Here is a 281,051-nt window from a genome sequence, read left to right on the forward strand (position 1 = left end):
TGATCCCATTAATTCTGAAAGGTCTCAAAGCAAGGATCCTGCACGTGCTGCTGTTGATCTGTGAGGTGGGGACCACAATAAATCTAGGCTTGGTCAAGGCAAACACAAAGCTTTCTTTCTCCTACTGTCCCCTTGCTGGCCAATGCTTTATTCCTTTTAAATATCATGAGACCAAAAACCATGCAAAGAGAGACTCAGCATTTCTTCAGGTCCTCAGGAGCAGAGGGATCTCAGGAGGGACTTGCTGCCTCACATAACTCTGCCCAAGGCAGGGACTGAAGGCCAGGCAGAGACAGAGCCCTCTTGCCGAGGACAGAGCCACAGGGGTGACATGCAGGGAATGAGGGGAGGTGAGAGGGAGAGGGGGTGAGGGAGCTGGAAATCTCTGTCTTGTCTTGCTGGCCTTCATCTGTCCATGCGGATGGATGCTATCACCCTAAATGTTGCATTGAGATACTCCAGCCTCAGCTGATTGCCCTGTCTGATACCATTTGGGAGATTACCATATCCCTTGGCTGGGCTGCCTGCCAGGAAAACATGACTGAGAGGGCGATAAGAAGGGTGCTTTGCAGGGAAGGCGATGGCGTCACTGCTGACAGGGATGTTACCTCATCCTCTCTGAGTAAGCACCATGTAGCCACCGCAAAACTGGAGCAGTGGCTTGGCATGGGGTGACACTGGGGGGGTCCTGGGGAGTGAGGGCAGGGTCACATAAGTCCTGCCACCACGGATGAACCTATAACAAATATTTGGTGGCATGGGGCAGGCGCTTGGGATGTGCTGCTGGGACATCTGCCCTGTCTTGCTGCAGACTGGGAGCAGGGATTGTGGTTGTTCTTGGGTTGACAGCATGAAACCTCTGCCCTACCATGCTCTGTACAGTGTGTCTGGGTGATGCAAGGTCCTTTTGGGGCATGGGGAAGAAGAAATCACTGCTGCTGTTACTAGTAAGACACACCTATATTTCCTTATTTTCAGTACTTTTTTCAAAAACGATATGAAAAACTCCGCAGACAAACTCAGAAGTTCGCACCCAGGCACGTTTGCAGTGGAACACCCTTGCCAAGCAAAGATAAGCAAATGCATGTTGGGAAGACCCTGTCTTAAAAATATCCGTGCAACCTGGAACGATCCATCTTGTGTGGGTGAGTACTGATGGCCCTTAATTACGCACTCCCATGCTATTTTTTGCACCGAGCTGCTGCCTCGTTCGGTGCTCAGGATGTACCGTGCTCAGTTAATGAGCAGCTAATCAGTGTTGTTCTTTGACTGCTCGCTGCCGAACCCTGCAGAGCTGGCGGATGGACCTCACAGCCCTGACAGTACAGGGATAGTCCTGCTCTATCTCCAGGTGGATGGAGGGCACCTGGTGCAATTTGAGTCTGCTGGGAGCTCATCTGCTCTCATCAAAGACATCTCACCTGAACGCTAGCCAACAGACTTTTTTGAAAATGATTGCATTCTGGCAGATATGCACAGGAATCCAAAGGACAACCCTACTCCAAAGCTCAAAAACACAGATATTTTCTTAAAAGGGAAAAACATCTTACATTTCCCTACCCCTGTTCTTAGAAATGATTGAATGATTTTGGCAGAAGGTTAAGCAGAAGTAGTACAAAACACTCAGTGTAGAAAACTTTTGCCTGAATTCTTCAGAGTTCACAATGTTAAAAGCAAGACGATGCATCTTCTAATGGGAAGTTTTTGGGTGATTTACTAACCCATCCTGAAGTGCTACCTAGAAGTTAAAAACCATACATCTCCGTCACTCAGTAGCATTAACTGCTCCAAAGGAGAGAGCAGCTTAGCTCAGCTTAAAGCCAACAGAAAGGGGAACACTTCAAAAGATCCAATTTCCAGATTAGGCTCAGGGATGTTTCCCTTGTTCTTCCCCAAAAGCTCTTTTAAACAAACAAGCTGTCAAAGATACCAGAAAATCATAGCATTTAGTTGATTTACGGTCTCTAAAGAGTTCAGGAGATGAAAATAACTACGAAGCTATCAAGAAATCATGACCTTTCTCTGACGAGATGAAGGACAACGAGGAAATACTGAAATTAGAAATACCTACTATAAGAACGGAAACGCTTTGTGTCTTTCCATAGCCCTTATGTTGCCACCAGTGCAGGATCTTAGTTCAGAGAGCGAGGTTTTCATCAATGCACTAGCTAAGAAAAAGAAAACTGAATGAAAAGGGCAACTGATGTATTATAGCTTGCCTGAATAAAGCCATTACATCCTGCCATGTCATCAATGACTCTAAAACTTGATAATACAAACTATCATCTTTGTGCAGGCATGTCAGATGTGACCCATAAGAGTCCTGCCAGACTCCCTTGCTCAACACATCTACACCCATTCCTCCCCACTGTTGCTACAATACAGAAGATGCCTTGGACAACTTGAGAGGCACCAGTAGAACATTTGACAACAAAACTACCCTTTTTGTGGTCCTCCACTGCACGGTGGAGGTTGATCAACATCATCTGCACCATGCCAGAGGCAGAAACCAAAACCTTGAAGGGTATTCAAGAACCATAAGAAATACTCAGGGCAAAAAACAAATGAAGCCACGAGCCTTGCTTTGCACAGAGCTCTCTGCTGAGCCAGGGTAGAACTGGCTCTCAAACTTTCTGATTTATGGTGGCATGCCAACAGATTTTTGAACTGGCCATTGTTATGATATAGAAGTGGAGGTACTTCCCCCAGCAATGAGAAGCTGTTGTGCAGATTAGCTTGGTACTGTCCCCTGAACTCGACAGGTACCCCTTAAATGGATGCCAGGCTTTGACAAGTTAAAGGATGTGGATATGTTTATAGGACAAGTAGGACCATTGATGCGAAAGGTCAGGTTCCACGGGTGGGCTGTGGAGTGTCTCGTGGGAGCACCTTTATGATTCACAAGAAATAAAGATCGTAGCATTATAAATGCCAATCGCAGTAGTAGGGTTAGGTTTGCTTCCTTTTAAGGTTGGCATCAAAAATGACAGACCAATTTCTAGGCGCACATGCATCTCTCCGTTAGCGGGTGACTAAAGGGAGCTAAGGGTGATCAGCACAGTAGATGTCTGCTGTTGGCGCCCAAAGTTAGGGGAGATGAGTGCTGCCCTGCTGCCTGGCATCTGGTGTAGTCCTCCTGGGATGGAGGAAGGACATTGCTTCCTCATTGCGCAAAGGAAAAGGTCAACCGTCAGGCTGCAGTGGATGCTGACCAACCGTGTCACCGACTGCTCCTGCGCCAGGCTTCTCCCCCATTGTCTTTGCCAAAACTCAGCCACTGCTGACTTGCAAAGACTGCCCAGAACAATCCTGTTTCATTGCCAGTCGGTCACGTCTGGACACTGAACCTTGTCCTGGACTAATTGCAAAGACAGGGCAGGAGTAAAGTCCTCCCCCTTGGTTGTGACCCCATTGCCTTGGGATCTCACTGAGAAGTTGCCTCCACGTGACTATAAGGAAAGAGGGGGAGTGGCTTCACTGGGGGCGAGGAGCAGTGGCTCCTCAATACAGTAGGTGCCTGGAAAACTGGCATCCCCCGTGCCACTGTGCTGTGCCATTGGCTCGAGAAGAGCTGACGCATCGCTCAGGAGCTGCTGTTGGCGGCGGAGCAACCTTCACTGACCTTGGCTCTGCGGATGATGTGGCTCCCATCGGTTAGTCAGCACAACACCTGGAATCTGCGCTTGGACGCTTTGAGGCAAAAGCCGACAAACTTAGTCTCTGTTTCTCCTGGATGAAGACCAAAGCTCAAAATCTGGCAGTGGGACAAGTCATGCAGAACATCTAAGTGAATAGCTGTTCTGTTGAGGGAGTTGAAGAATGTATTCATCTCACCTCGGAGCGGAGCTCTCCGGGCAGGTGTTTGCTGGATGTGGCGTAGAGCAATGTCCTTGGTGGGCTTGCTGAGGAGGGTATGGGGATAATAGAAGCTGTAACTTGACATGAAATCCAGCAGTAATAGACCTGCGCCCAGCTGTGCTATTACATATCTCCAAGAGAGAGATGCTACTGAAGTGACTCACAGGTGCTCAAGGTATTTCATAGAAGTTGCCAACATTATTTTTCTGCTGTGCTAGGATATGATTTTTTAATTGTGTGAAGTCAGGCACATTTCAAGATTTGGAAGAAGGCAGCGTTCTGCAGGCGTTGGAGCAATGATTCACACTCTTGCACATGTGGCATGTTTGGGTGAACCCACAGAGTAGACAACACCTTAAAATTCACTGCTGACATCCGGCCAGGCTAGACCCAGCCTAGTGGAGAAGCTGTGCTCAACTTTGCATGTGCCAGATTCCAGAAACAGGAGGTCACCAAGGCACGTCCACCGGTAGGAGATCTGAGACAAGGCCATACATGGAGGTGGCACCATGGTCACATGGATCTGGCCACCACAGCCAGATCTCAGCAACGAGGGTGTACATGGCACACTTAATTGATAAATAAAGAACCTGGAGACCATTTAAACCACATGCCCATAACTCCAGCAGGAGGTTGTTTCATGGCTAAGTCAGAGGGAGGTTGCTAGTCTGGTGGTTGGCATGTGTATGAACTTTGAGTACATGCATGTTCATTTCCCTCCTCTACTACAGGCTGCCTAGGTGCCCTCTGGGAAGCAGTCCTGCAAAGTTGAGCTTCATCATGGCTATTGGGCCCACAGTAGGTCCTCCAAGCCTGACAAATGTGCCTTGGTGCCCATTACAAGGAAGAGCAAAGTATCTCAGAAAGGTCAAAGCAGCTAGTTCAAAGAAGGAGCTCTTTGGGCTTAGTCCAATCCATGTTCACAGGCCCAGACCTCCCTCAGAGTGAGAAGCCCTTGTGCTTTGCCTTTATAATGCATCAGGGTACATCATTTTCTATTCCAAGGATAGTCAGGCATGTAATGCCCTTGTCTACCTGTCCCTCCTTCTTGCTAAAGAGTGGTCCAGCACCTGCCTCAGGTTGGCCACAGTTGGTGCCATTCTCTGACCACTTTCACCATCTCTCAGTGGTGTGAAACTTTTTTGGCCATTTCTTTGGAGGGGACACTGTGTCCTACCAATAGTGAAGTAGTCCCACAGTGGTCGTAGTTCCTAGAGTCACAAAAGCTCCGTTTTAACCTTCTGACTGGAACATTCACCTTGGAGAGAGATCTGATTTCTCCTAAGACGGGAACAAAGTGATTTCTTCTAACTGCTCCTCGTTGCCAAGCAGAGCAACAATTGTACCAGTGTTCTGTGCCCATGTCATAGAATCATAGAACAGTTAGAGTTGGAAGGGACCTTAAAGATCATCCAGTTCCAATCCCCCTGCCCTGGGCAGGGACACCTCCCACTAGACCAGGCTGCTCCAAGCCCCATCCAGCCTGGCCTTGAACACCTCCAGGGATGGGGCAGCCACAGCTTCTCTGGGCAACCTGTTCTAGTGCTTCACCACCCTCGCAGGAAAGAATTTCTTCCAAATATCTAATCTAAATCTCCTCTCTTCCAGCTTAAAACTGTTACCCCTCATCCTATCGCTCCTCTCCCTGATCCAGAGTCCCTCCCCAGCTTTCCTGGAGCCCCTTTAGGGACTGGAAGGGTCTCTGAGGTCTCCCCGGAGCCTTCTCTTCTCCAGGCTGAACAACTCCAACTCTCTCAGTTTGTCCTCATAGCAGAGGGCCTCCAGCCCTCTGATCACCTTTTTGATCATCTTCATTTCCACCTTGCAATCTCTGGCTAAGGCTCTTTTTGCCTCAGTTTCCCATGTGCAGAACAGGTCTTGGTATTTTCCTACCTCTGCAGAGCAAAGTGAGGATAAGTACATTAAATGCTTGGATGTCATTCAGGTCCTAGAGTACTGGGAGCCATAGAAGTGACTTAAATAGATGGTTTAAAGCCAATTAAAGCAAAATCTTTGCTCTGAACATAGAGATAAGAAACACACAACAGGTCACCCAGCCCTCGTCCCTGCCAGAGTAGGATTGTTCTGTGCCTTTACTGGTCTTCAGCCTTATCAAAGTGTACGTGCTGTGAGCAACTTGCAGTGCTTCCACCAGGAGAAAATTCAGCATTTAACCTGAATGCTTGCTCTCTTCATTTCACCCTTTTATTCCCATTTATCTCCTTGGCAATCCATCGTAAAGCTTGTTTCCAAGCTAATAACAGGGAGTTAGAGCAGCAATAAGATAATGTCACATTAAAGGGATGACCATGCTGATACCTCTGTTTGGCCTGGGAGCATCACCTGGGTAAATGAAATGCTCCCAGGTGCCTCAGCTGATGCAGAATGGATTCCCTGCAGGAGGTCCTCTCCTTCTTCACACGTCTCTGCTCGGCCAGGGCACACGTGTAGGGCTTTCATCCATCGTTGGGTGAGGCCAGTCTCCTCCAGGTTATGCTTGAAAGTGGAAAAAGTGTGATAAATGCATGCAAAGGGTAAATGTTTGGTGAAACACTCGCTGCCTGGAAGCCCACGGTGAAAACATGGCGCTGACTTCTCAAAGTCCAGCCCTCACCTCAGTGGCCAGGTCCCTTGGGCATAAATCGCTCCTTAACTCAACCTGTTTATTCTCGTTTTCCTTCTTGTCTCATTTTTAGTCTGATTGTACAGACACAAACCCATTTGTTTCTCACGTCTTTACAAGTGGCATTTTATTCAAAGCTTTCAGAAGGTGTTTTTTGTTTGTGGTGTCCCTGGGGGGCTTCTGGCTTTGGCAGCTGAGACGATGCTCTTCCAGCACCATGAGCTGCCGAGGACTTCGCTGCATTGCTTTGATGCAGAAAATCCTTTGCTTTCATTTTAATCACGTGCATTTTGGGCCAATGGATGAAAGTAAATAGGATATTTCGGTAGGTTTTCGCTATTGTAAAGCTCCTCAGCTCTACCCTGGGAAAGCATTAGCTCAAGATGCACAAGAATATAAGCACAAGCAAAACTTTTTGTTGCAAGGAAACCTTTCTTCAAGCCCCATCTGCACGGGTATTTCTGCCAGTTACTACTTTGTTTAAACCCTGGGTAGGATTGTTACCAAAATAGCCAAATCATTGCGGTCTACAGCTGTTAGATGGGCTTTGTTGGCAGTCGTGGGGGGCACAGGACCAGAGGTGGGGGCAGGATTTGGGCCAGATGTGATTTGGTTTGCTCCATGCTGTGGGCTGGATTCCCCTGTGTGCCGCTTGGCGATGCTGAAGGGGTGAATGCGCTCTGAGGATTTTTGGTGCGAGGAGCCTAATTCTGTTCCTGCTGCTCCCTTTTAGCCATGCTTCTATTTTGTAAACATCAATCAGTCATGGGGCTGTTTTATTTTAATCAAAATCTTTTCATGGCAGGCTGGACCTCTTTGTGCAGCCTTAGAAATGCTGATGCTTTTATTACCAGAAAGCATTATTTTGAGTCACTCTCCTTCAGCAGGGCTTTTGAGAGAAATCCATGGCAGTCTCTGACCACTAAAATGGAAACAATTTTTAAAAACAATCTGACTTGTCACCATTTTCTTTGAACTCCCTGATGAGTCGATCCATTTGCCTCTATTCAACCCACCCATTCCCTCACATCTTGCGAGCCATTTCCATGAGCTCTGGTGACAACAGCAGGTCCAGCTCCTGGCAATGACAGCATCTGGGGCTGGATGAGGCCATAGACCTCTTTGAGTTGGCTTTTCCAACACTGCCGACGCAGGCGCTGCGTTTTGGGAAGCCCAGCTCAGACGTTCATTCCCTGGTTGCACTTTTACCTCTGAAATTACATGCTTCAGCCAAGCTCTAAATTCCATCCAACCATGCAGCTTCCCCTGCCTTCACCGACAGCTGCCCTTTTGCACGTCCAAGCTGATTTTGGCCCCCATCTGTGGCCACACAGGCTGAGCAGAAAGACATCCCGTGGACCAGCATGGCTGTTTGCTCTGTTCCTCTGTCTGAAGCGATATTCAGCCGGTCGGTCGATCTGACGCTGGCTGCTGCTATTTAAGGTTGCCTCATTTAACCTGGGCTGCGTTGTCTTCGCTGGGTAATTTTTGCAGTCGGTGGCTGTTGAAAAGCATGCGCTCTCCTATTGATTTGTCCTGAGCGCTGAACGCAAAGGGCAGGAGGGATCCTGGAGTTTTGCTGGTGCTCCAGCTCCGAGCATCAGCAATTAGAGGCACAGCAGCCCAACTCAGTGAAGAAGAAGACAGGCTTGGCAATCCGCTCTGTCGTTCAAAGACTCCCTTGCTATCGTGCATGCCATTTTATTCTGGTTTATGATTTGTAAAGGGACAGCAACGTAAAGGAACATGACCCCCATGGTCCTGCACAAAACCAGGACAAGGCAATGTCCCTTGTCACAAGTGCTTAGGACCCTCCTGGGTCATATCATATCCCCTGAGTCTGGTCTTAGCTGACCACTGACTAGGATGAAGGATTTGCATGCACATGCCCCTGTTTATAGCCTGTCCTATAGGTCTTGGTGGACAGAGGGCCAGTGGGCTGGCAAAGCTACCTGTAACAGCAGAGCCAGTGTGAATGTGCAAATCGTAGAATGGTTTGGGTTGGAAGGGACCTTAAAGATCATCTAGTTCCAACCCCCTGCCCTGGGCAGGGACACCTCCCACTAGACCAGGTTGCTCAAAGCCCCATCCAGCCTGGCCTTGAACACCTCCAGGGATGAGGCAGCCACAGCTTCTCTGAGCAACCTGTTCCAGTGCCTCACCACCCTCGCAGGAAAGAATTTCTTCCTAATCTCTAATCTAAATCTCCCCTCTTTCAGTTTAAAACCATTGCCCCTCATCCTAGAACTACACTCCCTGATCCAGAGTCCCTCCCCAGCTTTCCTGGAGCCCCTTTAGGGACTGGAAGGGGCTCTAAGGTCTCCCTGGAGCCTTCTCTTCTCCAGGCTGAACCCCCCCAACTCTCTCAGCCTGTCCTCACAATAGAGGGGCTCCAGCCCATGCAGCATCTTTGTGGACCTCCTCTGGACTGACTCCAACAGCTCCATGTCTTTCTTATGTTGGGGGTCCCAGAGCTGGAGGCAGCACTTGCAGGGGGGTCTCCCCAGAACAGAGCAGAGAGGCAGAATCCCCCTCCTCGTCCTGCTGGCCGTGCCTCTTTTATCACAGCAAAACTAGTATTGGATTAATTAAGGCTTTCAAAGCATGTTGAAGACCATACAAGTCTGCAAGTGCAGTCAATTTAATATTTGCATGACATCTTGCTTCCCTTGGAATAATCCCCGTCCCACGTTGCAATAACAAGCAAGTTCACACTTCTAGGAACCAGCTTGTTGCTTCATCCCCTTGGGGACAGTGAGATTAACACACAACTACAGAGCAGGCACATGGGGTCCGGGTGCGGGACCCAGTGCATCCTGCCCACTCTGGAAGCACCGTTTCTCCAATGCTGTGCCCGAGCTCCTGAACTCCAGGGGTTTTATGCAGCCAGCTCAGGAAAGCCTGGGCTGTGCTGGAGCTACCCTGGAAGGAGAGGAGCTAGGGCAGGTTGGGATCTTCTATGCCTCTCTCTTCCCTCCTGTGCTATTCATTTTCCAGTGCAGCTTCCAAAAAAAAAATTCATTAAAGGATAGCACAAGGATTTTGGGGACCATAGCCAGGGGCGCTTCCCAACATGGAGATGCGAGGGTGGATATGGAAGAGGAGCAAACAGATAGTCTCTGGGTCCTCTATCAGCGTCTTTAGCCGATGGTGCTGCCTTTTGTTTTCATCCCTTCACCTCTGCTTGCACCTGGGGAGCCAACTCTGAGCTGTGGAAGTTAAAGGCAGCTGGAGAGAAGGCAGGGGGCTGTGGGAGAGGGGGAGCGTTCTGCTTGCTGCTCCCTCCAGCTGAGGGGCCTCCTTGCCTGCACCTTGCTCAGAAGCAAAGTTCCAGCTCCACAGCAGACCTTGTACTGGTTTCCCAGTACCTACAGACCTTGCACTGGTTTCCCAGTACCTACAGACCTTGTTGCTTATAAATCTGCATGGAGGAGACTATGAAGTTGGGGGGAAAAAGTGTCTGGAAAAAACAGGGCAGGTGGTTTCTGTCCTCTAGTCCCACATAGAATCATAGAATTGTCTAGTTTGGAAGGGACCTTTCAGATCATCAAGTCCAACCATCAACCTAACACTGCCAAAACCACCACTAAACCATGTCCCTCAGCACCACATCTACCTGTCCTTTAAATACCTCCAGGGATGGCGATTCCACCACTTCCCTGGGCAGCCTGTTCCAATGCTTGACCACCCTATCAGTGTAAAAGTTTTTCCAAATATCTAATCTAAACTTCCCCTAGCGCAACTTGAGGCCATTTCCTCTTGTCTTCATCTCCACCTCTACCTCACTCCTTCCTTGTCTCCATGCCCCTGCTTTGCATGCTCCCACCATCACCCACAAGGATCCAGTGCTGCAGAGCATCTCCACCCTGTATGGAGCAAAGCTGCTAAATCCCTGGCCTGAGTGGGGGGATGAGCCATCGACTGCTCTGCTGTAGCATCCCCAATAACTGCCTGTGGCAGCTCCCCTGGGGCTGCTGAGGGGTGGTCGTGTCCACCTTGGTCATCTGTGCATCCATGGCTCCCGCATCTGCATTTCTGAGCTCCTTTAGACCTGTCTGCAGCGATGCTCTGCTGCATCCTTCCTTTCCCCACCCATGCTCCACTTCTCTTTTTGACCTCCTGCCCTGCTTTCTCTGAAAGCTGCTCCGTCCCTCCCCATCTCTCTTTTTCTCAGCTTCGCAGGGAGGAAGGGCATGTTTTTTTTCAGTTGAGGTGGCATCTTGGATGGCCCAGGCTGAACCCAGTAGTGAAGGAAAGCAAAGCACATCCAAAAATGAAGTCCCAAGATCCCTAACTAACATCACTGCACCTGCTCCGTGCCACGTGTGCCCACGCTGTGCCATCCATAGGCTCCCAGGCTGCAGCGCCTTCTGCTTCTAGACTACAAAGACCAGGGAGAGAGAAGATCTTTTCCTCTGTTTTGCTCACCCTTGACACAGGGACACTGTAACACAAGTTTTTGGTAACCCCAGCATCCCCGATGAGCAGGAAGGTGATGGTTTTCCAGCCCTCATTTCCAGGATGCTTTAGAGCAGGACCCATGTTTACCGCAGTACTTCTCTTCCTCCAGCACAGTGGAAATGCCGAGAGCGTTGGAAGTAGGCTGATGTTTCCTAGTGACTAATTAGTACATTTTTTGAGGTCTAACCATCCTCTGTCCCTTCTCTGCAGTGCTGGTTGGAAAAGGAGATGAAGGAAGGGCCGTTTTGCTTCGTTTGCAATTGGCGTATCCTTGGGCCACCGGATAAACGTGCTGTTTACCCAGCAGAGGGGCTGTTGGGGCTGCAGAAGGGCTGTGTGCCGGGGGGAGCAGGCAGGTACAGCTGCCATGTGCCCGAACAGCCACGGCTGCCATCACAGCCCCCAGGTAGCCAGCCTGGGACAAATCTGGGGCAAACTTGGGGTCACATCCAAGCCACAGCCATCGCTTTGCCCTTCTGCCCCTAACAGCACTGTCTGCCTTCGGTTATGCCCCATCCTCTGCCTTTTGCATCCCCACCAACCCTGCTCCTCATAGCGAGGATTTTTATTTTCCAGCCTAACCTTTGTCTCGTTGAGACAGTGACTCATCTCGCTCATTAGCTGAACTTTGAATATCTCTTTATCCGCTGGATCCCTTTCAAGCTCGTTCCCTGGCAGCGGAAGCGCCTGCTCGCCTTCGCTCTGCTCTGGATTGCAGAAGAACCGCCTGCATTGCTCTTGCAGCGGCATCTGTCTCCCCAGCTAAGGCACGCTAATAAAATCAGAGGGGAGCAGGGATAGCTTTCAGCCTTTCCGTGCCCTGGGGGTTAATTGCTAGGAGGCAGCCCGGACTATTTAGGAAGCCCCCCCAGGTTTTCGGCTGGCGCTCGGCCCCCATTTTTCCACCCACTGCCTCCATTGCTGCTGCAGTTTGTGTTTGTGAAGTGACAAGGATGCTCCACAGCCGCTCTTGAAGCCCGTTGTGCTCATACCAGATGCCAGCGGAGCCTGACGAGAGCTGCCTCGAGGGCTGGTCTCCTCACGGTCCTCTCCAGAAGGTCCAAATCCTTTATTAGCTGCTTTCTCTGCTTTCCCCCCCCGCCCCATCCTCCATGCACAGACCTCCCAGTGAGACCAGGGATGGCCACATGGTGAGGAAAGGAAATTTCGGCTCTTGCGGCTGAAGGGACAATCTCAGGGGAAGAGCAGGAGAAGGTATGGGTCAGGTGTGAAAGGGTACGGATGGTTCAAAGGGTTTGAAAGCAGGTTGGAGCAATGTAGGTGACCCAAAATCACTGTTTCTGACATGCTCCCAGCTGCTCCAGCATGGGTGAAGACTTGAGGAGCCTCTTGCCTGATCAAATAAGAGCTGAAAGTGCTCAGTCAGAGGGAGAAACCCCTTCACTGCTCCTCTGAAGGTGAACAGGAGATGACTTTATCTCCTGGAGAAGACCCGCAGCCTCCTCCATGCCTCGCTGCCTTTTGTCTGGCTCATTTTGCCACCCGTTATTTTTTTTCTGGTCTCATCACTTAGCAGCGCTAATCGCCTTTCCAAATGGCCGGGCACGTGACCGAGAGCATCTCCTTCAAGCATCTCCGCTCTCCTGTGCCTGGTTACGTGCAAGCCGGTAATTTGTGTCTCTCCGAGCTGTGGAGCTGGAGAGCTCTTCCCCACGAGGAGGTGATGATTCACGTCCCCAGAAAAGGGAATCAATAAAGCATGACTAAGGCAGCCCTACATCAGGATGGTGATTAGAGACTGCCTCTGCATCTTTGCCTGGAATGGCAATTTACTGATTGTCTTTATGATTTTTTTTTTGTCTTGTGGGGTCTTGGCCAGTCTTCCAGCAGCTCCTTTTATTTATTCATTTCTTCATTTTATTTTTGACTCCGGCATTTCTCAGGGTTTGGATTTCCTACCTTGCGCTGTGTGGGGGCGAGAAGTTGTGCCGACCTACAAATTTCTGGGTGATCTAGAGAGAACGGTAATCCACGCTGCCCTAAACGAGCCCAAACAGAGAGATGGGTGTTATTAATCACTGCTATGTGGCCGCCTGGGGATTGTTTGCCCATGAAAACGCTTTGCAGCAGAAGACTTCTTGAGAGCTTTTGATTTATGAACTCGCCACCAAATGCCCCGAACACCCAGACAAGATAAGTGAACGCTGGACATGAAACTAATTATATACTGTCTGCAGCCAGTCATTCATGAGAAGGTAAAATTAATGCTCGGTCATGAGACAGAAGATATTTTACACCTTTTGTAGCCCACTTTCTAAGAACACGCAGGTACTCCATGGCCTGGAGATGGGCTCTCACGTGGTTTAATGCTATTCCTCAGTGCTTCTCTAATTTACCGCGTGCTGAAGCCCTCTAGGAGCAACGTGTGGATGCAGGGATGTGCCTGGTCACCAAACCAGCCCCACTTGTAATGGCCTCCGGGAGCATTTCTCCGGCAGCACTGCCACCCAAGCATGGCCTGGGGAAGTTTTTTCTTTGCAAGGTTATTTCGTGCTGGACCAGTTCCCCAGCTCAGGTCATTGCACAGACCCACAGCACCAAGGCAAAGGATTTGGGGGCTGTGGAGCTGTTAAAGAGAGAAAGGCAGCCTTAGTGAATGGTAATGTGAGGATGGGGCTCGGGGCCACCAGCTGGCACAGGAGGCGACGCATCAGGGAAAAGTCTTCTTGCGAGGAGGAGCTGAAGACCCTCCATAAGGGTAAGCTCCTGGAGGCGGAGCACAGAGATGGCGCTCATCGCCTGATGATATTTTGTTGGCATCCAAGCTCCACGGGGAGTGGAGACCCTGTCTCGGAGCAGTCCTCAAAGCCCACAGAGGAGATGACAGGGAAGAGGAAGGCCAGGAAGGAAGAGGCACTTCCCCGCGCCCATGCCAGGAGGATGCAGTGCGTAATTCCTGGCACAGAGGTCGCAGTTTCCATGGCAGTCTCTGAGGCTCAGCCTGACCTCCCTTACCACGGGGAACTAAAATACCTCTCTGATCCACCTACTTGTGAAGCCCGTTACACCTGCGGTACCCAAACGATGGGTGAAAGGGAGAAAACGCTCCCGGGATGGATGAGCAGAGGAGGAATGGGAAGTGCCTTAGCTTAGACACTGGATTTAGGCTCTGCCTCATCCCGTCCCAGTCTGATACAGTCCCATCTACCTGAAAGAGCTGCTTCAACATTCTGAAAGGGCAGATTTCTCCCTGCAGCCCTCCAGATGTACTTAAACTTCTCCATCGGCTCATCCTCACGCTTCTTACTCATAGCGTCATTTTTATTACCTCCATCAACGGTGCATGGGGCTGCCTCCAGGGGGCAAGCCAGGATGCCTAAATTAGCTATAGGGAACCTGTATAGGTGACTCCAGTGTGCCCAGGAGCAGTGAGGTACCCCTGGCAGAGACGGACTCTCCTGGCTCTGCTCAGCTCACCAGAGCCCCAGGCTCTAGGGGGTGCCCTGGGCGAAAGCATGTCATAGAATCATAGAATCTTCATGGTTGGAAAGGACCTTTGAGATCATCGAGTCCAACCATACACACACCAAAAAAACCCAAACCCCTACAATCTCTGCCACTAGAGCATGCCCTGAAGTGCCACATCTAGACGTTTCTTAAACACCTCTAGGGATGGTGACTCAGCCCCCTCCCTGGGCAGGCTGTTCCAGTGCCTGACCACTCTGTCAGTAAAGTAATTCTTCCTAATATCTAATCTAAACCTCCCCTGCCGCAGCTTCAGCCCATTTCCTCTGGTCCTGTCATTATTCACCTGGGAGAAGAGGCCAACCCCCACCTCTCTGCACCCTCCTTTCAGGGAGTTGTAGAGGGCAATGAGGTCTCCCCTCAGCCTCCTCTTCTCCAGGGTAAACATGCCCAGCTCCCTCAGCCTCTCCTCATATGATTTGGGACTCATAGGGACTCATATGTCCCTACCTGAGCATCTCCCACTGGGTAAATCAGCAAATAGAGGAGGTAACGGCAGTGCTGAAGCACCTTGCTGATGGAGATCTGGGTTTTGGTGGCCACAGCCCACCCCACCCTCCCAGTTTCATGGATGCTTTTCCAACAAAAAGGAAAATAAAAGCCAAATCCCAGCCAGGCGCCGCAGGTGTGGGAGCATCGCCGTGCCTGGTGTTTGCTTTCCTGAGTGGGGACGCACTTTGCATTAGAGCCCTTGGGCCTGGTTCTGAGTCTTGCTGGGGATGGTGATGCCATGGGTGAGGGTCTCGCTGGTGACGGTGATGCCGCAGGCGATGGTCTTCACTGGGGATGGTGACGCTGCAGGCAAGGGTCCTGCTGGGGACAGTGATGCTGCGGGTGAGGGTCTTTGCTGGGGATGGTGATGCTGTGGGCGAGGGTCCTGCTGGGGACAGTGATGCCATGGGTGAGGGTCCTGCTGGGAATGGGGATGCTGCGGGCGAGGGTCCTGCTGGGAATGGTGATGCCATGGGCGAGGGTCCCACTGGTGATAGCAATGCTGTGGGTGAGGGTCCTGCTGTGGATGGTGATGTTGCAGGCGAGGGTCTTGCTGGGGATGGTGATGCCGTGGGTGAGGGTCCTGCTGGGGATGGTGATGCTGCAGGCAAGGGTCCCACTGGGAACGGCGATGCTGCGGGTGAGGGTCCCGCTGGGGACCCCCCCGTCCCTGGCAATGCTGCTTGCTGCTGGGATGCAGGTCATCGTCTCAGCCCGCCTGCGAGGCTCCTGCTGCCGGTCGGTTCCCAAAACCCAGTCAGATGACAGGGTTATTTACTAAGGCTGGCAGGAAGGAAAGGCCATAAATTCCCCAGATATAACGGCTGAGTCAGAGAATGAAGCGGCCGCAGCCAATTCCAGCGTGGCCTGGAAGAGCGGCTTAAAGGGAGGGGACAGGGTCAGCGGTGGCTCGTGCTGTTGCCCCTTAAGCCGGGAGGTCCCTTGGAGGCTTGGAGGGATGAGGAGGTATCGGAGAGTAGGTCCCGCTGGCTCCTGGTGTTCCCGGAGCTGCTTTCCCCAGGGAGGCCACCCTGCGTTTGCCTCCCGTGCTGGGAGGCAGCAGTTTTCTTTGGTCTCCTGCCCTGCTGGAGGATCAGGGTTTGGTTAGAAGGCCTTGCAGACAGCCTGCTCCTCCACTCCAGGGATCGCTGCTTCTCTGGCAGGGAAGTGAAAGGTTCAGCCTTCGGGGCTGAAGACCATGTATTATCTTCTGCGGCAATTTTGCAGCCCCTCACGTTTTGTTTTTTTTTTTAAAGAAAATAATTGCACGTTCCTAAAATTAGCCCTGACGTGCTGCAAACGTAAAATCAACACATTTCATTAAGAAAAAAAAAAAATAAAAAAAACACACCATAAGGAGACATTTGGATCCATTCACATGCATTTCTTTTTCTTCTGTTTGTTTGATTGTTTGGGAGCGAATTCTCCAGCAGGCTTCAAGCAGCCGCAAACCAAACCGGATAAACATTGTCTCTCCAGAAGGCTTTCCCCCACGCCGCCTGCTGCCCCTTGCAGCGTACAACCCCCACGACTGACCCACCAGACCCCGTCCCTGGCAATTTTGCTTCTGGTCCCCACATCTGTCGCTGCATCGATTATTTCTGCTCTCTCCCAGGTTCTTCCTGCTCCATCTCAGGGGCACCCTAGCCCTCCTGGAAAGGACTTCCAGTAGGTGATGATGGAGGACCCTACAGTTTCTGACCCCCACCACCCACTTAAGGCTTTACAAAAGCTCTGGGAATTGCACAATGTGCCCCTCGAGGATCAGATCCCACCACATCTCCAGACCTCTTGGGTGTCACAATTGCATTTACCTCCCCTCTTCAGGCATCCTTTTCCTGGGGTGGGCCTGGCGTCTCAGGCACCAGCATCGTGGTGCTACAGCCCCAAGGACAAGTGGTGATGCCCCAGCCAGGGCATCTGCTACAGGCAGACACAGCCAGGAGAGAAGGCGGGGTTCTGAGACCTGCTGCAGGTGAAAACAGCACATCTCCTGCCATCTCCAGCTCTTCCTCCTCTCCCTCCACCCTCAATCCCCAGCACAAAGTGGCTCTCACCCTTCCTGAGAAGGCTGACAGATGAAGGTCTCCTCTTCTGCCCTGGTTTAAGCCCAGCCGGCAGCCAGGACCACACAACCGCTGGCGCAGTTCTCCCCCTTCCCCCAGAAGGGCAGGGAGAAGAGGGAGAAAGGCGGGGAAAGGGAAAAAAAACTGGTGGGTTGAGATAAAGGCAGTTTAATAGAACAGCAACAGAAAATAAAAATAAAAATAAAAATGAAAAGAATGGTAAAAGGATATACAAGACACACGTTGCTCTCAGCACCCAGTAAATTGGTGAATTTGAACTGTCCCAAGCAGCGATCCCGAGCATCCCCCAACCCTGGCTAACCCCATTTATATACTGAGCATGACGTCTGTGGTACAGAATATTCCACTGGCCAGTCCACCTATGCTCCTTATCAGCTTCTATGGAAAGCTGAAAAAAGTCCTTGAAAATATAAACATCACCTGGCAACAAGTAAAATAATACGCGTTATTGACATTCCTTTCATACCAAATCTGAAACACGGCAACCACTAGAAAAAAAACATGTTAACTCTCTCCCAGCTGAAACCAGGACACCTTCCCATCGTGGCTCCTGGCTCCCTCATTGAAGGTAACGCTCTTCCCATCGCCATCCGGATTTCCTTACACCACTGAGCTTTATCTGCAAGGAGAGACAAAAAGTCATGAAATCGGCCCCAGCAGCAGCCTATGTCCTTCTGGCCTGCTTCGAGAAGACAGGAGTGCTCCCGTGTCTCTGTCCTCCGCTGCTCCCTCTCTCCTGATGGCCAGGAGAGCTCGGCTCAGTGCTCCAGGGATGTGGCTTACGCTACTTGAGCGATTCACGGCTGTTGCTCAAGACCTCACGGATGGAAAGGTCTTGAGCAAGAGCCGTGAATCGCCCAAGTAGCGGAAAGAGAAGGCGGTCAGGGAGCATTTTGGGCACCAGGGGAGTGCGTAGGCAAGCACAGACCTGGGAGGTTTCTGGTGGAACCAGTTTAAGCCGCACCAGCAGGTCAGAGCACTGAAGGCGACGTGGAGACGGGACATGAGTTTGAAGGCACGACGTTGTTCTTGGATGGGATGTTCATCACCAGCCTTTCATGTGGTTTTCATTGCAGGTGGGGAAAGGAGGCAGGGAGCAAACCTGGAAAAGGTGGCTGCATGCACTGGGCTGCCGTGTTTGCTCCAGAAGCAGGTCTCTAAATATCAAACCAGCTAAGGATGAGGAGGGCTGGGTCTGCAGAAAGACCTGTGAAAGACACCCGTAAGTATATTCGGAGGGTTAAAAAGAGAGACTGAGTGGGCTAAGTGGTGAGTAATGAAGATGTCACTCAACAAGATGAGATCTTTCAGAACACCGCTTTATATTGGATGGAAATTTCCAGGTGTTTGGAATAAAGTGGATCTAAACCAGAGAAAACTCCTTATTATTTACCAAACTGCTTCAAATTTACTCTGTGTGTCTCATTTTATACTGGGAGGCCTTCCAGATCATTAGCAAAGATGTTAGACTCGGGCTTTAGCCCTGACTCTTACTCTACCCTGATAAAAGCGCCTTGCTCAATGTAGCACACTCTTGCTCAGGATTACTTACTGCATTTCAATGTGTTTCCAGTTAGTGCAAACCGCATTTCAGACCAATGCATTTTTTTCTAATTTTTTTATTTCCTAAGACAAAGAAGTAAAATATATTAGTCAAAATAAAAACATATGTTCACGCAGGCTGTGCTGTCTTCATCCTCTGGCTGTGCCATTCTCTAACAGCATTCCTCTTCGCACCAAAAAGAGCTGGAAAAGAAGAGAACCTGGCAGTTTTCTGTGCCCGTCATCCCTCGAGTCTGCCTCTTGCCTTGTGGTAATTTTATCCAGCATCTGGTTTCTGCAAAGCTTCTCCCCGTTGACACTATTGTGTGGACAGAACTAAGCTCTAAATATTTCATTATGATTTTTTCTTAAATATTCATTCTATTATTTTTACAGGCTGGTGATTGCCAGAATTATATTCTCTCCCTTTTTGTTTTAAATCACCATCGCATTTCCTTTCTTCTGCCTGTCAGGATCATGTTGTTCAAAGATTTTAAAATCTAGCCACCCAAGGATCAATATGTTCACTAACTAATCCCACTATTAGCAGCTGAGAATGAACACCGGATGATGTCTGCAACCTACAAAGACTGATTTCTTAAATATAAAACTTTTCAAGAACCCATTTTTACTCTTTATCATTCTCCTTTCCTTTCTCCCTGCACTCAGAGGACAGGATTTTAAGGAGGGCTCAGAGTATTGTCCCTTTTGGCTAGTCAATAGAGTTATTTTCCTCCTCATTCACCTCCCTCCTACAATTTTGGGTGTAAAAGCCCTTCTTAACCATTTGACAAAGTCCGACTAGTTTGGCTGCATGGCTCGCCATCCTCCTTCCAGCAATCCTGAACTGTCTCAAAAGGTTCCCGCTTGGTTACCTCCCTCTATTCTCTGGGCACGGGCAGATGTTCACCCCGCAGAGGGCTGTGCCAGCTGGAACTGTCACCATGCCCCAGCTAATTGTTACTGTCCTCAGCTGGAAAGGACACTCTGCACCACTCTGTCGATGGCAAGTATCATCCCGACCCCGAATCCGCCGTGTCTGCTCCAATGAGCGATGCTGCTTCGTGTTAAACGGGCTGGAGCAGCTGGTGGGTGGGGAGGAGCGGCTGGAGGGGGAGCACATCCAGTGGCACAGCTGGATCCAGGAGTGCACATCTGTCCACAGCTCCCCATCCTTGAGCCTCTTGAGACAGCCCTGGCCACCTTTCACATTGGACAATCTCCTGGCCTTCAGCCCTGGGTAGAGCCTTGCTTGGGATTTTCCAGTCTTCTCCCTCACTACTGGCTTTTACTGTCCCTTGAAGCATAGATTTAACAACCCCGAATCTCTGTTTTGCTTTCTAGCCCTATGCAATCCTCTCCACCATCCAACTCTGCTCACAAGCTGCATGTCCAAGGTTTCCCATCCATTCACAGTTTGTAAGAAGCAGGTTTGGGAAGGTCGTCCAAAGCGTAACTCACCACATGAGTGCATGCGTCGGACTCTTGCATTGGGATGAGCAGCTGAGCTGGAGAGAAGCGGAGAGGGGGTGGAGGATTGGCTGGAAAAATATCAAAGCTCAGTGCAGTCTCGAAGCAGCAAGACAGCACGACCCAGTAGTTTTAGGGAGGCTGAGGTGGTCCTTCAGCCTTACAGCAGGAGCTGCCTGGCGCCGACGCTGCGATGGATGGTGACAATTAGCCAGAGGCTCCTTCTCAAAGCATCATGCTATCCTCTGGCTCCGAGGAACCAGCGACTCAACCTCACGCCACGCAGCCATAAGCAGCTGTGACAGCTTTGATTTCGCCTGCACTTGCCGTGCCGCCTCCAGGCTCTGCTGCACCACCCCGAGCAATCGGCCCCGGCTGACGGCTTCCTCACCTTGGGCTGCCTGCAGCTTGGTGCCCCGATGAGAGACACTGGCGAGGGCTGCTCCTAAAATAGCAGGGAGGCTCCTGGCTTTGGGTCAGATGTCCCCTGTGCTGGCCTTGTTGTGGGGGACACACTTTCTTCCAGTGTTTCCGCACCCACAGTCCAGATGTGCATCTGTGGAAGGGGGAAAGGAGGAATGTTTCAAGTGCAGAAGCATTCTGGGGGGCTCTGTCTCATGCCTGAATCACCACCCCTATTACATGAAAAGCACAAAAAATCGAAAAACCACCCCACTTTAATCACCATTGTGATTAAACCCAAAACCCACAGTGATTTGGTACCAGACTGCAGCCCTGTCATGGGGAATAATCACTAAATCACATGGACTTGATGGTCATCGCCTCTTGGGGCAAACAGGAGTGGCGATGTCAGCCTGCAAGCCTGCGTTCTCCTATAGGATGGCTTTCACGTATTTTAGATTTCAGGTCCTTCTTCTTCCCCAGTGCTGGGCTGCGAATGGATTTCTCAGAAAGCGACTCAGAAACTGGGTGGGATTTCGACATCGTGCACCCAGCTGATCCTGGTGTACGATGGGCACGAGCTAATGCAAAGCCCTTTGAAGGTCTTACTATTTTATCTGCTTATTGTGTAGCTAGAGGGGACTAAGCAGCGAGGGAAGGTCACAGGCTCAGGGGATCCTGGGGCGGGCAGGGACAAGCCTGGAGGTTCGCTCACGGCCGGCCGCAGCTCTGCAGAGACCATACCTGGGGAGAACCACCAGAAATCGCCCAAGGCAGGATCTCTCCAGCCTTTTTCTCCTGAACAAAGGAGTCATTTCCCGAGGAAATACCCCAAACAAACCCCCAGACACCTCATCCCCTCTCTTTACAAACTCAGCCGTGGCAGGGATGCGGATTTGCCTTTCCTCTCCCAACTCCATAACAATAGTTGGTATTTAGAGGGCATTTTCCCTACATTTACCCCATGCCAGGAAGCTCTGTTTGTAGTGGCTCATACAGAGGGAAACAGAAGCAGAGAGACAAGGTAAATGCATTTTTCAGTGATAGAGCTCCCTGGAGTTGAGGTTCTCCTGGACCTTCTCCCCCACCACCCTGACAGGGCTGAAATCGCTGGGAAACAGAAAACAGAGATATTTGGGCAGAACTTTCCCCAAGCAAGCGTTAAATCCTCATCCTGCCTCCAGAGACTTTCCCCCGCTGCCCTAGGCGAGCCACCGAGTTTATTTGTGAGTCAGAAATAATGACACCTTTTCACTCAGCAGCGTGAGGGTGCAGAAAGGAGACTATTGCTTAGCAGCACTAAAACCCTACCACGCTCCTGTGGATTTCTGAACCCGCTTCTCCTTCGCGTGCTTCATCAACGCGTTCACAGTTGCTGTTTATTTGGTAGAATTATTTAGCAGCAAAAGCTTTCCTAGTGGTGTTTTGACATCTGCCTCTTCTCCAAGAGGTTCGCAACCGAGATGCAGATGTGCCGGCTACAACCTGCTGCCTGCGCACGTCGAATTGTTGAAGGAGCTTCAGCTGAAACGGTTTTGATATGTAGAGCCCTAGGGCCCAATGTACCTCACCTGTATTCCGCAAGACTGTAACAACGCTGTTATTTGTACTGAAATCAGGGGTAAAGTTTTCATCGACTCTCACTACGCTGAATCAAGGCCTACAGATGGCACCGAGCCGAAACACGATTGATGATTTTGCAAGCGCAAGCCAAAGGTGGGTGGGAAACGCATCTTGGAAACTGGCTTGGTAGCACTTTGGTGCCTTCTGAAGTCTTACCAGGATGTGAAAATGTACCTGGCATTTTGCAGCTGTAAATATGGTCTTCACAGCCACGTACAGCGCTTCCAGCTGCACAGATGCTACTTATCTTTGTGTTCTCCTGGAACAAAACCTTGCTTTATTTTTCTCACTTCCAAAATAAACTTCCTTTTCTGCACTCCCACAGAGAATCGCCACCGGGAAGAAAAGCTGTGCAGAGTTTTCTAACCAGCAGATTGCCTCTCTGTTCCCTCTACCCTGAGAACCTGAAAGCAGAGCAGGGCTACTGTTTACAGAAAAACAAAGAGCATTTAAAGCTGCCTTGTTTCTAAATACATCCATTTCTGATTGAAAGAAGCTGAGCTAGTCACATTGAAGGAGCTAATTAAAATGTAAACAGCGTCGCTTTTAATTACCAGCGCTAAAAATTGTCATTATTTATTTTAAAAGTCGAGGTGCATAAGAATATGTGTTTAATTGCAAAAAGAAGGACGAGGTGAATTTTAAATGTACTTTGGAGATGCTGCAGTCTGAGCCCTGGCTGGTTGTTTCCATGAGAAAATACAGTGGTTTTTTTCACCCTGCAAGTCCTTCACTTCAGACACATGGTTTGATATTTTTTTTTTTTTCTCTTTTAATGCATTTGTTTGTTTGTTGGTTTGGCCTTTCTTTTTCAAAATCCTATTTCCCATCTTCTGCAATTCTCGCTCTTGGAGGAGTCTGGAAATCAGTCCATCGCTTCCAGATCAGTCGTTATTGGATGTTTTTCTGTTCACGCTGGTAAATGGCTCGATTGTGTGTAATTAGTTAAAGATGTGAAGTGCCGACTAAGTGCTAAGTAATGTTACATAAGTGTAATGTATGGCAGACACACTGTGCCACAAAAAGCATAATACTATTTTGCACTTAACTAGCACCTTTTACCCCAGGTTGGCAGAGCTCCTCGCTATCGCTGCTGGAGGTTGTCAGCACCCTGGCAAATTAGGTTATTGTTTTAATACGCGTTTACAGCTGAGACAACTGAGGCACAGAGCAGTTAAGTGCCTTGTCCCCGTTCCCCTGGTGAGTCAGCAGCCGAGCGGCGCAGCAAAGCCAGACATCTGAGTCCCACCGCCGGCTCCGGTTAGGGGTGACGCTCCCTGCCAGGAGCTGGGGCTCCGTAACCCCTGGCTGCGCGGCTCCCGCTGTCAGCAAAACCCGGGGGTCACAGCCCGGGGACAAGCTGTGAGGAACTGCAGAGGGGGAGGATGTTTCGGATGGGCTCTGCAGGCATGGCAGCCTGCCCGTGCGTGGGGAAAGGACTGCTGGGTCGGTGCATGGCCACAGGGGCTGGCTGTAGGTGTGCTGAGAGGAGCGTCCTCAGAAACGCGCCCAGCCTGGACGTGGAAAAAATGAAGGATGGAGAGCTCACCTCTTCCCTCTCCGTGGTCAACCGCTTGCTGGAAAGATCTATTTCCTTCGAAGGTGGCAGGCTTCTGCTTCCAGCAACACGTTTCTGCAGGGCTTGTTACATTGAGGAGGGAGAAGGAGAGCAGCTTCATCTCTTGCTACCGGGCTCACATCATCTTCCAGCTCATGCCCATCCCATGGATACATGCCAGACCAAGCTGCCCATTAACTCCAGGACCTTCTGCCTGAGAAACCCAAGCAGTGAGCCAGCACAGGCTGGGACATCATTGAGCTATGGCAGGCCACTGCTCTGTGCTTAAGGTCACCAGCCAGAAGCTGGGACTTGCCACATCGATGGGATGCTGGTCCAGACCCAGCCAGATTGGTCCTGCAGAACTCTGGGCAGGATGCACACCATCCCCGCTGCCCAGGCACCCCTGCTCTGTCCCCCTTTGCAGCATCGCTGTGTTCCCCCCTTTCCTCTTTCTGGTGAGTGGAGTCCTTGCAGCCTCTCCCTCCCCCTCCAAGGTGCTTTCCCCAGGCCTTGGATTGCTTTTGTAACTGTGCCTTCTTCGGATATTCAACATCCTCTGGAAAATCTGATTTCACACCATATTTGTATGTTTAACAAAAATAATTCCAAACACCGAAAACAAGCCGTGCCCTGACTGGCATTACGTAGCATTTGTGATAATTGGATTCTCAGAAAGCCAAGCACTTTCTGGGTTTTAATGAGATTCAAACTTTAATTACTGCGTCCCTTTCCCAGGCATGCAGTGGAAGAGGAAAATGACCATAATCAGGTCTACGGCATGTTGCAAGAGACAGCCTCGATGGATCGCGATTCGGTTCCTTAATGAGGGGCCATTCTTGCCACACACAGTTGGAAAACCAGTTTCTCTTGCATCATGGCCTACATTTACACCCCTTAGGATTTTGGCCACAAACCACTGCTGCATCCTCTCAGAAGGCACTTCTTCACTGATGGAAAACCAGCAGAGATGGCTCCTGGACCTGTAGGACAAGAGAGGGAGACAAGGACACGTCAGAGACTGGTGCACACTTTCATTAAGGTCTTGATGATGATAACACAGGGTGGTCCTTGGGCAGGGTTCAGGGTCCCTGCAGGTCCCCATCAGCTTCCCGCAAGCCCCTTCCACAGCTCTTCTCCTGCTGCACCTCTCCTCCTGCGCTGCGCAGATCCCAGGCAAATCTTGCCCGTAAGGCTGGGATGACTCATTTGCTGGCTTTCTCACTTCCCCGCCTCCATCCTGAAGGATGCGGTGTTTTGTCGACTCTTATATCTGCACTGAGGTTGGAGGAGGCAGATGAATGCAGTGGTTTCATGTCTGCAGAGTGACGGCTGCAACGGAGGAATGGGGTCTTTAACAGAAACACTTAAACTTTACCTGAGAGGAATCAAGATACTGTGTGGTCATCTGAGAGGACTTTTAAATTGCAATGTTCAAAGTGTGTGACGATGTTCAGATACAAGCCAAGAGAAATTAATTAAAAAAAAAAAAAGGCCTTTGTTAGACACTACATCAAATTCTTCACAAATGAGTTGGTACATTGCCTTATGGTCTTCCCACATCCACTGTCTTTATATAATGATAAGAAACCTCTCCATCTACATGTTCTTGATAGCCCCATGGCTTAACTTCCATTATTCCATTGTCCTTTAGATGGTCAGAGATTCATGTCATGCCCTGCCTTTCTTTATGCTGTATTCAGGACTGAAGTCAGAATTGCCAGGTGAAAATTTCCAAGATTGGTCTTCTTTCCATTTCCTGACCCTTCTTCCAAGTTCCCAGCTATCTCCCTGGTTTCCCACCACTTAAAAAAGGTCACTGCTGTTGCTTCTTTTCCTCTCTCAGCAGTATGGAGTACATGCTGTCCTTGCCTAATACATGCAAGCATTTTCTTGGAATTACCTTCTTTTTAATCGCAAGCTGGTTTTGCATTCAGTCGTGTACTCTAGATGCCTACACAGCGAGACGTGACTGCTGCTTGCTGGCAGCAGGGGAAGTCAAGGTCTAAGCGGGCAGGAGCAGTGGGTGGCTTGAATCACTCTTGACATGAGACACCCGAGCAGTCACCGTGGGCAGGTTTAGCACCTCCAGTCTGCCCATAGCCGTGATCTCCATTGGTTCCTGACACCATCAAGTACCGCTTTCTCTGTTAGCTGGATGTTGGCAACTCAGCCAGCTTAGGAGGAGGAAACCCTTCTTCCTGGCCGCGAGGTCAACAGCGAAGGAGCTGCATGGGGAGCTAGGGCATGTCCTTGAAGTGGAAGAGCTCAGTGGGACCAGTGCTGTGGGGGGAAAGCCTTGCATGGGGCTCAGAGCACCCCTGGGGCTGTGCTTTTTGTGGCCATCCCTTCCAGTCTCACCCGGGCGATGTCAGGTAGAGCAGGTGTACATACTTGAGCTCTCGTCAGAGAGACAGACCTGTCTCTCTGGTACTTCTTGGGCTGGCATTTTTGAAAACCTGGGCAAAGGGGGGCAAACCCTTTAACTGTTCTGTAGCATCGATCCCCCAGGTCAGTGTTTTGTTATTGCTCTTCCCTCCACCTTCCCTTTTTCTGTGCAAACCTGGCTTGACTCATGCTTTCTTCTTTGCTTGCTTTGCCCTTTTCCATTTCCAGAACAAGCTATTTTTATCCTCAGAGCTGTGTATTCCTGGGGGGGGAGCCATGTTTGCTGCTGCTGCCCTGCCAGAGGAGGCAAGGCTGTTCTGCTTCCCCTGGGCTCATTTTTAGGGCTCCACAGCAGGCATGGGTGGTAGGTGCTCTCCAGACATCCAGGGCAAGCAGGGAGTCAGGAACCACGAGCAAAGCTTTGGGGCACGTGTGGGGGTATATTTGGTGAGGTTACAGCACACCCTCAAGCCTCTTCCAGTTTTGCATGGAGCCATATTCCCCTTCTGTGACAAAGACGACCAGATTCATGGCAAACGGCCAATAAGGGTCATGGAGAAGACAAGAGGGTGAGCTGGAGGGCTCCCACGGGCTCAGAGCCTCACCTTGCAGAAGGGCACAGGCAGCCTTAGGCCCCATTGAGACAAATCCCAGGAACAAAGTGCCCGCATAAAGGTTCTTACCCTGGGGCTTATGCAAAACAAACTCCTCCTCTCCCTGCAGCGACCAAGACCTTGAATTTCCCCCACTTAAGTCTGGACGAACACAAATACATCAGCAGGTAATGCGGGACGACCTGTGTAGGAAGCAAAGTCCCTTGCGAGGTATTCAGACTGGAGAAGGGCAAGCTGCCTTCTGGGCTGTCGCTCCTGTTATGCCCAAGACCAGGAGAAACTGCAATCCGCTTGGCTTGTAGCAAGGCAGCACCACTTCGGGGCACAATTTGAATGTTGTCCTGTCTCCCAAGGGGAAATCCATTCCGGATGGGGTTAGGATGCTTCTTTTGGGAGAGAGGGAGCTTGTTTCCAGCACGTGCTGGGTTGATACTCTGGACCAGGCTTTTCCAGGTGCCCATGTTGAAGGACATGGTGCCTTGAGTACTTCCCCTGTCTCTCTTCTCCTCTGGCTTTCAGTAGGGTATTCTCTTCTGCTGGCACATCTGAGAGGTGGGACCCCTCATTCTCAGCTACATGGGGAGGCCCCTGAGCCCCACAGCCATTCCACGGATGTGGGACCAGGTCGGGAAAGCAGCACAGACAGCACTCACGCAGGCCACAAACCTCTGAGCTCTGGCTGCGAAGCCTGCACACATGACTACCCGTAAGCACAAGTCCATCCTAAGCCTTCAGCAGTCACAGGACCGTTGTGTCCCTCCTCTTCCCAGGAAGCAGATTGCAAAACCACGTAACCGCAGAGACTAGCAGTGTCTGAATGGGCTCAGGCACCAGTCCATGCCCATCTGTGGCTCCTGGGAAATTACTTCCTATGGGCCAGGAGAAGCTAAGCATGGTGAGAAACAAAACCTCCCGCTGGGTAGGCAGCTCTCCTCTCTCCCCAGAAAACACAAACGCTGCCCTGCAATGGACTGAAAACTCCTGGACCTATAGGAAAAAAATAGCCCCGTCCCATGTGTCACCCCCCCAAACAGCCTTTTCGGGGGGGGGGGGGGGGGGGCGTTGGGGGGGAGGTGTGCAGCCCTTAGACTTAGAGTTGGACTCTGGACAGTACAGAGGAGGCCATTTGGGCGGGTTTGCTGCTGCGGCAACCTCTGGAGAAAAAAAAAAATGCAACTTGAGACCCACCAAATGACCTGCAGTGAGAGAAGATGCTTATTCTTTCAGGTAATACTATTTTTTCTCTTCGGTGGAAGGAAAATTCCTCCCTCTTCATGGGAGCAGTGCATCCCACTTATTTTCCACTTGAGCCTGAGTGACCAAGAGGGTCTTAAGTGGAGCATCCAGCTGTGGCGTGGAGGGTGATCTTGATGAATAGGTACATCCTTCCCCAAGCCCTGCCCTTCCCAGAACTGCTGCCAGTATTTCCACCTACTTAGTGCAAAACCACGAACAGACACAACAGGAAGCCATTCTCTAGAATAAAACAGCCTTTCTGAGACTTCAGAGCTTGGGCACAGCCCCTCCCTGGGGAGCGCTGGGATGGGGCAGTGGGTTTGGCACAGTCTGTCCTTACAACGGGCAATGCACCACAACAGCTTGTCCGCAGATTTTCATTTTGTCAGGCCTGGCAAGTGAAAGGATGCTCTCCTTTTCCGGAGGTCAGGCATCGCTCCTCCTTATGGAACACTCTGCAAAGATCAGGGAATGCAAATGGTGGAGAGGATCCGTTCCAGGTTATCTGTCTTCCTCCTCTCCCAGCTCCTGGCTGTGGAGATCCCGAGTGAGATGCCCATGCAGGGTGCAGTGCAGTTGGCAGAGGCTGCTGAGATGTTTTGTGGCTCTCTAACCACCGCTGGGGGAAAGAGAAGGGAGCTGGCATCATCTCCATGTGGCCTGTGGCTGGACACTCAACAGGAAACAGGGAGAGCCCAGCAAACCTCACTGGAAAAGTCATCTTGTGCACGGATCAAAGCATGAAACTGCCTCCAGGATGAGAAAATAAATAGAGAGCGTGAGAAATGTCGGCTCGTTTAGAAAAGAGGCAGAGGAAGAACATGCTTCTTTGGCTTGGCCGGAAAGTGAAAGAGCCAGGCTTGCAGAGGTGGGACAGCAGATCACAGCGGCACTACCAGGAGAGCACTGATGTTTAATAATTTTCATATGCAACAAGAAGAGGTTAAAAACATTTGTTTGCGAAACCAGAGCATAATTAGTAGCGAGTCACGGAAATCGTTGTTCCAGCTACTGTAAAAACAAGCCGGTGCTGACGGGTCTGCTGGCCATTCGAAAGCGTCGAGAGCTTCAGCCCAAGATTCCTTCCTTAATTGCACCACTCTTGGCCACTCGCTCTAAATTAAGCGGACAGGAGCACAAGAGAGCTAATGCACCGCTCTGAAAGGCAAACTATTAACCAAAGTGTCTCTCAGATGTTTAACTTCAAGGAGGCACGATTGAAATCTCATCAATTATGATCAGCGGACATGAGAAGGGCCTGAAGTTCATCCATAACGTAATTTGCAGAATAATAAGAATTAAAGATGTGAAATCTCTTTTAGGTTGAGTCTACTTCAGTCCCCAGGGTGAGTTAGATGGGTGTCTGCATCATGCTTCCCGCTGTGCTGCATGCATGCAGTAAATGCAATGCAAGAAAAGTTTCCCTGATGCGCTTTAGTGACTCAGAGGATATTGCTGTTGAGTATTTACACCACAGTTACAGACATAAGCCCTCTCTGTGCAGCCCCAGGCATATTCCCTGCTTTTGGCTTCATTGGCAGCTTTGTCTTTCTGAAATCCACCCAGTTATTCTCACAGTTCTTCTCCTGGATTGAAAACAGCCCTCTGCTGTCCCTGGCATCCTCTTCCTTTAAACACTTTGCGTACGGCCCCTGCCCTCGGCAGACTAGTCAATGGGAACAATAAACTTAGGGGAGACCAATGAACCTGGGGGAGACCGTGACATTCCTGATTGAAAAAACAAGATTGAGCCCTTCGCTTCCCACCGTGCTGCTGACAGCAATACTACTTAGCACTCCTACCCTATGACGCATTACCCAAACATTAGCTAATTATCCTGCCTGACTCCTTAGAAAGTAGGCAGTTAAGTGTTTAGCTCCATTCTCCAGATGGGGTAACCCTGGCAGAAAAAGAGGTTAACAGGGGAAATGCCAATCCTACTGTGTAGGGTGGAGAACATCCCTGCCGTTTGGCGGAGCAACGTTGAGCATGGGGCTTGTCTTACCCATCTCGCCTGTCTGCACTGAAGCTGAGCTTCATCTACAGTGGGCATAAAAGACCAGCACCTTGGGAGAGTGATTCATCCTTGCCCAAGGCATGTCCCATTGAGGTGGGTTAAGTCATCCTCTAGGAAGAGCACCCAAGGAGTCCACCTTCTCCGTACTGCCAAGGGGAAGGGAAGCACCTGGGAAGGTGCAGATGCCCCGAGCAGACAGTGCAAGTTGTCTCCAAACTGCAGAGAGCAACACTGCCAGGATCCGTGCTCAAGAGCTCACAGATCCTGGGAGATATTCTACTGGTGTCACTCAAGCAGACTTTGATGTTCACGCCGGAGCACAGTGTGCAGAAAGCAGGGTGCAAGCCCACGCCTTCCTACTATCAATTTGGTGACGAGTGCTCCATTGCAACCCTGAACTGGGGCTATCTTTGTGGGGAGAAAATGCTGAAACAAGCTATTCTTAATGAAGGGAGAAAGTGTTTGGCAGAAAGGTCCTTAAAAGACAGCAACAGAAGGAGTCCAAACCTAATAACAAGAGCTCCAGCCATTGTAACTAAGTACTCCACAAAATGTGTAATTATGGCACTATAGCAACTATTGAATTCCAAGGCACATTTTGCATCTGAAACACAGGACAGAGCATCCTCTTTGGGTGGTTCAGAGAAACAATCACAACACCCAAGCGCTCCACGTAGAAAAGGAGAAGCGCCGAACCGCGGTGTGCCACGAGCAGCGTGCGGCTGGCGTGCAAGCGCATCCCCACAGAGCAGCCCTGCCCAGGATGAGCGCACCTGCCTGGGAGGAAGAGACGAGCAAATATTTTTAGCCCTCGGAGCAGCTGCGAGCATCTCGTCTGCTTCCTACATAAAGCCCTCACTGAATCATGGAGCGGAGCCGAGCACAGAGGCACGGAGAAGGTGGCATGGGGGTGACATCGGAAAAAGCGCATTTTACCAAAGCGTGGAGGGCGCAAGTACAATTTGTGCTGCCGTTCCCATCTCACCAGCTTTTCCTGCCCTCGGGTGCCCCGTTTCAGTTCAGACGGGGCCGAGCACACAAGGGTACCAAGGAGATCTTCTTTCCTCAGCGTGGCTGGGAGCCACTTGCATCCCTTAAAAGGCATCTTCTGACTCAGATACACTCTCCTCCATTGTCTGGGGCATGTTGTTTTGCAGCTGGAGACTGGTGAATGAAGCTGAGTTACTGACCTTGATTCGGAAAAAAAATGCACGCTTGTGTTTTGTAAGACAAGCCTTTTAAAGCTGGCTTTTATGCAAAGAATTATGCCAATGTGCGTATGGAGGCGCTGGTATTTCAGGCCCCTTTCAATCTTCCGGATTGCCAGTGAGCTCTTTCACTGATTTAAGCCTTTAACCAAAGGACGGATGCTGCAAGAGGTGGTGAAGAGGACTCAAGCAGGTATTTAAGTGCGTGGCCTACGAGCAGATGCTTGGATCAGGGCCTAGATCAGAAGAGGTATTTTATTACATTGAAGGAGGTATTGTTTTAATACGTTTAAGGAGGCCCAGATGATCCCTCGCCCTAAATGGGGGGGAAAAAAAAAATAACCTGCCTTTGAGGCTTGCTTTCACCCTTTTTCGGTGTGGAAATGCATTGAGGCCCCACAGAAAACTGGTCTCAATCAGCTTTGCCACTATTTTCCCCCATCACGTCATCACAATGAGAGATGATCATGAGTGAGGCCAGTCTGGGGAGTTTTTTTAGAATTGCCTCTAGTCCCTCTCCAGCCTTGCCCAGAGGTTAGAGGTAATTTTCTTTGAAGACACTGGGGGAGGCAGCACGCGTTCGGCTTGGGAAGATGCTCTCCAGCCCGGATCCAGCGCAGACAGGCGGGTTTATTCCCTTTGCACGATGCACCAAAGTAAAATGAGGCCCTGGCTTTGCAGAAGGAGCTCGGTTAGGTGAGCATCGCCAAAATCTGGTACGACAATACCCCGTCAGGCCAGCGCCCCGCTTCCGCTCAGAAAACAATAGAAGTTTACACAACTGCAGCCTACTTGAGGTTTTTGCCTTACTTCACGGCTGAGCAACGAGACCCCAAATGTTACAGCTCTGCCTAATGTCCTTGGCTCTGTCCTGCTTTGGAAGGAAACATGCTGTGGCCCGCGCTGCCAATGCTATTTCCTCTCGCTTGTCTTTAAAGGTCTCTTTTTCCAACAGCTGATCGGCTCTGCAGCTCCGGGGAGTACGTGAGATCCGGCTGGCCCACGATCTAGCTGGTATGGCCGCGTGCCATGTTGTTGTTTGTATTGCTTTCATTTTTTTGGCGTTACTTGGCTCTTCCACGCAACTTGTTTTCATCCTGAACTATGTGCTCATTACATATCCAAACACCCACGCAGGTTTTGCATGAGGAAACTCGAAACACACGCGCAGTAGAGGAGCAAGTTTGTGACAGGGGGAATGAGATATTTGTCTCGAGGCAGACACAAACAATTGTCAAATCCCCGAGCTGCCTGTGATTGGATTTCAAGCTTACTGACGACAAGCATGTGAACACCGTGTGCGCATCCTCCTGGCAGAGGGATGCGGGGGACATCTCTTGTGGTCACCCTGGCCTCTCCCAGCAACTCCAGCTACTGTCCAAGGCACACGTCCAGGCACCTCCTGGCTCTCTGGCAGGCTGTGCCCTGAACGCCAAAGGGACCCAGTTTTGCTGCTAGGAGAGCTCTTGCTTCCCCTCTGCGGCCTCATCCTCACAAAGCCGCCAGCCACAGGCAGCACAGATCCACCCGGCCAGCTCAGGTCCGGCAGGCACCGAGTCGTGCTGGAAGATTTCAGCAAGGTCCCAAGCAAAGGGGTCAGAAATAGGACTTTTCTGCATGGTATTTACTTCATAAGTGCCCTCTTTGGGTTTTTTCCTTAAAGCAGAGCGTCTGAGCTGCTGCTGGAGGCAGCACCGGCAGCATTGGTGCCATTGGGCCCCCCACTTTGCATGGATCCGGCATTGCACTAGCGCAGCAAACGCAGCATGGCCCTGGACTAGCAGAGCAGGGTTCAGATACTCAGGTTTTCCGAGTCTCTCCCATTTTTACGGCACCACCGCCGCTGCAGTTGAAGTCCGGCAGCCGCCCTGATTGGGATGCAGAGATCTCAGCTGGAGGCTCGCAGGCGGTCCAAATCTGCAGCATGCCGCTCCCCTGCACACTGCGCTCCTCCCCACTGTGCTCAGTCTGCTCAGAGCGTGGAAAAAACCCTCTCCCAACGACCGCCAGGAACTGCACAGCACTGGGCAAGCTCAGCCGGAGAAACCGGGGGACTCGGTTTGCAGCTCGGGATTGCTTTGCTTCCTCGCAGCCTTCCCTGCTGCCTGTGCTGCAGATGAATAAAGATTTTCCAGGGCTGTCAGTACCGCATATTTCACCAGCATTCGCTTCACTTTAAGTCCAAAATGCGCTAAAAATAAGCTGGCTCGGCATCCAGGTTTTGATTCAAGTGGTAACAGGATACCGGGCAGAAAAACTCCTGGGGTGGTTTGCACTGTGCAGTGGCAAGCAGGGGGCTGCTGGCTCTCCCTTCTCCTCCTCCTCCTCCTCCCGGCTGCTGCGGGGCTGTCGCTCACCACTCACTCACAATTCCGTAAGTTTCATAGTTGAAGATCACAGGTTTCATATGGCATGGCTCCTCAGGGCTGGTTGTTAGTGAGGCTCCAAACGCCAAGGTAGCATCTCTTCCTCTGCGGCTGGGAGCGTATTATTAGCGAGAACCTTCGTAAACTATTTCTTTTAATAATCCTGCAGTAATTTTGGGAGGGGGGATGCCCGCAGGCAGAAGTTTGGGTAAGTGAAGTACGAAATGCCACAGGAAGGCCACAAACTTCAAAAAGCTTCATTAGCAGAGGGAGGTGTGGATGTTTGCGCCTCGTGCATGGACTGTGCTGTTGCAGAGCCGCGTGGCTTTGATGCCATTGAAAATACTGCAAATCCCCCTCCTGGGAAGGCGTCTTGAGATGAAATGCTTGCTGCCCTCCCTCGCTTTTGAAATACCCAGTTGATGTTTAGTCTTAAAGGCTGCTGAACGAGTTTTTCATCCGCAGGCAGATTTTGCTGCCGCATTCTCACTCGCTTTCCTAAAATAAAAGGGAAAAAAAAATAAAATAAAAAAAAAAAAATCCTTGTGCTAATTTAATCTAGCCAGGCATCTTGCTGTCCTGCCTGATAATATCTCTCCAATCTGTCATTTCCAACAGACAGCTGTTTATTTGTTTGGCTTTTTTTTCCCCGCTGGTCTTGAAATTTCTCCCTGCTTTCTCAAGCAGCCCAGAGCTGCCCCAGGGATGTCCCAAGCCTCCCCCTTGCTTGGGTGGGGGCTCTGGGGGGAAAACATTTCCTTTCTCCAGGAAAAACACTACAACAAGCTCAGACAGAGAAACCTGTCAAAGAATACCCAACTTACATGCTGGTTTGGGGTTTCAGAGCCAGCCTCCTGGCATGCAGTGGGCCAAAGCACTGAAAAACAACCTGGTGCAGATCTGGAGATCCCAATGGGAGCTTCCCTCCAAACTGAGCGCGGCACCGCAGACCCAGAGAAGTACCATTGCTGCCGGTGAATTATTCAGCAGCATCAACTGCAAAGGAGGAAATGATTAAATACAAGTTATTCCCTAGAATCCACGGCAAAAGATAAAAAAAGGTATTAAATACGACAGCGTGCAAGACATGAGAAACCACTTGGGTTCCTTCCCACAGCCCAGACCTCCAGGTCGCCTCTCCATGGAGAATGCAGAAGAGCTGTTGTATGGGCTGGAAAAAATGACCCAAGGAAAAAAACCTTGATTAATTCTGGCACCCTGCACTCAATTTGTAGTTGCTTTCAAACGGGACTGTTGGTCAAACGCTAAATCTGAGCGCCACTCGATCATCTGCATTTTGTTATTTACTTCTATTTATTTATTTATTTACTGTTATTTATGGTGACTTTAATAGCTTTAACTCCTTCTTCGGAAAACCCCCCAAAAACTAAACAAACCACCCAGCATTTAAAAATTGGCAGAAGTGTCAAAACAAGCCTCTTGGGAAGTGTAAGAATACACGGTCAAATATTTGGCTGACAAAACGGAGCGAGGGAGGATAACTGTGCTACCCACGTCAGGGATCGGCACAGGAGCCAGAGCGGGATCAAATCCCACTGGGTTTTCCTAGATGCCTTTCCCAAGCACCCACCTGCGGCTGCCATGGGGCCAGGAAAGGAGACGTCCCCTTTGGCAATCAACACCCCACTCCAGACCCACAGTGCTTTCCCTTGAGGCCCACAGCCAACTCAGCCCTATGGGGCATCCCTCTGAGCTCCACAGCAGCTCCATGGGGCATCCCCCAAGCCCCACAGCCACCTCAGCCCCATGGAGCATCCCCCTGAGCACCACAGCAGCTCCATGGGGCATCTCACAAGACTCACAGCCACTTCAGCCCTATGGGGCGTCTCCATCAGCCCCACAGGGTATCCCCGTCAGCCCTACAGCAGCTCCATGGGGCATTCCCCCAATGCCACAGCCACCTCAGCACCATCAGGCATCCCCCTGAGCCCCACAGCCACCTCAGCCCCATGGGGCACCTCCCTGAGCCCCACAGCTGCTCCATAGGGCACCTCCCTGGACCCCACAGTCGCCTCAGCCCCAGGGGCATCTCCCTGAGCCCCACAGCAGTTCCACAGAGCATCTCTCCAAGCCCCACGGCAACTCCCCAGGGCATCCCCCAGGCCCCACAACCACCTTAGCTCCGTGGTATGTCTCCCTGAACCCCACAGCAGCTCCATGGGGCATCCCCCCGAGACCCTCAGCCCACCTCAGCCCCACAGGGCATTCCTCTGAGCCCCACAGGAGCTCCACGGGTACCACCCTAAACCTCACAGCCCAACGCAGCCCCATGGCATCTCCCCGCTCAAGCCCCACAGGCTGTCACCTCTCCCCAAGCCCCATGAGATGTCACCCCCTAGGCACCACAAGCCCCACACTCCACAGGAACCCTCTGGAGTCCCACGGCACGTCGCTCATCACGGAGCCCGGAGTCCCCTGGAGCCCCACAGCCCATCCTCCCACCCCAGCCCCACTGCGCCCCACCTCAGACCACCGCCGCCGCCACCTCCCGCCCGCGCGGCCCCTTTAAGAGCGCGGCCCCGCCCCGCGCGGTCGCTGCCGGGGCCGCGGCTGCCGCTGCTCACAACAAGATGGCGGCGGCGGGGCCGGTGGGCCCCGAGAGCCGGGTGTTGGGCTACACCCTGCACCGCTGGAGCAGCTTCTCCTCCACCTACTTGCCTGAGTGAGTCCCGGCTTCAGTCCTCGGCCTCCACCCTGGGCCGCCCCGGGCTGCTGGGTCCGCGCTGGGCCCTTGCTGCGGCCTACGCGGGGAGGCCGCGGCGGGCGGTGCTGTGGTGGCGGCCGCTCTGAGGGGAGCGCGGGCCCGGCCGCTGCTGTCGGGAGGGTGTTGGGGCGGCCCGGGATGGCCTGAGCCCCTGGCTGGTGAGGGGCTGGAGAGGGGGGGCCCGGCCGCCAGGCGCAGGGCGGGGGGCGGCTGTGTGTGGGGAAGGCCTGGTCAGCAGTGTGTGCGGGGTCTTGTGTCTGAGGGAGGGGGTGGTCAGTCGGGTTTGGGGGAGGCTGTGTGTGTATGTGAGGGAGGGGGTGTTCTGGGTTTGGGGGGCCTACGTGTGAGGGAGGGGGTGATGAAGGTTTGGGGGTATGTGTATGAGGGAAGGGGTGGTCAGGGGTTGGGGGGGCTATGTATGAGGCAGGGAGTTATCAGCAGGGTTTGAGGGGGCTGCGTGTGAGGGAGGGGGTGATCAGCAGGGTTTGGGGAGGACAATTTGTGAGGGAGGGGGTGATCAGTAGGGTTTGGGGGGGGATGTGTGTGAGGGAGGGGATGGTCAGTAGGGTTTGGGGGGGGCTGTGTGTAGGGTGGAGGGTCTGGGCTGCAGGTCTGCAGGTGGGAAGGGTCTGGCCACCGGGTTAGGGACATGTGGAGGGGAGGCTGAGCACCAGGCTTTCGGTGGGAGGACAAGAGTGTGTGTAGGGGGTGATCATAGGTATGGGCAAGGGGGGAACACAGGTGAGGAGGGGAAGCTGGCCCCAGGTTTGGGGGAAGAATGAGCACTGTGTGTGGAAGAGGGTGGTCACCAGATTAAGTAGGGAGAAGGGTAAGTAAACCTTCCCCCCCGCCTACCCTGCAGGTTGGGCTATGTCAGGTGCTTGTGGGCAGTGTGTTTTTTGGCAGCCAGGCTTCCTCTCCTGCCCCTGACCTCTGAAACACTGGGCTACCCTTAACTGTTGTGTGTGGTTTTGGGGGTAGGGGGTCATCTGCTGCTCTCGCCTTTTGCTTTTAGGAATTTGGGGTTTGGTAAAAGGAGACTGGAGCTGTGTTTTGCAGTTATCAATTTGAGTTGACTGTACTAATGTGAACCTATCCTGAATGGGAGACTTGGCTGTATGACAGTCCAGTTAATGGCCTATTAAATTCCTCTAGTTACTGGAAGTAAAATTTGGAGTGACTATAATGTGGTCTAGGTGTCCTGTTTTCAATACACCTTCTTGATAAGTGTTGGAGGTCAGGAGGACTGTTAGGAGTACAGCGCTTGGACACCTTAGTCATTGCAGGCTGTAGAGTCCCGTCTAATCATTGATTGTGCTGAATTTATTAACCTTGATTAAAATATCAACAAGTGACAAGGTTGCCTTATTTGTTAATTATTAATGTCATGAATTATCTCCACTTTCCAAAATGAAGTGAAACTTTAAAAAAAAAAAGTTTTTCTGACTAAACTTCTAGTTGTTGTATCTTTCTGTGTATTTGCTTTGTTAGATGTTAAAACGAACTTTTCTAGTTGATAACCTTTGGAGATAATTAAGTAATCCCTTTACTTTTTTTGTTGACAAGACTTGACTTTAAGGTGTTTCTTTCAGGTCTGCGATTATGCATGTGGTTATTCCTACCAGCATTTCTGGCTTTCAACATCATATTAAGGTGTCGGTCCCTGAGTAGAAGGGTAACAGACCATTATTGATCTCACTGATGCAATATAAAAAGAGAAGACTGACTTTCTCCTTGATATTTCTTTCCAAGGCTCCCGTTAGTCGTTTTTGCTACAGGCTTGTGTCAGGAATTAATGCTTATGTGGTACCCGCAGTGCTGCCCAAAATCCTTAATGTCATTGCCTTCCATGATACAATTCTGTTTCCTGTAGTAGGGCTGGTGTTTTACAAATGCATAACCTCGTATTTGGCTGTTTTTTAAGATGTTGTTTAAATGTGCTTATCAGTGAAAACAGTTTTAACGGCTCTTAAGCAGTGTTCGATAATCCCAGTGATGGATTTGTTCTCCGATATGCTGACCTTGGTCTGAGGGATGCTTGGTTCTGATGCTTGTCTGCTGTCTTCTGTGAAAGTTTTGGGTTTTACTTGCTGCCTCTGAACAGCATGTTAACATTCCCATGTTCTGAGAGAGACCTTGAATGTGAACTGAAATGGAAAGGGGCAGGCTTTGGCCTGCAGTTTAAGAGTGTGTTCTTGAAAGGAGAAATTGCTCAGAATTGCTGAGACAGGAGCATAACATACTGTGGGGTGAACACACAGGTAGAGCTAGAAGTTGTCTGAGTATTACGATGCTTTTCTGGAAGGATATAGGGAATTCTGGTTATATTGTGGTTTAAATAAGTTTGTTAGCGTAACTAGGAAGAAGCCACTTTAACCTTGAAGTAGAAGGGAGACTCTGCCATTATGTATGTAGGAATACTCATTTAATAATGCTGCTTGTCATTGGGAGCTGTGGTATTGCAAGCAAAGTGCTTGTGGAGGAGGAACAGAGTAGATTACCCATGTTCTATGTCAGGTAAGTATGATTTAAACACACTTCTTAAGTGGTTGTATGGTCTTAAATGTAAAACTTTCACCACCGCTGTCTGGGGAAGAAATTAGATGTCTAGTAACTTAGATCACTTCTGCTTGTGTGGTGCTGAACTGGTACTGAAACTTTTTAGAACACTGAAATCACCTGATAACTGCTCTTTTTAATTTAAAAAAAAAAAAAAAAGAGAAAGTGTTTTTCAAAGACCTTTCTGGTCACATTCTTGTTTAGGATCAGTAGTCTATTGAAAAACACCAGTTTTCTTTCAATGTCAGAGAAGTTTCTTCTGGTGAATGCCAGCATCTTTCCTGTTGTGTTTGGTGATGGTACTAGGGGATTAGTTAGTTCTGGATCCAGTTTCTGGCTGTTTTACCAGCGCTGTAGCTACCTGCCTGTTTGCAAAGACCTTTCCAAACATTAAATGAAGATTGTCCTTCTTGAGTCTGCCAAAGAATAGTTCTACTGTTTTTCAAACTGCTGGAGTTGTCCTCTATTGGCTTGTAGCTGCCAGCAGGAAGACTGACTTGGATATTTATTTTAAAAACTCTGTGGGTAAAAATGACTTAGTCTAGTAATAGTGTCTAGTTCAGTCAGTGTTTTAGGGGAGGTTGCGCCTTTGGGAAGAAAGCTGGTCCAAGAGGAAATTTGCTCCTGTATCATCTGGTGTTTCCAGAGACGTTCTGCCTGTGCAGAAGCGACAGTGGGTTGAGAGGCTTAAGCCTGTCTAAATTGAAAAATGTTCAACCCAGCACGTCGCTTGAGACTCCTCCATCAGATCCCTTCCATGCTTCTCCGCGGTTCCTCCCCGAAGGAGTGGAGCCACGAGGGAGGCTGCTCCCTGACATCTCACAAGGGACCAGCGTAGGAATTTCCCCACCACCAACAGTCACTTCATACGAGCTACACAAACTAATACTGGTGTCTTTTGACATAAGCTGAGGGAAAGAGACCTGGACTTTATTCCCGTTTCTCCTCTGTACTTCTGCAGAAAGCGATGAGCTCAGTCACTTCTGTTTTTGGTCAAGGAGGGAATAAACAATTTATAGAAAGTAATGTAACCCTTGTTCAAACTCGTGGGTTTTTTTGGTAAGGAAGAGAACCAAAAGCTAGTGCTCTGCATTCTGAGAGAAGCACTTCATATCCTGATTTTCTTAATAGTCTATTTTTGTACCTGCTCCCGTTTGAACTGCCTGCTAAGGTGAATAAGAGGTGAAGTATTGTGCTCTGTGTGATGGCAGTCGTGCATTCTTTTCTACTGCCAAATACTAAATTGCTGTATCCTAGGACCATGGTTTCTAGTGGTTGCATCAGACCCGTGACTGATGATACCTTGTAGTTGGCTAATGGACTTGGGTCCTTCTGTCACTGTTTTATACAGCTGAAATCAGTATGTTTCCTAGGTTTGACCTTAGGATTTTTATTGACGTTTTCTACAATTATTTCTTATGCTGAGGTTGTTATTAAGAATATGAAATAAGATTGGTTTCTTAGCTGATAATTAAATGCCATTGGCAACCTCCTCCTAATTGCTAATCACTTTTTCATTGCAACCCATTTTTATCTATTTCACTGTGGATTTCAGTTATTCTGGTAATTCCAGTCTTCTCCAGTTTGACACCGTACATGATACTGCATCAAATGCTGAAGGATGGAGGGCTCTGTTATCACTTTCCTAGTTCGTGGTTTGGGCATACTGGAACAGAGAAAGATCCAGCTGATTTGTTATGATACGCTTAAAATAATTGTGTGCGTTTCTGCTGATTTTCTGTTTTTCCATTAAACCAAGGGAAGTAAACTAGGTGAAAGATACTTTGATAGTAAAGCATGAGCAACTTACATCTTTCCAAAGTGAGAAAGTAATTTTTTTTTTTTTTGCTTTTTAATTAAGGGGATGTGACAGTAAGTTATTGCCCAGTCTAACCAAACATCTACTGCTGTTTAGTCTTTACTCTGAAACAGAGATGTACTTTCCCGTGCTTTCAAATCTAGGGTATTGCAAAGCATTAGCAACAAAGTACTGAGAACATGTGTAACTAACTTTTTGGGGTAAAGTCCATGATGATTAAAAAAAAAACAAACCAAAAAAACCCCACCAAAAACAAACAAACAAAAAAACCAACCAAACCAAAAACAGCCGGAAAAAAACCCTGAATGACAGATACCCTGTTCTCTGAGATTTCTGTAACAGGAAGAAACATGTATTTGTGGCTAGTGAAATACGATTCTCAGTTTCTCCTCCTACCACATGAAAACGATGATTCAGCTTTGTACCTTATAGATTCATAAATCTTGTTGTAGATGCATTCAGGTCGTGAAGAATCTCCTGTTCAAGTTGAGATCAGTCATGACTAATGAAAAGGTTTGTTTTTTCTACTCTTGTTTTCTAATACCGAGCTCTGTTTCCTTGACAAGGTGAAGATACCTTCTGTTGAGGTCTCAGCAGTTTAAAGTTATCTGAACCACTCCAAAACTAGTGAGTGTGCTTTAGAGCTTTTCTGGCAGGATGAACGGTGCTTGTCATCCATATGCCAGAAGTCTTAATGATACTGCTTATGTCTCATGGTTTCTTAAATAATGTCAGTTATGTAGCAGTGATGACTTCCATTCTAGTTTTAGAATTGCAACTTCGGGTTTTTTTTTTTGCATATATGAGCACAAATTTGGTTTTTTCAACTTAAATTGTCAGCGTTTATAGCTCTACTTCATTTTTTTTTTTTTTAATGTAGCCAATTCACTTTCCTTGTTCTTGTGTTTAGATATGGGAAGATGAACAGGCACACGTGCTGGTTATCTGTAATTATGTGCTCGTGATGTCTTTGCAATATTGATCTATACTTCTAACATTATGTAAAATGAGCTGGGAATGCCAACACTGACTAATGAAGCAAGCTGGCAGGCTCTGTTCCCCTCTGGTGAACCCTGTGTATGGAGATGTTCTCAGTTCTGCTTCTTGTCCTTTTCAGTGTCCAGTGGAAAGTATTTTTTTTGCACTTGTTTGTGTGGATTTTCTGTATGTTTCTAGACAATCTTATGTCCTGACAGGCGTTTCCCCCCTACTTATGTCACTTCTGTAGCCTAGGATTTTTCTCTGAAAGCTGAAATTAAGTACTTGAAAACCAAAATATTTCTGTAGAAAATAAAGTTAGTTACAGATTGAATACATGAGTATGCGGTGCTTCTCTAGTGTATGATAAGGTGAAGTGCTGAGAGAGAAAAAGGTCAGAAAGGTGGAGGGAGTGAAAAAAAAATCACAAAATCATAAAGTTGCTCGTGCCTTACGTTGTCATCAGAAGCTCTCGTTTCCCAAAAAAAAGCAAAAATGCTGTAGTATGAGAAGAAATTTCTTTAAGATCCGGTTAAAATATAGCTGTTATTTAGGAGATTAGGCAGAGTTTTATTCACTGGCAGAAGGATGAAGGTGAAATGCTAATTACTCTGATTCCCTGGTGTGACTAACCTGGCAGAACCTGTATTACTCTGATGTTCAACCTTTTCTGGGATGGCATTTTTGGGGAACATTAAGAATGTAAAATTTTCATAGCAGGTGTTAACATCATCAGATTATGGATCATTTGTTCTGTATGTGGCTTTATATCCTGCAATCTTAATAAAAGTTTTCTAGCTCCTGATTACTAATTGCTTGCTTAACGACTTAAACACTATTTCAAACAGAGCACGTTTTTCTTGGGATAACTGTTGTTATTACTGAGACAGCATGTACAGTCTGTGTGGTTTTTTTTACATGCAAATAATATAGTTTCTTATTCTGCACATTCATCATCTTTTTCAGCAGATCGCTGTTAAAACACACAGTTAGGTTTATCACTGCCATTGATTTTATGATGTGATCAAGATTTTTATGTTGAGGTTAAGTGGTGTGTGCAGCATTAATTCAGTCAGTTGTCTAGAGGTCAACATATTCCAACCTTCCAAAACAAGCCAGTGCTTGATTACTTTAATTGCATGTTAATATAAACCTCTAAAACCAGATGTAGTTTTGCTTTTTTGACTGCAGCCTGTTGAATTTTTTTGGGAGCAGTGGACTGTAAGTTCAGCTGGCTCTGCATTCAATAACATACTAGTTAATGGAAGGGCAGGAAGGAGAGCTGAAGGTGTAGAGTGTGTATTACCTTAGTTAGTTGCTATTTTAGTCATTACTTGAAACTCGGTGTGCATAATCTTTGAGAAATTATTTCCTGGATCAATTTAAATCAAGGAGCACAACCATATATTCAAGTTGAGGATAGCCGCTTGCATGTCTGAATTTTAACTGCAAAAGCCAACTCGCTTGCTTCGCTTATGCTGGCGTGTTCTGCGGTTCCTGGAAAATGACATGATCTTGATAATGGAGAAAAATTGTGCACTGGTCATTTTGAGTTTTGTGGTGTTTTCCTCAGTCCTGTCTGCCTTTTCTCCCCAGGCTGACTGCTGGGTTTAAAATGTTACTCTCAAGCTCTGGGAAGGTGCCTGAAAAACACTGAAATTCTGCTTGGGCCATTACCTGCATCTTTCTTGGGTGCTATTCTGTAGGTACATACTTTAAGCAGCATTTGTCTCTTATAATGACTGTTTAAATACTAATTTGCTAGCCTATTCTACATTTGAAAGTTGTATTAGTAAGGAGGTGCTCTTAACACAGAGTGTTAAAATGGAAGAAAAAAATTTGGATTTTGTGCCAGTAGGTACCTTAAGTGTGAGTAAGGAATTGCTGAATGAGCTGCCACCCTGCTCTTTCATGACAGCGTACTGTGGCTAACTCACATTTTTGTTTCCTAAAAAACCTGCTTTCTGGTACAGGGTTTGGAAACTGCCAAATAGGAAAGTAATGCTGGCTTGGGAACTGGTGTACCCTTTAGCGGGAATTATTTATATTGCCTCAAAACAAGGAATTATTCCATAACGTAGCTCTAGGGGCAAATGTTTCAGACTTGTAACATAATTTCCTAAATAACCAGTACTTAATGACAGGCTGATATTTCCTTATTTTCCCAGGTCAATATTTTTGTCTTTTGGATTCCATGAGTAGAGTTGCATCGTTAGTGAGAGAACCTTAATTTTGAAAGGAAAGCTAATACAGTGAAGGTGGTCCCACCTGGAACCAGGTGGCATTTTCTGTAGAGTTTTGATGAAAAAGCTCCATACTTGACATTAGTTTGGGCATGAGGGGGCTTCAGTCTGTTTTGTTGAATGTAGTCTGCTTTAAAGTCTTTTACAGGCATCATTTTTTTTTGGTTAACTTTTTACTAAGTGTGAAGTTACAGTGCTTGATGGATATTAAAGACGTGTTTATGACTTACATTAGGAATTTATATCTTTACATGTAATCACTTAGTCTGTTTTTTGTGGATTCCGTCTTTGAGTGGAAATAATAATAGTATGGTGGCGTGTAAGAGCATTGTTGCAATGCGATGAAATCATGGAAGACCTAAATCTACTTCCTGGCCTTCGTAAAATTTTTTCATATGTGCTTTAGTCAAACAAAAATGCTCCACCAAATTTGTGATGCTTCCAAAATACAGCATAGGACAGTTACGTAGATGTGTGCTAGACATTGCTTTCCTCTAATCTGCGTATAGGGGTCTGTCACTTTCCAAGCAAATGCTTTTGGAAACGAGAAGTGAGAGCAATGCAGTACTGAGGAGTGCTGCACCACCAGTATTGTGGAAGATTTGGGAAGTCTTAAGTTCAGTGGCTTTTCTGGTGAGTCTTGACAGTAGAAATCCCTGTCTTCACACGCTGTCTAGACTATTTTCCCAGCAAGATGTGAGATTTTTTTTTTTTAATGGAAACTAAACTTTGTTATAAAGTGGCTGTGGCTGATGGTGTCTTAAAACTCTGGCAAATCTTACTACAATATTTTATTTATTGGCTACAAATCCAGTGAGCTAAAAAATCTGATATATACATCTCTTTCCCTGAATACTGAAGCATAGAATTAATCTTGTTCTTTGTCTTTTTATCAAGACAGGGGTTTATTTCTGCCTCCTGGGACCTCACCTAGGCTAGATTGCATGCACGCCATGTAGCTTGTGTTAGTGCTTTGTGGATCACTTAAAAGGCTGGATTTCAAATATCCCTGTGGTTTAGGCATGTAGAAACGAACACTGAGTGTGAAAAGAAATGGTTCTAGATAGTCTTATATTCACTAATATGAGTTTGCCAAGATGATTAAGTGAAGCAGTCTTTACAACTGCTAATTTCATCAGCATTTTAAGTTTGTTTTTGTTTTTTTTTTTTAAAAAAAAAGCCTTTAAATACATGGAAAGGATCTGTTGTTTCAGTGACCTAGCAATTCGTAAATTTAAAACCAAAGCTAGTGTGAGGAGAGAGGAAACCTTGATAATTTTTAAACTTAAAGGTTCAGCATCACTTACCAGTTAAATTGCATCTGAAGTATAATCCCTAAACATCGGGATAATTAGACTGGTAATCATCTGCAATGTGTGAAGTTACTGTGGTTACCAACATAGGTAAATAAGCCTGACTTTATTTCATTTTTTCTCCAGTTTGTTTTTCTCCTGTCCTAATGCTGGTATTACCAACCTGCAGCTAAGGGCTGCTCAGTGCTATGATACAGTCAAAAGTTTAATCCATGATTTAGGGTTGTCTGGTGTCACCAGAATAGAAGTTATTTACCAGGCTCTGATAACTTGCTAGGAATTCACTATACTCCTCCAGTTTTAGTCACTATCGATAATATTTAATTCCTGGAGTGTCAGGAGGAAGCACTGATGAATCAAAAATACGTTGTTTAAAGAGGTCTTAACTAGATGGGGGGGGTGAAAAGGAGTACTTGCTAACTTGTGTTACTGTAAATGTCTGCAACAGTGTCATTCGGTGTTTAAGGAACAGTTTGTTTTTTAGTAAAGGCTTTTGTGTATCATTGGGCTGGCAGTGATTGTGAGAGGCAGCTTTAAAAAAAAAAAAAGGTAGTAAATTCTTCATTGAAAGAAATAATTGGGAAACTGGTTTTAGTGGAACTCTTTCTAGGCCAGACCTAAGTGATACCTGTTTTGTTGTCCAGTATAGTCATCTGTGATCTGATAAGTCTATTTCTGTAAGGTGATTTGTAAATTCATCAGCTTACTTTTGTATGATGTGCTTGCTTAGCTATTTTACTTTTGACAGAAGTAAATTTATAATATGGTGGATGTTTGTGTGGACCTGCTGTTGAGGAGATGGAAGCAAATTTGAGCAGTAAGTTGGCAAACCTCATGACAGTACAATATTTAAAACTGCACACTTCTGTCCATTTTTAACTCCACCTTTGTTTTACTACGCAAGATTCCTCCTATGCTTCTTACCAGTAGGATTTGAAGTCCTGGGTTTTACAAAAATGCAAAACCAAAAAACACCACCCAAACCCAAAAAACCTTGTTTCCTGAATGTATCTCTGTACTGCATAATAATTACACATGATTTACTTTGTTTCAACAAAGAAGTCTTCACGTCCTTATGCCACTTTAAGCAGAAAACTTTTCCTGTAGAAAGGAGGTTTTTTTTAACTGTTCTGGGGGAGAGCCATAGGTACATAACAGCTTTTTAAACATTGCATCCAGGTAGTTTGAAATTAGCATTAGTTGTAGTGAGTTTCTGGGAGTTGAAGAATTTCTTTGGTTCTATCCAGATCCATGGACTAGAGGCTTCTCTTTTTTTGGTGGTTGGGTTTTTATTTTTTGCTTTTTGTTCTCTTGGTTAAGACTGTGTATGCATTCCAGTGTCTAGGCTGGGCAAGAATATCTCCGTTGATGCTTTGTGCTGGCTGGTGTGATGGTTCCACGTGTGTTGAAATAGTTGTCCCACCATGTCTTACAGCCCTCTGTAAAGGGGACTTAGTGGAAATTTTAGTCCGTCTATTTTAGTTGCTGTATTCTTGCTGGTCTGTTTTGGGATGATTGTAGGAAAAACTGAAAAAAATCATCACATAGACAACCTTGAAGAAAGTATTTTGTCTATTTTCAGTCAGGCTGTGTTTTTTGTAGCAGTCGAGATGCTTTTTGCAGTGTAATGGCATGGTACCTTGGCAGTTTTCTAGAAGGGCTGTGTCTGAGTTCCAAGTCCTCTTGGAGACGCGTGTGCCCTTTTCTGCACAGCTGCTCTCTGAAGAGTGATTTGAATGTGCCAAGCAAAGCTCGTGTTTTGGATTTGTTTATTCTTAAGAGCTCATTCCTAAAGTCATGGATTTCTTTAATAACAGCTTCATGAAAATATTTAGGTTAGATGCAAATTAGAGCAGCCTTAAACCTAATTTGCAGTATATTCTGCAATGTCATCTTATTTCTCCCTTCCTCTCCCTCTCAAAGCAAAGAAAATATCTTGCTTAGTGATTGTCGTTCCTGAAACCACAGAGCCTTTTGCGCAGGGAAGTCCTGGGAATACCAAGTGTGGGGACATCTCTGTAATTCCAGCAGAGATCCACCAGCAGTTGGTACAACGGATGTGATAGTTTCTGGGTTGGTAAAAGGAAAAATTATCTACTTCCAGCAGTTGCAAGACCAGCGTCTGCATTGGTAATAAAAAGAAACTTCCACTGTGTTCTGCCAAGAGGGCTTTCTGCACAAAGCAGCCAGAACGATCCACTTCTCTTAATTAGCGATGGGAACGCTTACAATAAAGGCTTAGATGCTAATAGCTTTGAAGGAAGCTAGGTTATGAATTTAAGGCACACCAGTACTGCCTCTGGACATGTTACTCTTTGTGGTGCAAATAAAATGACTCCTGCTTAGCTTTTAGTGTGGGGTAGGATTTCCCACAAAGTAGCAAGGGTACCACAATATCTAATTTTTTTTTTTAGTATTACTTGGCAATGGGAGGGTGGTATTGGGAGTTCACTCCACTATGAACTCCTTGTCCAGATTCAGCTGCTCATTTTTTTTTTTTTTTTCCTTTTGCACTGGCACTAGTAGTAAGCTGAATTGGAGAACTGATCAGACTAAAGAAGTTATTTATGCTAATCTTTATTATAGCTGTTGTTGTAGGGAGGGGGAGGATCAGACATGAGTGGGTGGAATGGTCCCTCTTGGCAGCACCGTAGATTTATGCAAGACTAGATCTTGTGTCTACAGTTTATGATTGTGAGTTATCTCAAACTGCATTTAATGGGTTGCTTTTTTCACAGGAAAAGCTTGTGTAAAACTACTTGGTACTTGCGGTAGCTCAAGGGCTTACAAATACCTTTTTTAATGCTTTGCGAAGATTACATGGAAAGTCATCACGTTAATGGAATTTTCACTTCTGAAGTTTCTCAGATTTTAATCTTGGTGTCGTGTGTGAAAAGCCTGTCTCCAGGTACTGCATAGGAATTTTGTGATGCCCAGAAAAAGGGCCTTACGTGAAAAAAGGAGTCTGTCCTGTCATTAGGATATGCATTTGTTTGTTTCTTACTGTCTCATGACTGCTGGAATGCTTGAATTCCTCCAAGTCCATAAATTTTCCTAAACCATTACAGTAAATTGACGTTGTACATATGGACTTCTGTCTTCAGTGTTTGTTTAATCTTAATAAATTAATAACCCGTGTATTTTTAAACATACTTATAACTCCATTGACACGGCTATCTTTATCTTTTAAATTTCTTTTTAGCCTTAATTTTGTGTGAGTTGCCAGTCCCTTTTCTCTCTCTCAGCAGAAGGATTTTTAACTTGTCTAGCTGTACTGATTGAGGTCCTCTTTGATTGTGGAAACTGATCTTTGACCTGGGGAAGCAAACAAATCTACTTCTAAAAATATGATCTTTGGGATCTGTCCCAGTTATAAAATGCCTCTTTCCAGCAGGGCATTGTCTGACCATGTAATGGTGCCAATTCCTGCAAATGTTGCTCAATGTATGAAGAGCTTATCATCTAATGTTTAAACAAATGTGATAGCATCGTAAATAAAATTTATTCTGTAGGGTAAATTGTCATTTTGCACGCTAGGATAAAGTTCCATAAAGGAGAAAAGCCATACAGTATTATCTAGTTTTATCTGCCTTCGTGTCCCTTAAGTATTTAATATAAGATACATCTCTCCTTCAAGTTAAACAGTTTTCACTCTCTCTCCAGATATTTAAAGGTATTAAGAAATTCATAAATATCACTTTGCCTTGCCCGTGGCATGGCAGAAGAGACTGCAGGTATGATTCTTCTCAAAACAAGTGTATTTTGGTTTGTAGTGGTGACTTATCTTTGAGATTGACAACTTTTAATAGAAATCTGTGTCACATCAGTTCCCAAATTTTCACTTTTGGTTTGTTCATTTTGTCCCTCTTGTAATTAAAGTTGGGGGGGGGTAGGTTTTCTCTTGGAGTTGAGCCTCTTCATGCTGCAAACTCAGTGTACTTAGTGGGATGTTTAATTATGCAGGCCAATGGCTTGATGTTTCCTGTTTTGATGGGGTTAGAGCAGAAGGGCTGTGTGTGTCCGTATGCTGTTCAAACGTATTTTCCCCACTGGGGATGTGGGAATAAACCAGCTGCAGGCTTGGGCGGGTACTGGCATTGCTGAGTTAATAACTGCCATGCTATGATGGAAACTAGCTAAAGGGACAGGGAACCTGAATTTTGTTCCTATGCTATGTAAAAATCATGACATATCTCTTGCAAAGATTGCAGATGGACAGCCATTAGACCAGCTTTCTAAAATAACTGTATTTTAGGGGGCCACCCTGGTCTAACTCCTTGCTGTCTCCCTTGTCGTGGTGCAGGACTGCTTGGATACTGTTGCTAGTGTGGTGATTTTGGTCTGCCCAATGTGGAAAGAGCGAGCTAATTTCTCTGTTTGTTAATGCTCAACCTCTGACTTAACCTCTTTCCCTTCTGAGCTTTTATATGAGCACTTTTTCCTTCGGTCCTTTGTAGTAATCCAGATGCTCTTGTTCTTTTCCTCCTACACAGCAGATGGAGATGGCATAAGCCTTTTGATGACTGCTTCCTTCTTTTTACATAAGTTTTATGAGCTGGCAAGTTTGTTAGTTGGATGTGGTAGAGCTCGTGAGCCTTGTCCAGCAGGTGGTGCATCGTTACCTCGCCAATATTTATATATATTTTTGGGCTCTTTTTTTTTTTTTTAGTTTTTAATTTGATCTTGGGGGTGAGCTTTACCACATGGTTATAGGAGAGGGGAAGGCAGATCCTTCATATGACTATCATGATGAATCTGTTTCATTTTAGCCAAAAAACTATTCTGAATTTATGTTAATTACCTAAATGCTGTGCTATTCCAAATTGTAAGAAAGCAACTTGGAGGTAATTTTGCCAGTCGAAGAATTAAACTTCTGCTTTCCTGTGTGCTGTTCTAGGCTTGTAACTCATATGAAAAATACTTGTTATAATTTGGCATGAGTTAGATGTTCTTATTTCACGCTCCAAGAAAGCTTAAGTAGGTTAGCAGCTTGCTTTCTCCATTCCAGTATCGCCTGTCTAGTAAAGGGCAGTTCTTGGCTCGCTAACCGTTTTACTGCTCATCATTTTAACCTTATTGAAAAGTTCTTGCCCCATTGAGGTGAATGAGACCATTTTTTCCACCTTGTTGCAGACTTGGGCCTACAGAAATTCATCTGTTTTACATTTATTTCACAATTTAGATTTTTTTTTTTTATTTCGCAACTTGGAGCTCCGTTTCACAACCACGAGGCTTGGAGGAATACTTTGATGGGTCTTGTAAAATAGCAATGTAGAAAATTGTTAATAAAAGAAGGGGAAAACCTTAGTCTCTGCCTAGCAATTTAGGTAGTTGCATGAGAATGTTACTGATCTGCATGTATGATCTTATTGGAGATGCAAAATACAATAGGGCAGTTATTTAAATTACTTCTGGCTTCTCGTTTTTTAGGAATATCTTGGTGGACAAGCCCAATGATCAGTCCTCAAGATGGTCTTCAGAAAGCAATTATCCTCCCCAGGTAAGCATCTGAATCTCTGCAACCGTATAGCCGTGTTGTACAACTTAATATATACTGGAGTTTTTATTTTAAATGTAGACTGCTACTGTTTGTATTGACAGCTGTTACAGGCTACCGTCTCTCAATAAAATGCAGGTTGTTGGAACATCAGGTATTTACAGTTCCAGCAATTTATTTCTGATCTTTCAAGAAATGCTTTTTTGCAGGGGAAGTTTTGTGTCTCATCCTTGACATTCGCGATCGTACTGGAAATAATCTAACCTTATGGTTAGATTAAACTGCTAATGAGGCATGCAGGTCCCCCTTTGTCAGCTCTACTGGAAACTGTTGTAAATTGCTGTCCTTGAATCCTAGATCTAAGGAGCTTGTATTTGTTTCTCCTAATAGCGCATTTAGAAATGTAGACTATGTTTAAAGAGACATGAATGTCACCTCTTCTGTTGGTTAAGTACCTTATTAAAATAAGATTTATATTGATTTTAACGTCTAATTTGCTTTTTCACTATTAATTAGATTATCCAGAAAAAATAAGCTTATCATTTTACTTAATTTTTTTTCTTCTCTAATAAACGTGTTATCCTTCTCTTTATTCTAGATTTATACCTTATTAGTCTGGTACTGTTCAGTCAGCTTCTGTATCTGGTTCTGTACGCTGGTTGTTTTAAATTCTTTGTTTAAAACACTGATGCACAGAAGAGCATGTTGCACAGTATCTCTCTCGTGGAAGGTTCTTCTGCTTACCTACTTATTTAATCCAAGTATTCCTCATGAGTTAAAACTCTCAGAATTTTTTCTAGGTAAATCTTGCTACTTTGCTTTGAAAGTGTGTTAATCTATAGTCTAGAGACTGATGGCTCCCTAAAGCAGCATGCCATCTCATCCAGCTGAAAAGTGTTCATCTTGATTTTCATGATAGTGTTCTATACTGTTGTGCCTGTAAAAGTAGGTGTTTTGTTAGGAGGAGAGGGAAGACTATCCTGTTTATTCCATTAAAATGTTTCATAAACTTGTGAAGGCTAATAATTTTGATTCTCTTGATGCCTCTGTGCGTCTACTGCTCTTTTAATTTGATCTTTTTACACACACATATATATATATTTGATAAATAGCATAGGAATTTAATCCATAGCCTGAAGCAGTTTTCGTCTGTCTAGGAAATATCGATTGCAGGGTAATGAGTATTGTGCATGCCATCCTTTACTTCCTTTCATACAGGAAGAACATTTTTTTTTTTTAAGGCTCTCTTGTTCACAAGGCAAGGTTGGCTTGTGGTGTAGCTTTGGACTGGGTTTTCACCTGAGATGCTTTTAGGTGTTGCTAAAAGTTGCTCTTTCGTTTTCTGAGCCTTCCTGAATATTTTGTGCTTTTAAAAACCTGATTCTGAAAGGGAATACATCTCTTGTAACTAGAAGCTTTAGAATATTCCCAACCTATGCTTAAATCTGACAAGCAGTGATACAAGTTATATTCAGGCATGTAGATTAAGCAGGGAATAATTAGAGTGACTTCTGTACAAACCACATAAACATATTAAAGATGTCTTCCAGCTATTTTATGTGTATTGATCATGGCATGAATGAAGATGCTGTTGCAGAACTACTGAATGCAATTGCGGAGAACTGGCCACTGCCCTGCACGATAAGCAGGTCATTTAAACCAAACTTTTTAATAGGAGAGGTGAATTAACATTATCATATATATATATAGATATATATTTCATATACATCTATATATATACACACCTATATATCTCATCTCTATTATCTCTCACTATATGTATGAGATATCCAGATTTGAGGTCCTTTGATCTGACTTGCAAAAAGTTAGTCTTCGTAGTGGCAACTGAGATTGGCAGGACAGTATTTGAGTTTTATTCTGTGTTATTTAAAGACAAAAGCAAGTGGAAAAGGCCATCTTGCTGGATTCTTCCTACTTGGTTCTCTGTATCCTATAGTAAGAATATAAAACGCTGTGTAGTTGCTTGTGTATTCAGCAAGCCGATTCCTGAGCTCTGAGTGAGATGATGTATTTGCAGTGTCTCTAATATGTACTTTAGCTAATTCTTGGGTTTCTAACCTGAGTGTTTAATTATTCATGTAAAGCATTTTTTACAGTGTAACTTCTCTGTTGAAAAATTAACTGGAAAGAGGAAATGGGAAATTAAAATTTGCAGAAGACACCTGTGTGCAAAGAATGCAGTTTTTATTATATCTGGGCATATAGAGAGAAACAGTTCCAAATTACGTTGTCTCGTACTTCACAAAAGAACTTCAGATTTGATTGCATTTTGCTCAAAATGGCTAGTTCTTGCACCTTGCCCATTGAAAGACTGCTACATTTCAATGCATGTAAAACTTTTATACAGAACTTTTATACAGCTTTTCTGCTTCCTCTTTCTTGCAGGTGGCTAAAGTTCTTAAGGCAGATTCTTAGTTTGGAAAACTTCAGTTGAAATAGTGGTTGACTGAATTATAAGTGTGGTGAGGAGAGAAGTTGGGGGCGGAATTAGTTGCTTTATGTTAGAATTTGGATATTTCATATTAAAAAATGATGATATATACATATGACTTTTAATCCCCAGAATAAACATTGTGTATCCTATGGAAAATGAAGTTGCAAAACATTTTATAGCTTGAGTGTTGGCATCACTTCATTTAAAAATCGGTCACTTTTGCGGTGACACACTTGTTAAACTGTGTGGGCGGCCATAATAGTCTGGGACAGGAGGCGAACTAAAACTTGGTAAAATAAAGCTTTCCTCGTTTCCAACTTTGTTAGCTAGGGCTGACACAACACAAGGACTAATGTCAGTCATGCTCACTGGAATGTGCCATGAGATATTTTAATAAGCTCTGCAGCCCTAATCGCTAGTGTTTGTCTCATCAGAGTGTCTCACCTTAAAGTAAGGATTTAGTAATTCCCTGCCAGCGTGGTGGTGCTGTTGTGCTGGCTTAGCGGTAAAAATATGTGTGAGTCCCTAAATGTTGAATTATTCCCTTCCCTTTTTGAGTGAAACAAAACGTCTCCAGGCACCTCTTCTTTCAGAGTGTTCCTCTTGCTAGGAGGAGCATGAATCAGAAAAACATAGGCAAAAATCTGAGAATTTGTACAGTAGCTCAACCAAGATCCACACTTTGCAGTAAATGTGCTGGAGTCTGTATTAAACCTTTTTGAAAAGGGAAAGAAAATGAAAGTGGAAGTCTAGACACTTGGAATGTTGCCCCGGGACTATATTTAGTAAAGGGCTTTCCTAGTTTTATGGGTATGGTAGAGTTAAATAATTCTTGTGGCTGTGAAAGCCACCAGTTGGTTATGAATGAATGCCAGTGAAAGGAAATACATATGACAGCTGTTTTTCTGTTTATTAAACTAGATATCTTTCTTGACTCTTGAAATAGAATGACCCAGAAATTATATATTCAATAACAAACCTGTTATGTAGTAACCTATTCAGGCAGAAGAAGGCTGATCATTCTATTTTTAAACTAGTTCTAGGCTTACATAGGAAGTGTGAAGCAATAAGGCTTGTCGTGCTGAAGACCATGGCCTTGTCACAAATGCTCATCCTCATGGCTCCAGTGATGGTATGACTTGGAAGACTGTGTGCAGAAGAATGTTTAATTTCCCTTGAATAGATTGATTAATATGTAGAACAAAAGGATAGACTTTTTTATTTATCCACAAGCTTAACTGCAAAAGCAATGGGTAGCTGGACTAAGGCAGTCACTGTTGAGTATCTTGGTGGTTTTGTGTTTTTATTTTCACATGCAATAGAAGTTTCACTGCTCCCTAATAAAGAATGCTTGAGCAGAAATGGTTAAAGAGAAAGAAATTACTAAAACACAATGTGACTTTAATTGGACAGGCAGCTTGCATAGTGCAGTTTGGAATCTGGTCCAGCATATTTGATGTGGACATGTAAATTCTGAGCAGTTAAAAAGCAGCATATGTATAAAGTTAGTGGCACTGTCCAAGCAATTGGTTTCAGTTGTGCATCTGAGAAGGCTGGTTTTCCTCTCTTGATTTCCATCCTGCTGTGTAGATTGTATCAGGAACTAATTTAAAGTACATTAATAAAATTTACACTCAGTTGTGTGATGCAGAAGCATGTATATGGTTGTCATCAAATGGTAGCACAGACCAGTGCTTCAAAAAAGTTTGGAACTTGCTGCAGCTCCCAGTGTGACAGGTCTGGATTTGCTTTTTTTTTTTTTGGGGGGGGGTGGGGGGGTAAGGAGGTGGGGGCTGTATTGTAACAAGCTGTTGAGGTGCTGAAGTGCCATTTGCTCTACTCTGCTCTTTGTGCATCTTCACTTACAAATGTGTTGAATCATAAACCAGAAGTTTTGTAGCATTTTTTTTATAAGTGTTGTAATTTGGGGCTTAACAATTAGGCTGAGGTTTTTGCACAGTTACTGCGATTGGTGTCTGCATGCCATACCTCTAATGAAGAAACGCTTCAGTTTATAACTTGGTTTTTTGAATACTTCATGAATTCTTTGACATTAAATGTACTGATGTTGCTTATAGCAATAGGACAGAAAAATGTCAAGTATCTTGGTATATGTATTTGTCTGAAATCTCATAGACTTCCGTTGTCCAGGTTTAATAAATCACTTGCTCTGAATGTACACTTTTCTCTATAGCTTTGAAAGATATGATTAGTCTGTCACATCTAAAGTCCTGGTAGCAGTCCAAAAATATCCATGCAGCCAGCTGTTTGCAGCTCTTGAAGCAATGTATTTTTTTGACATCAGTGAGGTTTGTAGCCTGTATCCACAGTGGCAGCAGCAGTGTGTGTGTTTATACATAAAACCAAAAAGTACATCTATGTATGTATGTGTGTATGTATGTATTAAAAAAAAAAAAAGCATACATGGGTACAGGTATCGAGACACAGGCTTTAGAGCAAATCTGTCTTTTGTTTCAGACCGCAGATAAATTCACAAAAGGGTTGTCTTTAGCTTTTGTGCTTGTATTTTCTGTAATGTCTGCCTGACTCAGCAGGTGGTGGGATGTGTGGAAGCAGGAAGGAGGGCTGCAGAGCTCCTTCCCTGTTCATAGGTTTAAGAAATCATTGCTAGCCGTGTGGAGTAATTGCCATGCCTTGCTCCCTTCTAAGGATGTATGCCAAGATAAAAGATTTAACTGCAGTCCTGGATTTCTCTCACTTAATTTAGGTTAAGAATTGAATAACGAAGGATGAAGTTTGTGCCAAACTTCTGCAAATCTTGCGTGGTACTTGAGAAATTATGTCTTCATCGCCCAAGCGTTAGGTTCGTGATTCCACCAGGATTAAGAATTGTAGTTGCTGATGCTGGTAGCGCTAGCTTCGCTTTTTCAGTTTTGGGAGAAATGTGCAGGGATGATATGATGGTGTAGGAGGAGTTCTTAGACATTGTTGTGTACTGTCTGTTCTGCATGGGAATTTTGGCAGCAGGCTGTGCCATGTATCAAGTACTGCCTTCCCCATTACAGGACCATCATTTTGCTCTTCCCTTCCTTTTCTCTGCTTTAGAAAATCTTGTTTTCTGTTTAGAACTTACGTTTTTTTCTGAAGTTTGGGAAGTACTTTGAGACAAAAGCATTGCTTACTTCTAGTTAAACTAACAGTGGGTTCTGACAACCAGGTGGATGGTGTTATTCACAAAATAGAAATATTTCTTTCACAAAAAAAATAATTTGGAAAAGTACTGAAGCATTCTTCTGTTGTACACTAGCAGTGCTGATACTGGTTTATTTTCTTCATCCTGAAAATTTTGGAATTGATGAAAACATCTTTGGCAATAAATCTTCCTTGTTCTATTAGGTACCTATCCAGTCTGCATTGTCATCTGCAACCGCTATATGTAGGAGTATTTCTTTTAAGCAAAGCTTTTTGTGAATGTAGTGAGAACCAGCCGTTGAGATCACATGTTTATCCTGTCGCTCTCTAGAACAATGTCAGTACTGCTCCTAAATTCGGAATTAGTTGCTTTATAGGGCTATAACAGAAAATTTGAGAACTAAATGGATGGGTAAATCTGTTCCGCTTCTCACATAAAAGATGTGCTTCTGGGGTAAGACTGTCCCATAGATACACCTGTACAGGACAAGCAGAGTGATGCTCACGACACTTTCTGTGGGGATATTAGTCTCTACTCAACAACCACAGAAAGCAGCCATATGCATGCAAACACTCTACTTGATGTCGATCAAATCTCAAAATACTGCCTCATGTCTGGTTTGGCAATGCTGCTTCTTGGAGGAAAGGGCCACCAGAAGTGCCTGCAGTGGGAGGTGTCCTACAGTGCCTTACTGATTCTGCTTGTACTGCAGCCTTGATCACAGGGTTTTGTAACAAAATCCAGCAGGATGAGTAATTGTGATTCTGCACTTCGTCTTGTTTCTCTGTTGTGTACCGCTTATTTCTGAGAAGTTAGGGAGGAGAATGAAATACATTGTTTTCAGGTATAAAACCCAAAGGAGTCTGCAAAACAGGATGTCTCCGGACTCTCCCTCCAAGACCTGTTTTGTAGGGGAAATTAAATAAATTTGGTGGTCGATAATCCCCGATGAGTGGTGCATGCACTTCTCTGCATATGCTTTTTCACATGGAACAGATCTTTTCCTCCAGTAGCGCTGGTGAAGCTGGTGGCTGGGGCCTGAATATAAATAATCTGACTCGTCATACACTGTTGGGGGGACATCTGTGTAAGGGGGGGAGCACCTGTTCACAAGGGAGAATATTTTCATTGTTTTTTTTCTTTGTGTAAAGCCCCTTTATTGTCAGTTAAGTGGCTTTGGATTTATTTGGCATGCTTAATAAGCAGTTGGTTCCTATGTTAGCCACACATTAAACTTAGTCTGCGTTCAGTGGTTAAATAGTGTCAGCCCAGAGAGGAAAAGTAATTTGATGTTCTCTTAGTATGTGGAACATACTGTATTTATCTAATTGTGTATTCAGTTTAGGTTTCATTTCAGGCTGTGGTGGGCGTTTGAATCATCGCTCTCTGTAGTTTGATCCTATTTGCCAGATTTCAGGAAGTCTTGCATCCAACTTGAAGAAACGTATGTAAGCCCTGAATAGAAATGCTAGGAATAGGTAGTTCAACCAAATTTTTTCCTGGATAAACTGCTTTTAAAGTAATATTAGTAAAAAAACCTGTTGCTTCATTCCAGGAACAAAGGAGAAAATACAATAATGGGGAGGGATCATCTTAACTCTCATTCTCTGGTTTTGTAAACCGGATTTTTGAAGGCGGTAGCGCTTCTCTCTTAGTGTATTTTGCAGCCTTAGCTTTAACATTAAAATTCACTGTTCTCTCTTCTGCAGTATTTGATTCTGAAACTTGAAAGACCTGCCATAGTCCAGAGTATCACATTTGGCAAATACGAGAAAACACATGTCTGCAATTTAAAGAAGTTTAAAGTCTTCGGTGGGATGAATGAGGAAAACATGACAGATCTCTTATCCAGGTAAGATACGATTTCATCAGCTATGGTAATCATAAAGTCTGGACCAAAATGCTCTTCCCCTTCACTCCCAAGCAGACACATGGCTAACAGTGTAATAGGGATGTGGTTCTGATCCTGCAATTAGCTGCCCTTGTGTTTACGGTCAGGTCAGAGAGCAGCAATCCCAACACTTGCTCCAGGAAGCCTTCCTTATTCTGCTCTAACCACAGAGGATTTGTGGAGAGCAAACTTGTGGAGATTTGGAAGAGCTGAGAGCGGGGTGCAATGTTGCGGGATGGCAATTCCTTTCTTCTGTGTGCTTGAGGCGCAAGAGAAATGATTCCCCAGGAGTGGGTAACTTAAAGTAGCTTTTAAAAGCCCAAGTAACCTGCCTATGTCAAAAACCTTGTTGCAGCTGTAAAAGTCTGAGCTAGTCAGCTGCTCTGCCTTTCTTCAAATGGGTAAATAAATCAAACAAGCAAATGGAAAACTGATGTTTTCCTTTGTTTAGTTTGATTTGGTAGTTGTACTGATAGGGACTAAAGAAAGAGCCTTTTGGCTATTCAAGCTATCCAGAGCTTCTGAGTAGTTGCTAATGTAAATTTGCAAGGGCCTTTTAAGGAATCTTCTGTTTCAGAAAGGGAAATGGTATTTAAATATCTACGAGTACAAGAGAAATGAGTAGCAAGAACTAGTTTATTTTTGGAGGCCTGCAGAAGGAAAGTCCACCTCTGGGGAATGTATGGGTGTACATCATCTGTAGTCAAGCAGAATAGCCATGGAGAAACATGGGAAGTTCTTTGTTGCAGGTATCCTTCAAGACCATATAGAAAGTAGCCACAACCCTTCCCACCCTTTTGCCTCTTTAGATAGACCAGTTTTGTAATTTGACTTTATTGCTGCTAGAATGATGGGGGAAGAGGTCTTAGTAGCATAGTAATTATTGATATCTAATTTCATTTCACTTGTACTGAAGTTTAATAAAAATGCTTATTTTGGGACCTGTACTTGCATCTTCAGTAAAAATGGACTTAAGATTTTTGATAATTTATACTAAGAATTTGATATTTTTATAAAGTAATGTCCATAAATGGATCAGAAGGCACTTTGGCAGTGTGATAATTCTGAGAGTGGGTCCATCTCCCTCTTGAAAATGGGAAAGTTGCAGTGTTCCAGGTGAATTTGCAGGGTTACAGGTGCAGACCAGCAGCACTGATCCCCTGTCAGTTTCCTCCTGAAACCACTAGCCAGTGCTGCCTCCCAGGGAGATAAGATGGTGGATAGCACTCCAGGCATTGGTCCAGCATGCGTACTTATGATTCATAGTAATATGAAACAAGCTTCGCATTTCAGGCATGACCTAGATCGCGTTTATTAGCTAGTCCTAAAATACAAGGTAAGATTTAGTAACCTTATTTATTTTTTCCCACAGTGGCTTAAAGAATGATTATAACAAAGAAACATTCACCTTGAAGCATAAAATTGATGAACAGATGTTCCCCTGTCGATTCATTAAGATAGGTAAATGCATTTTTTCAGCATTCTGAGTAGAAAATAATCTCTTCTTATACTTGTGCCAGTCTTGGCACTTGTGACTACATTGTACTCAGGCAAAGTATCCACAATAGCTGTTCCTTTTCATGATCTCTTAGGCTGGTTAGATTGGAACACAGTGAAGTCCTGTTACTAAGAAATAATAGCTTCATAATTTAAATCGTGGGGAATGAAAGTGCAATACAGTCATTTTCAGAAATACAGCTGAGTCAATTAATTGCTGGAGAAGCTGCTTACTGTCCTACTATAAATTGCTATATAGAGCTTTAAAAAAATAATTACACTAAATACCGGTAAAACTTTCAGTGTTGACAGCCCTAGAATTTGAAAAAGATTGAAGTCTCTTGTTCTCAAACATGCTAGCAGCACATAGAGCAACAGCAGAAGCCTTCCTTGTTATCTTCCTGCGACTCTAATCATTAAGTTTCATCTCTGGCTAAAGAGGACATCCGGGGCAAAGAAAAATTATACCCCGTGATGTTCAGTCTTGTTTCGCTGGTGAAGCTTGCTAAAGGGGGTGCTAACAAAGGCAGGTTACTGTGACTTGTGATGGGAGCAACCGAGGATCTCTCTTCCTTGCTTCATGCAGGGCAGAGAGAACAAGTGCCTTAGAGTGGCCATCAGTGCTACTGTTTAGATTTAATGCAAGAATTTAGAGCCTTTCGGCTTATTGTACCTCAGTAAATTTATCTTCCCTTCCTACCGAGACAGTAAAAGAATGACGGGTTTTAAACTAGCTGTCTAAGGCTAAAAATAGAGCAAGGAGGTAGCTGCTGAAAAATGAGATAAGATCCTGTTGACTAATTTAGATGAATTTCAGAGTGTTTTGAAGTGTTGGGTAATTCCTTTCCCAAGACTTTGGAAAGTGTAGTGGTTGTGTAGGGGCTGCCTTTGAGTCCTTTGCTCTAATGTCTTTTAGGCAGCTTTCTGAATTTCCTCTCATGTTTGCCTGAGGAATGGAAAGCTTCAGGCTGGGAATCAAGTAATCATTTGTGTGCCATAAACGATGGTGTTTCTCATTCTTAGAGAGGTGGAGAAATTGGCTCTTCAGTTCACTGGGTTTGCTTTTGGCTACTTCTTTTGGAAACATCTGTAACACTTGGCTTTTGGAAACCTCAAGAGGAGCAGAGGAATAGTTAGAGAGTTAAAGGTTGACTACATCAGGAAGGTTAAAATGTTTTTAATTTTTTTTTTTAATGTATTCTGGTGCTTCTTGCATTAGGTTTTTGTTATTAGCCAGCAAATAGTTACTGGAGGGCTAAGGGTGTGAATGGGAAGATTACTAGCTACTTCTCTGGATGTGTAAATCGTATTTCAGCAAAATGTGTTCTGATGTTATGAAGGTGTAGCAGTAAGTTGCAACTTGTTAGGATAGGTAAAAAGCTGATTAATTTCTGCTGTGGGCTTTTTTTCTCTGACATGAAATGAGCAGTATTAGTAGTTACGTGGTTTGTTTTGTTGGGATGGGTTCCTCACATAGCAATAAGCATTCTGTGTTATATACATTAATATTGGATTTGTATTTAACTATCACTTGCTCACTAGTTATGGTTTGAGATCAGTTTTCCTTTTTAAGTGTATCCATAGCCCTTTGTTGCTTGAAGCTATCTTTTATGAAGAAATTCCTATGCTAGGACAGATATTAAAATGATCTTTTCACCAAAACCTAATAACCTCTAGTTGATGGCTAGTGTCACTTTGTTTATAAAGTTGTGAGAGTGTGGGGTTTTTTTTCCTGTGAAACAATTGTAAAATAATATTACGAAATTCTGTTATTTTTCAGATTCACAGCTTGAATATGTTTTCAGTTTGTTAAAATTTCCAAGCTGATAGCCAAAGTAACTCAAAATTCGAAATACCGTGCTGTGTTCCTTGTAGTGCTGCCAGTAAACACGAGGCCAAAATATGCCCTTTTGGACTCTTTGAGACTGACACCGCAAAAGTTACTGTTATCAGTGAAGTTTGTGTATTTGGGGAAGACATTAGTTAGTTCGGCAGCGACTTGCATCAGGCATTTGCTTTATAATTCTGCAGATAAGCGTGCTGACCTATACAGCACTCTTAACACAACAGGGAAATTTATATGGGAGGAGAGGGCAGGAGGAACACACCATAGGTAGATCTGCGAGAGGGGAAAATATGTCCTACACTGCTCACATATTAAAGGAAGTTTCAGAATCATAGAAAGCAAAAGAAAAACTTCTCTCTCCTTTTATCAAGAGAAGACTTCCACTTCTTTCAGTTTAATTAGTTCAACTTCAGCTCCTTAGCACTGAAATGCACAGTTGTGCAGGCTTTTGACCTACTTGACAAGTAATTTTTGCATTTCGTGTAGCACCTTATTAAAGAACCTGGGAGGGGGAAGAAGGTACTTATCTGGACAAAATATCGAAGAATAATATTTTTAATGTCTGTGAGCTTTGTTTCTGGCTCTGTTTTTGTGGTTACTCCAAGTAGAGATTTTTCTTTATACTGTGTCCTTGAAAGCAGAAGGTGTTGTGAAGACTGATTGCTGTGGAAGAGCTTGAAGAAATGCTGGGTGTAATTCTCATGCCAGTTTGCTACTAGCACGGGAGTTTATAACTAGGCTTGAAGATTTTTAAGCTTTGGTGTAATAGAAATGAGCAATACTTTTTTTTTATGGATGTTTCCTGCATTTTTCCAAACATACACTGTTTGTGTGTGTCCTGCCTCTAGATGAGGGAGATGGAAATTAGCTTGAGAGAGGTATTTGAAATTATTGTGCTGTGTTTAATGCCTCTGCTACTGTCCTCTCTAGTACTCAAGTATACAGAGTTGCAGTCCTTGCTTAGGAATAGCTTCCAGTTATTGAGAAATATCCCCTAAAATCATCCTTGTGTGGGTTAAGAACTGTTTAAGTGACCTAAATACCTTCCTGTTCTGTTGAAGGGATATTGACTTTTTTTTAATTTTATTTTTTTTTCCTCTGCTGGGCACCACTTACTGTGGAGTGACAGTTCAGCTGTTCTGAACGGTTATATGTATTTTTGCGATGGATTCCCCTAGTACATGCAGCAAAAAGCCATGCTGAGGTGTCTTTATGGTAAAAACTGGAGGAATACTGTAGTTTTAGGCTTCAGATTAAACACCTTTAATCATAGTGTATTTCCACCTCAAAGACATCTGTGTGGAGAAAAAAGTAACATAACAAAATGTGGATAGCATAAGGTGCGGCCTCTGCAACTGTATGGCAGGATGGGATATACACTGATTTTTAGAGGGGGATGTCTCTCAGCTCTTGTAGAGGCTCTAGTAGGTTTGTGCCCACATGGTGTGGAGTTTGAAGTGGGTGAAGGAGAGGACAAATAAAAACCAGCCACTGGGAGGCGTGAGGAAAGAAATGGAGTTGTACCTGGGATCCTAGGCTGCTGTTACCTCCAAAATTTGTGCAAAAGTAAAAATGAGATTTGGGAGTCACTGTGACAAGTAATGCGTATTTTTGTGTGACTGTGTGACTCGTCGCTGCACTTAGTGTCTCCTTCTAGGTCTAAGTTAGATTTTGTCTGCTCAAAAAGGAGATTTGTCTAAAGAGCTGAGCACACTTGCGGAGGCCTCAAAAGGAGCGGGCAGAGGAAAGGATGAGAGGGTGTCACCTTCATGTAGCCTGGGAGCCAGAGAAGAGGTTCAAAAATGGGGAGATGATCCAGCGGGACACTTGATCTTTCCTAAATGGAACAGAAATCACATTACAGTTTCAACCCTCCTGCTTAGTTTCTTTTCCTATTCCTGTGGAGTAGTTTAAAAAGATTAGATTGACTTTTCTCTGCCTGTGCAGCTCTGGGGAAGCATTTACTTTATATTCCCTGTACAATTTAACATTTGTGCTTTCCTTAAAGTAGATGATTGCACCATGAGAATCTTCATGTTGAAAATCACCATTTCTGCGGTTTTGTTTCCTTCGTGTAAGCAAGACTATTGAAAGCTCGGAGTTAACTTGCGGGGGGGAAGTGTTAGCAAGCTGATAGCTTTGCATTTTTTTTGTGGTGATAGCTACACAGGATTCTTATGCGTATCCTGATACATCTTTTGGGCTTTTGTTGGCTACCAAGATAAGAGGGTTAATTGTTAAATTTGTCTGGGAGAAGCTGGTATAAATTCTGAGAAGCACTGCTGAAAAAAGTGGTGGACATCTCTGCTGTTTTTCTGGACTGAGGTGGGAGGGTGATAATAATTGGGTTTAGTTTTTCACCCAGTAAACTCGACATTATGAAGTTGGCCTCAAGTTCAGCATCAGGAAACTTATGGTCTTGGTCCATTTGAGTTGGTCTGTGGCTTGGTTCAGTGTTTCAGTGCAAGGCTTTGATTCTTTATAGCTGAGCAAATAGCAAATTTAACTTCAGTTTGGTCTTGGTTTGTGTGTTCGGGTCTGAAGACAGATCGAAGGTGTTACCCTTACATGTGGTATTTTGTCAGTCTGCCACCTTAATAGGTGAAATACCCAGGATTAATCTTACCTGTGTACTTGTGTTTAAATGTATTAATTTGTTATGGTATTAAGGTACCATATTAGCAGTGCTCATCTTGTGCAGAGGATAAAACTAAGCAAGAAATAAGTTTCTTGGGCAGAGTATATGCAATGTGGAGAGAAGACAGGTGACTCTTGGTTTTTCTGACCAGTTCACTTCTCTCCTGTCTCCACAAACATGCACCTACCAGGAGCTGCTCTGAAAGCATCTCAGTTTGTATGCTGAACAATCAAGTAGAAAGAAACTGTCTGAACAAGATGATTTCAGAGCTATAACATATGAAACACCTACTTATGGATATTAAAATCAGTTAAGAAACATGTATTCAAAGTCTCTTTGTATCTTTTCTAAAAATTTTTTCTCCTGGTTGACGGTTCCCTGAAGTTGTCATAACTCTTTACCAATAGGTTTGTAGAAATACCCTTATATTTTAGAGAATTATGCATTTGAACATATGCTTTATGCCCAAACACATTGCAAAAAAGAATAGATCTAGTTTGTCTGAAGTGGAAATACTTAAGAACCTTTAAGAGTGCAGGAACAACTTTAAGACGAATTTTGGTTTTTATTTCCTCAAGGAGTAGGTCAGAAAACCCTTAGTTCAACAAGTTAATCTCAGTGGTATTTTATAGTGGTTTGAAAAACAACAAGCAATTTTTCTGTGGCAAAAGTAGTTTCTATGGAAGGGAGGAAGTAGCGGACTCCGTGCTGTTGCTGGTAACTACTCATTCATATCTCATACTACCTTTTCCTGTTGATCAGTTACGGTCAAATATAAAGGAAACAAAAATATTTGTAATGAAACCACTTGATTTCACTGCAGTTTTAAGGAGTCAGAGTTCACACAGTTTTCTGGGGAATTGGAGTTGCTCTGAAAAGCAAAACCAAGTCTTAACCTACAGTTTAATCAATAGATCAGTGTAAGACCACAGATGTTAACACAAAGTGGTAGAGAAGCCTTAGGTGAGAGTCTACAGTGTGTTTCATGGATCACTTAATATTTTAAGTATGTTTGTTTCAATACACAGATAAAACAGTATTAGCCAAAAAGCTGCACAGATTTAAGCTTAAAAAAAAAAAAATTAGATACAGTTTTTAAATTGGAAACTGACAGTTTTCCCTCCCTCCCTCCTCCACAGCTTACAGACGTTACTAATTTTGTAACATTTAAAATACCCAAGCTTCTTGTCTCACCATTAGGGAAAATAATTGTTGCTGACAAATGTGGAAATAAATGTACTAGGAGGAGCAAATACTGTCGCTAGTATGCTCGTGATTCCCATCCATGTCAAAGCTTGTTGCCTCTTTGAGCTGTTTTAAATGATAGTATTTTTGCTCTTCTGCTTTAAAGCAAGCTTCTGCTTTGTAATGATCTGCTGTGTTAATGTTGCTTGGCACACGTTGCTTTAAATGACTGCTTTAACATGACGTAGTTGGTAATTTTCCTAAGCTTACTTAAATGAAGTAGAACTTATGTCAAATCGGAAATACTGAATTTTGTTTAACAGTCAAACACATTCTGTTCAAATAGTATTATGCATAGCCTGATAAGACTAACGCAGTGGTTGTTTGATGTTTATGCCTCCTTTTTCTCCTTTTCCTCTCTTCTCCAGTTCCACTCTTATCCTGGGGACCTAGCTTCAATTTTAGTATCTGGTATGTTGAACTTAATGGCATTGATGATCCAGATGTGGTCCAACCGTGCCTCAACTGGTACAGCAAGGTAGGCCTGCATTTTAGGTGCCTGTTTCTTTGAAGGTTTGTACTCTCAGAATCTTGTGAAACTTCTCGTAATGCAATTATGTGACCTTTTCATTCCTTGAATATCAGCTATTAAAACAACAAACACGCATAGTTAAAACTCAAACCACATGGCTGACTTTGACTCTAAGTGAATCTTTTTGAATTGTATGTGCTTGTTCTCTTAAAGAAAACGCAAAACCAACTTAACAAAACATCCCAAAAGAACCTCAAAACCACCACCAAAAAAACCCCAACCTCCAAAAAACCCCTGCTAGGTAGATATCACAAGAAAAAAAAATAAAAGAAAGGAACACTGAGTTAAAGGGGACAATATTAGTAAAATAGTATTTGTATTGGAAGGGAAACAAATCTTAACAAAACCAGATTCTGTTTCTCCCTCTTCTTGCCTTTTGATTAGTTGTTGTTTTACCATACCAGTCCTTCTGTAGAGCTGTATGTGAGCCTAGAGCCTTTTGGATTACATACGCAGCTTTTGTTACAGGGTATAAAAATGAGCTTGTTTTAAAGAGAATCCATGTTGGTGTCTTTCCTGTTGCAGCTCCTTGCACCTCTGATGTCTCCCTCTTACTGTCTTCTTGCTGGATGTTCTGGAACAGAGGGGAGCTGATGCCACTGGACTATGAGATGATTTATGCCATTTGTCACTTTGATAGACAGAAAGTTCAAAGGGTTCTAAATGTTATTTGTATAAACTGTATTTAATAAAGTGCAACAGATGCATCTCCTGTGGGGAAGAAGTGCACATTGACAACCAGAATTCATTTCGTTGCTGGTTTGTATGCATAGATCTTCTGGAACAATTTATGAAATTCATATTGTGTTACAGAGAAGACGTCCTTCCCAGTTGAATAAGACTGAGTAGTGGAGCAGCATATCTCTGCTTTCAGAAGAAAGAACTGTAAATGGGATAGAGATTGTGCATGGTAGTACTGAGGCCCTCTCAATAGTTTATGGTTCTGACAGAATGGTGAGGGAACCTTGTGGCCGTGCTGTCTGGCTCATATGTGTTTGTACCAACATCACAAGCTGCTTCATGGAGGATTTAAAAACAGCACTAACAGTTAGAGTGGAAGTTGTCTGTAGCTGCTTTATGATTAAAGTGGTATTGTGGACATTAGTCTGCTGATTACTGGTGTCCAGTTCTGAAAAGTCCAGTTGACAGAGGCTGGTGATGATTTTCTGTGCTCCTTTCTGTTGCCTCTGCGCATGGTGGTGTCTAGCATTTTTGACCAGTTGCAGCAAGCAGGAAGCTGATTTTTATTTTTTTTGGTCAGGAGCCATCTGATGATGATGTCAGCATCTGTTTTGTTCGGTTTTATCCCATGGAATTGACACTTTTCATGGTCAGCATGTATGTAGTGACAGCTTCTTCAAGGGGTGCCAGTATTGTTTTACTAAAGCTTAAAGCCCTAAAGCAGCAAGGCAGAGATTTAGTCATAATTGTTTGGGCTCTACTAGGATCAGTTGCCAAGTTTTTGGTGGTCTCACTGATGTTCTCCTCTCTCACAGTCCTGACAGGCCGCTGTTGCTGGATCCGCGTAGGAGGATATGTGTTGACCCATATTTGGGGAAAGGCAGAAAGGTTGACCTGTTTCTTCTAGTTCTTTGAGATGGCGTGACTATTTTCCATGCATGTTCTTGGAAGTCTCGAAGGCTTTGAAATTTAATAATTCTTCACTGCCTGAGACATCAGATGAAGGTTCTACGTGAAGCTGCCCATCCTTTTTTTTGTGTGTCCTTCAACCAACACAACCTCCCTTTCTTGAAGGGAGTGGAGTTGGGGGTAACAGATAAGGACTCAAAGCAGCTCCTCAGTCCCCTCCGTACAGCTTTCTCCTTGCTATCCAGCTCGGCCTACTGCTTCCTGAAAACCTTACCACTTTGCTTTCAGTGAAGAGTGGGTGTACTTTAGCAGCTAAGAACTTGGCAGTTTATCGATGGCTATCACTTTTGGTTTTGATAATGAACACTTAAATATTTTTAATTCTACCAGTGTATTTGACTGTGTTAATATCTTAGTCTCATGCTCTTCTATGTTTTTAACGATAGGAATTATTTACAGCTTCAGATCGAAGCTATTATTTGGGTTGTCATCTCTTTAAATCTGTATGACAGCATTTAGAAAGGAGCCTTTTATATACTTTTTGTACACCTTTTGCATAGAAAAGCTTTTTACATTTAACCTCTGAAGTACTATTATAGTGTCACTTAAATGCAAACTTTTATATTGCATCGAGTGGCCAACCTCCATCCAACAGTCTATAAGACAAGTCTATCAGTCATGAGAGGCTTGATGGAAATACGGCAAGTCTGAATTTCATCTGATGTCTAAACTGGAGGAGCTGAAAGTGCAGAAGCTGTTTATTACTGGTGTGCAGCTATCCTTTTGCTTTCTATCCCTTTGAGCAACAAAGAATCTAATGTGGGTTTGGCCTTGACTTATGTAAGTGAACATTTGCTTAAAAACAGTGTTTTAGGTATCTCCAAGGGGGGAAAAAAAGATATTCTTTTTTTCCAGTTGTGCTGTAAAACTGTTTTAGCTTTAATATGCCTTTGCCACAGTCTTGCATTTTTATCGGTACGTGTCCTTGGCCTTTTTCATGTGGGCTGGGAACTGATTTTCTAAAAATGCATAGTTCTGGCTATTTGCAGCTGTGAAATACTGATGGATTAAGAACTAAAAATACAGTACATGGCCGTGTTTCTTTTTAGCTACTTCAGTTTGAGATTCTTGCTATAGAGCCATTATTTCAAGAGCACTAATTTTTGTTGAATGGTAGTGTTAGTTACAGGTTTTCAGAAAGATGCTGTTCATTTAAATACCATAAGCTTCACTTTTAGCACTGGTGTCCATTTTGGAGTAAAATATTTTGTCTGTAATTTGATCAATCTTATAGGTGCTTAAGTTACATTTGCTTTTTACCACAGTAGATGTGTATTAAAGACGGAAATCGAGATTTATTTTTTTTTTCTTGAATACCTTAGAATTTAGGTTTGAAGAGTCTATTTAAAACAAGTGGTTCTGCTGCTTACTGACTTAAAAATCTGTGTTACTTATACATATTGTTAGCAGCTTTGAAAACGCAGTGGATGGTTTGGTAGGTTAACGGCACAAGCTGTAACTGTTATGCAGAGTTTACTATTCCCTTGCGTTTCTGTGCCTGGATGTTTGATCCAGTGTGGGTTTCTCGAGCCATTCTCACCCCTTCCCACAGCTCAGTGGGAAATGTGCAGCCTTGGCTCACCTGCGGTATGAAAGCAGGGGTTCTGCTTCAAGATGCAAGGGAGTATTTTGAAGGTAAAACTTTGGCGTGCGCATAAATCCTTGCGGCTGCTGATCCAAACACCTTGTGAACCCACAGGATTTGTGGTCAGCCCTTCTGCCTTTGCAGGAGCAGTGGTCATTGCAAGTATTCCTGTTCTCATGGCCTTTTTTTTTTTCCTTCTGCTTCTAGAAAAGCTGTGACCTATTTTACTCTTCTAAATTATTTTGTTATGTAAGAGTCATACAATCAAATTACGTAAGGCAGATAGCAAAGGCTTTTTCCTGCTCTGTCTTCCGTCTAGGCCTCGAACAGCAGGGCTAAGCAGATGGGGGGGAAATAATGGTCACTCCAGAGATCTGTGATGCTGTGCACTCTCTTCTTGTATGCCTATTAAATTGGGTGGTATCAAGTTGTATAGTTTCTATACTGTTGGAAATTAAATGCTGCACAGCTTGTAACGTCTTTTCTTTAGTGCTCCTCTGTAAGCTCTTGAGCAATTTATGTGCAGCGCGTGTAAGAGATCCTGCTTCTGGCTCCAAGCAGGTTCACAGGTAGCTCCCAGCAGTGCTGGTAAAAGAAAAATCTACATGTCTCATAGGTTTTCTTGTGTTCCAGTAGTACCGTGAACAGGAAGCCATTCGCCTTTGCCTAAAGCATTTTCGTCAGCACAACTACACTGAAGCTTTTGAGTCGCTGCAGAAGAAAACCAAGATTGCTCTGGAGCACCCTATGTTGACAGACCTGCATGACAAACTGGTATTGAAGGGAGACTTTGATGCTTGTGAAGAACTGATAGAAAAAGCTGTTAATGGTAAGAGAATCAGTGGGGTCTGATATATATATATATTTTTTTTTTAATAAAAAAGCACTGGAATATTCTTACTTTGATTGTTAATGTACTTAGTATTAGAACTGGATGGTCCATATGCTATTTCGTATCTCCTGTGGTGTACTGTCAGCTTTTGGACTTGTGAGTATGTATATGATGAAGGCTAAAAATGCGACTGTGAAATCTCCTATCAGCTACTTTTGGAGTCCCTTTCCCCCAGAGGTGACAATGTGGTGCACTTAAGAGTGGGTAAAGGTAAGCCCTTCATATACGTGGCTGGCAAGCTGAAGGTGGGCTTAACTATCAGAAAAGTCACTGGAGTGGTAAGCAGGGAAGCGTAGAACTTGAGTTCTCAGTAGCGATCTGTGTCATGGTTTTTGGTTGTAGCTTACCACCTAGTTACTGTTTCAGCAGATGTTTTCAGCTGTATTTGATTGAGAATGGTGTCTTTGCTTATGAGGAAAACAGTCCTTGGAGAATGGTGCAGAAGTAGTCACAGTGACTGGAGGCAGAGCCTGCCTTCCCTTGCAGGGCAGGACATTGGCAGCCGCTTTCATTGTAACTACTGGAAATTTTCAAGTTAAAAGCACTGTGTGTAACCAGCTCTCAGCTCCTGAAATGGGGGAAATCTACTTTCTGTTGGTAGAATGGGACACAGAGGGAATCGGGCTATTGCACTGAAGTGTCTTTGAAGACCTGTGCAGTGATTTTTGGATCACAATCCGATAAACAGAGGGACTCTTGGCTGTTGGCGTAGTGCTTTTTTGACTACATGCAGTTTCTCTTCACGGGAAACTTGTACTGGCATAAGAAGAGAACCTTGTGTCTGATGTCAGTAGAGTTAGGGGCTTAGTGGACCAATTTCATGGATGTCTGGCACCAGAGATGTTTTTTTTCTAATGCTGGGCTAATCAGTCATTTTGTAACATCTTTCAGATAGATGCCAGTAACCTGCTTGACTCCATCAGCGTGGTTGTACCACTAAAGTTGCAAGTGGTTCTCAGGATATGATAGAAATGATAGCTTTAAAGTAAAGGATTATCTTCCATGAACAGCATCATCTCTTTGTGAGGAAGCTGTTCAACTACACACAGTGTTAGGGAACTTATTGCAACAGGTTGTCAAAAACTGCAGTAAATGGCTTTCTACAGGTTTTAGCTCAAGGTTTCTCAACTATAAAGACAGAACAGAAGAGCTCTGCCCTGGGCTGAGCTTCCTGAGCAGCTACAGGCGTTGAGACTGAGAATTGCTAGTGTTCATCCTCGCCCTCCTGAGTGTTGCCTGCCCTCCTGAGACAATGTGGTGGTGTTGGCTGGAATGGGAGTGTGAACAGCTTCCTGCAATGCAGGGGCATTTTGCAACTGGCAGCTCCCTCCTGAATTTTAAGGGCAAGTGAGGGCTGCAGGATGAGAAAGCAGCAGGGAGCTGTGGCTGGCTATTTCAGTCTTTGCAGTGTTTCGCAAAGACTCGAGTGCCTGGGGGGAGCTGATGAGCCCTCCAATATGAGGCGGGATCTGCTGAGAGCCAGTGGTGCTATATGCTGATGGTGATGATTTTATCAATGCATTGGTCTGCTGCCTTGGCTGTGGCTTAATCTCATCAGTGCCTAGAGGCTGTCATCTTTCCACTTCATTGCAAGCTGTAGTAGAAACTGTTTCTTCAATGGAATTTTACTAGAAGTCTAGAATGTGCTGAAAAAGTTCCCTCAAAAATGGACTTTTTTTCTTGGGCACTAAGTGAAGTGATTGTTTGTGGCCTCATTTTTTGAACTATTATAAGTTAATTTCTTTTACTACTTAATATTTAACATACTACATTTATCTATCCAGCAGTTTTCTCCTAGGACTTGAGCTCAGGTGGTGTTTCTGTTGCCCCGTGTACATTGAGAGTGGAGTTGCTGTTTGCAGTGCTCGGCTTTTCCAGGTGTGGAAGTGCTGGCAAAGGACTTGCCTGGTAGAAAGCTGTAGGTCTTACACTGACTAACAGGCACTTGCTGCTTGTCAAATTTCATGTGCACAGTCCTGCTTCTTGTAATCACGTCTGTTTTTGGAGGGTGAGGAACTCAGTGTCACTTTAGCAAAATAGAGGAAGGCTTTAGCTTGTCTTGACAGCCCTTTTTTGTTCCAGCAAGTACAGGAGCAAGTATTTCTAGTAACAGATTGTGGATAACTTAGCAGGAGAGTCGTCAAGTAGCATCATTGTTTTGTTGCTGCTTCTGAGGGACAGAATAATATGCACGAGGATGCATATTATTTATATTGTTTCTTTTTAATCCAGCGTCTGGCTAGCAGAAGTCAAATGTCAGCGTACACATCTCCCATTTCTTTGTTGCAATGATTTTGCTTGTCTTTGAATACATTAACCTTCCTTCCTCTATCCTGCATTTTCTTTACGCTGTCTTCATCTTTGGTACCCATTTAAAGCTCTGTTACCTCCCACCACCTTTTGGAGAGAAGTGTTATCTGTCCCGACACACTGAGGTTGTATCCCATGTTTCCTTTAAGCGGACACAACTACTGGTTTTTACTAACTGGGTAAATCCTGCCCTTACTCAGGACAGTGTGTTCCCTGGCACTGGTGCTCATGCCTGCCACATGCCAAACCAGGTCAGGGAGCTGGTCGGGCTGTGATGGGGGAGAGGCTAGGACAAACCCCTTCTGATAGCCACAAAGAACCTGAAACTGCAGCTGGAATACTTTGGTTGGAGTTATACAAGACGACAGTCAAGTCAAGGTGTCGAATGTACCTGGTATTTAACAGCTGGATCGTTCTTCTTGGTAGTATGGGAATAGATGTTCTTGGCCTTCAACGCCTTCTCCTATAGTATTGCTACCATCTGTTCCCTGTGGTCCTCAGCAGTTACCTGTCCTTATTGGTTCTGCATCTCTGACAAGTTCCTATGGTTGAAAGAGGCTCGTTAACACACAGTATTTGACCATTTACTTTCTTAGCTGCTTTGTTTTGAAGTCTTCTTCATAGCTTGCTGGTTAGTCTCTAAGGTGAACTCCTCTCTGATTTGTTGTTTTTCCACATAAAAGCAGATTAACTTTAGTCTTGTGTATGGTCCGTGTAGTGTAGTTGAAGTGTAGAGTTAATTGAGATACACAGATGCTTAAATTATCCCTGAAATCGTTCAAAGAGCGAACTGTTCTGTAACAGACTGGACATGAATATGTGAACTTCTGACCTCTCGCTGATTTGAGAGTTCATTGCCTTAAAGGAACAAACAGAAGGGCAATGAGGGCGACAGAGGTACTGCACGCTCAGTTCAGCCTAAAATGTCTTCTGTAGAGGCTAATGTTTGCAGTGGTAGGTATTTAAAAAGCGAAATGCGATGCATCTCTCGCAGGCTATTTCCATAGACTTAGTCATGTAGAAAAAGAGTAGGTGGTCAAGAATTAGTGCTAGCAGAGCTAAACCCTTGTTCTTTTGCATTGCTAATGATGAACGCTGTCTTCCACCTCACATCACCAGATGATTTCTTTTGAGAGCTCAGTGGCAGGCAGCCACACTTTTCCCGCAGATTCTTTTGACTCGTGCATTACACTTAGAAAACGAGCAAATGGAAACTCTGGCAGCTGCCTGACTTCCTCTCAAAAATAAAAGGTTCCCTAAATCTCAGCTGGTTCACAGACTTGGTTCAAATGCTTCACATTTGGATTCATTCCTATAGCTTTCAGACGGCCTATATTATTGAAGAAAAAAAAAAATCTGCTTAATATTCCTACAGAGAGTATGCAGAGTGCAGATTACTTAGCTGAACTGTTTGCAGCTACTGTAGATGTAGAAAGCTGTTTGAAATGGATTGAAGATCTGCTAGTTTCATATTAGTATTCTGGGGACCGAGGTGTTCCTTCTGGCAGTTCTCGTGTCAGTATGTGATATGCGTTTATCTGTTGACAAGTTGGCCCCCGACGAACAAGAAGTTGCGATGCACAGGCTGCAGGCTCGAATGTCTCCCAAAACTCGGGATGCACAGCAAGAGTCATATTCTCCTGGAAGCTCTAGATATACACGTATACCTTAATTTTACCATCAAATATGTTTGGATTTGGTTCTGAGAAAGTATGGATGCTGGCTTCTTGGTCTGTAGTACTGGGACATATGGAGGGGGAGAGGCTTGCTAGGGATGCAGAGCCTGTGGTAAGTAGATGGTAGGGTTTGTGTAGAAGACGCATATCTTGTAGGGATTTGAAAACAAACTTGTTTTATTTTTGTTAAGAAGAAAATGCGAGAGAATATTACAACTTTGAGGCTGGAAAAAATTTGTGTGTTTCCTTGTTGCTGCCGTGTCTTGAGGAAATTATCAAGTAATGGCTGGGTCTTTATCTGGTGTCATCTTTGTTTTCTGCTTCAGCTTTTCTTTGGAAGGATTTTTGTGACTGTGTAGGTGTTTTGGGTATTCTTCTTTGGTTCAAGAAAAAATCTTAAGAAAATCAATCCCCAACACCCAGAAATTGTGGGCTAAATGTCACCGAAGTTTTTTCGGCCATTGGCAGTGAAGTGAATAGATTTTAGTAATCCTGTCAAGAGATGCGTGTTGTCTAAAGAGAAACTTAATACCACTTTTACTTGTTCTTGATTGGCTTCAGCAAGGTAAATATTTTTGTGTGCAATGTGTGTCCTAATCCTTTCCAGGTAACCTGTAATTGGCTGACAAAATAAAGGCTTCGCTTATCAGGGAGGTAGAATTTACTAAGCTTTAACCACTGTGAACTTCATGTTGTTACATCCAAAATGCGTCACAACTTGCTGCGGAGGGCTTGAAAATAGTACAAAATTAAAGTACTGGTTTTGGCTATAATTTTAGAGAGTAAACATGGACACTGAAATGAGAGGCCTCCGGAATGAAGGAAAAGACTTCCTTTAAAAACTTGCACTTAGTTCTTTTTCTACAGGAGTCTTGAAATTTATTTTAAACTACTGATTCATTGGATACAGCTGACAAACGTGAGCAGGCCTAGATCTGATCTTCAGTGCCTTGCAGAAGCTTTGGAGACCTTTTGGTCAGCAGTGCTGCAATGACAAGAAACATAAGGAGTGCGCTAGAATAGGTCTGGCATTGGATACAGAATCCACCTAGAAATCCTCCTCCCCCCGCCCCCGGTGGTGTCAGACAGGTGGTGATTCAGCTTCCAAAACAAGCTGCTGCTGGTTTGCAGTGCAAGTAGGATGAATGTGGAATTGCTCCCAGCAGAAAGAAACATTTCTGGGAAGCAAGCTGGAGTATTTCCAAACCAGTGTCCCATGGAAGACAAGAAGCATTATTAAAAGAGGCTGAAGGCGCAGTAGGGGAGAAGTGTCATATCTTGACAAGTGTAGCCTGTGGGTGTTGAGCATGGGAGAGAGGTTAAATCACCCTTTCAGATCGTATGTGGTGTAATTCATCCTCTTGAGCTATTTATGTCCAATTATCTATTGGCTGCCATAGGGATAAATACGGTTTTGCATTCTGTCTTGAAGACCAAACACTAATGATAACCAAAAGGCTGGATTTCTGTCTAGGTTTGTGGCTAGAAAAAGCTGCCTGAGTCAGTATGGGATTTCTTACAGCGCATGCATTTGTTCTGTTGGAAGTTGGGTTTTCTGAATCAGAATTCATGAAATCTCAAGCTTAAAGCCTCTCACGTCTTGTCCCAACTTCCTAAAGGCTGAAGAAGTGAACGTTAGGAACCCTACTCTTAAAAGCAAAATAAACCACTTTTCTGCGTATGTTGAGCTAACTTTTGGCTTTCCTCAGTTACCTAATGCCTAGGAGAGAGCTGATGTTTTTGGCTCTAAGACACGTGAAAGTAAAATCTGCCCTGCTTTCACAGAGTATTTAATTTGAAAAACTTGCAGAGCTGAGTTTCTGAAAGTTGAAAGCAGTTTTGTGTTTTAAGACCAAATTCAGCACCTTTCAGGAGCTCTTGAGTACCCTTATTTTCCTATTAGTTGGTCTCTAAATAGAGTATTCATCTTCTCCCAGGAAGTACTTGATAGCTTGGGTTTTAATTAAAACGTGGATTTCAGTCATGACAAACTACAAGATGCCAGGAAAAGCTTTAAAATATTCTCTGGACATTGTGTCGTGCTTAACAAAGACTTTTACCTTTTTGTAAATAAATAGTTATATGTGCAGTGGGGATTATTCTTTTTTGTCTGTATGCCTACCAAGGGATTTTCTATAAATAAACGGAGGCATTCATAATCTGTTAAATTCTTACCTCAAAGCAACAATTACTGGCGTTGGAAGAACTAAAAAGTTTTAGATGCAACTTAATTTAATTTTTCCTTTCTCTGCTGGGGAATGTAAAACTGATTCCCGAGCCAGTTTGCCGGGTACCATTATACCAAAGAGCAGAGCTGTTGGGTATTATGTGATGAAGGACCCCTGAATGCATCCTACATCTTAGTGGTATATGTGCCATATCCTGTTTCGATACAAAACCGTGTAAATCCATCATTCAAATCCTCAACCTGCTTGGGTTAGTTATCACTGTAATAATGATGTAAACTGGCTGTCTGAACTCCCATTTTTTCAGGTAATGTGTAAATGCAGGACAAACGCTTGTCATGAAGAGCTTGTGTCTTGAGGTGGTGGGGTGATGGGTGGGATTTAGCCAGGTGAGCAGTGGTCAAGAGGCTGGTCAGTAGCAGTCTAATAGTTTGTTGTGCCTGCAGAAGGTAAGGTAGGCTTTTTTAGAGGAGACATTTGAAGAGCAATAGCGACAAGTTCCCACAAATGCTTGCCTAAGCACTTCCCAGACTAAAGAGCGGTCCCAGAAAGCACGGGCGTTATGAATCTCCATTTAAAAAAAATAATAATGTTTATGTGATAGGCCGATAACATGTATCCAGATTAAGGAGTGTATCTCTAGATGCTGAAGAGATGAAATGTGGTAGGTGTACGGAGGGGAGAGAGGAAGGCTCAAGGGGAACTTGGATAGAGTGCTGGAGTTAATGCTTCTTACAGAAATGCTGCAGTTGGCATATCTGGCCAGTGACCTAATGCGTCTTCTGTTTCTCTTCTTGCTTAACTCTCTGAAGAGAATGTAAACTATTATTTTGTTTTTCATCCAGTTCTTGGTTGTCCCATTTAAACAATCTGCTTTTCTTCCTTTTTCTTCTTAGATGAAGCTCCAGAGATGCCGCCTGACCTAGTTTTAACTTAACATGTACTAAAATGTTTGAATTTCACATGCACTGGCAACTTTCCTTTTGCTTAAGTAAGGGGGAGGGATTCTAATCTTAATTAAATACCCCACAGTGGAGATTTATAGACAATTGGCATGACCTGGCAGGCAAACTGGGTAATTCTTGATTGGTCTAGTAATGAATATTCTTTTTCTTTTAATGCTTACACACTTAGTTCATTAACAAGTTTAATAAACTAGCTGACATATATAGAGAATTTACTTAAAATTAAGTCTTTGGAGTAGCATACAGGATTAAGCTAAACTGAAGTTACCCGCATTAAAAGCGATTCTGCTATAGTGAAAGTATAAACGTTTCATACAGCAAAATTTTTGTTTTGCAGATGGCTTATTCAATCAGTATATCAGTCAACAAGAATACAAACCTCGCTGGGGGCAGATCATCCCGAAAAGCACCAAAGGTAAGGACATTTCCTAAGATATAACCCGTGTACTGCCAGTTCTGTCTTGTACCTTTGAGGATATTGAGCAAGAAACTGATGCAAGGAAGCCTCCTCTAGGACAGTTGTTCTAGGGAATGGTTTTGTCTAAGAAAAATTTTGCATTTGTTTGCAAAGTCAGTGAAATGCAAGCTGGTTTCTAGTCGAGCAAGGAATGCTGCAAGAACACTAGCTGTAACTTCAAGGATAGTTAATCAGTTCAGAAGCAAATCTCAGGATGTAGGTCAAGCATGAGAGCAGCTACCTTTATGACTGGATTTAACACATGGAGCCAACTTAAATGTACGGCAGAGTGGCAGATAAATACATCATCTTATCAGGGAGCACTTCAAATTTGAGATGCATCTTTTGAAGTCTTGGCCTGTTGTACAGTAAATCTAACCTGCAGAATCTTTTTCCATTACTTTCTGCCTTGAAAGGAGAATCGTAGCGGCAGCTTTGACTACAAAGTACAAAAATCATTGTCATGCAGCAAATGTAGGATTCAAGGTGACAATCGCCAAACGTAGAGCAAACCTCTTGGGAAGGGTTATCTATGAGTATAAGCAGATTTCTCTTCCAGCAGAATGTGAGTTGTCTTTCTAATGTTGCTTCCCATAGATGACACCTGTCCAGTATGCTTAAGAAATCTAAAGTGTTCGGAAAGCTGCTTTAATTGGACAGTTGGAATTCCCTTATATGTGGGAATAATTAATTGGTGCAAAGCTAGCTGTGCTATATCTATATCATTACCTCTTGGCTTCCATCCCATGGGCACATTGCCCTGTCATTTGAGTATTTGTTCTCAATGCTTGGCCTTCAAGCAGCTCTCGGTAGGGAGAGATGGAAGGGGAGCAAGAGGTTGTCCTCTCTGGTGGAGAGCTGCAAAGGTAGCTCAGACCTCATTTGTGTGGACCTGCATGCTTCATGAACTCTGAAGCTCCTTTCCAAGGCTTTCAGAATGGCAGCAGAGTACTGTATTCACTTTAGCTATCCATACTGTCAGTCACCAGATAATTCAGTACAAAACTCTGTACGATTTTATAAAGCACAGAAGGATGCTACCTGGAAAAAGTGTTGTGCTGATGTTTAAAGAATGGTGAGTTACTAAGATGCTCTGCTTTCTTATAGTATTTAGGCCATACGTGAGGTTGTATTTTCCTTTGGTTTAAAAATCTTATAACAAACACTCTCCCCTCCCCCTTTTTTGAAGGTGATGGGGAAGACAGCCGACCAGGGATGAGAGGTGGCCATCAGATGGTTATAGATGTTCAGACAGGTGAGTAGTTGCTACGTTTCTTAACTAACTTAATTACTTAATGAGATATTTTTCAAATAAATGTGCAAATATATTTTTCTTCAGAGACAGTCTTAACTTCAGGTTTTAAGAAAAAATTGCACTTTCTAATAGTTAGATTAAATACTCTGCTTTCTCACTGGATCTATGTTCCTACTGCATTGCCCAGCCCCCTTCTTCCCTATTAGTTCTCTGTTAGGCCTTAGTTGAGTTGTTGTCTTAACTAAGAAACCAAGAACAATTGTTTTTAATTTTTTGTCCCTCCTACTCTCCTTGAGCAGGAGCTTAAACAAGAGAAGAGAAATTAGGGCTGATTATTTCCCTTATCTGCTACATACTGTGCTCTTTAGAATAGCGCTCAAGCAATAGATTTTATGTGTTGAAACATTCTTTGTTTTTTGGTTGGAGTGGCTTCTAATTTCCATAGTGTGCAAGGAAGTCCAGTTAAATATAATTTGTTAGACTTTTTTTACAAAAATGTTTCCTATAGCAGTTTAAAGAATGGTTCAACCTCTGTTTGAAAGAGCCTGCAGAGAAAAGAAAAGGGGGAGGGTATAAGTAACAGTTCTGGTGATTGTTGTTCTCCATAATTTTCTATATCTTTGTCTTGCTTTTATTTAATCAGATTTCTGTGGTACGTCATTGCTTACTAAAATAAGGAACGCATCTGCCTGCATCTTTGCTGAGTAAATGATTTGTATGAGTAAAAGGCTTGTTCCTAGGAAAGGAGAAACAAGATCAGGGCATGAGTGGCGGAGGGGAATATAGGGTGGCATTGAGGGGAGTTGGCAAAAATTCTCATTGCTGCGTCTGTTATGCTGATATGGATGGGGAGTGAAGCATGTGACAGGATAGTATCTTCAGGAGTAATTTGCTAAGTCATAGTGAACAAGCAAAAATGCAGCAGTAGCTGCAGTCTTTGGCTTTTACTCGGTGTAGTTACGGCTCTAGAGGAAGCGCTTGAGTTATTTAGTGTATGAAAGCAAACTTTTTTTTTTTGGTGGAAGAGGTTTGAGATTCATTAGAATAAAATGCTGCGGGTGGATTGCTGGCGTTTGCCTACAAAAGAAGCTGGGAACGCTCCCTAGTGGCCTCAGCGAATAAGTAGACAGGGACTGTTTCACAAGCATGACGAAGAAACACAAGACTTGTCAACTTGGAACTGATAGTCCTTTAGACCTCCTTAAAATAATTATTCATGGTAGTGTGAGTCTTCATTTCCATTCCTGTTGGTTTTCTTAAGTCCTAGTAAGCTTATCTCAGCCCCTGACAGAGTTTTCACTCTGGTTTAACAAGGCAGTTAAAAGCATTGATATCCCATTTTTTTTTACTTGCACAGAACTGGCTGGAGAGCACCTACGGAGTGCTCCCAGTGTGGGAGAACTGGATCTCCCTCTGTCATGCTTGTCCCTTCTTCGCTGCAGCTCTATCCAGCGGCGGCAGGATACCTTCAGAAAGTTTCTCTATGGAATATTTGGGAAGTTGCCCTTAGTTTTGCGTCCAGGGCCACTGAGGCTTGTAAAAGGCAAAACGTTTCTGAGATTATCAGTTTTGCCATTTAATTTGGCTGATGAACAGGCCAGGGAAAGTTTTTGGTGCTGTTCTTCTTAAAACCAGCTGTTCTGATTGCTTGAGTTTTCCTTTTGAATACAGGTAGTGTTTAGTGAGACTGTGGGAATTTGGCCAGTTACATGTGTTTTACAGACTGGAGCTGTAAAGTTCCCTGTCTAATCTTGAGCAAATCTAGCGTTAATGGAAAAAGGAGCAGCAGCCTACTCTTCCCCTTAAAGGCATCCTCCCTTCCTTACTCACAGATTTGTTGAGTTGTTTTTCTCGGAAGTCTTTGGAAACTGAAGAAAAATAAGCTCACTTTGCATTCCTTATTAGAGAGGTGAGGTCCTTTTCAAAAACGAATGTTTTTTTCAAATGTTATCTTTCAGAAATGAAGCGAAACACCCATGATAATACACATAAGCAAGTTCTGAAGTTTCGTATCACATAGAATAGGTGTTGGAAGCAAATTTTAATCTCTGACGTCCAGACCTGCTGTAGCTATAACTGAACTATAAATGGTTCTGCTTTTTGATTAACCTCAAGGAAATATTAACTGTTTATTACTGACTACAAAAATGTAAGTTTATTATTACTAGGTTTTGTAATAGTACTGTGCCTGCTGCATGTGTGCCTGTTAGTGTCAGGATAGAGGATATGGGTTGTAAGTAGTTGAGCTAAATCTGAAGTTACTGATAGTGAATTGAGGCACAGAGACTCTGTTTATGCTCTGTTTCAGGTACGATGTAGTTTAACCTGGTCTAAACTGCCTTTTAGCATGTTTTATCTTCCAATTAGGGTAGGCTGAAAGTAACTGAAAGCAATTCTGGCATCTCTACCGGCAACCAGTACCTTGTGCTGTAGCTCACTTCCATCTGATGATCACCCTCTTAACACCTGCTGCAGCTGTCTTAGAATAAGCATAGTGTTCTTTGTGCTTTGAAAAACTTTTCAGGCTTTTTGAAATGAAAGCACAGGCATTTTGGGATACAGAACTGAGAATGCAGACGAATATCTTCCTATATGAAAAAAATCTGTGAGTTACTGATTCTCACAATGTCTTCCATGCTTTTAATCATATTAACAGTAAGACTGAAATGACTGTGGATGGCAGAATTAGGAAGTTGGTTTTGGCATGCATATGCACAAACATTTAGTAAGAGGCATTCCCGGTTATAGTTGGAAACTACTGTTATGTACTTTAAAGCTTTAGACTGTAAATGAAGACAGAAAGCTTATGTTATTTCTGCTTTTTCCTGCAAGGTGCATGTCTTGCGTAGTTCTCTGTGTGGGGAGCTGGGGAGTTCTCTGCACTTTTCTAGAAAAGCAAGGGGAGTCTCAGCCCAGGTGCACAGATGAAAACAAAAGTATCCCCAAAACACCAAAAGTGAAAACAACCCCAAAATTACGCAAGAACTGTGTTAAGTGCACTGAATATCAGTCATGGAAAGCTATGCTGCTCTTTATATAGGCCCTGGTAAAATACTCAAGCAGTAAAACAAAAGCTTGTCTGTAGTACTGTGTTCCCAGATGCATTAAGCCCTAATGCAGTTTTGGATGAGGATGTAGGCATCTAGCACTGTTGCCTTCATTAACATAACTTTGATTATGCCCTCTCAGGCCTTTTTATAATTCAGATATGGCATGCATTTTGAAATACCAGTGCTTATTCTGGAAGAAAGTGGGAATGGGTAAGTGAATTGCCAAATTCAAGTTTTAAGGAATAACATCAGTACTTTAGAGGAATATGTGTACCATGTTTTTGAGACTTGGTTTATAATTCCATAGTTAAGGTGGAATCGATCTCCGCTTTTATAGCGCAGACACAATTTTGTGTGAATGACAGTGTAGTCCATAAAGCCATGGAATTTATTTTGGTAACAGAATTGTAGACTACATAGAAATAATTCTATTAAAAAAAATAATCTTTTGTGATATATCCTGGTTTAAATGTTGATCTTTTATTTCATTTAGATAAAGCTTTCTGACGAGCCTGTTTTTAGAAATAATAGCTAAGCAACGAGCATGATTATTTTTTTTGTCTCTGTTTGTCTTCTCTTTGGCAAGTGAAACATTTTTTTGAAGGAAAATATTAGTGAAATGGTCTTTATTGATGTGTTACCTCTGTTTACTCACTGAAGTGAAACTACTCAGTAATTTTGGTTGTACGTTATTTTGCTTTTCGTTTTGTAGGAAAGGAATTCTATTTACTTCATTGTATTAGATAAGTGAGAAGAAATCTGTAGGCTGGGAACAGTGGGAGATTTGGAGCAGTGGGCACAGTGTGCCCATAGTATACGTGGGCAACACAGTGGAAATAATGGGACTGGTTCAAAAGCAGCATAGAAAGATGAAAAAGATGAAGTGAGAGCAGCAGACATGAAGAAGGATGCTGTTTTGCCTGAGGAAAACACTGCTACCCATAAGATATTTAAAGACAGGACTTGTGTACAAGATGAAGAGATCTCTGAAACAAAACACAGATGGCTTCTAAGCTCTGGAACACAAACAGCTGCTGAATCCTGGAGGTGACTCAACTTCACAGTGCTTTCACATTCGAGAGGAAGGCTGTATGCCTACCCAGACTGGCCCTAGCCTGAAAAAACTTACAGCCAGCCACTATCGACACTGAACTGTGATTCAGAAACTGAGTGGTGTGAAAATTTAAGGTCTGGCTTTATAGTTGTGCTCTAAGCGGTCCTTACAAAGTGGACAATGCTGATTGCAGATAACTAAATCTATGGTTACTATGTACGGAAGTGACGTCTTTTTGTAGAAGGCTTTTGAGATATCTTACGTTTAGATTTTTTTACTTCTGTGATGAGCCCTTCTTAGTTCTAGGGACACTGATTCTCAAATACACCCTCAGCAAGTTTGGGATGGTAGCAAATTGGGAGGGCAGTGGTTGATGAACTAGAGAATAGGACTGTGAGTCAAAGGGACCCCGAACTTGTGAGGTTTAGCTGAGACAAATGCAGAGTCCTGATCCTGAGATCTTACAGCTGTGTTTGATAGTATAGGCTGGGTACTGACTCCGTGGAAAGAAGATTTGCAAGGTGGTAAACAGCTGAATGTGCGTCAGCAATGTGCCCTTGTGGTGACGAAGGCCAACCTCCTGCTAGGCTGCATTAGCAGAAGTAAGGCCAGCAAGTTACGGGGAGTGTTGATGTCCCTGTATTTGGTATTTGAGGCCACATCTGGAGTACTGTGCCCAGTTTGGCATCTCTGGTTCAATAAGGATGGTGACAATCTGAAAGTGAGCCCCGGGAAGGGCCACCAAGGCAATTGAGGGCTGGAGCATATCATGTAGGAGGAGATGATTAGGGTGCTGGTTTTGTTCAGCTTGCAGAATTTGGGTATTTAGCAGGGATCGGAAAGGCTGCTTTCTGTAGTCTTCTGAAAAATAGAACTGAAGGAGAGGTTGACAGGAAACATTAATTTTTGGGAGCGTATGTTCTCTAATACTTTAAGGAATGCTCTGGCACTTTCTAGTCTTCCAGAGAGTAAGGGAAGGAAAGAATTCAGACATTATAGAAGCATTTTTAACTGAGCAAGCAGCTTAGAAATATTAACAGAACATATTTAATTCAAAGTGTTGAATTTGTATTCAAAATAAACGTAGAGGAGGTAAGGTTAAGATGCTGGAGGAGAAATTTGACTCCCTAAATGTAGCTGGTAAAAGCTTAGGATAAATATAACTCCTTTCATGTTTTCCTTGTTGCCTTGCAGGTAGGTTTGAAAATTCTTCTGCTCTCTTCCTAAAGTAGAATAGAGACTTGCTTGAATAAAGCAGCATCAATAGTGCTGTGTTACATATTGCTCTGATACAAAGGAAGAATCCTTCCCTCTGCCGGAGCAAGATGTATCCTGAGTTCCCTAGTGCTGCTACAATAGAAATAGTTATATTGATGTGAGGTTACTGTGCTCCCTTCAAGCTTCCTACTCCTGCTGCCTGGAAGTTGGTGGTCTCTTCTCTGTATCTGCCCTCTTCTTTGAGTATTTTTTCATAATGTTGTTTATGTGGCAATGCCTGGGAGTGCTGGGCATGTGTCCTGGGTCTGTCCTGCATGCAGGATGAAAAAAATAACCCTGCCCACAAAATCTGAATTGAGAAATAGAGCAGAAGGTGTGATGCTGGTTGGGGAACGGAGTGGAGTTCAACTTTTTAAAGAAAAAAAACCCAAAAAGCCAACGACAAAAAAAAACCCAAACGCAAACTGATTTTTCCTTACATCATGGGAGAACAATTACAAACTTTAGAAGAACTATGAGAAACTGTTTTCTTGACATTACTAGCAACAGACGCATTTATGTATTAAGAAGTGACCCTTTAAAAATCCAGAAACTTCTTACAAAAATATGTGTATAGTTCTGCAATAAGACTAAAAAATTATAGTAATTCTGAGTCTAGATAGTGATGGAGCCTTTCTTTCGTCTGAGCTACAGTTTTACATCAAGATGAAAAATAAGTTTGGCATGGTGTTTGTGTACACTTGTGTTATCACAGTTACTCCTGGACTCTGGGGATGCTCGCAGCTCACACTAGCTGTATGATCGTATTCTTCTTTCAGTGCTTACATGCCATTTAATTCTGTCAGCTTGGATTTAGGTAACTTTCAAAATCTTGAGTTTTCATCGGATTCATTCAGGTTTGCTATTAAATTTCATCTGAGACCACAAAGCCTTTACAGGCAGGCATGACGTTTTGGCAAGGCCCCAATAGGATACTTAGCTGGTGCCAAATCTTTTATTTTTCTCGGCTATCAATGAAGCTGTTGTGGTAATGTGGGTTTTGTGAGCTGTGAGAATTTATGCGCACAAAGGGACCTGCTCTTTGCAGGGAACACTGGGAGCCCTGAGTCCAGGAGGAAGGGTAATTAAAGTTAATGAACCAGGGTAACCTTTCCATGGTGATGACCACTATCCTGATGGTAGGTAAGGGTCAGGGACTATTCCCATTTTATAATCACACTTCTAACTCTGCTCTTTAATTGGTGTTGGATTAAAAATTGGCCATTACCTCCATAATAGAACTGGTTTGTGGATTTTAAAGGAGTTTTTCAAAGCTCTACAAGTCTTCAGTGGCTTGTTCTTGGACTTGGCTTTGTGTTGTGTTTTAATGCAGTCTAAAAATGAAGTATTTTTAGCATATGACACCAGATAGTGATGTTTCTGTAGTGGGAGCAGCTTAGTTATCTCTCCATGTCAAAACAGAGACTTCTTCCTTAAATACTTCCCATGTTCAGAGGCTTCATCTAGTTTTATCAGCAGGTCTGAGAAGCCTTTTGAACTTGCTGTTCAGGGAGCGGTTGTGGGTTTAAGGTAACAGGCTCTCAACGATGGGCCTGAAACACTGACTTAAATCTGTAACTCTTCTACTTACTTGCTTTTGCAGCATCAGGTAAGTTACTTTATGCAAGGCGTTTCCCTTGAAGAGGATCTCATCATTGAAGTACATTTTTCTTTCTTAGGGATGGACTCAACAGCAAAGCTTTGCTGCTGTCTCAGAAGCCTTTCTAATCTATAAATCCTCCACCAAATGGGGTGCAAGCAGAGATATCATTGACAGCCTAAAATGCACAGTATCTAAAATGTTAAATATTGTTGATTTATCTTTCTTGAATTTTAATCAGAAGGCTGTGGATTTGATTGCCTCTTATCTATATGTAGAAATAGGAAATGACTCCTTGAGAATTGGCTGTCTATCAATCCTAAATGTTCCCATTATTAAACCAAACCCCATTTCTTTGTCCTGGTGACTGGTTCCATTCAAAGAGGTGTGGTGCTTTAATTAAGAATTGGTTTCAGTTTCCCTTCTGAGTCTGTCTGTTTGCCACAGGTGTTTTGTAGGTATTAGCCTGTTTGAAGGCATTCTTGTCTTAAAAATAACATGTTCTTCCTTTTTTTTTTATTTAATAGAAACTGTTTATTTGTTTGGTGGCTGGGATGGAACTCAGGATCTGGCTGACTTCTGGGCATATAGTGTGAAGGAAAACCAGTGGACCTGTATATCCAGGGATACCGAGAAAGAGGTAAGTTCTGCAACATTCATATTGTTAATGATGTTTGAGTTGTTGCACAGAAAAATGCCATGTTTCTGAAGTGCTTGTATTGATGTGTAGTGTGCAGTGAGAGCCACAAAACTCAGACCTTCCAGTTCTGAAGACTTTGGATATGCTTACATTGGGAAAATGTGAGATGGATATGAATTTGAAGGGGAAAGGTTTATTTCTCAAGAGCAGGCCGATGGGCCAAAAATCAGTTCAATGAGTAGAACCATGAGTTAAATAATTTGATAGGGCCGAACAACCAGACTGACTAATAAACATTTCGGACCTGATGCTGGTGTTGAGCTCCAGAAAAAAATTGTTTGTTTTTTTAGCTTCTGTAGAAAATGTGAATAGAAATGGACAACTAACAGACGGAAATCTAGAGGACAGGGGTAACTGCCAGAGGCCACGCAATCCCGAGAGCTTTCGTGGTATTCATTTGAGCCATTTTCCTTGGCCTGTTTTGCTCAGTATTTGACGTATGAAACCTCTGAAATGAATGTAGCTTGGGTTATAGGAGGTAACACAAAAAAAGTCCAAGACCTTTGGCTTGTGTAATTCATTTTACTGTATGCTGTGAAATGTTAAGCTTCTGTGTGGCGCTTGTGTTTTGAGTCCATTACTTGTTTGTCAGAGCATAACTTCAGGAAATTCGTGCAGCCTTTTGAAGGTATGAAAAGTTTGAGATTCCATGACTTTTTGATAAATTCAGGAGTTGATTTCCCCAACTATTTGAAAAAAGTATAAAAACATCTTATTTCCCATTTGTATTTTTCCAGTTTCTTGTCATAGCTTATTTTGTGACCTTCCGTACCAGATTAAATAACACTTTAATATTGCCCTTTTTTCCTGGCAGAGTTGTTGAGAAGTTGTAATCAAGTAGGACAAATAACCTGAGCTGAAAAAAAATCTCACAGTAAGGCACTTCCCGTAGCCTTCAAATCTCTGTGCGTGTCATGCACTTACTGTTTCTAACATCCTTTACAAAATGGGCAATAACAAAACTGAATGCGATATTCTAGTATCTATCATAATAGAGCAGTATAAAGGTAAAATTGTCCTTACATTTTATATCCTTGTAAACTGTGGGGTTTTTTCCTCTTATTGCAAGTTGTTTCTTTTTACTCTACTCTTTTCATCACTGTTCACGGCTACTCGTATGTTTAATAATATGATGCTGAAGCTGGATTTAGTCTTCTGGGGTCCAGTTCTGTAGGCTGCGCTTGTGTTGCTTCTGTGTGTGTTGAACCTTGGGGTTTTACTCTTTTTCTCACTGTTTACCCGACAGGTAACCTCCTTAAGACAAGGAGGGGTGTGTATGTGACATAATACCAAGGGGAAACTGGGACTCATCTCTCTTATCGACTGTATGGTAAAGATAAGCAGGTAGACCTTCCTTTCCTTTGTCTCCCTTTATAAGGAGGTTGGGAAAGTGAAGAACAGTGATAGAAAAGGAGGCACCACAATTGTAACTGTCTCTTCTTTCACTTTTCTTCTAGATTTATAGCCACTTAGTGTGTACTTTTGTCTAACTCAGGATGCAACGAAACAGGGCCCTCCTGTCAAAAAGGAGTCACTGTGTTTTCTTCCTGCACAAACCAGTGTGGGTAGTTCTGGTGTTTAAGGGATTCATTTCCTTTCTTGCTGGGATCCTGCCTTGTCCAGTTGAGCTTCTGTAGAGCTTGGGAGGCCTCGCTGGGATGCAAGGCGTCAGCTGTGCCAGGTGCAGCATATGTTTTCTCTTCTAGTTCCTCATGCTTGACTCTAGCAGGGTAATGCTGGGGTGGAAGAAAGAAGGGATATGCAAAGGAGGGCTGCGTAGGAGACGCAGTATAAGAGTTGTGACTTCATACAATAAAGTGGCTATAAAGGGATTTTGGAGGAAAAAAAAATTACCAAGTGCAATGGAAGGTCAGGAAATTCAAATGGAAGATGGGAAGGGTCTTGGTCTGAGAGGAAGCAAAATAAGGGAATTAAAAAGAAAAAAAAAAAAGAATGAGTTGAATGTATGGGGAATTTTGAAGAAGAGACGTACTTAATAGAGAAACATGCGAACAAATGTGTGTGGTTTCAGAAATGGAGTTGTAGAAGGACTGTCTGCATGGATATAGTCTGCAGTGGAGTTCAGAAGAAGGTCTGCCAAGACATAGGCCAGGGTTTTGGTGACTTACTGAGGTACAGTGAACAGGCGTCTGCTGTACTTGCAAACCAGCAGTGTTGTTTTTTGTTTTGTTTGTTGTTTTTTTTCTAAAGAGATCTGGATAAAACCTGATTTAGAAATGAAAAGGTCAATCTCAAATGTTGAGAAGTAAATTCAAAAACAAAGACTCCAGATGTTTCTCTAATAGGGACATCAACTGTTCACAAACAATTTGCGAAAAGGAAATGTCTGTTGACATGGAATTTTAAAAAATATCCAGAGTAGATTCCAGTAGAACTTAGTCTTGTTTTTGTATTGTATTGTGCTTGTTCTGCTTCTAGCTCTTTTGTTCGAATTAATCTGTGACAGTGGTTAAATAGCCACTCAATAATTAAGCTTGGACAAGAGCAGAATATGGTAAAAGTTGCATCTTATTCAACGTTGTCATAGGGGTAACACGCAGTAATGCCTTTGGGGTAAAGCGACTGGTAGTTTCTGTTGCAACGCCAGATCATCATCGTCTTCCCGTTGGCATTGTGTTATGAAAACTGTGTGACCTTTTTAATAAACTCTGTTGCTGCTGTTTATTTTCCAGTGTGCTGGAGAAATGTCTGTCACCTGAATTTACATTTGTGATTTTTAACAGTTAGACTACCAAAGCTAATTTTCTGTAGTCCTTTTTATGCCAGGAAAAAAATGCTCACGGCGCTGCTGGAGTAGCCGATGACTTACAGTCTTAGAAAGGGGGTCTAGAGGACCTGCTTGCAGCATTGGGATGAACCTCCAGTGTACATACCACAGCTGCTGATGGACAAACAGACCTCGGTTAGGCCTTCCCCACCGTCTCTTTTGTGGAGAAGGGCTGAGGGACTTGGGTCTTTTTAGTCTGGAAAAAAGAGGACTGAAGGGGATATTATCAATGCTTATAGATACTTAAAGGGTGTGTGTCAGGAGGATAGGGCCAGGCTCTTGTCAGTGGTGCCCAGCAACAGGACAAGAGGTAACGGGCACAAACTTGGGCATAGGACATTCCATCTCAACATGAGGAGGAACTTCTTTCCTGTGAGGGTGGCAGAGCCCTGGCACAGGTTGCCCAGAGAGGTGGTGGAGTCTCCGTCTCTGGAGACATTCCAAACCCGCTTGGACGCTTCCTTTGCAACCTGCTGTAGGTGACCCTGCTCTGGCAGGGGGATTGGACTAGATGATCTCCAGAGGTCCCTTCCAACCCCTATAGTTCTGTGATTTTGTGACCATCCCTTCAGTGTATGGATCCGGCAAGGCTCCTGCAGTCCGTATCAAATCCTCTTCCTCCTAACCTGCATCCTTCCAAGGAGACACACCACGGAGCAGCTCATGACCTCTCAAAAGCACCCACAACTTCTGTCCTCTCTGTGGAGTGCTTGAGTACGCAATAGCTCTACGAATCAGTTGGCACAAGGCACAGCCAAAACATGTGAAGCCTAAGAGCCTTTAAAGGTTTATACCCTGAACCAAGTGGAATGTTCTGACAAATGCTGTTGTCTCCAGGGTTTATTAGTGGTTGTAGATCAGTAGACTTTTTCAGGATTTGGGAATAAATAGCTTTGAAAAAACAAACCTTATCATTCCTTGGGCATTTTGATCCTAGGCCAGTGTCAATTAATAGAGAAACTTAACGTGTATGTTTCTGTGTTTAATATTTCTAGTTTCCAAGCAGCAGCTTTCTCTTTTGAAGGCCAATTTAGTGAAATTCAGTACAGGAGGACAGTTTAAGTGAGCTGTAGGAAAGACTTTGCTTGGTGTAAATTGATATTTATGTGGCTTTTTAAATAGGATCAAAATGCTGAGGGATGTTGATGCCTCTGGAGATTTGATAAATGAGAGTAAAGCAGCATGAGAGTTGGCATATTTTGTATGTCACAAGTATTCCTGTACCTTGGTTCAGTATTTCCTAGATACATGAGAAGAGATGGAGCATCTCATTCAAACAGTGTGTTACTGCATGAATCGGTAGCTTCTGTAGTGCATATTTGTAAATATGGTGTGTTGACTCATCCTCATTCTGGCTTTTTTAGAGGAAAATCCTGCTCACAAATCAGCTCTGTGAAGGACGTGGAAATTGCATAAATGGGTTAGGTTTTGGTGACACCGTGTTTCTCAGAAACTTTTAAAGCATTTTTTGCCAAAGGTGCTTAAGTAGAAGTGAAGGTCTTGTCACGGGTTAACTGGCTGAGAGCATAAATTGTTTCTCACAATGAAGGAAAACGTGGGTCAACAAGTGCCTGCTGTTCAGTAGGTTCAAAGTGATTTAGAAATTCGGTGTATTGTAAGGTGACAGTTTGCTGCAAACAGCAAGTGCTTTTCCAGGTTACTGAAAGTAAGAGCTGACAAGTGTAGAAGGATCTCACAATAGTGACAGACAAGGTGAATTTCATCTGCTATTGTATTTCCAGTTAAATTTTCTTTGGTGTCTGCATGCATTTCTTTGTTTGTTGACATGGATGAATTTACCCAAAGCTCCCAATGTCATACAAGCATCTCATGCATTTCTAAGAGTTTGTGACACCTATGACTAATTTTTTTTTTGTGTGTGTGATGCAGAAATATGCAAGCTTATCTCTGTAAAGCTTTTTACCCTATGCTGTTTTAAGTGTAGGAATTGAACTAGTCTCAAACATTGACTCCTCTCCACAGATGGTGATGTAGTTTGGAAGACACTTGGAGTAACTTGAGGGGTTTTTTGTTTCAAATTCTGTGATGTTTATGGACTTTGAGATCTAATATACAGAATCTGCCATGTCCTACTTCTGTATAGTTCCAGTTGTACAGATGCTCAGTTGTACAAGATGCCTGGTGCCACAAAAGCACATAGGGAGAAAGCAGCTGTCCCCAAAAGCCTGCAACAGAAACTTGGATACCACAGATACACCTCTGAGCCAACTTCCTAAATAGCGTAAATGCCTACAAAAGTAGGGACAAAGAAGGCAGATGCTAAAGTGAACCAAATGAAAAGTGTTCTAGGCTGATCCTAAATATCGCATGCTAATCTTCTATTTTGCTCCCTGCTTAGTAGCATAATGGCTTTAAACTGTTCTAGCCAGTATTCTTTCTCTAAAATGTTAGAGAGGGACTTTCAGATATGCCTGACTAACTTCTCCAGTGATTTCCACACAGCCAGCCTAAACCCAAAAGACCCAATTGAGGGAGGACTACTTTGATACCTATATATTTTTAAAAATAAACTTTTTTTGAAAAGGTTTTGATCTTTTAAAGGTAACTTCTATTTTGTCTTATGCTGCCTTGTATGCCTAAGGAGCTCTGTCCTCTTAAGCCTTGTTTGTTTGTCTTTTTTAACTTTGACTTTTTTTAAAAAGAAAAGATCATCTATATTTTAAAACAGCTCTGGTTTTTAAGTTATTCAATTCCATCACTAGGTGCCTGTAGTTCTTGTTTCCAGCATGAAAAAAGTTCAGAAAAGCAGCCAAACTTCAGTTATTCCTAACACCAGATGTTTCAATGTGTGGAGATCCCTTTCTTCCACACATTGGTATTGAAGTCAGTCTTGTAGAGAAGGGAATACTTAAGTAAATGCCTTATGCACGCAGTCCTGGAGCTTGTTCGTGCCAGTCTTCTGATTATACGTAGATTTTTCAAGCCATCAGAAAGCCTTCGGTTGCAAAGGGTGCAGCTTGTAAACTACTTTAACACCTTGAAGTAGTGCATCGTGCATAGTTGACTTGTGGCATTTATGTTCTGATAAAAATCACCACTTCAGCGCTAGCTTATGATGAGCTTACTGCTCTGATCTCTGATCTGGAATGCAGCTTTATTTTACTTATCTGACTTTATTGGGAAGTTATTGCATCATCCAGTTCTCTGTAAATTGCAGATGAGACAGTACACAGAGACACGCTAGGGTGGCTGTGACTGCATCTAAGGGAAGATGACACATTATTCAACTGCATTACACAATTTTCAGGTACGATTTAGTGAAGCGATGGGTATTGGTATAAGGAAAGCTGATTTATATCCCCTTGGATTTTAAAGACAGAAATATGCACCTGTAAGACAAGAGCCAGCTGGAATCCCTTGAACCCTGTATTTCACACTGAATGCATAAGGAAAAAGGCATTTATAAAGAAACAGGAGAGTATGTGAGGGTAGAAGGTGGGAGGAAAGCTTATTCTCTTGCCAGCAAGGTGAAAGTAGCTTCATACACCAGTCAACTTGGCCCTGGGAGTGGAGTAGTCTCTTATTTCAGCTCGGCTGTGAAAGACTTCTGTTACATTAACACTCCTCAAGCTGTACAAATAGAGAAATCCCTAAAGACATATGAGTTATCCCAGTATGGTGACATAAGGGAAGCATTCTCAAGTAGCATCATAGAGAAATCCTTAGCTAAATTTTCTGGGTAATTACATGCTTGAAAACATACTAAGTTTTTGTAGACCTTGCTGCTACTAATAAATGTATTTCTGTCACCAGGTTTTGGATGTAATTAGGACTTAAGCTTTCTGGGCTGTCTCGAGAGCATATACTGGCAGAATGGATAATACATTGACATGTTGAGTTCTCAGGCCTGAAAGAGCTTAGTATGTTTGATAGGACTTAATCCATGAAATTTCCAGGGCAGGTACGTGATGGAGATTTTACTGACCCTGGGACTGAGGAGCTGTTGGGTTCTAGTCCTCGCATTGTCCCATGCGTGCTTTACTTCCTGTGCTCTGTCTTTAAAAGCTCCTCCACACGTGTTTGCTGCCATGCTTTATGCTTACCCTTCTTAATGTAGAAGAGAAGGGTTTAGCGTGGTGCTTCACAGACCTCCAGTGAAAAATACATGTACTGTTTCTTGGCTGATTTTCCTCTACGTAGATTATGGGAAAATTGGAGATGGCTTGTTTCTGAAACCATGACACAGCAGAGATGAGCTGTGTGCTGCGCTTCCAGTGGTAATTGATGTGGTTCCTGCAGCTGGGTAACTAAATTATGTTCTTAGAATAGATGAAAGGTGATTTAAACAAAAATTTCAGAAGCTACGTCTTTCCTCATCTGTCACTCAGTTTAAAAGAAAGCATGGCAGTTCCCACAGTTCTGCTTTTTTTCAGAGCCAGAAATATTCTGTTCTGATATATGAATTTTTTCTCTTGCCATATTTCTTGTTGCTATAATACCTAACAGAGGAAGTCTGTATTAAACTGTATCTCGGAGATGGCAATCTCATAGCCATGGGTTGGCCTGAGGGAAAAACCTATACAGCCACTTTTATGACTTTCGAACACCTCTGGGTAAAAACTACTCCTTTGTAATCTGTTTGAGACTGTCTTCACCTTCTCAGAAACATCCAAGGGCCTGTGGCTGTCAAAGTATTTAGCCTTATAATGTCATGTTTATCTATCACCAGCTTTTCAAGGACAATTAATTAAAAAAAAAATCCAGACTACTTCATAAATTCCAGCCTTTCTGCGTCCTCATCTTTGTGGCTAAACAGTCCATAAATGACTAGTTAAATTTTTTTCAGCCTGTTGGTCTGCAAGTGTGACTGTAGCGAAGCTGAATAGTTTGCATCTGTGGAAAAATCTCTCTTGGCTGGACCTTCACTAGCCATTGTTACTGGTAATGAGAGGACAGCGTGAACTTACGATGCATGAGAAAATGACCTCATTCAACATCCTGCAATTGTTAATGGGGTTAGTTAAATTCGGCACACGAGGGATGTTGTCCTGAGGGCCCATCTCTCAGAGCTGGTGAAAGCTCTGGTTCTGTGGTGGGTCATCTGTTACATTTCATCAGTGTTACTGAAAGCAAAGCTGAGCAGTTGATGTGCAACAAAGCAACAATTTACTTGTTAAATTTTAAGGAGCTATAATTTTATTCACATTTCATCAGTGTGAGTAGCGCTTGGTTTGCAGGTAAACTGTGCCTTTTGTTAAAAACAACAAAGTATTGATGTCCTCCTGCTGCAAGGTTGTCGTGTATTAGGGTATTACTTCAGTGCTGCTCTTGTTTGCATTTGTAAGCTGAATCACGTAGGCTGGGTGACATTTTTGACTGTAATCTAAAGCCTAGACAAGACCTTCATACACATTCCTGCAACCTTCTTCACATAAATGAAAGAATTATTTCACGCTGTTTGCGTGCTTGAAGCTCTGGAAGTTTTTTCCCCTTTCCACTATTCCAGTTGGTTGCCTTGAAATTCTCTTGGTCATAGGATGCCTTGATTTACTGCAACATGAGATCCACGGTGTTATGCGTTGCTGGAAGGCCTTGACGATATCTTGGTGGGAGAACAAGCCAAGTGTGAGCACGCAGCTTAGAAATGACCCAGGAACGCGGCTCCCTGCGCTGGCAGTAACGCAGGCATCTGTTGCCAAAGCTGCTTCAGTACTGTAGGTAAACTCATGCAACACAGCTGTCAAAAGCAGAATATTGGTGCTTTGGAAAGTTCGTGAGTCAATTCATAGGGCACACTTTATTTCTTTAGAGGTGCGTTAATTAGGGTTCATTAGAAGCCAGTAGATCATGTGCTAGTTCATTTATTTCTGAAAATACTCTGGAATCAGTTGCTTCTGCAAGCAGGCTTGCTGAGAGACTTAATTTTTAACAGGTAATCCCCTGAGAATATAACATTAAGCATCTATTCGTTTTCGTAGCAGTGTTCATGTGCTGCACTGAGTCCGTGCTCATCTGCGCTGTGCTGAACCTGCGCTGATCCCTGAAGCGTGGAGCCAACAGTCTGAGTAAATTCTTACGTAGGGCTGGAAGGGATGGGCCCCTCATGGGTCATCAAATCCAGTCCGCTGCTATCATAAGGATCATGTCGTATGATCTCTGAGCTTAATCATTTGACTTATAAGCTCATTGAACCGTCTTTCAAAAATAGCACACCAGGCCATTTATTTTTTACTTCTAGTCTAAGTCTCTTTGTGGAAGGCTCAGCTTGAGGCCACGAAGTATCAACAGTGAGAAATTAGGACTATCCCAAATGTGTGCAGGCTTTTAGGATTTTTTTTTTTAAAAGCTTCATCCTGTTTAATTATTTTATTTTTTTTTGTTTTCCCACCTTAGAGATGAATCAAAAGTGCGTGCTAAAAGCTGCCTCTGACTTTAATCTGCTCCATCATGTCTGAGTCAGATGCCCAGAAAGGACTTTGCAACTAAATCTATTTAGTCGCATTGCTGTAGGAGGGCACTTGTAAGCAGATTAGCTATAGCTCAGATACTATGTCAACTGCCTGACTGAAGTCTATCTTCCTTGTCTAAGCTGTGGCTACACTTATTAATAGTTAATTATTTGTAAACACTTGTCAGAAACTTCTTATATCTGAACATAATATTTGTCGTAAGACATTTAACTGTTTTGTGTGGAAAAACTGCGTAGACTCGTGGCTTTCTGGTAGTGATCACGGGGAGTTTTAAGAGTTGTGCTTCCTTAGCCAGGTTCTGATCTATTTAATAGGCTTCCCAAAATATTTATTGGCAGAACATATTTAACTTGCATACTCTCAATGAATATTCTTTATAGCTGTAAAAGTAAGTTGGAATATCAGTTATCTTCCATAAATAGTGGCAAGGATATCTTAGAGTGGAAATGCGTGGCTGCTGACCTAGTGTAACCATTAGCTTCATATGCTGCTTTAAGCTTTTACTTAAGGCAAACTTGCAGGATAATAGAATGGAGTGTGCATTCAGCATCCAAAATGTTTTTTGGCGTTAGACTCCTGTCTCGTGCTCCTAGAAACACTTGGGATCCCAGTTCAGTCCTTTGCTGCGTCTGCATTCTACCGTGTGACACTCAAAGTTTTTTAAGTCTAGAGCTAGAGCTGTCAAGCCTTGGACGTGAAATGACACATGTAGCACTGATTTTTGCCATCATACGGATTCGGAAAAAGTAGCTGGGGTATGCTGTTTATGGGAGGGTCTTGCACGCTTAAGAAACCCTAATAGAGAGCTCACCCCCCTGAGCCGTGTGCCTGCGCTGGGCTGCTCTCTCCACGAGTGCTGTCGTGATGCTCTTGTGTCCCTGAACACAACCTGCCCTGTCTCGTGACTTGGCGTCCTGGCACGTGGTCAGTGATCTTATATGGGCATTAGAAGCGATACATCGGCCTCTGCTCATTTTGCTTTGTGTTTTGGGCTGATGAGAAGACAAACACCCTCTACTACCGTAAAAAAATGATAGATTCAATTCTTCTGTTAGGTTTTTCGTTTGCCCAGGTTATGAGAAACTTAAAATACCTTCTGTGAGCAACTTGTATGGGATGAAAGTGTTTTATTCAGTGTATGGCTGTAGTTGCTTCTGTTGCTGAATTTAGTACTCTATACGAGTAAAGCAAATTGTTTTGAGCTATAGCTTAGATTAAACACTTTGTGAGTACGCGTTAGCTGAAGACTGTCATTGATAAAGCACTAACAAGCTCCAATCTTAAAAAGCCTATAGACTTGAATGAACGCCAAGAATAATATGCATTTCCTTTCATTTTCATGATTGTGGAGAACTTTCCCTCTTTTTTTTTTTTTTGTGTGTGTGTGGGGGGGGTGGGGTGGGGGGGTGGAGGAGGAAATGAATTATGCTCTGAAACTGGGAAATGAGAGCAATTAATCTCTGCAGTTGTGTGTAGGCAGGAGGGGCTATTTGTTGCATGACAGCCTGCTCTCAGAACTGGAAACAAAGTAGGTTGTTTGTGTCTTTTTATGTCCTCGTCCTAGTTTGCTTTAGGACAAGAGCATTTACCTCATGACGCTTATTTTTGAACTTTATACTGGAGGCAGTGTTCACATTCCATTCAATCTTTTGCAGCACCAAGAAGGGAGAATTAGTCAGCTGTTCTTTGTTTTTATTTCCCTGACTCTTGAACATGGTCCAGGCTTGCTCCTGAGGTTTTTCATCTGGATCAGTCTGAATAAAACAGATTTTCTTGCAACTGAAAACCCTTTATTTGCAAAAGGTTATGATAACTGGGCTCCCCCAGTTCTTGTTTGGGGGGTGGGATGGGGAGTGGAACTGGCTTCCCGCAGTCCTGTTCACATTAAAGCAGGTTCGTAGGACGCTTATTTAAAAACAAAACAAGAAAAAGAAAAGAAAGAAAGCTATCATGTTTGTGCCTTAGCGGAGCATGCCAGAATGCTGTTGCTAAGATGATGCATGCTGATTCTGGCATAAATAGTTATTTGAGCAGACCCTCCCCTAAGGAGTTGAGTCCCAATCCTTTCTCTCCTGTATAGGAACAAATCAATTATTCTAAGGAGGCAGTGTTGTCTCTCGGTGCTGTTGTGTTGCTTTTTGAAAACGTTTTGTAAGTTAGTCCTTAAGTGGGATAATTGCTTTCAGCATTTGCAAGTTAAATGAAGAAAGCTCTAATTAGATTTTATAAAGTGGCTTAGCATGTTGAGAAGGCTTTTCATAAAGTATACTGTGTATTCACTTGGCGTTGCACAATTGAATTTCGTTGTAGCACTGACGAAACCAAAAAATCCTATTTGGCCTTGGTCGCTCCTGGGCACTTAAAGGATTGAAAGCCTGTCTTAGGTACTCCTTGCTGTACATACTCTCTTTTCCCAACCATCCCACCCTCATCAGGGCGTTAATCTGTATTTTAGAGACTGGAGGAGCGTCGTCAAGACCAACCTGTTTGAGGAAGGATATTAGAGTAGGGCATAGAAGCTTTGTATTTTGCAGTACTTCAAAAACGGGGCCATGGCACGTACTGTTTAATCTGTTTTAGCTGCTATTATGCTGTGCTAATTGTACGGTGGTGCTGGGTGGCAGAGAGCCATTTTGTTCAGGTTAGTCTTAGTTCCGTGTGGGCACTTATTGAGTTGCACAGAAGCTGAACAGTGCCCATGCTTAGTAATCTTTGGTATTGTTTGGTGTCCTGTAGGTTAGAAATGCGATATGCTAATGCTTTACTATTTCCACTGCAGCCTTGGCATAAGTGGAGGGACTGGCCAAAGCAGCATAACATATTGCTTGCCATCTGAATAAGAACTTAGCCTGGTCACAAGCTTCTTTCACGTGTGGTTTCTGCAGTCTGCGTGCCAGCCGCTTCCTGATGAGAATTGGAAAGAGTCCCCAACGCTGGTGTGTGTTCAGATCATTTGGGCGCTGATGCTGGGTGTGACTTCTTAGTTAAAACAGACTCTAACATACACTCTGTTTAGGAAGCAATACCTCTGCTAAATCAGTCAATCAGTTCTTGAAGCTTCATCTGCAAGAACGTAGATCCCACATTGTATTGAAGCTATTTCAATGAAATTATATCTAAAGAATGAGTACTCAATGAGAAGTCTTGCATTGATTTGTCATGACTTCTGATAACCACAGGGGCAGATGATTGCAAACCAGTTAAGACTGTTATTTGCCTTCTGTTCTGCTCAGGAAGGCTTGGGCTTGCTTAATCTTCTCTTGTTATCAGTGTGCAGGTGAAACTGTCTTTATTAGCTGCAGGTACGTTTGGAAATGGCAGTTATGCTTAAAGGACCAGCAAGTACAATAGACACTTTTTGTGTGTCTCTGGTTTATCTTTGATGATAAGGCCCAAACTTGAGTAAGGGTATAGAGACCTGTAGTAAGATCCACTCACCTTAGGACGTTAACTCATATATCGTCAACCTGCCTACATCCTGGCAGGAGGGGACAAAAGGTTTTTCTCCTGTTCTCCAGCCATACTTGATCTCTTCAAGTGTAGATTTAAAAAAAGTCATGTCTATTATGGTCAATTTTTTTCACTTGTGACTTATAAAGAGTCAAGTTCTTTGAATGCTTCTGGAATCAACAAACTCTTTCCCATTTGAGTTTGGTGGGTCATTTCCTCCATGACAAGTTGTGGCAGTTTGTTCATTGTCTGAACAACAGGCTCGCTATTGTAACCACATGAAGTACACATCTTTGGATGAACATTCGCAACCGCCCACAGGCTCTTGATTCACTTAACCACATGTGCCTTGAAGAGTTTTATTCACTTTCAGTGTCTGCCCATATCTGTCTTTGTAAATGGACTTTGTGTCCCCCTTTGAGGTAGATACATACTATGAGGACTTCGGTAGTCAAACTGAGTACACACAGATTAAGGCCTTTCCCCTCTTCTACCTCAAATGTCAAACCGATGTGTACCACTATTTACTGGAGTTATTTACTCATATTGCTAAACGTGTAGACTAAATTGGAAACTTTTGACAAGTCTACCATGTGATCTGGTAAGTGGTATGCAGGAATAACGCCAGTTTCCTTTGAGAAAATATTATGAATTGGATAAAGTTTTCTTTATTACAAGAAATAGTTCATGCTGTGACAGGCTCTGCAAGTTGGTGGAGTTGAAGTTCGTAAGTGAACTTGAGGTGATGAAGTTTCTGTGCCTGCATAGATGAAATGATCAAACTTAAAAACTTTAGTAGCCCTTTAAAACCGCAGATATTACTGTGTGAGATGTGACCAGTATGCAATTCAAGAAAAGGTATTTTTCCTGAATTCTTTTCTCATTTTAACATAGCCTTAGGAGTTGAAATTTGTATGTTGTGTATATATAAAATTGTATACTACTCGCATGTAGTACCTGTGCTGTTGATGCCAATGCTTGAAACTGGTATTGTAGGTGCAAAGTGTCTCAGCCTTGCGTCTGCATTCAGTCAAATTTCAATCGATGGTACAGCTCTTCAAGGCAAGGCAGGTCTGGAAATTACTAAATTGGAGATTCATTCCTGAAAGTGCCAAAGACGTTATTTGAGCAAATTTGGTAGGATTTACTTTAGTCCATAGAACGTATAGAGGTGAGGGAGTGGGGAAAGATAGTTAAATTGGTGTGTTCAATTAAAAAACTGCAGGGACCTGACAAAGAGGGGGGAGTCAGGAGGTGTACAGGTATGTCTTGACATTTCATCCAAACGATAGCTGTGCCAAGGCAAATACGTGCTCTTTGGCAGGGGAACAATGGCATATCCTTAAGTGTCCCAGCTGTGTAACTAGAGATGAATTTTTGTCTCCTGGGGTTACTTTCTTGTGAAACAGGGGGAACCTTTGTGAATACGTAAACTGGTATTTCTCGTGCAAAGAAACTACCCTTTGTGTTTGGAAGAGGGTTCTTTGCAAGATGCTATTTTGTAGGAACAAGGTCAAGTAATGTTGCTGCCTTCTCTGTCAACTTTTTCCATGTTACCAAAGGCAACGAACGAACTTCTGCTGCATTTCAGGATTGTATGCTAATATTTCACTTCCAGCAGTACTTTTTTTCAGTAAAGAAAATTATCTTAATTACCATGAAGTAACTAATCCTCAAAGCTATAATCATTGCTGACATAATGCTTCATATTTACAAAATATGAACAATTCGGCTCACCACTTCAGATTGTTATTTGAGTTCCTGTAAAGAGTTTCCTGTAACTGTTGTTTAATCAAGAAATTGAATTCTACAACATGAGTATTAAAGTCTTCTGATTACAAAGATGTAATGCTTCCTTTCATGGTTTATCCAATTTAATGAAGTGTATTCCATCAGCATATTTTAAATTTCAGCAACGATTTCAGTAGAATTTTTACATTAAATGGTACAACTATGAAGACTTTTTTTCCCGTAAGGCAGTATTTGGTAGCACATGGAGCAAATACCGTGTTACTTATTTGGTGTGGCGTGACTACTTTTCTTTAACTGTAAGTCTTTTAATAAATGGTGATTTTCTACATCTTTGCTTACTTGCGTAATCTTTATTTTTCCATGGATATTAATAGTCTTTTTTTGTCTTTCATACTTCAGTCTTCTGTACATCTTATCTTCCTTTGTCACTTGCAATCTTACCAGTTTTCATGTTGGTTTCCAGACTCTGAAGCTTAGCTAGCCAGCCTTGTTCTGACGTTCTTACTTATGAAGTGCCAAAATTATACAAACTAAGGCCAAATAAACTATAGAATTTATCTATAAGCATGATGCCAATTTTTTCTTTTTTCTGATATTTTGCAAATAAGGGTTTTCAAGCCTTGATTTATAGTATTTTGGAGTTATGGGAAGATCACTCATGCTTCAAGATGAGTGTACGAAGGCTCTCAAAATTAGATTTGGGAAGCAGAAAGGATACTGGCTAGGACTGCATAGCATCGTCATAATGTCATTGATTAAATTACTCTATTATTTAACTTGAACACTCCTGGATGGATAAGCACATAATAATTTGACAGGGACCCTCTGTATTTCTCTTGACGATCGTAACTCAGGGCAGTATTGCTTACCGTGGGAAACTTTCCTGTAGTTGGAGGCTGGAAGGGCCATATCTATTTGCGAAGGACGGGGGGTGTTTTTGTTACCTTCAAAGACCCATTATGGGATATGATTGCTTGTGGGAGTGTCTGGTTATGATCTGTTAGAAAACAGCCTATTAATAAAACAGAGGCTCTTGTAATAGAGCACTTCTTAATCTTCTTCCTATGTAGTTATTTATAGGCTGTGACATCTTAATTTGCCTCTCATGTGCATCAACTTCTCTTATTTTTAAAAGATCAAGTAGCTTTCACACGTCTCCGAGAATCGCTTCTGGAAGAAATAGTCTGTTTTCTAAGGAATCGTACAAAAAGGCTTCAAGTCATAAGTTTGTTGTAAAAAATGTTTTAAGGTTTTTACTGGTATCTTTCTAAAGGACAAAGAAGTTATGGAATGTCCTGTTATATAGATACTTGTATATTAATCCCGTATTTGTCTGACTACAAGCAGATTTTCTTGAATTCTCAAAGGATTTCCAGTTGCAGTGACCAACCTGAGGCAACATTAAATACATTATTCTCTTTATTTTTGTGGTCCTTTTCTTTATTAGAGTGGTCCTAGTGCCAGATCTTGTCACAAGATGTGCATTGACATTCAACGAAGGCAGATCTACACGCTGGGACGCTATCTGGATTCCTCTGTGAGGAACAGCAAATCTCTGAAAAGTGACTTCTACCGCTATGACATTGACACAAACACATGGATGTTACTAAGTGAAGACACTGCAGCAGATGGAGGGCCAAAGCTGGTGTTTGATCATCAGGTCAGCTACACTGATATACTTAGTGCAAGTTCTCAATGTTTGCTAATCAGTTTTTTGATCGTAGTCTCCTGTGATTTGGAAGCACCGTGCCAGGTAACATAGCGGTGATGAGGAAGGCTGTGATCTGCACTCAGTTAAATTTTAAGAGTACTGTTGTCTAATGCCACAGACTACTGGTATTCTAATCAAACGAGTCAGAAGAATCATAAAAACCTTTGCAAACTAATTAATTTTATTAAGACACGCTTTATTACAGCTCAGAGCACAGTTCATCTGTTTTTAATCAGTCTTGTTGAGCTGGGTTTGCAGATCTGCCTACTCAGAGGGCGCTGGGAAACAACTTGCAAAGCTGTGCGTGATACCTTCAGAAGAATACTATACGCAAGCTGCTGAAATGAGGTCAAGAGGATCAGGATGCTTTCAAAACTGGTTGTCTCTTAAAATTTGTAGAATGTGCTTGCTTTGTAGACATTGAAACACCTTAGAGGAGTGGCTGCTAATTTTTTTTAAAAAGCCACACTTGTCTATGTTCAAACTGAATATTTTTTTGACTTGCGTTTAATGGCTTTTGTGTACTTGGAAAAGGTATTTTGTTCTTAATTGATTTTTATAAAGGATGACTGAGAAACAGCACATCAGTATTTGTTTTTAAAGCAGCTCGAGAACCGATTTTATTGGTACTAGCTGTTTTGTAACCAAAGCTGCTGTTTGCCAGCACAATATGTGTTTCTGCTGACACTGAAAATGAAAGATACGTGTTGACTGCAGAATAAAAGCCAATCAGTCTTTCTGTTCTATTAATAAGGAATACCAGCCTCCCAGGTGTTGGGGAAAAGGCGAAAGTAAATTGTCAGCTGGCAAGGCTACTCTAGGTACCTTGTTTGCCTACTTCTGAAATACCGTTTCTTTTTTCCCCTGCTGTCTCTTAGGAAAGAATGTCCTCCTTGAATTCTGTATCAATCCGGAGCTCTTCCTCTTCTCTCCCTCAGTACCTACTGCGATAGCAGTTTTTGTTTAACCTTCACAAAAATGTGCTGCACTCAAAGTGTTTTGTGTAGGCTTTGCTGAGTAGCATCTCTATCTTACTGCAATCTTGTCTGTGGGTTGTTTGGTTTTTGTTTTTTTTTTCCTCTTCTCCCCCTGGCTTTTTGCAACACTCTGCGTTGCACTGTGTCTGAAAATACCACCTGGAGTCAGGGAGTTTTGTTTGATTTGTACTGCAGTGCATCCCTTGTGTGCTGAAATGTGAATTCAGGCTTTGGGGATAAATCTATTTCTGCGGCAGTCTCATCAAAAATCCTTGGCCCAGGTTATGGCCCTCCTTTATGGTGAAGTAATGGGCGTAACGGTAAAAATATTCTTGGCTTGGAATCCGAGTAACAACTTTCAGGACAGTTTTGGATTGGTTGAATGGTTGACAGTAAATTGAATATTTCCCTTCTACAGCCATTGTTAAAGGCAATATTCTGTTAACCTTCTGACAGAATTGGCCATAGATCCTGTTGAAAAATCTCTAAAAATGTTTTTTGCTAAAATCAGCAGCTAGGGGCAAGTTTTTTACATGATGAAGGGTGCATGTAGCCTCTCTTTTTTTTTTTTTTTTTCTCCTTCTTATTAAATAAGCAAGTTAAAATTAGACTCACATTTTAAATAAAGACGTGAGACATATTTTCTCACAAACGTAAAGACATTTTCTGCATGTTAGAGGTTGAGGAGATGCGCAGGGTACGGTCTTACTAGGTATCACTTGCAGGGGAGGGATGTTTAATCTTAAATCTTAGCGTTTTCAGGTCTTAATGTGCTGGCTTAAAACTACTTCTCTTGTTCTTAGATGTGTATGGATTCTGAAAAACACATGATATATACCTTCGGCGGCAGAATTCTGACCTGCAATGGCAGTGTTGATGACAGCAGAGCCAGTGAACCACAGTTCAGTGGATTGTTTGCTTTTGACTGCCAGTGTCAGACATGGAAACTTTTGAGAGAGGATTCCTGTAATGCTGGACCTGAGGACATCCAGTCCCGAATAGGACACTGTATGTTGTTCCATTCTGTAAGTATCTGCACCATACTGTGATTCATGATGCCTGACTTTAAGGAGAACATCTGGTTTTGATTTTTCTTGCAAGTTTGAAGCTCTTTAATCTCCCGAGTGGTGTGTTGTCTCACTTGATTTTATGTTCGCTGACGTTCTGATACTTCTTCAGTAAGCGCAGGTGGTATTAATTCAAGTCTTGGAGCTTTCATGACTTCAACTGAATAACTTTCCAAGTGAAAAACAAGGTGAATTTTAAATAGTTGATTTTAATCAAATAATGATAAATAGACACATAGGCCATGTTACAATTTCATCTAAAGAGAGTTTTTCTTTTAGAGTTGGTAGAGCATCATAGAACTTTCCGGTCTAGTAAATGACCTGTGTGGTTACTCGAATGGTAAACTTGGCTGGTGCAGGGGCTCACTGAGTGTGTTTTGAGATGCAGAGGCCTCATTCCTCTGTGCTGTCCTGCTGCCAGTCTTGAGCAGCTGTTAACAGCTGGGCACAGATGGCATTATAGGCATTTCATCCAGAGACTGATGGAAAGGCAGAAGGATATGAGGAGGGAGAGCTGTGTAGTGCTTTATTTAGTACTGGGTATTTCCAATTGTGCTTTTCAACCGCATGTTCACTTGGGTGCGGAACATGGGAACTGCAGGGTGTTTTGCTGACATTAAACTTTGACTTGCAGGTAGGGAGGAAGAGAATTAAAATTAATATTGTAGCATTCAGGTGTTTACTGACACCCCCTATTGAAAACTGACCAGTTTTTACTGAGTTTATTTCTCTTTCCCTTTCAAATGAAAGATCAGAATTTTTATAGTGAATACTGTGCTTTCAGAGCTTTCAATTTCATCTTTGTTTTGAATGGCGCTCTCAAATCTGGTCAAAAATATATTGCCACACAAAATTCTGCAGTGGTACCAGAGGATTTTTCAAGTATGTGTCTGTAGTAAACGTAAAAATGCAGGTTTCTGTAAGCACAGGTCATGGAAGTTTAGGTCCTTTGCTGTTTTCTCAACCATTTGAAAGAAAAATAATCTGCCTCTTACGGACTTTCCACTTGGCAAACTTGAAAGAAGTAATAAACCTGTTATTCTTGGATTGCTGCTTGCTTGTTCTGAGTTTAGTAATGTGCTGGTACCTCGGTGGTTTCTCTTACAGTCCATCTTTTGTTCCTTTTTTTTCTTAACAGCAAAATTATGATCTAATAGGTTTTATATGTGGAGACTGTTAATTCTTTAATATTAAACTTGAAAAATGAGTTGCTGTTTTAATGTTCTGAAGTTAGAGCTTGATCAGGCAAGGTTACAGTAATGTAAAATCTGTTTGGTCGCCCTTGAGCTGAAGCTCTGTGTTGGATCCAGGCTTGTGGTCTGATTTAGATCAAGAAAAAGAATTCTTTAATTGCATTTGTAAGAGGCTTTTTGGGGTGGAGAAGCTGTGAGCCCTTAATTGTTTAGCTCTTGAAATGGTGAAGTTGTGAATTCAAGAATCAAGAAGATCAAGAACCTAATCAAGAATTCTCAAGTTTTTACTGAGTTTGAGAGTAATAAACTATTCTATGTAATTGTTCCCTGTGAATCTTTGCAGAGGTGGAGGTAAAGCATACTTACCAAATAAAGATTGGTGGACCTGATAGCTAAGGCATGATTTTAAACTTAGAATAAACATATCTTTTACTCTTTGATTCATCTGTGTTTTTGTTAATGGTCACAGTTGGCCAACGTTCTTTCTTGAGCTTGGTAAAGAAATACTTGTTTTTTCCATTCCAGAAAAATCGCTGCTTATATGTATTTGGTGGACAGAGATCGAAGACTTATTTGAACGACTTCTTCAGTTATGATGTAGACAGCGATCATGTGGATATCATATCAGATGGCACTAAGAAAGATTCAGGGATGGGTAAGAGTATAACTACGTATTAATTTCTTCCTGCTGGTACAAATGGGAAATATATTGTTAAGTAGGTGAAAGCCCAGCTTCAGTGTCCTGTGGTATCTGGTTAGCATCCTTAACTAGCTCTACGTACCCAAGTAAACTCCACAGTATCTAAGTTAAACTTATGCCAGCTCTTTTGTCCTTCCTGACATTTGACAGTCACCATCTTCAGCACAATACAAATAATTGATGCACAAAACCACATAGCACCTCAAAAGGAAAAAAAAAAATCAGCAAAATAAGAACTAAAAATACTCCTTTCAAACTCCAGCAGAGACAGGGGGGGGAAAAAGTCTGAAAAAAGTAATTTTCTTTAAACGAGGAAAAGAGAAAACAATTTTATTTTTCTAGTTTTCACCAAGTGAAAGGTGCCATAAAATAGAAATAATCTGCTTGGTTTGAGATGTGGAAAGGCACGAGGATGCTCAGAGACAGAGCATTGGAGTAGCGGGGCAGAGGTTATTTGGCCTGGCAGGAGCTGACTAGAAGGATGAGACCTGCTGTCCTGTTGTTATTGTACTAAATTATAAGGGAGCAGCAAAAAAAGGTAGGAGGAGGGAGGAAGGCTTCAGTCCTTTTTGGTTCATACCACTGGAGCTATATACACCAAGCATAGTTCTGTATACCAGAAACCTTTAAAAACATCCAAAAGGCATTATAGCACAACCATAAAGAACTGATTTTATACCTCTCTTTCTCAAATGACATAAAGAATGTTCTTTTTTTTGAAAAAGAACTTCTGCATGTAAAAGTATATAATTTTCCTGTGTTGCAAATACCCTGATTTTCAACATACATCTCAGAAGTGGAAATTTGTATTGCGGAGTGTACTGCTATAGGAGAGAAGTTATGAATATTTCTTATATTATGTATATTTAGTCCCAGTCTTGTTTTCTCTTCTTCCGGTTCCCAAAAATCCCAGGAAACTAATTTATCTTGAATTTAGGCTGCCCATCCTTATTTTCATCAGCATTAATTTTTAGCAAGTAATTTTGCTGAACTTTTGAAGTGAATTATTGATGGTTATGAGTTATTGTTTGCTTATTAATTTAGTTACGCCAGTGAGGGAGAAGTGTACCCCAGCTTATTCTCTGGAGTCCTTTATTTACTTGAGTGCTTCCAAGGAAGAACTAGCTTGTATTGTTGACAGTCTCCTTTAATAAGGTGCCTGCATGTTGCCTGATGCTGCTCTACGCATACCCACGCACTGTTTGTCATCCTTAGAGCTTTTAAAGAATTTTTATTTTTTTTTTTCCCCCATGAAATTGCTAGCATTTCGCTTTTTTAAAACTACACTTCTTTATAGCTAGAAGCATTAAAACATATGGCTTAAAGCTGACGCCTGTGTCTACTTCAGATTTAAAGATACCGAGCTTGCCTTATGGCTGGAGAAGACACTGAGCTCTGCTTCTCAGCAAGTACGTTAACTGCAAGGTTCGGTTAAGCAAATGAGACTGTAATATTTAGCCCTCCTCCCCATTCCTACAGGGCCCGAAGTGCTGAATAGTAGACTTTGTAGGAAAATGACTCATTGGAAATAATTCATGAGTAGATTTTCAGTTTACTGTTCTCCTGTGTGTAGAAAGTAAACAAACAGATTTGAACGTTTCCCTTCCTTTTGAAAGAAAATGCTAGGATTATTTGCATTTCAACAGAAAGGGAACAAAATGCTCATTACATTCAAAGAGCAACTGCTGACAGGACTATTTTCACCCCAAAAAAGCAAGTCTTTATTGTGCTCCCGTTAGGTGGTGATATACCATTTTGATCTGTATGAACAAAGTGATTCCCTGACTGGTTGCTGTGAAGTTTTAAGCTGCTCAGTGTGATGAGTCAAGTTGAGGATGCCTGACCTAAATGTTCCTATAAAGTTCCATGATTACATTTTGTTCCTGGCTCGCATGTGGCATTCAGTTCTATTCTTAGATGAGCTATTTTGATTTTTACCCCTTCTAAAAGATCTTAATTGTGCATTTTTTAAAAATTTCTGTTAGAGCAATGAGAAGATTTTAAAAAGTAGTAGTAAAACGGATAGTTAAGGAATATCAGTAATATGGAGTCATTGCAATGCTAGAAAACAGTGGTAATGATACGTTGCTTTTGCTGCTCTCATCTTCTGGGTGACATATTTATGCTGTTTAGTGTTTCTTTGCTCTTAGTTGTGTTTTTGATGTTGATCCTGAAACTAATTTCTTGTGTAGGTGATGTGTTTGAGAGAATATTGGGTGATAAGTATGATACAAATATTTTTAATTGGAAGTAAAGAACAATAATTTTAGCAAGTTTAGATGTGCTTTTTTCATTCCTGGGAAAAGTTCACATTTGATCAAGGTATAGTTTCTAAAAGATGGGTTTGCACGCAGCTTTGCTTACTAGGAATGTCTCCTGACTTGATCTGCTTTGAACATGGGTAAGCCCTGTGGCTCTTCGTGTCTGATAAATGCATTTGCCAGTGAGCATGGGTTCTTTCTGCAACTCATTCCATCAAAAAAAACTGGTGCTTTCTCTTTGCTGTCAAAGGAGGGCACTACAGTGAAATTAGGCCATTAGGGATGGTTATCTTTCTGCTGCATGGTAACTGTTATGAGCAAGAAATTTGTTAGTTCAGCTAGAGCATGGACAAATGGGACTGAGGAAAAGAGAATGGAACAGTGATAATGAGTTGGATGCGAAGAAAGGCAGTAGTCGTACAAATTGGAGGAAGTGTACAGTAGAAGAGCCTGTGGTTGGAGGAGAGGCAGAAATGTGTATGTTGATGGACATACCCTTAAAGCAGTTGTATACTTATAATTACTTAAAAAACAACAAACAACAACAAACCTAAGCAAACTCAACATGCATAGGCAGAGTGTATCTCTGAAGCATACACACGGCCTAGAGATGCCACCAGTATCAGATGTCTTCAAAATGCTCTACTGACAGCTTGCCTGACTTGCTCAGCGCACAATCCATGACTAGTCACGGGCAGTCATTTCAGGTCTAAGGGAGCTGAGGGTAACATTTGTGGTCAAGGTTCCTGTGATAATCCTGTTTGGCCCTGACTCAGGTGATATATCAGAGCTGTTGATCAGAGGGAGAATGTCCTTCTGCAAGTGAATCAAGATCATCTTATATCCCTTGGCATAGAACAAGTCAAATGAGAACAAGTCTTGGATGGGCCTGTGGCTCCTTTTAATGGTGAGGTAGTTCTTATGGGCAAACTGCAAATATTTTTTTCTAGCCACTGGTGAAGTTCCTGGGTCTCCTGCTGGGGCAGGTGCTCATTCCAGAGCTGTGCACCTGAGAGTCGGGAGGTTTCCTGGGTAAGGACCACGGACAGAGGCGGCACAGGCCAGCCCAGGAAATCCTGGTTTAAAACAAGATGATGTCAGAAAAACAGTAAGCAAAATAGAAAACAAAGCTAGCCCTATGTGGCCGGTAGCCAACTCAGACGAGCAGTCTGAATATTCCATTTTGAGTGTCTTTTTGACACTTGACACGTTTTGCCCTTGTTCAGTTTAAGGCCTACCTTGCCAGTCAGCATGTCTGTTGCCATGGAAGCACTTTGTTTTGTGAGGGGTCTTATGTGCTCTTCATCTTGTGAGGTGCTTCTCTGAGCCACTCTCAAGATACTCTCACCTACTGTGAATTGGGGGGGGAGAGCAGGGAGTCACCAAATCCTAAGAATGCTTTACAGACATGACATAGCAGCAGAATTCCATTCACATTTACTAACTGACCGGTTTGGGTTTTTTTTCCAAAATCACGTGTTGCTTGGAAGAGAACTGAGTGTTGGACATCGAGTTGTTGCTTTTTCAACAAGACAACCAAACTGTCCAAATGGCCTCCTTAGCAGCTCCTTGGCTGGCTGCCAAATGCAGTCTCATCATAAAAAATCCAAGAGGATAATCATTATCTTGCTGTGTCAACAGCTGGCCTGCGTGCTATCTCTATCATTCATCAAGGTTTGCTCCAGTAAAGTTCAGGGGAGATGCTGCTTCAGTTTTCTATGGTTTACAAGTAGTGGTATGGAGTAACTTGCAGACCTACCCCTTTTTTTTTTTCTTCCCCCAATTAATCCATCAGGGAGGTGCCTTGTTCTGGTGAGCAGCAATATCCATGTGATGCAGTTCTCTCCTATTTTTTTGATCACAAGCCAGCACAAGGAGGGAGGATACTTGCAAGTCACTTGCAGTGGTATTAGCAGTAATGCGTTCTGCGGGTTTTGTAACTTGGTGGCACTGAAAGGCTGTCAGTGAACTTGCTTCCCTTAATTATCCTTCACAAGTCCTTCAGAACTGGTCTGTAGACTACAAATTTTATATTGTTTTGCCAATGCTGTGTTCCAAAGCACGTTTACAAACATGCTATAGTATCCTCTTAAATGAGAGAGATGAGATTTTATTTCCAAACTTCTGTCTAGTACTATGAGAGCCGCATCTCTATGAACTCCAATTTACCGCTTTGCAAACTTTGTGTTGTAAAAGCTCTGTTTTCTCACTTAGGTACTGGCAGCAGCCAACGTTGCGCTTGAAACAACTGTTTGTAGCTGTTTGCACATGCAAGCCAAAAAATATTCAGCTTGCTGAAATGATCACTATGATCAAATAAATGCCTGTTAAGTGGGGACTGTGGTAGTGGGAACATATCTGTTTCATGATTAGGTGTCACACGTGTAGAAAAGCTTTTTCCATGTGTTATATTTAAATGGAAATTATATTGTACACGGTTACGCAGCAACTTATCAAAGCTTTCTCGGGAATTACTACTTGTTTATGTAACCGGCTGCTAACTCAAGGCCTGTGCAGCTGAATATTGTTTTGAAATATTGAGGCATGAGCTTTTCACTTGTGCTATATAAAAATAAGTGCAAATGCTAAGTTCTGGAGGGAGGATTCAGATCTCTTATTTTCAGTTAGTTTCTGCCCTTCTACCCTGGACTGGTTAATGAGATTACTGGGGGGGGGCGGGAAACGCAGTGGCACAAGGAAAACATTCACCATCTACTCGACTTCTGGGGATTGTAGTGTGTTTAGTAATGTCTCTGTACAGCGTTTTCTCTTCAGTCTGTAATGTATTGTCATAGGAGCCAAGTTAATATCACGTAGCGACAGGCCAATGCTGTGTTCAAAACAACCAGGGCTAAGTCCTCACTCGCTGCTTTACGTCCTTCGAGATGGCTGCCCACAGCTGACCTGAGTGATCACTGGGCCTGAGAGGCACTCGGAACGGGGTGAAATCGGTGGAGATCTGCTCCAAAACTGATTTGCATGAAGAGGGAAAAGAGAGTGGGAACTTCCATGGAGCCATTCTTACCACTTTCTGCACCCCTTGGATCTAGTGTACTGTGAATAAGAGTTCTTGCAGTGCACTGTCAGTACCGTGCCAGATTCTCACCCCTCGTTATTTATGACTTCTTAGTCTGAGCCTTAAAATTTAAAAAAAAAAAAAAAAAATATCCTAAGCAATCAGTTACTGTCACAGGTTCAGTTTTGTCTCCCATGCAGAATTAGATTTCCTTCCTGACGTACATTTTGTTAGCTAAATATCACAAGTACTTTTCACAAGTTTACAGCCCATGTCCCTCTCTAATATGCTGACCACAATCATTTGAATTATATCCAGCATTTACTGCAAGTCCGCTGCACTTGCAGATTATGAAGCTCTCTTACCCCCTAGTGGAAGTGTTTGTCAGTCATGAGGATTTCATTAGCCCTTTTGCTCTGTCAAGGTTCAAACTTCCTTGGTAAACATCTTTTTGATGTTTCTGTTGTGTTTAAAATACCACAGCATCTCTCTTTTACTGTGCAGTAGCTTGCCTTATTTCCTCATTGTTTTATTTTCATGGACTTGTTTACCAAATTTGTGTTGTCTTGTGGTTTTTTTTTTTTTTTTTTAATCTTATTAGATCTAACTTTCTACTTTGGTCTTTCTCTGCAAAAGCCTAGGTGTCAATTTTGTCTAGCCTAAGGCACAACTTAAATATGGTTTCTTCACAGTTGCTTAGATAGGTCAGAGAGTTTATGTAAGTTGCTCCTCATCTTAGGCCCTTACTAAATGTAGGGATATATATTTTTTGATATATTCTTTTTTTTAGTCATTTCGCATTTCAAACAGTCTCCAGAAGAGATTGATGCACAGCAGAGGGAAGCCTGAAATTACTTGACTTGAATTTGGTTTTGATTGCAGTTGCTGTGGATAATTTGTATTCTTACTATTAAGAGTAAAAAAACAGAGGCACTGAACTTTGGCGGCTTTTCCCTCCTTCATCATTTAAATAATAATTTCAGCTTCAGGAAATCGAGCATAAACTAAATACAAAATGCATTTATTTAACAACATTTCAGGAGGAGGGATGGGACTTCCAGAGACAAGTTTCATGTGCTTTCTGTATCAATGGTAATATAGCAACTGTATTCCTCATGATTATAATAATTTTCATTTCAATGAGCCTGAGGTATTAATGCTCTGAAGATTTGCATGCTTTTTTCCTAAAAACCCGGCATGGTCTCGAATGTTCAAAGCAGCAGATGGGGTTGCAAAGACATTTTCCATGTACATTAGCATTGCTGATCAAATTTAGATGGCTCTCTTGCCAGAAATGTCTCAAATACGCCTTGAATTTAATCCTTTTGGGTCAATGATTCAGCCCCTGACTATGCAAGCAAACACATTACATGATACTTTTCAAAAATTAATGATATTTAGTCTATAATTGTCTTTTTGTTCTCAATTTCCTTATTGGGTGACTTTCACAGTACTTGTTAGTCTTATTTAAAAACTTCCTTGTGGTTTGCAGCTAAGACAAGGTATGTAGCCGTTGCTGTGCCAGCATTGTTCCCTGTTCTTTCCCTCTGCTCTTCCACCCATTTGTTTATAAACTGGATTAATTTTCATTTGAAACTTCGTGTCAAAATTAGAGGTCACAATAGGCAGGTTTCTGCTGATGAGGGCTCCACAGGCTCTACCTCCTGATTTTCCGTAAAACCATAAACAAGGATTTTGTCAACAAGACTCTCAAATGAATTATCTGAATATATTTCAGTTTCTGTTTAAGTTTATTTAAGAGTTAAGCTGTTTTTTATATATATATATATCTATCTTCTTAAGCAATGTTTGGGGTTTTTGGCTTTGCTAACTATTTCAGAAGGGGCTTAAACTGTAGAAAACCAAATGCTGCTCAGAATTTTTTAATTGCTATTTATTACTTTCCTGGCCTAGCAAATGAGAAGATTGGAGACTAAAACCTGTTACAGAATGGGCTTGCAAAATACCGTTTTGTGTGTTCTTAAACAGTGATATTAAATGGTTTATTAGTGTAGGGCTTGTTTTCTAGTCCTTGTGTGCAGTTTGCAGTTAATTGCAGGGAAGAATTTGCAAAATACAAGAGTTCTGAGAATTTTTCATGCCAAAATCTTGATTGAAGGCCAGGAACCTTTACCAGCCTTTGTAAACTGACCCAGAAAGAGAAATGAGACAAACAGGATCTGTAAACAAAGATCACGTGTTCTTCACAAATACATTTTGGAAGGATGGTTGCCTAGGGAAACAGGAAATGGGGAATTATACAACAAACAAAAAGGACTGCCAAACAAATTTGCTGACCTTTTTTCGGGGAATTATGATGAAAACTGTTGGAATCCTCAGTATTTCACCATATTTCTAAATATGAAGGTGGAGCAGAATAGCTTGTTAATTATACCACAACTATTTAGAAAATACAAAAAACTTCCTTGACATCTTTGTTCTAAAGTAAGCACTGTGAGGTTGTCAGCTATGTAATGTTGAGATCATCTTGATGGGTTGTTTTTTTTTTTTTTTGAGTTTCCCAGCTTTCGCAATTAAACGTTCTTGAATCAGTGCTTCCTTTTATGCATGAGATAATAGCAAAATCACTCCACTGTTATCTACAAGGATCGTATGTCTCTATCTTGAAACACGTCAATCCTTGTTTCTGAGCTGGTAGTCACCCAAATAGCTTTCCCCATACCTTTTCCTAGGAACCAGCGGCTCTCAGAATGGTTTTATTGCTTCACAGGAGTCACAAATAGGAAGGGAAGAAGAGAATTTGCATTGGATTGGACTTGTCCGTAGCAGGGAAGGAGTCAGCCTCTGGGTGATGTTTCTTCTCCTCCCCCCTCTCACCCTGCTTTGGAGGGCATGTCCAAGAGGCAAATTGGTTTTGGTGACTTCTCCACACCTCCTATTTTGAGCTGTGCCATTTCAGTTTGAAGTTGTGGTAAATAACGAGATTGCTGTGGAGGAGAGGTCACAGGAAATAACAGCTTGGGATCACTCAGTCCCAAGTTCTGGTTTTATATGAAAGATGAACAGCTAAAAGTAATTAAAAAGAAGAAAATGGGCAAACTAGGTAGTGATGTTAAACTGAAGACGCGCTTTATCCCAGAATACTGAAAAGGTAGTTATGTGAAATCTCATGCTTGTACCATGGACATTAGAAAATCTGCTGAATTGCAGGGGGAGGGAAATGCATCTGTCTGATGCATGGGTCCCTTCCTGTATCCTTGGTTGTCTTCAACGTGTAACCTTGGTTGTTTTTTTTTTTTTGTTTTTTGTCAGTTCCAATGACAGGTTTCACTCAAAGGGCTACCATTGATCCAGAACTGAATGAAATCCATGTCTTGTCAGGGCTCAGTAAAGACAAGGAGAAGCGGGAAGAGAACGTTAGGAATTCCTTCTGGATCTATGACATTGTGAGGAACAGCTGGTAAGTCAATGAAAGGGGTGCTGTTTCTAACATCTGCACTGACTTTCTTTAGAAAGCAATCCTACACGATCCTGTCTCCCAGGTAACTCTATAAACTCTTATAACCATGGAATGGTAATGTTGAAGAGAACTGAGTTCCCTTGAGGCACCTCTTTCTCCCAGCGTCTTTAGAGACACCATGGAAATAAGGCAAATGAGGGAGAGAGATCATGTGAACTTCTTTATTTGAGGCAGGTGGAGGGGATGAGGGGAAATAAGCCATTATAAGATGTTTTTCCTGTAGGAAAAGTTCAAGGCCAGGATTTATTGTCAGTGCAGCAAATTCAGTCAAATATAAGTTGTTAACAACAGCGTACATGGTACTAGTTATTAGAAACTAAGGAAACTGCTCTGCTGTATGAAGGGTAACGGAGAAGTGTTCATGCTAGATCTGTCAGCTCTTTCCAGGCTGCACACAGCGGTACTTCAGCTTGCTAGAGCCAGTATTCTGAGAAAATATCTCCTTGTCTATTTGCTGTACGGTTATTTGGTAGTTGGTCGGCACTGCCCCTTTCCAGAGTTGGCAGCATTTTTGTGTTCAAGGTCTCCTCTAATGTGGGGCCAATCACTTTGAAGGGTGTGGATGCTGTTTTTTAAAATGGGGTTTCAGTTGGAAAAAACAACTTAAGTCTGCTTGGAAATCAGTGTTTGAAATGCTAGTTTTGCTGCAATTTATGGCCTATAGCTCTAGTGCGTCCAAGATGGTATTCTCCATGTTTGAAAATATACTTGATGCTGACAATTCTGCTAGCAAATAATGTGACATCTAAAGATAGCTTCAAAGCTCATGATATAAAATTTACTATATTTTTTTTCCTGTTTGGCTTGTGATTGAGGACTGTGTTCAGCCAGGGTGACCACCTCTGATTGTTGGATGGGTTTCTTTGTAGAGCTAAGAATGGGGATTGATTAATAGAGGACAATTTATAGAGAAGTAAGAAAATCTTTGGTCTTATATGCCAAACAGTTCAAACTGACATCACTTGTACTGTATAGCCTTTCAGTAACTCTTTCCTGCTTCCTGTAGGTACTACTAATCGTTACTTACTGCTTTGTATTTCAGGTCTTGTGTCTATAAGAATGACCAAGCAGCAAAAGAGAATCCAGGTAAAAGCCTTCAGGAAGAGGAGCCCTGCCCAAGGTTTGCTCATCAACTGGTGTACGATGAGTTGCACAAGGTATGAAGGTCCAGACACAGATATGGCGATTTTTTAATTTTTTTTCAGTCTTACTGCTCTTCTGGTGTATTTGCTCTTCAAAGATGGTACAATGAATATAGCTTTTTGTTTAGCGTTAATGTTTGGGTTAATGTGGTGGGTAACTTTCATTTAACTTATTGTCATCTTTTGAAATAAGGTGCTAAGCTACTTCTTATGTAAATGTGAAGGAGACATGATGGGTCGTAGATGAAATCAAAATGCAGACAATGGGATATACTGAACCTCTACAAGGTGTCAGGCGGCTAGCTCCTAGCTGTTCTTGTGCTTGAGGACACTTGAAGCTTCATTCGTTATTTTCAGGGACTTAATCTTACAATCTGTTAGTGGCTAAATGGTCACAGATAGTTACCAACTTTTCCAGGAGAAAGTGTGTTTGAATGAACTAATCAGTGTTAAGAATCCGCTCTAACAGCGGTGCCTTACTTCCCCCTGCATGTCAGAAGCAACTTTCATTCTTTAGCACTATCTGACTTTAACTGGACTCATTCATGCTCAAATAGACTTGAAATTGTGTATAGTGTCCATGACTGCTCAGCAAATTTAGGGTTTTGTGCGTACTAACTAATAAAGCACAAAGCCATGGATTAGGTTACTGTAACTTCATTCACCTATGAATTTAAATTACTGAGACACACTTGCCTAACCTTTCATGGATAGTCCGCAATTACAATAAACTGTTTCTAAAATATGGTTTTAGGCTGAAACAGTCTGAACTGAAAAAGACAAATATACTTTAGTCTTATAATTCCATGGCATGTTAATCAAATTTGGGAAACCCAACTAGCCCAAAAGTCTGGAGGTGGGGGGAATGGGTGCAACTTCTGTGTGGAGAAGTAGTATGGTTTGTCTTCCTCATGGACACTAATGTTGGACAATACTCTTCTACCTTTAATGACTTACTTCTAAGTGTAGGATACCATGAGATTGAGAGTAGTATTTTATAAGTTACTGAGAAGGTTGCTAGATTGTGGCAGTTACCCAGCTTTATCTGAAGAGATGTTTGATGTACTTGTTTTGAAGAGTCTTATTTTTAGAAACCTCTGTTCAAATGACCTTTCTAAACTCCTCTGATATAAATACAGAGCGCCTACATCAGTGGGATGCAGAATACATTGTTTTCAGTGATTATTTTTAAAGCTGTAGAGAAAGGTAGCTTGTTGGACTTCTTGAACCTCAGTATTTGAAGACCCTTTGTGGCACATTCAATATCAACAGTTCAGAGTCTGAAATGCCAAACAATGTGCAGAAAAAAAAGTGGAGAAATAAACAGTCCTTTTTTAACACTTCCACTTTTCTTGAGATTTGTGTCTCTCTAAGTCTAGCCTTGCATTACAAAGACGTTTTATCCTGAAATTATCAGAATGGCTGTTAAACTACTTCATTTGAGCTACCTTGAACAAAAAAAAAATGAACAGGTATATTAAATATTTCCATGAGTAGCATCTCAGGATGAGATGCTAGACCTTTTTTTAAGACAATCACAGTAATGGCTATGACTTCTGATTCTAAATAAGATTGCTGTTTTCTCCCTCAGTTCTTCTTAGCATTATTGTTTTGGCTTTTTGTTTTACACTTCATTCAATCAGCTCTTTCCTTTGTGTCCAGGTAGCATATTGAGTGTCTTGCAGCTAGGCTGCCGCATTGAGGGGAGGCAAACCTGCCTTTCCAGAGACCATGGAAATATTTTTTTTTTTTTTTTCTCTGCAGGTCAAATTAAGGCTCTGTAGAGTTTAGGGGACGTGTGGGGACACAGGCCTGGTGGTCATCTCCCAAGGCTATGCTGAACTGGGCTTGTTGTCACTTTTCTTTGAGCATCTTTAGGACTATCCGCACGCTTTGCCAGTGGCCCTTGTCCTTGGGGAAGATAATGGTCTTTGCTGACTCAAGGAAAAGGCTGCTTGTCTGAACTGTGGGTGCTTTAGTCATGCAACTTCACCAACAGTGCTCTGACTGAAGCCAGAGCATTAGTCTACAAAGTCTCTTTTTTCCGGGTCTTCCTTACAAGCATAAATGTTTCTTCTTCAAAGAAGATGTGTGATTGCTGGAGTCACCTCACAGTTATATGGGTATAATCTGCTCATCCCCAAATTAGAGAAGGGCTTAATACAGGTGCCTCTCATGACAGTGAGAATTTTGGAGTCTTGGAGGACAAGATTGGAGAAGAGGTTGGTAATCCATCAGTTTGAGTATTGTTTGCATCAAGTATTTTGAATACGGCAACAAGAGTTGGCTCAGATCCTTCTTTTCTGCCCGTATCTTACACGTTTAAGGATTTGTCATGCTCATAGGTTTTTTCTAAAGAAAGAGATCATGTGGTTTGTAGCTGTTTGTTTATAAATATCTTAGGAATCTGCTAGAGGGAGGTTCCTACAGTGCAGCTTTTTTTATTATCTTAAAATATAAACAGTTTAAGCCAACTTTCTTCATCTCCTAGGGGACAAAGTAAGGCTAATAATAAGATGGAGCGGCTTGTCTAAAAGGCATAGTTTCTCCCTCCAGAATAAACCTCTCCAAAGATGCTGACTTAGTAAATAGTCTTTGTTTAGTGGATGTATACAAACAATCAACTTTTTGATCTGCCTTTCATTTGCTTAGGTTCATTACTTATTTGGAGGGAATCCTGGTAAATCCTGCTCTCCAAAGATGAGATTAGATGATTTCTGGTCTTTGAAGCTCTGTCGACCTTCAAAGGAATACCTGCTAAGACACTGCAAATACCTCATAAGAAAGCACAGGTATAGAAACAAAAGATGGTTTGCAATTTTCTTTTTCAGTGTCGGGTTTTTTTTAAAGTTGCTAAAACTTGAACATCTTATAAAATGTTTTGGGAAATGTCACTTCGTTGGTTATATGATGATCTGCAGGTTTCTTGGTTATTTTAATTTTTTTTCATTATTTTAATAATAAAAATCAGTGGGGCGGGGCTAAACTACAACATTAATTTCATTCTGGTTTTACTATGTTACTCTAAAACTAGAAAAATCTGGCTATTGTGTGGGGAGTCGTGGAGAATTTTTAGATTCCCTTTTCACTCTGCTACTCATCAACATGTGTTTTGGTACTGTCACCTCCCGAGGAAATGGGGTATGTTTCTGAAACACTGTGCTAGGAGATAGTAACAGCTCGCAAGGATGCTAATGAAGTCTGGGGGCTGGATTCCTTTGCACATCTGAAACTCAACCATGGTGAGGTCGTCAGAGTCTTTCATTCAGAATCACTTGAAAGATCTCACTTATGCAGAATTCAGCTACGCTGTGGTGCTGCTTGCACTGTGGATGTTTCAGAGCTGCCTTATATTTGCTATTTAGGGCAACAGCTTTTCAAAATCAAGCTTATGGTGTTGCCTTAGGCAAGAAATTGCAACAGCGAGACAGCCTTTCAAGACCCAGCAAATTATTTGAAGCCAATAAATAGCTCTTCCTGCATTCTTGGTGAGAATACTTTGTTATCAGGTCCTGCCAAGAGTTGGAGATTGTTTTTTACTGATGGTATTTTACTTCTGAGGCAGAACTCAAATTGCTATACTCAACTCACAGTCACTGGGGCTGCATGACGCCTTTTGCAGATTAGCCACGTGATAGACATGAATACCTACAAGAATGAATAAAGGTCTTGCCCAGTAATTTGGGAGTCTTATTAACCTGTGTGTGGTTATATGCAAATGCAGCTGTACAGTCTCCAGAGACAGCTCTGGATTGCTTTTTTTCACTTGCTTAAATTGCACTCAAAGGAAATGTTGCTCCATATTATCTGGCAGAAATTTGGGGTTTATACATGCTCCCGTTTATTGGGGTCCAGTTTAAGGAGATGAATGTGACCAGCAAGGGACTGGTATGACGGGTGCTTTGCTGGAGTTCATGTGCCTCGGGGCTGGAGCTCAAATGCTGCAGAATCACTTGGCTGCGCATTATCTGCACTCCCTCCAGCTCTATGTACCACAACAGGTTCTTGCTTTGTGTACACAGCAAATCCACTGCATCAGCTGGAGTCCTGTTTGGCCCGTTAACTTGTTTAGTACCAGTCAGCTATAGCAGGGCCAAGCTGGCCAAGCACAGAAGAGTGAGGTGTCTGTGATGCCACTTATTTAAGGTACCCCAGCTCTCTGGGGCAATATCATCTAAGAAATTCGATGTGAATGTTTGGAAGAAATAACATTTAATTCCCGAAATGTTGGGTACATCAGGTAACAGATGTAGTCTTTGTTTTGTGCGTTGGCTCAATGACTTGCATCTTTAGAAGATTTCAAAATTTGGGTCCACTGTAGTATAACTGGCCAAGTAGATGGCCCAAATAAAAAATAACAATATAGTTAAATCTATGAAGTGTGACTTCTTTCAGTTTGACAAGTTATACCCTGTGAAAGATAACTGAAAAATATTACAAATAAAATATCTTGCGTTCCTGTAAGGCAGTTGATATAAGGCAGTTAAGTAACTGGGAATGTGATTTTTAGAATCCTCATCTCTGGAATCCAGAACTGTCTGAGCTGTTTTCAAGGGGAAGCTTAATCCTATGTATTGGTGATTCAGAAGATGACAAACAGTGCGACACTGCACTCAGAGGATAGGTGATAGAGGAAAAAAATAGATAACTTTTAAAACCTCATGCTTTCTAGGCTTATACACCCAACTCAGTGCTTCGGGGAAGTAGCTCTGGTCACTGAGGATGCTGAGCCCAGAATCATTTTCTAAGGGCTGTAGTAACTTCTCCAGGGAATTTACAGTTTCTGTTTGTTTAAAGAAAATGAGAAAATAATGGTGGTGGTGCACAGGATTTTTAGGTACACATGCTGTTTCTAAAGGTGGGATATTAAGGTTCAGTATTCATTGAATCCAGAGGTTTTCAGCCCCATCGTCCCTTTTTCTGTTGTCTGGCAGAAGCAGGGAGCATTCTCCATCCCTGTACTTCCAGGAATGTAAATATCCCTGGGACTGGAGTGCTCAAGGCTTGCCTCGTCTGAACTGTGCTCCTCACAGGAGGTGCTACTCATACCTTACTTTATTTGTGGAAAACAAACTATACTAAATGTTTTATAATTATGTATGAAGAAGTTGCTGTACTACGGTTTTGAACGTTTTTAGTAAGAGCGTAATACTTTGCCCTTGTTAACTCCCTTACATCCCCAAAAATACACTCCTCTGTGTTTGAGTCTGGCTTGAAAGCAGCTACTCCGGCAAATATGAGCCTGAGCTGACATTAATATTGTTTTATTTGGAAATATTTGGCTGAAAGTTCCATTTTATAGGGTTTGCTCTTTGTAGGAATAGTAGTGCTTAGTCCTGAAGGAAATGATTGAGCTCATGTTTTCTGTTTCTTCTTTGCAGGTTTGAAGAAAAAGCTCAGACTGACCCTCTCAGTGCACTGAAGTACCTGCAGAATGACTTGTATGTAACTGTGGATCACTCAGACCCCGAGGAGACAAAAGAGGTAGTGATGAACGATCTTCGTCTTACTTATCAAGAAATGTAAACTGTGTTCTCGCATGGAAGCTTTAAACCTCTTAAATCTTGTTTTTATTCAGTTTTAAAAAGCTCTACAGGTGCATAATGCGTTGCTATATCATATATTTCTCCGCACTAAATATCACACTGCTTTAGAAACAGTCCTTCTACAACTGCAGTTCCAGATAAAATAGCTTTTCTACTCATAATAGTGAAGACTAGGCCTTTGTTTTAATTCCAATCTACTGGTGTGTATTTTGGGAGCTTTGATTGAAATGTAAACTCTCTGAAATGTCACGAGCTTGTAGTTGGTTGTGTGGTAGAAAGCCAACAGAAGCTCTTACTCGTGCTGCCTTTTGGCTTGTCGATATTAAATAGCTCTGGGGGAGGGAAAGAGGTTTTTCTCTAGATGATAAGTATTTCTGGAAGTAGGTTGTGTATATATATATTGCTTGCTAACCTTAAACTCTTATTTCCTCTCCCTTTTGAATATTATCCAGTAGGCATGTTCATTTACTTGTTCCAGGAATTTGTTCCCATTTCCTGTTTTGATTCCATTACTGCAGTACGTGTCACTTTACAGCAAGAATTAAAGAAATAGTGAAAAGTGTCAGATAAGGTGGTTGATTTGACTCTGCCATTAATTTCAACATGGAAATTTGGGGCAGCAAGATGGATTTACAAGTGTTCAGCTCCTCCCGGGTAGATGAGGAAGAGACGACCATGGTTCTTGCCGCCTTCTTGGGTTAGTGACCTTGGAAGTGATTTGGCAGCTCATTTTTATAAACCTAGGACAGGAGAATGGGCGCTGTTATTCCATGCGTGTTATTCCATTGATCTGTTGGGTTTAACTTGTTAATTCAGATAAAGAAAATATCATTATGCAACTGTATAATGACTAAAAGCTTTTTAGGGAGAATACGCTTCTTGCATGTGCACAGTATAGAATTGTAGGGTTAGAAGAATTAAGAAAAATATTTACTCATATTAGGAACCAATCACATTTGTCATAAATTCTGGTTGGCCTTTATAAACATCTGGTCCAATAAAACATGCTTTAAGTTCTCTGTTAGATGGTTTCTCACTTAAATTGTCCCATATCAAGTAGTTTCACATCCTTTCTAGCCATTTCTAGCATAGGAAAGACAGATAATGCTGCTTTTCTTCAGGTAGAAAAGGAGATTATTTTTTTTTTTAACCTATGCAGCGCGCTTCAAGGGTGCTAAGCCCAATTATGCCCCATCTTCTCAGTCTGGTTTCCTCTTCCTGTTGGAACCTGTAATAACCTCTAACATACAACAACCATTCTGATGCTCTCTTCTCGCCTTCTTCTCCCTCCCACCCGTTATAAAACCATGTCCTGTGTTCTCTGATCTCCCTTTCTCTCCGTGTCATACCTGTGTGCTGGTAGCCCCATCATGCCCGTGACAGCCATGTCTCTCTTTGGCCAACTTCTCCTAGAGAGATCTTGCATCTCGTGGCTGGCTGTGCCTTTTTATTGCCTGAACAGAAAATATTTGTGTTGTTTCATCGGCAAGCTCTCGTCTTAGTTCTTTCTGCCTCCCGTCACCAGCAGACCAAAGGAACTGCCATAAAAGCTGCGCGTTGTGTACATCTGGCATAGGAAATCCTTTAATATTCTACATCTGATATTCCCAGTTCAGTGTGTAGTATTTAACTTGTCCACCTTGTAAGAATGAAGAATTTACCTGACTGCATGGAGCCCGCTGAGATTTTGGGGAAAAGTAGTAGCTTTCTCATACAAGGTAGAAATAGAATAAAATGTTAAAAAAAAAAAAATTATCCCTTTTCCCAGAGCATACTAGTGTTCTGTGCTTTAATGACCTAGTGTATGAGCTTAGGTACCTCAATCCATCTGAGTGTATATCTATTTTGAATCCTTTCTCTGTAGCCCTAATACCCGATCCGACCAAAATTCAGTACCTTCTGTCCGTCGTGCTGGTCTGTCAGATCAACGCAATACTGTTTGGCAGAATGAAAGCTCCGGTTCCAGGAGTCTCCTAAAATCATTTAGCAATTTCTGGGAGGCTTTTTTGTTTGGGTTTTGGTTTTTTTCCCTCCCCCAAATTGTGCTGGTCAAAAAGTTTTAACTTCCAAAGGTTTTTACACTGGAACAGAACTGCCAGGCATATGGCATCAAGCCAGCTACTGCACTGGTACTGACTGGGTGTATTTCCAGTTGACGTCAATTTACCTTCCGGTTATCACATCGAGTTGGCTTTTTGCTCTGGCGTTACATCTTCAAATAGCTCTTGTGCTTTCCAAAGGACTGACGCAGGCGTTTTGGATTCTGTATCAAATTTCAAGCACCCGTTTGATTGTGTATCTCAGCCCAGACACCTACATACTCTGTCTTTTAATTAATACCAAAGGCTATATATTTGACTGGCTTGCTCTCTGCTGGCTACAGCCATTGAGTGTTGTAAGGGTTCTTAGCATGGCAAATCTTAAGGGAACTGTTTTTTCCCCTGTTCTTTTGCCCTCTTTCCAGGGCAACTGTTAGATTTGGGAAGGACCAAGATGAATAGGTTTATCACTGACTTTGTGCTACATTTCTCTTAGAGACTATACGGCTTCATGTTTTATGGATTGAGATATGGGTAGTGTTGTATAATATTAGAAGCAGATTTTCACTTTGAGGTAAGGCTTGCTTGCTTTATAATAGAAGTAATTTCTTCTAACTTTGTTAGGCAAGTCTCTTCAGCTGTTTTCAGTTGGATGCCAAAGAAAATAAACAGACTGTTCTTGAAACTTACTTTGGCGTTAGTAACCAATTTTGTTTAAAGTAGCGTGAATGATTGGCAGAAGGAACATACCCCCAGATTTTCATTCCTTTGTTGTGAATTTTAGGGATGTTAATAGGATTATAAGTTGTTTTTTTTTTTTCTTTTTTTTTTATTATTCTAAAGTGAAGTAGATGCCTGCAAGTAACAGCTATTGCATGGGTGCTTGTTTTAGTAGCCACAGGGTACATGCCAGCTCTGTCTCTGATGTTGCCCACAAAATCGGATCCGGTTCTCTTTAACTGTGATTCTGCTTGAGATCGCTTAAACCTCTTCAGTTAGTTCAGTATTTTCCGATCAGTGAATCTTTTTTTTACTGGCTGTGGATTAATAGCTCTGACTCTGTATGTAAAGGAAGGTAGATGCCCAGAGCACGTGGAGGTCTGTCCGTGTATTAGGATACATGGGCAGTTCATGGAGAGATTAAACTTGTATAAAAAAAACTGGCATTTGTTGGTGTAAAAAAATTCTGGTGATGTGGGTGTTATGTCATATACACACAGACGTGCATTTGGTGGTAGTTTGGAAGTAGAGGCTTTTAAAGACAAAAGGATGGTCAAAATAGAAAATAAAAATGAATTTGAAGTTTTGTAGTTATGTGAAGGAAGAAAAACAGGTGCTATTAAAGGACAAAAACATCAGTAGATCACATACGAGGCTAAAGGTGTTTTTCTTTGAACCTTGGAGTAATCATACCCAGAAGTTTGCAGCTGTTTAGCGGGCTATAGAAGAAATCAAGATGATATGAAAAATGGCCAGTGCTGCCCAAGTAAAGGAGGACGATTTTGTACATCGGAATTGAGATTCAGCTGCTGGTGAAGCTCAATCCCATGACTGCTATAAAACAGATACAAAGTGCAAGTAAAACTTGCAGTATGTTTTTTTTTGGAGTATGGTAGGAGAAAGAGCAAGGACCTGGAGGCTAATTTGAGGCCTGACTAGCTTGTAGACTGAGGCTGGAGGCCCCTGTTCAAGGCTGCTTCATACTTTCCATTCTTAAGACCTTGTCTTTAATAAACTTGCCAGATAAAGCCGGCGGGGCCCAAAAGTATTGTTTGAGGCTGCATTAGACTGATATTTCTGGGAAAATTGAAGCCCAAATGGGAAAAATAGTTCTAGGAAGAAGCTAAGAAAAGCATGCTTCTCTTCATCGTGTCCTGCTGTGATTCTTTGTAAAGCCTCAGAGTCTCTGAGTGCTGCGGGAGCAGAGGCTTTGGAGCCAAGGAGCCTTTACAAAAACAGCGTTCAGCCTTCCCAACTTCAGCTAGTGACAGCTCTGTCCTCAAAGAATTTGAGCTACTCGTTGCTTCTTTGAACCTACTCTATAAGGCACCATCCCAACAGAACTGGTCAAAGCTGAGAAACTGCTTTACGCTGTGATCTGAGCACACACCGTACAGACGTTACGGAGGGGGAATTACGGCTGATTCATACAACCTGCTGGGTATCTCAAAAAGAGTTACTCTTTCCCCCTTAGTGTTAACAATTTAATTTGCGAAAAAGGCAGAAAGGTGTGCAGCAAATGTGGTAAAACTTGTATGGGTTGCCACATGGCAGAATTATCATACAGTCATAGAACAGTTTGGGTCGGAAGGGACCTTGAAAGATCATCTAGTTCTAACCCCCACCAGACCAGGCTGCTCCAAGCCCCATCCAGCCTGGCCTTGAACGCCTCCAGGGATGGGGCAGCCACAGCTTCTCTGGGCAACCTGGGCCAGTGTCTCACCACCCTCACAGAGTTGCTTATTTGCTGTGGGTAGAAACCTAGATAAAATATACGCAACTGATAATAGAACAATAACGTTGGAAACATGAAGGTCAAAAGCTGGAAAATGACAGAATTAGTATTACCCCAGGTAGTCTTAATTTAGCCTCTCTGAATGTGGTTGATTGTATTAGTTAACCTTTATATTAGTTAGATTTATATAACTAATGCACCAGATGTATAACTAATATAGCCTTGTATTAGTTAACCAGATACGCTTCTCTCTAAGGAACCCCTGCCTCAGTTCAGAGGGTGGGTTGGATCTCCGAAAGAGAAGTTAATTGTGTAAGGAAGGGAACCGTTGTCTTTTGAATGGAGGCTTAATTTGGAAGGGATGAAGCCAGTGAGCCAGAGGGATTGTCAGAAGAAAGTGGGTGGTGGTAGGATTAAAGCAGTTGGGTGCTTCTGCTGCATAATTGAATTCTGGTAACAGAGTTGCTATGTGACGTTAAGCAAATTGTTTTTCCTAGATGGTCATTAATTGGGTTCTTCATTCTGGTGCCTGATGGGAGAGATCGGAGGTGTGATTTGCTCGAGGGCTTTGCTCTTCTGCCTGCAAGTGAATTCAGAGGCTGCTGCGTAATACTATGTATTTTGAAAAATCAGATTCTAGTAGTTTCAAGTAGGGAACCCAAAATTAATCAGAATTGGTAATGCTGTCTGTTATGATAACAATTAAGCTGATAAAAAAACTGACGAAGACATTAATCTGTTTTTTAGAGCAGAGTTTGAACTTCGTGAAGAAAATACTGCATTGGATATATGTTGTGAAGGGTGTGTAGGAGACCTGGTCTTGGGAAACCAGTAAACTTCCTATGCTCTGGAAATAAAAGCAGGGGTCCTTCCTTTGGGGGAACACCATAGGGTTAGCTGGCATTGTAATGCAAATGCAGAGTGAACCAGCTTAGGCTCAGTGCTGTCTGTAACTGATGTTCGTTAACTAACGTGCTTGACTTTTCTATCAGAAAGTGCTTTTTAAATGTTAGCTGATACATGAAATATAATTTCAATACAAACTAACAACAGACCTCAAGGTTAACTGAAGTGCAGTGTCATCAGTGAAGAAGGAGACAAGATATTCCTTCCCCACAACACTGGAAAGGAACTTGTAGCTCTGGAAAGCCATCATGCCTAGTGCAGATGAGGCTGGAACACTTGGCAGAGGGTCTTTTCAATGGATTTTTGGTCTTAGTTCAGCGAGTTAGTAGCTGGATCCTGGTCTCTTAGTTGGGCATCCTGAGACCCAGCCTCAAGCATGGCTTAATTTCTGTTTACAACAGGATGGCTGCCAGCGTTGCTGGGGGAAGCAAGGGAACCCCTCGAAGCATGTGGCATCTGCTTTGTCCCGGCATAGCTGGCTTCATGTGCTACCAGGCAGCTGGCAGCAGGCCTGTGAGGCAATTGTGTGGGAGGGAAAGATGGCCAGGACACGGCATTTGCTATCAGAAGCAGCACAGATTTAGCCACCGGTTTTATTGGAACTTTTGGAGCTATTTATGCTGGGCATCTGTTTAAGTACGTTGCTGATTCGGAGCCAAGCAACTCTTACAAGTTACGTTAGCAGTGAAATACACGTGTAGCATTGCAATGCCTTTTGATTTCGTATAACCAGACCTCACGCTCAAGAGGGTACTTAATCAGCCTCTTCCCCTCTTCTGCAGTTTGTTAATCCTCTATCTTTCTAACCCGTTCTTAAATACCTCCAGTGCTAGATTCATGTGGTAGCCTCCCTAAAAGATGCAAACCTATTCTGGCACGCTACAGTCCTTATTTTAGACTGTTTTGTGTTTTTTTTTTTTCTTTGTCATGTTGAAACTGATCTTGCTGAAATGTTTTTGTGGCTTCTTGCACTTAGTTGTAGATTTACCTTTTTGTATCAGCCTTTTAGACTTGTGACTCTCTTCAGTTTCGTCCTTGGACATTCTTCTGTGGAGGCTCTGCATCCCTGACTCCTTTGAACTTTCTTTACAGAGCTTGATTTTCAGACCACTTTTTTTTTTTCTAGTGCTTTCCTCACATGCTGCTAATTGATACAGGGCATCCAAAAGTGGTTGCCCTGTCGTGGATGAGACTTACAAGGCTTGATAATAGCGGGAGTACTTGATTTATTTGAAGATCCTACTCCTTTTCATGCATTTTCTGCGCATTTTTCATTTTTGCAATAGGATGATACTGATCTATTATAACTCCTAAATATGTTTTAACAGAGCCTATGTGCTCTGACCTGTTCTGTATAGCTGATTATGCCTGTTTATGTTGATTTGCACTTGGCCCTAGTGAATTGCACCTTGATCCATCATTATAAGCTGGATGAAATGGAAAAACATTCTGAAGCCTGTCTGCCACCGTGCTGGCAGTCTGTCTGAGGATGGTGTAAGGTCTGTGGACTCGGTGAACATGCCCTGTTCTGTCAGGCAGGTTATCACTGAAAGCCCAGAATGATGCTGACCCTGGGGCACAGATGAATCGCTTCTGATTCATGGCTCCATTTTGATGTCAAACCATTGATGGTAACCCACAGTAAAGTTATTTGACCTATTTGCCATTCCCTGTTAGCTTAATCTAGGTGATGCCTGGATAATTTGCCTTAAATATCATATAAAAGCATCAGAAGTCTTATGAAAGTCAAAATGGACAATGTCTATTGCCAAGTCCCCTCCGTAGGGCCTGCTGCCTTGTTGTAGAAGAAATCAGATTGATGTGATACAACTTGTTGTTGCCAAATCCACATTGGCTGCTACTCGTCACCTTCTCCTCTCCTAGATGCTTGCAAATTGTCTCTGTTCCCGTTTTTTTCTTGAAATTGAAATTAAACTGATGGATATGCAATTCCTGGCTGTTCTTCCCACTCCTTTCCTGAACATATTTGCTTCTCTTCTGTTCCCCTCCGCCTTCTTTCCTTCGGGCTGTTTGCTATAAAGACACACAGATAGGAGACAAAAGATTACAAGCCTTTAAGGGATCAGCTAATTCTTTAAGAAAACATGACAAAGCACGAAGCTTTGCTGCAAGGTGGGGAACTGAAAACAACATCTGGGGGCAGAGGAAGGTACCGAGTTCACTGTCTATCAGTAAGACATTAAGGGGAAGAATAAAATCACAAATGTGTTACTTAAAATGTTTTTACTCACGATTCTGATGTTCCTAAGCAAAGAACTGGTTTTGGGTGGGTTGTTTGTTGGTTTTTTGGTTTTGGTTTTTTTTGTGTGTGTGTGTGTTTTGTTTTTTTAATTAAAAAGACATTGCCTTAAACTTGTGATATGAGCTTCTCTGCCAGTTCAGAAAGGTTGTTGCCATTTAAAGCTTTCTCTGTGTTCAAGAAGTTCATGCTGCACCGTAGCAGTTACCCTGTTTTTGTGCCATCTAATCCTTGCTCCCTGAGACTGTACCACATTCATCCTTGGGAATGTTGTTCTGTGGAAGAGGCTCCACCTTATTTCTGCACTATGACATCTGCCAGAGAGGCAAAAAACTGTATATAAAAAATTAGGTTTTACTTGACTCCCAGTCAAGTACCTTTCATTGCTTCAATGCTGCTCTAATTCTAGGAAAAACCATCCAACTTGCTTAGCCAAGGTGACAAATTGTATTGCTTCTATGAAAGTGTCTGCTGCTGTTATTCATGTGTGGCACAGAAGTTCTAAGGATTGTGCAAAGAAAACCCAGCAACTCTAAAGCCACTTGGACTTCTATGAATCTTTTGGGTTTTTTCCTGTGCAGTTAATAACATTGTTTTTCTTTCTTCCTTTGTCCCTCCACCTCCTCTTCTGCAGTTTCAGCTTCTTGCCTCAGCATTATTTAAGTCTGGCTCGGATTTCACCACTCTTGGTGAGTATTGTGTATCACAAGAATTATACTAAGTATGTTCCCTCTGATAATTACTGTTAGTTTCTATTGGTTTTTATATCAAATGTTATGGTTCATATGAATATTGTAGGACCTTTTTGGTTTGAATATGCAAAATGCCACTACATAGAGATTATTTATTATGACCAGCGTCCAATGCCTCGAGCCCATATTTAAAACATCTGTCACCAGTGGTTTTAAACCCGTGCGTCCTGGGATCATTTTCTGTCTCTTATTACATCTGATGCTTCACTGTTACCCAAATAAACAGAAGCTTTGGTCAGAAGAAAGCACCTCCTGTCATGTCACTTTGGAATCTCACAGCATGGCTACGGCTCTGTTTGCTGTGATAACTGCAATTCCTGGAGTAGTTTGGTTCGCTCTGTTCTTTGCAAAAGTAGTTCTTTGGGCAGAATGTCAAGAGCGAAGAAAACAGTGGCGTGTAGGGCTGGAAACAGGAGGCCTGAGCCAAAGCCGTAATTTGTTTCACTGTTCTATCCAGTTAACTCTCTTAAATAGTTGAGAAGGTTAATCCTGGACAAGCTATAGGAAGGCTATAGGCGTAACTAACATTCTGGTAATGATGTGTTGTCCTCAAGTTACTGAGCTCTTGCTAGGAGTATGGATGACCTCAGGTTTTGACAAACACATAATTCCCAATCTGAGGAACTGAGGGAAGGAAAATGCCCTCTGCGCTGTTGTTGTCCCTCTAAGGTACATCACTATCATCCCTGCTGGATGAGGAAGCTCTGCTGAGCTTGTGTGGTTTGGAAGACATTATCTAGTTGATGCTGTAAGATGAATTTTTTTAAGGGAGAAAACCCAAGTTTCAGAAAGTTGTTTTTCCCCTAGTTTTAAGTAGTCTAAAAGATGAATTAGCTCTTGGCACAGTACAATACTTTATTCAGAAGCTGGCTTTACAGATAGGAGGATACATATATCAAGTGGTGCTTCTAAAAGAAAACAAAAAAAGCAGGCTCTCCTTGATTTGATTAACTTGGTTGACTTTGATGAACTGAAGAGTTGAGTTCACTGAATTAAAAAGCATTCCTTTGAGATAGCAGTGACTGAAGTAATACAAAGCAGAGGAAATCGTTGTATGCCCGCTCTATTGTTCTTGCTGTTGATGGTTTAAGTATGGGGAGTTGGATAAAGAACGCTGCTGCTGCAGACTGAGCCCTCCCCTGTTGGGAGGCAGCACTTCTTCACAAAACTCGTTGGTGAAGAACCTTGTGCCAAGATGCAGCCTGGGTCCTCAGTGCAAGTCTGGTGATTAAATAGCAACTCTGACGTGGGATTCCTACCATCAGCAGGGCTTGTGTCTCAAGAAAAACTGCAAGCAATACAAGTACCAGTTCTGGTTAAGACAGTAGTGAAGATAATGAGGAAAGCCTGAGGACAGAAGCAATGAGGCACCAAATAAAAATAGCTACACAGATTTTTGTTTTCTGGGACATCAGAGCAGTTCCCTGAGGAGACTCTTGCTTGCCCTGTTTCTTCGGGACTGTCGATGAGCTTGACAGCCGTTTGCCTATTACTTTTTATGGCATTTTGATTGCAGCGTTGGCTTGGGGTGACGCGATCTCTGTGTGTGTATGCACAGAGCAGTGGGACGGAGAGCTGGCAGCCTTGTTAGTTAGTTGAGGCAGAAGTAGCAAATAGTTAACATCACTCCAAAATGGACAACTGGCATATTCCACGGCTAAAGTGAGCATTTAAAGTAGTGAGCACTGACTTGCTTTCTCCTTTTCTTCCTCCCCCAGGATTTTCAGATGTTGACCACACATATGCGCAGAGAACTCAGCTGTTTGATACATTAGTCAACTTCTTTCCGGACAACATGACCCCTCCTAAAGGCAACCTGGTAGACCTCATCACGCTGTAACGAAGCAATCACTGGACATGTGGAAGAGGGGAAAAGCATCCATTTTCAGTATTTTAATTTTTTTACTGCGTTGATTGACTGCTGGGATGAAGTAATATAGTAACCCCTAGGTGTTTGAAAGGGGTTTTATACTTGTATGGTGAATCCCTGAAGCTTTTCCCTTGGAGTAGGTTAATAAAATGTAACTGACGTACTTCCGACTAAATATATATATTTTTTCTGACTTGGATTTTGAGTTAGCAAATGTAAAATGAAAAGGTGGGGGGAAAGGAAAAAAAAAATAAAACCCAATCATGCAGTGATTGTTTTTTGCCTATAGGGGAAAATTGAGATTTGTGGGTTGTCTGGAATTAAAGATGATGGGTTTTATTTTGTGTTTCATGAGAAAGGGGGGGGAACGTTGTTCTTTGCTCATTTGTAGCTAGTCATGATACGTTGCTTTATCCTACAACTCCATCCTCAGCAGCTGAATAACTTGGCGGCAGGACACTGGCACGCGTTGAGGTAATAGTAATGTATGTGTCTTAAGTCTTGTAATCGCAGTGTGTCATGTGAAGGGGAGCACATGTTACAAATTACCTGTCTCCTTGTCCCAGAACCTGGCTGACAGAAGTGGCTAATTGCATCTGATATCTGGTCTAAACCTAAATACCTAAGTGGCTATCTTCCGCTCTCTGGAGCCTTCCACTTAGACCTGACGGGCAAGTGGGAACCTCAGAGAAACCGCTGGAAAACAGGAGTGCAGTCATCATCTGCACGGGTCCTTTTCAGGGATCCTTCTGTTTTCACTGCTGTGCTCTTCTGATGAGAAACCGTGCGGGTCCTCGCAGAGCCCGGCAGAACTGGGTCTTCCACCACACGCACACCCAGCCTCTGCAACCTGACTCTAGGTTGGGTGTAGGATTTCCGAAGCAGGTTGTCTTCGTTTACATGCACCTATGCTTCTGTGTGCGTTTGTCAATGTGTAAATGTAAAGAGGATTGCTCCGAACAGCTTGTTTCCTTCCTACGTAGTGCATCTCATTCACTTTTAAATGCATTTTAGACCTAGATCTGAATTTAAGGGAGGCCTTTTTAGCATAAATCTCTTTGAAAGCAAGCTGATGCATATGTATAGAACATATATCCTTCCTTGCTGAAAGCCTTCTTTATAAATAAGGTAAGGGCTTGGTGCTGCGCTATGAAGTGGAATGAAGGATACACGTACCCAGCATTAGAAACTTTTCTCATTTGGTGTCAGTGAGCATTCAGTACAAACTGGCAGATGTAAATATATATATGAGACTGCAAAGCTTTATGTCCAGCGATGTTCATGCCGGTAGGGTGTCATTGCTGCACCCGCTGTGGCTACACGACTCCTGTTGAACTTGATGGAAGTCTTGTGTGTGCAAAGATGATTTGGACTCTTGAAATAAAGAGTTAGTGAAGTGTCTTTTTCAGAGCTCGAGTGTCTGCTTGCTTTGATTGCATTGTATTGCCTCTTTATCATGTTCTTTGTCTGACTTTTGTAGTCCTGGTACGTTAGAAATAAATTTAAGTACTCATACTTAGTGTTTAATCACTTGGAGAGGAACAATATGTTAGAGGCTGGGCTTTGCTTCATCTTCAGGGAGGACTATACAAATACAGTGTTTGGAACTAACCTGTAACTTGAGACTGTTTAGATGTTGTATACTTCTCTGGATGGCAAATCAGATGTCCGGGGGAGAATCCACTCAGTACATAGTGCAGTAAATGAAATCTCATAAAATTGTTTCTTTGAAACATTGCAATTTTTTTTTTCCAGTGACATGGAAAATTTTACGTCACTGCCAGGCTTTACGATGTGCTACGTTTGACGCTTTATTAACTAGTCAAAATAGAGCTTATATGGTACGAATGTAGATACCTGTGGTGCTGTACTGGGGGAATGTTCCAATTGAGGCGTTGTTTCCATTGAGACTGAACTGAGCGCGTTTAGTGCAACCAGCCAAAATGCTGCCGCCCTCTAGTACCTAAAATTTTAACGGTGTTGTGTTCCCTTATCACTTATCTCATTGTCCTTGTACTCTCCAGCTTCAGTCAGATGATTAATTGCTTTTTGTGATAATTTTCTAATCAACCAAGCTCTTTGTAAACTTTTATGTGTACAGCTTTGATGACTACGTGTGAGGCTGAACCTAAAAGATCCGAGGAGTCTGAGGGAGCCCAGGCGAGCAGACAGTGGAAGTTTAGGCATTCCGAAAGCTTTGTGAACGGCGTTGGTGCTGAGCTGTGCATCGCGTCAGGCTTGATTTGTGTTATAGAAATTCAATCAAAACTAATTGTCCTTTGCATCGGGAGAGCGTGCAAAGCCTGACAGTCTGGCTCAGGGTTGGGTTTTGGTTTGGTTTTTTGTAGCATAGCGTAAATGAATCACTTTTTTTTTTGAGCGAGGTGAACATTGCTTCTGCAGGACTGACAATCCCAGCTAATGAGTGCACTTCAGGATGATCAAATATTGACCTAACTTTATCCTGAGCAGATCGATTTCAGCTTGCACGGCTACAGTTTATGGATTACAGCTGGTGATTAACCAGCAGAAACTATTTGCTCAGCTTCGGAGTATTTGTGGAGCAGCAGAGGCACCCTGTGGCCAGAGAGGTTAATCCAAAGCGAAGGTTTTTTGTGGCTTTGCTAAAGGTCTTTCCTGATTCTGTGTCCTTAAAGCTAGGAGTTAAAATGAAATGATTTCTTTGCGTTGGTGTGTGCTATACTACCTGATTTAAAAACTCATTAAAAATTCTGAGCAGTGAAGTATAAATTTCCTTTCAAAATGAGCCAGTTATTGACAAGCAATTACAGGGAGTTTGAATTTAATTACATGCAGATCTTTAAAGATACTGGTGATATTCCAGGAAGGAGTTGGATGTGAGCATTACAGATACACTGAAGTACAAACAGAGAAGAGACCCGCTTGATCTGAAAACAACCACCTGAAACCGTTTCGCGGCACAGTGCATGCAGTGTTATAAATATACAAGCTGTACGTGAGAAGTCTGCGAACCTCACCCTTCCTGCTTGCAGGCTGGAGCAGAGACTGCTTTTTTAGCTTAGATGAGACAAACGCGCTACATTTGCCTTTATCTTATATCATAAGGTGACTGTGTATGGATTTAACACGGCATACTCCTTGCACTACAGTAGTTTATCTCTAAATTATGTGTTAACTTGTAAATAAGATATTGCAAAAGAAGGCATCGTTATTTGTCAGAGAGGGACTCATTTATGATATTGGGGTCTTTAACGCCAAAGTTACAAGGTTCTGGTATGTTTTTTTTTAAAGCGGTAGGAAGTCAGGGTGGAATTAGCTTTATTGATACAGACATCAAAACTTCAGTCCTGACTTAGCTTTTTTTAAAAAATCCTCTCGAGATCCATGAGTTTGGTTCTTCACTGACACTGGCCTTCAGCATAGTTGCCCATACGATATTATTCAGTAGATCATCTCTTTGTAAAACCGGAAATTAATCTTTATGCAGAGTTGTTCCTATCAAGCGACACATTTTCTTAGAGAAATGAAACTCTGAGGATTTGATTTTTGGTCGCATGGATTAGGCAGAATTAAGTGAGTTTCTTAATGTTTGTCTTGAACAATCCCTCATAGTAGTCATGAGGCAGAAGTCCTTAAGAGTTCTTCCAAAATGACTTCTCCAAGCAAGTACTGCTATTGCAGGGTGACCTAACACAGTTTGATGTGTGGCAGAAGGACCCACTTAAATGTTGTTAAAAATGAGGAGACTGTAGCCACCTTCTTCCACCTTCTTGCCCCCCCCCCTTTTTTTTTTTTGAGAGTCCCATTAATTAATGTTGCTTCTGGGGGCACCTGAAGGCTGATGTGAAGTAGTTCTTGAAATTAGTTGTAGCTTTTCTCTACTGGCTCTTTCAAAGATACCATTTGTGATGCATTTATTCTTAAACATCTCTTCCTTTTGCTGAGTATAGTGAGGAAGGAGAACTTTGTCTCGGAAAAGTTTAGTTTGTCCTTTTTCTGGACAGCACCCTGCACGTGTCATTTAGGTAGTGATACCCAGTCGTGTAAATGAATGTCTGGGGTTTGGTTGTGTTTGCCCAGGATGGCTCTGTGCACACGTGGGACGCGCTCAGGGGTCAAGCTGGAGGTTCCTACCAGCAAAATCGTGCTCTCACTTTGGAAAATCAATCTGTGAAGACCCGACTGGAAAGATTTTTCTAAAGTGTTTAACTTGTGAAGTGGTATTTAGGGAGAAATTAGGAAACTTTCCCCAAGAACATACTAAACATACCTGTAGGAAGATTGCACCGGAGTAAGGATGCAGTGAGGGACTGAAATTAAATTGTTGAGGTTTTTTGGTGACTGATTATAATAACCTAGCCTGAAAACTTAATGACTTAAAGAGTTGGTGAGCAAATGAATCGGGCTTCCTGTTTGCAGGGAGCAGGCCCTTTGCGGAGGTGTGGGACTAGTGGCAAGGGATTGTGATAGCTTTATCTGTGTTTTGCTTTCAATCGGCAGCCACAAGTGTGAGGGTCTCCATGAGCCATTTCTTCTTCCAGAAGAGACTCCCTCCAAAGCAGAGTAATGACTCTGGAAGAGCGTTTTCTCTAGGGCTTTGTGGAGCGGCTGTTTTCCCAGTCATTTTGCTGTTGCGGGCAGATTTGTAGAAGGGAGTTTTCTTTGTCGCAAACTTGTACTCCACTTTTGCTGTGCAAACCCGCGCTTGTGAGTGCCACAGGCAACCAGTGATAAATTCAGAGCAGTGTTCTGAGAAACACTTGAACCTTGTTTGCTCTTATTGTAAGAAAGATTAGCATTAGTGCTGCCTGTTTCAAATGCAGGAGGGTGGCAGGTACCTGTAACGCTAATACTACTAATTCTCTTGCTGCCTCCTATATTTCAGAATTGAGAAGGAAATACTTTTGTAGAGCTCATTCAATAAACTTTTAATAGGAATTAACATCTCTGTACGTGCAGTAATTCTGTTGATGTAATGCTGTGCTGCTTCTGGGGAAAATGGCAAAAACTGTTAGATACATTTCCGTTCAGTACCTTTGTTTTTAGAAGTGGAAAAATGTCTTGTGAAATCCCGGGTCCCGGTGTATGCTTTGAATTTTAGATTATTAGTTGCGGTTGGCTCGGAGTTGAGGAATGTTTGGCTATTGTCAAGTGAAGTCCTGACAGTAAAAGCAATTCATGTGTGTCTCTGGAAGTGCTTGTGTTGTTTTATAGCTGTAGTTATTGCAGAAACAGAGATGGGCCCAGTTAAAAAAAAAAAATAAAAATTATAGTGGTTCTGATTAGGGGAAAAACTGTAGAAATTCTGAATGAGCTTGGCCAACTTTAGTAAGTACACATGATAATTTGGAGATGGGTCTTATTTCGTGAGAGGAGAGTTTAAGAACAACTGTATGACTTGATGTAGATTGATAGTCGTGTATAAGCTGTAAATACTGTTAAAATGTAAATGTACTGTCAGAAGCTTGTTAGTGTATCTAAACACCTATGGGTATGGTAGAGCTGATCGTATCGTGTCATGGAAAAGGTTATGCTGGAAATTATTCAAGTTGTGGTAATGACTTAGAGGCAAAATCCCTGTTTTACTGAAAGCCTCTATTATAAAGAAAAGTTGGAGTGGAAAAAGTAGGTTTACTGTACTGGAACCATTATGATAGTACATGGCTCAGCACTTGGATAAATTGACTCCAGATGCTTTTATCTGTAGGCAATGGCTCCAAACACGGTTTTAGAGTGGAAGGCAGTTAATGACCTGCTTATTGCTGTTTGAGAGTCCCACAAGAAAACGTCAGGGTTGATGCCAGCAGGTATACTTCTGGCCTTCCTGGCAGAGGTCAAAGAACTGGATGGAGTTTTGGATTATCCATGTAAGCTTTGATTATAATATATAAACCTCTGCAGAGGATAGGGGTTGTGTGGGCTGTATATAGCACCAGTTGTATGGCTTAGGAGTAGAGGTCTGCAAGGCAGCCTCTTCCCCGAGCCCAGATTCTAAAGGTAACATATTGCTGCTGCCTCCTTTGCTTTCATATCTTTGAACTTGATTTGTTAGTGATGAACTCCAGATACTTGCTGTGACCCAAATTCAGCGCTCTGTTTCCAAGTATCTACAGCCACGGACTCGCTTAGGCTGCCGTCAGCGCATCACTTCAGTACCCTGAAATCTTAATTTATACTTGGTGCAGACAAAGGTACATGTTGTCTTGGCTTCCAGCTGTTTGCTCTAAGTCAGCACAGCTTTTACTGACGACCTGGAGACTGTAAGTATTTGAGTGCTGTCAGAAAGCTAGAGAACAGCTAGTGCTCTTCAGCTCTAGTGTGGCGTCGCAGCTCATTCCTGGGAAAAGTGGGGGGAGTGAGTAGCTCAAAAATGGCTCTACCAGGTTAGATTTTTAGTTTTGCTACTAATTTGAAAGGAAAACCTATCACTAGCCTATATGTTGTCCAGCGTGATGGTCAAAGCGTGGTCCCTTGGGTATTACCCCCATTTATTCTGACATTTTCTTTCCCTGTGTGACTGTTGCTGCTATAAAATGCCGTGCCTTCAGACTTCCCTCAGTTTAATGGAGTACCCACTGAGGAATTAAAGGTTGGAGCTGTGTGGCGGTTATTGAGGCATCAACTTCTCTGTGTCACATCATCATACTCCAGTTGCTTCCTTTGCAAAACTCCTTTACTGCTGCTTCTGAAACAGCCTGGAAAGATCCTTATGATTTATGTTTTTCTCCCCCAGGGTAAGGATGGGGAAGTATGGGAGCTGAATTCCCAGCAGCACGGTGTAACACTGCAGCGTACACCTACTTACTTGTCCCCCTCCGTGACCCAACGTGTGATAAGCCTTCCCTCCTGTCTCAGCAGGGTTTATTTGACGTGGCACAAGGAGTCTGATAGCTGTTTGACGGAAGACAAAGACGATTATACCAACTCTCAGGTTCATTTGAATAGCAGTCCTAGGTTTCTGCCACCTGCTTTCATAATCCCAAATCTTTCACCAGTGGAGGCAGACAGCTCGTAGTTGGGGTGTTTTGGTTTATTTTTGCAGGACAGAGGGAATGGGAAGAGAAATAGGCTTGGTGATAATGTGGTGATGGCTCATGTGAGTGTGTGTTTAAGTTGTGGTTTGTCTTTTGTGGAAGGGCTTTGAAGACTCCCTTAACCAGTAGGTCTGTTGTTTAGAGCTGTTTTTCTTCATGTGAGCTGGATTCTCTGGCTCTTTTTCGAATGGAAGTGATGCAATACCAGGATCTTCTAGTCCTGGAGCTTCACCTTGAGCTTTGGCCCTCTCCACCTCAAAAACACCGGAGAGACTAATACGATTTTTTTTTTTCTCCCCAGTCCCTCTGCAGCGATTGCAAGGAACCCGACTGGGCTTGACACTGCTCAAACGTACTGGAGGTTGTGCGGCACAATCAGACCAGCTCTGGCAGTCTTAAGAGATTTTTAAAACCTAAAAATGTTCTGAGCTTTCTGATGAAAGCTGCCGGTGAGATTAAGGGAGATTATCTGCTTTTTAATTAATATGATGGTGGGAAGGCTAGACCACGACAGTGGTTAGAGCCTTCTTCGCATCCCAAATACCAACGGACAGGTTTTTCTCCCCAATGGTGAGAAAATACAGTTTAAATATCCTGACGTTGTAGCTAGCTGCCCAAGGGATTCAATCAATTACTTTGTGTTTCACTAAGTAGACGAGTGCTGCAGCGTGTGAACAGGGTCTGTTCATTGAAGAAGTTACTTTGAGGCTGAAAAGTCTATTTTTTTTTTTTTTGAGGCTTTGACAAAAAAAACTCTCAGCTCTTAAAAGGGGAAAATGGCTGTTATCAACTTGTGCTTTCTTAGTTGCAAGTCAATGACTGTACTGCAAAGGGTCCAGTCTGAACAGTGGCTGATCCTTCTCCCTCTGCTTGCCCCGCAGTGATAGTCAAAAAGGTGACAGTCTGGTTTCCTTCCCCAGGCAGTGCGGAGAACTCCTATACTGGAGAAAACTTTTATCTAACTGTGGAGGAGATAATTATCGTGCCGCTGAATTGTTTTCCCCTCTTGTCTGATGTGGTAATTGGGAAGGCAAACTAGCAGTGGGGGCTGAATATGTCCTTCATCTCTTCCTCATCATTCCTATTCTTCCTCCCTTCTCTCTCTCTCTCTCTCTCCTGTTGATGTTTTGACGTGCAAAACACTTTTCACTTCAGAAGCTGCTGCGCTGAGCAGTGGAAAAGAAAACAAACCCCTAGTTATTAGTAGCTGTTACTATTTACCAACGCTGTATTTTCTGCTATGTCTTCCAGCATACCCTCCTCCACAGCAGGAAATGAGGGGATGCTGGGGAGACTGTAAAGCAGAGAAAAGAGCTTAATTATACAAACAAATGTCTTTATGGGGGTCTTGAGTCTTGGAGGCAGCCCAAACCCCTCAGACCACTTTGCCTAGTGCAGAAAATTAAAGCTCGTTCTCAGTTAATGGGAGATGACGTTCCCATCCTTGTGGGCTGGTGGTCTTTTTCATCTTGCATGTTTAGATGCTGAGATGCTACGCGCCTCATTTTAGAAGTATGTAGTCTTGGTAAACATTTTCCCTTTGAACGTTGTACTTTGAAACTGCTGAAACAACCTCTGGGTTCCAGGCGTGTTGATAGCCTGGACAGGATCTGGGTAGCTTGGGGTTAAACACTGCTAAACTGGCTGGCTGGACACCATCACCTGCTTAGGGGGGCTTTTTCAAGCTGTTTCTTTGAGCTGTTGCCTCTGCTCTTATCATAGTGCTATACAGTGTGGTGATGTGTTCGTCTGGACCTTTGCTGTTCGTTATCTCGTCCTCTACACCCTCACGTGGTCCCCAAAAGCTGGTTATTCCCTGTGTAGTATTTGGAGTTGAGTGTCCGCTCTCTGTCCAGAATTTGGCCCTTTTTTTTTTTCCCCTGTTTTGGCACCCAACTGGAAGTATTTGCGTCTCTAGAGCAATCCTGCAGAATCTGGTGTCCGTCTGAATTCCCTTTGGTGTCTGTCCAGCAGTTGTTGTCTCGGACACCTGACCACAGGAGGGCTGGACTGAGAGGTGCAGAGACAGCCCTGGGCTGGAAAGGAGCATCCGTGGGATGCTGAACGCTGTGAACTGCACACGTGTTTTAATAATTAAGTCAAACATTGACTAGTCTTGTGTTGAGCCCATGGTGGTTACAGGCATCGTTCCTGGACTCGTGTGATTTCCCATCCTGCCCTTTTTCTTTACAGCTAAACGGATGATCTTTGTTCAGCCTGGAGCGTTAATTTTCTTCCTTGGCATAAATCATCTTTGATAATTTCTGGGTTGATATGTAAGCCCCATGCTGTACATAAATGAATGAGTGATACGAGGAATATCTACAAATGTAGTTATGTTGTATGTAATGTACATAAGGAGAGAATGTATTTTGTTCATTTTTTTTTCTTAATAAAAATGTATATGCTAGCAAGGGTGTTTACTTAAGATCTGTTCGTTCTAACATCTCTTGCTTCTGAGAATGGGGGGGCGGGGGGGGAAAGTCTGTGAAGGTCTCGACGGTGCAGAAATTGTGAAACCGGGGGAGCGCTACATCTGGGCGGCAGGGACTGTTCTGCCGGAGGAGCCTGCCGTGTCCCTCTGCGCTGCACAACAGCTGAGAAAATATCCTGTTCCCTGCCATCAGCGATGGGCTGGGTCCGTATCCCATAAATCCAGCGTCTGCTTAGCAGTTGCAAGGACTTTTATTGGGGAGGAACACGGAGTTAGAACACGGGCTGATGCAAACCATCCACTTCTAATATTTGAGTCAAACCAAATTCCTTTTTTTTTTTTTTTTTTTCCTTCTTCTTTTGCATAAGTGGAAACGTAACCTGGGACAAAATGTTTGATTTTGGGCACTTGAAGCCAAACGGAGATGCTGAACTGCCCACGCTGCTGCTGACCCTGCTGTTGACGGCCCTCCTTCGTTAGGCTGCTTTGGCTTAGGGGCATAAGGTTCCATTCCCTCCTCCGCAGCCTGACCGAAGTGCAAGGAGAGGTTGCCAGGAGCGAGGATGAAATGCAGAAATAAAGGCAAGCTCCCTCTCCATCTCCCTTCCTGCCAACATGAGCCTAAAGCCACCGACAGCTCAAAGAGGTGCCCTGGCTGTGGTGGGGCTTCCCTTACCCACATCAACTGAGCATCCCACCCCTCTGGGTTTTCTGCTTTTTCAATTAAGGGAAAGATTTTTCACCACTATCCTACTTTCTTCTGCATGGGAAAAATACAAGCTCCTCCATGGCTGGCTACCTCTGAAAGCCTGGGTTGGTTTTACACCCTCTTTTTTTAATAATTTCCCGTGTTCTTGCTAGCAGGACTACACAGAGCCTGTGCTGGGTTTCCAGAGAAGCTCAAACCACAGTTGTAACATCTATGTAAGGGCTAGTTGTGGCTCTCAAGCACAAGCTCTGCTCCTCCCACCCCTTTCCGCTTAGCCAAGAAACAGGTCTTTTACATAAGAATGTTTATTGACAGAAATACATGATGCTTTCAAAATATATTTGTAGGAAAATGCAAGAATAATCTCTACAATCCAGTTCCTCAGTAAATTCCAGTGTAAATCAGACTCCTGTCCCCGTGAGAGATGCTGCTATACAGTACGTAAGAGCTCTAGTATATGTGCAAGGTTCAACGGGAAGCCACCTTAGGAAATAGGTTCTCCTTCTGCAAGTCCTTATGGATTATGTCTTCTCCTCCATGTCTTCTGTAGGCAACAGTCACCTCAGCTGGGTCGTGGCACCGTGAGCGGGAGATAAATGGTCCTGAAATATTTACACGTTCCCTGTGACTCTGAAAATAGAAAAGTCTCTTGCAAGGACATCTTGAGCTGCTTGTAAAACTCTCACCAAAAAGGTAAGAGCAATAATCTCTTTGTACAACGTGTCGGATGTTAAAGCTGTTTTTGGGGGAGAGAAGAGGAGTGCGGGGAAGGGAGGAGGGGCAGGGAGGGAGGAAATGCCTGGGTAGGTTTATTTTTTTTTTTTTAATTTCTTTTTAAATTTCTTCTTGGTCTAACAATTATGGCTACAGTCTACGAAGGGAAGGATTAAGGCCAAAGATGCTCATCGCTGCATTTCCTACCTGGTATTTTTTTTTTTTTTTTTGCAAAAAGAATGTTCTCAACATAAAAAACGTACTGCTTTTTTTATTTTTTTTCCCATGGAAATAGTTCTTTAAATAGGGGAAGGAAAATCTACTATAAAATATTAGTGGTTTAAAAATATGGTGTCTGGAAAAATAAATAAATGTACAATTCCTATTCAAATATAAATCACTATAAGCACTTGCTGAGCAGTTAATATCATCACTGGTCTCTGCTCGGAAAGATTTAAGGTTGCTTGATCTCAAGCCTTCGTAGGGTTCTCTTGGAAAGTCTTTGGACCTGATTCATTAAAGCACTTTGGCGTCTCTTTGCTGGGAAGGGGGATCTGAGGCACGTGCCAAACCCGACTGCCTGGAGATGCTCTGCCGGGGGCACCCTTAGGGCAACGCCAGCTCCCGCGGCCGAAGCTTTGCTGCTGCCCCGCGTTTTTGACACGTTTATTTTCAGCGAAGGGCAGAAACTCGAGGTTACCAACCTGCCACTCATCTCTCGGGGCGACTGGGAAGCAAACGTGCTCACGCAAGCAATTGCAAACACCCGGACCGGTTTTTCGAGCCTTGCTGAAACGTTAAAGAGCTGAACTCGATGCTGCTGGAGCTGGGGGACAAAGCCATGGAGCGGGGTTATCCAGGTGAGAGGTGTTTTCCTGCTTGGCGTTGAATTTTGATCCCCTACCAGACTGGCCTTCAGCTTTTTCTTTCTTTTGTTTTTCCTTTTCTTTTTTTAACCACCCCGCCCCCACCCCCGCTCCCCCCCCAAAACTTCTTCCCCGTAGTGCAGTGCACAGGTAACTGAAGTGTGCTGAATACATCGCTAATGAATAGCAGGAATATTTACATACAAAAATATATAGGTCTGAACACTTCAAACTCTGCCTTTTGATGCAGGAGAGAAGGGAGAAGAGCCAGTCCCTTTGAGAAGACACATCTTCTGCCGGCTCTTCTGCCGGCTTCTGTCCTGAGGCTGAGCAACCCACCCCAACCCCCTCTTCCATGGACCCTCTCCCGACGACTGGCTCGACCTGGCTTTCTCCAAGCTTTCCATTGCTTGGCTCTGCTTTTCCCTTCGTTCAGGATGGCCATGGGAGCAGATCCCCATCGTGTTTGACCTGGTGGCAGAGCCTGAAGGAAATCACCCCATCGTGCGTTGGTGAATACAGGGGAGAGGAAGGGCTGTGTTGGGGGATTGCTCTTCATCTGCAGCTCCTCTGGTTTGCAGAGGGCTTGGGACCACCACCACCATCCTCATGTGCTGGGAGATGCACTTCCCCAGGTGACCTTCTGGTCCTCTTCCCTTTGTGCTGGAGGATGGAGCTCAGCTCTGATCTGTGGCTCCACCGGGGCTGAGCTGCTTCACCGAAGCCTGGCCAAAGGTGTGAAACTCTCCAAATCCTTTTAGAGCCATTTAGGAGCTGTGATGGGGAGTAGAGAATCCAAAAGGGCCTCAGCCCAGCCTGTTTCTGCTCCTGCATGTTTGGTTTTTTTTCCGCGCCTCTAAAGACTTGCAGCAAAGGGAGACCTGGACAAGAAACCAAGGGTTGCGGGGTGAAGGTCAGTCCCAGCTTTGCTGCTGAGCCGGAATTTTCTTTGCAGGTCTCTGTTACTTTACCTGCTTTTGAAGAAAAGCTTGAGGATGTGGACTGAGCTTATAAACCTCGTGGGGAGGAAACACCAAGGGCTGTACCAATGGAAAACTCTGAATACCACCAAGCTGCCTGGCTCGTGCTTCTGTTGCTCTTTTATCTCTTCTGCTCCTCATGCAGGAAAACATGACCACAAAAATCACAAACCATCACGCTGCACGTAACCCACGGTCTCGGGGAAGGATGGATGCGGGCCGCAAGATGCTGCTGCGTAATTACTGGAAGGCAATCAATGCATCGGCAGAGCTGGTCTGCGCTGGAGCTGGGCTCCTGCACCACGAAACCCCCAACCTCGTGCCTGGGCTGGTGACCAGGCATCGCTCTTGGTCTCATTACGCCCTTCCTAGGAGGGATGATCTCAAGGAATTACTCCTTTTTGTTTTTTGTGTTTTTTTTTTTTTTTTTTCCTCTTCTCCCTCCCCTTTGCATCAATACAAGAAGCTGCTGTGCCTCTCCTGGTTTCCCACCGGGTGTAGGATCCGTCCCGCAGCCCTTCGCGGTGCAGCTGGCGGTGGCGTGGGACTGCGCATCACTTGGCTCGTCCAGCCGGGTCTGGATGCGTTCGTTTGCCCGTGGCACAACGTGGGGCTCTTGTGCGTTTTTAGCCAGCAGTTTATGGGGAGAGGATGGAAACTGGATTAAAAAGGAACAGGCTGTTCCAGCTTTTTCCGCTCGATACCTGGGCGTTTTGTGTCGGGGAGGGCAGAGCGATGACTAAACTGCGTGGGCCAGAGGATTTTCCTAGCTCTAATTGCCAGGTGCCGGTTTGCTGTTGGGAGCTGTGCTTCCTCTCCCATCCTATTTACGTTTCTTTCTTCTTATTTGTTGAGTTGCTCGATAGCAGGAGGCTGTGGTTGGAGTGGTCAGACGTGGGACGGGAGGGGACACGCTCGGAGGAGACACCAGCAGCTCTTTGGGAGCAAAGCCACCCTCTTTGCCCACGGCTGGTCAGGTCTGGCATGATAGGTCCTGCTGAGCGCCTGCGGGTGATAGATGATGCTCATCCAGATGAGGCCACCATGGTGGCTTGTGTTGACACCGCGCCCTGGAGGTGTCCTCTCATGTCCCTTCTTGTTCCGTCCTGCACCCCACATGATGGCACGAGGGGCCATGATTAGTTCATTAAGGGATTTTCTGGGGTTTGTTTGGGAGTTTTGCCTTGTTTTGGAGTTGTGTGCGTGTGTGTGTGTAGGGATTATGGGATTGGGTTTTTTTGGGTGTGGTGTGGTGGTTTTTTGCTTGATCGAGTTCTGTATCCTATAAATGCGTGTCCTCCTCTTCCTCCAGGTCCTCCTTCATGAGGGTGTCGAGAGGAACGATCCAGCTGTCCCCCAGCTCCCCATTGAGGTTCACCTTCTTCTCCTGCATTTCGGAGGAGGTCTCCATCACTTCCAGCGTAGGGTTATCGTGGTAGCCGTTCTCCATCGTCTGCAGCTCCTCGGTCAGGCGCTGCTGCGAGGAAAGAAAAGCCAGAAACACCAGTGAAAAACAGCTTGGCCATGCTGTGTGTGCCACCTTGGGGCTGTCACCTCCCAGCCAGCCACGGTCGCTGCCCCGTATAGATGTATGTAACTACATATAGAAACTTTCATGGTGAGTTTGAGGCTGGGAGCTGCAGTCAGTGCCAGCGCAGCAAAGGGATAGCATGGAGCTGGCAAGAGAGACTCTGCTAATGGTGGGAAGGAGCAAAGAACAGCCAGAGACACGTGGAAAACCTGCAGGAGCAGCTGCCAGCTTCAGCCTGGCCATGGACCCGTGGCTCCATGCCCCCAGGACCTTGAGAAGAAGGCCGAGCATCGCTGCTTCGCCCTGACCCTGCATCCTCACTCCTTCCTCACAATGTAACTCCATCCTTCCCCTCCCCTTTCTGCCTCCCTGTCCCTTTTTAGCTGCTTTATTGTTTTATTGTTATTCTCCTCGACCCAGTTCTCACCTTGCAGATTCTGATGACCCATTTGCCCCTCCATAAGCACCGTCCCTCCTCATTCTGGATCTCTTGGTAGAAAACAAGCAGGGAAAGAATAGCCCCTCCCAGCCCTTTCCCTTTGGCCATGTGTGGTTTTGGCTGATTCATGGATGAATCAGGCACTGCATCACCCTGGTCCTTTGGTACACCGTGCTCCAGGCTCCAGCCTAGCAGCCCCCATCCCAATTTTGCATTTGTCACGGCAACTTCTTCATCCCCATCCCACCCTGGAGGGATTCACCGGGGAGCTGCAGTCCTCTGTCAGTCTTTTTTTTGGCAGTGCAGGGCTCTCATTAGGCACCCGTGTTAAAATCCGCCTGGATTTACAGCTTGATTTATTACAGTGCTCCTAATAAATGCCAGGAGACAGGCGTGGGAGGGAATCCACAGAGAAGGAAAGGGATGGAGAAGCAAAACCGCAGGGCTTGGCACTAGCAGGGGGGGCTGCGAAGGCGCTGCTGGGGGGGTCCCTCGGGTTGCACAAGGTGAGGGGGGGATGCGGGCAGGAATGGTGGAGCTGGGGCGGGATGCTCGAAAGCAGAGGAGGCACCTGGGCTCTCGCAGGGGCTGTTTTGCCCCGTGGAGTTACTGGCACGACCCCTGGATGGATGGATGGATGCTCGGGCAGCGTTTTCTCCCTGCTGTGGCAAGGCACCCCCCCGCCGTGCAGCAAGGGGAAGGGGGCTTTAAAGCTGGGCTTTAGTAGGCTTTAGTCCTGTTAAAAGCTATTGAACCCTACCAAGCACTGGGGATGAGAGCTGGGGGTGTTACAGATGCAGTGCCCGCCCCTCCGATCCCTGTGTTGGAACTCACATTAAAGATCAGGGCCACATGTCCATCATCAAACCCGGGGAGATCAGGGTGGATGTGCTGGTTATTTCCAAGGTAAAACAACAGCAGGGTTTAAAAGGGGAGGGGAGGGTTGGAGAAAAATAAATTAAAAAAAAATAATAAAAAAAAAAAACTTTCAAGTCATTTTTGGAAAAGAAGCAGGAGGAAAACAAAAGAAACCACCCCAAACCAAATCCAGAAAAGAGAAACGTGTTTGACTTTCAAAAAGCCTATTGCAACTGCTTGGAAAAAGATCTTTTCCCTTGCTCTGAGCAAGAGCCGGACCGAGGAACTGCCGTCCCTTGCTTTGCGTTCACTCCCTTGCCCTGTGACTGGGGGGTATTTACCTCCAGAGCATCCAGCCAGGGCTGGCACCTGTTCCTCTGCACCATGTTGTTTGAGGGACACGCATTCCCATCGCTAAAAATACCTGTAATTTCTGTTTTCCGAACAATACGGGGGAAGAGTTTTATCCTTGTCCCTGCTGGGATGTTTTTCACCCTGACCAGGGAGATTTCAGCCGAGGGATGTCCTGGCTGTGAAACCCCATAAGCTCCAAGGGGAGCACAGCGGAGGTCAAATATCTATCGAGGTTTTGCATCCTTCCCCATTCCCTCCCCAAAAAAATCATGCCTTGTAAAAACAAGTCTGACGCTGGCGTTGGTTTGCTCTTCCCTGCCTCCTGTATTCGTCTCTGTTAGATTGCAAACATTTTAGTGAATAATGCCTTATCCCCCGCCTTCAGATGGCTCCCGGTGTTGGGTTGGGACCCACTGGGAAGGATGAGCTGGTTTGGGGGGAAACAACTTAAAGTAGTACCCAGGGGTTTGCTTCTCCATCAGGAGGGTGGTTTACCCTTATTGTATCATTTGGCCTTATTTTTTTTTCTCCCTTTTCTGTTGCAGTCTCTCCTCCGGAGCTAAATCCTCAGCAAGAGCAGCAGGGGCCATGGGTACGTGGCAGAGCTCTTCCTCCCCAGCACCGCAGGGCATGGGAACGGCCAGTCCTTGCAGGTGGATGCTACACTAAAATCACCCAGAATTGCTTCCTGAGATAAAAATGTTACTATTTTTTTTTTCCGTGTCTGTTCTTCCTTAAATCCTGCTGCCGCTGCTCAGATTTGGCCCTGGCCCAGCTCTCCTAAAGGCTGAGCTGTGCAGTGTACGGCATCGATACCCTCCTGCGGCCGTTCTCCTGCCGTCCTCCCACCCTGCAAACAGCTGCAGGCTCCCTGGTATCCCTGGGAAGGTATCGGGGCGATGCTGGGCACCCAGCCCTACTCATAAAGGTATTTTGAGAATTTTTTTGAGATGGGTTTGGAGGAAGGTTTTATGCCAAGAAAGCCTTTCTTGTCAAAATTACGACCCGAGGATGCTGCTCAGCTGCCCTGTGCCCTGGGTGGCAGTGGGGATGGGTCTGCTGTACCCCACTGCCACCAGCCCCTCATTTCCCTGGTTTTCATCCTGGCTGCCCCACACCCCGACACCCCCAAAGGGCAGCTCCTGCCCCTCTGGAGCATCTGCAGCACTTGGGCACCCCTTGAGCAACATGTGAGGGTGGTGCCTGCCGGACAAGCCAGGTTGTCTCCACCATCAGAGATGACAACGTTGATGCTCTTCATCTCCTGAAGATGCCTCTGGGACAAAAAGGTCCCAGGGTACCTGTCCCACTCCCCTCCCACCTTACCTGGTCCTTCTTTTGGGAGAAGCGCTGGTGGCAGCAGCCATAGATGGCTGCGATCAGCAGCAGGGAGCCGGCCAGGGTGACGATGGTGATGATCAGGGGTGTGCTGAACTCATCGTTGATTATCATCTCCCTCTCCATTTTGTCATAGGTGATGTTGGTGATGCCGAGCTGCCACAGAAGGGACAGGTGAGGGCCCAAGGAGGGCTTCCTGTGCCTCCCACCTTGGGGGACATCTGCAGGGAAGCTGCGCTGTGCCCAGGGACCTGCTTACCTCCTCTAACTTGTCCTTCTCCTTCAGCTCCTCAAGGACTTTTTCAGGGTCTAGAGGGACTGGGGAAAGAAAGAGGCTGCAATGAGCACAGGGTAGGTGGGTCCTCAACGCATCACCCCGGGTCAGTGGCGTGACCCCCTTTCTGCAGGAGGTGGATGGAGACGTGTGAGCATGGAGCCAACCCTTGCAGGTGCCTCCACAGACAGGTAACAAGCCAGGATCTCTTCTCCTGGCAGGAGGACAGTCCTGGGGACCCCAGTCCCCACCATCCCCCAATCCCGGGCTGTGCTGACCCTGATGGGCGTTCTGCTTTGGTGGGCAATTTGCCAATGGGACCAGCAAGGGGTTGTAACCGGCTACTTCAGGGCATGCAGGAGTGGTGCAGGATCAGTCCCCAGGGACGAGTTGCCCTGCTCATGGTCAGGTGCTGGAGGCTGGATCCCCTACCCAGCCCTGATGACAAAGAGGAGGAGGATGGGGCTCAGTCCTTCCTCCCCCTTGAGCTAGGGTAGCGTGACGCCTTCATCCTCCCAGCACCCTGCAGCTAAAGCAACAACTGGGCTCTGATGTGGGCAAGAAACTCCCCTCTGTGGCCCCTTGGGGAAGGCACTGGTTTTTAACCACATGGGAGGAATTTTTCCTCCTAGAGCCTTGACTTATCGTGGATGGGAGAGGGATCTGGTGCATTCACTGGGGAGCAAAGCTCATTTCTGGGGTTGTTTTGCCTCTCCCAAGCTTCTTGAGATGGGGCAACCCAAGGAACAGAGCCCCTTGGCCAAGCTCTAGCAGACCCCAAGGGCTCTGCCAAGCCTCAGGCTGCATCCCTGTGACAGGATCCCCAATGCCAACCCCATCCCGTCCCGCTTGGGGCAGGATGGTGGGATCATACTCACGGTGCACCACCGCCTGCACAGCCCAGCGCTGGGAGCGGGGCTCAGGGGAGCTCAGCGTCACCGTGCACGTTTCCCTGCTGGCATTGAAAGCGTGCTGGCCCGTCGAGCAGAAGCTCTCGAAGAAGGAGATGTTGACGCTGGCGATCCTCCACTCGGCCTGTGGTGACAGCAAAGGCTCAGCACCATCCTCCCATCTGGGGATTGTCAAGGAGCACCCTGCCCCACCGCCAGGGATGCTGTGGCCATCCCCATCCTCCCCCATCCCGTTGCACCGCCCGGCCGCCGCCGGCCCTCCCAGGGAACAGGAAAAGTTTAAAAGTAGTTTCTTTATGAGAAGCCGAGCTCTTGGCTGCCGTTCCTCACTGGGGCCCTGCGCCGGCCTTATCTGAGGGCTGCAGCTTTTGGTGTTACAGGAATAGCAGGTCCCCAAGGGAAGCAGGACGGGGGGGCCGGCGGAGGATGAGGGGCCGCAGCGGGAGCAGGATGGGGCTGTGCAGCACCCCCTGTGCACCCACAGGCATCTGCAGCTCTCCTACCCACATTTCTACCCTCTGTCCCCACCAACATGGGTCCCTGTCCTCCCTAGGGCTTCCCCATGGCTCTGTGGCTCCGCAGAGGCAAGAGAAAGTGTTTTGCTTTCAGATAAACTGGACCGTCCCTGGAGGGGTTAGCCTGGAGAGATGGTAGAGGGATGGATGGAGCCCATGACCCCTCTGAGCTGTTCCTGAGGTGTTTTACATCCACTCAATGCTTCGTAGCAGCTGGGAGCTCATTAAGGTGGAGGTGATCGTCCTCCTGCACGCACAGATGCTGCGTGCACAGGTCCTACATTCAAAGATGCCGTATGTACAGCTCCTACGCGCACAGGTTGTGCGTGCACAAGTCCTTTGCGCACAGATGCACAAGGTCCTGTCTGTACAGGTCCTGTGTCTGAAAGTCCTCCGTGCACACTGGAACGAGGTGCCCTGGCTGGGATGGACCTTAAACCTCCCTCTGCAACGCCATCCGTGCCAGGTCCCGCTCACGCTGATGGCCGGCAGCATCCCGCTTGCTCCACACCGCAAGGACGGGAGCCACCCGACTGAGGAAGGCACCTAATCTCACCCCATCTTATCTAAATATTTGGGAAGTGGCGGTGGAGACAGGATGCACTTGCTGGGGCGGAAGACCGGTCCCCGTCCCAGCGCGAGGGTGAGCTCAGCATCGTGAGGCCCCGGCCATCCCTGGGAACCGCTGCTGGCCCTTGCCTGTCCTTTCGCTTTGCACAAGGAGAAGCTTCCCCCGGGCCCCTCCGTTGAGTCCGCACCATCCCGGCTGCATCCCTGGGAAAAGAGCTGGATGGGAAACCTGCCCTGGGCCAGGGCAGCCCATGGGCAGCAAGAGGAGACCTCGGCAAGGCAGAGACCCCCAGAAAGCTCGTCCCCAGTGGGGTGGGGAGGAGAGGGTTACAGCCTGGTCGGGGTGGTGTTTTTATCATCTTCGGACGCTGGGTTGTGCTCCTACGCTTCAACAGTCCTGCAGTCTATCAGTCCCTGCCCGTGCAGCGTTTTCTGCTGGGCAGAGGCATGAAAAGCCTCTCTGCTGCCTCCCTGCATCCTCCTTCCCCAGGTTTTGCCACAGCTCTGCCTTCCTCTGGCCCTTAATAACCCACTTCTTCTCTTACCACCCTGGGGTAAGACCTTTAAATTTTTTTTTTTTTTTTTTTTTTTGGTGGGAAGGGAAATCAGATGTGACGCTAAAACCCAGCCGAGCATTGAGCCACTTTGCTTCTATAGAGTGATCGGCGCCTAAACCGCTTTTGAGGCTGAACTGGAGGGATTTACCCTTTCCAGGGTTGGAGATGGGCACGGTTAAGTCCCACTGCAGCCAGCAGGGATGCCCCGGTGGCGGTGCCCCGGCCCTGGCAGCTCTTCCCTCCCACCGCCGGGGCCGCTCACATTCCTTGGCCGGAGTTGACAGGCGCTGCCGAGCAGCTCGAATCCGGTTCCCACACTGGCGGGGACCTAAAACTAACATCCCTGAATGAGGTAACAGCACTTGAGTCAACAAACTGCCCCCGCCAGCTGGACGGGGTGAGGGGGACGGAGACCCTTCTCGGCATGGGGGTCCCTCCAGCTGCTCTGGGGACCATCCTGCTGTCCCCAGCTCGGTAGGTGTCACACAGCAAATTCTCTCAGGCAACTGGGTGCGGGTCCAGGTAGTCCTACTGTTGCTTTTGCATCCCCAGTTGGAGCAGGCTGTGCTCCTCCTCAGCATCCTCTGACTCAGCTTGCTGGGCACATCTGCATCCCAGCTGGGGACACGACGGAGGAGCCACACTGGCTCCCTGGGAGGTGGCCATAGGGTTGTGTGGCTCAACCAGAGCTCAGGGGACACCAGACATCTCTGACATGGTCACCTCTTCTTTCTCCTAACTCATTTAGGGGTTGGGATGAGGAACAGAGCATCCATCCACCCCGAGGCTTGGAGCACCCCAGGCAGCCAACAAAAACCCAACTGAAGATATACTTGTGAGCTGAACCTTGGGAAAGTCATCCTATGTAACACAGGGCATCAAGCTAATAAGTCTCGTTAAGAAACTCATTAAGATCCTGCTGAAATCAAAGGAAGGAGAAGGGGCAAAAGGGAGGGTGAGGGAACGTGGATTGAACTTCAGCGCTGGTTGAAAGCATCACCTGAAGAGGAAAGATGCTGGGACCCAACAAGCCCATAAAATTCCTTTGGTCCACAAAGTGGTGCCAGCCATGTATTGGGCATCATTTATTTTTTTTGTGGGGGGGCAATTAGAGTTTGGGCTTTTGGTTGCTTGTTTGGTTTTTTTTAAGTTTTAAATTTACTGCAGCTGGAGGAACTGAGGTGCAGTGGGGTGTGCCGCCCACAATTCCTGGGTTCAGTCCCAACCGTTTTGCGGGGTTCCTGATGCAGACCCAACCCTGCATCGCCAGCGCTGCCCCATGAGCCCAGCTACCCGTGGGGCGGGGGGTGTCCTGCATTGCCCCCTCCCCTGCCACGTGTGATCTGGGCACGTCCCCCACGGCTGAGTCCCTGTGTTGCCCTCGATGCTCCCCCGGCTCCTCTCTGGAGCTGAGCTTTCAGCACAACGCCGCACGACTCCATCTCATTCTTGCAGACCGGGTTTGGAGCCATTTCTGGAACACTTCTCCTTATAGCGCGCACTTTCCTGTTTTCCCACGGGTTGCAAAATGCAAAGGATTTTTTCACTTTGCTGTCAAGATTTGGCTAGAGACTTGTTTACCGGGCCTACAAAGCAGGGAAACCAGATAGTGCCATTTCTCTGTTATCTGCTTGGATTGGGAGGCATAAAATTTGTTGCAATTTTCAGGAACGGGCCGAGTGGAAAGTTAACGGCAAGCGGGTGGGAGGCGTTTTGGCAGCCGAGGAGAGCGATGCTATGGGAGGATGCACCCTTGCGGTCTTTCTGCAGCTGCTTCGAGGCATAATTGGCATTTTGTACTAACAATGCTTCAGCTGGTTATTATGCCCAGAGGAATCTAAGGGAAACAGGCCGGCAGACTCCACGGCTCGCCAGCTCCAACGCGCCATCGCCCAGCAGAGCGGCCAGAGACGAGCAATGCATGATGCCAAGCCGCGATGTCCGCCCACCCCTTAGCTCGCCAACATATCACTGTGCACCAGCACTTCCCAGTCTTACCATCCCCATCTCCAAAAAGCCTGCCAGCACAGCTCCAGCAAAGCCATGTGGAGGACAGAGTTGGGGTTGTTGAGCCTGGAGAAGAGAAGGCTCCAGGGAGACCTTATAGCGGTCTTCCGGTACCTAAAGGGAGCCTACAGGAAAGATGGGTCCCAAACTCCAGGCTGCTGTGCTTCCCAGTTGCTCTGCAGTTGGATGCCACCCTGGCCCAGCTGTGAGGTTGCAAGATCTCACCAACACAACAACTGGAGGGGAACTCCATATTTTTTTGCTTGGGCTTTTGGGATGAACTTCTGGCCCCTCTGCAAAAGTAAAAGTCAAAAAAGGCCTTTGCAGAGGGGAAATTTCACCGTCTAAAATTTCCCATTGCTCTTTTACTGAGACCTCAGTGGTCTCAGCTGGTCCTTCTACTTGAAGATGACCACACGGGCCGCCTCTTCTCCCATATCCCCCACTGCCTGATACTACTGAGTGTGGGCTTGCATTTGCCATTTTACACCCCAAAAGCGACTGCATCTTGTTTTGATGAAATTACTCTCATCTCTGTAGGCTCACACGCTCAGAGCACTACAGGTTAAAAGCTGATCTCCAACAGCAACGCAGCTGCTAATCCTACACAGAAGTCCAAAAGGGTGGTACTTACACAGGTTTTAGCTTCTTTCAGATACATCATGGGCTGGTTATTTTGCACCTGTTCTTTACAGATGACCTAGAAAGACAGAAGAAAAGCAACTCTCAAATCCTTGACAGAGGTTGGAAAGACAGTTGGTCACTAATACAATGGACTGACCAAGGCAGGAGACACCCCAACCGAAGCTCTGATCCATTTTATGGAGGTGAGACAGGCTTAGGAGCCCTTCACTCAACCCTTTATATGAGGAAAGGGTTTTCACAGATAACCGACACAGTTGTCTGCAGGATGTTTGCTAATGCACTTCCCAAACCAGGTTTAGGATTTGCAGTATGGGGTAAAGCAGGAATGGGCTCAGGCAGTAGGAAGATCCATGCCAGTGGACCATGATGAAGTCCTGCCCTACCAAAGATGAGCATCTTTGCTCAGGATCCCCATCCTTCCATCTTAGCACTTTAGTTATCTTGGCTCGTGTTTTGAGACACCCCCCCGCTTTGCTCCCAAACCATTTTCTGCTAGTATCATCTATGAACATTTGATGCTGAATTGTGGTCTTTGTCCTCTCGTCATGTCCAAATCTGCCCCAAGGCAGCTTTTGCTCTCCATAATGCCTCCCTCTCTCTTCCCAAATTTCACTTCTTCCCTCTTCAGCACCCAGGCCATAATCCCCTTCACCTCCATCCTCCATGTCTCTTCACTGGAAAGCTACAGGAGAAAGCGGTTGGACTAGAAGACCTTTAAAGGTCCCTTCCCACCCTAACCATTCTATGATTCTATCATCTAGAATTATTTTACTGCCTCGTGTTTTCCTAAAGCAGACCTCTCTGACACAGACATGTGCAGCGACAAGCGCTGCAGGCTTTACGTGTACATGGGATCATCAGTATGAAGAACCTAAACCTTCCCATAGGTGTCATTACCTCATTTTGGAAAGAAGCGTTCGGGTGCTGGGGGCCAGTACTGATGCTCGCTGTCTGGTCCCCCGGGGCTGGGGCTGATGGCCGTGCGCTGGCAGGGCTCTGGTCAGCACTTGTAGGTTTGGTTGACGCAGATGCGACCTCTTGGCTTCTCTGGTCTGGGTCCACAATATGCAGCAAAAAACAAGCAGACAGGCACTGATACAGTACAGAGGATGCAGCTGACACAGTTCATGAGCAACTGAAGATAAGTTTTCAGCTCTACCCCTGCCTTGAAGCTCACTGTGGAGACGTTTTGGGTTTCTACCTTTTTTTTTTTAACTAACTGTGATATGAAAAAAAAAAAAATATTGCAGATTGTATTTTCTGCTGCTGAAAGCCATTAGACTGTTCTGGAGAGAAGAACCCAAACGCTATGATAGGTGTGGGTTGGGAGCTGGGTAACCACTTAAAACCGGAGCACTGCTGGGTAAATGGGATGGCCCTCATTTCACTTCATCTGGGGTGTCTTCCATGGAGGTTTCTACAACAGAGGCAGACTGTCTGAGCTGGCTACCGAGGGTCTCCCAGTGAATGGAGTTCATCGTACAACCCCACTGACAACTGCATCTCCATCAGCTATGGAAGAAGCCCAGGGTGACGTGCTTAGAAGTAGTGCCTGGTACTATAGGAGACAGCCTGGGGTCCTGCCTGCTCCTCCAGAGGGGCACATGCCCCACATCTACCAGGCCCACGCAGGTGTCCCCGATACCTGAGATCATCTCGGACACCTTTGTAAACGTCTGTAGCATCTTTCTTGTGCGATGGGAGTAGTGCAAGGAGCATAGCAGCCTCCTGCCTTCCCGAATCCTTGTGAAGAACTGGATCTCTGTCCCTGGGTTCCTAATTGATCTTTAAATGGTGACAAAGAGAATTAAAATGCCACATCCTGTTCACAGCCTGTTTGCTTTTGGGACTCCTGCCTCTTCCACAGAAAAGACGAGGGATCTTTCTCTCCCGGACACATTCTGAAGGCTCCAGGAGAGAATTAATTTTCAAAGCCATCTGTTTCTTTTGTTTTCTCTCACCTATTTATTAAATGTAAAAGTTTTTTAAACCTCTTCATGCTCAACGCTTGAGGTCAAATTTGAATTAACATAATTTCATATATCATCCTTTAAAGGAGAACAGTCCTGTGGAGCAGGAGGGGAAGGAAACATCCTTCATGAAGACACCCATTTCCCCTCCTAATACCTGCGAACATGCTCAAAACATGACTTCGATGAAGCCAGCGAAGATGGTTTTGCATTAAGACCTCGACCCATTTAATGATGCTGACAGCAAGGCAGAACTAGGGGGCTGAGGGGGAAGAAGATGTTTTTTTGAGTGGCTTCTGTATTTCAGGTAGCTGTAAATTGGGTCAAGAACAACCTTCTCCAGAGGAAGATAATGAAGGGCTGCAGTGTCATCACAGCTTTTTTTTTTCAGGGCCAGATGTGAGCTGGACCCACAATCCCACCCGCGTCTGGAGAGCTCCATGGAGCCCTCACAGTCCCACGGTGTGATTGCTTCCCCACAAACGCTACCAGATGAAATGCCAAAGGGGACCCTAGACTGTGCCTCACCAGGACACTTACAAATGAATATGGCTCTGTAGAGCTCCAGAGGTCTAGAGAAAACATATTAACGGTGTTCAGCAACATCCTAACCACCACATGGACTCTCATAATGCTGCTTAGACAGAAGTCAGCAACCAAACCCCCTGCAGCAATGACGAATATCCTGCCTAACTGCTTAGACTCTTTAGAGGTTTTAGGGTCTACACAAAATCTCCTTAGTCATCTAAAGCTTATTTTCTATGCATGCTCAGATGGCCTTCATTAAGCTGCCGGCCAAACTAGGGATCTCCTACAGTCAGCATTCTGGGTGCTGTCAATCTGTTTCACCAACTCCACAACATCAGTCTCCACCTCTGAACTCACTGCTGCTGGCTCCCTTTTGCAGTCACTGAAGATTGAGTCATTGCAGTTGATGCAACTTCAGGCACAGTTTGGTCCATCCAAAAGTCGATGTCTACGCTTTGCTAGTTGATTCATGCTAGCTATGAATCAACTAACTGCATTGACTCGAACTCCACTGATGGCAACAGGGACCTAAACACCCACTTGTCATGGAGACAACTACGCTGGAAAGTCCTAAAATGAGACAAGGTGATGACACCCCATAATGGCAGGAGGTGTTTAGGGTAGCCAAAGGAAGACCACAAAAAGACCTCCCAGCACAAAAAATCAAGGTTCTTGTCTCCTGGTACCTGCTCCGAGAGTCGGTGTGGTTGCCTCTGAGACCTGGTGGCTGCTGCTAGGTGGTAAAGACACAGATGCTTTACTAGTGGTGGGGGAGATGGATCCATCAAAAGGAGTAACAGAAGTGTCGATGCTTCCAGGTCTGGTGAAAGAGGTCCGTTCCTGGCCTGGAGAACTGGGAGAAGAGTGAGGCTGCTTGGTGACAGATGTGGGAGAAGACATGCCATTGTCCTTGAGCCCAGGGGCAAGGCTGCCTGTTGAGACTCCAGTGCTCGCAGCAGTGCTGGTCAGTTGGTCCAAAGGCTGACTTCCCTGAGCTGCCACGCTGGGAGAGGATGCGACAGCAGTCCCTAAACCTCGTGTGGTGGCTGTAGGGCTGCTTGCATGAGTGGGGACGCGACTTGCAGCAGTGGTTATTGCTGAACTTCCCGAGCTGGCTGGAGCACTGGTCTTCTGCTGGGCTGCACTGGAGGTTGCAGCAGGGGTGGCTGTTGAGGCTCCAGAGCTGATTGAAGAGCTGACCCGCTGAGACTGGTGGGGCGATGTCGTGGGGGCAAGTGGTGGGTTTCCCAGGTTTTTTGTGGTAGTGGCCCCTTGAACTGCAGTGGTTGATGTCGCAGGGATGGATGGTGGGTTTCCTGGGCTGCTTGCAATGGTGGTCCCTTGACCAGTGGTGAGTGATATCACAGGGGCAGGCAGTGCGTTTCCCAGCTTGCTTGTAGGGCTGGGCCCTTGAACTGCAGCAGGTGACGTCGCAGGGGCAGGTGGTGGATTTCCTGGAGTGCTTGTGGTGGTGGTCCCTTGTGTCTTGCTGGTGCCTGTAGTTGTGGTCTGCTCATTTTGTCCTGGCTTTGCAGTAGTTGTAGTTTTAACATCCTGAGAGGTGACACCTAGGGAAAAGTAAAAATGCCAAGATAAACTTTGAACTAAGGAAACTACCCTTGGTTTCCACCCAGAACAGGTATTTGTAGAAATAAATGCTGACCAGAAACCATGAGTCATTCACTCAGGGCTTGTCTCATACTCTCTAAACTCATACCAAATGCCATGTACTACTATCACTGTGTCAAGCAGAAAGTAGAGCAGAGGAGGAGGAGGAGAAGTCAAACTCACAGGACTTCAAAGGGGTTCGAGGGTGATCAGGAGGGCAAGAGCTGCTGGTTCCCAGAGGCAGATCTTTCTCAGACGGGAGGTGCACCACCTCCCGGTGCAGGGCTGCCCTTGTAAGAGAGCGGCCAAGGGATATGCCAAACGCTGTTTGTCCAACCTTGTTATGAGGGCCTCTCACATCCCTGAAGTTGTGAGTACCCTCAGATAAAAAAGTGGCACTTACGACCATTCTGAAAGTTATATTCTTTTTGCAAGCTCAATCTTTGTTTCTTTAATTGCTTACATTTCAACTTAGGTTTTTTTTTTTTTCCCCTCCCAAACTCAGATAATTACTATAAAAACATCATAAAATAGGCAGTCTCATTTGAATCCACAGAATCAAACCATTGAGGGTGGTGAGACACTGGAGCAGGTTGCCCAGAGAAGTTGTGGATGCCTCATCATTGGAAGTGTTCAAGGTCAGGTTGGATGGGGCTTTAAGCAACCTGATCTGCCCATGGCAGGGGGGGTTGGTCCAGATGATCTTCAAAGGTACCTTCCAACTCAAACCGTTCTCTGATTCTATGAGAACCTGTACACACTATAATTCCCAGTTGGGTGAACTGTGGAAACCATACGGCTTTGGCGGGCACCTGGCATCCAGCCAGGGTCAACCCACCACACCAACTCTCCAAACCAGGAGTCACACGTCCAAGGTTTGATTTTTAGCCATATCCTAATGCTGCTTTCCAGCCATCTGCTTTGTTCCTCCGTGCTGGCACACTGGCAAAGTATCTTCTGTTATGGAGCCTGTTTGTTAGCACTGGTTGTGCTTCAAAGATCTGAAGAAAGCTTGAGCTTCTGAGATTCATACCGCTGGGGAAATCTAACCCCACCATATCAGGACCCCAGGGGGATGTGGAGGTATGTTGGAGACAGGACCTGGGCAATGGGATTTGGGGAGCCTACAACACTACATTGATGGGAAAAGAGCTTTTTGTGGGGACAAGTCATATTTCCTATAGACAGAAAACTGCCTGCAGGAGAAGAGGTAAGGAAGCAAAACACATGCATGGACACTTAGCAGGTGAAACCCGGGTGCAAAAGATAGGAGGGAGTTTCCATCCGGTTAGCCACAAAATGGGTCTATCCCGTAAATAGGGCTGTAAAAGTTTGACAGGAGTTTTGACAAGGAAGGTAAAAAAAAAAACAATCCCCTAAAGGTAGAAACAATACAAAAGAGACGTAAATAAAGAAAGGGTTGGAAGGAAGTGGAGGAAATCCCCCACTACTCTCGCTTCCTTTTCATGCCCCGGCCCCATCCCAGAGAGGCAGGAAGCAAACACGCACCAAAGGAGAGGTAGAAAAGACAATTCAATTCAAGCCAACTCGGTCCAAAAGAAAAAGGCAGATCCATGTTTTTGCTCTGGGCCAGCCTCGGTGGGCAGCTGGGACCCTGCTAGCCAAGAAACTGGCATCCCTGCCCCAGCACTTCTCTGTCCCACCCCAGGGAGCTGCAGCTACGTTTTTACCACTTTTAGCAAAAATTGGGGTTGCTCTGCTGATGGAGAAAGCTGGTGTGATCCTCCAGGTTGGCCCTGGCTGGGGTACTAGTAGGGCTTCTTTCAAGGGACACAGGGTGACACAGCCCAAAAAAGCATCTGGGAGAAGAACCAAGACTTAAGTTGATGCCCACAAAGCTGACTCATATTTTATCTTTCCATATCTCTGCATCCACATTTAGTGCTCCTCTCCTGCTAAGGTCAAGAGATGTTAAAAGATGAATTTATTCTTCCTCATTAAGCCAAGACCAGCGATTTAAGTGGGCTGAAAGCAACTTGAGGAGTCAGCACCCTGCTTGAAACTGGTGAGCCAACATGCAAGAGGATGGATGGATGGATGGATGGATGGATGGATGGATGGATGGATGGATGGATGCATTCAACAGGTGCTGACCATGCTGGCAGGTAGGATGCTATCCATGCTACTATATGGTTCTGGCTGAGGTCTGGGGTCAGGCGATGTTAAGTGCCACAGAGGTAGAAATAGTTCTGCTTTGGTGGGAAATGACCTGCAGCCCTTCAGCACGTGGCAACACAAGTAATATATGAGCCAGAAAACATGTCACCACACCATTCCCTCTCTACAAACCCATTCCTGCTGTATCAGGCTGGATGGAACCACTGGGAAGCCCTTTGCAAAAGATCTCCCATCCCAAACTTGAGCTGAAGGTGATGTTTCTTTAATAACCTCAGCTGAGCTGCTACCAAATTTTCCCTTTCACCCCGTCTTCTTCCATAGTTTGCTTGTCTCAAAGCAGAATGTTTTGAAGAATTGTCATTGCTGGCTGAAATGCAACGGCTGTGGTGAACAGCAGTCATGGAGTTGCCCATGGGAAGAGGAAATCCAGGCAGGTTGCAGGCTTGGCGCTCTTCAAGACAATGTGCACCACCATGGGCTGGGCCCGCAACACACCAGTGGAGAGAAACCGTGGCTATGGCTGGGTGAGATCTTCCTTCCATGGAGGAATCGGAGGAGGATCGGCACCCCTATCCATCCCCACACCTCTCCCACAGATTTTTGGGCACCCAACTGTCAGTGAAATTCACCTTCTCTCTCCAATTGCATTAAATTAAACTGTTTTCTCACCGCTGCTGTACAAAGAGCCAGATGCTGCTGCAGTTGTGGGGGCTGCAGTTTTATTGCTCTGGGCTTAATATTAGTTGTTTGTCTAGGGACTCTGTCTCACTGCAGCATTGGGAAAAGACATATTTTATTTAGACTGGAGAAAAATAAATTGCTTTATTTTAGGTGTCTTGCAGAAGACCTGGCTTATGCAAACTCATTGTTCTCATTTTCAGAAGCCTAGCAAATACTTACTTGCAAAGCAGAAACAAATACGGAACAAGGAGTGAGAGTACCACAAGCCCAGGAGTCCCTGTTTTCCTCCCACATGTGCTGTATTTCTTTCAAATGCCAGATAACTGTGTTTTTTTATCTTTTCCTCCCTAACTGGCCACCCATGCCAAGTCTCAGCGGCGGACCTGGGGGTAATGACTGGTAATGAGCCCCTGTTTGCCTGGGCTGGTAGCCAGTATTGCCTGATGATTGTCCTCAACAGAAGAACCAACGAGGATCTGGTCGAAGGAGGAGAAAACCCCTGTAACCACAGACTGGTGGTGGTAATAACAGCCAGACAGGACAGGATTATGTTTGGTGCCCCTTTAGCATGAAAATTACTCACAAAAGATACAGTACATCCTTTTGCAGGAAACAAATGACCATTTCACGCCATGAGCCCCAGAGATAAAAGGATTTAAGGCGTGCTATGAGAGAGAAGGAGGATGGAGGAGAAGTCCTGTAAGCCACCACTCCCCTTACCAGGAGGAGATCCTTTCTTTTGGAAAGTTCACTTGAATTTCAGCCAGAGTCCCTCACCCTGTTTTCCAGAAGGCAGAAAAAACTGCCTGCTCCTGACCTTCCTGGCTGCATTTTGGCAGGGCAAGGCCACTTATTTGATCGCACTTTTTTGGACCGTCATCAATTCCTTATTTGAAGGAAAATGAGGGTAACAGAGCAGCTACTGGTGTATTTTGACAACACCGATCGCAGTGAGTCTAATGCTTTGGTCTGCACCTCTCCTCTGGCACATATCGCTCAGAAAACCCCAAACCCTTGCATTTCTGTGCTGGGTGCGGGGTAGACCCGCAGGAGGAGAGTGCAAGCCCTGCACGCACGCATCCGTGCGCACAGCGGCCAAACAGCCTGCAGGAAATGAGTCCGCTGCAAAAGCATGATTTCGTTTCCGGATACGTAGATCCCATGACCGTGCCTGTGATACGGTGTCTCCGTGGTGGGGACAACCCCGGAGGGGAGAGAACTTTCCCTTATTGCTAGCTATCAAGATGGGCTTGTTCGGCCCCCGGTGAGCAACATTTGGGAGGCTGGAAGTGCCACTGCCGGTCCCTACTGCTGTTGGAGTGCCTGGGTAGCACTGGTGTGGGAATTCTCTGGTCAGGAGATGGTGGGATGTGAAAAGCCACCCAAAATTTAAAAGGAAAGGCTTCATGGCTTGTGCCAGTGCAGCTCGTTGCAATACCAGTCAAGGGCCACACTTTTCAGCCGCTGTGTACCACCACTAACCATGCCACGAATCGATGCTTTGGTTGTAACCTCGTTGCAGTAGATGCGTGATATTTTGCAGGCTGGGGAAGATGCCCCGGGGGGAGTAGCTTGTTTGGAAAGGTCACGACGTGAAGCACATAAAGAGAAGCAAACTGGCGCAAAACGCAAAGTGAAAGGACACGTCCCATCCCTCCTCCCATCAGCCCACCCAAAGCCACCACCTCCCCACGCAGGTCCTCTGATTAATTCTCTGCCCAACAGCTTCCCGCTTCCTATTTTGGTAACACCTCCCCCCTACCCCACCCCCCCCCATCCACCTTGTTGAAACAGCTCAGATTGGCTGAAAATCTATTAATAGTGAGAAAAGGAAACCCAAAAGAATAACTTCGGAAATGGTGGGTGACACACCCCACGCTGGCGGGCTGAGCCCAGCTCGGAGCCTTACGCCAGCCGGCTCCTGCTCCTCCCAAGGCGGGATGAGAAAGCTAAGGAGCCCGAGCAACCCACGGAAGGGGAAGGGATGTGAGCCAGGCCTGAGGAAGTTCCTATTTGCCTCCCTGTTGTTTTTTTTTTTCACAGCCTTTCCTGATTAAAGAGGGGCAACGGGTTGAGTTTGTCAAAGGGAAAGTGGGGTCTGAGGCTCCAGGGTTGGCCTTTGCTAGGGGAAAGTGTGCGCCAAAGCGAGTGAGGAAGCTCCTGGTCTTTTCTCTGCATCGCAAGAGACTCCTGGGCGCAAGGAGGGTTTTATCCACCCACCACAATGCAGCCGTGTCTGAGCCGGAGCAGAGACCAGTCGCTGCAGAGGACAGGAAATTTGTCACCTCCTTTTAAAACTGTGAGAGCGATCAGATTGGCAGAATATCACAGAGCAGCGTTATTTATGCTGGAATTAAGCTGGGCTACCAGAGCAAATGGTTACCTCACAGGCTTTTTAAATTTTGCCTATGTAGAGGCTCTCTCCCTCCTGTCTGCTTAGGGAAAGATGGGCTCCAAACAGCAGCATCCTCCCTACCTACCTGCCGAGATTTCGGTGAGGGATGTCGTACGAGGATGCTGTTCGTGTGCACGCCACCCTTCGCCCTTGCAAAGAGGCACTCCCCACGTCAGGAGACACACCTCCAAACTGGCATCACCCAACCCCTTTGCTGCCAGTCTCACCATCAACGTTATGAAATGGTTTCACCCAGGCCAAAGACCAGCTTGGCTTCTCGGGTAAGAAGATCCAACAGCCGTTGCCAGAGCCTTTTCAGACTCTAATCCATCAGTCAATTATCTAGTGCAGGGATGCCTATCCTCTCCAAAACCCTGCCAGAATAAAAACTGCTGCAGAACAGTCTTGATAAAATTGCACTGAAAAATATTAAAAGATGAGACCTAATGGCTGGATGTAATTATTGCTAAAGTATCACTTGGGAAGGAAACGAGTATGTCTGGACTCTGGTTTAAAGCTTGTTTGTAGCAGGGAACCTCCTTTACCCCGCTATGAAAAAGCTCTATTGAAAAGACCCTTCAGATAGGTGTTGTTTAGATCTCGTGCACAAGTGACAGCCAAATCAAGGCAATAATAGACAAGTGTCCTCTTCTCTGCTGTCAAATGAAATGAACCTACAGCCACAGCTGCTGTCCTGAAGGACTTACCCAATAAGCCCTTACTGGCTAGACATGGCTGGGGAAAATGGATGTTCTTCAAGCCCTGAAGGGTTTTGCTCCGTCTCCAGATGGAGAGGAACATACGGGGCTTCCTTCGGCATGGCTGCACTGCCAGCCTGGAGATACCCCTGGTCTGGAAATTCGGGGCATGTCCCTGGAGCACCTTAGCGTCACCCTGAGGGCTCTTATAAGTCTGTGGGATTTTGCAGTCACTCACAACCCTACATAGCCAAAAGCCTCTCTGCTTTAATTCAGACCCGGGAAAATTTTAAGTTGTCCTTATTTTACCCTGTGGAAGGCTCCCTGAAGCTCAGAGAGCAGGACTTGAACCAAACCTCATGTGAGCTTTGGCTGCTCCATCCCTCCTGTTAGATCCGCCTCACTTTATTTTATTCACACGACACCCTTTAAACCTCCTTGATTTCGACCAAGAAACCCATCCGCAGCCTGAGATGCCTTTCCTGCCAGGACTGCAACACACGTCCCCAAAACCCAGGTTCTGATGAACTGGCATTTTCTGATGAGAAACCTGCTTCATTAACAAATTCCCCATCAGCTCTTTCTGCAAGTACTTGAGCCAGCTCAGCTTGTCTGCTGTTTCATTTGGAAGTATGACAAATATTAAAAATAATCATCCCAAGGCACGTCTCCCCACTTGGACACATTCCTCTTCCCCTGAAGCCCTGACACGTCTCCTTCTCACTCCCTTGGTCCCTCTAAACACCGCATTTGGGGAGGCAGAAATGGGTTCATTTGCTGTACTAATTAATGAGCAGACGGTAGATTTGAGGGAGCAGAAGTATCTCAGCACTCCTCACTCCCACCTTCTCAAAAACTTTGTCATTGAATTATCTTCCATGCCATGCTTGGACCTCTCCTGAATTTCTCCTCAAAGACTGTTTCTTGCCAGAAAATCATGATCAGAGGCATCTTTCACCCAAACGGACCCAACTGGTCCATCCCACGCAGTGCTCCATCCCATGGTCAGCTCCAGACAGAGGCGAGGGATGCCAGTGTTGGGAGGAAGCATTGGTCCAGCCGCTCTTATGGATAAACATAGGACATCCTACTTAGGATTGTGTCTCCACAGCTCTTCCCATGGAAAGTCTGTAGCTATCTAAGAAGTGAAGGGAAAGATGAAAAAAGAATCAAAAGGAGACAGGAAGACCAATGTGGAAAACTAAAGCTCCAAAACCCTTCACATGAGGTTGTCAAGGAGGCAAACAAACACAGACACACGCGCTCATCTCTATCCAAGCTGCCCCCAGACATTTTTCATCACTGAGCCTGGAAACATCCTCTTTCCACTGGGGGCTGATGGGATTTGTAAGGGACCCAGCTCCAGCCCTGCACCTTTCCCAGGCTGCAAAATGAACTGGGGTCTCTTTGCAGCCCGAACAGGAACGTTCCATTGTGCAGGAAACAGTAGTGGAGCTGCTGGAGCGGAAAAGCGGGGAGAATGAGCCAAAAAATCTACATGTCCCAGCTCGACCAGACCCTCCAAAGCACAGAGCGTAGCCACGCTCCTGCCCTTCTCCTGCCTCCTTTACGCTGTTAGTGTGGAGTCATCCTGCGATGACCTTGCTGCTTGGAAGCAAGATTTGTGGCAGTACAGCCTACTCCTGTCTCAAGCAAGCACCAGTCTCCCATGAGCTGAAGGACACGATGTCTGGCACATTTAGCACGGAAACCCCTCTATTTTGGCAAAAGTCACCCAGGGACTTTGGAAGAAACTCAAGGTTTACACTGAGTAATGGGCCACAAAAGTCGCTCTGCAGCAAGGTAAAGCCCAGCTAACTCTGGCCCTAAACAGCGGCTGTGAATCGAAATCATGCTGAAAATCACAAGAATGCCGTAAGACCACATGACTTTGTTATACACCGAACATTTTGGGTTTTTCTTGTATAACTTCTGTGTTGTAAGTCTTTAAGATACTCTTTCAGGCTTCTGTTTGCAAACATAAGTGCTAAAAAAACCTGTTTTTTAATTTTTTACTTTTTACTTTAAAAAGTAAATAGATGAAAAGTGGAGATTTGTCTGAATTTGGAGAGGAATGTCAGGTCCACAGGAAGGACCAAGAGACTAAGACTACCAGATTGGCGATGCCACCTTGACTCCATGAGGAGACTTCCCAGCTTCATCACCTCACTCCGGCAAGGGTTGAAGGCTGGCCCATGAATTGACTTCAGCAGTAAGGAGCTATGAAGCTGGCAGCAAGGCGGTGGGAAGGAGACCTTCAGAAAAGCCAACGCTAAGAGATGCTTGGCCAAAGCCACCCATTTGCTCTTGAGGGCTGAACTGTCACATCTCAGTAGCCTCTTCTGGAGACTTGACCTCTTTTCTCCAGCCCAGAGCTGCCGCTTGGTGCATGGGGATGACTGGGGGGACAGATTTATTCATCAAGACAGAGCAGAAGTTCCTCCTCATGCTTTTCACCCCAGAAAGACAAATCATCCCTTGCTGACTTTTCCTGGAGGACTACTCCAGACAACTTGAGACTGAGTAAGTACACGAGCCCCTGAGACAGGAATGATTTTTATTCAGCCTGATGGCTTGTCTACACAGAGGTACTCAAGAAAATTAATTTAAAATTAAAAGAAGGTATGATTTCAGAGTGGATTAGTCAAAGTGCACACAACCCACCAGGTGGCCACTCCTGTTTGGCTTTAAATCAGCCCTCATTTAATTTAGCCAAAATGAAGTACCTTAAATCAAATTAAAGTCTCCTTAGCCCTGAAAGCCGACAAGGGGGAGCTGATGCAGTTTAAGAAAGTTAATTCAGGGGAATCTGTTGATGGTCCCCATGGAAACAAGCCCCCAGATGTCACATTGGGCACTGACACTGACCAAACGTCGGGGATGGAGCACACCTGCCTCCCCAGCTGAGTTTGGCCTTTCATGATTCCTGGACAAGGAAAGCTCTGATTGATGTCAGGTACGATGTCATATCAGCAGCTCCTGCTATTTGCTCAGTTTTTGTAATGGAGAGGGGCAGGACAATAAGACAGTGGACAGACCATGCCACAGGACTTCAGTGAGGTCCATCCACTGCCCACTGTCTTCTAGGACAGGATAGGGAAGTGGAAAGAGACAAGGTAGTCTTGCCTATCCACAGCGAGAAGCAGCATTGCTGAGTGGCACGAGGAGACCGAATTCATCACCTTGCCCTCCTCTCCAGCTGGCTGGTTTCATATTTGGGTTCATGTTGAGCAATGCGGGGAAGGAGCTGGCCCTGAGCTACTCATCCTGCTGGCTGAACCTCTGCCAGCTGGCCAGCGCTGGGGAAGAGCTGTCACATCTAATGTCACTCAAGTTAGGCGCCATGCATTGGCGACGTGTCTAGACTCTATCCATGAGAGATGAGGGCCACAAGGGTCTCACAAAAGGACTAACGTGCAGATCTCCTGTGGGTAGGTTTTGCAGCCACAAAATCCCCACTTCTTCTAAGAAGCATGCCAAGTCTTGCAATGAGGAAGGGGAGTGGAGGAAATATGCCCCTTCTTGTGGCGGGGGCTCTTCCTACAGGGAAAAGGTCAACCCCAAACCTAAATAAGGAATATTGATTGGCTTCTCTGGGACCTCACAGTCCAACAAAGCCAGACCACAGAAGGGCAAACCTGGTATTAGCAGGAAGGATCTAATGCCCAAACTGATTCCATCAAAATTGAGGATGCCAGCCTCAGCTGGAGGCTGACACTTGCTGGAGACCTGGCACGGAGGAGGTCCAAGCTGCAGCCCTAAGGGGAAGCAAACAAGAGACTCCAAACCTAAAGGAGTAAGGAGACCTCAGCCTGATCACAGGCAGCTCCGACGCAAGGGGAAATAAAATGGAGACGGGTGACTGGAAGGTCAGTTTGTGCTGGCACACAGCACCGCTGCGGCGTTGCAAAGCGTTGTCTCCTACTTCTTGCACCTCCCTTTCCTCCCAACCTCTCCTGAAGATTTACAGCAGGAATCTCCTTCCCACAACAGCCTCTGCCTGCTCCTGCCACTGAGGCTTTCAGTGGGGAGGCTGCCAGCCCCCGGATGGGCCATGCTTGGGGCAGGACCCGAGGATGCCTGCCCACCCCAAGGGCAGAAAGGGCTAGCGGAAAAGCCATGGCGATGGCAAGGAGGCGATAAGACCTGAAGCCTCACCCTCTTTTGTGCACCCAGCACCTTTGATGAGTCATAAATCAGGCCAAATTTATGCCCTCCAGCCAGCAATTTTATTTTTAACCTTTTCGGGGGAGTGAGTCACGCTGCCTCCCCCAGTCCATCCATGCATCACTCACCACCAAGCCAAGATGGACCCAAAGATGATGAGCTGAACATGTCCTGGACTGCATGATCCTTAGGGGTCCTTTAAGACTTGAGATATTCTATGATACTATGATCTTTGTTCCATCGAGACTCAAAGGTGCTGTGATATGAAGTGGCGAAAGACACAAGTGATGCCGGAGCCACCTCCAAGAGGCATTGGTGACCTCCTCAAGCATCCCAACTTTTCTTAGTAAAATTTTGGGTTATTCCTAGTCAAATAACCACTCCCAAGTGCCATCTGCTTTTCTGCTTTTTCAGGCTATGCTGGGGACAGGTTCTGCGGGCACATCTAGGACACCTGCAAACCTTCACTGACTCCAAAGCTGCCATCGCATGCCCCTCACCCCGTGTTTTTGCAGAAGAACCAGGCGGGATGGCAGGATCTGTCCCTCCACTGCCACTAGTCCCCCATGACCTTGGCCATCCGGGGTTACTGAGCCAGCAGCCTGGAGATTTCCTGTTAACGCTGTGAGGAGGGCTCCACATTTCCTTGGGATCCTTTGTCAGTGCTATTTCGGGTCCCACCTTTTTTTCTCTTCAGCTCCCCACCCACACCTCCCTCAGGGTGGGGTCTTCCCGGATAATTCGTAGCTCTATATATACACATGCATATACGTATGCACCTACATATATTTGTATAGCCATGCATGCGAGTCGAGCCTTCGGGCATTGACTGGACACGGCGGACTTGGCAGGAGGCTCAGCGCTATTCTTTAGGTGGGGAGAGCCTAGGAAGGGAAGGACACAGCTAACCCTCCCTCCTATTCAAAACTATTTAAAGACTGTCTGGCACAGAGTTTCTTTCCCACCAAATGGCTCCAGTGACGATCTGGCTTTACAGGCTGTGTAATCTGATCGACTTCTATTGTTGGCAAATTCATAATTCCCTCATTATTTAACTCTCCTGAAACAGTCGGTTCTACAGAAAAAGAATATGCATTTGAACTATTTTTTTAAATTTTTTTTTGTTTTTCAAGAGCACTGGGACTCAGTTTCCATTTGAAGAACTTTTGTTCTTCAACAGCTCCTGCTCTTCCCCTCCTTAATACAATACACATGATCACAGGAATCACTGATGAAAGGCGCAAACTGCAAGAGATGACCTTTTCCAGTGCTGTCCTAATGCAGGACTCTCCAGCACAGCATATTTATTATCCTGTGGGCTCTTATATATATCCATGAGCAGCGCAAGTAGAGGAGCCTTAACTGTTTCCCCACAGAGAGGAAGGATGCTTTTGTAAGGACTACGCGCTGGCTCATACCTTTGCTCAGCCACAACCCTCTGAAGCAACCCTGGTTACATTTCTTAGAATCATAAAGAATCATAGAATCATAGAATCATTTAGGTTGGAAAAGACCCTTGGGATCATCGAGCCCAACCATCATCTCCACTCTACAAAGTTCTCCCTTACACCATATCCCCCAACACCACATCTAAACGAGCCTTAAACACATCCAGGGATGGTAACTCCACCACCTCCCTGGGCAGCCTATTCCAGTGTCTGACCACTCTTTCTGGGAAGAATTTTTTCCTAATGTCCAGCCTAAACCTACCCTGCTGCAGCTTGAAGCCATTCCCTCTTGTCCTATCACTAATTACCTGTGAGAAGAGACCAGCACCAACCTCTCTACAATGTCCTTTCAAGTAGTTGTAGAGAGTGATGAGGTCTCCCCTCAGCCTCCTCTTCCTCAAGCTAAACAGTCCCAGCTCCTTCAATCGCTCCTCATAAGATTTATTCTCCAGGCCCTTCACCAGCTTCGTTGCCCTCCTCTGCACTTGCTCCAGCACCTCGAGATCTCTCTCGTATTGGGGTGCCCAAAACTGGACACAATAATCAAGGTGTGGCCTCACCAGTGCTGAGTACAGGGGGACAATCACCTCCTTCCTTCTGCTGGTCACACTATTTCTAATACAAGCCAGGATGGCATTGGCCCTCTTGGCCACCTGGACACACTGCTGGCTCATGTTCAGCCCCTTGTCAATTAGAACCGCCAGGTCCTTTTCCGCCAGGCAGCTCTCCAGCCACACTGCCCCAAGCCTGTAGCGATGCATGGGGTTGTTGTAGCCCAAGTGCAGGACCCGGCACTTGGCCTTGTTGAAGCACATACCGTTAGCATTGGCCCATTGGTCCAATCTATCCAAGTCTCTCTGTAGAGCCTCCCTATCCTCATGTAGATCAACACTCCCGCTTAGCTTCGTGTCATCTGCAAACTTGCTGATGATACACTCTGTGTCCTTATCAAGGTCATCAATAAAGATGTTAAACAGAAATGGTCCCAACACTGAGCCCTGAGGGACACCACTTGTGACCGGCCGCCAGCTGGATTTAACTCTCTTTCTTAACCTCTCCCTGTCTCATTTTCCCCCATCTCTACATACAAGAGCAGATTTCGGATAGAGGAGCTGTCTCATTTACGGGCTGGTCCAGCACCTTGCTAACCGGGGCCCCAACCTTGGTTAGGTGCCAGAGCAATACAAATAATTACTAATAGTAATCCCCATGGGAGTCTATTACATTATGATCCAACTTCCTCCCAAACAATTGCTCCTCTTCCTTGCTTTGTATGTTCTTCAAAAGAAGCGGCTGCTGTGCTTTAGGGCTGGGACACCAGCCGTGGTAAACATACACCCAGCGTTCCTGCTCAGCTGGGCCTGGGCAGCAAAAAGAAGATAAATCTGATGTAAGACAATCACATTGCGGGCAGGAAAAAAATTGAGGGTTTAATGGAAACGGCAACCTAGCAGCACTAAGCAGCGTTTATCCTGAGAAGTCCCTTAGGGCACATTTATTCACTATTTACAGGATGATCTTATTCAGAATGGCCACAAGAGCAAGAAATGTCAAGGGCAGAAATGCCCCCTGGTCTCAGGGCTCAAAACATCTTCATTCAGAGAGCAGCGAAGGTCTCGACACTACACGAGCACTGGGTTGAGGGAAGCAGAGGTGTACTATGGACACTTGGCTTGCCAGTACGTGGACATTTCCCTGCTTTCTGCCTATGCTGTGGGCATCCTGCTGGTATCACCCAAAAGGTGTGTGAAGGGAAAGATGACCCATAAATGGGAAGAAAAATGCCCCTGGTCCACAGCCAGTCCTGGGCTGAAGTTGGCCCATCCACTGGGTGTGTGGGACAGGTGAACTGTCCTTGTAGGGTACACAAGATATAGAAGCACCCCAATGCCTTAAGCATAGGTGCAATATCAAACTCCTATGGGAGCTGGGAACCCAAAATATTGAGTGTCCAACAAAAAAAGGGATGTCAATGCAGAAAGACCACCCCAAAGAGGTTTGAGTTGGATCACGTTGGAGCAGAGTAGGCTTTGAGTGGGCTCTCTTGAGGTCCTTGGGCCCTCATTCAAGTAGTTAGCTTGCTCTGAAATGTATGGTGGCAAATGTATGGTCCAAGATGGTTTTTCCATTGCTAGGACCAGGAATTTAGGCCTACACAGCATGTAGCAAGGTGGAGAAGGAAGAAGGGGCTCGCTTATTGGTCGGCCAACTGGCCTGACTTAACGCTGACGAAGAACAATGCACAATTTGGTCACCCCTTCCAAGATGGAGCACACAACGGCTTTAATTAGTCAATTAAATGTGGCTTTGTCATAGGAGATGAGACACAACCGGGACCAGCCAGCTGGGTTCTTGGCTGCTGAATGACATTGTCTTTCCAGCCCAATGACCTCATTGTTATGACTCAATAGGGGAACAATGTTGTCCACCCAGCAGCCCAGCAAGGAGCGGGATTCCTGCGTGGTTACAGCTGAGCAGAAGAGCATGGGAAGTTGTGGGATGTCGCTGGGTCGGGGATGCAGCGCTTGGCACTCAGTGCGAACAGGCTGCGGTCGGTTTTCATGGCATGGTTGCGTGCTGAGAAATTCCAGAAAATTAAAATAATAATATATAATACAAACATAGCATGCAAAGGTGATCATATTCAGCTCCCCAAAAACTCAGCATCTGTTCCCTAGACAGGTAGGTCCAGGTAGTGGGTTTGAGCATGAAGAGACTCACTGGTTAGGGAGCAAAATGCTAAATGGTATCTAATGGAAAGGAAAACTTGCAGCACTTACACGCTGGATGATCTGGATGGAAAAAAAAACCCTGTCTGTGTCATCTTTTGAGCTCAGGGCTTCACTGACTTCTCCCTGCCCCCGAAACCCTTCTCTCCAGGGCAGAGTCTGGCGGTCGTGCCGCAGGGCAGGCCATGGCAGGGCAAGGGAAGGGAGCAAAGGAAGCAGGAAGGAAGAAGGAGCTGCATCCCCTCCCTGCTGTTAATAATTCTCCTCTTTCTCCTAAAAGAGGCCGGCAGGTCTGCAAACCCCATCCTGGGCTCCCACCTTGGAAGGGACCCAGAGAGGTGACCAGCAGCTCTGGGTGCAGGAGGGGGACACGGGGCTGGGCTTCATGATAATATCCAAATTACTCTGCTCCCGGGGTGGTGAGGACTGGATCCTGCTTTTGGCTCAGCAGTGAAACCCTGACACATCAGCTTGGGCATTTCCTTTAGAAAACCAAGCTGGAGCGGCAGTGGAGTTGGAGATGGGGGGAGAGGGCAGGGACTGGAGGTGGGGTCCATGATGGGACCTGCAAAAAGCCATCAGCAGAGCAGAGGAGAGTGAGGGAGAGGGCACAGAACTGGGATTCAGTCGGTGCTGCTGGTTGTAACCCTGGAGCTGGGGGGTAGGTATGGGGAGAGCAAATGCAGCCCCACGTTGGGGATGGGCTACACCACTGAAGGCTGCAGCTACGTGAACAGCCCTGTCGTGTTGGCAAGTGATCACTGCCACATCAAAGCACGCCTCTGCTGCAAAAACTACCCTGTTTTGTGAGACAGGAGAAAATCAGCATCCCTGATTATAGAAGAGACAACTGAAAAATCCCCACGCAGACTTCAAATCCACAGTTGGAGAAGCACAATCATATGTGCAAAAAGACCCTCCCGTTAGCCTGAGCCCTATCTCATCCAGATGTCTCTGGGAATTATCATCGGGGCTAAATCCTCCTTGACTCCCGTTGGGGCAGCTCTCAGAAATCAAGCCCTGAGTCTATTGACCATGGAGGCAAGAAAGAGCTGAGGCATCAAAAGCAAATGGCGACTTTTAGTAATGCTTATTGATAACTCTTGGTAATTGATTGTTGCATTATTGCTTTAAATAATTAATAACTAGCAAGCCCATCTACTCCAGACACTGCTCTGTGGTGCAAGCGTGCTCCTGGCCTCCGTTAGCTGAGGTTGCTCAGCACACGAGCATCTCTGCCTATCCATCACTGCTTCCTTCCAGCACCCAGACCTCTGTGGGCCACAGTGTCACGGATGAGAGGCTGAAGTGCTGGAATGATGCAAAACAACAGAGCCAGGTCCTTCGCCCAGCAAGCTTCTGCACAGTGCAGTGGCCAAATAAGTAGGACACGCACGCTGGAAGCCAGGCATTGCATTTTGAGGTTGTGGACGCAGCCCATGGCCAAGTCCTTCGCTGCTGGAGGATTTGAGCCAGCTCTCCCAAACAGGACTGGAACCATGTTGGGAAAAAGCAAGAAGTGGAGCAAATCCCCATCTTGCAGACAGCCCAGATGCATGGAGGGTTGAAGGCACCTGAGACGGAGATGAGTTACAGCAGCAGGATGTTTGGCACCGTGCTGCTACCCGTGCACACAGACTCTCGCCCCTGGGAAGCCGGCTAAAATCCTGATCCAACCAGATCCAAAGGCTGCTATTTATTGCTACGGAACAAATGCATTATTCCTACTGTATATTATCAAAGAGAGGGTTCCTCCTTTCCCCACTCTTGGCAGTTTTGTGGTAAAAGCCAAGGATTGAACAGGCTGGGATAATTTGCTGGGACTTTGAGAAGTCCTGCGAGGTCCAGGTGGCACTACGTTGCCATAACAAGGCATCCCCTGCCTTTTGGGGGGAGAAACATGGGAAATCTGCCCACAGGTGCCCCACACACATCTGTCCATCTCAGCAAAGAGCAGTCTTGTTGCTTAAAACAGGAACTGAGAGATCTGAGGATCTTTCTCTGCCTCTATGAAATACATTCCTTTACCTACTTCAGAGGCAAGCTGTGAGCATCTGCTCTCCTCAGATTTGGGCAGAAACAAAATCTTCTTACACCTTGCTTTCTCTTGTCCCTCGACGATATGTGTGCCTCCGCTCAGACCAAGCCAAAATCCTTGCAGGAACAGCTCATGAGCTGCACTTTTCTTACCCTCCCCTTCCCCAGGCTCCCCACTGCGATGAGCGTCAGCCTTCAGGATGGGAGTAAATATATAAATAATGCAATCCTAATAGTGCTCTCCAAAAACCAGCTTCAAAGCCAATTCTCCTGCAGAGGTTTCCTAGCCCTGGTCCCACCCTCCCATCCGCATTATCAATCCCCTTCTTCCAGCACCTTGGGGTACCAGTTTTCCCAGCCAAGATGGAAATAAACCCCTGCCCCAAAACTGCTTCTGAGCGGGATTATAAGGAAACCTTCCTAAAAGTCCAGCTGGGCTGTGTTCACCAGCTCGGGGCAGCCCCCAGCACTTGCTCCTAGGGAAAGCAGCTTACATCCCTGCATCGCTGCCACCCCCCCGGGCGAGCCCCTTCCTAATCAGATCGGAGCAGTCCCGCCAGACACGCAAAACGCTCTCACGGAAGACAAAGCGGAGAGTTGCAACCCTCATCCGCCAGCTCAAACACAAATACAGCCCCGAAATAGCCAGCATTCCTCTGGCACGGTTGTCCCCCAAGTATTTTTCATCAAATCTGCAAGGCACACGTGGCGGCTTCTTTTCATGATTTTCTGACATTTTTTTTTTCCAGGGGGGCTTTTTGCAGGTTTTATCGTCACTGTTAGCAGGATTTTTCTGCATGGGAGAGTCGTGGTTTCAGTTGGGATAGAGTTAATTTATTTATTAGCAGCTGGTGTAGTGCTATGTTTTGTATTTGGGACGAGAAATACTTTTGATAGTGCGCTGGTGTTTTCAGTTGTTGCTGAGCTCGCAAGGTCTTTTCTGCTCCTCACACCACCCCGCCAGTGAGTAGGCTTGGAGGGCACAAAAAGCTGGGAGGAGACACAGCTGGGACAGCTGACCCCAAACTGACCAGAGGGATATTCTATGCCATATGACATCATGCTCAGTATATAAACTTGGGGGAAGAAGAAGGAAGCAGGGGGGAAGTTCGGAGTTATGGTGTTTGTCTTCCCAAGTAACCATTATGCACGATGGAGCCCTGCTTTCCTGGAGATGGCTGAACACCTGCCTGCTGATGGGAAGCAGTGAAAGAATTCCTCGTTTTGCTTTGCTTGTATGCACCGCTTTGGCTCTACCGATTAAACTGTCTTTATCTCAACCCACGAGCTTTTTCCTCACTTTTACCCTTCCAATTCTCTCCCCCATCCAAACTGGGGGGAGTGAGCGGGCAGCTGCATGGTTCCAGCTGCCATCTGGGGTTCAACCATGAGAGAGAGCATAGCTGAGATACAGAGAGTCGTATGGAGTGGGTCCTCAGCAACCACCACACCAGATCTTGGTTTTGGGACTTGTCCAGAATGCACCAGCTCTCTGTGGTTTCTCCCGGTAAGCACCGTGATGGGGCTCTGAACCCACTCTGGTGCCTGTCCAGTTGTTCACGCCATGTCCTGCAACGATGGGAGCTTCTGCACTGGTCAGGGAGTGTGTGCAGAGGGTCTTGCAGGAGCATGAGCTGCTGATGGGGACGACTCACTTTTTTTCCATCAGAGATGCTGATGAGAAACCGTAATCTACGTTTCTAATATGATGAGGGGAAGGAGAGCCCTGCTCCCTTGGGGGCTGCCATTGAAAACCCTTTAAAACACCCAGAACCTTAGCCGTCACAGCTGTCAACTACCTTAGCAAGGCTTCATAGGTGGAAGCACAAAAGAGATGGATTTCTTTTTTGTTTTTAAACAACCCCCCCAGGTCTTTCCTCTATCAACCCATCAGTTTGGACTTCTGCATTTCCCTCCCACGCCCTTTGTAAAGGGCATTCGTAATGGACTGTACAAAGTACATGTTGACCATGAGGTCCCCTACTTCTCTTGCTGCCAACCCAACCTTACATGCCCACTTTTCACCTCCCCCCGCCATCAGTCCACCCTTCTTCTTGTTGTGCCACTTCCTTTGCCAAAAGAAGAGCTTTTTTTTTTTCCCAATTCAGCTGCCCTAAATCATCCCCCAGCAGCTGAAGCCATGATTTGGAGGAATACTGACATGGGGAATGTAGATGGCGATGTGTGACAAGCTTTGTGGCTTGGTTGTGCAGCCCACAGTGGTGGTTGTATTTACAGCATCCTTGCCCTCATTAGGAATTGCTTAACACCTTCTCCTTGTTGGAAAAATCTCACAGAAAAAGGGGGTTTAGGTGAGATGGTAAATTATAGGCAAGATATCAAGAACCGTTCTGCAAGGGAGAGTTTCTCTGGTGCATGGCCATCCTGGGATATTGCTCCTTGCAACAGCCTGAGATGGACTTGGGCTGACGAAACACTGAGTGAGGGCTGCAGGGTCTAAACGATGTTAGTGCATCCTCCACCTTGAGCTGGGTCTAACTGCAGCACATCAGACAACTTTATCAGCCTTAACTGATGTGTTGTAGCAGAGGCAGATGTCCTCGCCATGGAGGTGATAACCCAGTAGCTGTAACGGCTATGTGCAAAGCAGTGACGGCAGGAGTGGCAACTGCAATCATCTTGACGGCAATGATTGCTCTCGGCAGCTTCCTGCCTAATGAAGATGTCTGCATTTCTTCATGGGGAGGGCCCATGAAGGGCCTCCTGTGGTGGGGAGCAAAAGACACTGCACCAAGGATGCATCAGTTGTCAAGACTATTTTTTTTTTTTCCTTCTTTTTTCCCCTCTGTGTTTGTTGGCTTAAACAGCAATTTTTTATTTGTCAAGCCTATTGGAAAACATGCTTTCATGTAGTATCAGCAATGAGATGCATCTCAATAGGTTGGATTAGGGGCTCCAGGCTCCAACAGCTTTGCAGAATTGTCTAATAATAGTGTTTTACTTTGGAAAGAAAAGGGAAAATAATTGAATTTACCACTCCCATCTTCCCCAGACCCTCATGGTAAGCATGCAGTGTGGATGGATGGAGATCCACAAGGATCTACTAGGCTACGTTGTTTTCCTGGACACAAGAAGGATTGCTCCAAGCTGGCCTTGTTCTGTTGGGAAAGGGTGTGTGCACTGCCACGGGCCACAATCCATCAAGGCCAAATCTCCTCCTAATTTGTGCAAGACCAAATTTTGCCATCTAGCACCAAAGAAAAGAGTAAATATATTGCAGCAGGACTAAACCCAACCAGGACACCCATGACACTTGGGGAACTTGGATATTCCAACACTAAATGGGACTGGATTTGGATGTGAGCCAAAACCTGGGCAGCCAATCAGAGGAAGCCTGATTAATTCTTGCTTTTCTTTCCTTTAATCGCTGTCTGCCCACACTGTGGGCAGATATCCAGGGTATCCAGACACTAAGCATGGGGTCCTTCTGCCTTCAGTTAGACGATCAAAAGTGACGCGTACAAACCTCGGCTAGCCATTTACTTCCTCTCTGCAGATCAAGCAGAGACATATTCAGCTGCTCCATCGATAGTTAATTCTAAGCTGCGAAAACAACTGGGAACTGGCAGCTTAAAAGTAAAATTGCTTCCACTCCACGTTTAAACAGTAAAAGTGAGTTTTAAGAGAACAACTCCTGTTTACTCAAAACACTCGAGGGACATGAAACGATTCATTTCAGTCACTAACTCCATCAAAGACTGGCGCTTGGGATTTGCTCAATGAATTGCTTAGCATTAAACTCAAAAATATGTTGAAAAGTTTATGTGTCAGGTATCCAGGACCTTGGTTACTTGATGTATCTTAAAGGTATTTTAAATGTTGTTTTGCATCTGTCAGTTTAACAGAAACTTCCTCTACAAGTAAAGATCGATTGCCACCGATAAGCCCCAAATTAGTATTATTCATCATTACCTAGGAAGACTTAAAAGATGCATAAATTAGAAATCAAAATAGAGCGGTGGCAGGCTATATAACTGCTTAAACAAATATTTTCGTAGTGTGTCCACCTGGTTAGAAAACACAGCTGAAAGGCAAGAGGGGGCTGTAAATCTCCAAGTTCTACAATGAGCAAGTGGGGAGAATCAGCCCTGCTTAAGGGATATAGCTATGAATTGTAAATGAAAAAACATGATTAAAATCAAATCATTCCAATTAAGACTTTCTTCTTCTGTGTTTTAAATCGTGATTAAAATTCATAATTTAAGCCACATCAATTTAAATCAAAGCACCCTGCCATAAAATGAGGTTTTGAACCCTTTGTGAGGCTTTAATGAGAAAAAAGGACGTTCTCCTGTTGAATGCAGTTAATGGGGATTTATTGGTACCATTCATGGGTAGGAACTAGCAGCTTAGAAGCCTACAAAATTGCATAGACTGAGAGTCTTGAGGGCTTTTTTTAGCTGCCTGGGAAAATTTTAAGGAAGCAAAATAATTTTCTATCCTAGGGTGTTGTAATAAGCTCAGAATTTACTTTGCTGTGATATTGCACATGGCTGTTCAGCACAGGGAAATTTATCACTCGTGCCAAAGAGGTCAGCACCTCTCATTGCTTTTTTGGCATGGGAATTACCCCGAGGCTTGGGCGAGCGTGGAGGCGATGATCTCGACAGCCACCGAGGTGGGCTGAGATTAACTCCTGCGTGCTTGAAAAATGGGCTCAAGGGTGTAATTTTCTCTTGCCGGCTTCACCGCTGACGTGACGCCGTATCTCATTTCGCTCACGTTTTGCCCTGGCTGTCTCTTGGCTGGATCCGGCTTTGCCGGGAGCCCCACAGCAGTTCCTGGTTCATCCCATTTGCAGCACATGTGTCACTTTTCATTGCTACGGGTGATTTTGGCATGCTTATGGCATTGCTTTGATTTGGTATAAATTCATATGCCCTTTGAAAGAGGCTGTGGAGAGCACAAACACTTCATCGCATTGTGTCAAACCAGATGAAGAGACTGATTCATCTGAAAACTAAACTAATATTAGAGAAAAAAAAATAAAAAATAAAAAAAAGAGGGGGTCGTTTCATGCATTTACTACGTGTTGCTACTTTCTCCGCTTTGCCAAGAGAAACCCATGGGAACAATTTTTCTATTTGTTTATTTGTTGTTTTCATTGGTTTAGGGTCCAAAAGCAAATCAGGTCCCCAGCAGCTAGAGAGTGGGAAGATGCCTGAAAAAATGCACGAACGAGAATCCTGGTTTTGGAGTCGTGGGATCACAACCTGGTTTGAGGGTTATTGGCTGGCCTAATACATGGTAGAAAACTTGCTTCCCTTACCGGTGCTTTAAACATTTCTTCTGTTGCTTAATAAATCAGAAATATCCAACAAGGACAACTTTAATTGCTTATTTAGTGTATATATAGATTTATATATGTAATATATATACCCAGGACTTTGGTTACTTGATGTCATCCCAGTGCAGCCACTGCTAACTGGATCCGTGCTGGGGAGCACAGTGCATCACTTTAACTACTGTGTTTTTTCTCATAGTCAAGGCATACAGTATCTTGATAAGCAGCGTATAATAGTAACCCTGAGAGCTATCCATTTTCCGCAGGCTGCAGCAGTATCATTTAAACTTTTCCATTTTTCTTTTACCCCCCATTTGCGTACGTGGTGGAATGTCTTATCTCACCCTCCTGCCTTTAGACTCTGGGGAGGAGAAAAAAAGAAAAGTGGCCTTTGCTATTAGGTTTCAAAGAAGGACTTTCTCAAACATAGTTTCTCCAAACCCTCCTGCAGAATCTTTCAAGTCCCCTTTGTCAAAGTTAAAAATTTGGCATTTTTCTCTTTGCTTGTATCTAGCAGAAGCCACTTAGAATAAACGCCTGACAAGGTTGTCTCCTGATTTCTCTAAAACAGATTTAATATATCTTTAAGCACTACAGCTTAATAACTCTAAGCCAATTTCTACCTCCTCCTGCAGTTAAATTTACTAAAATCAATTAAGGCTGAGAGAGAAAATTTCAGCCTTTGTCATTAATAACTAAGGCCTTATTCTTCCACTGCAAAATGACCTTCCTCCTCCCTTTCACCAGTCTCATGAGCCATGTGGCATAAGACCAAAGCCCCCTGCACATAGAGCTTGTAATACAGAGAAAAAGCCGCTGGATTAATCTAATTTTTATTACGAATGCTAAGAATATGAGCCAGACCTCAAAGCATCATCTAAAATGGGACCAATTCAGAAATAAAAAATTACCTTTTCCATTTTGGAGGATGTTTCAATGCAGATCTCGTCTGCCTATTTCTCAGGCGTCTGTCCTGCACCTGGCTTCAAACACACACTTGTTTTTTAAACCTAAAGACCATGCTTTTCTTATCTATCTTTCCATTTGCAGCCTTTAGGGTGTACTCCTGTCCCACCATCAAGAAATTCTTCCAAATCCTGAAACCTAGATTTTTTTTTGATGTTTCCAAGCAAATACAGATACTGTTATGCAACATAAGGGTTTCCAGGGGTAGATCCTGGATATTTTTGGTGTAACATCAGACCCCGAAGGGGAACATGTACAGAGACAAGCATCTCTAGGGGCCAAATCATAGAATCATAGAATGATAGAATGGTTAGAGTTGGAAGGGACCTTAAAGACCATCTAGTTCCAACCCCCCTGCCCTGGCAGGGACACCTCCCACCAGAACAAGTTGCTCCAAGCCCCGTCCAACCTGGCCTTGAACACCTCCAGGGATGGGGCAGCCACAGCTTCTCTGGGCAACCTGGGCCAGGGTCTCACCACAATCATAGTGAAAAACTTCTTCCTGATATCTAACCTAAATCGCCCCTCTTCCAGTTTGAAGCCATTACCCCTTGTCCTATCACTACATGCCCTTGTAAAAAGTCCCTCTCCAGCTTTCTTGTAGGCCCCCTTCAGACAGTGGAAGACTGCTATAAGACCTCCACGGAGCCTTGTCTTCTCCAGGCTGAACAACCCCAACTCTCTCAGCTTGTCCTTATAGCAGAGACTCTGATCAGCTTCGTGGCCTCCTCTGGACCTGCTCTAACAGGTCCATGTCCTCATCCCAAGACACATCTGTATTGCCTTCAGAAGACACTCCTCTCTCTCTCCACAAACAGCAGCTGGATTCAAGGACAATTCTGCTCCAACCCTAATCACCTTGGTTAAGTAGCTGAACCTACATGACATCAACTTGGCTCCTTCAGTGGGAGGAAAAAGCAATTTGCCCATGACTGCAGAAGAGCTGGCAACACCAGGACTCCCAATTTTCCCTTCCTCTGCAAGGCAGCTCATCCCAGCTTGTCCAAACTGGGCCCTATTCCCTTTCTGCTGCCACTCAGCCCCAGCACTATGCCAATACATGGGACCTTGGACATTACGCACAAGTCGAGCCATGCTGAAAGCCAAATCTCAACCACGCATGTTGCCTTCCCGCAGCTGGTTTATAGCGGATGCACATCTAAAAGCAGGTGCTTCAGCAGCACTGAATCCCCGTTGCCTAAAATAAAGGCTCATTCCCTTTCGTTATCCCTTCTGCTCTGTGCCGGGCATTGAGGCATTACACTGAGTTAATTTTAATAAGTCGTTTGCATTCTCCCTGTCTCCTTGCAATACTTTGTCACCAAACTGTCACCGGCGTCTGCTGAGCGCTCCTGGCCTGCGGCCAAGCAAGCCGTGAGACGTACGTTATTTACGGGACAGAAAAGGTGCCTGCAACATGCCGAGCCGCGTGCGCTGCAAAGATCCAAAGATTTGCAAAGCAGCCACATTTAGTGATGAGAAAAACTTCAGCGAGAAGGCTTGGGACCCAATAAGGAAATGATCAAGGGAGGTTATCGGTGCCTTTGGGGTTTGGAGCAACTTCACTCCATCTCTTGAAGGAGAGAGAGTTTTTTTTTCTCTTTAGGGTTGATGGGGCATCCTGGCATTTGCTGGTTCCCAATGGCTTTAAGCAGTATTCGGTACCGAAGGCTGACTCTGAGTCACTCTATGTCTCAAGTCAAGTGAATACGTGCATGCAACCCCCAAGAAGGTCACCCCAAGTAACCCACCACAGGGCTCTGCACTCAAAGAAGGCAGCAGCATTACTACTGGCATTTTCCAAGACTCCCTCCGGCACTCGCTATTTCTAGCATTATTTGCAATTCAAAGCCAGTAGCTAACTTGAAGCAGGCTAAGTCATCCTTGAAGGAATCTGTCCCCCTCCCTTGGCTGTGGAATGAGGTGAGGACATTGATACCCATCACCTGGAAGTTTAGCTAGAAGAACAATCCCACCTAGTCAGCATGGCCCCCAGGTGGTCACATTGCAAAGGGGTAGAAACAAGCAGTGCAAAGCCAGCAGCTCCTCCTGAATCACAGCACAGGGTCAAGCTCCAGATTTTAGAGGTGTCATGATAAAAGCCTTCTAAATGTGACTTGTGACTTCTCCCCTTGCAGCATCGTGAGGTGGTTTCTGCCATGGAAAGCCGTTGCTGCATTGCAGCCCCCTGCTCACCAGGCCTTCGTTGATGCTATTTCATAGAATCATAGAACACCAGGTTGGAAGGGACCTCAAGGACCATCTGGTTCAACCTTTCTTGGCAAAAGCACGGTCTAGACAAGATGCCCCAGCACCATATTTGTAATGCAGCAGCCTCAGAGACCCCAACTGAGAGCGTCTCCCCATCCCTGAACAATCATCGCGTTGTCTCTCCACCTACCAGCACACAGTCTAAGCAGACACATGCAAAAAAGAGAGAAAACCTGTAGCACAGCCTGTCCTTCAAACAGCATTTTAGCTCTTCAGACCATAGCAGATCATATATGATTTTTGTACAGTAACAAGTAAGCTCATCTTTTTCTCCCCAGCTCTGTCTACCTTCTCGGACAGGGCTGTTTAGATCAAAAGTAACATGGTTTTGGGTATAGGTTAGTCCCAATGCTTAGGCATGTCTAAACTGGAGCTGTGATATGGGCAGAGCACATCCCTCCTGCCTCCACCCAGTTTTAAGTGGATTTATATATTTCTCAAGGACCTCCAGAGCAAAACACCATGAGGCTTCAGCCCAGCGCTACAATTAGAGCAATTAGAGCCGTTAAAATTTGATGAAGCTCAGATGAACTGTCCCCATCCCTCCCAAATAACAAAGAAGCAACAGGAGAAAGCACCTCACCCCGGGGTGTGGGACAGCATCACACCAGGTAGTTTGGGGGAAAACATAGGGTTGGTTTTGGTTTTTTTGGTTAAGCACCAATGGCACATGGAAAGGGTTTGGGGGGAGATGGGTGGTGCCTCCCCAAGCCCCACCATGCAGTAGGACCTGCAAGACCCCCATGAAGACCCCAGGCTCGAGCCTGGTTGTCTCACAAGCTGCAAGAGAAAGACTCGGTGGATTTGCTTGGCAATCCCAAGACCAAAGACACTGCTCTCTGCAACGTGGACTGTTCGGCGAAGCCCTGGGGGTAGCAGGGAACTGATCTCAGGTAGGGGGAGAACAACAAATGCCAGATGACAGTGCATCATTTAGATTTAAAAAAAACCAAACCAAAACAAAACAAAAAGCAAGGTTTGGTCTGGAGCTCTCTGTGAAGGAAAGGGCAGGCATTGCAAGAATTCAGAAACAACATCCTTAGGTGGAGATTGGCAAGTTATGGAAGAAGCTGTGCACGTAAACAGGCTCTCGACGAGGAAGTTGGCAGAAGCATGTGAAAATGCTTCGGTGGGTTTGCGGGATTTCACATGCCTGCACACACGGAATGGACCAAACCGGGCCACCCGGATTCCTGCAAAGTTCAAACCCTCCTGTGATGTTTGGCTTTCTCAGCAGAGCTGAGGGTGGCCGTCTGTCATGCAAGGGTGCTGTAGGGCTGGGAGCAGGACTGAAGGTGAGGGAGATGCTCAGGCTCCCAAACTGCATGTTTCTGCCCATGTGCCATTCTCCAGCAGCTCAGCAGCTGGCAGGGAGGAATTTCCCACCATGGGTGGGTTGTTTGCTACGTGCTTGGTCCCACTACTGCTTGGACCACCTGGAGATGTAGCTACTGAAGGCACCTGGGCTTGGGGCTTGACCCCTTGTAGCACAGAGCAGCTCAGCTGGGTGTCACGGCAGGATCTCACCTCCCCAGAGCATCACCCTGTAGGGATGAAGCCCCAGTTGCTCCATCCTCCCTGGTCCCACAGAGGACCAAGGGGCTCTGGGTGCTGTGGTGGGACCCTGGGGACAGGACAAAGGGGCCACCCAGTCCCGCATCATGGAGAAGGGGACAAAATTCAGGGTAGGCAGGGATGGATATGGTCCCGCATCTAAACCCCAACAGCTCCTCTCTGCTCTCGCATGGCAATACAACACCCAGAATAACGCGGGGGCCACCGCACAGCCTGAGGGAATCCTCGCTGGCTACAGTCAACCTCGATCAGCCCCCACCGCCTGAACCCCAGAGCTTGTGTGGCCAGCCTTAGGTTTTTTTTAGAGGGTGCAGATGGGGAGAGAAAAATGCATTATTTATAGGGCAAATAATAACCAAAGCGCAACCCCAGCCTCCCTGCAAATGCTGAGAGCAGGTATTTCCAGCCAGCCTCCCGCCACTGCCGACATGAATGATCACCACCCTCCTCAACATAAGCCTTTAAAGCAACTCTCTGGAATTAAATCAGTGTGTCGCACTGGTTCCAGCTCCTTTCATTCAAAGATCTTCAAGTGCTTTACAAACAATTCTTTAATTAAGCCTCCTAAACAGACCCACGGGGTATCATTACTATATATCTGCTTTGCCACTGGGGAATCAAAGGCATCGCGCTGCTAAAACGGCTTGCGAAAAGGTCGCAAAAACCTTGTCGCCGTTCCTCCGACAGCAAACGTATGACACGCTCCACTCGAATGCTGATTTTAAAACTCTCTGGTTAACAAATTTCTTCTCCTCCCATAGCTGTGGCCCCAGTTGCCCGCTCCTGCCCGTGTCACGATTAGTATTCAATGGCTCAAATGGATTTTAAAAAATGCACATCTTTGACAGCCCGTCTTGGACAAACACGAACTCCCAGTACCAGGGAGCCGGAGCAGCTTTGGGAATGAAAAGGGGTGTTTTGGCAACAAGGATTTAAAACCCATCAATCTGCGCTTTGCTTTGAATCGGGCGAAGGGTTGATCTCCCGTAAAACCCCTTCCTGCCTTTTTTGCCCTCAGGGCAGGTTTGAGCTGTGTCTTCTTTTTAATCCTCTGAGAACAAAAAGTATCGGTTTTCTCTTCCTGATGCAATTTTGCTATCGTACCCCCGGTGGGATAGAAGATCTAATACGGGGAAAGAATAAATACAATAAAACGTCCTGTGAGCACGCTGTAATGGGTAACTCTGAGCCCCCGGCAGGCTGGGTGAATTTAAAGATGCTGTTTGCCCGACGTCACATTCGCTGCGTCTCTTGCACACACCGGCTCTGCCTTGTCTGAGGCCGACTTTTATTCTGATTTACAGCAGGGAAATAAGGGGTAATCTCTGCAGAATCGGGGGACTGGCTTGATACAAACCTGGAAACCGGTATGTCTGGTGAAAGAGCCGTGCCCAAAATAGCTGCTTTTAACAACTTCAGCAACCTTGGGCTGATTCTGCTCTGCCCCATGCACGATGTTGTCACCTTCTTCCTCAAGACACACAAAAACACGCTGCGAAATCCCAATGCTCACCCCCCCATTTCACATCCAATTCAAACAGAGCAAATCACGCAGGCCCCATCCCCTTTACTATTTTTTTAAGATACCAAAAACCTTACAGTTTCACTTACAAACCCAACTTCTTCCCATTTTGGTGGGGGGGGCAGGGGGAAGATGAATTTAGGTAGCTCAGATGATTGCAGCCAATACCAGCATGGGAGGTGAGCACTGCTGGGACTCCAAGCCCAACCACCCAGCAAGGAGGGATGGTTATTTTGACCCCTAAGGAAGAAAATCTTGGTGCCAATACCCAGGGAGCAACATAAAAGCACCTCTAAGGAGCTTATTTCAAAACTTAAGGGGAGCACTAATGGCAGAAAACACTGTTTTGAAGGATTTAATCAAAGAATTTCCCAGAAAAAAATGTAATAGGATCACTTGTGAGTGCTACAGAAACACGTCCCCCCACCATCCTACCGCCAAAAGCCTGTTTTGTACCAATCCCAGCATATTTATCACTCCATTTTGAAAAAAACCGAACAAAACCTTCTGAAGAGGCAAAGTCAGCTAAACTCAGCTCAGTTCTGGCCGGCACAAGAAAATCTGCATTAACAGCTCTTGCTTTATGCCAATATTAATGAGGCTGAGGCTTCTGGAGTTTTACTGGGAAGAGAAATCTTCTCTTTTGAAACTCCTGTTGGCATCGGGGGGGGGGTCGGAGGCTTCACACCTGCTCACCCACTGAGCCGCGTCCAGTTCCGAGAGGAGCAGGCAAAAAATCGGGCAGGCGGAGATTTCAGCTGGATCTCCGGGAATTCACCCCGTAGTTAAACCTCCAGGGCCCTGCCTCCACTTGTTCTTTTACCTCCGGAGAGTCCCCCAGCTTTTGTTACCTTGAATAAAAGCACATTCAGCTCAGCAGAGGCATTGCCGGGAGACGTGACCCGGAGCAAGGTTTCAACTTCTCGTTTTGTTTTATTTTATTTTATTTTGTTGTATTATTTTATTATTTATTTTTTTAAATTTTTTTTTTTTTTATTTTCCTCTTCCCTCAAAACACAGGGGAAAAAAATACCCCTTTCCTCCCTGCCTTTATTCACTTTTAAAATAATCAGTGCGTTTCCTTTCCTTGCTACTTCTCGGTGTGGTTTATGGCCATCTCTCCGACGAAACACCCTGCCAAAGAACCAGACCTCCCGCTGCATCACCCACAGACGTTTCCCCAGCACCCTTAACCCCAGCACTATTGCAGGACCCGAGGCACCATTTCCACTCCCAAACCTCCCTGCTGCGATGCAGCCCCCGTCCCACAATGGTCCCACAGCAAAGGGCCTCCAGAAGTCGATCCTTTTTTTCCCCAACTCCACCATCAGCTTCCATCAGGGAACTGCTGTCTCCCACCACTTTTCCCCCCTCTTTTCCCACCACTTTTCCCCACCACAACCCAGGGCTGAGGACTCACGTTCCATACGTGCAGCACCTGGCGTGCTGGACCATTGGAAGAGCCGCCCAACCAAACCCAACCAAAGGTCTCCCCTTGCTCCATGGGACCCCAAAAGAGGGGTGTGAAGCTCAGTGCTTTGCACATCCGTCTCCCCAGAGCCCCCAGAGCCCAAACCCCTGACGGGGGGGTGCTTTATGAAGCTGGATGAAGGAGCGAAGAAGCGGCGCGTTTAGCTCATACCGTTGCGTAAAGAACCAAGCACTGCGGCTTTCGTGCCCCAAGTTGCCGCGGACGGTTTGATGCGCTTAGTTCTTAAATAAGAGGGTTAAATCAGCCCGGATTCAGAAAGCGGAATCAGCCTGCATTCAGAAAGCGGGTGGGCACTCAGCATCCCTCAGTTTATTTTCCGCATTTCTGCCCGATTTGCTTCAAAGTAGCCGACAGTAAAAGGGAAAAAGAGGCGGGGGGGGGGGGGGGGGGGGGGGGTGGTGGGGAAGGAGAAAAGGTGAGGGATGCTGGAGGTGGGGAGCGTGGAGGAAAGCAAAAAGCGGGGCATCCGGAGGGGGATGAAGGCGGGGAGGCGGCACTCACCGAGCAGCAGCAGCGGCAGCAGCAGCGGTGCCCGCATGGTGCCTCGGCGCGCCCGTCCCCGCCGCCGCTCCCGGCGCTCTCTCCCCGGCGGGGCGGGCGGGCGGCCGCTGCCCTCCCCCGGCCCCGGTCCCGGCCCCGTCCGTCCCTCCGTCCGTCCGTCCCCCCACCCCCCCCCAACTTCTCCTGCCGCCGAGGGAGGTGCACCGCCCGCCCGGCCCGCCCCCGCCTCCGCCCCCCCCCCCCGGATCGGGGGGGAGAGACCCGCAAGGAGGGGGGCGGTGCTGGGGACGGAGGGTGGCTAGAAGGAAGGCGGGGGGGGGGTGGGGTGGTGTCCACTTGGGGGTTTCGTCGGGGTGAGGTTTGGGGGGGGATTTGCGGTTCCCATCTGCAGGAGGAGGGGTTGGGAGTTTCGTTGGGATGGGGTTTTGAGGGGGATTGGGGGTTCCCATCTGCATGGGGGGGGGGGGGGGGGTTGGGGGTTTCGTCGGGGTGGGGAGGTTGGAGGGGATTTGGGGTTCCCACCTGCAGGAGAGGGGATTTGGGGGTTTCTTTGGGTTGGAGGGTATTTGGGGTTCCCATCTGCAGGAGGAGGGGGTTGGGGAGTTCGTTGTGATCGGGTTTGGGGGGGATTTGGGGTTCCCATCTGCAGGAGGAGGGGGTTGGGGAGTTCGTTGTGATCGGGTTTGGGGGGGATTTGGGGTTCCCATCTGCAGGAGGGGGAGATTTGGGGGTTTTGTTGGGATAGGGGTTTGGGGGGGATTTGGGGGTTTCATTGGGTAGGAGGGGATTTGGGGTTGCCATCTGCATGAGGGGGCTGGGGGTTTCGTCCGGGTGGGGGAGGTTGGAGGGGACTTGAGGTTCCCATCTGCAGGAGGTGGGGGTTGGGGGTTTCGTTGGGATGGGGGTTTGGGGAGATTTGGGGTTCCCATCTGAATGGGAGGGTTTGGGGGTTTTCATTGAGTTGGGGTTTTCGGGGGGTATTTGAGGTTCCAATCTCCATGGAGGGGGATTTGGAGTTACATTGGGATGGGGGTCTGGGGGGAATTTGGGGTTCCCATATGCATGGTGGGGATTTGGGGGTTTCGTTAGGATGGGGGTTTGGGGGGAATTGAGGTTCCCATTCATGTGGGGGGATTTTGGGCTTTTGATGGGATGGGGATTTGGGTTTTTGATGGGATGGGGATTTGGGGTTCCCATCTGCAGGGGGGAATTTGGGGTTGGGGGTCTCATAGGAATGAATGCTGCATGCATGGGTGGGATTTGGGGTTTGCATAAGTGTGGGAGGTTTGTGGGGGATTTGGGGTTCCCCACCTACATGGGGGCATTTGGGGGGTTTCATTGGAATTGGGAGGTTGGGGAAGATTTGGGGGTTTCATTGGGATGGGGTCTTGGGGAAGGATGGGATTCCTGCCTGCGTGTTGGGGGATTTGGGGTGTTCATCAGGATGGAGATTTACAGATGGATTTCATATTCCTACCCACATGGGTTAAGACCTGGGATTTTCATCTGGATGGGGACTTGGGCCAGTTTGGGATTCCCACCTGCATGGGAAAAATTTGGGATTTTTATCAGGATGGGCATTTGGGGTAGATTTGGGATTTTCATCTGGATGGGGGTTTGGGGGTTGGTTTTGGATTCCCGTCGGGGTGAGGGTTACTTGGGGATTTTTCATCTAGATGGGGGTTGATTTCGTATTCCCACCGCGGCTGGGGGTTGATTTGGGGTTCTTATCCAAAGGAGGGGTTACTTTGAGATTGCTCTCTGCAGGTACACCCCCTCCAGAGGTCTACGCTCCAATAGGACAAAATTCCCCAGATCCCTCCTCTTCATCCCTAGTGACACGAGAAGTCCCTGGAGAGGGAGATGGGGAAGGCCCAGGGGATACACGGTGTGGGGGATTGCTGGGGAGGTCATTGCCCTGGTTGGGGGCAGCCCCCCACCACTACCATCACTCCTAGATCTAAAAACTGGGCACGGTGCTCCCATCCAAGCTTCGGACCCACCCATTACCCCAGCACCCCCTCCGAAACTAAGCTACGCTTGCAAACATCATTCAAATAAAGTAACGTACATTTCCATAGGATGTTTTCAAAGACATGTTTGTACCTTTCTTTTTGTTTGAGTTTGAGGATGTCTCGAAGGAAACAATGCACCCAAAGTACTAAGGACAAAAATATTACCAAATCTTCGCATTTTTTGTGGGAAGCGGGAAGGGCGCTGAAAGTTTCTTATCTAGCGTTCAGGCAAGCAGCGCTCACTGCAGCTCGGAGGAGACTAAAAATAAGCTCAGAGCTTCGCACCGAATCCTCCCCCTTGCACCGGCAGATCCAGAGAAACCATCAACCTTCCCAGCCTGGACCCAGACGTGGTAAAAATAACCTTCGCTCCAAAAATGACTCTTCAAATTTTGGTTTTCTTCATGCCTCCACTTACAGCGTGGACTTTCTTTGTGTGGCAAGGTCACCTTGAGAAGACTTGAGGAGAGGCTTGGGTTGGCTCGTTCAGACCTCCCTGCCTGCTTTGTGTGTTGTCCCCAGAAAAGGCTCCTTGTCCTGATTTCAGCTTCTGGGTCAGTGCTGGAGCGAGACTTTCCATGTCCCTTAGCCCAGCCTCACCTCCTCTGCTGCAACTCTGCATTACACGTTACCTAAAAGCCCTGGAACTCGAGTTGCAATAAATGAATGAATGTGTTGATGCACGTTATTAATCTTGCCGGTATTAGAGAGGCAGTTCCTTCTCTCCCTGGAGAATATTTTTCATAACAGATCACATATTCCCCCAGACACACACACACCCCCTCTCCCAACAAGCATATTTTGGTGTTAACTGCCAAGTCAAGCCAGCCTAGGGAAAAACCTGAGCTGCATCAGTGTAACAGTGTCCCCGGGGTGGCGAGGAGGAAGGCGATGCTGAGCTCCTCGAACTCTTGGTTCACTGCAGCAGCACCCGTAATAGACTGCAAAAATATCCCATGGCACATGGCTCGGGGGTAACAGTTCCTGGGAGACGGGGTTCCCCCAAGGCGGGTTAGGTCTCCACGGTGGGTGAGGGCTGTGGCAAGAAGAGACCGTTGGCAGCAGCTAAAACAGACCTAGGGGAAACAGAATGACCTGAAATCCAGTTAAAAATCAGGCTGGCTTCAATGGCCATTGGGTTTATGCTGGAATGGTTGTACTGAGGGTTAGGAGTAGAAAGCATTCGTCTTCTGGGCCGTACTGGTCCTTTGGCCTTCTTCGAGGAGGAGGAAACCTCACCCCCTGAGCATTTGATGCCTAAGTCTTTTTAGATTGCTGATCCAAACTGTAGGCTTCCTCTTAAATTATCAGTACAGGCACCCTGCCACTTATGCAGGGAGCTTTGTCAGTTCTCAGCAGGGGTCTGCTCTCAGCATGCCTGTGGACCTCTTTTTAGAGACAAGGAGAAGAGCCCAGCCACCGCAGGGGGAAGGTGGATGCTGTGAAGAAAGCTTCCTTTGGGGTTTTGTGGTTATCATTGGATACTCAAATTATAACAACTCTGCCATCTGTGTTGGGTATTGTTTCTCGCTTAGCGGGGCCGTATTCAGAGGGTCTCCAGCCTCCTCTCTGTTGGTTCCCCACAGCGTGGTCTTGCAGCTCCTCCCTTGATGCAAGCCTTGGCTGCTGGCAGCTAACTTCATGGCTAAAATAACGGCACGGCCCTCTGCTTCTTCGGAAAACAGCTTCATCCAGAAACATGGTGTTAAAACCTCCTTTTCCAAGGGGGTAGCAGAAGGGGCTCACACTATTTCTGCTGCTTTGCAGGGGGCAGGTGTCTGCCCACTTGCGTCGGCTCGGGATCTGCCTCTCCTCTCTGCCGCGAAGGGGATAATTACTAAGAGGGCGTCAGATCAAGACCATGAATCATGAGCAGCTGAAGGAAAAAAGAAAAAAGAAAGGGATATTTAGCACGACTGCTTAAAAAGCTGGATGTCTGCAAAAGCATATCCCGCTCCGACGCCTAACCATCAGCTGGGGAAAAAGTCAGAAAAAGCCCTGACTGGGGAAAGCAGGTGCTTCTAGGGGTGTCAAAAAGTCATCGGCGTTTCATAGAAGGAGGTAAACAGGCTTTTCCACCCAAAGACACGCAGCATTGCTTACCAGCAGCTTTATCACGAGTGTCCCAGCTCTGGAGTTTTTCCTAAATACCAGCAGCACAGGGTCAGGAAATTATGTAAAGGCTTTTGCTTTCAACTCCGCACATGAAAAGGCATGTCTTGGAGGTGCAGAGAAAGCCTTTGGAGAATGGTCTGCACATCTGCCTGAGAAACGGGAACAAAAGGAGAAGAATTTACTCTAAAATGTATTTTTGGCATTATTATTATTTAAAATCTCATGGGCTCAAGTCTTTTTAAAGCTTGATATCGATGTGATAACGCACAGAGACTGAGGCATATCGCGTTCCTTGTGTCCCAGCTAAATATTTATCTAAGATTGTGAAAGAGTAGAACAGGCAGCCAGTAGTTTTAAGGTATGTAACTCAGCTGGGATTAAACTGTCTCAGGAGGAGGAAGACTTCAGATGACACAAGATTTCTTTGTTGGGGAAACCCTAAGATGCTTTCGTGTTTCCCCAAAGGCCATGGAAACCCCGTTTCTTCCGCCATTTAAAAGTAAACTGGACAAAGGAGAAGAAAGCGTAGCATAGGAGACACTCTTGTGCCCCACAGCGCTGGAATAAATTCCCAAAGAAAGCTTTTTCTTCCCTGTACCATGTAATTCCTTCTCAGCTGTGTTCAGATTCGTCATAACGTTTGACTGACATCTCCAGGCATCCTTGCAATATTTACCTCTTCTCACAGAAAATGACCGAGGAAAGCCGACGCAGCATGAAAATCCTCGGGCTGAGATCCAGCTTAGGATCATTTAACTTGCCAGTAATCGGATTTTATTGAATGTCATCACCTATCTTCCTTGTGTGCCGGGGCACAAAGTAATAATGTTTGGAATTCAGATTTGGGGTTAAGATGGGAAGACGAATGGCAGCGCACGGGGCTGAGACCTCTGGCATGAGTAACACCATGAACAACAGCCCATGGGCTCCTGGGGTCACGATCACCGGCGGCTATTTCAAGAAGGAACCCCAAACTGCCCTCCCTTCAGCAAGAGACAAAAATACGTATGTCTGATGTCTGCCTGACAGATAGCTTCAAGGAAACGGGACCACTGATGGAGTGAAGTTGGCAACTAGATCCAAAGTGAAGAGGCTGCTCATGAGGAAAGAATAGGAAGAAAGTCCGTGGTGTGACAGGATGGGCAATGGAGGCAATTTCCATGTATTTCAGAAGATGGGGAGTCAGAAGCGTCATGTTGGGGGGCCGGTCCCTTAGCCTGCACCTGACCCAGCAGGAGAAACCAAAATGCAGCTTGGCTCGCGATCAGGAACTGTTTTGAGAAAGCCAAGAACAATCCGGGATACCACCCACAAGGCTAGCCATGTTTTCCCGAACTCCTACAAGCGAAGAGGCAAAAACCCTTTTGGAGCTGACATATTAGACAAGGTCTTACAAACTCTAGGTTCAGCCCTCAGCTCTGACATCAGCTCCTGATCTCAACTATGATCCTATTTTGAAGGACTTCTGTTCCTGCACTTTGCTTTGGGCTTGGCCGCTCAGACAGGTATAATTTCTGGTTCTCTTGAGTTTAATTTTTTAAGAGAAGGAAGCGAGGAACTTCATTTTCAGCAAACTGCTGACCCTCCTGCAACACACATGCTCCAGGAGCTTGGTCACCACCTTCACCACACACAGGATGCACACATGTACCCATCTGTGGGTGGCTTTGGGTCCAGACCAAGGCACCTACATTTGTGTGTCTCTGTCTCCAGGGTAGTCGTAGGTATCTCCATTTGAGGTGGTGTTGGAGCTGCCGTTATCATCACTGGAAAAGGAGGGCACTGTGCAGTTGCTTAAACATAGATACCTGGAGGCATCTCAGTTGCTAGAGGTGTCTTCACAGGGGTGGACAAGGCTTCTGTGAAACCCAAGACGTCTGAGGCAGCAGCTCTGGTCCAGCTGGCATTACACCATGGTGTGCAAAAATCACCCCCCATATCCTCTGTTTAAATGACTGAGTCCTGTCCCTACTCTGAAGAGCCTCGAGAGAAATTATCAGCCTGAAGGAGACAAAGATGAATTGCTCCTGAAACCCCCATTCACTGCCTTGACTTGGAGTTCTATTAAATTGCCTAAAAATAGGTATCCTGCTTGGTAAGTGGTCCTACCCAACCTCCACCTGCCAGTCCAGGGGTGCACAGTTGTCTCACGTGTCCCATGTCACATCCATCAGCCCCAGGGGCATGTCTCAGACCACCTCAGGTGGCCGTAGAAGTTTTTATCAGGCACCTTATTCTGGGGGTCAGCGCCACATACAGTGCATGGAGAAGTGCTGCTTTCAGGTGGCTCGAGAACAAACCTAATCTCAGCAGCAGCCCGTGTTGCATACCAGATCAAGTAACTGCATCAGCTTAGCACCTCCTCCTTGAATGCTTTCCAAACCCTTCGGTGAGCCCTGCACAAAGAAATCAAACCCGGCCGCCTCCCAGGGCAGGGCCCCCTCTGCGCTTGGACGGCACCAAGTTTTGCCTGCATGTCACCGTGGCTTTGTGGCAGAAGAGAAACTATTTTAACGAGCTCCATCCCAATGGTCGCCTTTCTTCTCTGCCCTGCTGGCTGCACGGTAGCCGTGGTTCAACTATCGATGGGCTTGTGTTGGGATGGACTCAATATAGGTGCCTGGAGGCATCTCAGGTATTGGAGATGTCTTCATGGCAAGAAGCATGTTCCCAGAAAGGAGATGTGGAGCTGCAGCATCGGATATTAATGGCTGTTTTATGGCAGGTGCATTGGAAAGGGCAATGTGGAGAGGCAAAACTCTCCTCTTTGGGGCTAAGGAGCATTAATAGATACATCTGGAAGATTCATATTGCTTCTGTCTTGTGTTGTCCTTCATAGAGAGCTCGCATAACGGTTTGCATTAAAAAGGAAGGGAGAGGGATGCAGGAGAGAAAAACAAGAAAAAAAAATCCCTCCTTTTAGGAGGGACAGGCAAGCATCTAGACGCATTTTCCACTGCTAGAAATAGGCACTGGTGGAAACCTGCTGCTCTGCATGTCTCCAGCTAAATAGGCATCTCTTTTTTTCAAGCCCAGAGTGAATGGAGAATTCTGTCACTCCTGCTGCAAAGTCCCTTCTGTTCATCTTCCCGACAAACTCCTGCAGAGGACTGTGAGCTGGAAAGGACCTGTTCAGGAGACTTCTAAAATAGATTTGGGGTGTATCGTTGCCGTTTGCTGGACAATGGACCAGCATTATTTCCTTCCAGATGGAGCAGGGGAACTCCTTAGAGTTCCGGTCTCCTGGATTCGGTGAGAATCTCCCAAGATTATCCTTTGGGCCTTGGTGTTAGGTGCAGCATGTCCCCTCCAACCCAAATATCTTCTATGCCTCCCACTCGGGTGGACACTGCTCTCCAAACACCAACTCCACATCTCTTCTCATAGGCTTTGCCACTCTCTCTTCCCTCTTTGATAAGAATTTGCCCCGAAACAGCCTAGGAGTTACCAGGGCAACCTGTGAAGGTCCGGCAGCCCAGATCATTGTTCGGGGCTGCAGCCGCCCCGAGGAATTCACTATTTGTTTTAGAGATAAAAGCTGCAACTTCCACACATTCTTCTTCAATTTCACTCTCCATTAACTGCATTGCCATGTCATAACAAAGCTCATTGAATTATTAGAGATGAGGCAAATCGTTCGAAGCCTGGAGAGAGGAAAGGGATGGGGGAGAGTTTGTTGTACGTGATTTTTCTTTGTGAGCCCCACTCCTTGAAGCATCCATTGGTAGCGTGGTGGATTTAGGATCTGGTTAGGGCTTTAGGAGGGTGCATGAGGGACAGTGAGGGTTGCTGCGTGTTGCAGTGAGCTGGGAGTCAGGACGGGAGGGTTAATGGTCAGGTTGAGTCAGGTAGCCTTGGGCAAGTCCTGTTTGCTCGTCTCGCTGGTCATGTCCTGGTTTGCAAGCATTTCAGTGCATGTCCTCGTGCTTCCCCTTGTGCTTTTTTAGACACAGTGGAAAAATAAAAAGTAAGGAAGGGGTCAAACGGAAACCTCATGCCCCAGTATAGTGGTTGACCCCTCCACCTCCTTCAGTGCCATCAAAAAACTCATACTCCCTCCCCTACTCCAACAGTGACTGTGGGGCTGATGTTCCCAGCTCGTCTTGTGAGCAGTTCCCCTGGTGCAAACTGTGGGTTGTTGGGATATGAATCGCCACAGTTGGCTTCCTCCCCCTAAAACCCCTCTCCGGGACATCAGCGTGGTGGAGCTGGCGTAAATACTGCATCTTCCAGCACTTCCCATCTTTACACTGACCTTTGCTTGTGGTAGACTAAGGGGACTGTGTAGGGGTCTGTAGTAGACTTTTTGTAAGATGAATTCACTGCTTTGGTGGCAACCCAAGCTAGGCCAGATGAGTGACCTATTGCAGCCAGATGAGGTGAATCCCACTGCTAAGTCTCATTTCTAGTGCTGATGTCAGTTTACTTTTTAACGTGTATTTTTCTCTTCCACTGCCTCAGTTTGCCAATGCAAGCTGCAAATTACATCCTGCTTCTCAACAAGCTTAACAAGACAGTAGTGGACTGAGTCTATGAAAGGTTTTGAGATCTACAGAAAGAACATGCAGTAGCTATAACAAATGCTATCATTTCCAAGAACTAAAGTTTTTACAGATAAACTAATTTGCTCTTCTTCTTGCTTAAGAGCAGTTTGTTTTTTTATATTTTATACAGAGCTCTGCTGTATTTAAAGACAAGAATAAAAACAAACTGGGAGCTAATTGAAACACTGCCTCCCTTTTATTGCCCTACTCCCGTGTTTTAGTGAAGATTAATTTAAGGGACATTCATCCAGTTAGTGGAAATGCGTCATTCTCATCAGTGGTAATGGGAATTACAGAAGGACATTGGTTGCACAAAGAACCCCCTTAAATCCCTGCAGCCTAAGAAAGATAAGTACAAATCACAGCACGTTTCAGTTTTATTTGGCATATTTAATGGACTACAAAGCAAAACTGCATCAGTAAGTCATGCTGGCTCACTCCTTGGCACGGATCTTAACAGTAGCTGGTGGTTCCTGGCTGGGGCAGCATCTTTCTGAGGCAGGAGAATAAATTAAATCTGTCTTAGATGAATGCAACATCACTAAAATATTGATAACAAAGGAGACACAAGTCCTGCATTTTCCTGCTGGACAAGTGTGGAGGAGACAGGAAAACTCCTGCTTGCATCACAACATATGTCCAAAATACTTAACTCTGCACTAGAAGAGAGCCAAAGCTCTCTAGCATGGGTATTGGCTGCAGCAGAATCCACCACAATAAATAGTCACAGGTTCGCTAAATCTAATTTGCTTATGCGAATGGAGAAAATCAGGGCTAATTGTACCTCGATACTGGATTATCAGGATTCCTTCTGCTGAGACCAGACTGTGTGACACGCAAAGACTATTTGCACCAAGACATCCTATATGTCACCTGCAGGGATCATCTTCTTCAGGTGCACTGTCTTCCAGACACATGACACCACTGGCCATTCAGGTACCCACCACCGCTCCCAGGGGCTGGCGGCTGTCCCGCAGAGCTGAGCAGCTACAGACTTTGCCAAGTACCTTTGCAGGAAGGTGTGTGGTGGGGAAAAGGGGAAAGAAGGTGACGATAACAGGGGAAATCTCAATCCAGCCAGTCCCTCACCATCCTGCGTGTCTCTGCAGGTGCCCACCTCCAGCACAGAGTGTACCAACACCACCAAAGCAACGCAAGTGTGGCACTTTTTGCATGGTGTTCCCAAAAAAAGAGACAACTCAGAGCCAGCCAGCAGCTGGGAAGAAAAAGACCTCGAGGATATGAGATCCTGTCATCATCTCTCCTCTTCACGGTGCCAGGACACCCAGGGAAGGGCTTGACCTGGGTGCACCCGGGGAAAGGTTTATGATACATTTCCCTGCTGCAGATGGGTGCTGGTGATCTGTGTTGGCTTTAACTTTCTCCCTGGTGCTCAGGTCTAGGACAGATTAGGCAGCAGTTATTAACCCAAATCACCCCAAATGTGGAGTCACTGTTGATTCAGCTTAAGCCACTTCTAAACCTACCACCCAGATGCTGGTAAATTGTTGCCAGGAGACCTTGTGCAAACACTTCACACACTTGAGATCAAGCCAGCCTGGAGGGAGTCTGCCTAAAGCCTCGCAGCAGTCAAAAGAAATTCTTCTTTTAGCCTGGGACGTTGGCAATGACATGGGATATATTAGAGCTAAGGAGTATTGCCATTCTTGTGTTTTGGATTGATTTAAGAAAGCTCAAATGGATTCAAAGCTGTCTTTTGCTAGATGCTGTGCAAACAAGTGTTGGAGAGCATCCTTGTCCCAGAACAGGATAAAGCCACATTCTCTTGGCTGGGTTAAGGATGCTAATTAGGTACCTGGGGAGCTGGCATTTTGTGGTTGTTCCCAGGCACCGCGAAGGAGAATTAGCAGCATTCACAACACTTCACCTCGGCATTTTACAGCACGTACAACCCTGTTTTTTACAGCAGATACCTCATCTCTCTGCTACTTGCAAAAGGAGGGATTCAACTCGCAGTCTGCAGTGTCAGGGGAGTTGCTTTGTCTTAAAAATGTCTGTTTTGCCTCTGAGGTTGAGGAGCCTGAACGAGGGAGCTCTGCAAATGCACCCCTACACTTGCACCAGCCACATGCATGCACCCACGTACCCCCTGCTCTGCAGTGCAATGGGCTGCAGCCGGGCTAAGGGAACAAAGAGAGGAGAGTTAACAGCTAAGGTGGAGAAATTAAAAAGAAAATGAACAAATAAGGCAACAAATGTCCAATAATACGTGACATGTGGCCTGGTGTCCTCTCTCTGTGAGAGAACATGTGTTGGCCACTTGCAGCAGAGTCCTTGCAGTTGCATAAGGATCACAATATGGATCTAGCAACCTGGAAGGGCATACGTCACATCAACTCCCCCTTTGCCCTATGTTGAAATGCAACCACTTCTGGGACAGAACTTACGGGTAGAGTGCGATTCAAGTTGCTATTTTTTTGGACATTCACTCACAGTGGCAGATGTCTCCCAGTAACCAGGAGGCACGTTCCCTTTTGGATCAGTAGCTGGAAGCCATGGGGGATTCTCTGGGGCACCTCAAATGGACACTCTGTTTCTTGAGGGGACCAGACAGATGTCCCATGCTTCTGGAGGTGAAAGATGTGGCTGCTTTATTGGTGTTTCTGCGTTTGAGAGATGTATTTATACAAAGCAACCTGTGCAATGGTGCATGCGTGCAGAAGGACAGAAGGTCTGAAGACACTGCAGAGAGACATGGAGGGGTTTACAGGATTCAGCTCTATGACAAGTGCAAGGTAGGGCACAGCAAAGCAGAGCTATTCTTCTTGAGCCGGTAAAAATAACAGTTGTCCAAGGAGGCAGCTTGAATCTCTCCTTCCACAGAAGGGAATAAATACCATGAAAAAGGGTTGCTGCTTAGAAAGTTGAATGTCCAGAAGAACGCTCCAGCTGGGGTCTATGTTTCACACTGTTGAGATTAACAATAAAAGGAAATTCCGGGAAGAACAGGGGGCTGGGCTGGATCTGCTCCAGCATGCTCACTAGCTCTGTAGCAAACATGGTGGGAATGCCCCCGTTGTGGGGAGAGCTTCGCTGAAATTTCTGGGACCGAAGGAAGTTGTCATTATGTCGCTACATCCTGTATATGAGTGAGCTACGGTCCACTTAAGAGAACATCTGTAAAAGACACAAAAGGACGTGCAAGACTTTGGCCTCTCTTTAGCTGGTGGAGCGTGATTGATTCCCCTGCTAATAAATGACATATCCATTCAAAGAAAACCTGCAATTCCTTCCTGACAGGCTTGAAAGCAGAGTTAAACCCACCACCAGCAGTGATTGTGCCAGAGAGATCCCTTGGCTTTGATGATTGATCAAGCTCATGGGTTTGACCCATCAGGCAGCAGGGGAGAAAGAGGGGATGCTTTCTGTGCTTTGCCTGATTGACCTACCCCATGATTTGAACTAGATCCTGACCTTGCCAAGGGTGGAGCTGGGATCTGTACTGCAGACTCTCAGTCTCAATCAAAGGGAAGGTTTAGTCTTGGTCAATACCCAACTAGTAATTCTTGTGTGTCACACTGTAAAGCTCCTAGTTCACCAGCAGCTGGCTGTTGTCAAGTGGGTGTCTCTATTCAGGGTCTCTCCATTCAGTGGAGGTGGAGAGGTTCCCCTCTATATGACTTACATCACCAGTCTTACAAGTTTACCTAAGGCGGGATGAACAAAGAGAGATTAACATGGATGTTTATTTTTTTCTGTGGCTAATGTTAGATGAGGAATGGTTATCCACCCATGCCCCAGGAGGTAGTGGCATACTAACTTTCTTTGTATTTGGAGTTTTTTGGGATCCTAAGTCAACAAAGAAAATATAAGTCTGCTCTATTTCTATATTTCTAAGCCACTGGACTCAAGCATTGACATGACCAGCGAATCACTCTGATGAAGGCAGAGTTGCCCATCTGGATGTAGTGGCCACACTGATAATATCAATACTCTGGAGCACTATGTAGGAAGGGTGGAAGGAGCAGGATGAGTTCACAAGGGTGAGAAGGGCGTTGCAGCACTTGGAAGAGTCAGGTGATGTTGCAAGAACATCCAGCCCTTTTGGCTCAAAGATCTTGAGAAAAAAAATAAATTCCTACCTAGACTTCAGGAACCCCTTTAGTTAATGTATATGCTTCATATGGATCAATGGAGACTGCCAGCTGTATAACGGGGAAAAACCTCTCTGAAACAAGGTATGTGAAAACAACTGCTGTCCCATGAGAATCTTCCCTGTAGGGAGATCCTCAGCTCCTTCAAAGCAACTGAAGTCACAGGGTAGATTACAAACCTCAATGTTGAGTCTTAATGTTGTTTTTCAAGATGCCGGATGAAAGAAGAGGTTGATGCTGTAACTTTATAGTCCACGCACTGAATCAAAGAAAACTTCTTTCTCTGTTATGGAGGAAAAGAGTCTGCTTGTCCTCTTCAGACTCTGCTTTCTTTGTCTTTGATGTGTCTGCATGTGATGGCATTACAGAACAGCATTTAGACCTGCAAAGTGCCCAGACTCCAAGTAGTCCTGGAAGGCAAACATGGAAAATGGGCTAGGAAGCATTATTGACCGTTTTCTACAGATGGCAAAGAAAAATATGTGAGGCCTGAACTCACCCTCAAACTTGTGTGAGTGGGTTCCCAACTTAGTTGTCTTTTTTGACAGCTTAACCTCAGATGAGTGAGAACCAAAGAAACAAGCCACAGTGATGACTAGCCCAAGCTGGGATCTCTTCACCTATTTCGATGTGCCACCGCTGAGCCTGAATCATCAGCTTCCCTGGCTTCTACAGCACCAAGCAGGGTAGGACCAACCATTCCTCATTAAATGGCACAGGGAATAATCACAGGAAATAACGAGAAAGAAAATGGAAGCTGGAAACCTCCTCTGGCATGTTAACCACAGAGAGTTTTTTCCTCTTCAGTGACCTCCTATTTTGATATGAGACATTTATTTGTCAATGAATGAGAGAGATTGTTTGTGGATCTCACTATGCAGCGCTTGTGAGCAAGGTCAACAGAGGGGCCAGCTGGCCCTTGCAAACCAGTCAAAAGCAGAAAGAGGAGTAGGGAAGGAAAGGTGTAGAGGGTGGTGAGGAGCTCCCTGTTTCCTTGAGGTCACTCTTGGCAGGAGATAGAAGCACAAGACAGCATGTATTCAGGCATAAATGAAGTACTTCCTGTCTCAATTCCTTGGCTGTTGTCCTGTTTGTCCCCTCTTATTTACTAGCCAAAAGTCGAGCTACTGGCACGGCACACACTCCACCCCACCTACCCGTGCTTAAGAGCAGCTCTCCCTATATTTAGCATTCACCATTTTCCATTGTGTTGCTGCAAACACACGTCCTGCTGGGCGCTCCACGTGTGCGCCGAGGTGGGGCTTGGTGATTTCAGATGGGCGCTCCCTAATTTTAGCTATCAGATGGCATGTGGATGCATCAGCTCTTCGTAATTCTTTCCATGCGACAAATCTGGAGACAGTTTATAGCTCTCTGTGATGCAAAAATCCTGCACATTTTTCCCACCTGGTACCAGGTGGATGGAAGAGGGGAGAAGGACCAGCAGTTGTGTCCTTCAGGTAGGCTGGGGTGAGATAAGGTGAGATGACTTCCCCACGAAGAGTCTATCCAGGCAGAGCTCGGGTGAATATTTCAATGCTCAGGTCTTATGCTGTTAGACACGTTCATCTTCTCATGGGATCATGTGGATTACAGGAAGGCCTCTTGTGGGAATGCTCCCTCATGGCCATCAGAAAGATGTAGGCTGAACAACAAGAATGAGGCCATCCTGCCACTGGAAGCGTTCTGGTCTCTTTTGCTGGGCTCTGTCAAAATACGGATGAGATGGCACATGGATCAGATCTAAGCTGATTAGACTGATCCAATTCCTGGGAAGACTATTCTGTCGTCATTATTCACAAGCTGTGGTGGATTAATTAAATGTTGAAAGCTGGGGAACAAAGAACAGGAATGCATGGCTGATTTTCCCAGTAGAGATGTGATGCTGGTAAGCTCAGCCTCTTCTGGTCTTATTCTGCTCGGTCTTTTCAGGGGTGATCTGGCAAAGGGGGTCGAATAATGAAACCAGTAGAGATTTATGCAGCTGGAAGCTCAGCATGAAAAACTGCAGAAGGATTTTCTAGTCTGCAGGAAGTGAGCAGGAAAAGGGACAGTCCACGTTTGATGCTGAAAAGTGTAAAAGCCTGCACATGGAAAAAAAGCAACCTAACCATACATGAGCCCCAAATTAGCCATTCCCAGGATGACACCTTTGTGTCCCTGGAAAGAGCTGAGTGAAATGTCATCACCGCACTCAGCCAGAGTCAAAAAGGTCAAATAGAAGTTAAGAGTTTTTAAGAAAGGAATAATGTTAAAAGAACTCCCCGTGGCATTGAGTAAATCTCTGGGGCGTTGACCTCTTGCACGGTGTACACAATGCTGATCCTCCCACCTCAACAGGATACAATAGGACTGGAAAGGTAAAAGCACCAGGAACAATTATAGGCCCTGAACGACTCCTGTGTAAGCACTACCTAGGGAATAGACTGGGACTCCATTGTCTGCAGAAAAGAAAGCTGAGCAGGGAGAACAGCCCCTGGGTCACAACATCCGGAGTGATATGGCGGCGAGTGGGAGGAGGCAGGAGCATTTACACCTTCCCGTAAACCAGCAGCCGGGCAGCATCCCTCAGACAAACAAAAATCAGGAAGAACTCAGGTGTGGTTCTCGCTGCCTCAGGATCCTGCGGAGACCAGAAGCATGAATAAAGCCGAAAAAGGATTAGAAAAACTCACAGAGGACAGGTGTATCAGTGGTTGATTAACATGATGCTCTGGAGAGACATTCTTGTGCTCCCGGAGAGTTTTCTCCCATCACTTCAATTCTCATACACCTCCCTAGGAATACTCCTCCATGCCCACTCTCCTGCTTTATCCACCTCTAGTTATTTTGGGGTCATGGTGGTGGCTTATACCAGGCTTTGCTCCGACCCACGGTGGTTGTTGTTATGCCCTGAGGAATGTGACTAGCTGGGATCTTACAGTGAAATGAAGCAGCGTAGCATCATGTCAAAAGAGGAGCCAGGGGAGCCCTATCAGACTACAACTATAAAGCAAAACCAGACAAAAACTTGAAGGGACTGAGCCCCCATGGACGTAGGGAGAAGATCTGAACAGGGCTTTCCCGTGGGGATCAAAAACAGTCACTGTTATCAAGGGAGATGGCAGGGAGATCTCAGAGTTCCCTTGAGAGATGGGTCTCCCTCAGAACACCACCAAACTTGTACTTTTTTTTTTTTCTTGGAAGCTGACTAGGGAAGGGGATAAAAAGCCTCTCAGTTCTGCCAGCGCAATCTGTTCTCTGCTGGAGGGGGCAGGAGGCTTAATGCAGCTCTGCATCCCTCCCTTTCAGTTCAGCCCCCAGACACAAAGGCAGAAAAATGCCAGGAATTTCCCAGCGCCCTCCCCAAACCCGCTTCCATCTCACTTTCAGTCCCCCCCTTCGCCACCTCCTCCGGCTGGGAAGGTGGAATACTAATAAGAAAGCAGCGATTTTTTAATAGGCCCCTTGCCTGGTCACTGGAAGACTGAATGCTGAAAGGGATGGATGTGACCGACCATAAGGAATGAGGCTTCTTCAAGTCCTCGTGCTTCTTGGTTTTCCTGCTTTGTTTTGTTTTCCCTTCCCCATTTTCTCCCCCCTCTTGCTACTCAGCGCTGAAAAAAAGAATTCCTCTCGGCCCCTTGCCTCTGTTTCTTTTCCTTGGAGTCAGGCTGCTACTCTAATCACTGCTGGGTGATTAGCATGTGAAGGGAGAGGGGGAAAAGAAAATCTTTATTGGTGGCTTGTGGAGTAGGAGCAGCTGTCTGGCTGGATGCTGGCTCCTGTGTTATCCTCCTGCCACCACTGATCTCTTTTATTGGGAATGTTTTCCTGTAAGAACAGGCAATACACCAAGGAAGGGCAGAAAATGGCTTGGGGATGAAAGTTGGAGCAGGTGGGCTGTTTTTCATGGGGGAAAAAAAAAAATATTTTTTTTCGGCATTGAACTTGGAGACCGTACAGGGGGACAGGGACTTCTGCGCTGTGCTGAGGGGACGACAGCAGGAATGAAAGGATAATTTGTAGTGCCGACCTCAATAGGAGCGGGAGGCACAACACAAGAGCCCTTTGATGAGACGAGGCTGGGGATGGAGGAGGTGGCTTGAGCTGGAGGCTGGGAGGGGAGAAGAAGCAACCGCCACACGTTGGATGGTGGTGGGGACAGTGTGGTGGGGGACCATCCTTTGCAAGCCATCACTGTCCCCTGTGAGAGAAATCTTGGCCAGCGGAAAATCAGGGGTTGGCAGGTAGACCGCATCCTTTTTTGCTCGCTCTTTCCAAGGCCCTCGAAGAGAGACGGCATCTGCACAGCCTGGTGTGATGAGCGGCGTAAGGAGTCTGCAGGCAGCCTGGTGCTGGCGGACGGGCCAGCTCTTGCTGCAGTAATTACAGCTTGGGGCCAGACAGTGACTCGTAAGGGACGTGCTACTGGAATGGAAAACACTATCTATTTGTTATTTGTTATGAGGCTGTGATGGGAACGCCAGTGCCTCTGGGGCGGGTATTCCCTGCAAGCACCAGAGCTGGCTGTGCTCAGCCCCTCCTCCCCTCGCTCCAGGTGTTTCCTTTTCTGAGCTCGATAATGAAATCCGTGAGCCTGAGCCAGTTTATATTTAGTTTCCATCGCTGCTGGTGGGGGTCTGCTGGGGCCTAACAAACAGCAGCAAAACACCAATGGTGGGTGCCCAAACCCTAAGGTTCAGAAACTGCCTATGTGGTGGGGAGGGAGGAGGTGCGGTACGAGGGATGGGGACAGTGTCAGGACAGGACAAGAAGGGGCAAGGACGTGTTCTCAGCATACATCTCATCACGTCGTTAGCCACTTCTTTGGACTAGTCCCCCACAAAGTTCTGAGGTGCAGACCAGTTTTGTTTTGGGAGCTGTCTCTGGCCGTGCAAACTAATCCCATATAATGTCTGGTATTCCTGACCTGTCTTTGCCCCCTTTTGGAAGAAGTTCTTAGCCAGTGCAGGTAATCCTCCGTCTTCCATGTCACTCGTTCCCCAAGCTTATTTTTTTTTTCGGACTACTGCCCACGCCACCCACGGTAGGTGGGATTCAGCTGCCTAATCATAGATTTAGTTGGCCATCTGAGTTGTTTCTGTAAGGTATCTGGTACATCTGTAAGCTACCTGTATCTCACATATCCTAGAGTATCTCAGCTGGTTCTAGAGCTCAGTTGAGTTGAGCCCTAAGTGTCCATTTACTGGCATGAGAGCAAGATATCCAGCTCACGGGGAGACACCCAAATGCAGGTGTCTTAATTTCAATGTGAAAGTTGGGATTCTGTTTCCTAAACAGAGATGCCCAGGGTCATGAGATCCACCTGGTGTTGTGTAAGATCTACAGTCTACGCAGGGCTCACCGGCATGTCATAGGATTTAGAGAAGAGCCATGGTTTTTTGGACAGACGGCAGAAGACTGGTCATAATACCCCAAAAGACACCAAGTACTTGCTTTTTTGGGACCTGGGTATTCCCCCAAAAGTCTACTCTAGGACACATTTTTGTTATTTTTTGCTACTTTCCAGAAGAAGCTTCTGCTGTGCTACCGAACCTTCCGCATGCTTACCCAGTTGTTTTGGGTAAGGTCAGAAAGTACTCTAGGCAGGCATGCAGCAGCCTCTATATGTCCTTCTGAAATGGCACCTATGTTTTAGGTTGCTGATGGCTTTGTTCCTGGGTGGCACCATCTGCACATGCCCAGAGTTGGTGTGAGGAGAGGCTGATGTGCATGCTCTGGATTCCGGTTGACATCATAAGGTCATTCTTACCACAGTCGCTGCTTCCTGAAAATTTTGGGGCATGTGTCCCCACCCTGTGCACAAACCCTTTGTCATATCCTTCCCAGACCGAGGGCAATGGTTTTTTGGTAAAACTAAACTGAAGTGGAAATCATTTAGGACAAGGGAAATGCAATACTGGCTGTGGGTGCTGTCATTTCAACTGGTGTAAAACTGACGAAAAGAAAGCAGGAAATCTAGGTACTAGAAGAAAGAGTCAGAAGTGGAAAGAGGAGAGAGAAAAAAGGGAATAATTCACAAAGAGTTTCTAGAGGTGTCGAGCAGGTAATGGGACAGAGTGAGATGATTTTCACAGTGAAAGTGAGGGCTGAAGCAAGTACATCAAGATAGAATTGTCTATGTTGGAAGGGACATTTCAGATCATCAAGCCCAAGAGGGTGGAAGGACTGTGATTCAGGAGTGTGTCATGGATGGTCTAGAAGGATCTTTAACTTCTCCAGAATGTCCTTGAGGTCCTGGCACCTCCTGTTCCTGAATGCTCATTGCTCCTTTGCCTTATCACCTGCACACTCCTTATCTGCACTATTCTCTGGCCGTGCCCTGCCTCTTCCTGCAGATTGCTGTGTTCCCTGTCCACTTTAGCTCATCTACACTGTGCATCGGACTTTGTCCATGCTTCTGGAAACCTCTGGCTGTGAGGCAGTGCAGAGCTCCAGTGTGCCTGTGGTTGGAGGCATCCACCACCCGGGTGCTCTCATGCTTTCTGGAAAACTACTTCCAGAGAAATTGCCGCTCACTCTCCCTTCATCTCTTGCTGCAGCATCACTTCGTCATGGCTGGACTAGCACTGGGACGGAGAGGGAAACTGGCAATGGGCAGAGGGGAGGAAAGAGAAGCAGGACAAGTGTCCATTCTTGGGGCTGGGCTATGCCCCGAACCACTTGTGGTAGTATATTGAGGAAACTCTTCTGTTCTGACCACACTGCTGAAAGATCTTGGGTCATCTGTGAAAAGTTTTGACCAGGCTTATTCCAGGGAGGTCAGTAGGGTTGAAAACCACTGAATTTGGGGAAGAATACATGGCAGAAAGTATTTCTTCTGCATCAAAAGGTAACATGAGCACCATTTGAAGTCTGTCACACCTCACAAATTCCCGACCTTTACCTGCTCCATGGGCAAGTTTGAGCAGCATCACTTGTAAAATCATCTACTGTTTTGACATGATTCAGGCAACTAGACTGAACAGTCTTTGGAAAACTGTTTCTAGGGCATGCTTTGACTCCAGCCACAGGAAGCACTCGATCTACCAGCATCCTGTAAGATATCTTGAGCTCACCAGCCAGGCAGTACGGAGACGAAACCTCTAAGAGCTAGATCCTTGCATCTTCTCTTAAATCATCTGCTTGTGGTTGGGTAGCTCACTGTCATTTAGGACTCTCTTTATACGCTTAAATTAGAAACATCATTGAAAGTAATGGAAATTAGGAACTCTTGATGTTCCCAGAGTATTTGTGGTCCTGGAAGTCATCTTGAGTGATGGAAATGATTTACTGCAAATAAGCTTATTTTTCAAACCCTCTGCTGGCGATAAGCTCACAGTTATAGTGACTTCTGTCACAGTGGATCCTAAAACAAAAGACTGTTGTGTTGTCAGGAAGTTTGACAGTACTGATTAAGTCAGAACTGCAATGTACTTTAAAAATCATTCAGCATGTGTTTGGTGCAATGGTGAGGTGATGCCTGTGTGTCTCTATTTATCCACAGAAAGAAAATTCCAATCATGGGGGCAAAAATGTTATGTATTGCCACATGTATCTACGTACCTATATATTTGCACTGGACACTTATTTTAAGGGTCACGTTCCTCCATCTGAGTACCTAAATGACACCATGCGGCTTTCATGACCAAACAAAATATCTGCAGTATCAAATTTTGAATACTGAGCTGTATTCAGTATTCAAACAAAACTACTATTCTGAAAACTCCAAACCCAACAAAACTCATCCAACATCACTAGGGAATTTTAAAACAAAGAGTTTGGGTAGCAAAACCCCTAGCCCTGCCTAGGAGGAATTGCCCAGTTTAGAGTTGAGGCTGCGCTAACTGTGCAATGGGATTGTTGAGATGACCTGACCCACTGGAGACATCTTACAGGGGGTTCCTCCAAAAGTCTTGCTGTGTATACAGTAGTCCACTGAAAAAATATACAGCCGGCAGCCTACTAAACCTGAAATGGTGAGTATGTTCATGGATAATTCTGGAAAAGCATTGGAATTGAGATATTTTACCTTAAAGTATGTTCCAACATGTCTTGATTGTCGTGAGTTCTCAGGACCTTTGATTTTGCTTTTCAACCATAGATAATGACTCCTACGTTATCATCTGTCCTGCAGCCTGGAATGACAGCGGAGTGCATTGTTTGTCCTCAAAGGCAGAGCTTTCCGTGGGCTTGAGACCATCATACAATGCCAGTTGAGATATATTTTTGGCAAGAGCAGTGACGTTTGAAGGAACATCCTTCTTGATCATGTCTGTAGATATTTCCATTAAAAATAAACTTTTGTTTTGTCAGAGTTTTCATTATACGCTCACATCCTCTTGAGAGTTGAAGAATGTAATGAAATGCATTGTTAAAAGAAACCTTTGTTTTAGTGGAGATTATTGGATACAAGCTACTTGAAAGAAGTTTCAAATTGAAAGGTAGCCCTTAGAGTTTTCTTTCTGGATAAACTTAAAAGATGCTCTTCCTAGTATAAGAGTATGTGAATATAAAAGAAGCACATTGATCACTGAGACGGGGTCTACACTTTCACAAATTTTTATTAAAGAAATCAAAGAAAATTTGCTTCATGAAGAGGAAATAATTTATACCCACTTATACACTGCCTCTTTGCAAGGGGAACCTCTTGAGAAACTGAGAGGCGGGGACACAAAACCAGAATGAAATTTATGTAGTCAATTTGCTTGAAAAGTGGACCAAGGAGAGGAGTTTCGGGGTAGACTGATGAAACAATAATCACAAAAGCATGGCAAATAAAGCCAAGTGAGTTCAAAGTTCAGAGGAATCAAGGCATAACATTTTCCATGCATATTTGATAACCCCATGATTCACCATTCTGCATAAATGGTTGAGGAAAATATGCAGAAGGAACCACAAAGAGCTCTTCATGCTGCTGCATGGGTTCCCTTTTCTCGTGTTGGCCACACAACCAAGGAGGGCCACAAAAAGGTGATGCGTGGAGGTAGGCCACCATGCTATTCTGGGAAAGGGCATGTAAACTTCTGTGTGAACACATAAATGGCATGGGAATTAAATTTAGTGTGATCAGATGGTGCCCAAGACATGTCCGTGTATTTAGAATATCTAATGGTGAGGGTCTTCCAAGGGATAGGTGTGGTTTGACATCAAGCCAAGAAGATGGATGAGCTGGGCTCTTCTCCTCTTGTGGGATCTGGTTGAGGCCCGTGTCCACCCTGGCCTTCCCTTGTCTGTAAATTTGGAACAGTCATGTTTAACCTTAAGGTGACTAAAATGCTACCCAGTTTGCTGACCTGGAGCTGGAGAAGCACAGCAGACCTGCCATGTGTGGTTGTGATCTGTCCTCATTCAACAGATGACTGAAAGGGCTTCATGGAAGCAGCCTGGGAAATGGGAGATGCCCATGTCTCTCAAACTGCCGTTTTAAAGATGTGGGTTTTTCTAGACCTGTTGGATGGAGAGTTTCTGGGGAAGGGGACAAACCCGAGGGAATCAGAAGAACAAAGGATTAAACAAATGAGTGGATTTTGTGCAGCCAACTCATCAACATAAATGTATCCTCTCTTGCCTCTTCCCGTAGGGATGTCCCATGTTGAGGGGCAGCAGGCAAAGCCTTCTGCTGCTTTGTATCTAAGGGCCTCCCCAAGAGGGGAGAAATGGAGGATTTGAGGGCAAAATTTGAAGCTTGGCTAATGGAGCTGTTGCGCTGCCCTGGCACGGGGGAACCAGCTTTGTGCCAGTGGCTGCAGGAAGCTCAGAGGGTGTGATCCAGCGTCGCCTTGCTCTGCCAAGCATTGTCGCCAAGCACTGCAGTGACCTGCCTGTTTGCTGGAACGGGCTGTGAGCCACCAGATGGGGAAAGCTGAGCCCAAGGGCCTTGATATTTCTTTGTGACTTGTCATAAAGCACATCTCACCTTATTAGCTCTTTGCTAATGCAGGAGGCAGGGGCTGGGTCTACGCTGCGTGCAAGGTGAATGCTAAAAGCGACCAGGAATCAGGTTCAGAGCAAGAATCTGCACTTTGTTTGCAGAAAGGTAAAGCAAATAGTCACTGATGTTATACTTCCAGGCAAATAGCATGCTACCTCCTTGTCTCTTCCCCAGAGCCCTGTATCAGTCCAGGCAGGGAGTGAAAGTGATAACAGACACCACCTTTTCCCAAACACTTGAGCATATCTTGCCCAGTAGTGCTGTAGATTCAGTATTTTCCCCACAAGGGATTAAAATTTTAAAATAGCTCAACTGCTAAATATGTACTCAGACTATTCTTTTTTTTTCATAAGACACTGAAGAGGACTTGCCAGTGATTTATTGTGGCAATTCAAGGATTGGTGGCACCAGCATGACATTCCTGCTCTCCAGATGGACTTGCAATGTAAATTTTGAACGCATATTTGTGAGTTTGATCCCACAGCTCAGGCTTAGTTGCTTGAAAGTGTGTGTGGAGGTAACCAGGACAGACACAAACTCCTTTTGGTGCACCCAGTTTTCTTCCTGAAGCATTATCTGAACATCACTTCATCTTTGCAGCCGAACCTGAGTGAACTGCGATGTGAGAACTGGTCTGGGGTCCCTCTTGGAATATTGAGCAGATGTGGCCAACAGTTCTTAAGCAGTTGCACAATTTTCAGTGTATCTTAAGTGTGTGAAGAGAGTCAGCCTGTGAGATTTGCTGGTTAGAAAGAAAGTCAGTAAGTAGAGCCAAATGGGAAATAAATTTGAAAGAAAGCAACGTATCTGCTGCTTGGGAGCTCAGTCAGTGTCTCTAGTTGTCTCAAAGGTTCATCTTAATTTTCAAAGTCCTTCCTTGGAAGACCTTGGGGGTACCCTACATGTAGATGTGTCCATAGAGGCTCTTCCTTCTCTTTTGATGGTTGGACTAGGTGATCTGAAAGGTCCCTTCCAACCCAGGGAATCATATGATTCTGTAATTCTATCCACAGCAGACGGAGGACAGGGGTATGTCCCAGGAACTTAAGAGGGATTTCTGATTTTGCTGTTGATGCAGGGAAATGAGGTCTCCCATTTTCATAGATATTGGCCAAAAATAGCTACCTAAATGTAGATGATCTCCATAAAAACAGAGAAACACTGTCCAACGGTTATCAGCTGATTGTCTGCATTGAATGGTGGAAAACTATAATGTTAAAATGTGTGTTTTTTGGTTCAGAAGCTATACTCAGAAAATATAGTCAAAGTCAAAATCAGAACACTGATATTGGTTGAACCAAAATGAAATGTTTTCTTTCTTCCCTCACAGAAATCGGAAAGCAAGCAAAAATCATGTCAGGCTGAGTCACCAGTTTGACTTTGTCTTAAAATCAAACACTTCATATTAGAATCATGTGGCTTTTTTGCTTATCCCTGCAAACTCTTAAGAAAGGTCAACTTAAATCACAGGCAGTTTTGCAATTCAACACTTCAAACTTTCAATTTGGAAATGAATGAAAAGAAGATTTTTTTTTAACAACTTTTTTTTTTAATTTTTATTTTTTAAAGAGCTTTTCTCTGAGCAGTTCACAAGTGGATCTGTGGCACCCTCCAGTAGCGCCTCTGCCAGCACAGCTCAGTCTGGAGGACGATGTCTCTCTATGCTTATATTGGACCATCTAGATCTGCCAGCCTTCGTATAAACCTATAACAAGAGCACATTTTTGTCCCTTCTCCACTTACAGGGTCACTTAGGCAACTAGCAAAAGGGAGCCTGTCAGTATTCAAAACCCAAAATCCTGGAGTGATGCCAATGAGCTGCCATTGCCATTTCAAATAAAAATAGAAAAATAAAAAGGACACATTTTTGGATGTTGTGTTAGCAAAGAAAAAAAAAAGGACAAGGAAAAGAGACAATTAGATCTCCTGACACTTGTGGGTAATCCCCAAAGTATTCTCTTCAGAAGCAAAAAAGAATTTAGCCCATCTAATATGGGGGGATGGGGAAGTGACCTGCTGAGAAATGCTGACGTTTATGGCCAGTACTACTGCAGTGAGAGGCCAAGAGAGCGAGAGGAGGTGGAGGGATGGCTTCCCAGGGTCTGCATCATTCTGCTGCAAAGCAGAAACAAACCCGGGATGGGAGATCACACCTCAGAAGTGTGACCCGTCTCAGGGAAGTTCTCAAGGAGGTACGAAGACCCTGTTCAGTTGATAAGGCTCACACACTCTGCCAGGCAGAGGACTCAGTGTATGTATCTGAACATAGCACTAAGTGTACTTTCTTCTTTTGCACTGTCAGCCTACCCAGCTGCGAGGAATGTGATCCTCCTCCCTCTTTCTTTTTATCAGTACGCTATTACTCTGTGGATTTGTAACTGTCTTGGATTTGCCTTCGTAATCCTGACGCAAACCCATCAGATCTGTGGAATGAATTATTACTTTAATTGGGACACTCTGCTTGGCTCTCCTGCCACAGGCTGACTCCAGTTATGGGAACAAGAAGAACACGTCTGGGGAAAAAAAATCCACAGTTCCCTCTGTAGTGATGTCTGTCTGTGTTGGCAGTGTTCTCCACGGTGTTACTCCAACCCACCTCAACCACTGATTTGAGGACTGAGACAGCTCCAACCCAGCCACAGATAAATCTTCAAAATTCATCATCATAAATGGAAATGTAGAGACTTACAGGACAGGGATGAAGGAATAGCCAGGAGCTAGCTGCCTGCAAGGAGAAGCCAGCAGATAGGTTGACACCATATGCTGAGCATCCAGCCCAGCCTTGCCTATCAGACAGTATTCATTGATCTACGTGTGGTAGCCAATGGCTTGGTATGGCCAAAGAGGGGCTCTGCAAGGCAGTTGTGAGGCATGGAGGTGGATCACACCGTGCACACATATTGCATTCAGAGCAGCACCAATACGGACCCACTGGCAGGCGTTTGGCCCCTGTTGGGCAATGCTTTCCTGAGCACCAAACCTCTTTCTTTTAATGAAGGCAATAAGAGATTTTCAAGACAGATCTGCTGCAAAGACTTCTATTAAACCTGTACATTACATCTTTGTAGGTTTAAGCGCACTGCAAATAGACTATCCAGCCTTCTAAGACACACACAGACATCCAATTGCTTGCAGCGGGAATCTTTCAGATGCAGGCACTGGGGAGGAATGCCATGGGAGGGAGCTGGAGAAATTACCTGCATGCCAAGGAGTTGAGTCAATCTGGGCCTGAGTTTACTTATCAGGAGGAACTGGTACATGGTGGAACATTGTTTAAACGTAAAATCCCATCTGTGTCAATGAAGCAGGAGAACATAAATTATGGGGAGTAGAGGGAGGGGAAGGAGACTGGCATGTGGGAAGGCAGAGAAACGAAAGACAGATTTCATTTGGAATGGACTGGGCTTTGAGCAACCTGGTTTAGTGGGAGGTGTCCCTGCCCATGGCAGGGGGTTGGAACTAGATGATCTTTAAGGTCCCTTCCAAACTATATCATCCTATGATTCTATGACAATGAAAACCTTCCTCCCAACCCAACCCTGTGCACACACAGAGCCAGATTCTGCTTTGGGGTACAAGACAAATCAGGAGCAAGGACTGAGTTACACCAAAGTAAGAATCGCATCTTGCCAAAATGACAAACGGGATGGACTGCAGCAACACTCCTTCCTGTGCTCTTCCAGCTCAGCTTTCCAGGAGGCATGTAGTTGTTATACATTGGGTTTTAATCCTGAAGCACGGGTTAAATGGTAACTGATGGATGAGACTCCTTGTCCTGCAGCAGTGATGAAGAGGTTACTCTTCTTCTTCCCCCCTACTCAGCAATATCAGCGCTGGCTGGCCTGTTGGTAGGGCTTTCTATAAACACAGCGCTGCTAACTCCCTGACATCTGTGGGAAAGGTTAGTATTTACTTGAGCATGTAGCCTTGCACAATATGTTGAGAAAAACAGTTTTAGCTCCAAAACAAGCAGCTGATATCATCATCAGGTATTCCTTAACTCTGTTCCAATGACGATGATATTCACAGAAAAGCTACCCTTAAAAGTGAGTGTCTCTGATTGAAACTGCTCCAGGAATAAGGTCATAGAGGCAGCTGCTTTCTCTGTCGCCACAAAACTGTGTAAGACTATTTATATGTAAATAATTGAGGCACACAGTGCTTTCTTTGCCTCAGTATTTACTGGCAAGTCCTTCTTTCAAACTTCCCAGACCTACCTGCCTTGTAACAGGTGAATAGAGATACTACCCAGAGTAGAGGAGGATTAAACTAGTGACTACAATGATAAGCTAGGCAAGCTGGACATGTACAAGACCATGAGAGAACATGTTCAAGGGGGATGAGGGAGGTGGCCAATGTTATTGTGGGGTTTTTTGAATGACTGTGGCAACTCCAGGAGTTTCCTAGTGGAAAAAGGCAAACCTCATGCTCAGCTTCAAAGGGGCAAGTAAAAAGGTAAAAGGAGCTTAAATCTGTTCAACTTTTCTTCAGTCCTTGGGAAAATAATGAACATTCAGCATGATTTACTGAGAATAAAATGTGTTTGGACAGGCTCTTTGACTTCTGTGATGAGCTGATTGGCTCTACAGACAGGCAAGAGAAGCTGATGTCACTTACCTCTACTTTTGACACGGTCTCCAGTAGTGTCCTTATATACAAATTGCAGAGATGGGTAGACTATGAGGCTTTTTCTGAAGACGGAGATGGACTTTGCTGAGAGGAGACATTCCTGAAAGGTGAACAGTAAGATGGCAAGAGATATGTAAAAAAAATTGCAGAAAAGAAAATCCTGTCTGGATTTAAGGTAGAAGTCTTCACCATGGGCATGACTGACTATTGCAACAGCTGCATAATCTCCTTCTTAGAGATGTTCAAAGTTTGACTAGATGAGATCTTGCACACTTAAATCTAACTTTGAAGTTAACCCTGCCTTCAGCAGAAAGTTGGACCAGAGACCTTCAGAGCTTCTTTCCAGGCTATAATAGAATGATGGTCCGTAGATATGCCTCAATGTACTCTTATCACTGTTGAGTCCAGTGCTTTTTCTGCTCCCTGCCAGGGGTATAAAAATGATTAAAAGAAGCTATGCAAAGAATGGCATGATATAGGAGGAATCACAGTATTTTATTTCCTTGTTCCTGAAGCTGCTGAATTCCAGCAGCTTCCAAGGCAACTTATGCTGTACTGTGATAGTGAATATAATGTACACAAGCCCAAATACTTGCAAGGGAGAAAAAGGTAAAAGACCCCACTAACAAAACTTTATGTCCCAAAGGGGTTTAACTTAGACAAAAGGGGTTAGCTTTCAAAAGGGGGAAGCTTTCAAAAAGAAAACTATAAGAAATGGCAAAAGGTGCAAAGTGCTTATAGATGGCACAGAAAATACTTTGAAGGCAACAAAGTGGGAAGACTCAGAGGATAAACATATGTCATGTATTAAAAAGATTTTGAGAAAGTCCTGACCTAGAAAAATAAGGCATGTGGTTAGTAAAAAACTAAAAGTGATTGAAGCAAAAAGACAATCCTTAGAAATATTTAAATGAGAAATGAGGAATAGAAAAGAGCTTAATGTCTGGAAGTTAAACATCAAACATCAATAAAGTGTGACAAAAAGATTTTGAGAACCATTTTGCTAATTGAATGAAATAGCAATAAAACCTTCCTCAAACTTATTGGTGCAAGAATCTGTCAAGGACTCTGTGGGACTTACACGTAACTGGAGTAAAAGAGATGCACAAGGAAGATGTGGCCACTGTGTACAGCTTAAAGGCTTGATGAATTCTTCAGTCCCTGTTAATTACGGAGTGGCTTAAGATGGTTCCTACATCCACATTTGTCTTGGGGAGGAAGAAGGAGTGGGTCAGTCAAAGAAATGATTCCTAATGGAAGTGTTAGTAAAATAAATTTTAAGAAGTCAATGAAGAGAAAGGAAACATGATTCAAGAGTTTGAGGGGAACGGAGGTGTGAAACTACTGTATTATTAATCGTGCTATGCAACTTGTCACTTCAGTCAGACTTAGCTGCAGGGGAGTATAAAATAGCAATTGTGTTGTGAATTTTTGAGAAGGGCACTGTGAAGGATCTGGGAAACTGCGGTTCAGTAATGCTGACTTCGGTGTTAAACTCACTGGTAAGGTCTTCAAGGAGGAACAACATCCATAGTCTCAGGGCTAAGCGCAACATATTGAGGAAGAGATGACACTGCTTTTAAAGAAATTATTCCCCACACATCAAATTATTTTGAAGGACTTTGTGAAAACGTGGTAGAGTGATCTGGCTGGTGTATTGGAAATGGAAGAGTTCTCAGCAAGGTGTTTCAACAGAGGATTCAAAAAATGAAATTGTTGTGGGATGGATTACTCTTGTGAACTATAGATTGATTAAAAGGTAAGAAACAAAAAATTGCTTGGGTTTGATAATGGAAAGCATTGCCAGGAGAGTCCTGCAGGGCTTTCCACTGGGAGCTGTGTTCTTGAACACACTTGTAAATGATTTGGAAAAGATTGACAATAAAGGAGTGATAAAATTTGCTGATGACACAGAGTTATTCATGGTAATTGAAACTAATATTCCCATCAGGAGTTGTAGGAGTGCCTCAGACTCTTGAGACACCAGGCAACAAAGAGACAGGTGAAACTGAGTGTTAGTAAATGCAAAGTAATGCACATGTGGGAGAAGCAGCCCTAAACATTTATGCACAGTGGTGGTCTCTAGGGTAGCTGTTTCAGAAAAGAGATCTTAGCATCAGAGCTCCGGGGAACTGAATGTTAGGAATTACTGGAGGGGAATAACGAACAAAACAGAAAGTATCAGCATGGAGCTGCTTAATTCTGCAGTGTATCTGTGTCTTTTCTATGACATCATTACGGTTTCTTTTCTAAAACCACATTTTAGAACTCTGAACAGTGGATGAAGAACGGAGAAGGTGAGTAGGAAATAGTTACTCACTATTATTCATAACACAGGAACTAGGAAGCATCAAGTAAAATGACCAGGAGTCAGACTGGAAGACAAATGAAAGGAAATACTTCATTGCACATGCCTATATTAATGCAATTCCTTCTCTCTGAGTCACTAGGGTGGGATTCATCTGACCTAGGTCTAAGAGTGGATTCACGCCACTTGAAGTGGGCATCGTTTGTGCTGGAGGCCACTTCTCAGCTGGGGACTGAGGCTCCAGTTATAGTCAACAGAGAGTCAGGAGTGGCAGGCATGTGATTCACCTCACCCACTACAAACACTTGTGTTAGCAGAGGATGCGTCATACCGCGTTGTGCACTGACTGTATTGGCAAGTTCCCCAGTGTGTACATAAAACCATGGAATCAGAGAATGATTTGGGTTCGAAGGGACCTTTAATGATCATCTAGTGCAACCCCACTGCCATGGGCGAGGACAGCTTTCACTAGGTCAGGTTGCTTAAAGCCCCATCCAACCTGACTTTGAACACTTCCAGTGATGGAGCATTCACAACTTCTCTGGGAAACCTGTTTCAGTATCTCAGCACCTTCAGCATAAAAAATTTCTTCCTTATATTCAATCTAAATCTACCTTTTTTTTTCAGTTTAAAACCATTGTCTGTTGTCCTGTCACTACAGGCCTTAGTAAAAAGTCTGTCCCCATCTTTCTTATAAGCTGCTTTTAAGCGCTGAAAGACCGCAATAAAGTCTCCCTGGAGCCTTCTCTTCTCCAGGCTGAAGAACCCCAGTGCTCTCAGCTTTTTTTCACAGTAGAGTAGTTCCAGCCCTCTGATCATTTTTGTGTCCCTCCTCTGGGCTTGCTTTAACATGTCCGTGTATTTCTGGTGTTGGGGATCCCAAAGCTGGACGCAGTACTCCAGGTGGGGTCTCATGAGATCCGAGTAGAGGGGGAGAATCACCTTCCTTGACCTGTTGGCTGCACTTCTTTTGATGCAGCCCAGGATACAATTAGGTTTCCGGGCTGCGAGCGCACACTGCGGGCTCACATCCAATTTTCCTTCCACCGGTATCACCAGGTTCTTTTCTGCAGGGGACAAAAGGATCCCAGTGTGGCTAGTTCAGTTGTAGGCTCTTTGTGGACATCAGCCTTTAGACAGCTGAACCCCCGCAAGCATTGTACTGGCACAGCAGCTGAGTGGTTTTGCCTGCAAACCGAGCTCAAACACTTAGGATAGGTGTTCCAAGAGAAGGATAAAAGGCAGGCAGAAGTGCCATTCCCCAGTGATTGCCATGATGACAGGCATGTCCAGCACCCCCAGGCTGCTAGGAAAAAACCAAAGCTTAAAAATGCTGCTGCTTCTCCCTTCTTTTTTTTCAGCAGGTTGACCTTAAAGGGCAACATGCTCCACTCTGTCTGGTTTACGGGCAGATAAGAGCCACATCCTGACTCTGGGTGGATGAAGGGGAAGATAAGTTGCCTTCATGGATTTGTCTGGGAAAAGGATAAATTATCTCCTTTATGGGCTCTTTGTTGCTCCTTGCTCAATTCAGGGCTGTATCTCTGGCAGAGCAAACGCATACTTGTAACAGAATGAAGCGCTGTACATCACAGCGGGCAACTGCTCTTCTGACTGGACTGCACGCTCCGTACCCACAGCCAATGTCAAGAGAAAATGCGTGGAGACGGGAAACACAGAAAAAGAGGGTCGGTGGTTTTCTGCTACTTTTCATATTGGTAGTAGAAGGGGAGGTGAATAATTATGCTCATAGAACAGAAGCGTCAATGAGATAAGGAAACCTGGTACCTGTGCAAACTGGTGTCTTTCTTAAAAATCACATCTGCCTATTTTTGTGATGTGCAAATCCCTCCTTTCCTCTGGCTTTGGATTTGGTCAGCCAGAGCAGGCAAGAGAACAAAGCAATAGACATCCAGGAAACCTGTGTTCATCTCCTACCTCTACCAATGATCTACTGTCTACGCCTGGGTGTGTCGTCTTTTTCTTTTTAGTCTTTCTTCTGTCTTCTCAAATGTGAATAACATTTTTTCTAAGTCTCTAAAGCTCTGTGGGAACCAGCTTTGCTTTTATTATGCTTTCATATACAATGAAAACATACTCTCTCTTGGGCTACTACGCGCTCCAGCCTTATGAATAGCATTAGTTAGACATGAAATGCACAATAAAGTCGCAAAGCCCAGTTCAAATGGCTCCCAGAGCTTCCTTCCTCAGACTTGCTCAGCCTGAAACCTAAATCTTCTTTTCCCAGAGCCTCTCTTTTACCTCCCGTGTATCTGGGTCACGCAGATGATCATTAGTTTCTGTAAGTCAGAGCTCAGCAGTCTTTTATCAATGCAGCAGTGACAGAAGGCATGCTAGCCTCCTACTCTTCACTCTCTCAATTTCTTCTATGCCCACATACCCACAGTGCTGGGAGACTATTGATCAAGATCAGCAGTTATGGTTTTGCATCTGCAGCTGTGTTGGCACTGGTTGTACCTCAAGTAGGCAAGCTCTCAACAGTCTGGAGTGATGCCTGAACCTAGACCATTCCTTTGTGCCTATTAGCAGTGCTATTAACCCAAGGCAGTGCAGATTGCACTTAAAATTGAGAGTGCCTTTATGCTTAGTACCGTATATCCAAATTGATCAAGTGTGGGTACTACATATGAATGCACATCCCTGATAAGCTTTCTCACTCAAAGGAATTCTCCAGATGTCTTAGGTTGACAGGTACAAACAGGGTCTAAAACGACTGAGGGACCGTGGCTTAGGAAGCTGTAACCCATCAGCTGAGCCCCCAGTAACTGCTTGTATGAGTGGCCCGAGCCAACCCTGCCGCAGATGTGGTACAGGCTGAGGCACTTTGGCAACCCATATGTGTTAAGACCACAAATATGGATAGTTAATTACTGCAGATCAGATGATGGGTTAATGAAAAAGTTTTTACTCATTTATAACATCAGAGCTTGTAACAGTGACCCCACCCTTCCTAGTATTTTTTTTTTCTTGGAACTGACTTCCTCCAAGAATAAAGCATTCCTGAACACAGGTCCTCCCAGTAATCCTGGGAAGGATGTGTCCCTATTAATGGAGATGATGATTCACCCTAGTGAAGGCTCTTTGTCCTCTACATAGATTTTTCTTAGTCTTAAGAGTGCTTTTAACCAGCTCCTGACAAGACATCAGCTGAGAGTGAGGGCGATTTATGCCAATGGGCTTGTGGCTTGACCTCCCCATCCAATTTGCTGAACAAGTGCTTTTATAACAGTAACGGGGATAAACTCTTTCTTTTTGGAAAACATTTAAATAACAGAAATTTTTGGAATTTAATGGAATTTAAATAAATGGAAAATATTTAAAACTGAAGAAATGTTCTTCCTTATTCTCCCTGACAAGTACCTTCAAGGGTTGCACTACAACAGACTTGCAAGTTCTTCTTAGGAGGCAAATGAGCTTTTAGTCTTGGCAGGGCAATGGTAAGGGGTTTGCTTTCACTAAGTTCAGGATCTTCGATCAGATGTGATCATCTCTGCTGCCCTAATATTTAAAGGAGAGGAACAGACACTTTTAGGGGCCAGTTCACCCACACAGGTTTGGCTTCTATTGTAGTATGAGATGAAACACATTCTAGAGTTTCCCATTTTGCTCTGTGCAGGTAGCCTAGATGATTTCCTTATTGACAGGTAAAATCCCCTTTTAAGGTTATAAACGGCTTTAGGGGCAGTATTGGGAGAGGCAGATCTGTGAGGTTCAAGACAGTTTGCTCTTGGCTTGAGCTTCGCTAGGAGTCAGTGCACGGGATCACAGACTAAAGGTTGACAGGGCTCTCATGGAGTCTCTCTGTTCCTTGTGGCACGATTAACTCTAGAGGCTGTTTAGAAAATAGAAGCACTGCCAACGGGATGAGCTTCCTAAAAAAGGGACATCTTGAAGTAGCGTATTAAGTACAAAGGCAGCAAAGACTGGCACCCATTTCGAAGGTGATGTTGATGTTTACCGATGGCCAGCAGGAGAAACACTCACACCACCAGGAGCTAACGACTTAGAAGACAGGACAACACACCCCCTACTAAGAATACAAAGTGGAGGTCCACTGGCATGATTTATTCAGCACTTTCTCAGGCATATTCTTACTATAGCCAAAGGGAACTGGGAGCCTGATGTTGTCTCTTGAAGAGACTGGAACATTTCCCAAGCTAGAGCCTTCTCTCTGGCTAGCCTAGCACAGATACTTTTTGAGAGTAGATGCCGACAGCTTTGTCTACGTTGGGAGGAAGGGAAGAGACTCTGTCTACACAGCCATGGAAATAGACTTAAACTTGTGAACCACCAATGGTTCCACATCCGCCACAGCTATTGTTGGCCTGGTGGCAGTTCATATTCAAATGTCTATTAGGAACAGAGTGGAGGAGTGGAGGTCACTCAGCTCAGTCCAGGTCTGACCTAGCAGGAGTACACATGCCCTGAGCAGAATGATGTGCTCATTACAGCAAGTGGTAATATCTCTGCTGAGCTCATTTATATTGCACTGAGCCACAGAGAAGAATTTAGGAGGACATATATCCAACCCAGAAGTAATTTTATCTTCCAGCTACGCTCTTTTGCAGGGGTTCCATCCTCCAGGAGGAGAAAAATGTGTCATCCTGACAATGATGCTTGGGTCAGCACTCAGTTCTGAGCAGGGGCAGAAGCAGCTGAGACATTCAGGCTGTGTTTGCTGCCCAGACAGCTGCCTTCTTCCCCAGAAAAAGATGCTGAGGTAGATAGGTTTAAATATCTGTGCATTTGCCCTTGTGGGTTCAGTTTGCATGGGTATGTGTGTGTATGTAGATCACTCTGAGTGACCTTAAGGTTTTCTACAACTTGGGAACTGCTGAGCTAAGCCCTTTCAGTGACCCCAGTCCCTGGAATATCCATGCAACTGCCAAGGAAAATCAGTGGAAACAGCCAAGTGGCGGAGCCAGACTTCTGCTTGAAATGGGGTTTTGCCACTAGAAGTGGAGGCTGAAAAAGGCTTTAAGTATTGAATGTGTCACAATCATGATAAAAGGTCTGTCTTTAGAGGGGCCACTTTGTCAGAGCCTGAGTCCGTTTCCTCTGAGTATTTGTTCTTCAAGCAGCCCGCTTGATCAGAAACACTCTGCCTGGGAGCTCTCAGGCATCTTCTGATCTGCTTTGTCCCATTGGAGGAGGAGCCGTGATCCATAAGGTGGAGTATGGTCTTTATGTAGCTGGGATGGAATCCATTATTTCCTTTGAAAATGATGACTCTGCCTTTCAATTGGCATTGGAAATGGACTGTCCCTGACTTCAAAAGACTGAGAGAATCTCTTATCAAATATCTTCAAAAGCTGTGAAAGGAAGACTGGGAAATGCCAGCCAGTTTCCTCTGTTTTTGTAGTAACTTGTTTATGTTTTTCCAGTTCTACTCTGGAAAAGCAGTTGGCTTGAATTAATATGCAGCGCGTTTGGTTTTTGCTGTTTATGTGTATGTGCACTTTATTTGATTCCCGGAGGTTGCCTCAGACTTGTTTTCTCAGAAAGGATTGAATTGTTTATTGATCTTTGCTATTGTTCTACATTAGTGTGCTCGTCTGATGCAAGTTCTCATTTCTCACTTTGCTGCAAATGAGTGCTCAATTAAAAAGAAAAAAAAAAAAAAAAGAAAAGCAAACCCACCCCTTGTATTTCCTATTTTGAAGAAAAGCAACACCACTAACTCAGAACTGAAAAGAAAGCTGAGAATGGTTGTGATATAACAGGGTAGGGTTTACCTGGAGGGGTGATGAAGGAAGAGGGCTGTGTTTCTCGACTCATGCCTGTGTTGTGCTGCAAGGGAGGGGTTGTGGAAATATTGCCCCCCGGCTTACATTATGTCAGCCTTCAGTACAAACTAGTTGTCTCATTGTGCTTGCGGAGAGGGGAGGACAAGCCTCTGCGCATGCTTCTTGCCTAAATCTGCACATCAGAGTGACAGTGGAGATGTCTCTGACTTGTCTCCAGTCCCTTTCTTGGTGCTACAACTCTGGAGGGCGTCACTCAGGGTTGCTAAGGATGAGCAGGATCAGGTTTTCCAGGGGAAGGAAAGCAGGAACAGATAATCACAACCCTCCTGTCCTCTGTTAACAGCACACACTTACTTCCAACTCTTGGGGAAGAGGTTGTGTCACTGGCATGCCCCTTCTAACCCAAGCGCCAGCCGCATCCAGGGGAAGACTGAGCGGTGGGAGGCCAGACCTTGCTGGAGTGGGTACTGGTGGATGGCCAGCATAACATGAGCCAGCAGTGTGCCCAGGTGGCCAAGGCGGCCAACAGCATTCTGGCTTGTATCAGGAATAGTGTGGCCAGCAGGAGTAGGGAAGTGATGGTGCCTCTGTACTCGGCGCTGGTGAGGCCTCACCTCGGGTACTGTGTTCAGTTCTGGGCCCCTCTGTACAAGAGGGACATTGAGGTGCTGGAGTGTATCCAGAGGAGAGCTACCAGGCTGGTGAGGGCTCTGGAGACCAGGTCACATGAGGAGAGGCTGAGGGAGCTGGGCATGTTTAGCTTGGAGAAGAGGAGGCTGAGGGGAGACCTCATTGCCCTCTACAGCTACCTGAAAGGAGGTTGGAGAGAGGTGGGTGTTGGCCTCTTCTCCCAAGTAAATAATGACAGGACCAGAGGAAACGGGCTGAAGCTGCGGCAGGGGAGGTTTAGATTAGATATTGGGAGGAATTACTGTACTGACAGAGTGGTCAGGCACTGGAACAGCCTGCCCAGGGAGGTGGTCAAGTCACCATCCCTAGAGGTATTTAAGAAACATCTAGATGTGGCACTTCAGGGCATGCTCTAGTGGCAGAGACTGTAGGTTGTTTGGTTGGACTCGATGATCTCAAGGGTCCTTTCCAACCAAGAAGATTCTGTGATTCTGTGACTAACTAAAGGGGAGTTACTCAGGAAAAGAGAAATGCAGTTGGTAAGGTGGGTACATGGCTCTTCAGTGCCTCATGGCAGAGAAGCAAGCCCTGAAGATGTGGGTGTTGGAGGCTGGGTTCATCCTCTAGGAGACATTGGTGGGACACCAAAATATTGGTGTGAATCTCTGCACAACAAGGCCTACCAACCAGGCTGTCTACGCACTAAAAGAGCTGAATAAGAAGGGAGACAACAAACTAGACATATGGGAATAAGGAAGAAAGGAAGAGAGTTGTAGCTCTAGGGAGTGGTTAGTAGCTCACTCATACACACACATGCTCATACATATGTACACACTCACATCAGTACATGCATTTCATAGCATCATAGAATAGTTTGGGTTCAAAGTAACTTTAAAAGGTCATATGGTCCACACCCATGCAATGAGCAAGCACATCTTCAACTAGATCAGGTTGCTCAAAGCGCCATCCAACCTGACGTTTCTAGGGATGGGGCATCGACCACCTCTCTGGGCAACCTGGACCAGTGTTCCACCACCCTTAGAGTAAAAATTTTCCTCCTTATGTCTAGTCTCAATCAACCCTCCACCATTACCCTTTGTCCTATCACTACAGGATTATTAAAAAGTCTGCCCCCATTTTTGCACACAAACACTTCACCACAACCACAGATTTCCAATTTCTTTTTTTAAATTTTTTTAATATTTTTTTTTTGGTCAGAAATTGTCTCCCTAAACATTTCAGTTAGAGAATTCATCCTTTTTGGTGAAAAATACCTTTTTTCCCCTCCCTTCGGGGCTTCTGTAAAACAGGCAAGCAAACAAAAACATACAGAAAAACCACTATAACAAAACACTTTCACCAACAAACCAAACAAACACACAAAAATGTAGTCGCTTGAAAAAAACATCCACGCATATTCCAAGGAAAATATCACTTAAAACACTGATTTATTTTGGACAAAATTTTAGGAAGAAGAAAGAAGTCAACTCCTTGACTAGTGCTGTCCAAAGCTCAAAATACAAGAGATTGAAAGCCCACAGGAAACCTTCAGAGATAAAGGTCACCCAGACCCCCCATGAAGGGAATCAAATTTCAAGTAGGTATACGATTTATGGTGGTCTGCAGTCTTGCAAGGGTTTAGTAAATGTCTTTCTCAGTCTGCTGCATAGCTTACACTGTTCTCCGCAAACTACCCATGTTTTTATACCATACGTTCCCCATGCAATTTCCAAATTCCAAACTTAAATTCCATTTCTTGAGAATGGTAACCAAGGAACCATTTAATTTTGTTGGAGAAAAACCTCTGCAGAGGACGAGCACAGGAGCTGCTTATGGACACCCCGTCAGCCACCTTGTACCTGCAAACCTTGTGGGAATGCGTGTGTACAGGATGGGTTATTCGCTTTCCTAGCAGTTATTTCAAGGACAGCTTTCTGATCTCCAACAGAGCAGCAGTGGCCTTCTGGTACCTCAAATTGAGCAAGGCTGCTGTGATATGTAACTGTTTTAACACAGCAGCCTTTTGGCATGGTGAAGTGTGGCAGAAGGGCAAGTTCAGTGACGGTTGTATAGAGGAAAGTATGGGTAAGGGGTAAATCCAAGGGCCCTGATGGGACACAAGGTTTGTGGGGAGCAAAGAAGTTCAGGATAGGGCTTGAGAGAAGGAATTACCAGCAAAATTGAGGAGAGTGCTGCATCTTTCTAAAACGCTTCAGAGCATGCCCTGCCTAACTCACAGTCAGGGATGTTTTAGCTATCACTGAGCTGTGTTAAGTGGACTCAAAGTTGTATTTAATCACCTAGGTGTATTAGACCACAGCCAGCCAGAATGCACCCTAGAGGCTGCTTATATTGTGAAAAAAACTCCTGCAGGGCATATGGGCATCTTCACAAGATAGTTTGCAGCATTCTCTGACAAGTGTCCTTTCTTCAGTGCATCAAATGAGCTCATCCAGAGCTTCTTGTTGAGGTCCCGGTTGCTCTTTTCCTTCACCTTTTTATTTATATCTCCCTCCTCCAAGGCCTCAGCAGATCACAGGACCTCCTTGCCAACCTCAACCTTGGCAGGGGAACAAACCAGGGTGGGAGATGCCAGTGATGACAGAGGGTTTTGGTTCCCTTGTCCTGCCAGGGCTCCACCCAGTGCACCATTTGGCATCTTACCAGCTCCTTGGACACCTTCAGGGCCATCCAGGCTTTAAACATTCATTCTTTTCACATTTTCCCCCTCTTCCTCTAGCTTTTCCCCTTCTTAGACGGGTCTGTTTGGCTTTGGTAGGGCAGCTTGACACTGTTTGTAAGAGGAAAACCAACAGAAAGAGTCGGTGCAAGCAGAGCCCAAGGGAGGGGACCAAGCAGGGCAAGCACATGTAATACCCCCCTCCAGGTATTCTCTAGTTCCAGTTATTTTCAGTGCCTTGTATAGCTAGTAGCCCCCCAGGGATATCACTTTTCAATACTTGCCTTCTAAGGTATGAGACCAGACGTCTCAAGCAGAGACACAACCTCTTAAGCATTCATATTTAATAACAGTTACTCTTAAACTCCATTAAAGCATGCTAGAAGGTGGATTCTCTTTGCCAAACAGGGGGGAAGAGGTTTAGTTGCGGCAGACTCCAGGAGGATGACCGTTAGGCACAGTTCTGAGCTGTGTTGACATGTGTATGTTACAGCTTCATCTTTAACCTCTGTCCTCATGGAGCCAGCTGGGAGATGAGGCTGGAATTAACCTTTCCCCACTGCAGGACGCCCACAGCCATCTGCTTACTGGAAAGTTTTCTTTCTTCTTTTTTTTTTTTCCTTTCTTTCTTTTAATTATAGTGATTTCATGCAGCTGTTGGTATCTTCCTGCTCCTCCTGTTAACATGAGATTTGTAAGGAGGGTCTCTTTTCAGGAAGGCAGCTGTTTTTTCTCATTCCTTCACTTAATTAGGATGTGAGCTTCTACTACAAAAGACGTCAGAAGTCATATTGGGCTCTCCAAGTTGAGGAGTCACCTGAATTAGAGGTCTACAAGGAAAACAGGTGATGCTTAGATCCTGCTCAACAGTCAGGTTTTGCATGGTGCAGCCAGCTAGACTTTGTTGGATATTGCAGCACTCCATTACACGGAGAGATTTGTATTATTTGCCATTTTATCTGCATTTACAGAGGTGGCTGTGACACTGGCTTGGGCACTTTCTGTCCTTGGAGGTGAGCACCCAAAACAAGAGCTGGATCTAACCATCCCCATAGATGTGGTGAATATCTGAACATGAACATGGAGCAATGGACAATAAAACCAGACAAATAAAGCTAAAAGATGAGACTTCCTCCATTTCAAAATCTGGTAAACTCTTCCTATTGTCTTCTGCGTTAGTGCCTGTGACACTGCAGCACAGCAACAAGGAAAGCGAACCCTGTGAGACTGTATCCTCTTTTATAGTCAGCTAAAAAATACAAGCACAGGACTGATGCAGAGGCAATGTCTGGACCATATTTTAAACTCAAAACGTACCCTGAGCTCAAGAAAAAATTCACATTATGTTGCTTATTGGGGCAAGTGGGAGTAGAACATGCTTCATGCACCAGATAATTGCTTGCAGACGGTGTAACATGAAAGCTGAGAAAGGGAGGTATTTCAAGAAAAATCTGATACACTTTGTTGGTGGTTGCTGTTCATCCTCAGCCACTGTATAAGCTTCTTGGGTTTTGTTTGCAAATATATGAGAATTTCTAGGAAAAAAACATTGAAACAAATCTAACATTAGATTCTAAAACCCGGTGAAGTCAAAGTTTTACTTATTTTAAATTATGAGTATTCTGAGCAGAAAACACTAGTGAATTTTCAACATTCAATGGTTTCAGAACCACACGGTTCTTTTTCGCGTTGTCTCCTAAGTGTGCTGAGAACAGAGTGGAGAACATGTAGGAAAAGAGGAGAAAAGCATGTCTTTACCTAGTGTCTTTGGCATGGCCCACACCCCACCTTTCTTTTGGCCATACTTGCATCCATGGAATCACAGAATCTTAGAATTTCCTAGGTTGGAAGGGACCTTTCAGATCATCTAGTCCAACCATCAACATAACTCTGACAAAAACCAATACTAAACTATATCTCTAAGCACTATTTCTACCTGTCTATTCAATACCTCCAGGGATGATGCCTCAACCACTTCCCTGGGCAGCCCGTTCCAATGTTTGACAACCCTTTTGGTGTAAAAATTTTTCCTAATATCCAGTCTAAACCTCCCCTGGCACAATTTGAGGCTGTTTCCTCTTGTCCTATCACCTGTTACCTGGGAGAAGAAACTGACCCCCCCCTCTTTACACCCTCCTTTCAGGTAGTTGTAGAGAGCGAGAAGGTCTCCCCTCAGCCTCCTTTTCTCCAGGCTGAACACCCCCAGCTCCCTCAGCCGCTCCTCCTGGTGTTCTTGTTCATCTGGGGCTTCACTGTCGTTCAGGTCATTCACTGCGGGGGTGCACATTTACCCTGGAGTCATGGTCCTCCACCAGCAATAGCTAGTCCAGGAAGTGTATTCCCAGTCGTGGGACACAGCCATGGCCCCAGTTCACATTCCTGTGCTCTTTCTTTCCCATGTGCATGTGGCCTGTGGAAATAGTATGTTGGCACATTTTAGCTGTACTTTTAGAGACTGTGTTTCTGAAAATTGTTCCCATAAAGAAAAAATAGGTTAGTTTTAGAAACATGGAGCCTATTACTGTCATTGTGTAAAGAAGCACTTGACCGCTTTTGACAAGTGGTCAGTGGGAGCGGAGCTTTGAAGATGAAAACAGACTGTGAAGATGTGGATTTACACACAAGCAAAAAAGTGCTCCACTGGGCAGCTTTTCTCCATAAAGACCCAGTCAGGAAGGTGATAGCTCTCTGCAGCCGGCTCTGCACCTCTCAATTCACCAGTGCTCCATCTCTGTCAGTGGAAAAGGCTTTGCTGGGAAGGGAAGCACATTTCCTTAGGGAACAATCTCAAAGGATGATTAGATAATGCCTACATGCGGGCGGGCAAGCTCAGGGTCATTGTTTGTGGAGGTCCTTGGGGTGGATCCAGACTGCAAATACTGTGATGGCAGAGAGTCACGGCAGAGAGTTACTCAAATGACAGCATTCCCTGGGGAGCAAGGTGGAGCGTGAAGCGCGGGACCTCTGTCATGGTCTACTAGGTGCAAAGGCTTGGGCTTGCAAGGCTTGCAGACTGTCCCTGCAATGGCAATTAATGGATGTTTTTCCTTGCAGGCCATTTTACAGGGACCAGACCTGCTGTGCAGGGTACTATGGGTCCTGTGGGGCTGTTATAGCTGACACATCAGATGTGCACAGGAGCTGGGTGACTGTTTAGCAGGGACTTCCTTGGACAGGGGGACAGAGGCCACCTCTAGGACAGTTCTTGCCTCCTCTTTGCTCACTAGAAGTTCATGGCCTTGTTCCTCTCCCAGCCCAACTTCCCAAACTGCCAAAATCAAGGAACAAATGCACATGCCATGTTCTCTAGGGGAGAAGTATGGGAATTATTTGCACTACGCAATAAATGACAGGAATCTCTGATACTATGCAATGGGGATAAAATCCAGTGGAGCTCGAGTAGGACACATACACTGGTTTCCTTTTGTGCATGGCTTTGGGCACCTTTATTTTCTTTAAGGTTGATACAGGTATGATTACCCACAAAAGATGGTTTGGAAGCTGGGATCATCCCTCTGACACGGGACTTGCTCAAGAGGAGATGACTGTGAACTCCTCCAGATCTCCCTTTTTAATGCAATTGGTTTTCGAAAGCTCTCCTCCTCATCGCACAGCCTGACGGGGATAAACACCTCCGAGGAGGCTGGAGGGAGGAATGTTTTTAATGCTGTTGATTTATTAAAATCGTCTAAAGATAGCCAGCTGCAACAGATAAAACTGCTGCCCTCTGCACTTCAGAAAGATCCTCCCTGAGCCAGCTCTGCACAGAAAACATTGGCAATGGCTTAGTGACCTCCGGGACATGTTGGTACCTGCCTGCCAATCGCTGGCCAAATCCATCTCTGGCCAAATCTCCAGCTGGGCTGCCTTCTGCCAGCTCTCGCGCCTCCCCTTGTTGCAGGGCTCGTGGAGAGGGGTGTCATGGGGGCAGTGGAGGTAGTCACCGAACTCGTGGAGAAAACTGCTCCCAAAGAGATTTCAAGCCTTGGCTGATAGCAGCAAAAGGAAGAAATGAAAAAAAGGTCCTGGCAAAGTGAGACAGAGGGATTTTTATTTTTCCCTGAAGGGATTTATTTTGGGTATGTGTGTGCGCACATGCACACGCTTCTTTGGAGTCTCTACCTGAGATTTGATGATCTGGAAGACAAAAAGAATGTTCATGAAGATTTAACTGTCCTTCAAACCCTGCTGTGATCAGATGTTAATCGTTCTTTGCTCTTCCCCTCCCAGCTGCGCTCCCTGGACCACCAAATGAGCTCTGGCCAACGCGGTGCTGCAAAACCTCATCCTTCCAGATTAGTGTCTGAGGCTGGGGGATGAGGCAAAAAAGGCATCTAAATTTCTACCCCACACCTCTCCTGCCTATAACAAATGGTTGCAACGAGGCAAAGTTCAGAGATCTCTGCTCTCCAGGCCAAACCAGGGCTCTGCAGGACGTGACAGCTTTGATTTGTGCCTGTCCAGGGCCCACCGGAGACAAAAGACAGTGTCAAGAGTAATTGAACGAGCGTGGCAGGCAGACCCAGCAGCGCTCTTATCAGCTGGGGGAGGCAGAGCAGATCTGAGGAGCAGAGCAGAGCAGGTACCAGGAACCAGATCTTAAGGTTACATTCCTCACATACATGGGATTTCCTGCGGTCCCCCGTTAAGTTTTCTTTGTAAATTGAAAATCTAAAATCTGCAAGAAATAAAAAGGAAAGCGTCTTAATGGAAAAAAAAAAGGTAATTAATTTCCTGTGCTGTATTAATCTATAAAGTAATATAGTAAAAAGAAACCCTTAGCCTAAGCTAGAGGGAGTGTATTGTTTAAACCCCAAGAGAAGCAATGTTTAATTTAATTTCCCAGGTAGCTATTTTGCAAAGTCTCTGAGGGAGGAAACTCTTCCAATACCACCACTCCAAGAATTTGACACAATATAATTTATATTGCCGTTGTACTGAGAGACGTCAGTGTGTTGCACATACATGTAGGCACCCACGCACGCCCACAGAGAAACCCTCCTGTGAACTTCCAATGTAATGGCACAAAAGGCAGTGGGAAAAATGGAGAAGAGAGGTGGAGTTGGCCGAAGTCTCAACACAAGTCTGTGACGGGCCAAGAGCAGGATTCCTAGTGTCCCATGACCCTTTCCTGGTTGTTTCCTTGGGATGACAGTGCCCTCCAGCCTGCCTTTGTTTTTACAAGAGTTAGGAGACAAACAGTTTCTACAGGAATGCTGTTTTTTTCTCTCCTTTCAGTGGGACTAAGCCCACAGAGAAAGCATAAACTTGCTCTTGGCGGCCTGACTGAATGGCACAGCCATGCCAAGATTGCAAAACCTCTTCCCAGTGTCAATGCCACCAAAAGACATTGCTCTGCAGGGTAAGAGAGGGGACCTCCAGGTACCATTCACTCTCATTTCAGCTTCTTAGCCATTCCAAATTTGATGGAGATTGCAGTGAATACCAAGAGGTTTCAGTTTGCATAGACAGAAAGTAACGATAACTTTACAGGCAGCCTAGAAGTATAGTACAGAGCTGTAGTGGTTCAGTGCTTTTTGGTAACAATTTAATTTCATCAACTTCCCTAGGGTCTGATCTAGCCTTATCCCAATGCTGAGAAGAGCCTTTTCCCCATGTTATTCTCATCAGTCATTGATCAGACTTGCCATCTCTCACGCGTGGAGTAATGGACTTGCAGAACTGACTCCCTCCTCCTCTCCTGCTGTTATTGCACACGTTGCCCTCCAACATCCCACCAGACAGACCCAGCAGGCTGGAGAGTGACATGATTTCCACCCTCTTTGCATGTTGTGATGATGATGACCGAGAAGGGACAAGACTATAGCACGCCAACAGCTGATGGGCCATCTAGCTAAATCCCAGCCTCCTGTAGCCCCAGGAAAAGACCCATTTCTCAGGCACAAGCCAGTCCTGCAGCCTGGGATCTAGAGACCAGACAGTGCCCTCCCCTGTTACACACCCCTGTGGCATGCCCTTCAAGCAGCTTTCACAGGAGCTTCTTGCCAAAACACATGCTATGATCCTGACCACTAATTTGGATCAGGGTGGGACAGCCTAGTCCACATCAGTCACTCTTTTGGAGAAGATATACTCAAGGGACTGGGGGTTTATGGCTCAAGGGCATCCACTTAGCTCCACTAATCCCTTTGCAGTTCAACAGCTGTCTCATGGCACTTTGCCACCCCTGAGCTTGTTGAGTGTGAAAGTCTCTTGCTTCACAGCTAGCTTTGCAAAATCTACGTTATTAGGATTTCAAAAAGTTGTTCCTTTTCCAAGATAAACAGAGAAACCCAAGCAGCCTGTGAGATCAGTCTCCTGAAGGGAGAGACCTGAGAGGGCAGATTAGAAAATAAAAGGAGAAAGAAACGTATAAGTCCTGGCCAAACTATGACTAAGGCGAAGATAGGATAACGGCTTTCGGTTCTTTGAAGAACGTAAACACCACAATGTGAGAGCAGATACAGTTCAACGAGATGAATGAGGTCGGGCAGAGAAAAACATTCGTTGTGGGCTAGGAGATGATTTGAGGCCACTGTGGAGGTTATGAAGGGAGGGAGCAGCAGAAGCCCTGTAGCTGTTGTCCATTTAACATGGACAAGCCCATGCATAGGGAACACGCCTGTGCAGCGTGGCGGTGGCCCGCTGACCTGAAACCAGATGGGAGAAGCTACTGAAAGGAGAGGGTTGTTGTGTAGTTTCTGAGAGCAGGACTTGGTTTGCCCATTACAGCCACATAACCCCACATCCTGGGCTGCATCCCCAGCAGCGTGGGCAGCAGGGCGAGAGGAGGATTCTGCCCCTCTGCTCCGCTCGGGGAGACCCCCCTGCAGTGCTGCCTCCAGCGCTGGGGCCTCGGCACAGGAGAGACACGGAGCTGTTGGAGCGGGGCCAGGGGAGGCCCTGGAGGTGCTGGGAGGGCTGGAGCCCCTCTGCTGTGGGGACAGGCTGAGAGAGCTGGGGGGGTTCAGCCTGGAGAAGAGAAGGCTGCGGGGAGACCTTATTGCACCATCTCAGTACTTAAAGGGGGATTTTAAGAAAGGTGGTAACAAACTTTTTAATAGCATCTGTAGCAATAGGACAAGGGGTAATGGTTTTAAACTAAAAGAGGGTATATTCAGAGCGAATATAAGTAAGAAATTTTTTACACTGAAGGTGGTGAAACACTGGCCCATTTTGCCCAGAGGGGTGGTAGGTGCCCCATCCGTGGAAACATTCAAGGTCAGGTTGGATGTGGCTCTGAGGTTGGATGTGGCTCTGAGGAACCTGATCTAGTTGAAGATGTCCCGGCTCATGGTAGGTGGGTTGGACTAGATGGACTTTAAAGGTCCCTTCAAACCCAAACTATTCTATGATTCTATGATTTAACTCCTCTGCAAGCACAGCTTGTAATTTTGCCTAGCACATCTGAGTTGCAAAATGTGCCACAGGACTGAGAGATGACGAAGGGGTACAAAATCCCTTCTGCAAATGAAGTACATCTACATTTAGAAGAATCTGGTACCAGACTCTCAAGGTCTCTGAGTGCCCAGGGTGTAACTGGTGCAGCCAGCCCTGGCAGAGTACCAGTCCCTGCAAAACACCAGTTGTGTTACAAAACAATCCTCAAACTTTAATCAGTTCTCAATTAAGAGGTGCCTCAGAACTAAAAGAGCACTTTGCATTTAAATCCTTTGGTGCACTGTACCAAGAAATCACCCAACTGTCTGCAGTCTCTGGAAGCCACATCTTTCCAAGGGGACAGATGTATATTTCTCAAGCAGTACTGAGGCACATTTAAATAACGTGGTTAAAATGTGGCCACAGAGAGATCTCGTTTTTGCTTTTCAGCCTACCAAATAATAATAATAATAATAAAAAAGTGAACTTGACACAGAAAAAAAAAACCCACGGGATTTTCAAGCCCTAAAGAAAATCACTTGTGAGAGTCCGTGAAACCTGGCTTCACAGACAAATCTGTAGTCTAAGCTCATACATCTGGGAGCAGTTTCACTGGGAGAATATTGCAGTGAAAATTGTTTCAGCAAGAAAGTCAATGTAATACTGTAGGAAACAGAAGAAATGGTATTGCTAAGTCTTTCAATTTGATCATGAGTATGCGTTTTTGAGATAAAGTCCCAGCTGCTGCAATAATAGAGTGTCGCGGGATTCCCAGAATTACGTTGCAGTTGTAGCACGCTTGATTGCGGAGAAAAACAGCAAAATGTGACAGTTTTACTATCAGAAGGCAAATAAATGTCTTGGGCATGGTCTCAGCAGTGTCCTTGAAAGGGGTGGTGGCAAAATTTAAACTGGGTTAGAGGAGATGCTGTCCCTGAGGTGGGGAACACTGCAGATGGGGATCAGCACCAAGATAACAAAATGCCATTTCAAACCCTGGCCAGAGACTTTTCCACCAGCCATCAGTCTAAGCATGAAGATTTGCTTGCCAGTTGCCAACTTCTTTAGTCCTAGAGGAAAGCCAGAGTAAATTACTCGTGGTGGAAGGACGGAGGATAGAGAACTCCAAGGTGTTTGGGAAGCTGGACCTCTGTCCGTCTGTTGTCCTCTATGCAATGTCCACCTTCACATGAGTACTATTCCTTGTTCGAGTACGAAACAGAGTTATTAGTATCCTTTCAGCAAGGCATACAGGGAGGGGTGGAGGTGAAGTTTATTGAAACAGAAGATTTGGGGAGACCACAGTAGGGCAAAATGTGCTGAAGAAGGCAACTGAATAAGGGGCATCCCAGATTAGCCTGGGATAGGGACAGATCGGAGGTGGGGAAACATTTTATTCTCACAGAATCACAGAATGGTCGGGGTTGGAAGGGACCTTCAGAGATCATCTAGTCCAACCCCCTGCCAGAGCAGGGCCACCCAGAGCAGGTTGCATAGGAATGCGTCCAGGCAGGTTTGGAAGATCTCCAGAGAAGGAGACTCCACCACCTCTCTGGGCAGCCTGTTCCAGTGCTCTGCCACCCTCAAAGTAAAGAAGTTTTTCCTCATTTTCAGACAGAATTTCCTGTGTTCCAGTTTGTGTCTCTTGCCCCTTGTCCTGTCTCTGGGCACCACTGAGGGGAGTCTGGCCTCATTCTCTGGACACCCACCCTGTAGATATTGCTCAGCATTGATGAGATCCCCTCTTAGTCTTCTCTTCTCCAGGCTAAACAGCCCCAGGTCTCTCAGCCCTGCCTCATCAGAGAAATGCTCCAGTCCCCTCATCATCTTTGTAGACCTCCACTGGAGTCTCTTCAACAGTTCCCTGTTTTGAACTGGGGAGCCCAGAACTGGACACAGGACTCCAGGTGCGGCCTCACCAGGGCAGAGTAGAGGGAGAGGACGACTTCCCTCGACCTGCTGGCCACACACTTTTTAATGCGTCCCAGGGCACCATGGGCCTTCTTGGCCAATTTTATTCTCATTTCTTGCTTGCTATCAGGGCTCTGTGTCCTGGGAGAGCAAGAGCTGAGGCCACTTCTGCTGCCAGACAGACCCTGGTGGAGCCATATCCTCTCCTAGATGCTGACAGGGTTGTGAATTAGGGGCTGTGTGTTGATGTGAGTCAAAGACAGCCTAGAATAGATTTTTCCCTCACTGCAAAGGTATTAGCAAATTGTTTCTACTTGTTCAGTCTGGGAAAAGAGCTGCAGCAACTGCCCTCCTTGAGAGCAGAGAAGTTCTCTGTAGCTTGGGGTAATGCAATGTAATTCGGACAGCGTGGGAAAAATCCTCCGAGTTACCCCAGAGAGACGAGGAGTAGATAGCTGGGGGGAGGATGTGGGCTTTCCTTTACCGGAGGTCTTTAAGGGCAGGTTACACAAACATCTGTCAGTGGGGCCATAGGAGAGCTGATCCTGCCTTGCGGGGATGTAATGGACTACATGACCTTTTCAGGTCTCTTCCCACCCTCTGAGGCTGCGGGCAGAGGGGGATGGAATAAATCCTTTCTGGCTATAAGGAGGGATGTATGTGTGTGTGTACGGCTGTGCTTGCCTCGGTACAGGCAGCACCATCACGAATGCTATAGTTTGGGCTGAAACCTGATTTGGATGCTGTTCTTCGGGACTCATCAGTGTCTGCAGCCCTGTCCAGCTAGCTTGTGTGCCTGCCCATCTCTTCTTTGCTGCATTAACCATGAATAGAGATTTGGAGAGGCTGGACTGAGGCTTTTACAAAGGGATAACTCATGCAAGGAGGTCTTAAGCTGCAGACAGGGAACTGGAGACCACTGCAGCTTCTCTGAAGGCTGTGCTACCTGCTGCCTTCCCACCATGGGGTGGGGATCACTTGTACCTGCCTTAGTCTGAACAGAGAGCCAGAGCAGGACCAGAACAAAATGCAGAGTAGGAAATTAGGAAAAGCTTCCTATGGTTTACGTGCTGCCACCAAGACTAAACAACTTGACCAAAGTCATGCACAGGGTCTCTTTGGCAGGATCAAGAGACAAACTCAAGTGTCTTGTGACCCAGGCTATTTCCCTAATGACCTGATCTTTCTAAAAGCCTTCCCGCCGTCACGATGCTACTGAAGCATTGATCAAAAATTGCCAGGGCTCTTAGAAACCCTTGGTACAGGTAGCTGGGGTGTGTTACATCTCCTGAAGCACCTGTAGCAACTGTAGAAGAAACTTCTGTCGATTTCACAAAACAGAAATTTCCTTTTATTACAGACAACGGTGATGGCGGTGAACAGCAGCACCTCCTTTACATGATCTGGGAGCAGCCCCCATGAAGGATTAGGCTGAGGATGTCCCCTCGGATGGACGGCATCCGGGCTGTGCGTGTGCCCTCACAGGGAAGGAATTCGGGGTGGAGCCCAGGAAAACAATCCCAGCTTCGTAGTGGTGATTAAAATGGCCGTTAGATTACAGCACCGGATCAGGTCAGATTAAACAATGAGGTCAGATGACGGAAAGGAGCCATCTGTGCATTGCAGAGGGCTGGGATCGCTCCGGGGACAGAGTGTGACCCGACATCCCGCAGCCTGTCGCTGTCACCGAGGCCACCGCTTCCTCCTTGCTGCATCAGGTATCACTGCTGTCTCCTGCAGCCCCCTCCCCACCGCGGCTGCAAGGAGTGCTCTGGAAAGAAGCACTCTGTCCAAATCTTATCACCTTCAGATAAGAAAAAAAACCCTGCTGTGGAAGGGGGCGGGTGTCATGTCCCCAGTCCCCTTCCCTGTCTCTGCTTCACCTTTTCCCTGTGGAAGTCAGGGACGTGAGGAACGAGGGGATGAAGGTCTGGCTTCCGCAGCCCACAAGGCTGAAGGGGTGGGAATTTCTCCGTGGCCAAGGCATTTGGGAGGGACTTTGCAACTGTTCGTCATCCCGTATTCCCAGTGGGAGTGGGAAGAGTTGCCACAGTGGGAGAAGCGTCTTCTCCGGAAACTCCTGCTGCAGTTGCAGCTGCACTTCTCACCTTTTATTTACACTATTTCTATAAGATGCTCCCTGGAGTCACAAGGTCTTTTCATTACCATCCTCCAGCCCTGAGCACACATCCTGGAGAAAGACGCTTAATTTAAGAGGATTCTTGCTACCTCCAGGGTTCCCCCTTGTCCTCCAGCATCCCTAGGTTCAGCTTTGGTGGGCAGTGGGAAGATGCTTCAGGAACCACTCTTTTCTGTGGATCCCCTTCCACTTCCCTCAGCCTGAATTTATCGTTTGTGTTTGTCCATCATCCCTGGTCCTTTTCATTTGTTCTCCCTCATTTGGTTCTCCAGTTTCTGTGTCCCAGGAAGAGCTTCAGGGACTTGACCAAGCTACCTGAACATAGATATCTGATGCCACTGGAGATGTTTCAGGGTATCTTCAATGCCCACACAGGGCTGGCAGGTGTGACACAAGTCCTGTGGGAGACCTGCATCCTTCTGGGGTAGCAGTGGGGTACCTGGCAAGATCCTGGGCATCTCCAGTGACATTAGGCATGTCTTTCTAAGAAATGCAATTATTTAATTTATTTCTACTTTTATTTTGTTATTAAAATTATTATTATTTTTATTATTTCTTTTTCATTTCTTTTCAGGATGGATTTAGGCCACCCCAGGAGGAACAGTGGAGAGTGTCAGAGGCTGCAGATGCAGATATTGTACAACCGTCCTCTTCCTCCCCCATCCCTCCCATGGTCTAATGTTGATTTCTAAACATTAGTGACAGCTTAATTCTTCGTGTCTACAATTGGCAGTTTTCTTCTGTCATTAATCACAACGACTCTTGGCTGCTGGCAAGAGCTGATAGAGTGAGGCTGAAGTTTCCCAAGAAGCATCACAGGGGTCCCAGAAGCTTTGAATTAGCAAAGACAGCAAAAATACTTCTCTAGAGGACAGCCCTGCTTGCAGAAAAAGGGATCAGTCAGGACTTTCCCTTAGTGATGGCCACGATTATCTCCGCACTACCAAAGAATTTCTCTCCTGAAGAAATAACGAGTAAACAGAGTTAAACACGAACCGCCCCCTGCCCCATCCCCCTGCCCCACAGGTCTTCCCCATTTTCTGCAGGGGGAACATGTGTGGCTGTTTGTAACCCAGGGCTCTGTTGCTGTGGGGATTATCGACCGCGAGGTGGACTGGAAAAAGCCCTAATCTCTTTCCTGCCAAACTTTGTGCTTATCTGCAAACCAAAAAGGCCATGTTGGGTTGTTGTTGTTTTTTTTTTTTCTCTCTTTCAGGACTTTGGTGATTTACGAGTTCACAGAGTTACAGCTTTTTTCTTTCTTCATCTGCCACCTCCTTTGGCACGGAGTGTGAGCCAGCTTCTCCTAAAAGAAGGGTATTGCTGGTGAGGTCTGTGTAACTTCAAGGTGTCTTTGGGTCTATCAAAATGATATAGGGGCTCCATGGGACCTTCTCCTTCCAGCCTACACCTGGCCAGGGAGTTAGTATGGGGGAGAGAAGGCTGTTGGCTAGAGAAGAAGAAAAATGAACAGCTTCTCTCCTTTGATGGCAGGAGACCAGGGGCAAGGGGAACATTGGCTTGCTTGAAATAAAACCATGGAAATGTTTGACTGTCCATCCTTCGGCATGCACAGGCAGGAGAAGGCAGAGCTGGGAATGGCTCCAATCCGCCAGAGAACAGAAATGGTCCTTTCCTGACCCCGTCCCACCATGCCAACGTCAGAAGCATCCTCCAACTATCCCTTCCCAGCTGGTGGGAGGTGTCTGGGGAATGCCCATGCCACCCATGTCCTGTAGCTTCCTGGTGAAACTGCCTCCTTGCAGGTGTGTCCCCACTTCCATAGTGTAGGTATCATGGTGGAGACTGGCTGGAGGTTAACACATCCCTGACAGCAGTTCCCCAGACATCAGAGGTATGGAGAACACGACACAAAACAGCGTTTGCCCTCATTGCTGTTCCCTCACCGCCCTGGTACCTTGTAAAATGCACTCTTCCTTTTTCCTCCATCTCTCAGCTTTTTACACATGGCCTGTAAAAAAAAACTATGGCCATTTTACAGACTCCTTCATGTTCCAGTGCTTGGATGCTTAGGGACTGAAAGCCTAGAGTTTAAAATGCTGCAGATTCTCTCCCCTGTATCAAAACAGGTTTCTCCTGGCTGCTTGTTGATCAAACACTAAACTTTTGCTCTGCCTTAGCCTACATTTCCCTGGACATACGTGTTTGTTTAGTTTTTCTTCACTTTCAAGTGAAGCCGTGCTTTGCCCTAGTGAGCATGACACCGTGATTAATTGTGCTAGACAGAAATGTGAACTGAGCTGATTTCGTCTGCTGGGAACTACCTGCTGGAAGGACAAGAGGCTGAATATATCTTGCTCTGGCCAGCAGGCACGGTGGGATGTGCCTTAGATGTGCCTTTCATCGTGAAATAAAAAGACACCCCAAGGGGATGTGCTCTGCTCGCTGCTGTGAGGTAGCCACCTTTGCACGGAGCACAGCTTTTAAAGATTGTCAGCCAATGTCATCCTCTTGTGCAAGGGGTTTATTGCTCTTGTGAGAGCCCCTTCAAGGGGCTACTTGTGTATATGTAGTATATATAGTGACCCTAGAGCTTCCAATTAGACAGTCGTGTCAGACAAAGCGTGGAGGAAGGGAAATGACTAGAGAAAGGTGAACTGTATTTGTTCAAGATCACTGTTCAGAGCTGAAAAAAGAAAACTGCTGGTTGCCACTCCTCTCCGGTCATGCCCTCTGCTTTCCAAGGCATCGCATCTCAGCAGTTGCTCTGTATACCTGGCTGTCCCCCTTACACACACCTTACACTCACTGAATGCAGGAGAAAACTCCTGGTGAAGCCAGAGCAGCTCAGACCTTTCAGGTGGCCATGAGTTGAGAGGAAGGTCTAATGCACAGGGCAGCTTGGTTTGAACTTGCTGGTGTTTTGTCCAACTCAACTACTCTCCTACAGAACACCTGACACTGCAGAGGCTTTGAGACACCTTTCATCAAGGCCCTCATGCTGCTTGGCATCCCTCCCATAAAGAACATTAACCTTGGAGCAAGCTTTAGGTTATTTTGTCCCCTAAATCAAAAGAGTATCACAGAAAGATGCTACAGAGGACTCCTGCGTCCTCTTTGTCAGAGGATGCTTCTGCATCGACCCTCAGAGCACCATGAGAAGTTTCCCATCATGACACTGTAGGCTGAAAGCAGTCCTCAGTGCTGTCTCAGAATTGAAGGGACAGGATAAGAAGGAAAGGACGGAAGATTAAAGAAGACGTCTAGAAGCTGCTCTGTTGGGTAGGTTGATGAATTGTCCTCTACGTCCTTCATGCTTGCGATACAGTAACCCGTGACTCTGCTTTTTTTCCCTATGGCTCTAAATTTACCTGCTCGTGGGAGGGGTAGGTCTATCCCAACTTGCATAACCTGGCCAATGTGATGCGGTACCTGCCTTAAGTGAGCTTCAGGAAAGAGAAACAACACTTTTGAAGTGCTGGCTGTGTCCAGAAACCCCCCAGGTGTTCCCCCTTGTGTCCATCCACGACTGTACACGTTCTGTTTCTGTATTCCACCGAGATTTTATTTTTTCTCTTCAAGAAAATATCGTTATGGTCATATTATCAGACTGATTTTCCTAGAGGGTCAATAGCATTGTTTCTACACAAAAGCTAATACACAACTGCTTTTGGTTTGCAGGAGAGCTTGTATAATATGGCTGGCCACTTCCCAGCCCAAAAAGGTGGAATCCAAAGGGAGAAATGTACTTCCAAAATGCTGAAACAAAGGTGCAGTGCTTAGCTGGGGCTGATAAATGTCCTCCCTCCCAGGTGATGGGTAGGTGAGGTGACAGCCAGGGTGTCATCTCTCTCATTTGAGGGCACAGACTGGATCAAAGGAAATGCCAATAATCAACTCTCCACCATTCAGCCTTCACCCCTACCCTGGAGACCTCTCCGTGTTGTGGGCTCCTCCAGTTTTAACCTGGTTAAGCCCTGAAGATGGCAGGTAGGAGAGACTATTAGAGAAACTAAGACCATAGCTGTTCTTTCAGTCTGCACAAACCATTCCTGGGGTGGCCTGACGCTAATCTGCTTTCAGCCTGTGCATCATTTTCCCTCAGCGTGGTGCCAGGATGAGATGACGAATCCCTCTGCAATAAACTGCCAATTCTTCTTCTGCATGTTTATCTATCTGTGGCAGTTGCCTGATGATTTCTTTCTTATTTGGATGGATCTGCACCGCAATAAACCACACAGCAGTTATCTTTGGGTTTGCAGTGACTGGATGCACCCCCTTTCCCGCTCCTCCTTGCCAACGAATTAAAACCACACCATCTCCCGACACACAAATTGCTCTGTCAGATATAATGATTTTTATTCCAGCTCTTAATTTGCTTAACATGTTAAGGCTGGTGCCAGCTTCACTACTGCTCTGATACTCAGCCAATTGCTCGTGCTCAAGCAAAGTGGGTGTAAATTGATAATCTTCCTGATTAACTTGCTGGGACAGTCTGTAGGTCAGTGCCACTGGGGAATCAGGCTCGAGGCTTGATTTTCTGCACAAATTCAGCTCCTACACCCTGTCAAATGACACGGGCGGGACCATGATAGTTCATCAGGCTGGGCTCTGGTCTTTTTGGCAAATTTGCTGTGTATGGATTGTAGCAAGCATGGGAGGATGCTGCTCGCTTTGGTAGATCATGGGAAAAAACCCTTTCTTTCTGGAGAGGTGACAGAAGATTTCTTCCAGAGGCTAATCGTATAGAGACTTTAAGCATAACACTTCATCAAATTCTTTAAAGATACCCCAGGGAGAAATCTGGGACCAGTCTTTAAGGAGCGTTCATAGAAACAAGTTTACTTAATGATATTCAAAGCTGTTCCTTCTCTCTCCAGAGATTTTGACTGCAAGGCTGGCATCCTCACTCAGGGCTGCCAGCTTGGACACATCAGGGTTAGAGCAGTGCTACGACCATTGAAAGAAACCACTCCGGCTCTTTCTGCTGCTCTCTGCTCCATGAAGGCAGGTCTTTTACCTCCACTGGGATGTGAGTGCACAAATCAAGGGTCCAGGGAACAGCCAAGAAGGACACTAGCCAGGGCAAATATTTGACCCATGTGTGTAATTCAGTGCCTCCAGCGAGATATGCTCTCCCCATCCAGCGGTGACTCCATCAAACAGCAGCTGATAAATCTGCTGCAACCTCCGGGTAGCAAAATCAGCTTTTCTTTATCTGCTGTAGGTAGTGGCTCTTGGTGTAAGAGTCAGAAGACGCTGGTTTGTGCCTGTTGGAGATGGCTTGCTCAGGAGCACAGCATTAGACAAACCACTACTCAGCAATCACAACATTAATTATGTTTGTATTAGCCGGGCACTTTCAGAGTTCACAATTTGAGGTGTGGGAATACCATTAACACTGTCCTTAAGCAATTTGCCTATATGTCCAGGCATCGTTTTTGGAAGCCCTGTGACGATGATTTTTATAATGGGGATATATTTGTAAATCTCTTGTTGACGATCAGCCAGCAGTCAGTGTCACCAGAGCAATATTATCACCAAGGGACTTCAAACAAACTAAAGAGCCTTTTATCCTGTGTTCGAGGGGTTGAAAGGGGATTTTTAACATGGGAAGGTGGAAGAGGCTGCCCTCGCGTGGTAGTTTTAACGAAACGTCTCTTTCTAACATCTGGCTTTCCCAAGTTTAGGGGATTCCCAGGGAAAGATAAACTCTGGAGAGGGGTTCCCTGGGTCGCATTTCCTTTCAGACCAGAGGCACTGGGGACTGAAGAGATGAATGAAGGGATATCCTTTTCCCAAACTTAACACAGTTGCTCTCTAGGAAAGAAACACATCTCCAAGTTAGTGTTAATCAAATAAATAATAAAAAAAACCCCAAAACAATACCAAAACAAACAAACAAAAAAACCCCAAAAAACCAAAACCCACAAACAAACCACAAAACATTGGAGGAGTTTCACAAAGCAAAGCAAGATCATGTCTCAGCAGGAGCCTGTGATGGGTAAACAGGCTCAGGCCACAGGTACCACCTCATGTTCCCATAGATATAGAACCTTCTGTGCAACCTCTGTCTTTGCTGTTATCTTGTTACGTCCCGGTGTACCAGGTGTCCAGCCTGGCTCAGGTTTGTCAGCAGGGTGTCACAGGAACTGTCAGAGCTTTGATACCATTTTATCCTTTGACCCTGGAATGACTCTCCAGCTGTAGGACTTGTTTTCAGGAGTTATTATTTCTCCCTGCATCCCCTAAGAAATGTTAAACTGCATTTCCACCCATTCCAATAGCAGGTGCAACATGGAGCAGGGCTGTGTGAAGGCATTGCCGCCTTCTGCCCTCTAATTCTGGCTGTCGGTGCTTGTGTTCTCTGCATTTCACCCCATCTGGGTGGGTGGGGAGGGAGGACTGCCCATGATGCTGATGGGGTTTGCTGGTGTCAGCTTCTCCCTGACTGCATTGCTGAGGGCAGGCTGCTGTTATGACAACAGACGTTGGAAAAAATCTCCAAAAATACCCCTAGAGAGCCCTGGTTTGGAGAAAACTCGGCTGTGATTCCTCCTCTGCAGTAGTCCAGACCAGAGAGAGAGCTGAGGCTTGGGTTGGTCCCAAATGGTCCATCTAGGTGGCAGCAGTGTGGGCTCTCAGGCATCTTTACCTGCCTGCATTTCTGATATTACCTCTGGGAGCATGGCCAAGAAGTTTGGACAGCAGAGAAGCCAGGCCAGATTCCCTCTCCGCATCCACAGTGACCCTCACCCACCCAACTCCAATGACAGACACCTGACCACCACAGGTGCTGCTGACAGTATGACTGAGAAACTCTCCCTCCCCACCATGAAGATACTCATGGCTTCCCCAAGCAGTGCTTTGACAGAATGCTTATCAAGGTGGAGCAGCTTTTGTTTCCCTCCCTAGCAGCCCCCTCCTGCTATGCTTTCCCCTGGGACATCTCCTGTAAATTTTCTCCCTTTACCTCCAGCTGTGAGATCTCCAGAACGTCAGTTAATTGCTGCAGGAGGTGTTGTCAGAGGAGCTGTCGGTACCAGCGATGTGGTTGCAGGCAAACCAATGGCAGCCATTCCTGCCTATAACCCATAGCTCCTTGCATACTGATACGCCATCCTCTCCACGCTGATGGTCCCAGATCGAGAAGCTGTAGGGAGGGATCTCAGCTACTTCTTACACAGCAATGTACCTGCTTTTGTTTGCAGAGATGCCTGGTAGGAGGGTAAACTGGATGAACAAGCAACACAGCTAAATGCATGGACCCCCTCAAACTTGGGTGCAATGATTGGGCTGCTGTTACCAGCTCAGCAGCAGGACTCTTCCATGGCTGAACTAGCTGAGGTCTATGCAGGAGGAAAAAGCATCAGCTTTCCTCTGTAGAAACGGGGATTCAGCCTGGGCAAGAGCCTCTATCCGTTGAACTTGTGGAGAAGGCAAAGGCGTGAGTGTCCTTAGAAATGACACACATTCAGGAACAGACCCTTCTGTTCTTCCTGAGACGCTTCCCCTGGGACAAGGAGAGCTGTGCCTTACAGCCACCTCCCTTGGACTACAAAGAGAGCCTGAAGTGCAACACAGTTGCCCTTACATTGGTGCTTCCGAGATGCCATAAAGTATCTGTTTTTTTAACCTGCAGCTTACATTTCAGAAGCATGCAAGGCTCCGGTAGGTCCTATATGGCATCCACTAGATCCAAGGAAATATTTTGGATGTACTAGGGCATCTCAAAGGACACCGGAGAATTGATTTGGTTGCCTAAACAATGCTTAGAGCCTGTGGTTGAGATTCAGCTCACAGATGAATCTGCTCATGGTGTCTCCATGCTTACCCTCAGGGTGTCTCCATGTAATCTGGGTATGTTCTCCCATTATTGCCAGAGGAGGTCCAGTCAATGCAGGTGGTGGGAACGGGGAGGACCGAGCTCACCAATAACACCTGCATTTGATCATCTGAGTCTCTGTTGACTATGCTGAGTCACTGATTTTCGGAGGCTGTAATGGAAGCTCAGTTGCCAACTCACGTGGAGATGCCTCTAAGTAGACGCACCTCCCCTCCTTTAAAGTCCAGTGAGACAAAGGCCGCTCATGACTGTTTGGGTGGATTCAAGAGATTTGGCATCATATTTGAAGAGCCTGAACCCATGGCAGTACCTGAAACAGCTTCAGGTTATGCACGGGACAGACACATTTATATAGAGAGATGCTGTGTCTGTGAGGTCCCCTCTACAGATAAGAGTCACCTCACCCTTACCAGGTCCTTCTCGCACGAGTGCAGACTGATTTTCCCACCATGGTGGGGCAGTGGAGATGCCATTACATGACCTGGGTCCCAACACACATCTTGTAAACAGTTTGAAGAAATAGTGAGTGCATTCATCTCCTATATCCTGCACGGATGTCACCTGCATTTGCTGGGCTGTGTGAACAAGAGCACAGCCAGCAGGTTGAGAAAGTAATTCTTCCCTTCTCTTTAGCACTTGTGAAACTGCATCTGGATACTGTGCCCAGTCTGGGCTCCCCAGTGCAAGAAAAGCACTGATGATCTGGAGTAAGTAAGACCAGCAGGAGCCACCAAAATATTCAGGTACCTGGAGCACATGACAGATGGTTGATGAGAAGCTCAACATGAGCTGGCAACGCATGCTTGCATCCCAGAAAGCCAACCACATCCTGGGCTGCATCAAAAGAAGTGTGGCCAGCAGGGCAAGGGAGGTGATTCTCCACCTCTACTCCGTTCTGGTGAGATCTCACCTGCAGTACTGCATCCGTCTTTGGAGTCCTCAGCACAAGAAGGACATGAACCTGTTGGAGTCGGTCCAGAGGAGGCCACAAAGATGATCAGAGCGATGGAGCACCTCTGCTGTAAGGACAAGCTGAGAGAGCTGGGGGTGTTGAGCCTGGAGAAGGGAATGCTCCGGGGAGACCTTATAGCATCCTTCCAGTATCTGAAGGGACCTACAGGAAAGATGGAGAGGGACTTTTTACAAGGACATGTAGTGATAGGACAAGGGGTGATGGCTTCAAATTGAAAGAGGGGAGATTTAGATTAGATATTAGGAAGCAATTTTTCATTATGAGGATGGTGAGACCCTGGCCCAGGTTGCCCAGAGAAGCTGTGGCTGCTCCATCCCTGGAGGTGTTCAAGGCCAGGCTGGATGGGTCTTTGAGCAACCTGGTCTAGTGGGAGGTGTCCCTGCCCATGGCAGGGGTGTTGGAACTAGATGATCTTTAAGGTCCCTTCCAACTCTAATCATTCTATGATTCTATGAGGAGAGAGGGTGAAAGCTGGGTCTGCTAATCCCACAGATGACAAGGCGCATGGGAGAACTTGTCATCTGCAGATACTTAATGGGAGCCTGTAGAGAAGACAGAGGAGGATTTTCCTTCAAGACGCACAGCAATCGGACAAGAGGGAATGAAGACAAGTTGGAACAGGGGAAATTCTGCTGAGATATTAGGAAAAATAAATTCGAAATGGGGGTGTTCAAATCCTGGATTGAGGGCCCTGGTTGCTTATGGAAACTCCATACTTGAAGAAATTCAAAACTTGACTCCATGGGGCCCTGAGCAAGCCAGTGTTCCTTTAAAGCAGTCCCTGCTTTGAGACAGAGACCTTGAGACATTCCTTCCAACCTGTATTGTTCTAGGAACACGTTGTTTTATGCATGTCCCAAATTCTAGGAGCCCTTAGCAAGCAGAGTCTCCAGTACAACTGGGATGTAGCATGACTGTTTTCTCAGACAGTATGATCCGAGGCAGGCAGAGGAATGCCCACACCAGTACACCTGAAGGTCTGTTGGGAACTGGTCATGACCCAGAATACCAGGAGCAGCAGCCAGAGGCTGTAACTTTGAGCAGCTGTTTGTAATTTCATCTCCCTATCCCAAAGGTCTTGCCTGCAACCCCTCCCTGGCAGACATGGAGACTTGTGGTGTGTTTCTCCAGCTAAGGAGCAGCATCATGAGGGAGGGGGTCTGGTGTCCACTGGTTACCCAGGTATGCTGATAAAAGAAGCATAATAACGTCTCAATTTCACAAGTGAGGGAAACTGAGGCAGGAGGAAAAGCTTGCCCCAAGACCTGGGAGGAAAACACATGAACTGTGAGGAGGTTATTTGAAGATGTTGTAATTACTGATATTGATTTTTGATGTAATTTGGTTTATTGGCTTCCTTTCACTAAACATCACATGGAAAGCTACTGCAGAGTGTTGTTTTTGCACAGAAAAAAATCAAGAAAAACATGAACTACCTCTTTTCATTGTTAAAACCTAAGTTAGCAAGTTTTCTAAACAGCCCATCATGGCAGAACCCCTGGGAAAGATACCTCCATTTTCCTGGGGAGCTGCTCCAAAAACCCTGCCTTTAATACACTTTTTAATCATCAAGGTAATTTACATGTGGACCCACACATGCGGGGACCACGTCCTCTCAGTCACACGTATCTTCACTCATATTCGCATTATAGAGACGTTAAATAGGAGCATTGCTGCGAATGTATTTGTGTCTGAGTAATATTGCAAAGCTCAATCAATATAAGCTCATCAATATAAATTGATGAGGTGTAACTCACCTCATCAATATCACGTTTTGGGGAAGGGCTTTTCCCCTACCACTTGTTCATGAGTTGATCCCATAAAGTTTGAGGTCCCATGTTCTAGGAGCCCACACTAGACACCACCCCTGTCGAGGGTAAATCACTCTTTCCCCTCTGTTTACAAAGTTTTACAGACCAGATCTCTGTATTATAAGTTCTTTTCACGTTTCCAATGTTTTCCCTGCTAACTGTAAAAACTGTAATTAAGAGTTAACACTGATCATAGAATCATAGAATCATAGAATGATTCGGGTTGGAAGGGACCTTAAAGATCATCTAGTTCCAACCCCCTGCCCTGGGGAGGGACACCTCCCACTAGACCAGGCTGCTCAAAGCCTCATCCAGCCTGGCCTTGAACACCTCCAGGGACGGGGCAGCCACAACCTCCATGGGGAACCTGTTCCAATGTCTCACCACCCTTAAGGAATTTCTTCCTAATATCCAATCTAAATCTACCCTCCTTCAGTTTGAAACCATTACCCCTCGTCCTATCATTCCACTCCCTGATCAAGAGTCCCTCCCCATCCTTCCTGTAAGTCCCCTTTAGGCACTGGAAGGCTGAGGAGAACTTGTAACTGAGCCCCAGCTCAGCCTTTCTCCAGTCTTATGCTCCCATCACTAGCTGTCTCTCTGTTTATCAAGGTTGGAGAGAGGGGTGGCATCAAACGATCCCTGAGTGTTGCACAGGTGAAGGCTCCTCTTCCATTCAAACTGAGCTGATTTTGAGACTCGGTGTGTGATTTTGCAAAACTGGGCACTTTGCATTGCAGCGTGCAGCCAGCTGAGGGCAGGAGAAGCCCATGCATTAGGTGAATGTGTGCGCATGTATTTGTGACTGTGAAGGAGGAGGGGGAGATGGGGGAAAGAAGAAAGCAGCATTGCCTCGAGCATGCCTTCTGCAGCAATTCCCCCTATTTTAAAGCTCCATGACTGAGACTGGTCCCAAAAGAGGGTCTCCAGGGAGGCTGGGGTGGAAGGAGGTGGTGTTGAACACTGCAGGGCTGGAATGATAAAGAGAAGGGGTGCTGAGAATTTGCACTATACTGGTCCCAAGCATGAAGAGTAGTCCCCACGAGCTTCAAGAGTCACTCTCCAAAGACCCTGGGATGGAATAGCCCTGCTCATGAACTCAGGCTGGTGGTGGGATCACCGCTCCACAGCAACTGGTGGATAATGAGCTCCTTTCAGGCAGGCAGATGGGAGATGATGTCCTTGCATTTCCTGTTTCTGATGGAAGGACTCTGTCCAGGGAACGGGGAAGGTTTTTCTGATGAGCAACGACTGTCGTTAAGGTGTTCCCGCTGACAGTGTCTATGACCACCCACCATGTATACCAGAACTTTTCATCTGACTCCTTTAATCTGACTCCCAGGGTCTGCTGGATAGGCCAAATCCCCTTTTCAAGAGGGATGAGACCTAAAGGGCTGTTAACTCCACAGAACCAGTTTCCTCTGAGACCCAGACGTGAATCCTGTCTTGCCTTGATGTGCTTAATAGGTATCCTAGTCATCTTGTCCCCTCCTGCCTGACATCTGCTCTCAGAGTCCCTCCTGCCCACCCAGAGTCCTTAATGACTTTGGATCATTTGAAGACTTGGAGATTTGAAGATACCTAACACCACGGTACCGTGGCCATGCTTACATCATGCGTTATCACAACTGTAGATCCCTCAATTTCTCCTTAGTCAGGCCAAGACATGGACTCCGTAGGGTGACAAGGGACAGTGTCACACAGAGCCTTTTTTTTCCCAACAATGTCTTCAGATCGTCACAGTCTGGTGAGTGTGTAGTGATAGATGGAAAAACAAAACATTAGAGGAAGGAGGTAATGCTGCAGAGAGCGGGTTGACCTGGGTCCGTCTCAGGCAGGTTGCTCACACACTCATAATAACTGGTCTTACCCAGATCTTCCCAGCTTTGCACGCTTGTGAATTAACCTCTGATGCGTCTGTTAACAGTGTGTCTATTTGAATCCTTTCCTTTAGCACCTGCAATATCTCATGGTCCAGTCAGTCCTATCAGTTAGACAGACTCCTATTTCCACAATGATCTTCCTTTTGCTCACTTCTCCATGTTTTTTATTATCCTTGTGCCTCGTATGGCTCTCATTTTCTGTTTAATGTGTCCCTTAGCGCAGACGTGGTGTTCTCAGAGATACAGCTACTGTGCTTTCCCTCAGGAGTACTTAATATTGCTTCATTCCAGTTGGTTTTCTTGCTGTAAAGCAAGTATTGCTGCTTGTGTAAGAAAACCAAAGTATTTTGGGGTGACCGAAAAGTCTTTTCTCTCTCCAGACCACTCACATGATTCGTATAGCTTTTGGAAATATTTTGCTTGCCTCTTCAGGCTGGATTGATAGACACAGCTAATTAATAAACTGGACAGAAACAGACCAGAGAGGTGGTGGGGCTTCGGTATCACTTTCCCTTTCCAACATGATGTACAAGAAAGGCATTTAAAATTTGCCCTTGTGCCCTTAATTTTAAACCTGACTGTTAAACTGTTTTGGTTTTTATGCGTATTTTTCTCTTAGACTACTAATTTGTGGCCTTCAAAATTGGTTTGCCAAGTCTCATTTTCCCTGAGTTTTGTTAGAGTATGTTTGCGGGAGTCTGATAGCTACTTTCTGTGAGTATTTTTACTTTAGCAGGAAGGAACAGCATTTTGAATCTCTGACAAAAAATGTTCTTTCTCCCAGATCCTATGCTGGGACTTGTGTTAATTAAGAAATCAACCCAAATGAAAGGGGCTTAAATGGCTTGACCCCAAAGCCCCTTTTGCTACAATTTTTCACCTTTCATCTTATGTATTCTTGCAAAAGCATGTTCTCTTGGAAATATCATATTTTGAGTGCTTCAGCCAGCATTCATCTTCTCCAATTGTACCCACCTAAAAGTTTTAATCAGCTAATAGAAACCTAAATTTAAACCCAAATCAACTATAAACCTAAATTTTAATCAACTACAAAGTTTGCTTCAGAGGAGTGAATTGAATTTCGGGTGGGTTACTACACATCAGCCCTCCTATTACCTAGCAAGGCTGAAGTGCTGTTTGTTAATTATGTTAATCTATATGTTAGAACACTTGGTTTTGTATGGAGAATTGGTTTTGGGTTTGAACCAAATACAAAGGCAAACTGCAATACCATAACTGCGATAACCATAGCAACGCAATAATATGTGCTTGAAATGGTCTGTGTGGTCAAAAAGAGCAGAATATCTGAATGTCTTAGCTAAAAGAGCTAAGAAATGACTATGAAAAAATAAGATATGAAGAAGCATGTTTAAAAAGAGGTGGCTGTTGGGAGATTTCTGGGATGATGCTACTGGCTGCCCTGAGGATAAAACCTCAGCGGGGAAAAAAATCCACATATTCTAACCCTTGACTTCAACAGAGGCAATCCCACAGTTTTCTGTGATAAATTGTAGCGTGACCAGCCCAAGTTACAGCTAGAACAAGATGGGCTGATCAGATCCTTTTAACACCTCCCTGTGTCTGATGGACAGCATCCCACCAACAGCCAAGCTGCTGAACACTGGAGTACTTCTGAGCCTTCCTCACCTGTCAGGCTTGGAAATCTCCCCACGTTCTGCAACTGGGATTTTTTTTCCCCAGATCTCTTTGGTTTTGCCTGCACCAAGACCCGGTGTTTCAGGGTATGTTCCATCAGGCTGCTGGCAGCCCTGGGAGGTCACAGGGCTCTGCTCAAATGATCTCATAGAGTCATAGAATTGTCTAAGTTGGAAGGGACCTTTAAGATCGTCGAGTCCATCTCAGTCTCTTCCCATCTTACAATGCTCTGTGGGCACACCTGGTGCCAGAACTTCCCATGTAAAATGTCCCTGCAAAACCCAAGTGGTGGCTGCCTCCTGGTGACCCAGCAGATCAGCACAGACAAGTGTCCAGAGCCATCTCCTCAAAACCCCTCTGCCAACCAGCACCCGGGGCTGTCTGTCCTTAGGAACAGCACGTGCAGGTGAAACACATTGCAGCAGGTACCATTTGTAACACCGACCTAAAGAGCAGCCAAACCACGGCTCCAGAGCTGCTTGCCACCATTTCAAGCGTGGCTTGCACCAAGCCTGCATCGCAGGTGGTGTACAGGCAGGGAGAAGGACATCTGCATAATCTGAATGTGCTCGATTAGTTAAATCACCTCTAGCAAATAATTTGCCTTCTCTGTCAGTACAACACTGCTAACTCTTCCCGCCTTGCCCCAGGGAGTCAGCCGGCAGTGTTTCTTAGTGACACAAGACTGGTCCCCAGTCCTGGAAATTCAGTCTAATCACTGCAGAATGGGTTAAAAAGCAACTGCATTCCTCTCTGCAAGTCCCTTGGAGGATGCTGGGCAGTGATTTCTTAGAGCAAAGAGCTCGGTCATTCAGCAATCAAAAGTGTAATAAGATCTGAGCAGCTGGCATGCACAGCAAAAGAAGAAACACGTGTAAGTGTTTAAAACTGGGGCAATTACTCTTTCAAATAATTTACCAATGGAGTGCGGAGGAGAAAGGGAAAAATAGGGACCAGGTGGATTCTCCTCTTGGGAAAGAAAGCCAAGATATCTTTCTTACACACACCCTCTTGTCCCAACCCAGGCTCTGGGCTTAACAGGAGGATGCTCAAGGCAAAACCATTGGGACATGCTACGCGGGAGGTCAGAGAGCACGGTCTGAATACGGGCAAGGGTTTGAGAGCTGAGCCTGCAGGCAAAGGGCAAACTGCTCAGATTAGAAACAAAGGGGGATTTTTTTTTTTTCTTTTTTGGATTCACTTAAAAAAATTGAATTAAAAAGAAAAAATAGAAGAACAAAAGAGCGAGGAAAGAATGCCTGAAACACAACATACAAGCCTGTCTCTGTTTAGGGCCTGGCTGGAGATGAAACCCAAATGTTTCTGAATTAGAATAAAAACAACAAACCGAAGGACATTGTGTTTTGATGGGTTTCATTTTATCCTTTGATAATTTTTCATTTGTATCCCGCAATGACATTTCATTCGGGTCTCTGCCTGACTGCACATTTTATTCTGGAGCTTGATTTCACGCTATTACTGCATACATCAGTGGCTCCCGAGATTCAGTAACTTGGTCCTGCTCCTTAGCAAATAGACATGTCTGCGGTGTGCTTTGCTGTAGATACTTTTACAAGCCATTTCCCCATTGTGCAGGCTCATAAGTATTCCTCTGGCATGGCCTTTTCTTCGATAGGAAAAAACAACAGCAGTGAAAATGAGAGTCAGTAACAACTAACCAATTTGTCAGCGGCATCTTTGGACAATTAAAAAAACTCCACATCTCTCCCTGTTTTTTTTTTCTATCCTCAAGAAGAATAGAGAAAACCAAAGATGAGTGGAAATGTACTTGCTGCTCATCTAAGTTAATTAAAATCTAGGAATGGGGGAAGAAAATGCAGAAGAATTGGGGGCTTTTAACACTGGAGCTTTTTAAAAAATAAACAACTGATACTGATGGTGGCTGGGAACAACAGGAGAGGCTTTGAGTAGCGGGAATGGTTTAGGTGATCTTACCAGGTCCCTTTAATCTCTGTTGTTTGCTGATCCGATTTGTTGCTGAGGTTTGGATAGAAGGTGAAGCTGCCTCAGACCGTGAGCTGCGTGCTGTGTCTCAGTTAACTCAACAGAAAAGTGAAGATGCTCCTTCTTCGTGACACAAGGAGTTAGTCAGCGTTCAAATGCCCATCACCTCTTTCCAAGAAGAGATGCTGAAAAGGCTGTGTTTGATGCACAGCACTGGTTGCTGCACAGTGGATGTACACAAGAAGAGGCAAAGATTTGCAGGAGATGCTTTCTCTTCTCCCAGCTCTCCTTTTCTACAGGGGCCCAGGAGCTCTCTTAGATTCTTATCAGGCTCCCATTCAGACGAAGCTATTTCTTCATGTTCTCTGGCCTGTTCTAGGGTATGAGGTTGTAGATCCAACCTCCGTGGCCCAGCACAAGAGTTATATTGTCCTGAGGCTCAGCTTACTGCCTCCTATCTGGAAACATCACTTCTGAGGGATGTAGATGGTTGCGAAACACATCTCCTTGGGGAGATTTCTCTACACAGTAGGGTATCTACTGTGTTATGGCATTGAAAGCCAAGAAGGGGAGAAAAAGTTAGTGGGAGAGGAGCAAAGCAGATAAATAACACATGGGAAGAGCTGTCCCTCCCCGCTAACGCAAATGTTCCCTCCCTTCAGCATGTCCCATAGTGTTTGGCCTCCCCGAAGTTGAAAGTATCTCCAGGAACAGCTGCTTCCAGCATTTCCCTTTGAAAACACTCATGTATCCAAGAGACTGTTTAGGGAGCTTTTCCCAGCCGCCTCATATTTTTACTCCATGCTGTTGCCCATTAACCTGTTAACCCCTTTCGTGTTTTCCTTCACTTCCTCCATCCAGCTCACACCCATCTCATGCTCAGCTGCTGTTGCGATACTCCCTTGGTCATCACCATTTGGCCAAAGCACTTGTTTGGTTCTGCAGGGATGGAAAGCTGGCTTGAACTCAGGATTTGTAGCTTCAAATTCTCTCACTTTTCTACTAAAACCGATCCCAACCAAGTCTTTGCCTGAACTTATAATTTTTTTCCAACCTGAAGAACAGATTCTGCGCTCAAACATTCTGCATGTTCCTCCTTTAGATACCACAACTGCAGTCCTTCAGAAAAGAGCCTTTCCTACAAATAGTACAACCATCCCAGTTACAGTGTGATCGCAGCCTAATGATAAAAGTGAAATTTCTTTTGGCTGAAATTATAAAGGATCGTGGTTGTGGGCCAGTGTGTGGTATGTTATGCTCTTGTAGTTCAGTCGACACTATTCATTGTGGCTATGATTTACAGCCTGCTGATGGTTGTAGCATGGGTACTTGGTGTTGTAATCTCCCCAGAAAAGCAATCTGTGACCCGAAGAAACGACCATCTAAATAGAGCAGTCAATCAGGAAAGAGGGGAATCATTTACCAGTTTTGTAAAAATTAGTCGCCTGGAGTTCTGTAATTAATGATGCCAAATATGCTACGAGCCAATAGCCAAGCGGAGATCTGAACCCAGGTCCCAGCCCAGTGCTGCAATCACAAAGCCTTCCTTCCTCTATTCGCAGTGCATTAGGAAAAGGTCTTCATGACCTAGAATGGTCTTTGAATGACTCACTTTTCAATCTTTCAGTGTCCTCTTTGAGGGGAGGAAGGATGAGGAGAAAGGCAGAGCTTCGGTTATTGTTGTTTTCCATCTTTTTAATTTGCAGCTACATTGCTTGTTAGTCTAAAAGCAAATTGAGACAAGGCTGAAGTAACCATCTCAGCAATAAAAGCTCTCTGCCGAGACAGACCAAACACTCTATAAAAGTGCAAGCAAGAGTGAAAAATTGGCTGCTTGAGCTAAACAGCTGCTCAGGTTGACTTTCAAAGACAGTCGAGTCTCTTGCCCTGAATGGGACACACACACAACCATGTCCCCTACCTCCCCATTCCCACTGACATTTAGAGCCTCTTTGCTTCTCTGGGACCCCATGTCAGACACAGCCAGGGGACCAGATCCATGCTGCACCAGCAACAATATTTTGCAAGGTGTTTCTTCTAGGATGGGAGAAGGATGCTGGGCTGCTGTCATCAAAGAAGCCCTAATGCTTCCAGGCCTGTAATTTCCTTGTCAGGGGCCTGAAGGAGCTGATCCTGGATTGCCTGACCAGTGCCTCAACTGGGAACCCCTTCGTGGGAGTGGACGTATAGTCTCACATGTGGGAGGGAAGGAGTCAAGGGAAGTGTGGTTTTGGTGAGAGCAACCACTCTGAAGGATTGCTAAAGGAGAGAAAGTGCTCAGCACCCTCTCCTCCAGAACCCAACGAACTATTAGTAATTAACCCTTAATACACAAACGTTGAAATTTCCAGCCTTTCACCATAACCGCAAGAGCCAAAAACTTGAAAAGAAATACATAAAATCTGAAAGTCTGAGAATATTCACATGACTCCAGAAGCAGAGGCTTTCAGAATGCCACAAGAGCCATCAGCCATCAGAGCTGGTAGCATTGCTTTTAAGCTCAAATGTCTCAGGAAATGTGACCCCATTGATGATGCTCTGGTAGGAACTAGAGTGATGTTTCTCTTGGATCTCTCAATAGGGAAATAATGATTATTCAAGTGAGAGGGTGAAAGGAAGACCCCATGAAACCTTTCGCAGCTCAGCCAGAAATGCTCACTTCCCTGAAGAGCCACAGGATGGTACCAGACCCAGTCCTCTGCTGGTGCCAAGATCTGCTCTTTGGTTAGACGCTTTTGTTCAACAGCTATCTCCTGAACATAGCTTGCGTGTCATTAATATATTTGAGCTTTTCCAGACTTATCTAGATTGAACCTCCCAAGGCTCCCTCACTAAAACCCTTCTGTCTAATGAAGTAATTGGATTGATAGGTAAACAGCAAATCAGTATGCTTAATTGATGTTCCCAGGTAAATCAGCACAGGTAGTGCTTATGTTTAAGGGCTGTTTCTGAAGGAAAAGCAGAGCTGAATTAAATCCTTTTTGCAGCTTTCTTATGATGTCTGAGACTGATGCGAAAGGTTATGATTTTCTCCCCATTTGCCTATTGCATTAGAAATAATTTTGATCTCTCCTGTCCTGTTTGTATGTGTCTCATACTCCTGGAAGATACCACAGGTGACTGGAGACCTGATGGGGCTGCAATATTGAACACTGAGAAGTGTGAAGGGACTAATATTTAAGGCTGGAGAGTTTTTTCTTAGCCCTGGTTTAATTTGCGCTCTTCATTTACCTGCTTGTAACTGAAATGCCTGTTGAATGGTTGGGAGGAGAAGCGCTTTCGCTACAAACCCAGCAAGCTGGCCCGTTGAGTTAAGGGCTATGCAGGCATCAAGAGCTTCTGCCTTTGGCCTTCCAGAGGAATATTCCCCTAAGAAGGGAAGAGCTTCATGCCATTCTGCTCTTTCTTAGTATTAAAAAAGCAAGGAAAAAAAACACAGACGTGAAAATGATGCTGTTAAAAGGAGAAAAAAGTACTCCAGGCTTTTCTGATTTCCTTTCCAGCTCACTGGTACAGACATGGAGCTGCTGTGCCTGGTCAAAAGGTCTTTTAAATCAGGGGACTTCATGATGCATTGGTCTTTCAGAGACTCTGGATTCCACCATGGTAGTTGGACCATTGCGCTCCACCACAGACACTGTCCTCAGGGGCAGGGATAATGATGAACAGGAGAGGACAGTGGAGAAGAGAACCAAATGTGTGTGAGTGGCCTGGAGGAACAGGTTTATGAGCTGCAATCAGAGAGAGCCAAGCAGGTCAGAGCAAGGACAGAGGAAGGTTTGGGAAAGCTCTTCCTCACAGGGATTCCCTCCTCCTCATGGACAGGGCAAGACCGTTTAGAGAAACTGTGGGGTACCAGAGGAGTGTCTATTTAGAGGTTTCTACTGGACTTTGGGACAGCCTCCATTGCTTCTTGGGACATTTTAAACAAGTCAGGGTGACAGAGCCCGTTTTAGGGAGGACACAAACAAAACTGATTGGCAGAACTTTTTCTCTGCCCTCCTTTGGATTTAGAGAAATGTTCTTCTTCCAGCCCCTCACCTAATTCCATAAGACCCCATGAATGAAGCGCTGACCCCATCCCTGCTCCCGGGATTCATTTGGCACCTTTGCACAGGTGTCTTGGTGTCTGTGTTCCCAGCACACAGTCTCTGCCTCTGAACTCACGATGGCAGCAACGTGCTGCAGCAGAGCACAGCAAGGCACAAGGTGGTGGCTTCCCCCACTGAGAAATTCAGCCTCTTCCTGAAAGATCCTGACCCTTCCCTGGGGCACATCGACTGGCAACTCTCAAAAGACAACTGGACCTGTCCCAGGGACTGCACTACAAAGCTGGGGTGAGGAGAAAGACAGCACCAGACAGAAGGTGGGACCTTCCTTCTTTGCTTCAAGCAAATGGAGCTTTTCGCAAGGGAATTTCCCCCCTTTTCAGGAGGTACCCAAGGGGTTCCTGTTGCTTGGCCCCCGCTTTTTGCCAGCTGCAAAACATAAGGCAGTGGGTGGCTTCATGAAGAGCAGGCCATGGAGAAAAGTCACGTCTGGGAGCTCCACAACTAAGAGAGGTGGACCAAGACCCTGTTCCACCTGCCCCTTTGCTTTGGCAAGGAGAAAGCTGGGTTCTTGCTCACAGCAGGAGAGGGCAACAACACCCTCTATCTTTGGTCTAACTTCAATATGTACTCACTGTTGAACCCAGGTCCCTGAGGGTTTGTGCTCTCTGCGGCGTCCATGGCTAGCAGCTCTCTTTTGGGTAGCAGCATTGGGCCAGACCCTGTACAGCCTCTTCCTCCACCTTCCTACTGCACAAACTTCTTGGTTAGCACAGTGATGGGGCCCGATGTCAGCCTGCCTTGGGAGGAGGATGCTGGGAATGCAGGAAACTTGGTTTCTGGCCCTGCCTTTACCATTAGCTTTTTACCTGGCTATGCATGTGCTGTAAAACCTTTCCCAGTATTATCTATGACCTCCCTTGAAGAGCTGGGGTTGGAGTTTGGGAAGGGTTTGGGCAACATTTCGCACAAGGCAGGAGGGTCTGCGTGGGGACTCCAGGCAGCACTGGAACAGAACTACATCGAATCAAAAAAATAAATATGTCTACAGATTCACTTCCCTCCATCTGATGTGGATGTTTGCCTGGCCCTGTGCTGAAGCAGTTCAAAACATTAACCTGCTAGAAAGCCAGTTTTTCCTTGGTTGTGTTTATTTTATTCCACTCTACAGAGCTGAACGGGCACACTGAGGTGATGTGCAAGAGGCAGACTGACACCAAGGATGTCGTATGAGTGAGGAAGGGGCAAGGTCAAAAAGTTTTCAGACTTGTTCTGCTGGTTTTGTGAGAACACACTTTCACTGAGTCAGGATGCTGCTGCCTGGTGTCAGCTCCAAGGGTTTGCTTGTCCCTGGATGCTCAAGTGCAAAGACAACCCCACAACTGCATCGCACACCAGCGGAGCTGGTTAGTGGAAAGCCAGCCCTTCTCCTCCAAATAACAGTGTCACAAGCCATGGGTGGCCTCCCATGCATCAGACCACTCCCCCAAAAGACACGCAGAGGTTTCCTGACTCTTGCCTGTGAAGGAGCCTTAAGTCACAGCTGGCAGTTGTCACAAACTGCCCATTGATTTCTTGCAGCTTGCGAATGTGGCAAGTGGCACAGAGTAGATACTGCAGATCCATAATTAATGCCTTGTGATCCCAGATCTGAAGGCCCTTTCACAGGCAGAGGGACTGCTAAACTTCCCCTGAAGATGAGGGATAGAGTCGTGGAAGGGATTAACAGCCAAGCCAGTAATGAGCTCAGAATAACACAAGCACGGGAGATGAAAAAAAAATAATCCAAGCTGGGAGTGAAAAACATTCATTTATGAAGTGCTTTTTTTGCAGGAGATGGGTGCTTCTGAAGTCTCCTAAAGTGCTGATATTCTTGTTGCTTGCTTGCCCATGAAAGCCTGAGTCACATAGACAGTTTGGAGCATAGATTTCCCACGATGTGGTTCAGCCAGATGAAGCTGGGAGAAGGCTTGGGGGCTGATGCTCTCTATTCAGACAGCAGAGCAGCGATACTGGTCTCCAGATTGCTGTATCTATCACTGAGATTCTCTTACTAAGGTCCCAGCGAGTTTTCTTACGTGTGTTGACAGATGTGTAGGCGGCTTTGGCTGAACAGTAGGAGAAGAGAGTAAAAGGAACTAGTGCAAGGAGCTGCATGAGGACGAAGCATGTGGAGTTGCATGAAGGGCTCTTAGCCAGCCCCTTCCTCCTGATAACTCTGTGCCCACCACAGTGTCAGGGAAGAGCTCACCTGCTGGGAAGGTCTGTCTAGAAGAGCTCTTCCCTAGCACTGCTCTTTCATGTTGCTCCATTCCAAAATGCTGCACTGAGAACGCATCCCATGCTGTTGGTACCCACTGTGAACCCACCCACTGTGGTGTTAGTGCCCATGCTGAAGTGGCAGATGGGTCATTTTAGGTGTCCACTCCTTACCAAGAAGGATGGAGCTTTGTAGTGTGAGGGCTCTGCTGACCTGATGATGGATATTCACCAGGACTTAAGCAGAAAAAAAAATAATATATATATATATATATGTACATATATCTGAAGCCCCCAACACAAGAAGGATGTGGAATCCAGAGGAGGGACACAAAGATGATCACAGGGCTGGAGCACTTATCCTATGAAGACAGGCTGAGAGAGTTGAGGTCGTTCAGCCTGGAGAAAAGAAGGCTCTGAGGAGGCCTTATAGCCCATTCCAGTACCTAAAGGGGCTACAGGAAAGCTGGGAGGGACTCTTGAGCAGGGAGTGGAGCAATAGGATGAGAAGTAACAGTTTTAAACTGAAAGAGGGTAGATTTAGATTAGATATTAGGAAGAAATTATTTACTCTGAGGGTGGTGAGACACTGGAATGGGCTGCCCAGAGAAGCTGTGGCTGCCCCATCCCTGGAGGTGTTCAAGGCCAGGCTGGATGGTGTTTTGAGCAGCCTGGTCTAGTGGGAGGTGTCCCTGCCCATGGCAGGGGTGTTGGAACTAGATGATCTTTAAGGTCCCTTTCAACCCAAACCATTCTATGATTCTATGATTTTATATATCACAGAATCATAGAATCATACAGGCAACACCACCAATAGTCTCATATGCACTAGGTTAAAAAACCCCGTGAGAGTCAGGGGAGAGGTCTCAAGGACAGATGCAGGCTGTCTCACACTTAGGGATATTGGCTCTCTACACATCTTGAAAAAGAGGGATTTAAATCGGCTGGAACCTATAGGTAGATAAAGATCCCACTTCAACAGGAAAAAGAAGCCATTATCCATAGCACAGTTAGCTTATGAGAATGAAAAAAGAGCATTTGGAGAAAATATCTGCCCATTAAATATGAAGTTAAGAGCTTGGCTTAGATTCAGAAGGGAAAAAAGGGCTTTTGATTAACCAATAAAGCCAATGGTTATGTTAAGAATATTCAGGTCTTATTGCTCTTATGAAAAAGAAAAAAAAAGGAAAAGGAAAAAAGCGAAAACAAAAAAGGGAAAAAGAAGAAAGAAAAGAAAAGACTGTCTGTTTTATATTTGTTGGTACTGCAGTACATTGCTTTTGCTGGCGTAATAAACAGTAGCTTGGATGCATCATGCAAGGCTGGTTACGAAGATGAAAATATGTATCTCTCTGGGTTTTAAAATGGTTAGAGGCATTTTAGATGACAGCACAACCTTCTGATCCCTCCATGGAGGGAAGATTGACTACAACCACCTTGTTTGTCACTACTTAATCCCAATGTAATTCTTCTACTCGATGGAGCAATGGGAGGCCTTCAGCTTACTTATGACATTTAGAAGGACCCATTAGAAAGGATCAAGAGGAGAGTGATCCCAGGGCTCCCTCTCCATAAGGAAAGGTGGAAGAACTAGGAGTGTTTTGTCCACTGAGGAGGGGGAATGACACCACATTACAATCTGTAGAAGCCTAGCACAGCGGGGAAAGGAATACGCTTTTCTCCATGGGGTAAGACATGAAGCTCTACAATAAAATTGAGGGAGGTTCAAATGCAGAACTGAGTGGCATCTCCTAATGTGACACTGGGAGGGTCTGGAGGAATCTCACAGCAGATTAGATGCACATCAATTTGGAACTGTGGAGGCAGGGTTGAGGCTTGGCACTGCATGGAAACCCATCTCAAGGTTCCTCCAAGACTTAATTATCATAATCAAAGCTGTAGATGTCATGAAATTTGAGGAATCATACCTTTAAATGGACAAATGAATGGGATACAACACTGTAGTGTGTCCTGTACATGCCCCTCTTACAGCTAGTCATTAACGCAAAGTCGCTGCTGCCTGGAAAGCAGACATAGACAAGCGCAAATGAGAAATAAAGGGAAATAATCTTAAAGACTCATTTTGAGACTAACTATTGGAATAACCTGCAAAAGAAGTCACCGGGTTCCCCACCCCAAAGGGACAGTGGATTGTCCCCTAGTCAAAAATGGATGTAGAAGAAGTTCTGTAGAGATCAATATAATTTATGCAAGTAGCACTGACTACGATTTCCTGCTATGGGCGACTTAGGAGCTCAGAGTGATCTGAAAGGTTCTTTCTAGCCTTGAATTATTCCCCTGTTCCACCAAGTTCATCACCTTTTCTGTCTGAGTCTTCTTCAGCCAGGGGCTCTCTTCATTTTGAAGACATCCATCACACAGAACTGGAGTCTGGCCATGCCCCCTTTGCAGACAGGACTTGGTTTTCCCTGGCAGCACCCACAAGAGTCAGAGTCTCTTAAAAAGAAGGATTCCCTTGTCTAGTCCATTGGCTGAAACCTGATGGGATTTCATCTGTGAGTTCCCTTATTTCAGCATTTTTTTTTTGTCTGAGGCTGCAAATACATTAGCCCTCTTCTGAAGTGACTTTCTCTGAGCATTCTGTGAGACCCCAGTAGAGCCTTAATTAAAGCTTTAGGAACCAGGACAGATTAAATGAGAAACAATCACGCTATTGAATTCCAGTTTGCCTTTGCTGACTAACACGTAAGAGGGAAGAGAATGGCCCCATTTTACTTGGTTTTCACCTGTCAACTTGAGAAGATAATTCCCTGCTAGAGATTTCCTGGCTCTTTCTCCCAGAGCTCCACAATACATGTGCCCTGGGGTATTTTTGAGGTCCATGTTGCTCCTGAAAACAGACACATCACTTCCATATGAAAGCTTACACAGGAGATGATCAAAAAGTGTTGGTCCATTGCTCAGCTCAGTCCTCCTGGCTCCCCATGTGCCAGCCCTCAGTATTCATGAACCTCCATTTACTAGTGTATGACTGGTGGGATGTAGGACCGATTCATAGCTCTGCAGGAGAGGCCACCATCACAGCCTCATGCACCACACAGTGGGAGAAACTCACAACCCCTCAGTGAGCAATCAAGACCTCCAGGCAGATTGGGGTAGACCCAGGGCAAGGTCCATCTGTTTCCAGCGTGACTATTGGTTCCCAGCCCTCCACCCAATGCTACCGAGGGATTTCAGGCTTGACCTGGTGGTGTGACTGCTGCATCCCCTTCCCATTGCCCACAGTCTCTCTCTAATCTCTGTCTGCTTTCCCAGTGGTTCCCTCCAGTCATCAGCAAAAGCAGGGGCTGCGTGTGCTGCTAGGATAATTAGAGTGCTGCAGGGTGCTTAGTATGCAGGCGATGGCTGTGCTATTGCTCAGGAAAAAAAAAAAAAAAGAAAAAAGAAAAAAAAAGCAACTGAAAAAAGGCCATTTGCCCAAGTAAGAAAACCTACGCTTTTTACCACTAGATTCTCTGCTACCCCAGGAAAATCAAACCTCTGCACAGAGGCACCTCTCCTGGCTGCCATGGAGGAGAGCTGTCTATGGAGGGATTACCAGGTGTTGTTTGGCCCCACAATATGGCAAGGCTATCTGCTGATGGCTGCACGGAGAACAGCTCTACCCCTTGCCTTCTGCAGTGGAGGAGACTGCAGAGCCACAATGGAGCAGGGATGGCAGGTTCTGTGCTCCCTTCAAAAGCAAGGGCTGCGTTGAGGTCTTTTGGAGCTGAGATGTTCTAGCTTTGCATGTTTAGGGCCAGTTGTGCAACACAGACATGAGGCCCTCTTGGTGTTCTCCATCCTACCTGTGATGGGAACCAGCTCTGGCATCTGTGGCATGGAAAGAAGAATTGAAGTAGGATCCAGATACAGCAACTGCTCTCTATGGCTTCATTCCTCTTGAGGAAATATCATCTCTCGTTTACTCTGCTCCATGCCTCCATGATGAAAGGATAGAGAAGAGCAGGAGAGGCCACTCACCAGGGAGCATTTCCATAGCAGATGGGAACGACAAGGCTGGAAGCTGTGTGGATGCCCTTGTTTAGGCAGGGAACAGAGACCCGATCCTTGGCCAGCACAGAGCAAGTACCACTTGCCTACTCACCTACCACCCACCTTCAGTTTGCAATGCCCATAGACCTCCTCTGTTCCCATCAGACACTCCAACGTAAAACCTGGAACTTTCCACTAAAAATGGCTGCTTTTCAGGTGGGGGTGGAAGGGTTAAACATTTTCCTTCATGTAAACCACACGCACAAGGCAATAATAGCAACAGCAGAGATTACAGCAGCACTTGAGAGTTTCGGGCAAGACTGAAGCACAGCACCTGGCACACAAAGGCAGCAGGAAGCATTCCCCCCCTGAAAATGCCATGGGCTGTGGGGGCAAGAGAAGGGGGTGAGAAAAGGGACATTCCTCCTTTCAATTTCACAGGGAGGGAGCTGAGGCACAGAGGGGTTCAGCGACGTGGCACATAAGCAGGATCTGGCCAAGCTGGTTTCACACCAGGGCCAGGTAAGAGCCTCAGCCACAGGGCTGTTATCTGAAGTGCTCTGCTGCAGATGTACTGTTTCTCTCTAGCTTAATGCATGCAGCGTGAGTCAAGCCTGGGTACAGTCATGGGATGACTTTGAGATGTCCAGCACTCTTCTCGCAGCCCTGGCAGATTCTGGGCGATCTCAGGGTCCCTGGGTATCCTCAAGAAACCAGAGGATCTGGGTAACACAGGCCAGCAAAAGACCTTATCCTACTGCCTCGTAGCAGGCACCCAGTGGAGTCCTCCCCAAATGACCTACCAGCTCTGTTGCTGTGGTGAAAGTACTAGCACTTGGGATGCTTTGCCATTTTGTGTAGCCCTCCAGTTTTCTGGCCATCCACCAGCCTGGTCAGAGCAGAACGTGGCTGATATCCAGAAATCCCAGATGAATGTCACAGTGACTCCACATGTTTGTCTATGAATGTGTGATAGGGCCCACTGAATTAATAGCGGTGGCTGTGCAGATCTTAGCAGATATGGTAACCTGCCCCTGTACAAAAGATGCTACTATTTTCCCAAGAGCCTCCTGCAGTGTTTCACAGCCTGGATGTTAGGACAATTTTCCTAAAGTCAGCAACCCTTGCTGCAAATTAGATTAGCTAAGCAACTTAACTTTCTTGGAAAGCCTCAAGGACTAAGGAAAAGAATTGTTCTCCTTCTAGCTGCACCAAGTACCCTTGCTGAGAAATACTCAGATGTTCTCCTTTGTATCTCTCAAAACAAATTTGCTTTTATATTACTGAGCTTCAACCTCTCAGTGCTCTTCATTCATGCCCCTAATTCTCTTTTCCAAATTTCTGTCTCTCCTGTCATTCCCTGTTTTGAGGTATCCAATTCTCTTTCATAAGTTTATCCACTTGCACTAGCAATGGGGTGGCAAAAAATCAGTGACATGTTGCCCTGCAAGAGGAAAGGACACACTGTGATACCTGACGAAAGCCATGTTGAGTCTGTTCGGAGGACAGCGTATGTGAGCAGAGTGTGGATCTAAACAGAGAAAATGCACATAAGGAGCCTGGGCAGATCCGCCTTCAGGTGAAAGGCTAGAGAAAGCTTGGAGATAAGGAAATGGATTTCCCCTTTCCCATTCCAGGTAAGGATTTACAAAGTGCATTAAGCTTTCGAGAAAGTTTCCTATGAAATTTGTGTAGGCAAAAGGGGCAGAGCCTTCATCTGGGAACCTCCTAGTTCTTGCATGGTGGGGTCAACATTTATTTCAACCTGCTCCAGCAGACAAGTATTTAGAAACCTTCAGATATTTATTTCCTACACTGGAGAGCCCTGTGCTATGCAACCCAACTCAATTCACTCTGCAGATCTTCCCTCTGTGGGGCTGTGGATGATTTCTAACTGGTTTCCAGCAGTTTGGTCTCAGCCTCCTTCCCTCACAACAAGGTAGTGCTTTGGGCTGTAGACTTGCTGTCCACCGCAGTCCTTGATCTTGGGGAAGCAGAAGCCTTTCCAATCTAATAACTCCTCCAAACACCTTCATAAATGCTCCCTTTAACAGCAACCAGCTTTTCCCATTCTTTACTGCAGAAATTGGCATAATTCATATCAGCTGTTGAGAGATTGATTTTAGGTGTCTCACTCTGTCTTGGAGAGGGCTGTGTTAACCCCTTCTCTGTGGAGACCTCAAAGCACCCTGACACCCATGCTCATGGGAGGCGTTGGAAGGGACAGAGGCTGTCCTCCATGGGAAGGAGGTACAGGCTGCTGGAGATGATGGGCTGGCAAAGCCAATTTGGATTGCAGCCGTGGAGTGCCTTGCCCTCCTCTTGAGGATCCATGTGGATAAGCAGGAATGTGAAGTACAAGGTGCCTGTTGTGCCCAAGCCATCCATGATATCCTGGGCTATAGGGACTGCCAACCAGCTACCCTAGATGAACACCAGGAGATGCTTATGAACACTGCTCACGTCCAGCCTGGACCTGAATGATGGATTCCTTGATGCAACTCCTGATGTGTCCCAGGAAGCAAGCTGGACTTTATTCTGCAAACAACTTCTAGGCTTCCCTTAAGAAGGACCTGGGGTTTTCTTTGTAGACCATATAACATCACTGCAAGATGGGTTGGAGTGGGCTCTCTGCCAAGCCTTAGATGGAGGGGAACAAGTTAGACTCCACAGATTCAAAATTCCCTTGAAAACTAGATCCAGCTGTCACCCCCTGGAAGCTGGATGTCCCCAGAGATGACCCCAAGGAAAATCCTGCAGGCAAGTGTCATGGATGGCAGAAGAACTTGTCCTCATGCCCTGCAGAGCCCTGCTTCAGAGCCCCGGCCCATCAGATGGGCAGCTATCAGGACTCATGCTGGCATGGAGGCCTTGATGAAACCTTGATGATGGAGAGGAAATCCTAAGGGACCTAAAAATAAACCCACTGAGGAATATATTGTACCTGTTCTAGGACCCAAAGACAGCTGTGTCAGCAGCTCTTGTGCTGGAGCAGAGACAGTGATACCCATGCACATCTTTGCTCAGACAAAGGGAGCATGGGCAGACCGATCCCACCCTGCAGCTGACTGTGAAGAGTGACTGCAAAATCTTTTCAAACAAGCTTTCCCCCCTCTCCTTCTCTCCACCAAGTATTGAGTCATCGTGAGTCATTTAGCAGTATGGGTAGCTGTGATATTTAAGTCACTCAGCACATTTTCAATGGGTTTTCCTCAAGCTGAATGCTTTATGGGACGTGTGGCGCAATGGATAAGGCTGTGAATGGGGAGTTAGGAGACTTTGGGATCCTGTTTCTTCCTTAGCTCAAGATGACTTAACACCTGTGGCACCCCAGTAGTCATGATGATAGCTGTGATGAGGGCTTGGGCTCTGTCCCTGCTTCATTCCTGGTATAAAAGTCCATGTTTGGGTGTGTGAGTCCCTGCGTCCCTGCTGCCTTGATATGGTGAGTGTGGTGATCTGGGTGGAAATTGTTGCTGGGTGTTTGTCACAGGGTAGGTTTTGGTGGAGAGGCAGTGACTGATTTTTCTGGTGAAAGCAAGAAGATTTTGGAATACAGGGCTGGGGCAGCTGTCAAAGGGATAGTCACTTCTCAGCTGTTGGAAAGCAAAATTTCTCATTTGAACAAATTATCTAGACTCCCTGGAGAAGATAGTGGAGACGCAAATGCATGTTTAGGGAAGATTTTGTCCTACCTTTCTCCATCTGGGCGAATAACTTCCACTTCTGGAAGTGTTTGCCTCTATCCATCCGTTATCAATGGACTCCAGGTGACTGTTCAGCCTGGACACCTACCCTGCTATATGCTAGCACTAGGTGACATCACTGGATCTTAGGAGAATAAGCATTCCTCCAGTGAGGACAGGGGTCGTGTCAGTGTTGGAGACCTGCAAGAAAATGGGGGAATTTTTTGGGTGTTAACTCTGGAACCTACTAAGGGAGAAGGCAGTCATCCAATTGGTCAGAATACAAAATTCTGAGCTAATTTCCTTCCCCTTTCCTTTTCAATCTCATTCATACCCAGCTATACAGCAAAACTCAAGGTAGCTGGTTGTCCTTCCTGAGAATGTCTGGTGTGATTGAAATGAGAATACAGTCAGCTTTAGGGCTTCATATTCTTCTTTTCTTCTTCTTCCCCCAGTCCCGTTTGCAGCAGAGAGTTGTTTGAAATCTGTGCTGAAAACCTCTTTTTTTCTTGCAGCACCCTAACTCACCTCAGCAACTCTAACAGGCACGTACACACACGCGCACACGCGCACACACACACACACACACACACAGAGGGCACGAAAGGCTACGATGATCTTTGTTGCCTTTGCTGTTGTTTTGATGCTGAACAAAAGGCCTGGCTCCTACCCCGCTCCTTGCTGTATCACCTTCAGGATTGTGTGTCAGGAATCAATCCTACAGATGTTGACTTCGCTACGATGCTAGCAGGAGACTTTTAATACTTTTCAGATACAACAACAAAGAACAGATGCCAATTCATAGGGAGGGAAGAGAGATGTTTTGATCTGGGTTTTTTGGAAATGAATTTTCATGCAGACTTTATTTCCAATTTTATAGTGTTTTTTTTGTTTTGCTTTGGTTTTTTTTTTTCCCCTGGAATGCATATTAAATGCTGATAGCCTGTTATCCTTGACCTTTAGAGCCTGTGAATTTGAAAATCCAATTCCCTGTGAAAAGCAATGCACACAATATGGACTTTGAAGAAAATGCCAGTAAGTGTGTTATTTTCTTTTTGGCCCTGCAAGGACCTACTACCAGCAGAAAAAAAGGCAAGAGCATGACTTGGGTGGAATACAGTTAACAAGAAGAGAGGTTCCTCTAACTCCTTGCAGGCCGTGGGTTTTGTTCACCCAATGGGGAGGGAGGAAATTTAAGCTCTTAGGAGAGCTAATTCATTTTCCCCTTTCTCAGCACTCCAGTTATTGTGCTGTTTAACGTGCTGCCAGATGGGCTCTGAGCATCTTGGTAGAACGTGTCTCTAGATGTGCCACTGTGTACTGGTAGGATTTTCTTTAAACACTGCCAGATGGTTCTGGGAGTATCACAATCACCTTTTCTTTCCGATGTGCTGAAAGCATTCTGGTGACCTCCAGTTGTGTTGGGGGCATCCCTTGGAAGCTGCCTCCAGTTGTGGTGGAGATACCCCAAGAGAGTTTTCTTCCAGCTGTGCTGGGAACATACCTGGGAAGTTTTCTTCCAGATGATATGGAGATAGGTCAGGAGACTATTCCTCAGGATCTACAGATTGTAGACTGGATCTACAATCCAGTCAAGCCACTGCAGTGCTCAAGTTGCCAGATATTTCCCTTCTCTTGTCCTCAGCCAGTCACCGCCTTTTTAAAACAGCATTTACTTGAGCAGAGATGCACTGGCACTTACACAGTCTGCTTATAGAGGGTATCAGCACAACTCCCTCCCGCTCTCTAGCTTCTGACCAGGAATGATGGATACCTAATTTTTGCTTTTAAGTTGTACTGGGTTCCTTTATGGAAAAAGGCTGAGGATGTGTTCAAGAACTGTGTTAAGTCCACGAGGAGTGAGTTTAACAAAGGTTGTTGGACGGGGTAGATAAGGTGGGAAACCCATCTGTTTTAAGAACAAAATAAGATACTCCAGAAGTAAAAAGGTCATTTATTAACAGCAGTCCCCACAGACCTGCTCCCTCTGGACATCAGGAGAGCCCACTGACACCAAAGTTGGAGTTTCCATTCCTGAAGAATCCAGGCATGATCCCATTACTTTTCAAACTACAGGCCCTTAGCAGATACGCAGGACCTCTGCAGCCTATGTATTTGAGAAGCTGATCTCTCTTATTCTGCATGAACAGTAAGATAGGCAGTGTAGGCCTCCACTATTATCTGTCCATCACCTAGCACCATGGGACTTGGGTTCTTTCAGGGTGTCACTGAGAAAGGACTGCAGGAGGAATTACCCCTGTGTGCAGCCACTGTAGCCCAGGACTAAGGCAAAACACAAATTCTTTGGGATTGGGTTTCCTGATTTTTACAGGGGAGCCAAACTTTATACAAAATCCAAAAGCTGGAAAGTCATGTGGACCTAAAATCCCCGAAGTCAGAAGCTTTCTGAATCATTTTGCTGGCAGCTAAACTCTGCCTCAAATAAGACACGGTTCCTAAGTCCTTTTGTGCATCTGGACCTTTCTGCCATGCCCAGGCTCAGGCAGGGAGTCTGCAGTAGAGCAGGAAAGGAAACCAGGTCTGTCAAACTCCAGGATGGGTCTGTGATCACTGGACATCTCGCCTCTGGCTGTGCTGCCTGTGAGTGGCATGAAATGAATCTTCAAAGGGCTGTGCAGATCCCCTGCCCTCTCTCATCCCTGTGGTGGCCAGCCCTTCAGTCTTTGCTTGCAGACAATGAAACTGCAGGGTGGTTGGCACACACAGATATGCTGTGCCACGCTTGGCTTTTCTGATTTTTTTCTTTCCCTTCTTATTTTTTCCCCACTCCTTTCCTTCTAATTTAGAGCTCTAGATTAAATTCAACTTAATTAGAAGGATTATACATCTTATAAATTTAATATTTAATATGCAAGCATAGGCTTTTATTAAAGGTGTCCTAGGAGGAATGGTAATGAGTTATTGCACAATAAATAGTTGGATGGAAATGAGTGTGATAAAGGACTGGAACTTCTGGAGCAAGGGAGGGGGAAAGGGGATGTGGGTGTTTGGGAACATCTCTGGTGGCTGCTCAGAGTGCTGCTGTCATCTCTCTGTTGCTCACGCAGCGACCGATCCAAAAACAAGAGGAATTTTCCTTCAGCATAGGCTGGAAAAGAGATTTGACAAGTTGTGGAGGGAAGTGGGGAGGGAAGGACATGAGGAAGGTCAGGAACTAAAGATACTTGCAAAGAGAAGAAACTCTGATGTAGGGTCCTCTCTGAGAGCCTCGAATAGGAGTTGTGAACAGATCACTCACTGCCTCTGTAACTGTTGGAGGGCACAACTTGGATGTGGTCAGGGGTCTTGACTGCAGTGCCCATCCATGCCTCCTTCTGCCCTCAGGAGCAAGAGCCAGGTCCCATGTGGAACCAACAGAAGACCCCGCTTTTGTGCTGCCTCTTTGAATTGAGACGGAAGGTGGAATTCATCTCTTCATGTGTCTACAACAAGCTGGCATCTATGTTCCCACCATAAACAATGGAGATATGATTAATACTATCAGCAGGATTTAGGGTATGAGTCACTGGGCCACGTGTAGGTGTTTGTTTTAGGATGAGACAACTTGCACTGTAAATTCTGCACGCTGTACAGGCAAGGTCTCCAGTTACTGTAAGGGAATCAAAGGTTATGTTTGTGCAGGTAATAAAATGGGCCAGAGATTGCTCTTCAGCCTTGAGGGCAAATGGACCAGTCTGGCTCATGCTTGGTATTTTTTGCGAGAGTGTTAGCAGGTCCCTTCATCTGTGTCAGGATGCCTAACAAAGAAATAGTGTGGACACTGTGGTCCAGTGCTTGCTCTCATATCCAGTCCCAATTTCGTTCCTTGGATAGACAAACCACTTCCCAAACACTGGTGTCTACACTGAAGGCACTCAGATGAATCTTTCCCCTCCTGTCGAATGATCTGTTGCAGAAGGGGATCATTTTGCCATCCTGGCAGCAGCCCAGCCTGGTAAAGCTGTGTGGCTTAGATGTCCAGCGTCCCTGCAGCAACTTCTGGCAGCCAGTGGTTGTTGCCAATCAGCTGATGGATGATAACTATCTCTTCTGGTAGTAAAACCATAGTATTGCTAGTAGTTGTGCATCTTGTCTGGCTGTCAAAGCAGAGGAAAGTCAAGCACATCTGGAAAAAAAGGGTGGGGAAGATGCTGTGGTCCACCAGTGAATAACCTTAGGGAGTGTCTGGTACCAGGGTGGGGAAAGGAGATACCAGCATGTAATTGGGGCCCCAGTGTGAGGGTGTGGAGAGCACTGGGAAAAGACTGGAAGTGTGCAGTGGAAGGATGGGAGTACAGCAACCTGGTAGAGAACTGGGCCCATCATCGTCTGTGGGGTATCCGAGATGGGGAACCATCTCACTGGTGGTTTTGTAACCGACCCTCTGGGGCCAGCACTCTGCTGTGGTCTTAAATGGCCAGTGGGAGGAGAAAGTGTCTCCTTCTACAACTGAATTCAACCCAAGGCTTTGGGGAGTCGGAACATACCATTAGGGTGGTCCTGTCGCACTTCACGTCTATGTTTTCAAGGGCCACCCTCTTACCTTTCCAAGTCCTTTCTCTCCCATTCAGCCAAGATTTTCTCAGCTGATTTCACCCTGCCAGACTAAATCATCTCCAGCACTACCTATGTGTATTTCTGTATGGGAAACTGCTCTGTGGAGGGTGTTTGTACCCGAATTCAGGTCTCCTTGCCCACCCTCAGGATTCATCTCAACTCCCAATCAGTGCATGTGGTTTTCTTTAACTGGCTCCAAGGGATGCACAGGATGTAGACAAAGCTGCCACCCATGGGACTGGCAAACCAGGCTTCAGGGCTTGTGCAAAGAAACATCTTTTTGTTTCAAGCCAGGTCAGGGGGACCGCCCTTGACAAGAAGGGAATTAAGGCGCCATATAAATACACAATTTTAGACCCTTTGGATTTATGCAATGGAGCTGGCAAATAGCTGGAGCCATTTCTGGTTGCTCTGGTCAGCAAACAGGGCAGCTGTTATCTCTGCAGACGGCCCCTGTGGCCCCCCACGCCTGATATTTGTAATTACAAGCAGGGATTATGCAGAAAGGAGATGGAATCAACTATGATAACCCTGCAGACAGCAGGGGAGCTTAGGCACCGGCTGGTTCCTCTCAGATGGAGGCAGAGATAGTACCAAGATATGTGAGCAGGCTTGGGGTGCATATGTCAAATCTATGGGGATCCTGATAGAGGGATTAAAACTGAGGGGAGGGGAAAGGGCAAAACATCTGATTAACATTTTTGATGCATGCCTAGGGCTAACATGGTTTGCTAATGAATACTGGTGTAGTAGCAGAGCTTTCTTAGTGCCCTCTGCCCTGGGCAGTCTCCCAGTAAAGCTACACATGGACAGGCTTTAACTCCTACCTCTTAAGTACAGCTAGGGTGGACCCTTTGGAGCACAAGTTGTAAGTGCTTTTGCTGGGGCAGGGGTGTTGCAGGAGGATGGAGGAAGGAAAGCTTCCATTTTCATGACTTTTCTCCCACGCATTGAGATGATAAGATAAGGAGACCGCCTGGCGCTCTGAGTTGGTTATATGGTGACGAGGCATGCCTAGGCAGCTGCTCTGTTGTCCAGCAATTCCAGGAGTCCTGCCATTTCCTTGTAAAAGAACCCATGCTGGAGTGCCTGGGAATGCTGCGCACTGAGCACAAGAAGCTGCTGGGGAGGCAGGACGAGGGAGGCATCAGGGCTGGGAGCTCTGCAGGGACATTGGGGTGGAAAAGGTGCAGGTACCTGGTGAAGACACAGCCTACAACCTCTCCATGTCCTTGGGAAAGTGGAATGGTGGAGTCAGCAGAGAATCCTTCCAGAGACCAATGCCAGCCACCTGCTTCCAGCTTTAGGACAAACTTGGTCTCCTTCATGCCCTCGAGGAGTGCAGTGGGGTTGTCTGTCCTTACTCATACCCTGAGGGTAAAGCAAGGACAAATCCCTAGGGTGGCTGTAAGCGGTTCCTGCAAATAACCAGGAGTCCTTGAACTACCTCAGGGTTAGCAAGGCTGGTAGGAAAAGGGACATACAAACCTTTCCACAGGATTATCTGCCATGGTTGATGAAGTTATTCTGGTCACCTAAAAGAATAGGGACCATCTGGGACCAGGCACTGCACAAATACAGAGCAGGGAGATGCTCCCGTGTCTTCAGGCAAGAAGACATTTCCTTAGGATGAAGACACCTGGGGAGGTGCAGTCTTGGCAGGGGATGAATTCAGCAACTTGTCTGAGATCAGTCCATTGCGGAGAGCTACAGCAGGTGATGCCCCTTGTTGGGCTCCAACACACCTCACAGGGCCGTCTTGCCTTAGAGACAGCAGTGAATTCTCTTTTTCCTTCCTTCTCTCTGTTCCCTGTGCAGAGGATTGGAAATTCCTGCCTGACTGGGAATCAAAACAGACATAAAACATGGGTGATGACTCTCTGCTACCTCTTTTTATCAGAAGGAGAGGGAAAATGTTTGGATCCAAACTGTGTTTGTAGTTTTCTGCATCGTCTCTTTTTATGAAAGTATCCAAACAAGACAACAGGAATTGATGATTCAATAACGCGCAGGGCTGGGAGACAATAGGGGGAAGAAAAACAACAAAGCGAAGAGGGTTTTAATAACCATTCATTGAGGCTGTAATTAAATCTTGGTTTGTGTTTGGAAAACAAGAATCTCATTTTGTGCGTGCACCCCGTCTCCCCACCACATCTGCACCCATGTTTTCTTGTGGGCAATTACCGAGCGTGCTGTGAGCTGATTAGCAAATACAGGTGTGGCAGGCGCTTTCTCCTGCAAGGGAAGAAGGAGAAGAGAGGATGAGGAGCTTATTGCCAAGTCTGGCACCGTCCCTGAGCAGGTGGGAAGCAGGAATCTTCAAACAAGCTGTGGAGCCAGCCTGGTGCTTCTTCGGTGCTTGATAGAGATGAGGAAAAGGTGTAGAGAGGGCAGGAGCGTGAGGCTGCCCACCCGGTCTCAGCAGTTGCCAGCCAGCATGATTTGGCTTGGAGGAGGGACTCAGTCCCTGTGGAAAGGCAAAAGGTTGCTGAGCATGGGCATGGGAGTTGTGGCACCAAGTGTGTTGCAATCCATGTACTTTCCATGTGGGCTAAAGAAACTTTTCATAGGCATGGTTATGTGCATAATAAAACATGAAAGGGCGAGTGGTACATTTATTTGTGTCCATATATCTCCCTTTCCTCTCCTCCATGACATGGCCTAATGGGCTCAGGCAGTGTACATGTTTGCTCCTCAACCCTGCCAGGGCATTGCCTCTGAGGGTGCTGGTGGCATTGGCCAAAGCTCTGCCATGGACTGTGCTAGCAACTGTGTCCCTGGCCCTGGTTCATGTGCTTTTACAGGCTTAACCTCAGAGGTGGATGCTTTTCTAGGGGGATGAAGAGCACACCAGAAGCAAAGCCTCCTGCACGCGTGGAGAACCGTGTCAATAGTGGGATAACACATAACTGTGGCTAGACAACGGGAAACAGAAACATGCATGTGCCCTCCAGCTCACTGTCCATCTTAGAGAAGAGAATACAGTATTTCACTTGGCGTTGCTGTTTTCCTCCCCCTGCTCTCCCAGCCTGATGGAATTCAAGGATTGACAGAGGCAAACCCTTCCCCAGCTGAGACAGCTTTCTAGGGAACCAAACCAGCATTTCTCCTTTTCATGATCTGCCTGCAAGGCTCATTGCCTAATTTCTGCCTGCTCATTAGAAATCATGGCAGTAACACTGCTGTGGTCATTGCCTCAGAGCCCACCACCTCCTTGCGTTAGTTCTCCCTGCTAATTGCCGGGAGCTGAGTGGAGGCACTTGCTCCTGGTCTCTGCCAGAGTTTGCCCAGGCAGACGGGCTGCATTCGACCTTCATTTATATTCCAGAAGCACCACTCACTTAGCAGTATCTCCTGCCATCAATAAACCAATGCAAACAGAGATAAGCCAGATAAAGCGAAAGTAGGTCACTTCTGCAGCACAATGACATCCAGCTCGGTTATTCCTTACGCAGCCCTAAAAGTTAACTCTCTCTCCCATCACGGCGTTTCTTTGCTCTTCCTCCTTTTTATTTAAAGTTGCTAGGGATCAGGGGCAAGGGTATTAAGCAGATATGAAAGTCTCCTTACAGCTCTACCATGTCCCAGCCTGAGGGCATCTGGAGATTGTTCTGCAGCTCCACAGTGGAGGGGTAAATGGAGGGTTTGGTGTCATTCACAGATTTTCTAAACTCTGTGTTGTTTTTCTAACAATTAAAACCTTGGGAAGGTGCTTCATACTGATGGCTGGGGGAAGCTGGCTTTGGTCCTCTGAAGGACCCATATTATTTACTTGGAAGTCCCATATGCCATGCTGTGTCTCTGGGAAAAAAAACATCACCACTGCAAATTCATCCCTTAGTGTTGGCTTATCTTCAAGCCTTGATGTTGACTTAAAGCCACAAACTTCCTCCGGTAGTAAGGTAAGATTTCTTTTCCAGTTGCTTATTATAGCATTAATTTATTCATTAAGAACCCTAAGAGGTGGTTAGCGTCCTGTAAAATGTCACTCTTGTATCAGGGAGGTGGCAATGGCTTCCTGTTAATGTCACCTGAGACCACCTTTGGGCTGGTAGCACATAGGTGAAAAGCTTAGTGACTTAGTCACAGTCACCTGAGCTGTCCAGGCACCTAGGTTATGTGTGATTTTATTATAGGAAGAATATCAGTGCTCTTTATTGGTTGATACATAGATTTCAAGTGCTATTATGAAAGCATAAGATCCTCTGGAGATGCTTCTAAAGCCTTCTAGCACTGCAAAGAAACATAAGCATTAGCTCAGTTTTGGATAATCTCCAGAAAACAAGACAAGTAGGGATGATCCAGTGCTCTTTTTTCAGAGATTTCTGTAAATGCTGTCTTCATTAGCATAAACGCTTGTGGGAAATACATTTTAAAACTTCTTATTTAAGTGTTCATTCTTACAAAACGAGGTCCTAAAAGTGACCCTCATCCATCCAAGAAAACAGAAATGACACCGTAGAAGTTATGGGTTTGGTATATCACCAGCTCGAACAGAAAATAATCTTTTCTTTGTGCTACCTCCACATCAGGAGAGAAATTCATTGCAAAGTAAAGTGGTAAAATAAATAAATTGCAAAAACAACAGCCTCCTGATAATTATTCCACAAGAGGAAAATATGGCAGCATCCAATAAATAAGTTGTCCTGGAGTGAACAATCCACTGAGCCCCAAATGCTCGTGTAAGCAAGACACAATCCACTGGACTAAGCACCCCGATCCCAGACACCTCCAAGCTCAGGGATCATCATTAGTATGGGTACCAAATATACTTGTATTAACCAGAACGTTCATCTTGTCCTATGAGCTTATCTGAAGAGGTTAAGTGCTCCTAAAAGCCTTTCTCCTAACTCTTCCAAGCAGTTGCTCCTTTGGTACCTGAAGAAGGAGGAGCGGAGGTGGACAGTGTACCCACCTGATGAGATGGCTGGAAGTGTGTATCAAGGCTTGGAAACACCTGAGGAGGTCCTGAGATGCTCCTTCATCTTGGATAATCGTGGTTTATGGTCCTCTGAAGTACCATCACACTTTGTGCCCCTTCCTCTGAGATACCACCCCATGCTGCTTAAGCAGAAATCTCTCTTCCTAGAGCTGCTGCCTCCAGCTTCTTCCCCTCTAAATCTCTGTATAGCTCCTTCAAGGAGGCTCAAAGTATTCACTGTGGCTGGCATTACCTCTACCAAGACATATTACTGATCAGCTAGATGGGGAGGTGATGAACATTTGCAGCATGTCCGCACTGTGGATTAGACCGAGGAACCAGCTTGTTTTCTCAGCACTTACTCAAAGGCCAGAGATGTTGTCTGTAATGCTCTGCAAGTTAGTGCCCTATATTCTATCATATTCATCATCTTGAATTTATATTCCAGGTGGGGCCAGCAGTCTGCATTTGCCTCTTTTGGGGATGGGTTGGTGCTGGTGCATGGAGCCTACAGAGCCTCAGGACACAGCTGTCTTTGCCTGTTCCTCCAGAAACAGTGCAACAAAGCAACTAATAAAACCTACTTTATGTGTCCACCAACAGCAAATATGTTCCTTGTCCAAGGTGAAAGGGCTGTGTTTAGGGTCCTAAAGCCTCATCTTTCCCAGAATTATTCATAGAATCTTAGAATCATAGGATTACCTAGGTTGGAAGGGACCTTTCAGATCATTAAGTCCAACCATCAACCTAGCACTGATATAAACCATCACTAAACCATATCTCTAAGCACTATATCTACCTGTCTTTTAAATACCTCCAGGGATGGTGCCTCAACCACTTCCCTGGGCAGCCTGTTCCAATGCTTAATAACCTTTTCAGTGTAGAAATATTTCCTAATATCCAGTCTAAACCTCCCCTGGTGTAACTTGAGGCCGTTTCCTCTTGTTCTATCCCTTATTACTTGGGAGAAGAGACTGACCCCCACCTCTCTACACCCTCCTTTCAGGTAGTTGCAGAGAGCGAGAAGGTCTCCCCTCAGCCTCCTTCTCTCCAGGCTGAACACCCCCAGCTCCCTCAGCCGCTCCTCACAAGACTTGTGCTCCAGACCCCCCACCAGCTCCGTTGCCCTTCTCTGGACACGCTCCAGCACCTCAATGTCTTTTTTGTGGTGAGGGGCCCAAAACTGGACACAGCACTTGAGGTGGGGCCTCACCAATGCTGAGTACAGGGAGATGGTCACTGCCCTGGTCCTGCTGGCCATGCTATTGCTGATACAGGCCAGGATGGTGTTGGCCTTCTTGGCCACCTGGGCACACTGCTGGCTCATATTCTGTCAACCAACACCCCCAGGTCCTTTTCTGCCGGGCAGCTTTCCAGACACTCTTCTCCAAGCTTGTAACACTTCCTACAGATCCTTTTCATGATCCTTAGCAAAATTCCCCCTTGGCAAACAACACTTCTTTCTTTAACTGTGTCTGTCCAGTAGAAGCTGTCAACATGCAACTGCTGTCTCTGCTGGTGTGTTTGACCATAGTGGGTCCTGTTCCCTGACAGACTGTTTTTTACATTGTGCTGGAGTCCAGTGGGAGAATGCTATCACAGAGAAGCAGACTGTGCTAATGCAGGAAGGGTTTAATTGTATTATTGAGTGTGAGCAGGATAAATCCCCTTCCACCTAAGATTTCTTTGTGCTCTTCTTAGCCATCTGGGTTGATCACTTGGCCAAAACAAGACGGTGCCTTTCCCACTTGCTCTTAATGTCAGGTTTATATTTCTGTGCCTGGCATCTGACACATGGTCTCATGTCTGTGACCCTGACAGTGGTGGCCACGAGTGGTTTGGCACCAAAGCATGCCCCTGGATGCCCTCTCTCTCTCTTCCTTCTTCCTACAACCTCCTCTGGGCATTGCTGCTGCTGACCAGGTAATGCAGGCAGCAGGCAACACTCTTGGTGGAGGCCGAGAAAGCTGGAAAGGGGTGAGAAGGAGAGGGCACCTCTGTTGTCCCTTCGCAGCACCTTCAGAGCACGTTGGGCTGCTTCTCTTGGGCTATAGGAGCTGCATGACAAGCAGAGAGAGCTGGTAAGGTGTGAGGAGGAGGCATGGAGATAGCTTGCACTGTTTACTCCCTGTTATGCCCTGCCCCTTGCAGCATACTCCTCTGCTCCAAACCACCATCCTCATGGGATCATCGACATCTGGAGGAAGCTGTGAGGGAAAGGGGCTGAAGAGGGCAAGTGACCTTGTCTCTGCTCCCCGCTCCCCACCACCTCCCATATCCTCCTGCCACTGCCTTGGCTGGGGCTAAGGAGTGGTTGGAAGCAGCCATGG

General features: G+C 45.4%; 2 protein-coding genes and 1 long non-coding RNA gene across 9 annotated transcripts; 1 reads left to right on the forward strand and 2 right to left on the reverse strand.

Moving 5' to 3' along the window:
* Positions 1-28,744: 28,744 nt before the first annotated feature.
* On the reverse strand, positions 28,745-35,949 carry LOC134510412 (uncharacterized). The gene is made up of 3 exons (XR_010069603.1): positions 35,916-35,949; positions 34,256-34,427; positions 28,745-33,929 (listed from the first exon to the last, which is right to left on the reverse strand). It is a non-coding gene; the product is annotated as an uncharacterized LOC134510412 (long non-coding RNA).
* Positions 35,950-35,986: 37 nt separating this feature from the next.
* On the forward strand, positions 35,987-133,667 carry MKLN1 (muskelin 1). Of its 4 annotated transcripts, XM_063323693.1 has the most exons (18): positions 35,987-36,114; positions 50,499-50,568; positions 57,884-58,026; positions 59,438-59,526; positions 65,660-65,769; positions 69,695-69,887; positions 77,425-77,502; positions 78,734-78,799; positions 86,288-86,400; positions 102,329-102,541; positions 104,373-104,594; positions 106,355-106,484; positions 115,080-115,227; positions 116,330-116,444; positions 119,082-119,221; positions 121,811-121,913; positions 130,270-130,324; positions 132,106-133,667. In XM_063323693.1, the coding sequence occupies exons 1-18, from the start codon at positions 36,023-36,025 to the stop codon at positions 132,225-132,227; spliced, it is 2,202 nt and encodes a 733-aa protein (XP_063179763.1). In that variant the 5' UTR covers positions 35,987-36,022; the 3' UTR covers positions 132,228-133,667. The 4 variants fall into 4 exon arrangements, 3 of the variants coding, with proteins under 3 accessions (XP_063179763.1, XP_063179766.1, XP_063179764.1); XR_010069604.1 differs by lacking the exons at positions 121,811-121,913; positions 130,270-130,324; positions 132,106-133,667 and adding an exon at positions 118,194-118,651 and having other exon boundaries at positions 119,082-119,219; XM_063323696.1 differs by lacking the exons at positions 35,987-36,114; positions 50,499-50,568; positions 59,438-59,526 and having other exon boundaries at positions 57,887-58,026; positions 69,692-69,887.
* A 9,039-nt stretch (positions 133,668-142,706) lies between these two features.
* PODXL (podocalyxin like) lies at positions 142,707-189,163 on the reverse strand. Of its 4 annotated transcripts, none has more exons than XM_063323698.1 (9): positions 189,008-189,163; positions 158,160-159,041; positions 155,873-156,027; positions 154,965-155,030; positions 150,649-150,805; positions 149,756-149,814; positions 149,485-149,652; positions 147,781-147,837; positions 142,707-146,450 (listed from the first exon to the last, which is right to left on the reverse strand). In XM_063323698.1, the coding sequence occupies exons 1-9, from the start codon at positions 189,042-189,044 to the stop codon at positions 146,259-146,261; spliced, it is 1,773 nt and encodes a 590-aa protein (XP_063179768.1). In that variant the 5' UTR covers positions 189,045-189,163; the 3' UTR covers positions 142,707-146,258. The 4 variants fall into 4 exon arrangements, with proteins under 4 accessions (XP_063179768.1, XP_063179767.1, XP_063179770.1 ...); XM_063323697.1 differs by having other exon boundaries at positions 142,707-146,453; XM_063323700.1 differs by lacking the exon at positions 147,781-147,837.
* Between the last annotated feature and the right edge of the window lie 91,888 nt (positions 189,164-281,051).

The sequence above is a fragment of the Chroicocephalus ridibundus genome, chromosome 1, assembly GCF_963924245.1.
Source record: "Chroicocephalus ridibundus chromosome 1, bChrRid1.1, whole genome shotgun sequence".
NCBI classification, from domain to species: Eukaryota; Metazoa; Chordata; class Aves; order Charadriiformes; family Laridae; genus Chroicocephalus; species Chroicocephalus ridibundus.

What these genes read in the sequence shown, in the direction of transcription:
- PODXL (XM_063323697.1), bottom strand. Translation starts at nt 189,044, where the DNA reads ATGCGGGCACCGCTGCTGCTGCCGCTGCTGCTGCTCG. An exon ending in TGAAAGAAGCTAAAACCTGT is followed by an intron (nt 150,806 to 154,964) that starts GTAAGTACCACC and finishes CTGTCACCACAG; the next exon opens with GCCGAGTGGAGGATCGCCAG. An exon ending in TCTCCCAAAAGAAGGACCAG is followed by an intron (nt 147,838 to 149,484) that starts GTAAGGTGGGAG and finishes GGAAATAACCAG; the next exon opens with CACATCCACCCTGATCTCCC.
- MKLN1 (XM_063323693.1), top strand. Translation starts at nt 36,023, where the DNA reads ATGGCGGCGGCGGGGCCGGTGGGCCCCGAGAGCCGGGTGTTGGGCTAC. An exon ending in CTGTCGATTCATTAAGATAG is followed by an intron (nt 59,527 to 65,659) that starts GTAAATGCATTT and finishes TCTCTTCTCCAG; the next exon opens with TTCCACTCTTATCCTGGGGA. An exon ending in TACCTCATAAGAAAGCACAG is followed by an intron (nt 119,222 to 121,810) that starts GTATAGAAACAA and finishes TCTTCTTTGCAG; the next exon opens with GTTTGAAGAAAAAGCTCAGA.